Source organism: Podarcis gaigeae (assembly GCF_964106915.1).
Source record: "Podarcis gaigeae genome assembly, chromosome: 5".
Taxonomy (NCBI): domain Eukaryota; kingdom Metazoa; phylum Chordata; class Lepidosauria; order Squamata; family Lacertidae; genus Podarcis; species Podarcis gaigeae.
Window position 1 is genome coordinate 30,150,902 of NC_139681.1, and position 240,715 is coordinate 30,391,616.

Sequence of the window (240,715 nt, forward strand, 5' to 3'; positions counted from 1 at the left end):
GTAGTTCATTAAATTATACAAAAAGCATTCTCCACCCATTTATCACCATATAAATGCATTCATGTAATTATTTAATAAAAATTATATACCACTTGACTGTAAAAAACAACAACCTTCAAAGCAGTTTACAAACATGCTTTGTAGACATTCTTCCTTTAGGCTTTTAGACATGCTTCTGAAGGCAAGTGGAATTCAGAATATTGTGGTGTAGAATTTCTTTTATTTAGCCTGAGGGCACCCATACTATTATACTATGTTATACTGTTATGGATAAAAGTGAAATCTATTATATTGGAAAACAAATGTGAACTTGGGGGAAAAGATAGGAAGTGGAGGAGAAAAACAGCAGGGCAAAATTGAAGAAATGTGTCCTCTTTTTGCTCTTCACCTTCTCCCCTTTATCCACACTTCCTAGCTCTCATCCAACTATGGCAAGAACAAAGAATCTTTTCCCTACCTGCACCCTGAAGCTGTTCAGCTACAACTTCCATCATCTCTAGCTACTGGCTCCGCAGACTGCAAACTCCTCATCCCTGTTCTAAAAATATCTACAGTACATGCAGAAGCAGCTTTACACAGCGACATCAGGAACAGCAGACATAAAGTGCATGTGTATCTATCTGCATATTCAAGTTCAGATACTATTATTTTCCATTGAAAGCAATGCAGTATGGTTAGATTGAATCTGTATTTGTGCAGAAGGTCTGCAATGGCTGACGTGGAGATAGGTCCATGCAGCTAAGCATTCTGATCCAAGTATGGAGTTCTGTGCGTTGAAGGAAGCTTGCAAGCAAGTATTTCCTGGAACAAGAACTGCAGATAAACCAAGTATGGGTGCAATATATTTCAGTGGAGTGTGCACTCAGGTACAGGAAAATATCTGCAATTTGAACAAAGAACACTTGAGGGCACCCTAGCACTAAAATAATTCATCTTTATGCTACAGTCTGCAGAACTTTTTTTTCTTTTCTTCTTCAAGGACCATAGGAACCAAAGCACTTTATTTTTTCCAATGGACTCAAAGCAATTACATAGCAGAATAAGCTGTAATTGTTTTCTATTAAAAAAATTGGAGCATATATCTAAAAGCAGCACAGTGTTCAATGTTAAGGAAGCTATTTTTGTAAGCTTTCTGACCACAGTAGAGAATAATAATGAAAATTTGCATGTGAATTTGAAAACATTTCCATGATGGAATATACAACTGGATGGAGTATTCTAATTCTTTCCTCCACTAATAGTCACAAATCCACTCTCAAAGTAGAGAAAATGCTCTGACTCTACCTGCTTCAAAATTATGTAAAGAAATTAGAAAATACTATGGGTGCCATCTACTTCTACTTCTGCTTCATTGGCTGTGCAAAAGCCTTTGACTGTGTCGACCACAGCAAACTATGGCAAGTTCTTAAAGAAATGGGAGTGCCTGGTCACCTCATCTGTCTCCTGAGAAATCTCTATGTGGGACAAGAAGCTACAGTTAGAACTGGATATGGAACAACTGATTGGTTCAAAATTGGGAAAGGAGTACGACAAGGCTGTATATTGTCTCCCTGCTTATTTAACTTATATGCAGAATTCTTCATGAGAAAGGCTGGGCTGGATGAATCCCTAGCCAGAATTAAGATTGCCGGAAGAAATATCAACAACCTCAAATATGCAGATGACACAATATTGATGGCAGAAAGTGAGGAGGAATTAAAGAACCTTTTAATGAGGGTGAAAGAGGAGAGCGCAAAATATGGTTTGAAGCTCAGCATCAAAAAAACAAAGATCATGGCCACTGGTTCCATCACCTCCTGGCAAATAGAAGGGGAAGAAATGGAGGCAGTGAGAGATTTTACTTTCTTGGGCTCCATGATCACTGCAGATGGTGACAGCAGCCATGAAATTAAAAGATGTCTGCTTCTTGGGAGAAAAGCAGTGACAAACCTAGACAGTATCTTAAAAAGCAGAGACATCACCTTGCCAATAAAGGTCCGTATAGTTAAAGCTATGGTTTTCCCAGTAGTGATGTATGGAAGTGAGAGCTGGACCATAAAGAAGGCTGATGGCCGAAGAATTGATGCTTTTGAATTCTGGTGCTGGAGGAGACTCTTGAGAGTCCCATGGACTGCAAGAAGATCAAACCTATCCATTCTTAAGGAAATCAGCCCTGAGTGCTCACTGGAAGGACAGATCCTGAAGCTGAGACTCCAATACTTTGGCCACCTCATGAGAAGAGAAGACTCCCTGGAAAAGACCCTGATGTTGGGAAAGATGGAGCGCACAAGGAGAAGGGGACGAAAGAGGACGAAATGATTGGATAGTGTTCTCGAAGCTACCAGCATGAGTTTGACCAAACTGCGGGAGGCAGTGGAAGACAGGAGTGCCTGGCATGCTCTGCTCCATGGGATCACAAAGAGTCGGACACGACTAAACAACAACAACATGGGTGCCAGCAAAACAACTACAGTGAGACTGATCAGCAAATATTCAGTGAATATGTGGGGAGCCCCATCTGACAAATCATTTCAACCCCAGTGTCAAAGGCTGGACCTAGACACATCAAAAAAATGTTTCAGGAAAACGTGTTGTAAACCTCTTACTGTAATGGGAAATCATGTTGCTGAAAGACTGAATGCTATAGTGCCATCTGGTGTCACAGTGTTATAACGCATTTAAACTGCTTTGCTTTTTTTCTAATGTAACTGAGTCCAAAGTGTCAAGATAAAAACATTAAGCACCTGTACAAGGAAAAGTTGGGGGTAAGCTAATCAGGGGTACAAAAGTAAAACAGACTTGTGGTGGTGACCCCCTCTCTGTCCCCACCATTTCACCTGCACTACCACCTGGCCTGCTACCTCAACTGCACCCTCACCCACAGCTGCACCTGCACTTCCTCAATGATGCAGCAGTGAGGGTGCAATGTTAGCAGTGAGGGTAAGGGTTCTGTGGTGGCGGTGATGCAGGAAAAGCTGTGGGACAATGCAGCCAGAAGTGGCGCAATGGTAGGGTGGGAGTCAAATCTACTGCCTGAGGCAAATTGCTTCAACTCACCTCATGGAAGTGCTGGCCTTGGAGCTCCACAAGGATGGCTGTATCACCAGCTGAAGAAACATTTAGTAAGGAGGTCAGGGCCATCAAACTTCTTCCCTAACTTTCAAAGTAAACATGCTCAAAAATCATAAACAGTTGTGAAGGTGGAAAGTCAGTAGAGAAGTTTATTAAATCACACATATACCTGTCTGCAAGCTTGGCATGTATTCCAGGAATATGCTCTCAGGGAACAAGTTTGTTCCCTTGAGGTCGAAATAGCTGACCTGAAAAAGAGAAGTTTATTGACAAGACCTTCAGGGACATGATATCCATGTCCCACCCCCAGAGTGGCAAATTCTTTGCTGTCATGGTGAATGAGGGTCTCAAGAAAGGTGACCGTCAATGAGAAGGGACCAATTCTTTGTTCATTGAAACTTTGTTCATATAAATTCAACATTTTCTCAGAGCACAACAGGAATCTGTTGACATAAGCTATTTTCTACAATAGGTCATGCCATAATAAACCAATCAGCCACTAGGGTGGCAATGAACGCTTTTTTGGTACAGATCAACACTGCTATTTTGTTGGATTTTTCTCAGTTATGGAATGGAACAATTGGTTCTAAATCTAGGGGGCCTCAGCAGCCTGCCATCTCCCCAGTGCTGCAGTCTCCCCTCTCCCAAAATTGAAAACCCAATACTTCATGTGAGGGCAGGACAACTTGGGCCTCTAAATCTAGGGGGCCTTGCCAGCCTGCCCGCTCCCCAGAGCCGCAGTCTCCCCTCTCCCAAAATTGTAAACCCAAGACTTCATACAAGGGCAGGGCAACTCAGGCCCAGCAACTATTAGACTCAGGGCTAGCCAGTGGGGCCCAATTTGAAGCAGTGGGGCACAACTTGATTTATTTATTTTTGTAGGGCCCCAGTTCACAGCCAAAGTCTGCGGCCCACGGGGTCCAATTTGGCCCAATTGCTCCAGTTACTCCAATTGCCTTAAGGTCAACCCTGATGAGACTGTGCAGGGGTTGGACTTACAAGCCCTGCACCTTCTAGGTCCCTGGTGTCACCATTCAGAGTACAGACTCAATAACTTGTTATGGAAATAAAGGGGAGCACTTATTGGAAATCAGTTTTGTCATGTCTTCCCCCCAAAACCCTGAGACAATGAGCCCAGCCACCTTGTACTCACAGTCACATAAGCACTACACTACATCATGGCCTTAAACTTGTACATTCAACTGCTGAAATATACACCCAATATGTAGCAATGGAGATTTATGTTACTGCTTTATGAATGAACACTGTGTTTTATGAATGGACTCTGTATTTTGTGAATTACCTAAGATCCACCAATAGGGAGCTCCAGAATCTGACAGCTAACCAATTGGGTACTACCAAACAGCGACCCCTATTGCTGAAACCAGGTAACCAGCAGGGAATGCTTCATCTCAGCCTTTGCACTGTTGACTGAACACCCTCTTCTGTGCAGATAATGGAGAAAGCTTGTAAATTGTATTCCTTCTGGCATCCTGGCCAACTATATTATGCTGGTGTAAACCCTGGTGCACTAGAAGCACAGAATAACAGCAAATAAAATCCGCTCATATGTCAGCAACTGATAAGACTTGTCAACCAGTTCTTCCAGAGTCTTCCTAAATTATAAAGCTCCAAAATACAGGCCAAAAGAGAGCAGGTCTGGGAAGAGCAAGGTTTACAATGGGCACCACCAGTGAAAAGGCCCTGCTCCATGTAACTCCTGCCCTGTCATTTGATAGAGTGCCCACTTGCCCTCCTTCTTGACATGGAATGCTCTCTATTGGAGTCTGCAGGTCCAGTACAAAGACCATAAGAAGGGAGAACAGGGACCTTGAAGTTCCCAACAGCTGTTAATCAAGCAAGCAAGCACGCAGGTCACCTTTGTAACAGTCAGGATGCCTATGTCCTGGCCAGGCCTGCATCCAATCTTGTTTTTGTACAATCTTGTTTGTCCTCAGTAACCAAAACTATATTATCAACATATACTAGCAGAAAAGTTGTTTTCCTTCATTTGCAAGGAAAGTGGCACTAATAAGGAAAAGTTCCAGGGTGGCAACAGAAAGCAAAGTAAAAATGCTTTTGCAGTTCATCAAAACTATCCAGCAATATCAAGTTATAGGAAGCCTGGAGCTATTAACAGTAATCCTTCTAGTTGGTTAATTGGTTTGGCAACTTCCATGCACATGACGTGTAATGCTAATTATTTCCCCCAAGAGTTAAATGATAACTAATCAGAGGCAGCTACAGGAGATCTATGAGATTCAGGTGCAGGTCAGATGCCTTGTCAATCCCAGAAGGTATATAAGAGGACAACCCAGCCTGCCCAGGCCGCAAAAGGCTTGCAAAGTTCAGTTATTGCAAAAGTTTTTCAGTGTTAATGTTATGCATTTTTTTAAATCACCATGGTATTTAACAATAATATCTTATGTCCTTTAGAGGAAAAATTGTGAATTGTAGAATTTTAAATACCCGTCATCATCCTTGGCTTCACTCAGTTTTGTTTATAACAGTCTTCCATTTTCTTCTGGTTGTGAGGGTGGGGGATGGGAAGGGGCCTCACAAGTGGAGTAGCCTAGGGCCTCTCTTCATCTAAAATCCAGTCCTGTGTGCCAGGGTGGAGATGGGCAGGCTGCCTGACAAAAGAGGGCATTTGAGAGCCATATCGTGACAATGTGGGTATAGTATTGGGTGGCAGCTGCCTATGTTTTATAGATGTCACTTGTGTTTATATCTGTTATCTGTCACGAAAGCCTGTTTATTCTTCCACACAGATTACGATTCCTGTCACCTCACCACGGCTCTGAGGTGGAGGTCTGTGGGGAACTTGGGAGACGTCCAGTCAGTTAAGCTAAACCTTTAGTTAAGCTAAACCTTTCTTACCTCTGGCGCTTTCTCCTATATCTCTGTCGGGGTGGAAAGCTTTCCCGCCAGCCTTTTGAACCGAGTTTAAATTATGAACTACGTTCAATGACATGAATTATATTGGGGCAACGGGACTGTTTTGGCGGGGGAGAGAGCCAAAACACCCTGTGAAGCTGGGGGAGAGTTGTTCATCTGAGGGGAGGATTGGGGGTCTCTGGAACTACAGGGAGCAGAAAAGGGATGACATCTTTCGCAGCGCTACCTCTTTGGCGCCTCTGGAGAGACGCCATTGCTCGGCTGGATCCTGTTTTCTAAGAAGCGCCGCAGCTTTTGTGCGAGCCCGCCTTTCCCCGGTCTGGATTGGAGGAGCGGAGAAACGCCGTTTTCTGGTTGGGCGCTTTAATTTTGCCCAAGCGAAGGTAAGCAGCAGAGGCCATTTCCTGTTCTGCTAAATACCTCTGTTTGCCTTTCGTTTCTATGTAGCAGCGATGGCCGAGTGGTTAAGGCGTTGGACTTGAAATCCAATGGGGTCTCCCCGCGCAGGTTCGAACCCTGCTCGCTGCGGAAGTGCGAGGGATACTTTTTTATTATTTTCACACCCTATGCTTGTGTAAGGGAACTCGCAGCATTTACTAGCGGTCGTACCATAAATATCAAATTGAATGAAACATTCGAGTGCATCGTGCCAATTTAAACGTTGCCTCCTTTAAATGCCCACGGTCGGTGTGACAGCGTTCGATCTTTCATTATTTATTTTTTTAAAAAAAAATTAAAGAAGTCATACATTCACAAGACATTCTTTTGAATAACGAACTGGAGCAGCGACAAATAAATTTTATCCAGCCTGCCGCATCTTTATTTTGTCTTCCCGATGCAACAGTTAACAGAACTCGCAAATCGTAATTGCCGCTGTATTAAATGTTGTCCCATCATTCATGTAACGTGTCCCTGTTTCGCGCATCAAGTCATCCCGCTTGGAAGAAAGAAGGCAAAGTTATCCGTTTGCTCGAGTGAAACAGAAATATCGCGTGCAAAGGAAGCACAACATTTTCTGGGTTCACATTTTTTTACATTTTCACATTTAAAATTTAATTTTAAAATTATTATTTTTTTTTACATTTTCAGTTCACATCCTCAAACATGCTCAGAGGCTGGAGCAACGCATACCTCGGAAGGGGAGAGGTGGCAAATTGCAAGCCCCCTGGGGAATGGCTGCTAAAACATCGTACATCTAAAGCAGATGCCTCCGCTGCTCCCGCCTCAAGATTCCTGGGAATCTAGTTTGCCAAGGGTGCTGGGAATGGTAGCTCTACGAAGTGCAAAACTAGAGTTTCCAGGGTCCTTTGGGAGAAGCAATGCGCTTTAAATGTACGGCGTTTAATGTGGTAGGCACTCCTTTTCAGACCTTCGTATACTGGCTGGAAGGGGTCGGGACTGCTCGCCCTGTCTCGGTTGCACAATCTTCCCGATTAGTCCTCCTGTGTATGTACAGAGCCGGGCACGCACACTCGCATGTGCGTAGCTTTCTCCGTGGCGTCTCGGGTACAAGTTGTACGCGCGCACATTCCGCATTCGCAGCCAATCAGCGCATAGACATCGTGGGCAGGGACTGCTGCCGTGACCTCGCTCGCCCTCCCTCCACCCATTGATTTTAAGGGGGGAATTTGAAAGCCTGACAAAGGCTTTTAGTTTTATGGACTTTGGCAAGAATCCCACCACACCCCCTCCCCAAATTGTGCAACCGTCTCATGTTTCACGGGCACTTTGGTCTTTAGAATCGTTGTATTTGGATCTGTTCTATTTTGTGGGTAAATTGCCTTGAATGCTAATTACTAGAAAGGCACTGCAATAAATTAGAATAGAAATGAAAAAAAAATATAGACCTGGTGGGAAATGTTCACAGTTTGTGTGTTTTGCTCCTAACCTTTTCCTTGAATCTTAGCCGCCCATTTAAAAAAAAAATGCTATAAATTAAATGCAACATCTGTTTGATCTTAAACAGCACTTTTCATTTGCACCATGCAATTTTTCTTGGTGGTTGGTTTTTCTTACCCCACCCTTCCTCCAGATTGGAGCAGGGCTGTTGACAGGAGTGTACAGAGGCTACACAAGGATACTTTTTGTTTGTCAAAGTTGGCAAAATGCTTTTGTGTGTGCTTGTGTTGTTGAGGGCTGTGAATCGGCACGTGCTTAGAGTATTTGTTGCTTGTTGTTGTTGTATATTTGTATCTAGCTTTTCCTCCCAGGAGCTCAAGGCTGCAATCATTGGCCTCCCCTCCACCTCCTTCAGAACAGCCCTGTGATATGGGGTAGATGTAGAGTTGGTAGTTCAAAGTTGTGAACCTGTAAATACTTGGAGTATTATTTATTTATTTTTTTGCTTGTTGATATTTATCAGGGTTGGCATTTTCTTTCTCTATTTTTTTTGTCTTGGCCTTTCGCCATAAACATCAGAACTATGAAACATTGCAGTTAAAGCAAAGGGTGGACTGCTTTACTGAATTTATTGTGTGTATTTATTTATTTATCTATTTATTTATACGTTTGAAATGATATTATATAAATATACAGTGGTACCTCGGGTTAAGTACTTAATTTGTTCCAGAGATCGATTCTTAACCTGAAACTGTTCTTAACCTGAAGCACCACTTTCGCTATTGGGGCCTCCTGCTGCCGCCACGTTGCTGCTGCGTGATTTCTGTTCTCATCCTGAAGCAAAGTTCTTAACCTGAAGCACTATTTCTGGGTTAGCGGAGTCTGTAACCTGAAGCGCATGTAACCCGAGGTACCACTGTACCTTGGTGATTCTCCCTGGAACTCAAGGTTATGTTTATTGTCTTTTCACTTTTTATCTTTTCAACAGCCCTGCGATGTGGGCTAGTCTAAGTTTAGATATGTAAGCAGCAGTTCCTGCCAATAGATTGCAAGGGGGAGCAGGTGAGAGATGCAGGGGGCCATAACCACATACATTTTACAGGGCCCAAGAAATTCTGTTGGCATCCCTGCTTGCCACCAGCACCACCTGTGCATCCATCAACACCAAGCCCTGAACAGTTCCTAAATTGTAGTTCGTACCTGGGCAAGTGGTACATTTGTATTGAGCATGAAAATTCTCTTTATTTGTCATGGCTAAGCAGTTGTTGATAGACAGTCACTGTTCCCTATGTACTTTTGCCTGTCATCGTGCTGGTGACATCCTCTTGACAGTGACAGAATTCTCCTTTGATATTTCCATGAAAATCCCAAACATTTCCTTCCCAGCTGACATGACAACTCTAAACCTAGTGCATTATGACAACCTTCTCCTAAATTTTAGCTGGAAGCTTTGTAGAAAGTCAATGAAAAGGCTTAGAAAAAATATCAACCTCCTGTTTTCTGTTCAAACTGACATGTTAATAATCCTGTCAATGCAGTGACAAAGTTGGAACCATCTTCTGCCTCCGAGTTATTTTGCATCATAGAAAACTGGTATGCATTCCATATTTCCTCCCTCAGTTGTACTGAACAATCCTAAGCATATTTGTTCAAAATTAAGTATCACTCAGTTTAATGGGGCTTACTCCCAAGCAAATGTAGGTGGGATTGCAGTTTTTAGGACACAATGTTATGCACACTTAATTGGAAGTGTGTCCCATTGAAATCAGTGGTACTTTCTTCCAAGTAGACATGCACAGGATCAGGTTGTATGGCTGATTTGTTTTCGGGTTTTCCCCTGGCAACCAGCAATTAAGTACCCACATATTTGAACTACAAAAGTAATTAAAGTGGTGCTACTTTTCTTAGATAAATCAGTGGGACTTATTTCCTAATAAAAATAAGTCTGTTTCTTCCTCAAAAAGACTCCTGATCACAGCTGAATTTCATACAGTGAGTTGAAACACAATGGTCTGTGTCTCTGGATCCATGTCCAGTGCCCTAAGTATAGGCCTGATGTGCATCAGGCACATGAAACTTTATTAAAATGTTAATATGTGGCTCAGTTGACTTCAGCAAATGCTCTTGAACTTAAACTGTCTCAGCCCCATTGTAGTCAATTTGACCAAACTGATTTAAACTAAGATGTTTGCTTTAACTACCGTACTTTGTGTAGTGGGATTATTAGATACTTATGTGTAGTGGGGACTTACCAGAAGATTTCCCCATCGCATCAAAAGTTTTTTGTTTACTAATCTTTCTATTAAGTGTTGTAACACTCAGACACTTAGGCACCGGGATTTGATGTCAGCACTCCATTCCAGACATCCACATCATAAAAGGCATGTGTTCTTAATTTTTGTTATTTGTCACAAACCTTTACAATAAGAGGAAACTACAAAGGGCTAAACCATCTTATTTAATAACTATAATACTTGACAGTTTCCAAAACATTCATTTTTCTGCATTCAATTTTCTGTCCCTAGCGTTTGACATCATTTTATTTAATGCAACAGGTCTGTATTGTGAATTTATTCATCCTTTGTGCCTAGCGTGTAAATGGTGGTATCACGTGTCGAAAAATGAGAAAGTGTAGGTCCAAGGACTAGCAAAGTACATTTTCTCTGAACACTGGTTCAAAATATAGACACATATATATCTGAGATAAACCCCAAATGATAAGCAAATGCATGCATTAAAAATCACACTGGCTGCTTCTCCTGGGATAAAATAGCTCCAGTGGCCATTTTTAACAAAGAAATAGCCAGGGAGAGGGATGCTTAACTCTTCTTTCACCCACTGCCTTTCAGTTGCCACCCACCACTCTCCACGTTCCTTCTTAGGGTTTCAGATGTGTACAGTATTTATCTCTTTTGCAACACATACTTGGAAACCATCAGGGCAGGAAATCAGCTTCTGGGGAAGGGGAGAATGGTAGCAGAAAAGCAAAAAAGCAGGGGAATGGTTTCCATCTCCACCAGGACTGAAGCTAGTTTGAGAAACAACATCAAACATAAGTATTTTATAAGAAAGGACAGGATACATAATGCATTTAAGATAAAGCTAGCATGGAATTGCAGTGAGTTCACAGTAAACTGAAGTGTGAACACAGCCGTGGTCCTTCACATTGCACTGAAGCCACCCTCCTCTTTCATAAAGCCGTCTTTTCACCCACCCTCTGAACTAGGCCTCTGTCAGCACATAGGATTCCTTGAGCCCACCGAGGGATTCCAAGCCACCATTTACAAAAGGTAGACAGCTGCAGAGCTAGCTGGGAAGTTGTAGGGAATGAACCAATAGGACAGACAGAACACACACACACAAAAAGGGCTGTTTGATACTGGAGCTTAGAGAGCGTTGGTGACACTGATAGGTCAAACAGATGCCGAGAAGCAATAACGCCAAGCGCAAGCGACTGATGCATATCACAACATCTGAACCTGAAAGTATACAAAGTATTTTATTGTGCGAGACAGTTTTATCACTTGCTTTGCAATTACATCAGCTTTATAACATTTCATGCGCTGCCAACCACACCAAACTGCCCTTGCCATTCATTTTTTATGAATTTGGAAGGAGGTGGCGACTGCCTTCAGGAAATTAAAACCCCTCAATTACCATATTACTCATCAGTAGCACTTGCTACTATTGATGTGTACGGTGCTATTGTCCTGTTGCTCAGAATAAAAGGAAGCAATCTTTCTTGCTGCCTAGTCGTAGAAAGATAAGTATTTTTAATGACAAGCTATTTGCATTCCTGCTAACATTGCATGAAGATGTATTCTCAGCTGTGGGGGAGGTTATCCACTGAAAATTAGACTTTAGAGCTTTGCTATTATTTTAGTTCCAGATTCATATAACCTATTAATTTACCACAGGCCCTACAATGGATGAGCATCGCTCATCAAAATCCCTTTGTTTAATCACTAGATAAATCCTTGGGATAAATATTAACGGAGGTATGTAGAGTCTGCGGACACAATTCTAGAAGCTGAGATATGTGGCCTAGAGAAATGGTCAAACTAATTATCCATCGAGCCCAGTGGCTCTCCAGAGTCTCAGGAAAATTTATTTACCATCCTACTAACTATCCTGTTTAACTGGAGATGCCAAAGATTGAATCAGGAATCTTCTACATTCAAACCATGTACTCTACTGCTAATAACAGTCCTTCTCTAGGAGTTCTACCATGTAATGTAATGTAGTTTTACCATGTAATGTATCTTATGCCTAAGAATGGCTTCCAATGCATTTCCCAGCTCAGTTTAAGGAGTTGTTTATTACCTATAAAGTATTGTCACACACCACTCCAAATCTCTTAAGCAGTGCAAGATTCCACGGGGTTCCAGGTACCTTATTCAGGATTCATGTTTCCATTTTGGAAATGAGGCACAGCAGAGACTGTGGTGCCTTTATGATATGTGGTTTATTTACACATATATACAACCTGAGCCTAGAATGGAGGGGTTCACAGGCTTGAAGAGTCTTGTTTCTCCCATAGCTGCTGCCCTGGATTCAAACAGAAATCAAGCATTGTGCTCTACCTCTGCCTTTTCCATCCTGCCATCTTTCCCTCATAGGGAACTCAAATCTGACTTTGTCCTAACTATCTAAGAGCTAGAGAAGGGGAACCAACTCATGTACCATTGGCACAGAGCCCCCGCTCCTTACTTTCTTAATATCACCTTTCCCTTGTTTTCTTAATGGCTCGTCATCCCAGGCAATTACCTCATCAGGAAACTAGCCTGGCTTGTATTTCAACCCTTGCTGAATCCAGGAGTTCAGGACGCTTGATTAAATTCAAGCACTTACTAGATCCATGAATGTAGGGGGCTGGCACCCCGATCTCATAACAGTATGGTCTGGGACTGGGTTATTTCACTGAACAAATCTTCCTATATGACTTTATTTGCCCACTGTCATCCAAGTTGGTGACTATTACCACATCTTGTGATAGGCAATTCCTTTTGTCTGTTCTGAATCTTCCAACAAGCAGCTTCACTGGATGGCTGTGGGTTTTAGTATTATCAGAGGAGGGCGAGAGAAAGAGAACCCTCTTTATTCAGTTATTCCATCATGCCCAATTTTATACACCTCTATCATGCCCCACCCTTGCACACCATTTTTCTAAGCTAAAAAGTTCCAACCTTTCATAATAGAGGAGTTCCTCTATTCCCTTGATCCAAGCTAAAGTGAATCACCCAGGCTGAGGCCGATTTGGTTTCCAGAGATACTAGAAAAAATGATTTCTTTAGCCGCTCAAACAAATAAATCTAAAATATCCTCAAAACATGGAAAATGCTCCCTGACTATATGATTTTTTTTGTGGAATTGTCTGCTTTCCCACAGTACTTCTCTGTCTTGTGATTTACTCAAATGGTTAAACAAAGAGAAGGGGGAAAATAAAACAAAAAGGAATAGGCAACTTTTATACTCAACTTCAAAATAATTTATTAATATAAAGGCAACAGAACATACAAGAAAAGAAACAGATCAGAGTACACATCACCTTTTGTGTTCGATGCAAGATGTCAATACAGTTTTAATAATATACAATAGGCTATGGTTCAGGCACACAAAACCATTTCAAGCTGAAATTTTAAATGACTGACAATGGGCCAGTGCCACGCTAAACTCGCGTATACAAATAGCTTTGCTTTCTGCATCCCTAAAGATTGGTACCAGGCACAGGTCTTCCTTTTTAAAAGGAAGGGTCTGGTGCTTACAGCTTCAAATAGGTGTTTAAAATGTTGAAGTTGTGTCTGGTAGAAATTCCCAAAGCGGAGCTTCTGGTGCAAGGAAGGGAAATATTCAGTGCCCACATGCCTGCACTGCTGGTTGAACGATTTCAGTGAACATTGTAGAGAGGAAGGAGAGCACAGAAAACTATATTACAGGCACCCCCAAACTCAGCCCTCCAGATGTTTTGGGACTACAATTCCCATCATCCCTGACAACTGGTCCTGTTAGCTAGGGAGTTGTAGTCCCAAAACATCTGGAGGTCCGAGTTTGTGGATGCCTGCTATACTACATGTGAGTCCATGGAAGAGCAAGAACAAAACATCTGAGAAATAACATATAGTTGCATATAAGACAGATCAGTCTTCAACTGTTAACTATGAGTTACAATTATGTTATAATAATATTATTACTTATTTATATACTGTAGTGCCATCAATGTACTGTACATGATGTTTACAGAGTATTACAAGCAAAACAGGAAGGAAGGAAGAAAGAAAAAGGCAGGTAACAGCCACAACAAACATCCGTTCTAAATTTTGGCAATGAGGAAGCAAATGAGGGAAAGGAAAATGTGTTACATTGGAGATCCCAATATAGTGTGTGTGTGTGTGTGTGTGTGTGTGAGAGAGAGAGAGAGAGAGAGAGAGAGAGAGAGAGAGAGAGAGAGGAAGGAAGGAAGGAAGGAAGGAAGGAAGGAAGGAAGGAAGGAAGGAAGGATGGATGGATGGATAGGGTGAAAATATTAGAACCCTTCCCGATGCACCATAGCAAACATTGGGGGTGGGGGGCTACTTTTATAAAAAGAAAATTTTAAGATAGCTCTGTCGGTAGAGTATGAGACTCTTAATCTCAGGATTGTGGGTTTGAGCATGAAGATTTATGCCTACACCGGGCATAAAGATTCCTGCATTGCAGAGGGTTGGACTAGATGACCCTTGAGCTCCCTTGCAACTCTACAATTCTATTATTCTATGTTAGGTTATCCAAATTAACTTGTAGTTTGTCCCTCAGACGATAGGACAACAAGAACTAAATATGAGTAGATGCTGTTTTTTATGTGGGGGATAAAGACTCAAAGGGTTATATCCCAGGAAAGGTGGGTTTTGAAATGATACTGAGTGGTAGCATGAGAAAGTAAATCGGGAGACAGAGGGAACCAGGTATCAGTGGCTGGTGGCAAGAGAAAATAGGAAGAATACAGGATACCTTTGGTTGGCTGAGTGTGGTAGAGTTAAAGGGCTAAAGGCTGTTTGAAGGAATATAGCAGGAAATAAGGGCAGAAAGATATAAGGGATCAAGGATGTTGAATAACATGTGCTTTTCCCAACTGTTCAATAATGATAGGAAACAACTCACATATACATTAAGTATGAATGGAAAAAGCGGTTAACTGTATTCACATATTACTTATGCTAATAGGAAAGTACCTGCCAACATTAAAAAAAAATCAAGCAAACTATACATGGTATTTTGCATGGGAAATTGTGGCATCAATAGTACAAAACTACCTAGTTAAATAATATTCAAAGACACTCCTTTATGAACATATGCAAAATACTGAAATGGTGAACACGGTGTTCAACATATATTTGGTCTTCTGCATGGTATTTGGTCTTCTGCTTCATATTTCATAGTTTCTAAACTTCCGCAAGAGTTCAGATGGGGTGTCACCAGACCAACGAAAGCGCAAATGCCAACAATTTGGATCGGAAAATCCTGTAAGGGGGTGGGGAAAATAGAGTGAGAGAGAGAGAGAGAGAAGAATCAGCTAGTAGAGAGGAAATGGTACTTTGGGTTTATAAAGTAAAACTCCTTTAATACAAAAACCACCAACTCCTTGCTTATCCATTCATTTGGGAAAGGCCAAAAACTGTAGATGAAGCTTAGGTAACTTAGTGGAGGGGGTGCATTCAAGCTGTGCACACAACTAAACCTAGTCCTGGGTTGGCTCAATACCATGCACACACACAATAATAATAAGAAACCAGCATCACAGTGTATCCCAAAGGGAACCTGCATGGTAAAGCCACTTTGAGGTTTAAGGAGGGAAGCTTTCCAAATTGTTGGGTTTCTTTGTTCATACATATATTTTGGGCCCGTAAATTAGCAGCGCTGGCTCCCACTCTCCCTAGGATTAGTATCCCCAATCTTTATGGTACTTTGTCTCTCCCACCAGCTGTCCTTCAGAGATAAAGGTTCGAGGAAGTTTCCTGCCCTTCCTATTCTGCACTAGTTCATCCATGCATGCACATCACTTGATTTTTCAGCATTTGTTACTGTACTGTTAACAAAAGCTATTCTGCTCTTCTTCAAAATCATTTGAAAATCCCATCTGAATGTGTGGCCTGCTACACCGTGTTTCAGATGTTAGGGAAGCTCCATCTGTGATGTTTGACATGCAATCTCACACACCACGTTAGCTCTGGATCCTGCAGTCTTCAAGGGACACTCATGCACATGTGAACTAGCCCCAGCTGAAACATGAGAAGTATGAAGCGCAGCGCTCAGAAATACATATGCAGCATGATGCCCTATATGGACTACACCATCTGAACACCCTACAATTTCTTGGGTGTGCTATGTAGCTGTGCACAGGTGCCATGCAGCTTGCAGGGGTCAAGTACACCGAGGAGTATACCTGATATTCATGCAAACCCACATGAGGACAAACCCCACTCCTGAGAATAAAAGAAGGCTGCATATTTCACTTATCTGGTGCCAGCCCCAATTATCAGGATTTTTTTCCTGTGTCTAGCACTGGTACCGCAAACTATTTACCTGGGGAATCAGGGCTCTTTGGTGACAGCAGCTTCCCAGTCGTGGGGTCAAAGTCTTCTAGCCCCTTTTGGTCATCCAACAGTTCATGATTGTTGTTTTCAGATTTCTGGGGAAAATTTTCAGCCATCTTATCATTAAGATTTAAATCGGGAGCTTCCAGCATTGGCTCTTTTTTGCCTCTGACAGCCCAGTGCATTGACTAGACAAAAAACAAACAAATCAGTGGCATTTGTGAGTTGTAACACAGCTACACATGCTTGCTCAAGGATGAATGGTATCCTCGCCGATTCCCATTCCCCTTGCTGAACAATGCTAGCTAGCAGAGAACTTCCCCACCCCACAGAATGGCCTCTTTCTTTCTATTCCCCAAGAATTATAGATGCATAAACCAAAACTAACAGTTTTGACCGAGTTGCTCAGAGCCTCCCACTGCTGGAACGGGATGGTAATCTTGCTTCTCCGCCAGTAATCATAGCGAGATCGGCTCTCTTCATTGGTGAGGATTTCTTTAGCTTGCTGCAGCTTCTGAAAATTCTCCACTACAAATCAGAGACAGAAGAAACTTTTATGAAAATTTTACTGAAATGTATGTGTTGCTTTTTCTGCTTTTAATTATTTTATGTGTAAATGACCTTCAGCCAGTGATTTAGAAGGCAATAAATAAAATAATTGCAATAATAATAACAATAATCCTTTGTTGGATATCACTCAGTGTGAAAGATATATCCACTGTCAATATTTTGCAGAAGGGATTCAAGTGCATTATAAAAATGTAGGTTTGAACTGTACAGTTAAAAATTATTAAAGCATGCTGTCTCCTTAGCATGACAAATTGACTTATTCTTTTTTAAAAAAATCAGACTTATTGCAGTTCAGGAAGTGACAGGAGACATAAATTGAAAGGTGTCGAATGATTATAGGAAAGTGTTCAAAAACCCCACAGCAAATCAGAACAAATGCTCAATAAATATAGTCTAACACTCCACAAAAGGATTGCGCAAGCAAATCAGGATGAATATCCAATAAATAGGTCACCTGGAGGAGCCTTTAGTTTGATTTTGAAGATTTCAAATGCAATCACGATGACTAAAAAAGAATTAGTCATCAAAAGCAACCAGGTATATACAAGTGAAACAGAACAGATAGTTCCAAGAGCATCATGGGAGCAGTGATATGCACATATTAGGTCTACTACAAAACAAAAGCTTCCCGATCGTATTAGGGTGATCTCATTTTTTCCAGTGGATATAAAAGTTTCCATACTATACTAGAAACGCAAGTCCGCATCCTTAGTAACCATCTGTGTAAAGGTTATGGAGATTTATATTTTATCTATGAGTCACCTTTCTATTATATGATCGTTATTATTATATTCATTTATGCCAGGTTACTATACTAGATAGATCTTTTGAAAGGCACTGAATTAAAATGCTAACAGGGACTGGCAAACACAAACAAAACGTCATACAGTTTAGTTTTCCACTTATGTTTCTCCCCCACCCGATTGGCAAGCTGATAATTCTTCTACAGGAAGCAATTTAGATAAAAGGGACAAGGCAGTTAGTATTTTAGCATCTAGTCATGACGTAAATCATATGAAAAATAAATATACATTCACTAGACCTATAAACATGAATTTTTTTTGTATGTGGAAAACATACTACTCCTCATTCTTATTTGCATAATATGCAATTTTGTCATTCCCCCCTGATTTTTTAACTACACATTACATGGAAATGTGTGTTAGCAGTGACCCAACACCATTTTAGAAAGCAAAAATAGCTTTGGTAAGAGATTTTGAGTGATTAAGTGGGAAGGCAGGTACTCTACCTTATTTTTACTCCAAAATCTCTTCTGGCAACATTTCCTCCATGAGGTTCAAAATATGTTTCACTTGGGGACAATTTGGTGTGGATAAACAGTGGGCATGAAAGGGGTTAACCACATTTAACACAAACACAATCCCATTACCCCCTTTCCACATCTTAGTTATTCCCAAATTATTACTCTGCACAGGTCCAGAAACAATGTACTGCCAAATATAATTTTAATATTTAAAACAAAGGGTTATATCCAATTAAGTCCTACTGAGCTTAGACCCCTTGGAATTAATGAATCTAAATGAGCCACATCTACAACTTCAATGGGTCTACTATGTGTAGGACTAACATTGGATAAAACCCAAAATGTGTAAAAAAATATTGAAATGCAAATAAATCTATACAGCAGTAAACACCCTGAGTTTGCATAGTCTCTTATAACTATTTCTTGTTCAAAAAATAAATGCACAGGTTAACAGGGTTGCAACTTCATAAAGCCCCATCTGTTTGCTTAATGCTTTTCTTTAGATGCAAATCATTTGGAGAAAGAAAGCTGGACGGTAATTTGTTTCAAAAAAGGGAAGTGAAGCATTTGATTTTGTAAGCCATCCTATTAAACCTACGTTGCCAAACAACTGCACTAAAGAATAGAGTAGCTATGATTTTCCTCCAGAATCAATGTTTGTATAAGCATTAGGGCAATATAGTTCAACTTGCTGCTGAAAAGGAAGTGTGCCACACAAATAAAAATAAAACAAAGTGTGCTGCATGTATATAAATAGGGCAAAGTATTAGGCAGGAAATTGAGGATACTTGTGCCTTCTTCTGTCGTAGCCAGTGCCAGCAAGTGACAAGGCTGCGCATTTGCTAGGGCCCAGATACTTGTAGAGTCTGAGGGTGAACTTCCACAGCAGGCTGACCAGTCTCACCTTTCAGAAGATGGCAGGAAAGGGAGCATGTTTTGGAATTTTTGATTTACACCCCAATCCTTTGTCAGGGTTAGGGGGTGCTTGGCCAATGGCTCTCAAAATCCTGAATCCACTGTTCTGTGTAACGTCACCTGTTTCATTTTGAGAGAGAAAAGGAAAAACCACATACCAGCTTGAGGGTTTCCAGGATGCTTGTCAGGATGACATTCGAGGGCTCGAACCTTGAATTCTGAAAGAATTTGTTCAACCTAGATAAACAATCGAAGAATGGATGGAATTTGTTTTCTTGCAAAAAATATACCTATGGAACTTTCATATATGACTTGTTTCTTACACAATTATGTATGTGGCACCATGTGTAAAACTCATGGATTTGTATTATCCATTTTACTGAATGTAAGATTTACTAAACTGGCAATTGGTATTCACAGTGAAACAGCCACTTACACCAACTTTACCTGATACAGGCAGCAGTGCATATGGGAATATATTTATTTCCCCTTACAAATACCTGTGTCAAGCAACTCTTCTTTTGCTATAGGTTGACACTAGAGCCTCAGTACACAGCAAAATAGTCTATGCATGTGTTCATGCACCATTTATTCCACAGAAGATCCATGGAAGTCAAGGTCAGATTTCCTTGGAAATAGTCTCCACCAATGTTGGGATATACGGGACCAGTCCACTATTTGTGTAAATATGGTAAATTAATCCCAAAGCTGCTTGAGTGCAAAACATTTTCCATATATCTAGATTTCTTTAATTCTAAAACATACATAGGTTCTGTTGAAAATGGCAGACTCACACAATACCATGGCTGTCAGCAATCTCTTGTGTCTACTGCTCATGGTTTGTAATGTGAAACATCTCTGTCTCCCTAACATAAATCACTTTTGTGCAGTGGATCAGCTTTCAAAGCCAGCAGACAACTTTTTCATAAAATGTTATTTCTGTTTACTTCACTTAGGATGCTACCCACTTGTTGTGGTTCAAAATGACTATCCCATTGACACAGCTTTTCATAAAAAAATCAACCACGCTGACTTTTCACGCAGGCAAAATCTAGTGCCCATTGCTGGAAGCCATCTCAACAAACCTTTAGTGGGTGGGCAGAAGGCAGATCTGAATCTACTGGTAGATCTCTTGGTGGTTTGCAGATCAGAAAGGATTCGCAACTCTCAACTTGTTTAACAATAGCAGCAAGAAAATTATCTCCCCTCTTCCTTCTTCAACTACTGAGGTGAAGAAAGTTTGTGGTAACTGAGAGTGGATTTTTGCCTGAAACAGTTCCATTCTTCTCTGGTACTCAAAGCAAATTTCTGGGCTCAGCATTCTTTTAGTCTGTGCTTTTTTCACCTCACTTTGCTTGGTGGATCTCTATGTTCTAGTAAAATGCAAGTGAAATCCACAAGCCCCAAATGTGCACACTCACAGTAAGTTTTTATTTACTGTGAGAAGGGATATTATCTTTTCAAAGTCCGCAAGGATTTCAGTGAAATCCACTAAATACCAGATTGCTGTTTCCTTACAGCAATCTGGTATTTAGATTCATAGATCTTTTTAAACAGAACAACTGTAACTACATTCTGTGCCACTGTAACCTCAAACATAATCTACTGAGGCTTTGGATATTAACTGGACTATTTAAGTTAACACAGGACAACTAGAGAATGCAGAGAATTCCTTAGGTGTAAACCAATTAAAATGTTTTACTTTTGAACAAATATGTTTAAGATTGTGCCATGAATAGCTTTCTGGAAGCCTCCAATAATTACTTTCAGAACTGCTTCATATTTACATTACACAATTGTAATGAAAAAATTCAAACTATTCTATTGAAACAAAGCTGTGTGAACAGTTAATTGTGTTCAACAGCTTAATATTGCATAGGTCAAAAAAACTGAACTGGGGAGAAAAACAGATCAACTGCTAAAAATATGTACACAAAACATAGGGAAGTTATGGAAGAATAGAAACAGCACATATACACCAAATCAAACCAATTGACAAAGAAAGAACATTTTTTTAAAAAATTGTAATGAACTAAGGAGGGAAATAGTAAAATCATAATTAATTAGTCTTACTGTAGACAATTCATCACAGCCTAGCAAGCTGTAAAAATCTTCCATGTCCTCCAGTCTGCAGTTCAAAATTGCATCCATCTGCTTCAATCTGGCAAGCACTTTCCCACTTTCTGAAAACAGAGACACAAAAAGCTTAAAGGCGTCTTTTAACCAGTTCAAAGCTATTTAAAGTGACTAGAGAAGAACCGATAGGTGCAGTGATGCTGAAGCTTCTCTACAGATGATTTTATACACTGAGATGTCACCCGAGACTCTGTAAGCACACCCTCGAATGAGCCTGCTCTTATTGGTGGAAGCGAATTCTGATCACAGTTTACAATTGCAAAGCTCTCTGGGATTTGTAGTTTACAGAGTGAAGGGGGGGACCCAGCTTTATGATTGATGTTTCCACCTGTAAAGAGCTTAGCTTTTTAATGGTTGTTTTGAAACAGTTAACATTGTTTTTAGTTTAATATTTTGGTCGCGGGTATGTGCTTAATTTGGGGATTGTTGTTTGTTTTATATTTTTTTGCTGCTGATTTGTTAGCCACCTTAAGTTTCTTTGGAAAACTAGGCATGATAGGAATTTTTAAAATAAATGAAGAGGGAAATTTCAGAGCATAATTATTATTATTTTTGCCATAGTCTTAGTTTTGGAAATTAACAGCTTTGATATAAACTGTAATTCCTGATTCAATTTAATTTGATAAGGCATTGTTGCGATTTGTTCACATTTATTTGTTTTAATATGTATTATAACAATTATTTAATGGAGCTACAAAGTATGTTCCTTCTCACTTGTGAGAATAAGAAAATCAAATCCAGACAATTTAGAACTATATATTTTAAAAGAATTTATAAAGGGCACATAATGCAATTTAAAAGATGATGCAACAAATAACAATGAGGAACAAGTGCCAACATCTAAATGGATTCTTGCCATTAGTTTGCCTATGTAGTTGCAAAACACTGTGTACAAGTCTGTTTGCCCAATCTTTTTACAACTGAGAGTACTAGCATGACGTGCAGGATGATGAAATCTAATATTTGAAGTTCTGACAGATGTGGGTATTATGTTTTCCCCAGCTTCATTAATTAAAAAAAAAAAAAACCTCCTGTGCTTAAAGTTCTGGTTTACAGAGTAACATCCACAAATACAGTAATAAGGAACAGACCAACCTAACCCCAGTCTAGTTTGCAGTGGGCAAGGTAACATCCCTGAATGGACTGGATTTCTGTATTGATTTGAAAGAAGAATTAGAAGGTGGAGTTCACTCTCGCTGAAAGCCATACACTGCAATTAATAGCTGTCATTAATATCTATCACCAGTTATAACATAATAGGACCAGTTAAGCTGGCTTGTTGGAAAATGCTTCATTGATTTAGTTCATCATGTACCAAAATAACTATCCCACAGTTAATCACAAGGCCTTGGGCAAATATTTGTGCACTGAACCCTATATACAGAAAAACAGTATACAGGTGTCTCATACTGGTCACCAGCTATAGTGTGGATCATCAAGGAAGCAGAACAGGATGGAGTCCCTACCATTCAAAAGCACCACATTTACAACAGAGGAAACCCTTCAAATTCTTGAAGAGGACGAAGTTGCAGTTCTTCCCACAGGGCATAACCAACCTATGCAATTTGCTACCACAAGGTATTGCTACCAGTTTGGATGGCTTTAAAACTGGATTATACAAATTGATGGAAGATATAGCTACTCGTCATGATGGCTGTGTGCTGTCTCCAGTATCAGGGAAATAATGTCTATGAATACCAGGAAGAGCTTTTGTGCTCTCCTGCTGGAGAGGGGAGTGCTCCATAGGCATCTGTTTGGTCTCTGTGGGAACAGAATACTGCTTCCCACCTCTTTTCCAGAGGACTAGATGACACTAAGGTTCCTCTCCAGCCTTTTCATTCCATGGCCCCCAATGAGTCCCATTGAAACAGTTATTAGTTCTCTGTTTTCTTTTCAAAGTTTTTAAAAATATGTTAATGAATACTATTTATTGAGGATCTTAGGTGCCTTGCGCAGTGCGATCCTTCACATATTTACTAGGAGTAAGGTCACGTCTCCCAGTAAGAATACCATCTGAACCATGCATGTTTATTTCAAAGTCTCATTGCATTCAGTGGAGCTCACTCTTATGCAAGTATGTTCAGGATTGCAACATTAGTCACTGAACAATTGTAACACTTGCAAATTTCAGTCATAAGAAAAAGAAACATAGTTTTGCTCTTTATAAAAAGTACATGCAATATTGAAACAGTTGGTATTCCTGTGAAAAGAATTGCAGCATAATTGTTTACATTGTGCCTAGAAATGATTTAGCTTATTTGAATGTTAGCCTTCAAGAATGGAAACAAATAAAGACCAACCAACCCCCCCAAACCAACACCTTTTTCTGAATGCAGTTCTAAACTAACCAAGAAGAAAAGGGAGGGGAGAGAATGAGGTATATCTAAGCATGGGGATGAGTGAATAGGTAGAAATTGAGAAGCAAGTTACAGAGCAATATAAATTATAGAAAGTAATGCAAGTTACAACAATTTAGGTTACTAGTGGCAAACTCTGTTTAGGATGAATTCAGAGGAATTTGCCTTATGACGCCCTTTGTGACAGGTTTTTATCCTGTCATGCTCCTGCCCCACTCCCAGAACATCCCTTTTGGGGAACTTGCACTCCACATTGGCTGTGCTGGGGTGAAGTACTTGCACCAGCATATCACCAGCTCAGCCATGGCTGAGCCAAGAGACTCCCAGGCCCACCAAATCCGAATTCTCTTACCCTGACGGATCTTGGGTTAGGATTATGCTGGAATTCTGATTATTTAGGAAAGAACGAAAATACAACATTTGCATTGAAGAGTATGTTGAGATGTCTGTGTAATATATTAAGGTGACAGATATCTATTTACTGAGGTCCTGCTAGAAGTGAAAAAGATAGTCAGGTTACTTATACACCAAATTCAGGAACAAATCAAGTGAAAAACAGCTGGCACAGACATACCCTAAGGCAATTTTAGTGGGTGTATGAGTCCTTTGGAAAGCACCCAGTGTGACTATAGCTATACCATAATCTTTATGAAACCATTTTTAAAAGACAAACCTGAAAAACAGGTAAATGATGCATTGAAATGAATTGCTATGTCCACAAGTATGGAAAACGTGTTTACAATACCAACCAGTAAATACGTCAGGCTCTTAACCTGAATTGACTTGTGGGTGCTTTCCCTACAAGGGTGCTTTCCTTTGCCTCCTTTACAAACAAATTTAACCTGAAAATTATGTTTAAGAGTGGAAAAAGAGGTTAACTTCCACTGCACTCTGTCTTGATTACAGATTTATATTTATAGAGATGCCAAAAGAGGAGCTATGAATCTTACTTAAAAAGCAAAAGGAAACCCAGAACAGCATGAAAAACCACTTGCATTCCTAAACAGTTCCTTCTGAAGCCTGCCCCAATTTATTTGGCGTCGTGTATATCTGTAGATGACTCGCACAGGATGCTGAATTAGTTGCCTACCTATTTTTATCTGCTTTTATGTATAGCGTTGTGGCGTTTAATCTTTGCAGCTTTACTTTACATTTGCATGAAATGTAAAGCTTTAAAGTATTTAAAACAGGTAAGCATTTCAGTGGGAGTTCTTCCAATCTACAAGCCGATGCTTATTTTAATGAGTGCATTATTAAATCCCACCTTTAACTGCTTTAATGTGTGTAGTATTTCATCCTGCCGAAGGCGGCGGCCTTCTGCTTGCCTTTTAAGGCTCCTCCCCTCACGACCGCTTTCCAGAACTTGCTGCGGCTCCCGGCCCACTAGCGCCCTTTCCCTTCTTTACAGTCTTTGCCCAGGCAGAGCAGAACCCGGGAGCTGCTCGCCCATCCAGCCTTCGCTGCTCTTTCAACGAGTTGCTGCGTCAGCGCCTTTCCTCTTTCCTCCCTCAGTTCTTTTGTTTATTCTCCTTTCGCTTTTATTCATTTTTTTTTTTGGGGGGGGGGGGAGAACACATCAAACACTACAAAAGCATATAACGATCTTCTCCCTATCCATATTCACTCAGAAATAAATCCCACTGAATTCAATGGGATTCCTCCCCCCTACCCCATAAGTTACGTTAGAATCCAAAGGAATTCGTTACGGTATTTTTAGCTTCAAGTTTTATTATAAAAGAGTCGACAAAATATAGGTGAATTCTTTTTTTAATATATAAAGGTGGGCACGTCAGAAAAATTCTGGGGGGGGGGCGTCACGTGACTGCGGACTCCGCAACTTAGCCGCCTCGTCATTTCACCCCCGCCCGCGCACGCTCGGCGTCACGTGATCCAGTTTGTTGTTGTTGCGGCCCTACGCTGGGCGGCTGCCCGCGTGGGCGTCGACGGGGTCACGTGACGTGTTTAAATCTCTGTGTGTGTTTGTGTGTGTGTGTGAGTGAGAGAGGTGCGGGAGGGGGGGGGCTGTCTTTCCAGTCTACGGGGAAAGGTGGGGGGTGAGAGCGAGCGGGCGGAGAGAGAGAGGGAGGGAGTAGTTGCTCCTTCTCCAAGATGGCGGACGGGGAGACGCCGCTCCTCCAGTGCCGGAGCGGCGGCCGCGGCAGCAGCAGCAGCGGCGCTGTGTCAGGCGCCTCGGAGAGCCCGGAGCCAGCTGTGAAGCGTCAACGCCGGGGCTCCACTGACAGCACCGGCCGGGCCTGTTCGGCCGCGAAGGAAGCCGGCGGCGAGGCGGAGGCGCCTCTTTACATAGGAAGCGCCGCCGCCGAGGAGGCCCTGGCGGAGGAGGAAGAGGTCGCTGCTGCTGCTGCTTCCTCTAGCGACTGCGAGCCGGGAGAGGCCTCGGCAGCGGTGGGAGAAAGAGGAGGAGAGGAAGGCTGGAGCTGCGCTGGGCTGAGGCGGTGGGGCCTGGCCCGAGAAGAGCCGCCGCCGCAGCCACTACTGCCGCAGTTGTCGCCGCCGCCGCTGCCGAGGTGGTGGCCGAGCCAAGGGGAGGGAGCAGAGGCGGCGCCCGCTGGAGACGCAGCGGAGGAGGCCATTGGCTGCGGGGCGGCGCAGTGTTCGAACGGCGCTGCGGAGGCGGCCGCGCGCCCAGGTGAGGAGCCGCTCCAGAGGCGGAGGGGGCGGCAGGTGGGCGCAGGGCAGCGACCGGGTCACGGAGGAAGAGGAGCATCAGCACCGCTCAGCCTGCTCTTTAGCGGCACGGGAGGGAGGAACCCGAGAACACCAGCATCCTCTTCTAACCCCAGCTCAATGGGAATCGCGCTGTCGGGGCTGGGGGAAGTCAAGGCACTGCTTAGTCCTTCTCCCTCCCGCGATCTTCAAGAGCCGAAGGCCTTGGGAAATCCTCCTAAACACAGTCTTAATGTTTGCAGTAATCTGTGGCTCCTCCCATCCACTTGTCACCGCGGGAGCGGGTGGGGTGGGGGAAGAGAGCTGGGAGAAGGCGACTAAACGTGCAGCCTGGTCCTATACAAGTTTGCTCTAACTGCATATAACTTGCAGCCTTGAACAGCAGCCTGTGCCTGGGAGGAGAAAGTTGGCGGAAGCCAGTTTCACTTGGGCTGACGGTTTGCTTAGTAGCAAAAAGCTAGTAATTCCATGCAGAATACAGGGATCTTGGGCAAGCTAGGTTTTTCTGACTTCTATGGCAAGTGCATCATGTGGAGATGGAGCACCCTCTTCTATGCAACTCTTGAAGATACAGAAGTTAAAGCAAATCTTACACATATATTATTTCGATGGTACCTAAAGCTTACATAAATGAGTATGAATGATGTAAACATGATTAAATCCCAGTTTAAAAGGAATCTTGTTACTTCTTGAGGGTGAAGTACAACATAACTGTTGTGATGTGATGGCACTACTTTTATCTGATAATGGTTTTTCTCTGTTTAATGTCTTTCAGACAATATGTTTTTTAATGATGAAATAATTGCAAACGGCTTCCATTCCTGTGAGAGTGATGAAGATGATAGAGCCTCTCATGCAAGCTCCAGTGATTGGACTCCAAGGCCACGTATAGGTAGATATTTAGAATTCAATATAGGGGTTCCAATTAAATATCTTGTAAGATTACATCTTCATTCTTGCTTAAGTCATATTTTTATATTTGTGACACTGTTGGCTTTCCTTCATGTAAGTCTGAACTCTGAGTGGTTTGTTGAGGTGCCTATATATTTTGCTGCTTATCTTGGCATGAGTAGGGGTTGCACCTTGGAAGAATAGCTGAGTGGCAAATTGCCCCTGCTTTTATCCTTCCGTATTACCACCTCTACACTGCGCAGAACTATGGAGTGCTCTATCTCTTTCTTCAGCTCTAAATCCGGAATTGGCAATTGAGGGTAATCTGAGGTGCAAGCCTGAGCAGTGTGTATGGAGGCCCTGGGCTGCCCAGACAACAAGATGCTCTCTCACACTTGCTCATGTGGTCCAAAGAAAAGGAAAGCAATACATTTGGCACCAGCTTGGTGGCAGGAGTTGCGGAAAGGAGGCATACAAGACACCATCCAAGTGCCTTAGGGACTCCACTCCTAATTTTTGCAGGGTTTACTCCCATGCCTTTTCTTCTCCCAAAGTTGTCCTGCAAGGCAGCAGGTACAGATTGTTCCTCAGGGTTTACTCCCAAAGCCTTTTCACATTACATGTAGTTCTGTGATTTTTCCCCACCGATTTTTTTTATTTGTTTTATGCAGCAACTGAGGTTGCAATCTGAATTGGGGATTAATTCTGCCCTACCACTTGAATTGCCTTCTTACTGAAAATAATCTCCTTAGCTGCTTTTACCCCACAAAGGAAAAAAGATATGGGAACCAATTATCCTATTCATGGGATTAATACAAAAATGCTGTGGTTATTTGTTGCTCACAGGATGCCTCACCCATGATGCCAATGCATGCCCTTTTGTGTGCAGTACATTACACATTTTTCAGATTGGTATGCTACTTGCTCTGTTGAAAATGTGATAAACAAAAAATGTTGCAGAATTTTCTCCATCAGTTGAATATTCTGCATCAGCCAGATGACAATTGCTTTATTTTCTATTACAGGCCCATACACTTTTGTCCAACAACATCTCATGCTAGGCACAGATCCACGTGCAATTCTGAAAGACTTGTTGCCAGAAACTATTCCGCCTCCTGAACTTGATGACATGACATTATGGCAAATTGTTATTAATATCCTGTCAGAACCACCTAAAAGAAAAAAGAGAAAAGATATCAATACAATAGAGGATGCTGTGAAACTACTACAAGAGTGCAAAAAAATAATTGTCTTAACAGGAGCTGGGGTATGTATCTAATGTTGAATATAATAAGTAGAACATTATTTGAGATTTTAATTATTCTGATGCAAGTATGTGGATCATGTGAATGGATTGCTCTCTGCTGTGCTACAGTAATGCTAGAGTCGCTCCTGGGCAGATGTTTTTCTATATCCAACACAAGCAAGGGATGGTTGTCCATATCACAAAGCTCACAGTTCTTAAGAAAATATTTATATCCCATGTGCCCAAATATGCTGAAGGAAAGATACCTGTGTGCCCTAGTGGAATGTGAATGTTGAAGCAAATGCAATGATTTTAAGACCTTTCTTCACGGGCAACAATTCTGTACTGCGGCCCAGATCAAACTAGTTGCACTTGTGGGAGCCAGTGCAACAAGTGCCATTTGTGTCCTTCCCCCCCCCGCCCCCAATCAGGTTTGGAGGGGTGGGAGAACTGCTAGAACAGTGTGCGGTGGGGGGGGGGGAGAGCATTCATCCAAACAAGCAGACAGAGTCTCATTGTGCATCATGCAGAGCACCTGAGCAAAGGGATGAGCAACTAACTTCTATCACTAGCACGAAGGAACATTTAATTCCCTTGCTCTGATACTGTAAGCACTGACCTTTCATTGAGGCACTAGCAGCTACCCTTGTTTCAGTAGTTCAAGTATATGCAAGTGAATCTTCAAAGGTTGGTAAAAAGGCTAAGGAAACTAATTTCTGGTAACCCACTACTGTTGGCCAGCCTCCAGGAGACTGAGGCAGCAGTGTATTTTCCAAACCATTGTAGAAATCATAGAGTTGGACAGGACTAGTAAAGCATTTGACAGAGTTTTAGGAAGTAAGTGGTAGAACTTGGCAGCGATGCTCATTTGCATGATATACAATGACTTTAGTTGGAGTGCAAGCAGAAGCTTGTTCTGCAGCAACTAATGTCCTGAATAGAATCACACTACCTACTTTCATTTGTCTGGAACCAAGATGATACCTGTTAAGAAAAGTATTATTTGATTTTGAAGTGACTGAACTGAAATGTTAATTAACGCTGCAGTTCTCTAGCCTGTGTGCATATTGCGTTGGATTCTCATAAGTAGTTTTGCTATAGTTGTAAGTGGAATTTCCTAATCTGCAGTTTTTTTAGGTACCTGAATAATGGATAGTTCTAAAAAAAAAAAGTAATATTTTATTTGCCAAAAGAAAATAAGCAAACGGGGGGGTGACTATTTTTAGTTAATTATTTAGTTAGTTATTAAAAGCATTTCTAAACTGCTCACTGTTTTAAAAAAATCTCTAAACATTAAATTTTACAGTGTATAGTCCAAATATTTTACAGCAACAAATGTTATTATAGTATACAATTGATCTTTATTACGGTATGTAACCTATTTCAGGTATCTGTTTCTTGTGGAATCCCTGACTTCAGATCAAGAGATGGTATCTATGCACGCCTTGCAGTAGATTTCCCAGATCTTCCTGATCCTCAAGCAATGTTTGATATTGATTACTTCAGGAAAGATCCAAGGCCATTTTTTAAGTTTGCAAAGGTGCCTTTTCTCTCTTGCTTGTATGAAAAACAGATACGTTTAAACAACCTATAATCTTTATGTATCTAAAACAAAGACAGTTTTCCTCAAAGCTGTTATGCCCTTACATGAGCAAAGGGGCACATTGATTATTGCACCAATATAAAATCGCAAATAATGATGTCATGCTTGCTTTGTAGTGTGTTTGAGTAATAATCAGTGCTCTCTTTCTCTTGTAGTGGTTCTTATTTTTATGGGATATAAAGAAACTAAAGAAGCCAAAGTTTATAGAGTAACTATCACTGTTGCTTCTCCTATTAAGAATGCACTAGTCTCTTTTTTTTTTTACTCGATAAAGTAGCGATATGCTTATAACAAATAGGTGGAGTCAAATGTGTGAGTGAACTTTAGCTTACACAGTAGAACTTCATCTTCCTCTCCAGCCCTCCTCCTGCCTCTGGTTCCCCCTCCTCCCCAAAAAAAGTTTAAGATGATCTCCTTCCCTACTCTGAATCAGATTTTGATGGTGTCTGGATGGGAAGAGGAAAGTGAAATACTTCAGTGTGGCTAAAAGTCTATTCCACTCATAGACGGTTTTGAATACAATCAAATGTTTAAATGCCACTATGATTTATGACTTTACAATAGCACTGCATACACTGAATCTTGTTTGATGGTGACGGGTGGGGAAAACTAATTTTCTGACAGTGTATTTATATGCCAAGCTACGGCATAAATATTTTTGGCTTAAACTTAAGGCATCCACCGAAAAAGCAATAATACTGTTTTGGAAGCTTTCCACTTTATGAACAAATTTTATTCTTTCATAAAATTAATAACATAATGAATGAAAATAGCACAAGCTAAGTTGACCAACTTGAATACATACAATGCTAGTAAAATGTAAAATCTAAAACTTTTTCAGTGGGTTTCAATTATATGTGATTTCACTGATGCACGTGGTGCCTCGGAACATAGCGCCCACATAAAAGGGAGCTGCCTGTATACTTTTTTTAATGCAACCTATAATTCCTTTGGGGATCTTTCTGGATGTAAGATTGTGGATGCTAAATAGCTTTTCTTTTCAGTCATACCTTTTAATGATCAACACTGATCAACAGTTGTAATGATCAACATTTTTGGGGCTTGGAAGATACACTTTTTAGAGGAGTGGGTTGTATTAAGGTTGTGCGCATGCAGAGTACTGCTCACAAAGTTGGACTTCCCCTTTCTCTCTTCTCCCTGTGCTGCCTCAAAGTACCCTTTGAAGGCTCCTGCAGCCCTCTGGAGCAGATTTTGAGAATCCCTGGAGGTATTCAAAGGAAAGGATAGGAGGGGGAAGTACTGTTGCATGTGGAAGTATGCTGTGCTATCAGAACAGCAGCACTGGACATGACCCCATATTTAAGCAGTGCATAGCATGTCATATGTTCAGTGGGGGGTGGCAGGAGATGGTGTATACATTTTCCCCATTTAAGTTAATGATGTATGTTAGTAGTATTTTCTCCAAGCTGAAAGGTTAACACAAGTTACGATTAGTTTAAGAAAATGTTGGTTCTAGTAAGCAATAGCTAATGTATGGTGGCTGATCTTTAAACAAAAACTGAAATGTGATATTAGCAAAATTTATTTTTCGCTTTTTAAAAAATTCTACAGGAAATATATCCTGGACAGTTTCAACCATCTCTCTGTCATAAATTTATAGCTTTGATGGATAAAGAAAAAAAACTGCTTCGCAATTATACTCAGAACATAGATACACTGGAACAAGTGGCAGGAATTCAAAGGATAATCCAATGTCATGGTTAGTCAATCTTAAATTCTATCTAGATCTCATGTTAATTTTAATGTGCGTGATAAGGGATATGTGGAATCTTTCAGCATTTTGCATCATCTGTCACTTGGTTAGTTCCTGGTGAATATAGAATAGGATAAATGTTTTGAACTGTACATTTATGAATGCATCTGAAAAAGGATTGTGCTTCCGCTCCCTGACAGTGAATTCTATTGCAGTGCCCCCATAGATTTTCAGGATGAACAAATGAAATAAAACAACAATGGGTAGTATTCAACTAATTCATACTTGGAGTAAACCCATTGGAATCCAAGGGTTTGCTTAGAGTGGGCCTACTCTAAGTATGACTAACTGGATATCATCCAGTGAATTTTATCAGCTAAGTGTGAACATGCAAATTAAGTCATATATGTTTGTATGTGTTCCTATTCTCAGATCAGTATGACTAGAATAAACTAGGTTGGTTAATATTTGAATCCAGACAACTGCATACATCTTTATTTGCTTTTTGGTGTGTGTATGTGTTTCAGGTTCCTTTGCAACAGCTTCTTGCCTCATCTGTAAATACAAAGTTGATTGTGAAGTTGTTCGAGGAGACATTTTCAATCAGGTAGGAATAAAACCCTAAATATTATCAGGTACATTTAAGGCTGCATTCATAAACAGGCTTAAGGAGTAAGGCTCACTGAGCTTAACTGATCTTCTGTGCAAACATGATTAGGAATGCACTGTTAATGAACAAAAAGTATGAGTGTTAATAACTATCAGATAAAATGTTAACCTTATATCTAGAAATGTGAACTGTAGCAGTTCAAGAATTCAGTTTACATAGAAGCAGTTGTAGTTCTCCAAACAAGTGCAGTTCTTATTCATTATCATTGTTGCATGCCACTCCAATCTCCAAGCAGTGCAAGATTCCAGAGGTTCCAGATGCTTACCTAGGGGTTAAGAAAGCTAGCCTGGCTTGATTGGCTTTTAACACTTGCTCGATCCAGGGATTATAGGGGTCTGGAATCCTCCCAACCCCAAATCTCATAACACTATATTTATATTTCACCATTGCTTCAGTTGAGCTCAAAGCAGCTTGGAAAGATTCTTCAAAGTAGAATATTTCTTGTAGGTTAGTTCAGATGTGACTCTTGATCTGTCATTCACTGGAGGACACTTTGACTTTTATTTCCCTAAGTATTTTAACTCAGCTGCCTAAGATTAGAGCTAGCAGTGTCAGAATGATTTCAGTCCACATTCCATTTGGGAAGGGGAAGTTTCAGGGATATAATTTGTAAGCTCTAGGGGCAGAAGCAGCTTTGGGAAAAAGACTGAAGATTAGGAGGAGGGAATCTAAAGGATGGGGGTCTGGAGACAAGGTGGTTGAATCAAGGATGCATAGTGACAGTAGACTGAGAATTGGGAGGAAAGGCTTTGTGAGACTAGGAAAGGAGGAACTAAGGCATCCCTAGAAACTACTACCCTGCAAAAATTATTATAAGCCTGCTAAGAGGCTAGTAACCTGGGTTTCCATGCTGGCTATGGAAACACATGACTCGAATGTTTAATTGATGCATCTTCATTGTATGCATCATAATCTGTTTCTGTACAATAGAGAGAGAATACATATGTGAGGCAATCCTTCACAAAAGCTGATAAATATGCAACATGTGCTGTGCTTCTCTCCGTTGGGACTGATGAGAGGAAATATTTGTAAATTATTCATAGAATAGTTCTCTGGAAAATTGTAATCTCTAACATTTTCACGAGTTTAAAAATAATTTGTTCAGGTGCTTCATGGGGAAAAAACTGGTTAAAGTATTAGTCTTCCTCTATTGAGTACAATTATTAAAGAATACAATTCATACTTGCATGTCATCATCAGTTTTGTTACACTTGGAATATTGTTTAGAAAAGCTGTGGATTATAACAGTCATTTTTTTATAGCAATCTGAACTTCTTAATAAATCTGTTGCAGCTAATGTTTTGACCCAGTGATTTGCTAGTTGAATTTAGCTTCTATAAAACTAAAACTAAAAATAATAATGCAACCTTCTGTATGCAGGTTGTTCCTAGATGTCCCAGGTGTTCACCTGATGAACCACTTGCCATCATGAAGCCGGAAATAGTGTTCTTTGGTGAAAATCTACCTGAGCAGTTTCATAGGGCCATGAAGTATGACAAAGATGAGGTTGATCTTCTCATTGTTATCGGGTCTTCACTTAAAGTAAGACCAGTTGCATTAATTCCAAGTAAGTGTTGATTGCTCAACTCTTAGGCATATGGAGGGGAGTCTCTGTTTCAGAATAAATATATAAGGAGCTTCCATACAACTGCCATGCTGTACAGTGCTGTAATTATTGAATTTAGAGAGTTTTTTAGATCTGGGAGGAATATAAGAGCAAGAAGTTTATTTATCTTGCATACTATTAAGTAATATTGCAGAAGCAGAATTCTAGGTCACTTTTTAGTGCGTTTACAAGTAGTTCCTAAAACTAGTTGACACATTTGTTAATGACAGTTGACATTATATGTCTGTAACATTCATTTTGTTTTATTTTTCTTAAACATGTAGGTTCTATCCCACATGAAGTGCCTCAGATTCTAATTAATAGGGAACCATTGCCTCATCTACACTTCGACGTGGAGCTTCTTGGTGACTGTGATGTCATTATCAATGAATTATGTCATAGATTAGGTGGTGAATATACAAAACTTTGTAGCAATTCAGTCAAACTTTCAGAAATAACAGAGAAGCCTCCCAGACCTCACAAAGAATTTGAAATACATTCAGCTGAATTACCACCTACTCCTCTAAACATTTCTGAATATTCTAGTTCACCTGAAAGAATTGCACCACAACATTCTCAGGTGGTACGTTCAGAGCAATCTTCTGAATATAAAGCAGGAAATTCTGATGCTTCCTTGGAGTCTAAAGAGAACTGTGTAGAAGAAAAAATTCAAGAAGTTCAAAACTCTTTAGAGAATGTTGAAAGTCTTTCTGACCATCTAGAAAACCCAGAACATGTGAAGGAAAATGGATCTAACCAAGAGGAAAACAAAGAGAGAAGTGAAAAAACATCTCTTGAAACACTGAGAAAATGTTGGGTTAATAGATGTGCAAAAGAGCAGATTAGCAAGCGGCTTGATGGTAAGTGCTTAAATAATTTGCAAACACCACTACATTCAAATTAAACAATACTTTCAAAGTATTAAACACAGCAATTTTGTTTTGAAGGAATTCAGTCAGTAGTGAACAGCATTTTGTAAAAATGTCCTGATCTTGCAACCAGAGATACAAACAAAAGCATGTACATCCACTTCAATAAAAAATACTTAGATTTATGTTGGTGCAGTACAATAGGAAATCTAGAACAAATGAAAGAATTCCTCTGACTGAACCAGCTGATTACTTCAAATGTTTGCAAGCTTTCAAACTACATGTAGGCAATATGAACTGAATTTATTTTGTATGCCTTCAAAACGAATGTCTTCATTTCTAATATACTTGTTTTATTTCTTTGTTTTTCTGCCTTACAAAGCTATTGTCAGACCCATATGAAATGAGATATCTATTTATAATTATATCCCACTTTGCCCCTGAAGGTGTTTAAAAAAGTGGTCCTACCCATGGCTGTGGGCAAAATCCAAATTAGGATATTTGTAATAAAACAATGTAGTAATCATTGTTTTGTTCTAAAATGCAACAAATCTAGAAAGGCAATTAGACGTGAAACACTGGTAAACACTTGGTTGATGAAGTTGTGCAGTGCCTTTAAGTCAACTCCCATCACCTTCATTTGGCATGACTTGGTCAAGGATGATGGGCGCTGTAGTCTATAATAACTGGCATCACATAGATTACCACTGGTTTCAGCAATTAGGCTGCAGTCCAAACCTCTGATCTGCCACAGGTAGGGTGACAGGGGCAGCACTATCCCTCCACCCAGCCCAAAACAGCTGTACTGGGGGAAAGCCCCCAAACAGGATGTGCCAGGGAGGGGTTGAGCCAACCAGGGATACCCTGGATCCCAGCTTGGCCCCACTGACATCACTTAACCCTCACACTAACTCCAGGCTGGTAAGAATTATTGAGTTCAATGTGGCTTACTTCTGAAAAGATGTGTATAAGATTGTGCTGTCAAGTACATTATGGGCGATTCCACACAATCTAAAAAGTGGCAATGGAAATGGGACTTCTCTATGTCGTGTGAAGGGGAGGAGAATTTACATATCCCCATGGATATTTCCCCCCTGCATTTCCCCACATGAAATATGCACATCTTATATTTCTCTTCTCCCTCTTCTTTCCCACTCCCTCATCTTTTCACAAAATCCAGAAGCAGCAAGAGGGGGAAGGGTCAGTTCAGGTAATCCTCAAACATGATTTGCAGGATTCGGAATTACTTCTACACATTTGAGCAGCATTGTTTGCCTGTTTAGGACATTGTGACAAATTTAAGTTTTGCTTTAAACAGAAAGGGGATCTTGAGTGTGTGTGTGGGGGGGGGAGAGAACCTGTGAGGCAAAGTCTCATTCCTGAAAATCTAAAACAAGGTTTGAAGGATTATCTAAACCTACCCAAATTTTAAGATGCAGACTTCTGTTATTACCCCTTCTTTTAAGCATCCAAATCAACTCAATTGCTGCAAGAAAAACCTGAAAAGAATTGGGGAACTTGTTTTCCCCTCAGTTTACAAGGATTGGTGCACATGGCAGTAGTTTTCAGTGCCAAGCTATTTCTATGAAGCCATTCCTTATATGGACTATGTGAGTTTTCTCCACACCATCCAATTTCTTCTTTTTTTTGCAGTGCCATATAGAAATTGACTTGGTATTTGTGGCAGCTTGCCTGTAGAAGTTGTAGTGTGCACACCAGCACCAAGCTTCTGGTACATGTCTGCCAGATGTGATGCATGGATATGTTTTTTGCATTACAAATTGTATTAATATGGAACAGTATGCTTTCCTCAAGTTCAGAATGTCTAATAGCATACTGGAGATAACAATATGATTTCCTCAGTAAAACAAAACCTCATTTAGATGCCTGGAATGGGAGAGACTTGCAGCATGAGCAGGTTGCAGGAATATCAAGAGTTGTACAGGCCTTTTAGTGTAGCTTGCAATTGCACAGCCCATCAAAAATGGTATTTCAGTCAACTTGCTTTTAATAAGCCTTTAGGCAGTAAGCTCTGAAGCAATTGCTGTATTTCTTTGATAACAGTCATTGGCACAGTCTGACGTCATTGCTTATTAAGATTGAGAAAGATTGATTTGAGAAAAGTGAAGGGAAAGAAGTGGATTGTAGACTTCATAATTAAACCACAGAAATTAGTTACACATTCATAACTGCTTCCCTTCCCTCAAGATCTTTGACTGTGGCCACCAGTAAATGAGAGTGGAAGGGAGCTCTTTCTTTGAGACAATATTGGAATGTGTACATTATGTGTACAGTGAGAAACTTGGAGGGGGGTGCTGAATAGTGAATGCCTTCATATGTTACTGAATCCAGTTAAGCATGTAGTAAGCCTTTAAAAAGGGATTCCATAGTCCACAACATGTGAAATTAAAGTGTAATAAATTTTATGTATACCTATTTCCTTACCTAGAAACAGTAGTGCTTAAAATAATGACAACCCATAAGCATTAATGTATCACATTTAGGACTTCTTGGGAATATTAATGCTGAAATAACTATTCTTGCTAATCAAACATGTTTCAGGTACCCAATACTTGTTTTTACCACCAAATCGCTATATTTTCCATGGTGCTGAGGTATACTCGGACTCTGAAGATGATGTCATATCCTCCAGCTCTTGTGGAAGTAGCAGCGATAGTGGGTCCTGTCATAGTCCAAGCTTAGACATAGAAGACGAGAGTGAAATTGAAGAGTTCTATAACGGTATAGAAGAAGATACTCCTGACAGAGAAGAGGAGAATGGATATGGAGAAGATGGAATTGAGCTTCAGGAATCTGAGTCTGTGTCGGTAAACGAAGCTGTAGGATTTGACCATTCGACAGACAAACTATAAAGTAATTACTGACTGGTTTCAGGAACTTTCCCACCAGCATTAGCAGTTTTGGCATGTTGGAATGAATGTGTACTGAATTTAGAGCAAGGAAAATATAAGGATGTAGTGTTTATAAGCAAGTAGAATAGATTTTCATGCATAGTTTTCTAACTTTTCCAATTAAATTCTATAAAGGCACACTCAACACTAATCTTTTTGAATTTTGAAGGTACTAAGTATCTTTTTACTGTCACTCATTCATTTTTATTAAGTTTAATCTGTGTGAGCTGTGTGTGTGTACATATACAGTATTTTTGCTTAACAAATTTCAACTTTTTTTTTTTGAACCGTTTTGAAAAAGCCATTGGAATGTTAATATAATATAAAGGGAACAGCTAATCTAGACCAAAGAATGGTATTTTCACGCCTCTTGCTTTGTAACACTTTGATTTATTTAAAGTCTCCCCCCCCCCAGCTCTGTTACTGCATAATCTGTTTAACACTGGTATTTCCCCAAAAGTTAGTACGGCAGCTATGTTTCTTAACATTAGACTTCATGTTGAAATGCATGTGAGCATATTGAAATTAGGCATCATAGTGAATACCTGGAAATCCCTGACTACTTTGATTATTAGAAAGTGCTACTGCAAAACAAAAAACTTCCTGTGGATATGTAATAGTGCCTATTGGCTTGCAAAATGATAGCAAAATGGTGTTCAGTTAAGTAGTAGCTCATTAAACATTTTTGTGACACACAAAGGGTAGGTGGAACAGGAAGTCAGTATACAAAGCTAGCACTTAATGTATAAAATCTTTTGTGAATGCTGCCAAAATGTGAATATGTAAATGTACTGAAGGTGTGTATATAATATTCAGGATATGGGAGCAGTCTCCAAAAGAGCTTCTGTACCCGACACAAACCCTTAAAAGGAGAAACTTAAACTTCCAATATAAAACAGAAAGTTCAGTTTAAGCATAAGTTTAAAATATGCTGTTTGAGGACGGGCTTCTGTTTTAGATAACTTAATACCACGTGTTGGTACTGAATTATACAAAAAGCAGCTACAGAAACTGGTCACAATGCTGCTTCTTCAAGGCTGCCTTTTAAAAGTGGATGTCACACATACTTCCAGCTGCAGATTGTTTCCATCTTCCACAATGTGTTTCCTCACCCTGTATTTAATAGTAAGTTTTATGTTTATTTGTGAAACCACTTTTCAGCCGTATCGCAAGAGAGCTCTGCCAGTTATTGATCATTCATTCATGTACATTGCTTTAATATTTATTCCATTTTGAAATATGTAAAGTGGTTGTCCTTTTTAAGCAATTAATACATCTGTTCCGTAACAATAGCATAAAAAAGTGTTAAGAATGGCCTTCTGTGTTCATCTGAAAAACATTGGCATGTTTTCTCATGGTCCAGGTTCTAAATAGCAGAACTTGCTAGACTACACTAAAGAATGCAATATGTTTAGCTTTGCTTGCATGTCAAAATGTATTTGTGCTATAGGAGATATTTTAAAATGAAAATATTTTGTTTTTAAATTATTTTTACAGTGTGGATTATTTTATGCTTTTATATTGTATATAGTGTCTTTTATGTAACCAACTGGCAAATGTTTTGTAGAAGACTGTTTTAAAATGACCTGGCTCTCTTCCTGCAACTTTTGAAATACAAAACCAGTGTTTTATACTCGTATAGTCTGTTTTAAGGTCTATTAAATTGTCGTTTAAATTTTGGTTGCTGTTAATAATGTGTGTGGAAAGCCTCTCACTCCTCTCTTGCAACTTCTTGTTTTACCAACAGATATGAAATACAATACAGCTTGTGGAAAGTATACTATGGCGTTTCTCCACTTAGGGTTTCTAATGGATGTGAACAACACCATGGCTGGCTTTAAATTTAGTCTAAGCTTAATGTGAGACCAATATGATCTTTTGAGCAATTTAGACCAAGCCTCCATCAAATGTCTTAACTTTTCATTTTAAAGAATGAACAGGACCACTGCAGATGCAATGCAGCCAGCTTCCTCTTACCTGTGCATAAGGTGGCCTATTACTTCTGTGCTGCTCTCTTCAGATCCTGCATGTGAGATGCAAACACACCCCATCCTGTTTTAATGCTTGAAGCCAATTGTGCTATTTCTTCACTTTGCATACTGTTGCTGCTATGCTATAATTCACAGCATGAATTCACACAGTGAATTTGCAGTCCCTGATTTAAGCTAATCCATGAGTAGTGCCAACAATGATTATTTACAGATAAACAGAGAAGAGCAGCCTGACTGGACCTTAAATGTTTTCCATCCTTCATAAGAAGCTTTTCCTATGTATGTTTTATGCATTAAAAGGAGGTGCTAGAATATCTCAATACATTAGGATAACTGAATTAGCTGCCTCCATGTAGCAAGCCATTTCTGACTGCTGACTGCTGGTCTGACTCACTACATGAATTGCCAAGTCTTCACCATGCCAGTTAGTTTTTACTCCCTATGTTTTGCCCCAGAAAATCACTCATGCACCATCCAAACACCTTACAAGCTAGAAATAGCTTAATTGTTCCTTTTGGCAGCCATCTCCCTATAATAGTCATCTTTCCATATCAAACCTAAAGTTAATGTTCAACAGTTATTCTACTGGCTTCCTACACAAGGGCAGAGGCTTGCATGTGAGGAAAGGGAAGTATGTAATCCACTTAAAAGTATTTTATTTCATATTATTGTGTGAGTAAAAGTGTATTAAGAGACTCATCTTCAGGTGACTCTACAACTCAACAGATGGAGGAGAATCTGCCACAGTTCAGCACTGTAACTTTTAAAGTAAAAACAAAGGAAATTTTCTATCTAATTTTTATTTTAATAATATATAAGGCCACTCAAAAACAGTGTTCACTGGGTGGCTCATTAATAAAATGATAAAATGCAATTAATACTTTGTATGTAAATATTTTAATCTGATAACCTTGTATTTATGAAACCCTAAGAGCAGCTGTGCAACTGCAACTATAAAAGACCTAGTGGCTTAAGGAGGGTGTATTTGTGTGATCAAGGATTGCCTGTCTTTTTTAGGAGTGAGACTCCTATAGAGTAGAAAATTGGACAGTTAATATGGGCAGTATAATAACAAAGCTCTGAGCATTTGGACAGGTGCACCTGCCCAAATTCCCATATGAGCCCTAATGTGAGGAATGACTTTGTTTTTTAAGTGGGGAGACCTTTGACTTGTCATTTTCTCTGGCCCTAGCTGTATTTCATAGCAAACTGTTCTGTGAGCCCCCTTGCCATGTGAAACACCCAGTAAGGGTCATTTTTCTAGAAAGAAAGCACTGGTGCAACCCTACCTGGCCCTTGAGAGTGCCTCTGCGCAGGTGATGCATTGCAAATCCCCCCCTTCTCCGTTCTTAGGGTTAACCAAGCCTTCCCCAGCCTGGTAACCTCCAGACACTGGGGGTGACAGACCCTCCAAATGTCCCCATTTTCCAGGCACATCGCTGATTTAGTGAAGCTGTCCTGATTTCTGCTTTGATCCTGGGAACATCCCACTTTTCCTTAGGACGTCCCTATTTCCATTGGGAGAAATCTTGGAGGGTACGGAGTTAATGTTTTACAGTGGTACCTCAGGTTACATACGCTTCAGGTTACATACGCTTCAGGTTACAGACTCCGCTAACCCAGAAATCGTGCTTCAGGTTAAGAACTTTGCTTCAGGATGAGAACAGAAATCGTGCTCCGGGGGCGTGGCGGCAGCAGGAGGCCTCATTAGCTAAAGTGGTGCTTCAGATTAAGAACAGTTTCAGGTTAAGAACGGACCTCCGGAACAAATTAAGTACTTAACCTGAGGTACCACTGTATTACGTTTCCATATACAGTGGTGCCTCGCAAGACGAAATTAATTCGTTCCGCAAGTCTTTTCGTCTTGCGAGTTTTTCGTCTTGCGAAGCACGGTTTCCCATAGGAATGCATTAAAAATCAATTAATGCGTTCCTATGGAAACCGCCTTCAGACCAGGTCCGGGGACAGTCTGTCCCCCGACCTCTTCTGAAGGCCGGTGGGGGGCGAAAGTCTTTGCTCCCCCCCCCGCCTGCCTTCTCCGCTGTCCCGGGGTGGTCTTAAAATGCTGGCGGGCGGCAGCGAAGCCTTCGCTGCCGTCCCCCAGCATTTTAAAAGCCCCTGGGACAGCGGAGATTTCCCGGGGCGATTTTAAAATGCTGGCGGGCAGCAGCGCTGCCACCCGCCAGCATTTTAAGATCACCCCAGACAGCGGAGAAGTCCTCCGCTGTCCCGGGGTTTTTAAAATGCTGGTGGGCGGCAGCGAAGGCTTCGCAGGCAGCAGCGCTGCCGCCCGCCAGCATTTTAAAATCGCCCCGGGAAATCTCCGCTGTCCCAGGGGCTTTTAAAATGCCCGCCAGCATTTTAAAATCGCCCCGGGACAGTGGAGGAATTATCCGCTGTCCCGGGGCGATTTAAAAGCCCCCGGGAAGGCAGGCAGGGCGGACAAAGACTTTCGCCCCCCACCGGCCTTCAGAAGAGGTCCAGGACCTCTTCTGAAGGCCGGTGGGGGGCAAAAGTCTTTGCTTCCCCCCCCCCCGCCGCCTGCCTTCAAAAGCCATCCGGGATAGCGGGAAGCGCTTCCCTGCTATCCCGGACTGCTTTTAAAATGCTGGCGGTGGGGAGCAAAGCCTTTCGGCCCCCGCCGGCCTTCCTGGACCTCTTCTGAAGGCCGGAGGGGGGGGAAAAGGCTTTGCTCCCCACCGCTAGCATTTAAAAGAGGTCCCCGGAGATTTCCCTATGGGCTTTCTTCTTGCGAAGCAAGCCCATAGGGAAATTCGTTTTGCGAAGCGCCTCCAAAACGGAAAACCCTTTCGTCTAGCGGGTTTTTCGTCTTGCGAGGCCTTCGTCTTGCGGGGCACCACTGTATGTTGGAAGTTACCCAGAGAGGCTGGGGCATAGCTTCCCTTTTTTTGCGGGAAATTCCCTTACTCCAGCGCTGCTTCCCGCTGCTATCCCGGAATGTTAGATATCCTGTAGACTGTCCCCGGCACAGGTGAGGCTGCTGATCCCATATTTTCAAATCTGAAAGTCGACAGCTATGTGCTGGGGCAGCCCAGTAAGATGTATGGGGTATAAATAGTAAAATTATCATTATGCAATGGGACGACCCTATTGTCATCAGAGAACTGTTGGCAGGTATGGGACGATGGGAGTTGTGCTCTTCACGATGGGGAGAGCACCAAGCTGGCGAGAACTGGGGGGGGGGGGGAGGCCCATGAATGACCCACAGCCCTGAGCCTGCGGGCGCGCAGCCCCGCTTCGGGCTGGTGTTGACGGCGGTCGCCCGCTGCCCCTCCCTCTGGTGGGAGTGGCCGCCTGCCGTGAGCGCCGGCGACAGCTGCAGGGCTTTCTGACCTTGCTCCGCAGTCGGATCCCCGCATCTCCGCCATGGCGACCAGGCTGCTGCTCCTCCGGCTCTTCCCGCGAGTTGTGCGGGCCACGGCACCCGCCTCCATCCGAGCCATGAGCGCCGGGGGTGCGTACAGGCCGACGAGGGGCGGCGGCGGCGGGGCTGAGCGCGTTCTGCTGGGCTTGCGAGAGCGCGCTCCGGGGGAGCGAGGGGCTGCTTTTGCCTGGCGCTCGCAGACCCGGCAAGGTGACCTCAACTCAAACCAAAGCGCGGCACTCCCCGCCCCGTCCAGGAGGCGCCTCCTCGGGGTTATGAGGTCGTGCTGGGCGCTCGAGGGCCCGGCCCCCCGGGGCGCTCCTGCCTGCTTTTCCGCCAGGAAACCAAAGCCCACCCCCCACCCCGGGCGTATGGTAGGCAAGAGCCGCCCCGGCACAAGGCCCCTTTGCGTCCCTCTTCTTGGAGGGAATCACGTGCCCTGTGGGGAAGACACGTGGAACAGCCCCCCATAAATGGCCTTTGAAGTGAGGCAGGCAATACAGTAGTCTGTTTGCAGAGCTGCACGTGAGTTTTGGGGGAGGGGGAGGGAGTCACCATTGGCGTCCAGCGGGCTAATGATTAATAATTATTATCTAAACTTGACAATTACCCAAAGCAAAAGGGTTGTTTGTTTTCTGCTGAGGTTCTGTTGTAACTCTCGTTTGACCTGTGGGTGGAAGCCAAAGGTTCCGAAATGTCCCCTTCTCATCACAATTCTGCCACCCAGCCCCCTTCCTTGGTTAACTCTGCTGGTGTCCAGGAGATATGGAGTAATTTAGGAGTATGCTTTCCTACCACCCCACTTAGGTAAAGTTAAAGGGACCCCTGACCATTAGGTCCAGTCGTGGCCGACTCTGGGGTTGCGGCGCTCATCTCACTTTATTCGCTGAGGGAGCTGGCATACAGCTTCCAGATCATGTGGCCAGCATGAAGTTAAGCAGCTTCTGGTGAACCAGAGCAGTGCATGGAAACACCATTTACCTTCCCACCGGAGCATTTATTTACTTGCACTTTGACGTGCTTTCAAACTGCTAGGTTGGCAGCAGCAGGGACCGAGCAACGGGAGCTCACCCCGGCACAGGGATTCAAACCGCCGACCTTCTGATCAGCAAGTCCTAGGCTCTGTGGTTTAACCCACAGCACCACCAGCGTCCCACCACCCCACTTACCAAATTGCAAACATGTCCCTGAACAGAGCCTGAAGGCAATAGCCCAGTAACTGCGATTCAATGGAATACTTTCTCTGAATCTAGAAGTGCCATATCACCACTGTAACTAGTGATGGAAATACGCTCCCTTTTCTGCACCGTTTCTAGCTCTACAACATCCTTTTTGAGACGAGTCAGCTAAAGCTGTACACAACATTCTAAATGTGGCAACACCATAGATCACAGAATCAGGATTGTAGAGTTAGAAGGGACAACGTAGTCCAACCTGCTGCAATGCTGGAAATCTTTGCCCAAGGTGGGGCTCGAACCAATGACCCTGAGATTAAGATTTGCATGCTCTACCGATTAAACTATAATGTATTTTGTAAGGACATTGTGGTACTCAGAGTTTTCATTTCAGTCCATTTCGTTATCATCTGAAGCTGTCTTATTCACTGCAACGTACTGTTAATTTCATTGAGCTCTCTGCCATGACCCCCAGGTTCCCAATTAGACCCTGCTAGATCCCATCTGATCAGTGTACTTAGTAGGGGTGGTGGTAAAGAATATGTAGTGCATCCTAAAATATCACCTTCAAACCAGTATGATTTAGAAGTGCTTAATTTTATCAGGATTGTTTTGTTCTCCACATCTTCCTGGGGTTCATTTAGTTGATTCAACATTTAATATTAAATTGCTACATCCTCCAAGGGCCCATGAAGCTCAGATTTTGGAAATTAAAACAAATTTTCAATTTTCCTGAAGCCAAAACAGAAAAGACTAGGAAATACACAGGACAGCTGAGTTTGGTGGCACCTTCAAGAGAAGTGGTATACCCAGTAGGTGGGAATCTGCATGGAATTCTATTTTCACACTCTTTCTCATTACTATCTCAGTACACCTTGTCAAACCATAACGCAGGTGCCCTAAAGTGGGGATTCTGTAAAGCAGGAATAGACAACATGGTGCCTTCCGGTTGTTTTCAACTACAACTACCATAATCCCTTATCACTGGTAATGCCGCATGGGGCTGTTGGGAATTATAGTCCAAAGTATCTGGAGGGCATCAAGTTGGCTGTCCTTGATTTAATGTGTGAATTACAGGGTTTTTAAAGACTTTTTTTTCCAGCCAGTGGCCTGGGAAGCATAGTACCTGCTCAGCAGTTAAGGCTAGATATACAGTACCTAAGCATGCAAACAGATGTGTAAAAGAAGAGTTGGAAACTATGACAGCAGCAGATTCCAGCTTGGTGCTAGAATTTTTCCTACAGCAGTTATTAAGAGGAAGAGGCACTGATGACAAGGATTTTGCTCATATAGAATCCTCTCACACATGGCCTGTTAGCTACCCAGAGGCGGAGGGCATACCTAGTGATTGGATAGGTTGGCTCAGAGTGGCTGGGAGACTGCCAATCCTCAGGCCACTCCTCCACTGGGTGGCTGGGTGAGATGTGCAGGCTCCTCTTGGTGCCAGGATGAAGAACTCAGATTGCTGCAGCCCTGAGGGCCCCCCTCCCCAGTCGGCTGGCAGCGCTATTAGAAGTGTGAGTAGGGCGCCCAGCAGGACTCAGAGGAACAAAACACAGGGAGAGGGCAAGAGTGGAATGGGGGCAGAAGGGAAAGAGGATGAAGTCAGGGAGATGAACTAATGGAGATGGTGGGGAGGCAGAGCAGACTCAACCCCAGTGTATGTGGAGGAAGTCACTGGCTGAGTGTAAAAGGCAATGAAAACAGCTCCTTGCCAACAGCGCAAGGGACAGGGGAGGCAGCAGACTGATGTCTCTCCTTGCTGTAGACACAAGGGAGCCTAGTTATGCCTCTGCCCAAAGGTACAGTGGTACCTCTGGTTGCGTACACAATCCGTTCCGGGATGCCGTTCACACCCCGAGCAGTCTGCAACCAGAGCGGCGCTTCTACACATGTGCGAAGCGCAATAGAGCGCTTCTGCGTTCTTAACCCGAAAAACACAACATGAAGCGTTCACAAGAAGAGGTATGACTGTAGTTGTTATCATCAATGCCAACAAAGTAGAATGTAGAATGACAGAGAGAGAATCTGGATCAGAGCATAAAGAAAGATGGCAATTACAAAAGAAAGAGCTAGCTGCAATTGTTATGAAGGCCTGAGATTTGCTACTTAAGCCCATGCTGACCCTACGCCTAACAGTTGATTTAAATTGGTATAAGTTTGCATATCAGTGCATAGTGTCAGATAGGTAATCAAATCCGGGGGTTTCCATTGTTCTTTTCAGGTATCCCTACAGATGAAGAGCAAGCTACTGGGCTTGAAATGAAAAGTATGCAAGCCTTGAAGAGAGGGGAAGTAAGTTTAAAGCAATTGAAGAGTTTCACTGAAATATGATTTTGTTTGGTTTCACACTCGACTAATAACTATCACTATCAGTGGAAGATTTAAAAAAAAAAATTAACCTCTAACCCAACCCATCTCCCATTGCTTTTGTTGACTACTCCATTGGCTGTGGTCTCATCATGCACTGTGACTTAGAGGTCTCAAGTCTTTACAGGCCCTGTAGATTTTTCTCAGCATCACTTAATTTACACATCAAACTGAATTTAAAAGCAATTAAATTCATGCAGATGAACCATGGTTGGAGTGGAATACAGCCTTAAACTCTTACTTCAGTCACCCAAGATTTATAACTTTTTTTCTTTTCCACTGTATTCTAGTTCTTTAAAAATCAACCCTTGGTGATTCAGTAAAGGAAAAACATGGCAGGAGGGGATATATAACAACTGTGCTGCTAACTAACACATTTCTTCTTTATAAAGGATCCATACAACATCTTGAAGCCCAAGAAATATCCAGGAACCAGAGAAGAGCCTCATATTGTTCCATCAATTGGGGACAAGAGACTAGTGGGTTGTATCTGTAGGTATCAGAATTTGTTTGACTTCAGTACATACTGTCTTCCTGATTCTCATATTGCATAGTCTTGTAAAACCTGTTATAGATAGGTAGCCGTGTTGGTCTGCCATAGTCAAAACAAAATAAAAAAAATTCCTTCCAGTAGCACCTTAAAGACCAACTAAGTTAGTTCTAGGTATGAGCTTTCGTGTGCATGCACACTTCTTCAGATACCAAGAAGAAGAAGAAGTGTGCATGCACACGAAAGCACATACCTAGAACTAACTTAGTTGGTCTTTAAGGTGCTACTGGAAGGATTTTTTTTTATTTTGTCTTGTAAAACCTATTAAGCACCAGACATTTCAGGTGCAATCCTTTCCCACCACGGTGAAGCATTCGTCTTTTGATTCAAACAGTAGAGCCTTTTCCCTTCAACACATCCCTCAGTGCATGCATGCACTCAAAGTGGGATAATTATAGAGGCAGCATGCTCAGACTTCCCAGTCCTTGTCCTGGGCTGCCCGTGTGCATGCACAAGGGGAAGAAGCCACTGAACCCAAGGGGAGTTGAGGAGGGTAAGAGTGGGTGCAAGTATTCCATCCATATCTTACAAATTACCTACAGCGAAGTTTATGTTGTAATAGTGTTGATTTTTAACAGTGGTTTCTAGTTGAGTTGGGTGTGAATGCTTTAAGAAATTTTAAAAATACTGCATAGGCATACTTATTGACCCTGTTACAAATGGAGCGGCATGTAAAATATGCAAAGCCTGAGTCTTTGGTAGAAGATGCATACTATATTAAGATACAAGCATGGCATTTTCTATGATTCTTGCTTTGAAACACCAAGGAGCTATTGGCTCTTTCCCAGGTTGTTTTCTCTTTCTGGCCTTGTTTTCTTGTCCGACACCAACAGTCAGCAGGGTGACAAGTTAAACATTTCCTGCCAATTCTCCCCCACATTCATGCATTTGGGAGTCTCTTTCCCAGAGTCCCTGTGTAGTTATGTCCTATGACAACTACACAAAAGATGCAGCAACATGCAAAACTATTTTCCATTGATATGGTAGGAAAGATACCATAACCAACTTCAAAAATAGACCAAATTCAAAGGCTGCTGTTCCGTTATTCTAGGGAACCAAAACTGTTGTCAAATGTAACTGGCCCTTCTCTAAAGTCCTTGAAGCTTTCTAAAATGTGGGTTCTTAATTAACAGATACTGGAATTTTTTATTTCTTTTTGCAGGTGAGGAAGATAACTCCACTATTATTTGGTTCTGGGTACACAAAGGAGACAGCCACCGTTGCCCTCAGTGTGGGTCTTACTACAAGCTAACTCATTATGAACTCCCCCACTGAGAACTGATACCAAGAAAAGGTGTTTTTTCTTTCTTTCTTTCATTGTAGACTTAAATAAATCTGCCTGCCTTTAGCTGCATCAACCTTAGTTACTTTATTGCACCTGCATCTAAAAGCTGAAACAGAAATACAATACAAGAGCTCTGAACAGTATCCCTTTTTTGGGATCAAAGCAGCCAAAGTAGGTCTGGTTTGGATTATGGCTGCAGCTGTGCTGTTTTTTCTATTTTTAAAATCACTCCCACCCTCCTATCTGCTATTTACCCCATTAGAGGAAACATACAAGTGCCTATATGCTGGTGGATGAGGTACAATTAGGACCTTGATAGCAATGCATGCACCCTCATTGCTCATAATCTACCACCTCAAGTGTAATAACAGCACATGCACGCATACACGCACACACACACACACACCTGGCTTCATTCTTAAAACTCCTGCTGACACACAAAGTATTCCTTCAAAAATCTCATCATTTTCACGGGAACTACTTCAACAAGTTATTTGTGAACTACAAAAATGGAGATGATCCAAACTGCAACCAACAGAATGGTAGAAGAACCTAGCTTCACATGGCATGCTTGGTCAAAGTAACAGACATCTAGGCTGAGCATTATTACAATGTAACACATGGTTATGGAACAAATATCTGCAAGGGAAGTAGTGATATGTTGGGAACTTAGTAGAAAGGAAAGACAACTTACTTAACAAGGTATATGCAAGGAAGAACTCATTCATTGTAACGAGTAACTTGGGTTACTGCTTTTCCCACTTCCATTATAACAGGGGTTGGCAAGGCTTACCAGCCATGGGCCGGATCACTCCCGTGGAGATTGTCCGTGGGCTGGACCGGCACAGCACGATGCTGGAAATCACGTCTGCGCATGCCCAGATGCCAAAAATTGCACCTGCACGGAAGCGATTTTCAGCATCTGGGCATGTGCAGAAGTGATTTCCAGTATCTGCATGTGCGCAGACATGATTTCCGGTGACGCTTGGACACTCACTGCACAGTGCGCAGGGGACTCGCCGAGCGGGTGGCTCGTGAGCCAGTAAAACGGTCTTCGTGGGCCGCATCCGGCCCTTGGCCCACACGTTGCCAACCCTTGCATTATAACATACAAAGTACAGTGGTGCCTCGCAAGACGAAATTAATCCGTTCCGTGAGGCTCTTCGTATAGCGGTTTTTTCGTCTTGCGAAGCAAGCCCATTGACAGCTTAGCGGATTAGCGCTATTAGCGGTTTAGCGGCTTTTAGCGATCAGCTGTTAAGTGGCTTATCAGCGGATCAGCTGATAAGCGGCTTAGCGGCTTAGGAAAAGGAGGGGAAAGGGAAAAAAACCCGCAGGAACTCGCAATACATTTTCGTCTTGCGAAGCAAGTCCATAGGGAAATTTGTTTTGCGAAGCGCCTCCAAAACGGAAAACCCTTTCGTCTAGCGGGTTTTCCGTCTTGCGAGGCGTTCGTCTTGCGGGTCACCACTGTATTGCACATATGCATGAGCATGGTCCATGTGTATCTGATCCTTTGCTAAACCATGTCCTGTCATTTCAGCGTATCAATATAAATTGACAGTATTGACAGTATTGCATTGACAGTATCCCTGTTTCACTCTTATGTGACATTGCTAGATGGACTTCAGCCATGCAGACTACAGAGCCTACATGGGTCTTGTACAGCCAAAACTGGAAGTTAAGGCTGAACCTCATATGAACCTCAAAATAATTATCACAGAGATGTGGGCTAAGTGACACATTGCTATGCTAACTCCTGCACAGAATCAAATTTGTTGAAAGAATGAAACACCTACATGCACACTTGTACATAATTCATTCAAGATTTTTTTTATTTGATGCTTGAATTGTTTCACTGCAGTTTATAAATCTAAAAAAAAATAAATATTTCACAGCTGAAAGTCACATACTATCCATTAACATGTAAACATTCAGGAACTTAAGCCAGCCCCCACCCCATCAATCCTCATGTTCAATTTCGTACCATCAAGAGATGTCTTACTGAAATCCAAAAAGTCTTTTAAAAAGAGAGCATTTAACAATTATCTGAAAAAGTGTAAACTGAACCAGAACTGCAAAACTGCTCTTTCAACATTTGTGAATGGGAACAAAAGGATAAAATTCTCAGCTCTACTGAAGGTAAAAGGCAAAAAGTGGAGCTGAAGCCAGGCATTCCTTGATTATTCTAATTACCAACAGTTGCCAAGGATTGAATTCCAAGATTAAATAATGGGTTCCATTCATAATTTTAACAACTGATAGTTGCTTCATGCTGCCATGAGATTATCAGACAAATTATCTTTCACATTGTCTTGATCTCTTTTTTTATGTTAACAGGAGCCATATTTGTTCCAGTATGAAAGGGTTGACACAAAATTTATGGCTCCTCATTAGATTTTTACAAAAAGACAAGAGATGCATATCTCTTAATTTATCAGCTCAAATGTTAACGCCTTTTGGGTGTGTGTCTGTTTTTATAAAATAAGCCCCAATTCAGTTACAAGCAATAGATACTCTACTGCTATTGGAGCACGGGTATTTTATTACAAAAAAAAATTATTTACAAAATGAAAAACCTAATGTGACAGTTGCAGTGATTGGGGGGGGGGGTAAGCACACCTTACACACACACAGCAAGTCATTTTGCAATATGTGAAGTACTAAAATTTAGTTAGTGAAACCATTGCTTTTATTCCAAAGTTGAATTTTTATTAAGATGGCAAAATGTGGCTCCAGCATTCATATCAAGACAGTTTATTAGTGTAAGGATTTTTGGCTGCCATTAGAGGATCCGATCACTGAACATGTTTACAAGTATTTCTTATAATTAGCTCCGCTGCCAGGCTTTTCACCTAATGTGACACTGCAAGATGCAAAATTAGTTCAATGTTCCCACGTTAAAGAGTTGCTGTGTTCTTAGCCTCTGCAAGTTATACTAAATTGAAACCTTCATTGTGATCAATAGCCTGGATCAGCTTAGATCTGAGTATTTCTTTATCTGTATATTTTGGAAGATCAAGAAGATTAAAACATGTGTGAGACACTGGAAGATACTCATCACCACCTCCAGTCGGCTGAATGACAAGACTAAGGCTCTTCATCCCAAGAATAGGAATACGATCACTGCCTGTCAAAAATACTACCAAGAAAATATAAATAAGTAAGAAGCCTGGGTACAAAGGCCAAAAATGTAGTGCTGTGCTATCATTTTCATTTTACTTTTTAGACTGATATAGCCCAAATCTAAAATTCTGAAAATGTAAGGCAGTTATTGTTTATAGTTCATAGTTTTTGCTTAAAGTTATTGCAAACAAATTTTATAGTTTAGAGAACTTATTTATTATATTTGTTCATTGCTTCACCCAGAGGTTCTTTGGGGGAACAATATAACTAAAAACAGAAACTCCATATAACACCCCTCGAGTCCAACCCTAAAAAACAAGTGTGGTGTGAAGTGATTTAATTAAGTTAACAGTTTTTCTTGGCTAAATAAATAATTATTTGCTTGCAAACAGGTGTGCAAGGTTTTCAACCTTTAATGAATCATATCATATCAAGCAGAGCAGCTGCATGGGTGCTTTCAACTGGTTTGATATGTTTCACCAGAAACAGCTGCAGTTAATCTATTCATATATGTGCCGGTATGCATGTTAGAGTGCTTACACATTCAAAACTCAGGGCGGAATCCAGACATAAGTTAACTTAGGTTCTACTGAAATCAATGAAGTGAGCCAAGTCATGATGCATGTTGTGCTTCATTCCCATTGAAACCAGCCAAAAAAAGTCTGGATGCAACATTTGAAACATAAGTGAATAAGCAACTTGCAGACCTAATCATAGTAATTGTTGTTTATTTCTGTTAAAAATATTCATTTTTTTAAAAAGTGAAAATGCAAATTCTCCCTTGGACAGAATCCAAAGTCAACTTAGCATTTTAACCATTCAAAAAAACCAAGCCCAACACTAACACTTGGGCTTAGCACGACATGTAAACCAGGTCTACACTGTAGTTTAGCATTACGTGCATGAACAGCACTGAGCCTCATGCTCACATTCATAGATGCCAACTCCCTGGGGCCCTGGGTGCTTGAGCACCCACAAAATTCCCATGAAGGGGGCAGGCACCCACAAATTTTGGTGCCAGGGCCAAGCTGGCACTCCTGCCTACATTTTCCCCTAACCTGAAGTGATTAGAAGAAACAGCTGCTGCCACTCTTAAACTGAAGTTCTTACTTCCAAATTTGGGGACAGATTACACTATAACTTGATAACAAGACAGGATCATAAACTGCATATTAATCCTGGCTTGTCTGAACACGCCACAGCTAAACTAACCACAGTTCCAAGTTTGGATGTAGGTTATTTAAAACCATAGGTAGATCCTTCCGATAGCCGGCTATGCTGAAGGAAGCTCCACAGGCCCGAGGCTCACTGCTGCTTAGCATATAGTGCTAAATTATGACCTAGTGTTACATGAAAAATAAGCCAGTGGTAACAATTGCTCTAGAGTTCCTATTTAGATTTCTTATTTTCTTATACAGTTTTGTATACTTACATAAAAACTGTTTCTTCTTCTCCAGTGGTAACTCATGAAAAACTTCCCAGAACATTTTAATTGTTGGATTCTCTGCCCAATATTCTCCTTTGTATTGAGTATTCTAAGAACAACAAATCAAAATCACAATATATCTCCCTCAAATTTACAAATAAAATGTTGTATACTGAACAAACAAAAATACTTATGCGTAAATGTATTTATAGAATTTTATGTATTTTAGTGTTTTTCTACATAATACAGAAAAGCTCTATTTTGGACAATCACTTAATTATACAGGATTCTTTAGTGTTCAGTTGTAACATACTAGTAACATACCTTCTCTAGTTCTTTCCAATCATAGTTTGTATTCCCAATCACCATTGCTTGCAGTTCGTTGGGCTGGAAGAGCTGCAGAACTTTACCTCCACACACCTTGTGAAAGCCTGCATGGAATGCATCATAGAGAGGAGCCACAGATTTATTGAAGATGTAGTCCACGTAGGCATTCACAAACTCTTGCCTAAAGATCAAATGAGAAGAAAAGGCACCATGTTTTCAGAAGATGAGAATGTTCAACCACAACTCCACTAGCAATGAACAGCAACCATTTTAACACTGTCAACAATTATCTTCAGATAGCTCCTAGTTAAGAACTATAACATGAATGTCACACTGTATCCAGCATACAAGGCAAAGAGGGGAGGCATGAGAAAGGAACAGGCAAGTTTGACACTAATTTCTGACTTCTTAAGATATGGTTTATGAAGCCAGGAAAGATAATTCAAATGCTGCCAATGTCTTGGTGGCTGCAGTAAGGAACCACCAAGAAGAGCAGCGGAAGGAGGGCAAAATTCATTTCTTAAAATATTTTGCCTGTTTATCACCACCACAACAAAGAAAGAAAGAGAAAGAGAAAGAGAAATTTCTTTTGCAAGATTACAGGTTTGGAATAAATATATCAGAAGTTGGGTGTAACTCCCCACCACACCCACACCCCTTATAGTTCAATTCTGAGTTAAGAACCTGCATGACATGAAAAAAGTATTTCTCACTGATAAAATTGCAAAGGCAAACTATTCTGTCAACCCACCATGCTAAAACTTACCTATTTTGTTTGACGACAGGAATATCAGTACCATTAGGAATTAGCTCCTTAACTTCCGTGGTACCAAAATTTTCAACAGTGATCTGTTTAGAACATGAGAGTGTATTTTACTTTTTGTTGCAGAATAGAATCGATAATTCAATACAGGAAAGCGAAGCATGCTATACAAAGCCTAGCATTTTAACAGGAAAAGAGAGACTCGATTACATATTATTACTCCTTACACTGGCATTAAAAAAGTGGCAATGGATGATCTCACACTTACTGTAAAGTTGAGGCAGAAGGTATCCTCTATATCATCTTCTGGGTAGTCCAATAATTGCTGCATACTCCTGAGAATAAAAAGTCTCTCATCGCAAGTTGTAACAGTACAATTTATTCAGAAACTTACAGAACTGAAATGGTTTTATATTCTTCCATAGAAATTTACAGTTTAGATTAGCAAAAATCTAGCAGCTACTGAGAAGTCAATATCTGTTCAAGTTTTTTTGCCCTGGAAGGATTTCAATCCTAAAAAACCTACATTTGTTTCAAGTGTATCAACTAGAAATAAAGACACTCTAAATCTTGTATCTCATCTCCTTAACAAGGTATTGAATTATTTCTTTGCACTGTGAAAGAAGTTATGATGCACAGAAATGTTAATCTACTTACTGTACTTTCAGTTGTAATGTGCTCACCTGCCAACATCAGGCATTAACTCTTTGAGGTCATCCAGGGAAGGTTTCTTGTTCAGGAGCTTCTTATATAAAGCCAAGGGGAAGTGAAGCTCTACAATAGTAAAATTATATATTGCTAGCCCACAGACAACACCAATCAGATGAAACAAGTCACTGTCTTCAAAGGTCTGCAAATATGAAAAAACTGAAATTAAACTTTTAAAAGCTTACAAAAACATGCACATTGCTTTAGAGACCATGCTTGCATTCAACTGCTGCTAGACTTCAAGTGGAATCACAATAATTTTGCAAGCTAGTACACTCAGTTATTACTCATGTATATGTTTGAGGTTGGGATCTATAGGGTTAAAAACTCATCAAGCCATTTTTTCAAGGGTTACAGAAAAGGGTGTTTAATTGCTTTGTATTTGATTTTGCAATCCCCTCTAGTGTAGCGAGGCACCAACTCAAGTGGCAAGCAACCAGTGTTTTTAGGGTTAGCATTCTAGAGAGAGAAGTCCTGATGATGGTTATCTATGATCTGGTAACATCCTGTATTAATGCACTGTCCTTGGTGCTGCCTTTGAAGCAACTAGGAAAATTCAGCTAGTATGAAATACAATGCCTAGGTTACTAACAGAGACCAACTGAATATATATCTCACTCAACAGAAAACTGCACTAGTTGCATCTCTGGCACAGTTTAAGGTGCTGGTTCTTGCCTTTAGAACTTTAATCAGCTTAGGAGGACTGCTTTGTTCACAGGAACCTACAGCTCAAGTTCTAAGATCATCCTTGAAGTCCTTTCTCTGAGATGTCTTGATGAAGCCAATTATGACAAAGGAAAAGGGTCTTTTCTGTTGTGGCACATCTGGTGTAGAGTATTTCCGTGGGAAGGCTTTTTATCACACTACATTTGGATTTTTTATTACACTACATGTGTTAAAAATGCTAGGGTGTCTGTTTTGTCACCAACAAGAGTTTTGTGAATGGCCGCTGTTAATAATGTAATTGTGAATGATCATATGTTCTACATTTCATTTCCCTCTAACCTCATGATTTATAATCCTTCCAAACAACTCAGGTGAACACTTCATGTACCCGATGAAGTGATCTGTACTCCATGAAAGCTTATGCCATAAGACTTTAAGATGCGGATACTTTTATTTTGGCCCCAACAGACTCTACAAAAACACAGCCATGCAGCAGCCCAAAACACACTGACTTAATCTAGTGCTGTTGTATTCATGGCCTTCTGTGACCACCAGGGAAAGGGAACAGAAATGAGCACATTCAGGATCAAGAGCAAAGGGCTAACATAACAAATGCTATCATAGATTAAAGGATGCAGTGTGCACTGGTGCAATTATATCATAGTAGTAATATTCTCAGAGATACCATAGGCTGAAAGTAAATCAAGATACTAATTTCCACTATAAATACACAAAATCCAACAAATTGCATACCTTATCTGAGAACCAGATGAGCCTCGATTGTTCATCGTACCTGAACATTCCATACTTGGGATCTAACAGCTCTCTCATGATAAGCAAGAAAAATTCTTTGCGAACTCCTCCTGCATCAACAGCTTCTTCCCCTACAAAAATAACCTAACATTGGCAATGCAGTTAGAACATTACATTTTTAAAAAATAAAATACCACACATACTCATAGAATCATAGAATTGTAGAGTTGGAAGGGACCCTGAGTATCATCTAGAACAACCTCCTGCGATGCAGGAATATGCAGCTGTCCTGTAAGGGAATCGTACCTGCGACCCTGGCGTTATCAGCACCAGGCTCTAACCAACTAAGCTATCCACAAGTGCTCAATTTGTTACTTGGATAATGACATTTACAATAAGGAGTCTGAACAAAGGCCACTTCATACATTATATTTTAAAGTTGTAAAATGTGTTTTAAGTTTTGGTTTTTTTTATTTTAAAAATATTATTATTATTAATGTGCTGGATGCCGCCCCGAGTGGCTGGGGAAACGCAGCCAGATGGGTGGGGGGATAATAAATGAATGAATGGATGAATGAATGAATGAACACGGCAAATGCATAGTTGTAAAGACATACGTTATACAGGTATATATTATACAGGTACATTTTTCATTGACCTGGAGCTGCCTCAAGTCTATGAATGAATGTTGAGGGGCAAGTTATGAATTATATGCAAGTGTGTATACTAAAGTTCCAACAATTAAAAAGAAATAAAATGCACCAAAAGGAGCCTTAGGTAGTTGTGATTTTGAATGATGGGAGGAAGCGAGTGCTGAACCCTTTCTTGGCCAGCTGTTCTTTGCTTAGAATTCTCCCTTCACCCAGTTCTAGGACAAATATTTGCCATGGGAAAAGCAGAGGGTAGGGGGTGGAGAAGAAGAGAAAACTGAAGGCCAGGTGTGCATCACAAAAAGGTAAACATGCATGCATATAGGCTATACCTTAAGAGGCTTCTTGTAGTCAACATTTTTTGTTTTTCTTAGGACTTCCATGGTATCCCCCACAATATTGTCTCTGCGCACAATTAAGATCAGACATGGATTGACAGATTCAAATACTGGGAGAAAAATAGATGAGAAATTCTGTCTGTGAGCCTGGTCAACAGCCATCTGGGAAAAACCAAGTAAAAACCTTAGTGGCAGCAGCAGTAGTAATAAACACTGGATGCTCAAGAGAATCTACAATTCCTAGTAATATTTCCACCTTGTGATTATACTAATGCAGTACTGCCTGAATCTTTGATATCCAAAGACACAGTTTTTCTCGATATCTGAACAACTGTGATACAAGCCAGTTAATATAAACAAGGCCTAAGTTATATCAATCCAGGAATAACTACAGTGTTTTAAAGTGTTTTATTTTTAAATTACTGTTTTACCTGCATCTGTAAAACCGCATCTGTCTGCAAGAGTGTTGTCTTTGCCTGTGCATCAAACACAAATGGGTAGGTGCAAATTGTAACTGGCACATCTGCTAGCTAGAAAGGCAATAGAAAAAGCTGTTAGCATGTGCAGTATTAGCAACAGTATATATAAATTTTCTTTTGGCAGTTATGCAACATTTACTTGACAGAGAGATATAATACAGGATATCCAGCTTATGAAGAGGTTTATGTTTTTTAAACAGTTTTAGATATATCTAATCCATGAATTTATTGCAAGATTATCAGAATTCAAGGCCCATGGATAAACCTGATGTCAGAATCTTTGGGTCTAGTTTCCAAAACTTTACAGTGGGAATCAGATAACTTCTTACCTCATTTAATCCATGGCTGATATCCTACCAAAAGAGTGCATAAGAGGCAGCAGTAATTAAAAGGAAAAAAACACTGTTAGGTTCCTCTCCACTTTCCTCCACACGCCCAAAAACCTTCATGCAGATGCCTGCATTTTTTTTAAAAAAAGATGGGCACAGACTAATGCCTGTGTGGCATTCAGAGTAGAGCTATTGAAATTAATGAACCCAAGAGCTTCCTCTTGTCTTGCTGCTTCCCTGCCCTACCCCAAGCAAAACTGCTCTTTAGTACTCAAATGGAGCAAATAGCAAATGGTTTTTCCGTAGATTGCCCTTTGTTCCAATTTAAAGTTAAGAGCAGGTTTTCCCTGGGAAAGGAGTGGGACAAAGGGGAAACTGCTTGGGCCCATGCTTTCTAAGTGTGGACGAGCCCTAACTTAAGTCACTTTCATGAATGTCAATGGGTCTATTTTGAGCAAAATTTAGTTAACTACCTCTCTCTATGTCCTATGTACAGGGACGCGGGTGGCGCTGTACATAGGGTGGCGCTTTGCACATCAAAGTGCAAGTAGATAAATAGGTACCGCTCCGGAAGGAAGGTAAATGGCGTTTCCGTGCGCTACTCTGGTTTGCCAGAAGCGACTTAGTCATGCTGGCCACATGTCCTGGAAGCTGGACACTGGCTCCCTCGGCCAATAAAGCGAGATGAGCGCCGCAACCCCAGAGTCTGCCACGACTGGACCTAATGGTCAGGGGTCCATTTACCTTTATGTCCTATGTACACAGAGCAGTGTAGAGAACAATGTATGCTAGTGCACATGGATCGCAGGGAGGTACATGGCATAACTGTGGCCACATACAGATTCACTGCTAATACATGCATGGAGCCTCTACCAAAGTCATGCCTGGCACACATTCACTTCCACAAGATGCAGTGGTCACTCCTTAGAAAACAGGGATAAATAAAAGTTCACAGAGAGGTTTGGTCCTAAACCGTGCAATTCTCCAACTTTAAGATTGGTTTATTCAAACATCTATCCCAGCTCATTTCCAAAGCTTTATTGTGGCCCACCTCCAAATTATGACTAAACTATTAATGTGCCTAAAAACCAAATGTCACAGGCGCAAAAATCTAGCCTAGGTAGTTTTTTAAGTTCTTTTCATCCATCAACATGTTGATAATGGACACAGAGCACTCATGAGCACAACTTATCTATTCAATTAATACATTTATGAATAATCTTTTTCATTTTCAAAGTCTTAAAAAGCAGATTGCATTTCTCACAATCAGTATTCCGAAACCACAGATCCTATTTAACCTACACTGTTTCTAGGCTCTGCTCCAAGCCATTACAAAAATACTTCAGATGCCCGACTTGAGATATATGAGCAGGGAAAGAGACACTTCTGAGCTAAAAATAAAATTGATACTTTAGGGAGTAGTATTAAATAAGGGTGGGGACCTTTCCTTTGAGAACATCACGATTACTGAATAGAAGAAGTAAAAGAACAATGAATTATATGCACAATTGCAATGGTGGGATGTAGAATACAGGTATTCTCCCATAAAAGTAATATATTTGATTAACTCATGAGGAGAGATGCATGAGGGCAGATGATATTTTTAAAAGGTGTTAGTGTTTGATCACCATCATTTAATAAACCTGGAATTTTGGTTCCTGTTGCCTACATTAAATAGTTTCCAAAAATATTCTTGTTTGTTTAAAAGCCCAACTCTATTACTACCTTCAGTATAAATTAAGAATCCATGTTCTGACCCTGAGTGGTATCTCAATTAGTGTTTGGAAGCAAGAAGCAAACTAACTAGAAACTTGGATACCCAGCAAGTCTTTCATATATCCAAGCAACGCATTTACTTTTCAGTTCAGAGATGTGGCTGTGAGAAATCACCTCTGCTTGCACCCTATGGTCCAGTTCACACCAAACCAGGGGTGGTTAACCTGTTGCTCAACTACAACTCCCACCAACCTCAGATAGCATCACCAATGATCAGTGGCGAGTCGTAGTTCAGGTTATTCATGTCTGTCACTATACCATGGCTTAGTGCTGCATGAACAAATCTCCCTGAACCCTGAGCAAAGCACTGGCCTGCATGCTCGCCTCACCAATTCTTGTTAGGCCAGGAGAAGAACCTGCACCAAGTTTGGTTCCTGTAAGACCTATTGCAGTCGTCAAGAGTCGTCAACAGGCTCATCACAGCTATCTGCCAATCACCCATTCCCACCAGCCTTCTGAGTAATACCCCTCCCCACCTTCTCACTATATAGAAGGGTCTGGAAACTTCTGTTTCAGTGTATCTGAAGAAGTGTGCATGCACACGAAAGCTCATACCAAGAACTGACTTAGTTGGTCTTTAAGGTGCTACTGGAAGGAATTTTTTTTGTTTTGACTATGGCAGACCAACACGGCTACCTATCTGTAACAAGTTTGGTTTTGCTTTTGAACAGTCTAGGCTCAGTGCAAATGAATGGACTAGGGATTTTGGCGGTTAGCTTCAGGAAGAACTCATGTGCCAAGATGTGACTGTGGTACAGCATGATTTGCCAGTATATCCAAACCAAGCAGTGCATCATTTGATGTACACTCTGTATTCTTTAAAGGAAAAGAAGAAAAACTAGCCCTCTCTCCAACGCTTATCAAAGACCAACTTTTTTACTCTGTATGGATGTAATGTTTCAGAAAACTTCATAAAAAGGACATTGTCCAGGAAAAACTAAAAAGAAAAAGAAAACCTACAACCCAAAACTGACATACACTAAGAACCACTCTAAATAGAACACTTGTCACAACCTAAACTGTTCTTGGCCTGCACTGCTTCAGACTGTGGTGGAGGAGCAGGGGACCTAACATAGTCATGTTCATTAATTTCAATGGGTACACTGTTGAGTGAAATTTTGGTTGAATACCATCCAGAGAAATCTAGCATGTTAGGGAGAACACCCTTCTCTCCCACACCTAGCTATCTGTTTGCAGGAATTTATTTATGTATTGGGAACACTGAGCCATACAATTCATCCAACTGAGCAGCTATGCAATGTGAATTCGAGCCCATGCAGTGTATTTTATAACGCATAGTGAAAACAAAAAATGGGACATTTACCATTCCATATGCCTGCTGCTGAATCCAGTGGAAGTAGTCACTTCTTATGTCTATCAAATCCTGTAGTTCATGTATGTAGAATTTATCATATTGTATTATTTGCCCACCTCTTTCATTTACCTGCATTTTAAAGAGAATGCAGTTTGTCACTGAGAATATTTTACATTTCACTCTATTCTATTAAAACTATTTCTTCAGATTTGTATATGAAATGCTATTTGCAATATTTTGGCTGGCCTAATAAAGGTATTGCCATACTATGGAGTCTGGAAGTTGCTGTCTATGTTAGCCAGCCTTCTTCACAAAGAGGAATAATTTGTCTGAACTCTTAAACTATTTTCATTTATAAATATATGTCCTTTCCCAAAGCATAGCAAGACTGGAATATGTTAGTCACACAATGATTTAGTTATAAACTATAGGGAACAGCCATTTTCTGTGTGCACCGCTTTCAGCCACAGAATGGGGAGGGGCTGGAACAGGCTGATGTTTTAAGGATATTTTTGATATGATGCTTTCTCCCTCCCACTTTAGGGGTAGGTATTTGTTTGCTGAATGTGACTGAGGTTATTTATAACTGAATAGCAGCAAGAGAAAATGTGTTTTAAATTGTTTATTTATAGAATGATACTGTTTATATATATTAAGTTGTAAACATTAAGAGGTTAGTGTAAAAACAACCATGCATTTTATTCCAAGATGCACTCCAAAATCCAACTTGATAATAAAAGTACTTGCTACTACCAGGCAGCCTGTGAGTAAGACTATTTGAAAAGTGGGGTTCCACATGTTTCTTGTCAGCTATTTCGATAAGCAGTGTCAGATCTTAAGACATTGAACCAGAATGCATGCATGTATGCATAGAACTGCAGCCTTAGTGATTTCACTTTTGTGGTTCTGCCTTTGCTAAAGCAAGGTATGTTGTTCACAAAATGATTTTTGACTCCATTTGTAATATTGGCATGAACTTTCAACTTCTGTGGTTTGGGTGAGTCCATATACTGAGAGCCGTATACTTTGATCTCAGTTCTGATGTTACATTAAATCAAAGTCTTGCATGTCCCTTCATGAGAACATGAGGAAATACTCCATCCAATGATCATACGGATTCCAAACAAATCCCAATGGTCCACACAGCCACAACTTACTGTGAAAGTTCAGACTTCTAAACTCTAGACTTCTAGACTCAGTGAAAATCAATTGCATCAGTGATACAGTACATCAGCCAAAATGTATCTGGCAGCAGAAATAAGGATACAAACTGCAAAGACCTACCCTGTGCAAAATTTCCAAAACCTTGAGAGAAGAGTGCAGGCAGCTAGAGAAGATTCTTTGCTCTGAAGTTGGAATGCCCATCTTGTACAATTTAAGAAGGTGGACAACAACATCCTTGTAAAGTTCCACGATTTTAAGGAACAATGGAGGCTCCAATGCAGACCACCAGTTTTCTGTTAATAAAAGGGAAAAGCAAATCTAGCAGACAAAAACGTTGCACAACTTAACAGGACTTATACTGTAACTAATACTGTCTAGATCTCAAGTTCATTAGTTGTTCAGCAATGAATAAATTAGACCATCCGTTTTTCCACTCCATATCAACATCCTTTTAATATATAAGAATAGGAGACATACTTTTTTGGATGTTAGAAAGGGAAGTGCAAAGTTTATTATCCCTGAGGAGAAATCTCTCAAACAGTAGCAAGAAACCCTGCTTATTAACTATCATGAATTCAAAAAGACAGTTTAAGAAATTTCATTGGACACTTGAGCAATTCCGGATTTAAAAAATAACTTGGCCTCAAAATTATAAATCTGTATCACAGTAGAGCATAGTTGATAATTTACTATTATGCCTTTCTTGTATGTTTGCCTCATACAGTCATAACTCGTGTTGCGTTCTGCTCTTGTTACGGACTTTCAGCTTACGAATGCGGCAAACCCAGAAGTATTTACTTCTGGGCTCACCACCCACGCATGCGCAGAAGCGATCCATGCGCTTCGCACATGCGCTTGATCGCACCATGCACATGCACAGAAGAGGCATTCTAGTTGCAGACTTTTCAGGGTGTGAATGGCATCCTGAAACGGATTAAGTCTGCAACTAGAGGTACCACTGTACCTCCTAATGGAAAGAGGAAATCCATTACGTATTTTTCACTCCAACAAACACCATCAGTAAGCCAAAAACAAACCTTAGGACTGACATAAACCACAATTTATAGTTTGCATTTAATGGTATGCCAGAGATCACTGTTTGTTTCCACCCAGCGTGAATGTGGAGGAATAAGTGACCAGAGGCAGTGTGTTCATGGCAAACGATTAATAAAGGTTTACAGTGGTATGCAAACAAAGCAACACTTGCTCATACAGCTACACAAGGATATTTATATGCAACAGCACTTCCCTTTAGTAGTGCAATGAACAGAAGGTGAAAACTGATAGCAAGAACAGTTTGAGAGATTATATATGCCCCCAGTTAGTTTTGCAAGCTGCCACACCCTTGCAGCAGATTAAGACATACAAATTAAACAAAAGAAACCTTACCAAGTACTTTCAGTGGAGCCTTTTCTAGATTCACAATAGCAGTTGCAAATGGGATAGCTAGTGTCATGTAATTGTTTGCGTCACTCATTAGTGGGCATTCTGGCAGGGTTAGAAACAGTCTTAGGGCTTCAACATCAGGCAAGGAACTAGTCAGTTTAGGAATAAGGTTCTTTTCCAAACTAGCTGCAACCTGGGAATGTGGTACAAAATAGATTCTGGTTTTAAACTAAAAGCATTTTCTATTATAATAACTCATTTTACACTTCAGGAAACGAACATTCTGCTCAAGATCCTTTAATGGCTCCAAAAGCCCCTGAGTAAAGCAATAGTCCTAAAGGTACTATCAACCAACCCTTTCCTTGCAATCATCCTGAGCAAAAGTTCTGTCTGCTCTGGCTAGTCTTTCAGTAACAACAAGTGTTTCTCAGAACTAGGAATGAACTAAGTTTAACAGGAAGTGAATGGGTGACAGGGGAAGCTTTTGGATCAAAATCTGCAACTGCATTTGTTGAACTGTTAGTATAGTCCTTCCCAAGAATAAAGGTGAGCTTTTAAACATATATCTCTCATTAGATATTAGGGGGACATGCCCGTGGTCTCTTACTACTTTTCTTTCTCATAGGGCTCATCAGCAATGAGGCATGCAGGGTAATGAGCCTGTTACTGGGCACAGTAGTGAAGGAGGAGAGATCTGTTAAAAGTATCAGTGATAACCTCTTAGTTGCATGAACAATTTCATTTCCCAGCTGTTTTTCCCTTACACCTCTGTAGCCAGGCAAGGGCTTCTGAGCGATGTGACAAACTAAGCTCAAACCTAAGGATTTGAAGTTCAGAGGTAACTAAAAGCAGAAATTCTCACGCCAACTTCAAAACATAGTTTGAGATCATGATTTGTTGGGCACAAACCAACCATGAATGGTTGGCCAGGATGCTCACGGGCATAGCCAGAGCTCACCTGAACAACCCATTGCTTAGTGTTATGCCCAAATCCAGCCACTGAAACACTAATTGAAGTATATTTAAAAAATCTCAAAATGTTGACAACTCTGTGGAGCTACTACAATTTACATTTTTAAAAAAGTATTGAATATTTCAACAAAGCATTAAGCATGGCATTGCAAACCTAAATTTACCAGTTCTGTGCAAAAAGAACCACCAATTGTTTAACACAGTGTAATACCTGGGATTTGAAACTAGGTGCAATAAGGATTTCAGGACAAACCTGCTGAGATATATGAGGATATTCCGGCTGTATAAGTTTGTGAAACAGAAGTCGAGCAGTATTCATGTCAATCCCTGAGTATCTGGCACTAGTTCTGTAGTGATCATCATGGCTATGAAAACAAAAAGCAGTAAGTAAATTCTGCTTTCCACTACTTATTCTCTATACTTTTAAATGAATATGGAATTCTTAATTATTTCCAAACTTTCATTAAATCTTGTGGCTTGGACATTTAAAATATTGTGTATCATCCACTGACCTGATAGCTAAAAAACTTCCATTTAGACAGCCAGCTGAGGAAAATGTTCCGTCGATTTCACTATTAAAAACAAGAATAAGAAAAAATATATACACAAAGTTAAATTTACTACAATGTTCTAACAGTCTGTAATAATCACTGTTGACATTCTAGTCAATTGGCAGTTGTTTCACCACACAAAGTCCTGGAATTGCCACTGGCAGAGTATCTGTCAGAAGGCGGAGATGAGCAATACTATATTCCGTTGCTGTACTCCGTTTCTTTTTCACAAAGAGAGGTCACTATGTTCTATCAGCCATAACGCAAAATCTGTTTCCCAACTACTTTATGCTTCAAATGTCTGGTACAATGGTCTATTTTCTAAGTTAGATGGGTTCCAGACCAAGTTCCCTTAGTTCCTACTTCAGGTCCCAAATTGTGTCCCTAATTCAATTCTATTGTTGGAAACAAGTGAATATCCACTCTCCACTAAAGTGTGGTGGGCTGCCTTGAAATACTGGTATTTGGCCTGGAGAAGGGATTACTTTTACATCTAACCAAAAAAGAGTCTGTCAGTTCATGGTTGAAAACTATGATCCGAAAAGCCTCATCAATTGGTCTTTCACCATCCTTTTTACATCATTTGGGCTATGACATTGCCCTTAAATCCCTGAGGCAAAGGTTATGGGATATTTTATACAGCGATCCTCATTCCATATATTATGTAACCTGTGAACCGTTTGCAACTGGAATCCACTATGGCCATGATTTTCAGTTACCATCGTATTTCATGAATCTGTCTGAACCTAACTATTGCCAATTATTCACCAAAGTCAGACTAAATGTAATCCCTTCAGAAGTACTAAACAGCAGACTGTCTGGTATACCCTATCAGAACAGGATCTCCTTATGCTCTCAGGGTGTTGACTCTATCAAACATATCCCACTACACTGTGAGCAATTCAAACAAGCCAGGGATCAATTAATTAAACCCCTTTTGGTAAACTGGAAAATCCAAAACCTTCTATCTTAAGTACCTCCTTGGAGATATGTCAAATGATACTATCCTGGCTATGGCTAAGTTCCTCTTGGAAAGAATAAGAAACAGAAACCTACATTGCTCTGGATAAAACATAGTAACCGCCTTGGAATCCTTTCCCTGTATTTCTGTTTTATTTTGCTTTTGAAAATGTTTTTGTGAGTCTCTGGATCAAAATTAAGAATGTATGTATATTAATAAGTGAAATGGAGCATGTAAGCCAATGTTTACAGAAAAGCATCAATTCACAAGACGTATTTCTATTTATTATTAGAGTCAGACACCTATCAATTCATTATCGAGCTATGATATGCTTGAGAGATACTGGAATCATGACCACTAGAAGACAGTACAGGAGCAGAATTTAGAGGGCACCTTTTCACTTCTTACACGTTTATAAAAAAAAATTCCAATTTCATTTAAAAAATAGTTCAGTTCTGCAAAGGGCAGATCAACCAATAAAGGTAGCAATACATACAGATAGCCATACTGAAAGGAAACATCCTATGTTACAAGAAAACATAGCTTAACATACACTACACTTGAAAAGACTAAAAGGAGAGAAACTTTCTACAAAGCCCAATCATATTTCTTAGTGAATTTAATGGACATTGTCATGTCTGTTTTCATCCCTCTCCCATTCCTACTGCAATCCTTTCTTATAAGCAGAGCTCTTCCTATGTTAACTAAGCTGAGCATCCATGAGGTAAGAGTAATACATTCAAATGCAGGAGCCAAGTGGATGGTTCTGTAAAGTTAAGCACACAATACCATTATCTGCAAGATATGCCGAAAAGTGTAACAACCACCATTCTTACTTTGCTATCTCTGCAGGGAGCCTCCCTGAACCTGAAGATGAGCAGTGCAGCAACCTCTGAATGAAGCCTTCATTCACAGTCCAGATTTGCTTCGAAGCACATGGGTATCTGAAGTCATCTGGAGGTTCCAAATCCTACATTTTGAGTGGCAAATTATACATAGAAATATTCCCCCCTATTAACTAGGGCTAATTTCCAGGAATCCCTATATTGAGAGTTGCTACACCATACAACTTTGTTTCATGTTTACTCTTGAGCAGTCCACACATTTTGCTTTTGAACTTGTAGCATATAAGCATTATGCACAGAAGCTGGTTGGTTTCTATATTATCTGAGAAGATTTATATAAAATGCTTTTAAAGAAATTGTTTTAAAATTTCCCTTTTTTCAGGAGTGCTAATTGGAGCTCAGCATACATAATGGCCCCAATCCAGCTGTAGTCATGCTTTCCTGCATGCAACTATCACCCCCAGATTAATTCATTAAGTTCAATACACTCACATCAGTGCTTCACAGATTTCCCTTGCTGCAGTAGGGCATTTCAGGGCAAGGTCCATCCATCTAAATTAAAGGCTGAATGGGCCGTTTTTAATAATATGATATAACAGGGATGGGGAACACGTGGTCCTTTAGGTGTTTTTGAACTCCAGCTGCCCCCAGCCCCCACCATCATAGCCAATGGTCAGGGATGATGGGAGTTAAAGTCCCACAACACTTGGAAGGGTCAAAGGTTTCCCATCCTCATAGGTGGAGAGCCAGGTTGTACATAACAAGCTGACATCACCATAATGGACATTCATATCCTGTCTGTGATATAGAAGGCATTTTTATTTTATTTGCTTGAAAAAATTATATTCTGCACTTCATCCAGGGTGATGAATAAAACATAAAATATACTGTGATGAAACAAAGCAGATAAAAATACATCAAATTTAAAACGGTTATAAAATTATATTTAAAGAATGCAGACAGTTCCAATAAAACTTTGTATTTCTATGAATTCATACTTCCAGTTTACAGCTTTCCCTAACTTAAAATAAGGATTGGCTCAGTCACTAAACTCTAAATATTATGTATGCACACCAATCCTCAAAAGGAAAGATTGCTTTGTTTAGGAACTGTGAGTTTTGCTTTATCAGCTAACAAAATGAAGCTTAATTTTCTCTAAACAACTTACAAATAACACGTTTAAGATACTTTAACACCAAATCCGAAAGCATATTGACCACTTAAGATATGGGGAAAAAGTTTTATCTTAAGGTACAATAATACATAACTGAAGCTACACTAGTTGCACTATATTTTAAAGAATACTCTAGTGAAGCAAATGGAAAGCAACACTAATACAAAGTCAAAGTTCCAGGTATCAGATTCAGCTCTAAGCACTTTACTGAGTAAACACAGAAGCCAGCTTATGGATTTTAAAAATGAGATGAACTACCTGTAGAGTAACGTAATGTGAAAAGCTTTGGTCTCCACCAGAGAAAATCCTATGTACATAATAATATTCTTCACGATCTATAATTAAAATAGCATGATGTTAACATCAAGAAGAAAGCTTGAAAAGAATCTGTCTTTTATTTAGGTAGGAATGAAATTGAGGGATGCCACTTTTGCAAGAACATCAGGTAACTTTTGCCAATAGCAGGTCTGCATACTAGCATTTTACACCACACACAGCAACCTTCCTTTTTGAATCACATTCACAGTTATTGCTCTGCACTCTCATAGATCAACAAGTTCATTCAGAGAAAAACTAGAGTTGACTTGTATGGAAAATGGTGCATTTTTGGGAGGCGGGGTAAGGATTTTTATTCATTTTCATCTTTAAACTGTTTACCATGGTTGCATTGAGATATATCTTTGTTTACATTTGAGCATAACATGCTGTGATTATATAAAATTAAAGTTAAAAGTAAAACAACACAACAATAAAGAAATACACATTTCTGAATATATTAACAAAGTTGTGTCAGTGTATATACCAAAATTATTAGTTATTATGTGTATTTGCTTAGATCACTGATCAAAAGTCAAAGGTATATTGTATCAACAACTATCAGAATTTATAGGAATTTATGGGAAGGGGGGAAAATAATAAAACTTGTACTTCATGCACACCAGACTGTGCTGTAAACTATGGGTGCTGTTCTACATTATGTCTCATTATTTCTGTAATCAATAAAGTCACACCAGACTGCAAAAATCCGTCGTGTTTATTTTGGCTTCTTGCTACTTTTAATTTTGCTCTCAGCTTTTCCAATAATGCTGATTGCCTAATTGCATTATATCATTGGTTCATAGTTAATAACTGTAATGGTTTCCATGTCCTGGCAATGGTTGTTCTTGCAGCAGTTACTATGATATGTTAGGGGTCCTTGTTTCCAATTTGCAACATATTGGTGCAGCATTTATTGCTTCTACAGTAAACACAAAAATCTCATGAGGCATAGATGCAATACTAACAAATCCAGTCCCTTACCCATTATCACAATATAACTATTCTTAAAATAATTCCCCCCTAACACTCCAAAAATATATATACAACTAAAGCAAGCATTATTACCTGAATTTAGTGGGATGTCTCCATTATAAGGAAGCCAGTTTCCTTTCACTGGGAAAGGACTTTTCCTGTTACTGGTTGATCCCATGCCCAACTGTCCATTGCCTCCAAGACCAAAAGAATAAATTCTTCCAGTGGAAGGGACAAATGCAGATGTGTGCTGCCTAGTGCAAAGAAAGAATAGAAATTCAAAAAGTGAGAATGCTGTAGTATATTACATATGCTATATGTGACTTATCTATCCCCAGTAACTTAAGAGAAGACAGTTGCAATGTTCTGTTCAGGGTATTAAAAGGGAGCGGCCTCTAAACCGCATGGAACTTGTAATGCATTGAGATGGAAGGCTACTGTGCCTATAGAACAGCCTTCATGCCAATCCAATTAAGTAATTCACCGGGCTGCATAAACTAATGTGTTATCTAACTTACAGTTTTCTTTATAATGGCGCATAACTGGGGTGCCCAACAAGATTTTGAGAATTCCACAGCAGCTAGAGGTAAACTTACTTCTTATACTTTTCAAGTTGCTAAACACCCCATAAAATTATTCCATTCTGTGGTCTTACCTTCCACAAGCAATCTGTGTGACAATGCTCCCCATAAGTTCAAAAACTTTTCTTGGGTTTATCTCATGGCCAGTAGAGTTATGACCTAATTGCCCATAGCCTCCAGCTCCAAAAGTAAACACCCCACCTTCCTAAAAAACATTTGAAGTTAGAATACTTTTTATGTACAAAAAATAATAGTTACAACTGTGGAGAAACACTAGATATTTGCCCTACACATATAACAAATAAATTGTCTTTACAAACATGCTTATCTTCATAGATATATAGTTTAATCTCTGCACAACATCCTCACTGTGTAAGAGTATAAACAATAAAATAAACCCACAGTCCTGTACACCAAAAATAAATCACATTAACTTTTTTTTTAAAAAAACCATTGATTTTTAATTTCAAGTAACAAAAAATACCCATGCAAAAAAATCATGTAATCTTTAGCTGAGTTCCAATTTAAAAACACATGGTTGATTTAAAAAAATCCTAAGTTAGTGGTAATATCAGACTGATAAACAAGATAATGTAAAATGCTATTAGTGGACATTGCGCCCTGCCCAATATAGTAGGACTACTATTTTCACTTTCATATTTATTTGTTTCAAAATGACTTCAACTGCAGAGCAAGAATTGCTCAAGAGAACAGAAAGTGCATTTCTCCACATTACCTGAAGCAAGAGTTCAATTTTGAATTTTAAATCCCACAGGTTTTTAAATATAAGCTTTACGTTATGTACTGAGAAAGCAAACAGTATTTGTTTACAAAAAACCTAAACTATTCTTCTGTTTGCAGATACTGTAAATGTCATATTCCAATTCTGAATGTAATGACAGCTGTGTAAATAAACCCAAGTATGTTGCATTAAATTAACACACACACAAGACTATAAACTGTGCTTCAGCACTAGCAAGAGAGATGGCATCCATCAGCGGAGCAGCCGCCCACATGGTTATTAGAGCTAGGCTGAATGCAATGGAATATTTCTAAACATGAACTTGTAAAGCTTTGAAGGAAAATAAGCACAAGTTCTCCTTTCTTTCTCCCCTCCTCTGCAAGTCAGCAGCAAGTGACACATTACATTTCAGCAGCTCTCCCCCCGCCCCCCGAGCTTATATAAATGCTGGTGTGAGCAAGCCAATGCAACATGTGATCTTGGCAGGTTCACTGACGTTGCCCAAGCTAGTGGCTCAGTACAACTGTAATGTGTGAATCTTCCCTCAGATGAAGGGGTTGGTGCGGGAGGAGTTCACACCCAATATTGGGCAACCATTCACTCTTGACAACATTGCAGAGTTACAAAAAAGCAGACCAACTGGTGACATGAACATGTTTTCTCTCCTACAAACTGCTGAATCCCTCACTACTGAAGCAGTCAGCCTGCATGTGAAAAGCTATCAAAACTACTAATTAGTTAAGAGTGTGAAATACAGTATTTCTACTACAGTACCTTTGTAAGAGCCGCAGTATGATCTTCTCCACAGGAGATGTAAACAATTTTCTGGGATCTTAGTGACTTTAGAAGATTGGGAACATATCTATCTGAAAATTGTAATAAATCAGAAAGTGTAATATACACTTTGCAGCAAATTACATAAAAAAAATATAAACTACTGATTTAGTTTATAAACTATTATTGTTTTACATAACAAATAGTTTTGTTGCACTTTGAGGTTTATAATTCCACAGTATGTGTTGTTCAGAGAAGCACTACAGTGCAACAAATAGCAAAGTGCCTGGAAGTTATATAGTATTTTATTCACTATTTTGAAAGTACCTTTATTTCCTACAATTAAAGCATGCAAAGCATTTCAAAGTTATTGTAGTACTGCACTGCAATGATATCCACAGTTCCTTTCAGCAACTTTCAGTTCAGTGGATTTCTCGTCCGTTAACACAGACGCTCTAAGCATCAATTCAGCAGAGTAGCATAATTTGGTTTTACAAAAATAAGCACACATTATCTGATCACAACTAAAATGGAAAGTAATATAGTTCATAGTTTTAAATTTTGTGTACTTACCATTTTCATCATTAAGACCAAGTTGGCCAAATTTGTTGCGTCCCCACCCAAAAACTGCTCCAGAAAGAGTAAGCACAAAGCTATGTGCTCCGCCCGCTGTAATTTGCGCAAAAGGTATCCCTTGCAAAGATTTTATCCGTTGTGGGGAAGTCTGCTTTTTGAATTCATAACCTAAACCTAGTTGACCATGTTTGTTCTGTCCCCAGGAAAAGACTTCACTACCTGTTGAAGAAAAGAAAAGACACACATTTAAGATGAAGAATAACTGTAGGAATTTACGTCACTCTAAGAATTAAAATTACTCCACTATCATACACAACAGAATTCAAATGGTGGCAATAATTTTTCAGCCAAGAGAAAGGGGTATTTTTGAAATTAAATGCTAAAAAAGTAGGGTAGTCAACAAGTCTACACACACATTTCCAAATAAAGCCTAATTCTCAATATATTAATAGTTCCAGGTATTGCATGGAATCTCTGTACATTTTAGAATTTGGAGATCAGTGGCAAACATAAATGCTCATAATACACGCATTTCCTTTCCTTAACGTGAGCAAAGCTGAAAACATGTTTACTCTTTCTGTCCTCTCAAAGCTATCAAACACTGGCTATTTTACGATGTGAAATGTTTAGTGTGGTTTTTTCTATTGTCATTGTAAGGGTATTTTAAATTTATACAGAAAAACAAGCAGACAGTCCAGAGATTGATTACCTTTGGAGAGTGCAAGGGAATGATAGTAGCCGCAGGCAACCTGCACTATTTGGATGTCTGACAAGCTTTTTATGTTTCTGTAGGAATAACAAGACATAATTAAATGAACAGCCTTTGCACAAAATGCTATAAAAACACAAAGCTTTATTTCCTTACAGAAAATGCATCTTAATCATTTCAAATATTATGTGGCATCATGACCATATGCAACATTATGGTTCAGTGATGTAAATGAGCTGCAGAAGTGTTGGACTCACATGCTACCCACTCCTGCCTGCATAGCTCAGAAGTCATTCGGAAGCTTCCACTCTCACTTTTAGTAAACCCCAGCTTGCCATATCATCTGCACCCAGAACTAGGATTAACATTATCTATGGTTAGTTTAAACAAGCCAGATTCATAAACTACTAATAGTTTACTGTTGACTTGTTAAACTAGCCATACTAGTTTGAGCTTGAAAAATTACAAAGATGCAAAGATGAAGCAATAAGCCCTTTTTACAAAAGCAAAAGGAACAATTTTTCTAAGATGAAAGTTTTTTTATTAAACCCCCCCCCCCCAAAAAAAGCCTTATGTTATCACTTAGTTTTACCTGGGCACTCTGGTATACTCCTCAGTTCCAGGCAAGCCAAGTTGTCCATCTGCAGCAAAACCCCAAGCATAGACTTGACCACTGTCATTTAATGCTAACGTGTGGGCTTCTCCACATGAAACAGCTACAATATTTTGAGCATCCAAGGCACTCACCTGCTCTGTAATCAAGAGAAAAAGCAGCATAATGTTACATTGCTCTTGCCCAAACATTTCCATGATGGACTGCACAACTGAACTAGCAAAAATGTGTTCCTACAAGCATGTCAGATCTCCTTTACCTGAGGTCATAGGTGCTACAAGCCACAATTCACTGGCTTGTAGGAAACCATTTCACTATTAATCTGTGCCTAATAAGGATTGTAGTTTTTCTTCCTCTCTTAAGAACAAAACTTATGCTACCTATATATTTTCACCCTTGGCTGAAGTAACTGCTTTGGTGGGGGAGGTAATTTTAATCACTAAAGTGACACAACTGGATGCTGTCTCTCAATGCCATGGTCCCTATCCGATTCAGGGAGCCCCAATAAAAATGGAAGATTCTATCTCCTGAATCATATGTAGTTGCACCTTAGTAGCTATCTAGTGAATTCTATTTTAGAACAGAGTTGAACACTACAGTGCTATCAATCAGCAGCAGCACATGAGGTAGACACAGTGGCAACTGAGGACTAGGCAGTTTTGTAGACTAAAGCATTTTCAATAAAACTATTTCTAGAGACCCCACTTTGTATTACCAAAAATTACTTCATGTTTAGTCCAATTAGTGTATCATTGGCATAAATAGAAAAAAGTACCTCAGTGGTTCTAAGCACTGAAATCAAGCTGCTGCTGCTTTAAGAATTTAATATATAACACACTTAATGATCAACTAACGTTAATACATAATTTCTCAGACAAAAATAAAAAGTCAACAATATTTTAAATACTGCCTCTGAATGGGCTACAGTTTAAAATAATATAAAAAACAGATCTCCAACAATTTCTTAACGAAATATCTTGTTGCGTTTTCAGTTCCATATAAATAGAGGCTTTCACGCAATAGCAGTGGTACAAAAGTCAGAAGGGAAAAAAGAGCAGGTCCTTGAAGCTCTAGTAATTCTAGAAACACTTCCGTAATCTAAGCAACTGCTGCTGCGTGTATAACTGGCACCCACATACAGAACCTAAAGCAATACGATTATCTAATAGGCACTGTTTTAACTTACCTGGTCTTTTCCTGGATTTTTCATGTCCTAATTGTCCTAAATCATTACATCCACATGTATACACAGTCCCATCATCCAAGACAAACACAGTGTGTCTTAGTCCACAGCCTACATCTCGAACCTTTTTGTTTATGAAAAAGTTGCATCTTCTGGGTTCTAGGACAACTTCTTCATCAATGCCCCCCAATCCAAGCTGTCCAAAAGAGGCATTTCCCCAACATAACATGTTGCCAGCCCTCTCAATGATCTGCCAGCTTCAGCATTCAAACGTCCAGCATCACTGTAATGGAGTGGAAAATAAGTTAGTACTAAAATACAGGTGACTTGGTATTTAGAATAGGATTCACAAATTTCATCTCTCAATTATTGTGATTAGCCCAAATAAATACACTAAGAATTTCACATCTCATTAGAAGAATTCTATTGCAAAAAAATGAAAATATGACTGTTACATGTTCTCTAAAATATTAATAATCTAATTTTAAATAAGTATTTTGCTAGAGCTAGTATTTTTGGACCTCTCAATATCAGAATTGCAAACATTTATTGCAGGCCAAATGTGGTTGCTATGTGTTACTCTTACAAGCGAGTAAGATGCAAAAAGGCATAACCAGAACTATTTATGAAACCAGTAATGACAGCAGGATAGAAAGCACCACAACGGCAAATATGAAAGGATTTTTTTGTGCAAGACAAATTTTTGTGCTGAATTCAGCAAATTTTTGTACAAATTCAGCATGGAGATTAAATTTTCTGGACATTTGAGACTTGGAAAAGAACAGTTCTCTCTTCCCCACCATTTTTACACATTTTCTCCCATGTCTTTACATTTAAGTCAACCCCTAAGATTTTATTTAGCCCAATCCTAAGCATGTTTTACACAAAAGCAAGTGGTTCAAAACTGTGCATCAAAAACTTCTTACATGCGGTCTGCATTCACAGTCCCTACTATCAATGGGCCTCATTAAAGCAAAGAGTCTAATAGGCCAGCGCCTGAAAGACATTGAACGGCAAAACAACCTGACTATCTTAAAGAAACTGTGCCCATGGTATACCTACTTTCCCCCTTCTCATTTTGACTCTCCAGCTTCATATTTGTTTAAATTAACCATCCCAAAATACAGACGTGCCTTTACATTGGCTAGATGGGATGTTCTCCCTTCGGCCGTACTCGAAGGTCGCTACCAAAAGACCCCATTTGAAAAACGACTCTGCCCATGTGGAGATGGTAACACGGAAACAGTGTCCCACGTCTTCCTATCCTGCCCCCTTTACAAAGACCTAAGGAATGAGATTATTACTCCACTCATTCTCTCCTACCCCGGCCGTTCACCAGACATCACACTGTATTTCCTCTTATCTGATACGGATAGTCAGATAACAGAGAAGGTCGCGAGGTACATCGAAAGAGCTATGAAATTGAGGGCCACCATCTGAGTGACAGACTTGTTCATCTGACGGACCTCCTTTTGCTTGTTCTTTTCTCCCTTTTATCCTTATTTCTATTTTTAATTCTTGTATAGCTGTGGCCTGTTGGCTTTGCTAATAAAGTTTTGATTGATTGATAAGCATGTTTTACTTGATAAGTAAATCCCACTGAGTTCCATGAGATTTACTCCTAGCTAGGAGGATTGCAGCTTTAGACTGAAAACCGCAAGATAGTTAACAAAATCCAGGCACACTTACTAGACACTCAAGATGGTGCTGCCAAGAGCTGGAACATACTTGTAAAAAAGTGGCCTTCAGACATCCATGCCAATCACGGCAAATTTAACCTATGTTATAAGAACATAATTAGGTAAAAGTTATGGGAATTCATATTTCTCCAAACCCAATCACTTTTTCCCCCTACATTTTTCCTACGTTCATCACTGAAAATAGAATTTAAAGAGAGCCCCTAGCTGAAAAAGCATGGTAAATCTTCACTTCCTCCAGTATCAACCATTCAGGCCCTCCAACTAGCAGCGGGGGGTGTGTGTGTGTGTGTGTGCGCGCGCGCACGCGTATGTAATGTTAGTGGTGGTTCCCCATATGTGGAATACCCTTCCCCAGTTAGGTATGCCTGTCTTCTTCATTATTAAAATGCAAGAGGAAGTGAAAAACATTTCGCAGTTCTTGGCAACCCTGAAATCATTAGATATGAGGCTATTTGACCGGTTTTAACTTTTTTTGATCTACTAATTGTTTTTAAATGTTTTGAAACACGTCTTTCAATTTTCATTATATTGTTTTATTGTTTGGTTAATTGCTGCCTTGGGCACCTTTCAAAGAAACAGCAGGAGTGAAATTTAATACAGAATAAAAATAATAATTAGATTAAAATGTGCTAGAAAATATATATCACCCTTCTTCAGAAAAAATAAAAGGGCTTATTCTACTTTCAGTGCAATGGAACAGGCACACAGCAACACAAGGTTACTCAATGAGATCCAGAGAGTTTTCTATATAGCTCTCAGCACGCTTATGCATATTTCTATGATTTATTTTCACCATTGCTTTTAATCAACTTAGATCCTAAATATCTGAAAGACAGCCTCTATCCATACTCATCTTCTCAGGTGTTAAGATGTGCAGAGGGAGCTCTCTTGGTAGCTCTGCCATGCTTAAAAGTGTGAAGTGGCGGCTTGGGAGATGGTTTACTCTGTAGTGGCCCCTAAATTATGGACTTCCTTCCCATAGGGGTGCATCTAGGGTCTTCACTGTACAGCTTTCACCATATGCTGAAGAAGACACTCCTCTTTGTGCTCACCTTTGATAGTTAAGTTCTTTTGCTGAATTTGTACTGTTCCATTTCATAGGATTTGGCATAAAACAATACGAATCGACATGAAACAATAATGACGAGGCTAAACAACCAGATCAATATTTTTTAACACTAGATACAAGGAAGTCTTTATCATCCACTAGGATGAACACTATAATGGCAATATCAAGCCAATTTATTCTCTCACTAATTCAGAGGCTGTGCTGTCTTGCCATGCTATTTAGTTGTATAAACATTTTTATTATTAGAAGATTAAAAAGCAAAAATTCCTGAACTAGAAAGGGCGCGGGGGGCGTAATACGACAAAGCTTTACTGTATTTCTTTCTATTTAGGTGAATAATGGTTTGTTTTAGTCATACACCCAATAACTCTGAAGATTTACTGTATGAACCTAGAGCTTTCCAGAAGCACCTACAGTATGAATCATTGTTGCTACATCGCTTATACGAAGCACAGTAATGCACTCTTAATAAAGGATGAACACTAGATATCTCTAAATCGCCAGATGTCTAAAAACCAAGGGCTTATCCACATCTTTTGCCCCACTCTTTCTGCACTTTGCCCAGCAGCAAATTGGCAGATCTCTGAGCACAGGTATTACATGTTGACAAGGCGTCACTACTGTCAGCAATCATGCTCTGTAGCATTCTGCACTAACTGCAGCTTCCGGATCAAGCATGAGGGAAGCCCCACATAGAGCACATTGATATGGAGGGTAAACTTACACACAAGAGCTACTTTCTGTCAACTCTGATGAAAAACAGTGCAAAGCCAAGTTCCAAAATGGTTTTTTAAAAAAGGACCACAACTTCCGTTTTCAAACTATTGCACCTTCCAAAACACATCTCCTTTATGCCTACCTCCATTAAGCTCACAACTTAATGTAGCAGGGAGTTAATGTATATGTCTGCTAGAATTTCCTGATCCACATGTATAACTACTGCATCACCATAAAAGTTAAAAAATTCAAATTATTTCTAACATGAAAATTACTTGGTATGGTTAAAGGCACACACACGATTTATATTCTAAGCCATGGATGGGGCTTACCAAACTAACCCTTCAAAGGGTGTGTAACTCTTGACTTGGCAGCTGCAGTTATGAAACCACTCTGACTAGTACCAAATAAATTGCAAAACACCCACTTGCCACTCAACATACCTTAAGCACGTCTAATGGGGAGAAGGAGAAGGGAAATGCTATGATTTGCTATCTCTGTGGTTCTAGGTTAACAGGAACTGTTGCGCTAAAAGAATCATTGGATGAAGGAGCACTGTGGCTACAATATTATGCTCACTTACTTGGAAGTAAGCCTTACAGAATATGATGAGACCCACTGAGTAACCAGTTGAGCTTATATAGTTTATCTAGGTCAACCTTTTAAGCATTGGCTGAAGGCTATGTGTTTGGACAGGTAGCATTAAAAAGTGAGCACCTTCTGACACAGGGCTCAAGTCAAGTCTCCAACAACTTTACAGTAGCTCTTTTGTCCCCCCCCCCCCCATTTTTGGTGAAGCTGGCAGAGTTTGACATTAGTAAACATCCAGATGTAGGAGAAGCATAGTTAATCCTAGATACACTTATTTGGAAGTAAGCATCATTGAGTACTACTGGACCTACTTGAATAAAAGGCTGGGGTGCATAATTTCTGTAAGGTCAGCTCTTTCGGGCCTTGACAGAGCATTGCCCTGAACAGAGGTGAAACTGGGCCCTCACTTTCATTTCAAGCTCCTTCTTTCAAGTTTCATCTTTCATTTCAATACAGAAGCCCACAGTACTTCTGCAGCAAGGCTAACTAGGATTCCCATCTAGATGGGTATTTTGGGAGTTTTCTGTATTATCTTATTTTGAATTACTGTACTTTTAAAGTATATTTAATTTGAATTTACTATGCAGTTCACAGCTCTGGTAACCTTTGCACTAACAGTGGCAAATAAATAAACCGTAACATTGCTATCACTTGTTTCTTATTTGTATGAACCAACTAACCAACTGCTCACTAAGAAGTAAAAAAGAAAAGAAAAGATCTTGCCTTCAGATGTCCCTTCCAATGATGCAAAGGTCACTCAGTAAGCGCTGGGTACTTATTAACAAAATAAGAATATAAATATATTTAACCGAGTACTGTATTGTCTTCACTTTAGATATACCCAACTACCTGTATGTAGGCTTGGGCTATTCTAGGCTGCTGGTGTGTTAGTCACGAAAAACACACCATCCTGCATTTGCTCAACACAACGGTTTTTCATCTAAAAGGCCTGCGACTGGATTAAAAACATATATATAATTATTTAGCAGGGTTCGTTCCCCCCCGGAGGTTTCGGCAGCCCTGCATGTGGAGCGCCCCACTTTTTCCTCACGCACCCCTGGGGAAGAGGGGCGAGTGGCAGCTGTCAAACCCCACCAGACCCCAAAAGGCTCGTTCCTGGCGGGGCTGCCCCTCCGCCCACAGCCGCCTCTTCGTGAATCACGAGGAGGCTGAAGAGAAGCCCCGAGCCCCCCACCCCGACCGAGGCCCCGGAGAGCCCCAACTCTCTCCCGCAGGCAGCCGGGCTCCGCTGACCCTCCCCTTCCCCTCTTCCAGGCCCCGAGCTCCACCCCGAGGTCCGCGCTCTCCCGCGGACCACCTTACCAGCCCAGAAAGCCCGCTTTCTCCTCCGCTTCTCCACCCCCGACCACAGCGTGGACCCCCTCGGGAAAACACACAGCAAGGCCGCCCTGCCCTGCCCGACTCACGGCAGCCTCCTGCGCGGCAGCGTCCGCCCCCGCTTCTCTCCTCCGACGAAGGAAGCTGCCGGGCTGACTCGGCCCGACGATTCCACCCCAGGCGGGCCCCGGAGTGCGGCAGCGCCGAAGCGGGAGAGCAGGCAGGCGGGCGGGCGCGCGCGCGTGCCGAGAAAACAGGCCCAGCAGCGCCGGCTCGCCTTGCTTGCTCTCCCTCGCAGTGCGCAAGCGCCGGGCCCGCCTGCGTCGAGCAGCCGAGGCAGGTGGGAAGCACGCTCTGGCTCTTCTCCCCGCGGACGGAAAGGGCCCGGGGGAGCTTTTTCCCTCGTGTCGCTTTCGCTGAGGGGGGAGAGATGGGGTTGCTTATTACAGTGGTACCTTAGGTTACATTTGCCTCAGGTTACATACGCTTCAGGTTACAAACTCCGCTAACCCAGAAATATTGCTTCAGGTTAAGAACTTTGCTTCAGGATGAGAACAGAAATCGGGCTCCGGCGGCGCTGCAGCAGCAGGAGGCCCCATTAGCTAAAGTGGTGCTTCAGGTTAAGAACAGTTTCAGGTTAAGTACGGACCTCCGGAACGAATTAAGTACTTAACCTGAGGTACCACTGTATTTCCCCCCTGCCTCGCTCGCTAGAAGTTGAGGGAAATGGTAGCAGGTCCTTTCACGTCTCCACACAATTTTTAAGTAACTCAGTAGGACCCACTTCACTGTGGAGTAAGTCCCCCACCTACCTCTGAATAAATTAGGATCAGGGCCCAGCGCAATTTTAGACTGCAAGGCTCCTAGGCAAAGGATGCCGCCTTATATAGAATATTGGGGGGGGGGGAGGTAAGCCCAGCCCCGCATAATCGATCACAAGACGGAGTGGGTGAACACCATTTGAATGGCAATGCCCATTAATTTGGGGGGAGGGAGGCCTCAATTTTTTTATTGGGGGGCCAAAGTGACCTCAGCCCCTAGGAGTTGCCTCCTATGGTCTTAGGGCAGTGCAGGGACTTGCCTTTTCTGCCTACTATTATGTTAATACTGTAAAACTCCGAAATATATTTGCTGAGGAATGCCCTATACTACGGCTTAAAGGCTTAAAGGCATCGTAAAAACAATTTTGTGACAGTAATTGATTCCCACAGATTTGCATACGACTAGGAGGAGTAGTTCTGAAGAATAGCGCCCATGGACTTCTTTTGTTTCTTTGTTTTCCTATGATGCGCACACACATGTCACAGCAGGCACCACCAGCAGTACGAGAGAAGTTTCCTCCTGTGAGAAGGAAAAGGGAAGGTCTGTTCTAACATGCTGCCTGCCATCTGTGGTTTTGGCAATTGTATGGAAAGTAGTTAACATTTTTTTAATTCACTGGTTAATTGGAGACACGTTTCAAATAAAGCAGTGAAAAGTGCTAAATTGACACTAAATGGTTAAACTGTATGAGTAAAGCAATAATAAGAAAGCTCAGGTTTGCAGCCTAAGACACTTAATATACCTGTTTCTGTTGGAATAGTTGTACAGTAGCAAGTTTGAATGTGATGCAAGGCTCTTTATTAAGGATTTTTTTCTCTAGCTTTCTGCTAGAGAGTCCTTAGTAATTCAAAACTTGCTTTTTAAAAAGCTAAACCAAATTATCTGTTTTCCTTTTGTAACTCAGTCTAATTAACCTCTTCATTATAGGCGGCATTCCTTTGTTAGGCAGACTGCATGCTAATGACCCAGGATGGTTGATAAATGTTTTCTCAACAGGAGAAAATGGTCAGGAAATAATTGGAGATCAGAACTATGAAGGTGACACATTTCATTTCTAGCAAATGCTAGATTAAGAAGTACCAGTATATGTGAAGGAGCAAAAGAAGCAGGTTTTCGACCAGAGGGTGGAGAGAGAAAATTGACCTGAAAGCTACAAGCATCTTGGGGTGCAAGGTGCATCTCTTAAGGAATCTCATGCAAGGTATCAGATCTGTTGCCTGGTTAGAAATGTATGTTGTTTGCCTTCAAAGCACATATTACAAAATTATCCTCAGTTTCCATTGCTCTCCAAAGCAAAGCAAAAGCAGTTAGCACTTCCCCTGGAACTTCTCATTATTTGTGATTTAGAATCAGGTTGTAAATTTTGTGCTGCCTATTCAAACTTTCATAATGTTATAAGGGTTTATTTGGGGGGGGGGAGGGGACCCAATAAATTAATGGAAGTCGGAAGTCAGAATCTAGGTAATATTTGGAGTACAGTAAGAGTCCAGGCCAGTGGAAAAATGCAAGCTATGCTTCCTTTCCAAGCCAGAACCTGGGAAAGAGGAGTTAACATGACAAAAGGTGTTGATGGGCCATCAAAGAGGAATCCTTAGGCCTGGGCAGACAAAGGTTGCCAAGGTGTCTGGGAGGGGGTTTGATGTGAAACAAAATTGTGCTGGTTTTGAAATGAGAGCTTTGAAGAAGCAGGGGCCACATGGAAAAGTGGTTTCTCTGGGCAGAAAAGGGGCAGAGTTCCTGGGCAAGGGATTTTCTGGAAAGAATAAATGAAGTAGGTAGAACCCTATGTGAGGGGGCTGGAGGTCAGAGCCATCTTGGAGCTGGTAGGGAAGCATCTGTCTGCAATGTTGGGCTGCTTTGAAGAACAAGCTGCTCTTGAAATGACAATGCTGTAAGATCTGCACCCCCTTCACCTCAACAGGTGTAAATATGTGTAATTAAAGCATATTTCTAAAAGATGCTAAAGCCTCTGCTGCGCCTTGCTTCTCAGTGGGAACAAGACCTTGAGTGCCTGGAACCCCCTGGAATCTTGCACACTGCTCAGCAGAGAATTGTGAGGCATGAAAGTATGTACATAACAGTATGTACAGTGGACATTAGATGTGTTACATGTTTAAAAATTAATTGGACAGCTGTAATACAGACAGGTAGATTACATCCACATAAATCTTCAGAACATGAAGCATAACAGAAAAGCACTTTGAAATAAGCAGTAACAGTAACTTTAAAGACAGTCACCAAAAAAATTAGTAAAGTGCCAGAACAGCATAGTAGCATGCTGCAGTTCATAGAAATTATTTAGAGTTTGGAGGATCCATTTTTATTTTTTAAACATGAAAGAAGTGATAAGGGAATATTATCAATTAGTAGAGGATAGTAATGGTTGTCTCAAAAGATTCTCAGTTCTCACAAGTCTAGCAGCTAATGATCAAATTGTAAAGCTAGGATGCCATTGCTTTGGGCAATAGTTGGTTCCTACCTATTACCTCCCATACTGGTGAGTGTGAATGCTTGTTGTTTTTTTAATTCCTCTCATATGAATCACAATCAGTGGCAGCACATCTGAATAAAAAGAACTCAGTACATTTCTCTGTTTTGTGATTATATCGATCTGTTCAAGTAGCAATGTCTTTGCCTGCAGGCAGAGGGAACCAGACTCTTACACTACAAAGCAACAGCATAATTACCATCAGGACCTATGGAAACAAGTGGCAATGTAGACAAGAAGTGATACTTGACTATTAAAGAATACTTAGACATTTTTGTATTTAAGCCTTTTCATAATTAGTAAAGAGATCTGTTGCAAGTCTGCAAGGGCTAACATCTTTACATTCTACTGGGTACTAGTCTTTAGTTATCAGTACTATCAGTTATTGAATTGTCTGTGCTACAGTGTAAAAGCCAGTTCATACATAATGAATAATTGTCAAGCCCTCTTAGCTAAAGAAATTTCCCTTAAAATATTCCTGCAGTTGTACTTATGCAGGTGATGTTGATGTTAGTGTGTATCACTGTATCTGATGGTGACCCAAGTGGAAGGCAGCTTACCCAGCCAACGTTTCTCTCCCCCTCCTTACCCCTATAGCCCTACGTACTTCTAAAACCTTGTCCTTAGGACTGAGGGGCCCTGAACAGTGTGGGGTGTATTATACAGAGCTGAAATGGAAGGCAGAGTCCTATGCTGTTTCCTGTTCTCTTTTCATCTTGTTAGAGATTAGAACACATGAATAGTGCTATAGTTGTTCTTGGCCACCTTGGTGTAAGTGAGGCAATGGGCTTTGGGAAGGAGGTGTGAGGGTCTATCATGTTAAGCTGCAAATGTTAAGCTGCAATTGTGGGTTTAGATAAAGGTCTTAAGGAGAGAGGTGGCAGCACATAGATGTTCTGGATGCAAGTTTTAGCCAACAAATGTGAGTGCTCAGGCCAGGGTCAATCCTGTGCACACTTTCTTGGGAGCAATCCCCATTGAACTGAACAGACAAAAAGGTAAAAGTAAAAAGGTAAAGGACCCCTGAATGGTTAAGTCCTGTCAAAGGTGATTGTATGGTGACGCACTCATCTCGTTTCAGGCCAAGGGAGCCAGCAATTGTCCGCAGACAGCTTTCCAGGTCATGTGGGACTGCACTGTTAATGGAGACCACATCTCTTCTCATAGGCCTTTGGTAAAATTGTTTAGATTTCTGAGGTCTTGGATTACAGAGAGTTTTAAGTCTTCTGTGTTTTCTCCAGACAGTAATTGAATATCTGCTTGCACTCTTTTAAATTGTTGGTTTGATGTTTATTTTGTATTTAATTGTGCTTTTAGTAACTGACCTGTGAACTGCCCTGGGAACTTTTCAAATGGTAGGCAGTTTAGAAGTCTACTAAATAAATAAATTAGCAAAGCCAGAAGACAATTCTGGAGACAAATATTGGGGACAGATGTCCCCCTTCAGTCCCTACACTGGATACATATCCATCTGCTTTTCCTTCCCTTCACAAATTTCATAATTTTAGCACCCTCTGTTGTCTAAAGTTTTTGTTTTGATCTGGCAGCAGAAGCCCAATAAAGTAGAGGCTGGAAGAGGGAATTCCATAGTCGGGCAACTTACTCCTGAGAAATTTCCTTTAGTTCCTTAATGTGCATTGCCACAAAGTACCAAGTGCTGCCCTACTGTAGATAAAAGTGAGACCACAATTCAGGAAAGGCGGGGAGGGAGCTCAAAGCATGCTGCTGATTTTGAAATGACACCATGTCTTTGCATGGCACTATGATGAAGTACCCTAAAATTAGCCTTCTTACTACTTTGTCAAGACTGCATGCAGGGAAGCAAGTAGCCTTCAGTGGGGAGAGGAAAGAGGCGCTGGAGAGGAAAGACCTGGGACTCACTCACACACAAGCAGGTCACACCACTTCCCTCACGGTGAGCTGAGCTGGCTTCTATTCAAATTTCCACAATGGATTACTTAAATGTGATCCATTGCAGGCAAGTGTTCTGGGATGGAGGTAGGGAGGATATTACAGTGAGAGCACCAGGGAAAGAGAAGAGTTGTTTACTACTTGAGAATTGGTGGGGTGAGCAGTGGGATGAAGGCAGTTTAATTTTAAAATAAAGGGGTAGGTTTTATATTCTCAAATGTTTTTGTAATGGAGTTGAGAGGGCTTGTTCAAAGCCTAGTTGCCTCAAGGGCCTTTACCACATGAAAAAGGATTGAATAGAAGGAGATTATCCTTAAAACTTAGGGCAGCAAGCTTTACAGCTAAAGTAATAGTTTGACAGTTCTGGACATACCTCTTCTATTTGTTTAGAATATTATGGTTTTGATGTGTGACTAGTGTACAATAAGGGAGAAATATAAAGCTGGGCTCTCTCTTTTTCTTCTAACAATGAGCGGTAGCCATTTATCAACTTGGAAGTTACCTTACACACCTCCTTCAGTGTGCCTATCTAGAGGTTTAGGTAAATGCACATTTATTTAAATGTAACCAGTCTCTTCAGTTTAATTTAATGGGTTCATAGCCCTAGTAAAAATTGGATGTACAACCTGTTCTTCCTGTGCTCCCAGAGTGAATTTTCCCTGATGTTTCCCTCTCCCGTCACAGAATATTTCTGAGAAGCCACAATATTCACTTGGGAATAAAGAGTGCTGTAATGATGCAGGAATAGTTGCAAGTGAGGGAAATGGGGACAGTGGGGGCAGGGAGACATAGAAAGAATGTTAATGTGTTGTCACATGTTTTGTGGATGTGACTATAAGAAGAAATACTGAAACTGCAGGAGGGAAAGAAACCTATAGAATATTTGTTTAAGGAGGCAAGCAGGACAATAAGCAGCACAACTGCTTGGATCTTTGAATAGTGAACAAATTACAGAAATTAGGGCCACTGTCCACATGCAGCAGTTCCAAAACAATGTAAGGAAAGCAGGGATAGTGTCACAGGACTTCCCATATTTAACTTCCTGGAATGAAGGAAGAGGTTTCCCAAAAGCATCCTTTAACCCCATTAAAAAAAATCAAACATAATAAAGCTGCTCATTATGGAAATAATTTTAACCCCTTCCATGAACCATAATATTCTTAAGCTTCCCTGGGATACTTTTCCTACTGTAATAGAAGTCAATAGGACATTCCCCAGAAAACCAGTTTGATATTTTTAAAAAAATCCTGGAAGACAGAAAAGAGACCTTTTCACCCATGTGAATATAAGCTATGGTCCAGGAGGCAGATCTACACATTTTAAATAACTGGCCACTCATTCTTGTGAGAGAATGGAGTAGTGAATGAAGCCATAGGTTGTGATCAAAATAATGAAATGCTGTTCCCTGTTTGTACCTATTTGTGTTTCCAAAGCCAGCCAGGTCAGCATATTAGCCAGCCAACATCGTGTTCCTCATTTCATCCTGAACAGTGAAAAATTGGTGAGTGATGATACCTTCTACATTCTAGCTGCAAGCTTGGTGGTACTAGCTGTACCTCTCCTAAGGCAGTTGCCAATGGTCAGGTGTTTCATGTGCACAACACTGTGAAGTTTCGTAGAGGCTATGATGTCTGAACTGTAAGGCCAGGTTATCTATTTGTGGATCAAAGAAAGTGCTTTCTTGTAGTTCCCTTCAACATAGGAAGGATTCCCAAAATCCACCTACTCCCCAGCATTTAAAAATAAATAAATCATTGTAGTAGTTCTGCATACTGTATAAGGAATTTACTTAATTGTTTATGTACGTCAAAATGACCTAAAAAACAAACAACATATGATGTGCCCTAAAATTAAATATTTTGAATCCTTTTCCTGGCATTCATTTCTGAACAAGTGAATGTGCATAGACCTCTGAATCTCCATTTTCCAGGGTACCAGTTCACTTGTAGAGGTGTATGCGTTCAGGTATGTGCAGGTAGACCCCATGCAAATGTTACCTTTTAAAAGAGTGAAGGCCAGCCAAGAGGTTTACCCTCAAACATGCATTCCGCATGTCAATAAGAACCTCGAAATGCAGTGAGCGCATGTTCCACCATACTTTAGAATATATGTTTATCTTCACCCTAATGTGTCATACAATATGCTCTGACCAGGGGTCAGCAAACTTTTTCAGCAGGGGGCCAGTCCACTGTCCCTCAGACCTTGTGAGGGCCAGACTATTTTTTTGGGGGGGGGGAGAATGAATTCCTATGCCCCACAAATAACCCAGAGATGCATTTTAAATAAAAACACACATTCCGCTCATGTAAAAACACCAGGCAGGCCCCACAAATAATCCAGAGATGCATGTTAAATAAAAGGACACATTCTACTCATGTTAAAAACATGCTGATTCCCGGACCGTCCACGGGCCAGATTTAGAAGGTGAATGGCCGGATCCGGCCCCCAGGCCTTAGTTTGCCTACCCATGCTCTAGACTCTTAAATGTACATTAACAGCCTATATACAAACTTATATTCCCCAGCCCCTAAATACCGTATTTTTCACCCCATAGGACGCACTTTTCCCCCTCCAAAAATGAAGGGGAAATTTATGTGCGTCCTATGGGGTGAATGCAGGCTTTCGCTGAAGCCTGGAGAGCGAGAGGCATCGGTGCGCACCGACCCCTCTCACTCTCCAGGCTTCAGGAAGCTATCCGCAAGCCTTGCAAGCCCGGCGGGAGTTCCCGCAAGCTCACAAGGCTTGCAGGCAGCAGCCTGCAGCCCCGGCGAGTGTCCGCAAGCCTTGCACGCCCGGCGGGAGGCTTGGGGCGGCAGCCTGCCGCCCGAAGCACCCGGAGCCCTCCGGAGGGTGCCCCGTGCTTCGGGCAGGTGTGCGCAAGGCTTGGGGCGGCAGCCGCGGCTGGGGGGGAAATATTTTTTTTTTATTCATTCCCCCCCCCAAAGAAATGAGGTGCGTCCTATAGGACGAAAAATACGGTAACTACTCAATTGAGAATTCCTGATAGGCAGGGGAAGGAAGTTCCTAAACCAGGGTGTGGCAAGCAAGAGTGACTTTCTAAATAACTTTTACATTTGCATGTGACACATGGAGAGTGCTATCAAGTGGCCAACCTCAGCTGACCACAGAAATTGTGTGGGACATATGAATAGTAGATATTTATAGGCAACAGACTTGATACAATTTTTAACAACTATCACCTGCTTAGAACTTTTACATGTTAAAATCTGTTGGCCCGCTGTCATAACCATAATTTCATAAGAGCCTTCCTTACAATTCTTACTGCCATGGTTTTCCACTGAGTAATGACTTAATATTTGACCCCAAAGCTCATATGCATCTTGGTGTGTTTGTGTAGAAGTGTAAATTGAGTGTCCACAATGCTGTGCACAGAAGATACTCTTTCTTTGCTGCCCTGGGCAGGACTGGGCCTACTGTTAGGTGGAGTGAAGCAGCTGATTTTGGACATCATGAAAGGGCAGCAAATGGATAGTTACTTACTTAATTTTGGTATTTTTACTGTCACGGGGGAAGAACATGCACTTGTGGGATTTTCCCACCTTAGGTGCCAAAGTAATTTGACCGGCTCTGAGTATTATGTATCTTGACTTGAAGCAGATGGGGAGGGCAGGGGAGATCTCTAGTGAAATTCCAAACAAAATATTTTAATGTGCCAGTATTTAGGATATTTGTGATTATACTGGTCATGTCAAATGACTGATATTTAAAACCTAAGGAGGTTAGGAAATAACCTAACACAGTTATATTATTAGACTTTACAATGTTTCTCAGAAGTGAAATTCACTGATTTATTGTGGTCATTTTGGATGGTAAGATGGATGCAGCCTTACTGTGCTACCCTTCCAGTTTTCTTCACTAAACAACCATTTAGTTCTAAGGTCTGTCCCTTGGCTTCCACCACAGGCTTGGTCAAGGAGTGAACCCCTTTTGTACTCTTGCACCAGCTTACTAGTACTAGTGCCAGAACCTCAAAGCCTTAAAAATCCTGAATCTTTACCAGCTGCTTTCTGTCCCCTGCAAGTTGGTAGCTGTCTGAATTTCCCCCTCTTAATAGTTTAGTGCACTGTGCACAAGGGTTCGCCACTGGTTGGGACCCAAAAATGGTCTGAGCCCTGACCAGCCCACCATATTCTTTCTTTAGCATGTTGATCACACCAGCACTCTTTTTCTGGTAAGAAAGAGAGAGAAGCAAAGGAGAAAGAAATAGACAGTACAGAAAGGGGTTCTGTGATGCAGACTGGCGTTAAAGGTGCTTAAAAAAAATGAAAGACTGCTGCAATAAAGCATAGGCTGGAAATATTTTTGTTTTGTAAAGGTCATTATTTCCTTGTCCTTCTCCGTCTAAAATACTATGGGAAACTTCTATATTGTTCTTCACACACAGCGTTTCTTCCGCTCTAGGCCCCTCCTAATAGATTTTCTATAAAGAGCAATCTGAACAAAAGACTTCAGTTACCACCACCTGGTGCCTTTACATTAGAAATCAACAGTTCACCGCCTAATATACAAAGATACAAATGCATGCAATCTGGCACTATAGGTACCTAGCAAACTAAAGCACATCTTATTTTTCATATACAACGAACAATTGAATGAAAATCATAAAATGAATCTGTTGCGTCTTCCAGATTAAAATGACAAAACTGACAGCTTCTCATTTATTTATATTTCATATACTCTGTACATATGGCACAATTTGAAGGGTTGGTTCAAATTGTAATCTCAAAATTCATTCTAAGTGTGGAGGATTTATTTCTCAGGAGTGCTTGAACTGATAGAAAACAAAGCCTAGTGAATGATAAAAGTAATGATGCAGTTTAAGTTAAAACTGAGTGGCCCACATAAATTTGTTCAGCTACCAATTCTCTTGAAGCCAAACAATTTCTTCAACCTCTCTCATAACTCATTCATGTTAATAGACAATAAAATCTTAATTAAAAACGTTAGAACTGCAACCTGTGTTTTTTAAAAAAAAAATACACACAATCTTTTTCTAATAATTGGAACTGGCAGCTACTGTTGTAAGCAGCTGTTAAGTAAGGTTATTGTTTTGCTTTCTCTTTAGGATTTCTAATAGCTTAATTAGAGTTTCTTAGACTTACCCAAATAATTGTTTTTTAAAAGATCATTCGTTCTAAGCTTGTGAGCCAGGTCTGCTCTTCCTTGTTGGAGAAAACAATTACCGTATGCATATCACTGGGAAAAGAAGCTTTAATTCATAGCTAGAGAGCTTTCTCCTCGGTCACACATGTACTAACTAGTCTAAAAAGGTTTATGTTAATGCATAGTCTGTCATATCAGACTATATTTTAAATGCTGTGACCTGTTCTGTTTTGCCCAGTCATAGTGACTCAGCTGATAATTTAGGCATTAGGGAACACATTGGCTCAGGAAGCAAATTAAAAATCTCTGGAAAATATTCTTCCTTACCTTTATAGTATAGGCATTTAAGCAACTTTTCTGTGGTGGTGGGGTAAGGTAAAGGTAAAGGTACCCCTGCGCATACGGGCCAGTCTTGACAGACTCTGGGGTTGTGCGCCCATCTCACTTAAGAGGCCGGGGGCCAGCGCTGTCCGAAGACACTTCCGGGTCACGTGGCCAGCGTGACTTCGCTGCTCTGGCGAGCCAGAGCCGCACACGGAAACGCCGTTTACCTTCCCGCTGGTAAGCGGTCCCTATTTATCTACTTGCACCCGGAGGTGCTTTCGAACTGCTAGGTTGGCAGGCGCTGGGACCGGACGACGGGAGCGCACCCCGCCGCAGGGATTTGAACCGCCGACCTTTCGATCGGCAAGTCCTAGGTGCTGAGGCTTTAACCCACAGCGCCACCTGCGTCCCAGTGGTGGTGGGGTACATGGGATATATGTTGTTTGTTTAACGGGAAACGGAGGGATTAGCTGGAATTATAGGTGCTTTTCATTAAATGTTACCCACCACACAACAAATGCACACCCCTTTTGGGTATCCGAGGGAGACTTTTTGCCATTCCCTTGGTGGCACTAGAAAGAAGGTCTCGCTGGCAGAGACAGCCAGCCTGCTCACCACCATATGCATTCAGTTAGCCAACCTGCTTTTGCATATCTGGCCTAAAGGCAGCACTTTGCTGTGAATCCTGTTTGTCCTTAGCACCATTTTTTCTTTACAAATGCCTTCTTATTAAGAACGGTAACACCATCACATAGCAAATCAGATTTGGCAGTGCTTTGATGTTTCTGAGAGTGAACAAAGCTAACGTAGAGTGAGGTACAATACAATGCTTCCTGTGTAGACATTGCTTTCTCTCTGATGTAACTTTGTGACCTCAACCCATAGTCATATCTGATGGGCTGTGTGGGAACACTGCTGTTACTAAAATGAAGAAGGCGGCGGGGAGGGAAATGGCACCAAAGCAATAGGTGATTGGAGCTGTGAATATCACTAGTGAGTAGAGCTGCCATATATCCCACTTCACAGATGGCAATCCTCCACTTCCAGAGGCAGCATGCCTTTGAATGCCATCAGCTGCTGATGGTATTGATGGTGTGGTGTAGTGGTTAGTGTTAGACTAGGACCTGAGAGACCAGGGTTTAAATCCCAACTTTGTCATGAAACTCATGGATGATCTGGGGCCACTCACTGCCTCTCAGCCTAACCTACATCTTAAGATTGTTGTGGGGATTACCGTATTTTTCGCCCTATAGGGCGCACTTTTTCCTCCTCCAAAAATGAAGGGGAAATGTGTGTGCGTCCTATGGGGCGAGTGCAGGCTTTCCCTCTCGCTCTCCAGGCTTCAGGAAGCTCTGCGCAACCCTTGGGAGACCGGCTCGAAGACGTGCGGGCTCCGAAGGGTTGCGCAGAACTGCCTGCATTCCAAAGCCTGGGGCACGCTGAAGAGCGTGCCCGGGCTTCATGCAGCTCTCTGCAAGCCTGGGGAGACGGTGCGGCTCTCTTCCCTTTCCAAATAGTATTGCCTTTTTATCAAACTATTTTCTTAAATGGGGTGGGATGCAGATCATGACCAGGAATTCAGTAAAAAGGGGAGGGAGTATTTAGCCTTTCTTCGCAAACAATGATAATAACCCATACAAACATCTGGTGTTGGGGAAAATGGAAGCAGAGTTGTTATTCCATTTGCACTTCAAAGTGGAGCAGCAGTGATTGGGTGGTGTTAAATCATCCATATTCAAAAGCATCCTTAGACTGAATATTTGAAACTAATGCTTGTTTTTTGGATTTCTCCCTTTGAGCAATGATGTGAGGTTTCACAAAGTGTAGTACATGCTCAGGAACAGTAGAGGGAGTGTGGCAAGCAATCAGAGTGAAAAGAAACAATGGTTTAAATTTAAAATCCAGCCACTAATCAAATGACTGCTTGCTGCTTCAGCACATACGTAATACAAAAGTACATATCAATTCCTCTCATAAAACATACTATCCAACTGTGCCTGTTTAATACCTATTGATAGGCTGCCTGCCTTTCTTGCGAGATAATTTATTCTGAACTTTGGAACTTCTGATGTGTGTACATGGAGCTGGTTGCATTTTTTAAAAATCCCCGTTAGTGTGATTGTTTCTGATAATGTGTTTCCTGAGCAATGTATTTTAGAATTAATATTTTTTACTATAAAAAAAATATATCTGGCAGGGCACTACGCCAACTCCTATGGCAATGTGTGTGTTTTTTTTAACCTTGTTTAAAGTCCTACTATGAATCTGGACTGAGTAAGACAGCAATTTCTGCCTTCCTAAAGGACAGGGCATTTGTGCTGGATACAAAATGGGGTGAGAAGCCAGTGGAAGGATTTGAGGAAAGGGTGACATGTGGGCAGAACCAAGAGATGTGAGTAATTTTGGCATACACATTTACCTTGCTGGATTAGGGCAATAGCATTTTGGTATTTTGTTTTATTTGTGTGGTGTTATAGATCAAGTTGCAGTTGCTGGAGCTGTCAGGAACGTGACATGTTTGTTTTTCTTACACACCCACACCCCAGTGGAAGGGATAAAACATTTTTGGATACGTATATTAACCAATTCATCCTTACAACTCTTATTTAGATGATGAAGAAAATAGAAGTGATTTCATGTATCATTAATGGAAATACTGCATCCAATTCTAGGAATGGTGCCAGTGCATGAGGCAGATAGCATATAATTAATAACTTGAAAACCCAGAAAGTATGACGACTTGAGAACAACCCAAGTGTGATGTTGTCTGATTTCTTTTATGATGATGACTCTTAAGGGAGTACCAAGTTCCAGTGGGTTTAGTATGTTACCATAAAAGCAACTCGTTGTCTCTTGAGACAGACAAATGCCAACAATAACAACAGTTTGGCTGTTTTCATGCTGCTAGGTGTGTACTATCAGTCTATTTTAATAGAGTATCACTTTCTTATGTATAAGTAGGTGCACTTGCCATCATATTTTGGGACACCTTTTGCAGGCTGCACACTTGCACTTGCTTCTGTAACTGGAGTCATTTAGGGCCTCACTTTCCCAAGGCAGGAAGCAGGTCTTACAGGACTCGTAGCCAATATGGTTTATTAATTACGGCTGATATTCTAATTGCTGCTGTTCAGTTTTAAAGAGGTGAATGTGGTTTTAGTTGGATTGTTGTTGTTAATAGTATGCTTTCTGAAATTTTGTACAGTGCCTTGAAAAATGAATTTAAAGAATTTAAAGAAAAATGAATTTAAAGATCAACTTCATATATCATAACAAATTTGAGTTCACTGCTATGCATTCTTCCCTCCAGACATTTAGACACAGATGTTGTCTCTCACTTAAAAACAATAGCCAAAGAAGTTAGTGGTGTGGACTTCAGAAAAAGGGATTCTGGATTGAGTCACTAGGAACTTACGTGTGGAGACTGTGTCTTCCTCTAATGTTTGACATTTTGAGGGAGATGTACACCTCTCCTCACTAGGACATGTCTGGCAAGGAAATGATATATGGATTCTTAATCCTAAAAAATGGTGGGGACATAACCTTCCCATATGCTGTCGCTTGTCTTCCTCTCTTGACATTCTCCTGATCCTGCCAAGATTGCTGGTTTGGTGGGGAGGAGGAATGCAATACTACATGCATCAAATGGTGTTGCCACATCATATTTGGTCTGCAATATATTCTCAGTTAGTATCAAAACAGTTATTTCTATTGCAGATGGAGATACAAATCATTTATATTAAACGTTGATGACAGATAATATAAAAAATTATTACTAATGAGATGGCCACCAAATAATGGGCATGTTTGCAATTTGCAGCCCTTTGCCATGTAGAGTTTGGAATATTCAAACATGCAAAGAGAGGAAGGGGCAGAGGAGTGGCTGCCTTTGTCATAATGACCCTTAACTATATTTTGAGAGGGTCTGTTCATATACATTTAAATATTATCAAATACAAACATAGTAATACTTTATCTGTTTATTTGATCGCTCCACACACACCCTTACTGTGCAAGCATATAAAAATGTGAATTTTCTAAGACTGTTACAGATTCTTAGGAAACCAGACACAGGTAAGAGCTGAACCCCTGGAAGGTGTGGGCAGGATGTTACCGTACGGCACAATACAGCTAGCAGAACAGCTAGCAGATTTTACAGCATGCATCTGGTTTATTTCTGTTAACAATAGTTTTTGTTAATTAATTTTGTGTTTGTGTGTGCACGAGCGTGTGCATAATATAAATATTAGAGTATCCAACCTAATTTCATTTGGTTACATTTCAGCCTGGATTTTTTTTCAATGGAGCCTAACACCCCAGTCCTAAAACCTTTATTTTAAAGCAGGTTCTACTCATGTCAGTAGTGTGCTTAGGATCTCAGCCCTATTTTCTCTTACTGTGCTTTTCAAATGTTGAATAGTCAGCCTTTTTACTGATGCCATTTTTTTAGGGCCACAGTAATCATTATAGTGGAGGATTGCCATTGACTTAAATGTGACTGGGATCAATCTCTACATGACAGTAACTTTACAACTGCATAACCATAACTCTGTCTTCAAGTGTTTTCTGTTGGAAGTATTTAAATTATGTTTACAAATGGCTTGGTGACACCCTGATATACATTATTGGTTTCAAAAGTTGGAATGTATTTATTGCTATCTTTGTGGAGTGCTAATGTGGCATAATCCATATCGAGATTCCATGCAGGATTTAAAACCTCCGGAAGAGTTTGTGTAGAGTTGTGAAACTCCTCAAGAGTCTCTTCAGTACTGCAAAGCTATGTAAGAGTCTGTATGTCTTTGTGGAAGGGAGGGGTCTGCAATGATGTAAATAAACATCCAATTTATTCACTATTCCAGTATCTAAGATATTCTTGGAGACTAGAATAGTTGCGGAATGCTATACTTTTATTTTTACAGTTGCATCTAATGCAAGGAAATTAAAATATATTTAACCAGCCAGGAACTTCTGAATGCCATAATCCGCTCTCTATTCAGATTGCTCCTTAAAAACCATCCTTCCTCTGAAGCCATTGGTTTAATCCAATTGAAACAAACTAGATGCTACAAGGAACGTATGGCATTTGTGTGTCTGACCTATCTTCCCCAGTAATACACACTGAAAGTCACATATTGACACTGTGCCATAACACTCCAAGTTCCCCATCCCAGTTTTACTTCATTGACCTCCCCATGTAAAGGGTAGAGAAACTCTGAGTATGATCATGTCATTTCCTGTGCTCTCAGAGATGAGAGTTCACAGCCACCATGTGGCCCCCTGCAATGTCTAACTTGAACTCTAGTTCTTCCCAGTTGAAGCAAAACCAAGCTATACTTTTTCTATCCATTGAAATTTGCAGCCATCTGAAATTTGCAATGCAGTTCGCCAACCCAGGTTGTTGGTTTTTTTAATGCATCTGTTGGGGGAAGCGAGCATAAAAATGAGTATATTAGTGAAAACGACATACAAAAATGTCTGTGGAATGATTGCTTGCAAAAATGTGTACATTAGTGAAAACTGCATACAAAAATGTGTTTATTCGTTAGTCCTGATATTTTTCATATTTATTTCAGCTTAACTGTGACTTAATTAGCATGAATACAATCTGATTTATTATATATAATAACAGCAACAAAATATTTAAAAGATCACAGCCTTAAGAGTGATAAAATGTGCTGTGTTCGCTTCGTAAATCTTAGGTTAAGCCCCTGGGACATAATCCCATAAACAGTTCCTGTTTATTTCAGTCAGACAACATGTCTTCAGGCTTCATGTACTAGCAACAGATGTTTAGGATGGAGTTATTAATTAAAACATAAGTGGCACCTCACAAACCATGACCTCATGCAACCGTTGCAGGCAAAATGGTATTGTAGGCTTATATGCCACTGCCTGTATTTAGGATTGCATTTTCAGGATGCAAGATGATAACCCACTGCAAGCTGATTTGAATGGATCAGCCAGGCACAATTAAATGCCCTTGATTTCAATGGGAGAATTAAGCACTTGCTTAATTATGTCTCACTGAAACCAATGGGACTTAAAAGGGTTTAACTTTAGCAGGATCATACCCCCAATGTTTAATCTGTTTGATTTTTTAATGTATATACTCTTAGCCTTGAATCTAACTAGTTCAAATCTTAAGTCTTTATTAGTGGTATGTAATCTTAGGCATCTCAGATATTCTGGGTAATAAGAATAAGGAAGAGCTTAGATCCCACTATTTTCTAATTTTAAAATGAATGTGCCTTCTTTGACAACAGTTTACGTAAAACAATACAAAATCCATTTTGAATGAGTCATGCCAAGAGCGTGAGCATCCATCAAAGACATTCTGGGAGGAGATAAAATGATGACCCCCTCCCTTGCATACACACACATACCCCGTAGGTGCTGTTACAGCAATGGAATCCCTTTGCTCAATATTATCCTGTCCAATGAGGTGGAATGCTTCACAGGCACATGGTTTATGAGTCTCAAAATAACTTGGGACCTGCAAACGGACAAATGCTATTGCTTCAGTGGTGACAGGTTGTTCAGCTTCTTACAGCCATCTCCCACCAAAACCAAGGTTAACGCCTTTCCCCCCCGCTCCACCCGATGGACTCCAAGACGTTTTGGTTCCAAAGGACTTGAAGGAATTGCTTCAGTCATTTTAATCTCTTACTTCGGAATCTTTATCACCGTGATTGTGTTGCCAGAGTTGGATTTCAACATCTGGATAAATCAGAAAAGGTAATGTCTTTAACTTTCAAGAGTGAGTGTGTGTTTCAATGAGATTGCGCAGGTGCACGGAGGGTCCAGGAGGGAGAGAATCCATGTTATAGCTGAATGATAATTGTTGCTGATAAATCATATTAGGTGAGCAAGAAACTTTAAAAATTCTCTTTCTTAAATGGCGCAGAGGCACACGAGATTGAATGGAAATGAAATAATCTACAGAATCTACAGAGTGTGAAGGGTGGGAGGGAGTCCAAATTCCTTCTGTGCCTGTTTAGGTATTCTAAGTAGAGTCGACAGAAGGCAAAAAATGTATAAATTGCATGGATGAGAAATGTCCCTTTTGAATCCCCCTCTTAACCGTACTTTAAGCAATTGCTTTGTAATCACTAGCACTAAATCCACACCAATAATCAGCATTACCTCCTTAAAGAAAACACATACATAGTGTCTAGTTTAATATTGCCCTATATTTAAAGTCTTTAAAAAAAAATGGGGGGGGGGGAGAGAGTATGTGTCATGTAAAATGATACTGCAAGCTATATTTAGGGTTTGGAGATCTGCTCTGTGGATTAATGTACACAACAGCTGCAGAAACAGTCTTGCTCGAAGGGCATTGCTCTCCCAACCCCCAACTCCCATCTCTCTCTCTCTGAAAAAAAAATGTTTTTGATGGTCAGTGGCAAATGTTTGGCCTGATATGTTGCAACATTAAGCAGTAATTGAAAGAGCATCGTGAAATATAATAAAAGAATGAACAACATAAAAGAGAATTTAGTAAACTCTTCGGTTATCTGTTCGGAACAGTTGTTACATATCAATTTACACAAGCAAAACTGTTATTATTTTAAATAAGCTTGAAAAAGAAGTTCCTGGATTTGTAAAGCAAAGCCCCATGCAGCAATACAGCCTATAAATTTAAAACTCTTCAACTGTAAACACCACGCTAAAGCTATCTATGGTGGCAGAGGGTATGTTTGCCACCCTTTCAGAATGAAGATGTTTAAAATGTGCTCCTTAAGGCCGTGAAAATGCATTTCTCAAGATACCACCCGAGATTCTACTAACAAAGTATGATTACTCCAGAGTAAATTGCTACAGGATTGTAGCTCAGTCTTTTTAGGAATGAAACTTGTATAATTAATATGCCTTGAAATATGGTACACAACTTAATTAATTTGCTCCAAAATTTAATTAATACATTAAGATGCAGTTAATGACATTAAAAATAGCTATCAAACAATATTAGCAATTCAGGATTGCATTAATGTGTGAGTTCATAAAAAGATCAGTATACAGAATTCCATTTTGTATCATATCAATCCAGCTTAGAACATTACAATCCTGAAATCACTTGTTCACTAGTAGTTCACAATTGTATCAATGAATTCATTTTATTTCTGATCATTGGGCTACAAACCAGAATCCAGTTATTTGGAAGTAGGCTCCAATGAAACCAATGGAATTTTTTGCAAATAAAGTAGCTTCAATATAGCAGTTGTTTAGTCGTCTTAGTCGTATTTGACTCTCCATGACCCCATGAACCAGAACATGCCTTGGAAACTCTCACTTTCTTCTCAAAGCTTCTCCTTTTTTATGTCAATGGAGATTTCTTACTGGAGTGGTTTGCCAGTTCCTTCTCCAGGTGGATCACATTTAGTCTAAACTCTTGGCTATGAACTGTCCATCTTGGGTGGCCCTGCACAGCATAGCTCATAGATTCTTGGAGTTATTCAAGCCCCTTCGCCATGACAAGGCAGTGATCCATGAAGTGATCCATGTAAAAACACCACCACCACCTAATTACTGTAGAAATTATACTGTTGCACGCCACCCCAGTCTCTGATATTCCAGGGCTTCCAGGTTCTTACCCAGGGTTTGTGTTTCCTTTTGGAATGAGGCACAGTGGAGACTGAGGTGTCTTTATGATATATGGTTTGTTTACACAGGTATACAAGCTGAGCCTCCTCTCTACCAAAGAGCTGGTGGGCTGAATTTTGCCATCAGTTCTTGTCCACCAAGCTGCCCACAGATCTGTGTGGTGCATGGCTGTAATAGAAGAGAATGGAGGGGAAGGTAGTAGAATAGAGGTTGTTTGGTTTTTAGCAACTGAAAACTGTTCTTCACTGTATGCACAAGACCGAACCACATACTTCAACTTCTAAGAAGCACAACTGCAGTGGAATTCAGGGTGGCCTATATTTGGGGGCAGTAGAATCCTGACTTTCCATTTCTTTTTACAGAAGGCACTATATAATATGAGTTGGTTCATTAGAGTTTAACCCCACAACCTTTTTTTTAAGGACAAGGCTTAGCTTTGGAATAACGAGATTCATGAGAATATGTTAAGTGGTGTAATAATGCATTTGCTTATGCTTGCAAGGTCACATTTACACCATACATTTAATGCATTCTTATTCCACTTGAACAGTCATGGCTGTTAGAGGTGCTGAGAGTTGTTAAAAGACCCCTCTTGGAGCTACAATTCCAGCAGCAGCCTTAACAAACTACGGTCCCAAGGATTCTTTGTGGGGAAACTGCATATAAGAGTGCTTTAAATGTGTGGTGTGGATGTGACCTTTATTAGATCAATCTTCTACCCACTCTAAGCAGGTTTCTTTTTTTTGGGGGGGACACTGCTATTAACCTAAAAAGATATATAGGTTTACTGGGCATAACTACCTATTCTAGTGATTAACCAAACAACCCAATTTTATACCTGCCATCTACATTTCATAAAATTTTAAATGAGAACTGTATCTGGTCCCATAATCTATTTTAAAAAATCAGTCAACGTGAGCTTTCTATGTTAAGCATGAGCAGCAACTGTTTGTATGCTCATGCCTGCTGGAGAATGCCACTGCACATGTGCAGAGTGCCCTTCCATGCTGCTGAGTTGAAATGACCAACTAGTGCACGTTTTACGGCTGAGCTCCCAGGGCCCAATCCCTGGCTATTCCTCTGTCTTCATTGTATAACTGCTCTGTGCTGTTAAGGAGAGATCACACATCCTTTTTAATAATTCAATATCTATATAAATGTTGTCTTATAGGCTATATATGTGAAATAGCCATCACAGGTCAAAAACTACAAACAGATATTTCATGGAACCTCATCTAAATCACAATACTTTTCAGCAGGGTCACAGACCGGGTTGTTCATTCATTTGGGAGTTGTAATGTGGTGAACCAGTGAGTGATGATCAGGCATATTTGACTAATCTCTTGAGTGCACCTGATGCAGTAGTCTTTCCTCACTGTACTTAAAAAAGTTTGACTAACAAGGCAATTATGCCCTATTCTTTTTTCTTTTCTTTTTTGCTGACATAGTGTTTTGTTCTACTATTGATCAGGTTTTGCAGGTTTTTGTAGCCCTACAAAAACCTATAAAACCTATTAACTAAAGCAGGATGAGTGAGGTGTACAATGATGGTTCTAATGTATGATTACTGCGTTCAATATTCTGGAGGCCCGGAGGGGAGAGGAAACCCAACTGTTAGCCTAAGAGAGGGATAGCTCTGTCAGCAAGTTTGATATAATTATTTTATTTCTCTCACTTAAAAAAGTAAATGGCAATCCAGTTGACTTAATAGAAATAATAATTGTGAAGGTATATAGATCAGAACAGTGAAAAAAACAGGATTAAAAGTTATATAAAACAAATTTATTTGGCAGGGCCTCTTGTAAACCCAGTCCTAGTATACTAAAGAAACTAAGATTAGAGTTGGAACTACCAGCAGTTACCTTTGAGAAGTTATGGAGGGTAAAAGAGATCACAAAGAATTGATGACAAATAAATATAGTACTTTCCCCATTAAGAAGGGGGAAAGAACCTAGGAAACTACAGAGAAATTAACTTAGGCTGCTGTTCTTTACCCACATCCCTTGAAGTAAGTCCTGCTGCATACAATGGGACATTCTTCTTAGTCATGTTTAGGGATTGCACTGTTAGAGTGAAGCTGGAAGTAATGAGAATTAAAAACATACCATAACAAGATCAATGCTGTGTTCTTTAACATGCAATTTTTTTAGTTGATACCTTTTAGAATGCAGTTGACATTTCTTGCCATATGATATTGTCCTAGATATGCTAAGGGAGGATTTAAGTAGAAGTTTCTTCAGGGGTCATCAGATGCGCTCACTGGGCACCTTGTGGTCATGACAATTCTTTCTCCATCTCTGCACTGCAGATTTGGGTGAACAACACAGCCATCATGAATAGCACAGTTTGCACCATCACAGAAACAATGTTCACATACAGTTCCCCTGTGCCGCACTGTGCCTTATTTTTGGTAAATATTTTGAACATACTGCATGCAATTCAGTGAAATTTAAGAGTATATAAATCCCATGGATTGAAATGGGAGAGTTAAGCATTGTCCTGACTGTCTGTAGGAACACAGCTGGTTGAAGAGCTGCTTTGGAAGAGTAGCTTTCAATTATTTGTTTACTAGTATGGGATGAGATTAGCATAGACTCTGAACTGGGTGCTATTTTCAGCAAAACGGAAAAAAAACAGTAAAAGCTGTGGAAGGAAGGATTAAAACAAAAACAACTTGCAAGTATAAGCATTACATCAGGTGAAGATTGAAAAAGCAAATGTATGCATATATTTTAAAAGGATGAATATAGTACTTTTCGTTAAAAGAACCCAGGGATTGTAACTGATCACAAATTATAAATATATGCCAGCAGTGTTTTGATCTCTGCAGGGAGAGACTATTTTTGGAATGCACAAACATCACAAGTAGGATGTGACACCCTCTATTCAGCACAGATCACTCTTATGCTTGAATATTGTATCACCCATTCCACAGCTCAGTTGAGCCACAGTATTTGTACTGAAGCTTATCAAAACAAATTCTTCTACAGTGGCATTGGTTGGGTTGTTCCACGGCTTCATCATACTGGCAAGTTTTTCCTCGTGTTTAGCCAAAATCAGGCCTGCAGAACTGTAACACACACATACTCCAGGATGATCAGAGCCCACCAGTGACTTCATAAACTTCCAGCTGTCACTGTCTGTCTGAAACTGCAAAAGCAGGTGGGTGGGAGGTCATGTACCTAGCAGGCTAGGATACATAGCTGGGAGTGTTTTTGGCTTTGGGTTGCGCACATGTTAGGCACACATGAGCTAAATAAAATAAAATAATAATACAATAAACTTACAGAAAACAACTGTATAAAAATCTAATACATATACTAAAATCTAATACATATACTGACTAGGATAAAAATCTCCAGTTAGGAGGCTTGTTGAAAGAGGATTTGCTTTCTGTTCATTTAAACCACAGCATTGTTGTGGTTTTGTCATTTGGGTTTGAGGGTAAAGATCAATTACTGTGTGATGATGCCTGGGTGGCAAGCTAGTTAATTTCTTCCTTGCCTTCTGGTTACACAAGTGATGGAGAGGTAGCATTTTCAAATTCTGCATCTGATTATTATTATTATTATTATTATTATTATTATTATTATTATTATTATTAAAGTAATTCTGCCAATTTCATGTTTGGCAGAGCAGCTGTGCCTTTGTAAAAAGCAGAAATCAACTGGTGGAGCTTTTCTCAAATATGAAAATTCAGAAAAGGGAACTGCTTCGTTTGCTGGCTATGCTTCTCTTTCAAAAGCACAGAAGCCCTTCCAGAATAAAGATATAGATATAGATATATGATAATTCTAAATATGAAAGTTCTAACTTGGCTGCTGTCTGCAACTCAGAACTTTAGAACAGGGTTGGGGGACCTTGGAGGGCCAAATGTGGCCCCCAGCCTGTTTATGTGGTCCTTGAGATTCTCCCTAGATCACACCCTGTGCTGGTTCTGTTTTGCCCACTGCTAGCTAGGAGGAAGAGTTTCCTATCCTCTTCTTCCTGCTTCAGCCACCTGCATTTCTGGGATGGGGCGAAGTGGGGCAGAGGAAATAGGAAACTTTTATTCCTAGTTTCCTTAAATTAACTTATCATAGGATCCATCCAGACATTCTGGTAATTTGTCTTTTTGCATTTAAGTGATTTCAGTCAAGAGGACTTGGTACATCCCAATCCCCATGCAGTATGTGGGTATCACTAGTTTTGAGTTTGCTGTCCTCTGAAGTCAGGTTGTTTTCTACAGGCTATACAGTGGCCATGACTTGATTTTGTCCAGGGTTTGTGAAGCATAGGACAGGGTCATTTAAAAACATGAACTGCCTGTAACACTTGCCACACAAGCCGATGCACATCTACTCAAAAGTAAGTTTTGCTAAGTTTAATGGGACTTACTCCCAGGTGAGTGTATAGCATATATGTACACAGTGGGACTTACTTCTGAAGATATATGCTTAAGATTGCACCACTGATCTTTTCAAGGCAGACTATTGGCAAAACTGACACCTTTTCTCGTTTGATTATTGCATATGTTGCAGGCAAAATTAACAAAAAGTGAGGTGGGCAAAATATGTTTCAGAGTGCTGTAGTTTGACTGCTAGTTAGATTCTCCCTTACTAAATACAGGGCAAAAGAATTTATCTTTGCCAGAATAGCAAACAAAGTTTTGATAGAATGTTATGACCTAGATGATTCACAATAAAATGTTAAGATTTAGGCTTAGGGCTAACTCAGAAATTACATGTGCATGAGACGTTTCCCCCCTTAGATTTCTGTATGTATGGAGCAAATATGTTGCATGAAAGCAGCCTCTCTCTGAATCTGCTTAGCAGTGAAAATAGTAGCTTATTTTGCTGTTGTTAAAGCATCATCCTTCCTTTTCCCATCTGGATCTACTCTTGTTTGTCTGCATAGCCCTCTTTTACACTAATTATTGAGCAAGGCCAGGCAGTGTTACTGTAGCGATGGATGTTCTTGAAGGGATTAGAGGTACTGATTACATTTATCTGTCTAGTCATACTTACATTTTACTAATCCATGTAATATATTCACTAGAACTGCAAGCTTTGAGCAGTGACATTTGTAAGTTAATCAACTGAAGTTTTAGTTGATTGATCAGTAGGGGCCAATTTTAATAAGTGAGAGCAAATTTTACTTGGTGGAGCCACAATGTACATTTGTTTATTTTTAAGGATTATTTTGGTTATAGTATGCTACTGTAACAGGAATTTTTAAAAATATGTTCAGGATGGCCCTCGCTTCTAAGTATCCGTAGCAGCTTTTGTTTGTCGCATTATAGATTTTGCTTCTTACCTTTTCTCAAAAAGGCTCCTATATTGGGGTTTTTATAATATGCAGATTCATGTACATTGAATTAGCCAATTCATAGGTTGAAATGAAGATGCTTAATCAACTCAACATTATTTAATTTGTCAAGAGTCTTAATAGTTATTCATGAAAGAGCCTATGGTGGTGGTGGTGGGGTGTTGTTGTTTTGCTGGGAATCACAGGTGGCCAAAAATGCAGTTTTGCTCATGTCCTGTTTGCAGGTGTCCCTTAGGAATCTGGCTGGCCCCTGTGAGGCTAGGATGTTGGACTAGGTGGGCCATTGGCCTGATTTAGCAGGCTCTTATGTTTTTATGTACCCCAGAAGAAGACTAGATAAATTTATTTCAAGTGCAATTCATCTAAAGGGTAACCACACTTTAAGTCCTATTGATTTTACTGGGGGACTTAGCCACATGGTTACCATTTGCCCACTGAAATTGATTGGAAGTTAAAATGCTTTGGCTGCATCATGATTTTTGTTCTTTCCTTTTTAGGTAATACTTAATACTTAGTTGTTGTGTAGGTCAGTTTAGTCACTAGCAGTCACAGCTTTCTAGTATCCCAGTTCCAAAATGTTTCTTCCTTTCATCCAAATTGTCAGCCACCGCTACACCCCAAGGCAAGAGATATTACACACTTAGATTACAGAACTTTGCTAAAATGTGAGCATAGCTAGTGGGTTGCTTTCTAGACAGGAGTCAGACTCTGATGCTGCTGAATGTGGTTGTTAGGTGTGTGACCCTGGATTAGGAAATGGTAGAGTTGTCCTGGCAGACTTGGAAATGCTGCCTGGAAATAGGCAGTAGTCCTTTTCAGTATGTTGAAGGGAGACACCATGGAGAGGCATCATTGCCTCTGGCACCTATGCTGACCTCATGATTGTTTCTGGGTATAGACAAGAATAATAAAAACCCTTCTAGTTCAGTTTATGGAAAAAAGAGGCAAAAAAGAAAGAAAAAAGAGAGGACATGACCACTAAAAATTACTCTTAGCACATCACTTTCCATTATGAAAAACTATCATCTTTCTCCAGCCCCCTATCTGTTGTCTTTAGCACAGATAGCACCACCCACCCCAAACAGGCTAACCTATGGAATTTATTTCTGATGATCCATGTGTCAAATGTAGGACTTTGGTAAGTTCCACTTTGGTAAGTGCAGCACGCAGCACATGTGTTTTTGCTGCATTAAGCCCCTCCCCCCTTTTAATGGTATACTTAACATAGCAGTGATTCTTCTATTCCTAAGACCCCAGCTGGCTGCTTTTGACTGAACTGCTCAGTTGGCTCAAGAGTTCCTCTTTAAATCAGCTGCACAGCAAAGCTGGTCAAAATTTCTCACGCAGCTCCGCGTCTTCTGCAGACCAGCTGCTGCTTCACAGGGACAAGACTGGCCATTTTGACACCCTTCAGCCAGTTGAGAGGCATTGCGTCTGAATTAGATGGATTGCTTTCACAAACCCCTCTCTGACCTTTATTCAAAAATTCAAAGGGCCAAACTACTGTATACATGATGTTAAATGTATCTTTGCATTTAACATGCAGGTTTTAAAAAAATGCAATCAGAATAAACTAAGGAAGTGTGGCTACCAATTAATAGGTTCAGGGAAGGTATGGAAAAGGAACTCAACAATTTCCTCCCCAGCTCAACAAGGAACTCAACAATTTCCTCCCCAGCCCTGAGAAAATTAGTTCTTCCAGTGACATTATTTGTTTTGCAGAAAATCCCTGTTTGGCACCAGCAGAGGAATTTCCTCCCAATACAAACACTAGCTTGAGAAGATGGATTTTCCTTAGGACTGCAGCAAGGGAGGAAGTGGTTAAATTTTCTCACAATACCTGCTCTGATTCTGTTAATTCTTCTCCATGCCCATCAACTGAAGCTATTTGCCTTTTTAAAACCCTGAATGTTGATTGCAAAGTCACATTTGGCCCTTTTGGTCTTATATAGATAAATAATCCCCCCCCAAAAAAATAAATGTATGTAACTAATTTCTGATACCTTTAAACATCAGTTTTGGTTTTATAGGTATCACATGAATACATTCTTTTGAATATATGCATAATATATGTACTACTATCCACCTCAAGCCACAGTTCAAAATCCAAAAGCAATGGTAAGAAACAGCATGCTTTTCAGGGAAACATAAGGATTTCAGGAAACCATGGTCTAGAGTGCCATTGAGAGAACAATCTCATGTAAACAGCATTCCAAGTGGAAAGGTTTTCATATAGATTGGGGATGACCAAGTAGCAGACCTTGGGTTACTTTTAACTGGTTCCAGGCAGCCTCACCAATTTTTGAATCAAGGTACATTAAGAAGTTTGTCCACAGTTTGACTTGTAAGGCAGATAAAAAGTTTTAATGTTGTAAGAAACAGAAATAATTCACACTGTAATTTGCATTGCATTTTGATTGGGTATCTATATGCATGCAACATGTAAAATGCATACATTTGTATGTATTGTCTGAGTGCATGCACTCTTCATTCACTTCCTGCTAAGGTGGACCTCAGCTCAGTGGAAGGAATTTCTTGATTAGGGTGGGTTAATAGCACTCAATCCCTGGTATCTCCAGTTTAAAGGATCTCAGGTTGCAGGGCTTAGAAAGACCTCTGTCTAAAAGCAGAGACACCTATTACAGTATGCTTGAAGGATTCATGAATATAAGGCAGTTTAATAAATTCATGGCACCAATTTTTTTAAATGGAATTTGGGGGGGGGGCAGTTTTTGCTGCAAAATGCACCTTCAGCCTCTGCCATACCATTTGGAGAATAGAGAGGCTCACAAGGATACAGAAATTGGACATCAGATGGGGTTCAAGACTTGCTATGTCCCTGGGTAATAGAGTAGACACATCCCCAGTTTCCTTTTTAATTCAATACCAGGAATAGATTTGCTATTTATGAGGTTATGGTCCTATTTGTACTCTTTGTTAACAGCATGCAAGACAATACTTCAGAATCTTCTACTTCGATAACTCAACTACTGAGAGAGAGCTATTTAGCTGAAAACAACCGCCAAGGGAATAGTGAAAGAAGCAGATCAGAACCATCTCCACTTTCTTTCCACCGTGGCAGTAGTTTGGGGCCTTCAGACGAGGTGGCTAGCCAAGAGGACCTTCCTGATCTTTCAGCCTTTTTGAGCCAAGAAGAGCTGGATGAAAGTGTGAACTTGGCAAGGCAAGCCATCAATCAAGATCCACTTGAGAACAAGCAGGACGAACAGATACATGTGTTCTTTCCCTCTGAGTTGAAAAACTCTGGAAATACAGTTTCAAACAAACAGCAGTTCCCATCTAAGGCAGCTTCACCAACTTCAGACAGCAGCCTAAGGAAACAGCAATTTGGTTCTGAGACAGAGTCGAAAAAGGAATTCCTCAACAAGGCTGCAGATTTCATTGAGGAGCTTTCTTCTCTTTTCAAAGCACACAATTCAAAAAGAATCAGGCCCCGAACATGCAAAAACTACAGGAGCAAACTTGAATCTAAAAATAAGGCTGCTCAGGACAGTGGTTCTGCTTTCTCAAATCTCTCTGAAAACAGAGAAAGGCCTTGTGACACAGTACCACAAGATTTAGCTGTAGCTGAGCACTCACTTGAAAACCCAGATAACCCTCCACAGGCAGACTTGGAAGCTGTTAATCAGCTAGAAAGCTCAGGGTTAACAACAGAGTCACCAGCTGCATCTTTTTATTCTGAGGAGACAATAGGCCAACCACCACATTTTACTCAAAAGCTGAAGAGCAGGGAGGTCCCTGAAGGAACCAAAGTGCAGTTGGACTGCATTGTGGTAGGAATTCCAACACCTGAAATCAGGTAAACATGTCCCTGTCTTATTTCTGTAATAGCTTGCGTACACAGAGGGTGGATTAATGTATAGCAGTTAAATGTTTTCTCAATGTTTCCTCAGATTATATTCTAAAAACCATACATTTCTCTTTTTCAATGCTCCAGTAATTATTCTGTCTCTGACCTTGGAAAGGTCACTTGTGACTGGCATAAGATTGATGCCAGTCACAGGTTTTAGGCAGCTTTTGATGAAAATGCCTTCAGTGGGCCTTCCTCCCTAGCTGCCCATGCATTTGTCATCTCCTCTGGGCCCAGTCTGCATGACCATGCATGCAGTGATGTAGTGTGGGGGGCCAGGGAGGCCCTGGGTGCAAATTTCTGAGGAGGCATAACAAGGAGCTCTCATGACATGCTCCTTCATTGAGGCAGGAGCTGCAGGCAGGCAAGCCATGCCTGGGCTGGGGCTTCAGGGCTGGGGCGGCAGCAGCGCCGCCTCCTCCTCATGGCAAGGAGGAAGGGGAGGAGCAAGGACAGGAAGTTCTGAGGCTGGCATAGAAACTGCCCAGTGATGCAGACCCCTTGAAGCCTGCTCTGCGTAAGTGTCAAGGCATTTATTCAATAGTAAATGAAGTTCTGGTCATATATTTAATAAATGCCAAAATGTTACTATCTGGTATTTGCCTCCCTACATAGTAGGGGTGGATGTCACCCTCACAAAGATAGAAAGAAAATCACAGCTGCACACATGGGAAGTACATAGCTGAAATTGAACTGAGTCAATGGAGCTGCAGGCATGCATGTACTACATTTGCATTTCCTTGGGGAAGGGACTGCATATGCAGCGCTTTCCATTGCAAGGAGAAGGACTATGCTTCATCGGTACAGCATCTGCTTTGAATGCAGATCACCCCATGTTCAATCCCTGGCACATCTAGGTAAGGCTGGGAGAGACCGTCTGAAATCCTGGAGAGGCACTGCCTGGCAATTTAGAAAATACTGAGCTAGATGAACCAATAGTCTGACTCAAGGCAACTTCCTATATTCCTATAGGCAAACATGGGAGTAGCAGCACACCTGTCTCCATGGCAGACATTTAAGATCACTCAAGAGACAAGGAATTTCCTTAATATTTGCCTGTTTATGCTCGTGTGTGTGTGTGTTGATTTTCAAGAAAAAATATATAAACATAAACATAACCAAAAGGATTAATTTCCTTCCTCCCACTCCCACACCCCAAAACAGAAAACTACTGCATCAATTTCCCCCCATAAGTTTTTGTGCATAGTTGGTGTTCATTTGAATATTTTATAAAGGTACCATATTTCCACAAAGTTGTCTGTATCGGATATGTCATTCAGGGTGTGTACTCTCTTAGTTACTCAGATACAGCAATTGTCCATACATTGTTTCCAATTCAAAATCCTTTATTAGGCATATCACACCACACATTAACAAACAGACATCTTATAAAAACTGTGTAAAATATGGGTACAGCAAACACAATTTATCCTAGTCCTATTCTTATACATTGTTTCCATTATGCAATGTGTGATCAAGTCCTTTGTTGTTTTTTGCTACAGTATAAGTAATTGTGCTGCTACCAGGCGAAGGGTGAAAAGTTCCTTGTGTAATAGTTTCCCATTCAGCTGTTAAAGGCCCCTTTAAAAATAAAACACCAATAATTGCTTGGAAAGATTAGTTCAAGGAAAGAGACTTGAAAGGCTGTCATCTGAGCCATAAGACTCTTTCCCATTCTAAACATATAAAATATGTTTGCACAAGGCAAAGATGGCAAAATGCTTCTGTTCATGGGAAAAAAGCTGTGTATTTGGATCTAGACATGTCATACTGTGCACTAAGGTGGGCCGTTTACAAACTATCTAAAAAGAAGAAATGCATCAGCAAAAAAATAATAGCCAGAGTTGCTTATTGCTGCAAAACTAGAAATCATTGCTATAACTTAAATAGAAATAAAATGCATGTCACCATAATGGGGAAGACTGTGATCAGGGAAACTGTCTGGTCCAGGTGCTAGTTCAAGTTCAAGGCTTCTCCATTCATTCTGGTGGTTCTTTATCTTTAAACCAGCCTTTGATTGGTCAGTCCTTTAGAGAGAAGTCACCTGCAGACAGGGGACTGTCCTTCTACAGCCCTTCAAATAAAGGACTGTCGTCTGTAAAGTTGGACACATGGCCACCCTACTGTGGGCTCCTTCCATTTGCAGGAGGGATTCTGATTCAATAGCAGCTTCCACAGGAGGAAGATGTTTTTTGCTGATCCCTTTTGCTGATCCCCACCTTCACCATATACCACACTGTTCCAGAGGATCCCCCCATTCTCCAGAACAGCTCTTCAAGGAGCGATTCTTGCTCCTCCTCCTGAAGTGCTATTTAAATATAATAATATGATGAGGAGCACTAAGAGATTTTCAGGAGCAGGGCTGATTCACATATGCACGGGCATCCCTTTCTAGCACATTGCTCAGTGATGCATAGATGAATGGGGGAATTTTTCCCATTGAAAAGGTTAGGTCCCAATCCAATTCCCCTTTGCATTGGGGGGGGGGGGTTGATTGTGCAGAGGTGCCCTTCTAGTGTCCCTATTTCCCTGGCAGAGTCGCAACCAGCAGCAACAAAAAGCCTTGAAATGGGGCATTCTAGAGGCAGGGAGGGCTCTGCTCCAGGCTGGCACAGTGATCTGCCTGCCCGCCATCTTCCGTCTTTGTCAGCATGCTCAAGAGGGCTGTAGATGTGACTGTGGCCCTATTACACAGTGGCTGGGTATTGAATTGCACCCATAGTGTTTAGCTTCATGATTGTCTAAAGATACTAATGCTTGCTCTAAGGTGCTGGATCTGTGATGGTCATTTCACATATGCAAGTCACTCCCTGGTGTAGCAGTCATTCACTACAATATTAAATGTGGAAATGTTTCAACGAGACCGATAATTCCTAGAATCTGCCAGTCCTATGGACTGGAACTCTTTAGCTTGGGATCTAGTCTCAGATCACAGTAACTGGCTCTCAGCAAGTGAGATGAATGATATTCCCCGAAGCATTTTCCACAGGAAACATTCCAGGAAGCTTCCCATGAATGCCATATACTACGTCAGAGCTGGCCCACCGAGGCAGAATACAGTGCTAGATGGACCATGAGTGTAACCTAGTAAGGCCAGTCTTACGATCTTAGACATTTCCTCCATTGGCTGTAAGTGACCCATATTTGCCATCTCTACTCAGAGGTGCCTGCATTTTTTCCAAACTACTTAGCTCACCTCTGTTAGGTTAATTTTACTTTGGCTTGGCATACACAGCTAGCCTGACCCATGTCAAAAGGATTTGAAGCCCTATAAACAGGCTATGTGTCATGCATTTTCTATGAGAGCACTCTCTGGCAAATGCACATGAATACCTGAGAGAAGCACACTCTAACCATGCTTTGTTTGAGAATTCAGATCATCTGCACTTAAGGTTCCTAGCCACATTCACAGCCTGATCCTAAGAATGCTTACTTAGAAATAAGCCCCACAGAATTAAATGGGTAGTATTCTTTTACTTAGAGCAAACTCATTGGAATTAATGGCGCTAACTTAGTCATGTTAATTAAATGGGTCTACTGTGAGTAAAACTTAGTTGAATGACATCTAATGGGATTTACTTCCTAATAAGTATGTTTAGGATCACAGCCACAATCTCGTCCAAGATACATCATCCTTCTTCAGTTTATTTTTCTTTTATTGAGTTCTGCTAGAATTTGTCAGCACTAAATTGGGGAACAGATGGACCATAGCTCAGAGGTAGAGAAAGTTATTTGTATGCACAAAACCAATAGCATGCAAGCAGAAAAAGATCTCTGCCAGAAATATTGGGAAACTACTGCTGGTTAATGGAAGAGGCAGCATACAGTAAATTAAAAAACAACAACCTGAAAACAGAACAATGATACAAATATACACAAAAACTGAAATGAGAATGAAAAAAAAAATTGCTTAACATAGCTGCTTTTACACTTCAGACATACTAAATTAACGTTGAAAAGTTAAAAGCTAAGCCACCACAATAAAACATTAGAGAAAATATTAAACAATGATGATAAAATTATATTGAAATGTTGCTTATAAGATATTAAAAGGCCCAGCTGGGACAATTAAGAAAAAAACTTTTCTTGGTACCAAAATATCATTTATGTGGGTGCCAGGTGAGCCTCCTTATGGAGTTTTCCACAACCAGGGGGGCACTGCCAAAAAGGCTCTGTCCCTCAGGATAACCTCCTTATTTCAGAATGAAGAAAGCTGTTGATCTTAAGGCATGGGTGGCTACATATAGGAAGAGGTACCTTCAGGTACTCCAGTCCCAAGCCATGTAGGATTTTACAGGTCAGAACCACCTTCCCTTCCCTCCCCTCCTTACCTTCCAATTCATTTATGGGTCTAATCCCAACCCATAAATGAATTGGAAGTTAAGGAGCGACTGCTCAGTATTCAGCACACTTACAGTGCTTTTGTTGATGTGGAATTCTGCGGAAAGACGTCAGTCAGGAATGGGGAGAGAACAGAATATATGCCTGGCACATATAACATCCCAGGTGCAATCTCTCTGGCAGGACAGGATCTCAGCAGGACTGGAAAAGACCTGTACCTGAGATACCAGGGAGCCACTACCTGTTGGAAAACGTCTTTCCAGGGCTAGATGGACCAATGGTCAGACTAAGTAGAAAGCAACTTCACATTTTTATGACATCCTCTGGTGGTATGCAATGCCACATGTCACAATGGCGCAGCAATTTTTGCTAGGCAGCAGTTCAGCCTGGCAGATTGTGGTCAAACACCATTTTCATAAGATGGTCATGTGTCCTACTTTGCAGAGGGCAATGCTCTGTTCAAAGGGCTGTCCAGGCCAAGAACAGTTTAATGATAAGCATAAGAAGAGAGAGCAAGGACCATGACTTTACTCACCAGCGGTGAGCCCCTGGACAGGAGACTGATCAGGCACACCAGTCGCCTGGTCACAGTCTTCCTCACTATGGTGAGTTGCATTGCATTAATACTGAAGTTATAGCAATGATTTCTAAATATGCACCTCTACCTATAAATTAGGTGTGCAAAGTTAATCAAAATCACTGTCCTTTTGTACTGTGTTTCCTTGTTTCAGGTGATATGGAAGCAGCCTGTCTGCAGCACTTAATTACGTTTTTTCTTCCTTTCTTTATTTTTTAAATGTCACTTTATAACCATGAGTATCTAGTCACATTGTTTTGATTATTACAGAGGGAGATTTTTCTGTCCAGCAGCATTGCACCAATATGACTGATGGCAATGTTGACTGCATTATTTCAAAGGTGGATGTATATAGAATAATAGAAGCTATCAAAATGATGAATACATCATCTCTAATTCATCATTCATGGGCATCCATCAAGATTTCATGGCTTATGAGAAATAACACACAAGGATAAACCCAAAACAAATGTATAGAATTCTGTCCATAACAATAACTATTAATTTATTGTGAATGGTATTACCATAATACAACAATCTACTGAAATTATGAATGAGTGCAACTCTGGTCATTGCAACTCAACCTGATTGTGGTTTTGCTACTGTGCCAACCTACAGGAATTGGTATTAAATATATTAAAACATTTGGATATACAGATCCTGCTGGGTAGGAATAGAGAAATACTAGATCATAAGTTCCTTCCTGCCCTATGTTTCTGTCATAGGTTTACAGATTTGTTCCTGAAAGTTTGTCTGTCTAGAACTAAGCTATTCTGCACATGGGATGGGGAAAGCAAATTAGTGTCTTCTTTCATAAATGCGTAATGTTGTCTCCCATCTGATCTTAAAATATGTACATCCCTGTACATCAGATGTAAAAATGACATGTGTTGACTGTGTACACATTATTGGCTTAAAATGCAGTGATTTTGTTCTTTTGCACAGTTTGGATTACAGCTGATTGGGAGGGAAATATACCAAAGCACAGTATTTCATAAGAAATTACAGTCTAGATACAGGATACATATGGATTGTGGCTAATGCTTCCCAAACCAGCTGTGGGAGTACACAAGTTACAGAGTAAATGAGAGTCTGTTTGCAGCCCTCAGCTGCTGCATGCCATGCATTCCAAATCCCTTTAATAAACATGTATTATTTTCACACTTGATGGTGTGAGTGTACACTTTTTTTTTACTGCGTAGATTATCAACTCAGATTATCAATATGAGGAAGGAAGTAATCGCATGAGGCAATTGTGATCGCTCACTCATCTCCATGTTTGCTTTATTAGGCATAAGCTGCATTGCCCTACATTTACTCCTGCCTCCTGTACTACATAAGATCAAATGAATTGCTGGATCACACCAAGTGTCTGCTCCAGCTTCCTGTGCCGAACAGAGACAAGACAGATGCTTCTGGGAAGTCCACTAGCAGTTAATGAATGCAACAACCCCTCCTAGCTGTTTTCCCCTAGCCTCCGCTATACTGCCTTTGGACAAGGAGAGTAGTAGTAGTAGTAGTAGTAATAATAATAATAATAATAATAATAATAATAATAATAATAATAATATATTATTTATACCCCGCCCATCTGGCTGGGTTTCCCCAGCCACTCTGGGCAGCCTCCAACAAAACACTAAAATACAATAACCTATTAAACATTAAAAGCTTCCCTAAACAGGGCTGCCTTCAGATGTCTTCTAAAAGTTTGGTAGTTATTTTTCTCTTTGACATCTGGTGGGCCATTGAGCCATTATGGCCAATAGCCCCTCATAAACCTATCTTCCATTATCTTGTCCAGTGGCACCATCTGGGGGGGGGGGGGCAGGGGGCCAAGGCCTCCCCCAAAATTTCAAGCAGGGAGCCGAGCCCCCTCAATATTCCGCAGTCGTGGGACTTAGCTGTGGTGGGCCCCGTCAGACCTTCCCTTGGCTGCAACAGGCCCCATGAGGCCGCCTCCTGCTGCATGACATCATACACATGTGCTGGGGGGCCCTAAATTAGGACAGAATGCAGCGTGTGTGATATTGTCCAATTCTTTTTTAAATCCAGTGGCAATCACCACATCTCATGGCAATGAATGCAATAAGTTAAAGCCACTTCTATTTCTCTTTGTCCTGCATCTACAGTCAGTCAAGTTTCATTGAGTAGCCCTGAGTTTTAGCCTTATAAGGAAAGAGAAGCATTATCTCTGTATCTGCATCAAGCATAATTTTATAAAGATCTACCGTTTAGGCTTTAGCTTTTTGTATATTGTTGTTTCTAATTTCTAATTCTTCTCCTAATAATATCTGCCTTCCTCTGTTTTAGTCTTGTAGAGTTTTAGCATTCCTTGGCGCTTCTTACATAGCCCAAGCATATTCACTGAATATTTAAAGCACACCTCCCCCAACCCCAGAATCCTGGGAACAGTGCTTTATTATTATTATTATTATTATTATTATTATTGATTAAATTTATATACTGCCCTTCTTCCGAAGATCACAGTGCATTTTACAATATAAAAACACAAAAATACACACTGTAACAACCAAAAACAATTCCCTCACACACCATTTAAAAGGCCAAGGGTCACCCTCTGAAAATGACCATCCAAGTAGGATCCCTCTGCATTTTCTCCTCACTCTGCATTTTCTCTTCATAACAACCCTGCAAGTTATGTTAGGCTAAGAGATAGTGACTGGTCCAACAAGCTTCCAGTCTGAGCTGGAACCTCAGTCTCTGTGATCTTAGTCCTGCTCTCTAACCACTACTCTACACCGGTTCTATCTTCTATTGTGCAACTTATTGATCAGCTAGTAGGATCCAAATACTCTCTTCAAAATGTGGCCCTGTTACTGTTAATAACTGAAGAGTGCAGGGTATTCCTCTGTTTGCTTCAATGTCATTGGTGTGGTGTGTGTTTCTGCTTAGGGTGATCAGGCATTGTTTTGACTGTTGCGCTTGCAGCCTGTCTCTTTGTCAAATGGATATTACAGTGACAAATAGTGCTCTTGCATTTCAGGTGGTACTGTGAAGGGAAAGAGCTTGAAAACTCACCAGATATTCACATCATCCAGTCAGGACAGCTGCATTCACTAGTTATTGTTGAAGCATTTGAAGAAGACACAGGGCGTTACTCCTGCTTTGCTTCTAACATCTATGGGACAGACTCAACCTCTGCAGAGATCTACGTAGAAGGTAAAGGCCTCTTTGGAACAGAAAGGGCTTGATAATTAACAAAAGGAAGTTGTACTGTGAACTTGGTTTTATGTGGCTTTGCTGCATAGTTGTTCCAAATGGAAATCAGTGATCCAAGAGCATGGAATGCAAACAGTTCTCTCTTTGATAGAGTCAGGTACTTGAATTTATTTCTTCAGTTAAAATTATTTGATAGACAATATTTGCTGGTTTTCCACAGACCAATGTGAAACAGGATGCTGGACTAGATGGGCCATTGTCTTGATCCAGCAGGCTCTTTTTATATTCTTATGAGTGAGGAGGAAATAGCTGGGCTGAAGGGGAGACTTCTTATGGCTAGGATAGATATGGCACAGGGTAATTAGCCTATTTACAATCTTTTAGATAGATGGGTATACAGACAGATAAACATAATCTAAATTTACTGTTTTACAGTCTGTTGTGAACATGGGCTGAGATGGGATGGATAACCTTGCTGCTGTACAGTACTTAAAAAAAATAGATTATAAGGGAGCATCTTATATCCTTAAGATAGTTTTGCCAGGGTGACAGATACCCATTTGGCATGAAAGTGCACATCCTTTCCAATACCTCTTCCAGACTACTGTCGCCAGTAGTGGTCAATTTTTGGGTTTTTGGGTGCTCTATGAAAGGGCATAAAGGTGATATTCTGTATACTATACAGCTTTCAAATACAAAGAATATCACAGCTGTAATTTTTTAAAAATGCGATGTAACCACAAAAAAAGCAGTGATGCCTTAATAGTAGACATGTTGGCTGCAAAAAGTGGGCTTAAGCAAACCCACTTCGCTGTTGGGTGCAAACACATTTTTTTGCTGTTGAATTAGCCCATATGTTGCTGTTTTATTATTGCTGTTGTTATTAAATTATTCTTCCTGTTGTTAGTTTTGTGCTTTATTGTTGTTCCCTTTGTTAAAACCCACTTGAAGAATGATTTTTGTGTAGGGTAAAAGTGGCATACAAATAAAGCGGGAATGATGATTTATTACACAAAAATATTGGCAGTGCCCAAACCAAAACACATTTTATGAATGGTGCTAGATTCCTATCTGCTCCTGCCATGGAAGGGGAAAGTACCTATTCATTGATTGAAGCTGAGTGGAAAGCAGTGCAGAAAATGCTCACCCCAGCTAACCAACAGTTTAAAAGTAGGTATTACCCAGCCCACAAAGTCACAAAATGGTATTGGGAAGTTAGTGCACCTTCATACCAAATGGGTGTCTGTCACCCTAACAAAACTGTCTTAAGGATATAAGATGCTGCCTTATGCCAAGTCAGAACTTTAAAGCTCAGTATTGAGTTTCAGGGTTTCTGACAGGGAATCTTCCCCAGTCCTGCACAGGAACATTTGCATACAAAACCAAACCTTGTGCTGTCCTGCCCTTCTCCGTGACACTTGCAATAGCAATTACAGCCTTAGCTGGAAGAGAAATACTATTTTTTAGGAATATATCATATTGAAATGTGCACAATGGTACAGCACAATGTTCCTGCGAAAGATGCATAGGCCCAGGGGAAGATGCCAGGATCCATCTTTACAAGAAGTTAGTAATAATTGTACATTTGTCGCATAAACGTAAACCTCAGTGAGGAAGTTAAAAGGCATTATTAAATGTGGTTCCATGTAAACTGACTTTTGGTTTCCCACAGGAGCCTCCTCTTCTGAATCTGAAAGCGACACAAGCACCAGCAAAGAAGATATGGATCAGTAAGTCCATGTGTATGAGAGCTAAAATAGATTAGACATTGAAGATCCATTATTGAATTTCCCATCAATTTATGTTTATTTTGAAAGCAGCTGTGGGAGTGGCAGAAAATTGGATCATGTCCATAGTACTGTGAGTGGAGGTTCTCTTTCCTCCTGTGCCATTTTCCCAATCTAGATAATCTCTCCTAGGTCACTGTTTATTCCATTAGAAGGGAAACCATACATGTTCCATATGTTTTCCCTAACTGGGGGGGAAGAGCACATGTGGGGTGTGGGGGCAATCTCATTTGGAAAGATGGTGCAGGGGTAGAAGGTAAACTGTAATTCTAATTACCGTATTTTTTGCTCTATAACACTCACTTTTTCCCTCCTAAAAAGTAAGGGGAAATGTGTGTGCGTCTTATGGAGCGAATGCAGAGCGCACAGCTTTCACAGAAGCCAGAACAGCAAGAGGGATTGCTGCTTTCACTGCGCAGCGATCCCTCTTGCTGTTCTGGCTTCTGAGATTCAGAATATATTTTTTCTTGTTTTCCTCCTCCAAAAACTAGGTGCGTCTTGTGGTCTGGTGCGTCTTATAGAGCGAAAAATACGGTGCCGTAATACACAGATATTGGAAAATAGGAAGGCACACCCACAACAATCCTTTATTTTTTAAGTGAGATAAGGTGTGTGCGTTGAAGTGGACATCATCTTACAAAAGGCATTCTCTTTTTGTGTGAGAGAAAGGGGGAATCTGCTGTTGGGAGCTTCTTTAGTCAAATAAAGGTTTTTAAAGCAAACAAAATGACCTATCAGTGAAACTTGCTTTCTTTGTAAATAAATATACCTTCTTGGATATTTTCCCAGATACCAAAACCGCACCAAGATCTCTTCAAATGTGCCTCCTCCTCCTCCTCCTCCTGTTAACACCACCCATCAAGAAACACCGAAACCACAACCTTCTATGGTACATCCTGTGTCGATACCTGCCTACCATGTAAGAGAGATAAATATTTCTATCATTCAAGGAAGAGAAACTGTATAAGCTGGAGATCGCTTGCATGTTTCCCTAAGAGACGGGTGGGCAATCTTTTGTCTGTCGAGAGATATATTATGTGCTTTTGGGGAAACCCTGTTTGAATTCTGCTTCCAGATGATTTTGAAAAAGCCATAGCTCAGTGGTGGAGCACATACTTCTCATGCGGGATGTATCAAGTTCTAGTTCTGGAAAACGTTCTTGCCAGCCATCTAGGCGAGCTGTTGATAATCATTGTAGACAATCGTTAGATGGACTCCAGGAATTATTCAGCGAAAGAGTGGGATAAGCAGTCAGGCTTCTAAAAAAGAGGGGAAATGTTGTGGAAAATGAACAGTTCCTGGGTCATCATGTCAGGCCTTCTGGCTTCTCCAGAGGCTCTAGATGAAATGCTGAGGGTAATGTGGGACAGTTTTTATGTAACACCCTTAGGAAAATGCACTGATCCTTCTCTGCAAAGTTTGCATCAAATTGTTTTCCTGTGTCATGTTTTTCACGTGGGCTTCCCTCTTAATCTTGTACTGGAGGGGGTGGGAATTACATAAGTGTCAGGACTGGGGGCTTCCCTAATCTGCCGCTTGATAACTGCTCTTGTATCTTTATCTTCCTGTTTGCTTTTTAACCTCCAGAGTCAAAGCCCCACCAACTATTTACAAGGACTTGACGGAAGGCCCATAATAGCTGCTCCAGTGTTTACTAAGGTAGCTTACTTATTGCTTTTCCACAATGAGAAACAAATAGATGCTATCAAGAGGGACTTTAACCTAAAATGAAACAATATGTTTGGTTTTTTTTAAAAAAGAGGGTCCCTAACCGTCCCCAGGCTGTTTCCTCTACCATAAAATATCTCTCTGAAGATCAGGGGTTTGGGGGTTGGGGGTTGGACCTCGAGTTGCATTCAGCAGAGCTCTGCTCACACTGGAGGAAGGAGGCAATGTTTATCAATTCTTCCTTCCCTCTGCAATCCCCTGTACTTCCTGAATAAGCTGCTCTGGGGGGCATTGAGGAACCTCTGGGGGTGAGGACAGTGCAAAGTGAAGGAAGAATTGGCACAGATCAACTTCCATTGGGAAGCCTTTGATAGATCTTGGTTCTTTCTGCAATTGCAATTGGCACATAATTATTCAGTTTTAATTTTAAAATTAATTTAAAACCATGTTATGGCCTGTCTCTGCTTTAGATGCTACAGGAAATATCTGCCTCTGAGGGCCAGCTGGTTGTGTTTGAATGCAGAGTGAAAGGAGCCCCTTCTCCAAAGGTTGAGTGGTACAGAGAAGGGACGTTGATAGAAGACTCCCCGGACTTCAGGATATTACAGAAAAGTAGGCTTTCATTTCATTGCAGACGTTTATTTGGAAAGGGTTGGCAGTACTGAGGGTTGCATGGGCGTAGCCAAGGGGAGGCAGGGAAGGGCAGCTGCCCCTTATTGATAAAAATCAATAAAAATACATAGCTAACTGAGGTTCTGCACCCCCTAACAAAAGGCTTGCCCCACCCCATAACAAAAATCCTGGCCATGCCCATGGAGAGTTGTAATATTTTGTTGTATGCTAGATGTAAATGTACCTGAATAAGAAGCAGTGAGCCATGGTATTTCCAGAACTTACTTTCCTCTACCACAATTTGTAAAATAGCCATTGCTGTTTCTGTAGTGCATTTCAAGGGTTCAGGGTGCTTACCATGTGTTTTCTCAGCAATCCTTACAACAACCCCTGCAAGGTTTGTCAGTGCGGTGGTTGATTTTTGTGATGTATTCTCATTGTAAGCAACTTTGAGCATAATTTTTTGTGGAAAGGTGGCACACACAGAGAAGAGGTGGGGGTGGGGGTGGTGACATTAAAGAACTTGAATAAGTTAGGCCCATTCATTTTGTTCGATCTACTGTAATTAAAAAATAGTTAAGACCCCCCATTAGTTACCTGGTGGGTCCTTAGGGAAAACACTGAAATAAATATTGAATGGAGTAATGTTTCTCTTACTTTCCTTTAGAACCTCGCTCTATGGCTGAGCCAGGTAAGTACACTTCTTTACCTTATATGTATAAATGTTCCATTATTTGAACCTTACCAAATGCCACTGTGGCATACACAAGCTGAAGCAAAAAGTAAAAAAATAAATGACTGCAGTCTAGCATTCCAGTTCCTCTTCCAGAAAGTGCACAAAGACTGTCATGGCTAATGTATGTTTTTATATTCTTGTACACCACCCTCAATTTTTATGAGAGGGTGGTATATAAATACTTTTATAAGTAAATCAATAGCTGGTATTTATTTATTTAGTCACGTGTTGTATTTGTATCCTGCTTGTCAGACAATTACTGTCTTCCAAAGTAGCTCACATCAAGGGTGGGTGGCGAGAGACTATCAAGCACTGCTGCCAAGTGACAGATAGGTAGCTGTGTTGGTCTGCCATAGTCAAAGCAAAAAAAATTCCTTCCAGTAGCACCTTAAAGACCAACTAAGTTAGTTCTTGGTATGAGCTTTCGTGTGCATGCACATATCTGAAGAAGTGTGCATGCACACGAAAGCTCATACCAAGAACTAACTTAGTTGGTCTTTAAGGTGCTACTGGAAGGAATTTTTTTTGCTGCCAAGTGTACAGACACACAGAAGGGAAGGGAAAGGAATCATCAGCTAGTTAAGGCCAGAATGAAGAGGTGAGCTATGTGGGCATTTATATCCAGTTGGGGCCAGGCTGATGTTCCTTGCTGGTGTTCTTCCTTGAATAGCAGCTGGCATCTGAGCTTTGGCCAATTGATGGGGCCAGCCTGTTCTTTCCCCTCATGCCTGCAGTCCCAGAACAACCAGCAGTTGGGGGTTAAATGTTAATTCTGCCAGAGATGGGGGAAGAAAGTCCTTGCAGCTGCTCCTCTTCTGGTTAATGGATGAGGCCAAGTTGGTCACTATGTTTTTCCTAGGAGGCAAGCACAGTCTCCCATTGGCCTCAGTCCATGGCTGATTGCAGAGGCCAGAATGTGCTCCCTTCAGCTCTGCAGTCCCTGTGTAAGAGAAACAGACATGTTTTCTGCAACATTGTGCTACATTATCAAGCACTCTGCTCTACCAAGTGTTGGATTGCTGGCATGGTTGTGGGTCTGTTGCCTTTTATATCTTTTTCTGTTGACAGTAACAGAGATGTTATCTGCTGTGAAGTTTACCATCAGACTCATCTAAGCAGTAGGCCAGGCTCTTATCTCCCCTACCCCTTATAGACCAAATATGACAGATGGGCCGAGGCACCCACCTGTCGATCACCTGATGCTACAGTGATGTCAGCTGACTTGAAAGCACCATGCAGGGCTTGCAAAGAGCCCCACACGGTATACTGAAGTGCTGCTGATAAGCAGACTTTAAAGTCTGCTTACTTCAGGGATTCACTGCGCAGTCAGGTTCCCTACAAGAGAGCTCAGTCACACAGCCAGCCGCATCTCTACCTGCCCCACACCTGACTTCACATCTGATGTCAGGTATGGGGCAAGTAGTTGTGACTTGTGGAAGTGGGGGACAGCAGCCAAACTGAGACCCATGCTGGGCCCAAAGTTCCCCAACCCTCTGCAAAAGGAACAGCAGTAATCATACATCTAGTTAATGGGTGTAAGCCGTATTGAACTCAACAAGGTTTACTTCTGAGTAGAGTTGTATAGGATTGTGCAGTCCTGTACATTTCTACTCAGAAGCAAGCCCCGTTGAGTTCAGTGGGACTAATTCCCAGACCATTGTGTACAGGATTGCAGCCCTGAGAAGGCTGCTAACGCGGACACTAACTACTTTCATTGGTGGGGAGATAAGGATCCTGTTCTCTCCTGTGATTGCTCTTATTTCAGAGCAGAGGACTTGTTCTTTTCCCAGGCTAGATGTGAATGAAGGAGTCAGTATTAAATCCTTTCTTTTCTTTGGTGCGAAATGTGCACCAGATGATGTAGGGATGTCCTATTTTTATCCTGCTTGCCAGTTGGAGAGTATTGTGTCACACCTCAGGCCATGCCAGTTATTCTCTCTTAACCCTCAGCTCCCCACATCCCCGCCCCACTCATGAAATCTGAGAGTACCACTTCAGGCATTCCACCTCTGAAACCGGAGAATGCCACGTCGTGCATTCTACCTCTTGAGAGGTGAATCCTGACTGTTACTAGATTTTTTTCAATGCATTCCAAACCAGCGCAGATTTTCTGCAGGCAATGCTGAATTAAAGGGCATGGAGACCCCATGCAGTGCCATTCCTCTAGATCCCATTGACATGGCACTCCTTGTGCTCTCTGAAATGCTTTTGATGGTGAAAGAAGACTCACTTGTTTGTACATGATGTGAGAGAGCACTTCATAAAAGTGGCACAGACGTGCCCTTCCTGCAGGGACTGGCAGATGGGATGCCACCTGCCAAAAGATGTTGAGAGTGTTCACCTCAGAAGCACATGTTTTCCTCTCCCCAAAAGGCTGCTATCCCAGAGTTACTGAACAGGTTTAAATCCTGTGAGAGCCAAGAAGGTTTAACTGTGTACTGATTCTGACTACATGGGTTTTGGATAGTGACATCGTAAAAACAACACAAAAACAATTAACTTGGGTGGGTGTTGTGGGTGTGAGATTCGGCACTTTTCAGAACTTTAGACTTATAAGATGCTTAAAGGTGGTACTGAAGGGTAAAGAAAATGCTATCCTGTCAGCCAATAGGCATTTGGGGTATACACTCCAATGAAAGGTATAGACCAGCAACTAACATACAGAAAGATAGGTGAAAAATAGGTGCTAGTTTTCTTGGAATCATAGACATTTTTAGTTTGAAGCAGCCCTGGACGTCATCTTGTCCTTGCTCAGTCCAGGAATCTTGCAGCTGTAGCAGCCCTGACAACATGCCACCCAGCTTCTGTTTAAGGAAAACCCACCACCTCCAAAGGCTGTCTGTAAGGTTTCCTTACAGTATCCACATATTTTACTTCAGCCATCTAGGGCAACAGAGAAGAGGTCTGCTCCATCTTCTGTGTGGCAGCCCTTCAAATATTTGAAAACCACTACCAAGTCTCCCTTTGACTTTCCCTTCTACAAGCTAAACATACTATTTCAATTGTTACTCATGGGGCTTGGTTTCCTATGAAGCAGCCTCAGAACATGTTTGCATTTATACTGTATATATGTAGGCATATATATGGAAACAGTTTCCATCTTCCATGACCCCGGTACCTGAAATCTGTTTTTCTGAGACAGCATCAAAACCAGCAGCCTAAGACATTCCCCTACCAGTTCAAAAATTTAACCAGCAATCTCTTCCCAGTCCCCTGCCTTCCCCAAACTAATATAGGGACATAGGAAGCTGCTTTATGCTGAATTGGGCCATTGTTCCACCTAGCTCTGCATTGTCTGCATTGACTGGCAGCTGCTTTCCAGGATTTCAAGCAGAAGTCTTTCTCAACCCTACCTGAAGATGCCAGGGATTGAACCTAGAACTTTCTGCATTTAAAGCCCTGCCACTGAGCTATGGCTCTTCCCCTTCAAGAGCCATAATCCTTGAGCCTCATTACAACAATGCATGGAAATTTCAATGCGAGTTATGGGAGAGAACATCCTGGTGGATTGTGTCTCATGGGCCAGATCTGCTTGTTGCCCACTCTACTGGCTTTGATGGTGCTCAAAATTAGCCCCTTGCTTGATATTTGATAGTATCAGCTCTGGGTTGAATGGCCACTTTGCTCCACATATTGTGATGGCTACCAGTATTTTGAAAAATGCCACAGTTAGCTACATGTCTACTACTTTCTGGTCATGCAACAAAGAAACAGCAACGCCATTGCCAGCTGAGTGCAATTATTAAAGTAGTCCCAAACAGGGCACACTTGGAGGACCCCCATTTATCTGGTACCCCACCCTATAGCATGATTATTTTATTTGTTAATTCGCACCTGCTCTGTGGTAAAATTTGCCAATTCCGTTGTGATGTCTTTCAGAGGAGATTTGCACGTTGGTCATTGCGGAGGTGTTTTCAGAAGATTCTGGGAGTTTTACGTGCACTGCAAGCAATAAATATGGGACAGTCTCCAGTACAGCTCGCTTAACTGTAAAGGGTAAGAGAAGACTGTAATAATCCCTTTACAATAATCACAGACACATTGATATGTGGCCTGAACTTCAGAGAATATGGAAAAGAGTTTGGGTTCGGCAAGGAAGCAGCCTTTCTCGACTACATTTCCTTCAATGTGAAAGTATTTCAATCCAATCTGGTGACATATCTCAGTTGGATGTGCCTAAAGACACCAATTTCATTAAAAGTTTGTATCATAATAATTGGGGGGGGGCTTATTTTTTTTTGTTCAGGTGTTTCAAAATTAGTTAGTATAGTGTGCTTGTGAAGGAGTGGCTAAACTGAAACAAATAAGTAAGATAAAATGTGACAAAATTTAAAAGGCATATTAAAATATTAGTCATGATCCACAGATCTACATGTCAGTGGGGTTCTAAGTTCCACTCAGCCATGTTCCTACTAGTCAAGATTCATAAATTTGACCTCTATCACTCTGTTTTCACTGCTTTCTTGAGTGTTTTTAATCAGGATTGTGCAGTTATATTGCAGGAAGAGCAGACCATTTTAACTGCTTATCTGTCACACCAACTTAAACAAGGCTTGTTTACACCAATTGCAAGAAAATCAAGTTTAGAGTATTTTAGGTCTCTCTGATTAATATGTGTATGCTGTCACTGTAATCAAGTTCAGCATATTTGGGTCATAGGCACCTCCAAAGCACACATCCCCAAACAAAAATCCTAAAATATTTTGTCTTGCCTTCAGTAATCTGATATGAGTGACAAAGCTTGCACACCACTCAAAATGCATTTTGCCCCTTCTATGCACCCCTGTTGTTACTGATTTGTGTAATGAGTTACCAAGGCCATAACTGTAATGCTTGCTATTCCAGGACCTGAGGACCAGAATAATAATGCTGCTCTCCATACTATAAGTTCTATCAGTTTAGTTGCTGCTGAGCAGCAGCCTTCTGCACCTGCCCCTTCGAATCCGCGGGTGGATCAGCCTCCAAAGCCTAAACTGGAAGGAGTTCTTGTAAACCACAATGAACCTCGGTCAAGTTCCAAGATAGGCCTTCATGTGCACTTTAAGCTTCCGGAAGATGATCAAGGAAGCGAAGCTTCATCAGAGGGTGGAGGAGCGCCTACAAATCAAACCAGACCAAACTGCTTCCCGGATAAGATCAACGGACAGATATTTAAAAACCAGGAGCTAACCTCACCTTCTAAAGAGCCACCTCCTGTGTTGGCTAAACCAAAACTGTAAGTAAGAAGGCATTTTTAAAGCTTTAGCCGTGTCTGAAATGGAATTCCATTTTAATTGTTACTTATATTCTTATTTCAAACAGAAATTATATTATGTATAATATGTATAGTATATTATGGCCTGATTTGCACGTCACAATGCTTTTCTTATGGGCCCTAATAAAGATTTCATCCATTTTTGTTTTTGTATGCAGAGATCCCACCCAGTTAAAACAGCTACACACCCAGGTTTTGCTTGAGCAACAGCAAACACAGCAACCATCCCCCCCACCTCCAAGAGAGTTGCCATTCAATACTGGCACACTGAACTCTGCTACTTCAACCAACCAGCAACAGCAGCAGCCTTCATCGACTACATACAAGCAAAACAAGGGTCCCTCAACACAGACATTCACCTACACCCGTCCTAAGCAGTTCCTGGCATCTCAGAACACCACCCCAGCTGTCAGCTCTCCTTCCAGCTCCCCCATGCCTTCGTTCAGCAACATACCACAAGGATCCCAGAGGACAACCAACAAGGAGAACTTCTTAGGATCCCCACCAGCCCAGACAAGGCCTCCAGGAGTGTTGGCAAACCAAACTGAGCAGCCTCTTACAAGTCCCAAAGAACCTGTGTTGCCACCACTGTTGCTTTCTGTATCTAGCATGAATCAGTTCCAGCCCCAAAATGTGCCTCCTACTCCTCTCTCTCCAACTGGTCGCATTCAGAACCCGGTAGCCTTCCTCAGCTCTGTTCTACCTTCTCTTCCTTCTACACCCCCAACGAATGCCATGGGTCTACCTAAAAGTGCGCCAACTCCGTAAGTGATGAAAATGTTACACATTCAAGTTAGTACAAGGGAGCCATTGTGAAAGAACAGACAGGGATGGTTTGTCCATAGGAAACATCTGCCAAATAATAATTGTGGGGTAGGGTGTTTTGAGCACAGTTAACAAATTGGCCTCCATTATTAGAACCTATACATTGATGAGCTCTTGAAAAAGGAGGGAAAGTGGTCCTTTGAAGGAAAGCTCTCCAGGAGTCTGTATACAATATCACAGGCAAGGTTATTTTTAATTATTCTGTATTTAGAATCTCTATCCCCAATAGGAAAGTGTATGGTAGGGAAGAGGAGGATCTTTTTACCATGCATGCTTATTCATTCTGTCACACACCACTATGTGCTTTCTTGGGAGTTCTGAATTCCACTTAGCACTTTCTATTCTTTTGCCCGGGGGTGGGAAAAGACTATTGATACATCACTGTATGAACCTATTGGGACAGATCGTCTGGAGTTTAGTGTCACCATTATTCCTTGTACCTTATTAGCTAAACATCCAGGTGCTGCCATTTCTGTCTTCCATTTTTGGAAGCGATGATCAAATGAATGAAGTTGAACAGATTAAACTTAATTCAGACAAGTTGGAGCAGCTGTTAGTATGAAATCCTTGTGCCCTGGTGGGATTAAATATTGATATTAATAAAGGTTACAAACAGTGCTTTTTTCGGGGGCGATGCAGGGGGATGCATACCCCTAAACATATTGTGAATCTAAGTTTGGCCTCATTGAGGGGCAGTATTTCAATTAGAGTAGAAAAATGAGAGTGCCCCTAAACATTTTTTTTGGGGGGGGGAAAGCACTAGTGGGAAGCAGGTTTTGTGGTCCCGAGAGCAGTTTTTTTATCAGCTTTTATATTGCACTGGCCATGCTGCTTCTTTGAGGACAGGGATCCCACCAAGCTGTTGTCCTCCTTTTGCAACCTCCAGACCTTATTATTGCAATGAGTTTCATTTGCATTTTGCTTCACTTTAACTGCATTTTTAAGGGACGCGGGTGGCGCTGTGGGTAAAACCATAGCGCCTAGGGCTTGCCCTAGCAGTTGCATGGTTGGCGGTTCGAATCCCCGCGGTGGGGTGAGCTCCCGTCTTTCGGTCCCACCTCCTGCCCACCTAGCAGTTCAAAAGCACCCTTAGGTGCAAGTAGATAAATAGGTACCGCTTTATAGCGGGAAGGTAACGGCGTTTCCGTGTGCTGTGCTGGTGCCGGCTCGCCAGAGCAGCTTCGTCACGCTGGCCACGTGACCCGGACATGTCTCCGGACAGCGCTGGCCCCCGGCCTCTTAAGTGAGATGGGCGCACAACCCTAGAGTCGGACACGACTGGCCCGTATGGGCAGGGGTACCTTTACCTTAACTGCATTTTTAGCTTTTGTTAATTTATTTTTAGCAGACGTTTGAGGCATCTCCAGGAGATTTATACTTGAAAAGCTGGATAGTATCTGTAATAGTTATCCAGTGGATCACAGCTGTAGTCTATTTAGAACTTCCCATCCTCTTTCTTCATAATGATTGGGATCATTGACTAAGACCTTGGTTCTATACAGTGTGTGTGCACTAGCAAGGGCTATACCACTCAGCCCATGAAATAAATTGCAACTGCACTGATCAGCTGTTTGGTGTAGAGGGTGAGAAATTATCATTGCATCATAATTTACAGAGCTGGGTGTACTTAATCCACATATGGACCCTGGCTGGATCTGATCAGCTTCTTTTTGTTGGCAGTGGTTTTTTGTAGAAAAAAGAAAAGAAGCATGGGTTAATGAAATGCTAAAGCAGCATTTTAACAGAAGATTTGTTTTGTAGTGGAAGCCAGGGAACGGTGAAGAAAAATCTTAGGCCTTTGCCACTGCCAACAGAAGATTCAATTAGAGATCACAAAGCTGCTGTTGTCAAGGACCTGGAGAAAAGGCTGCATTTACGGGATGATGCATTTCCACATGGCCCACAGGTAAGAGCACTGCCTACTGTTTAAACATGTGCTCTTCTTGGACCTTCAGCCCACACCTTGCTTCACACCCCCAACACACTAGGCTAGCAAAATATCACACTGCATGGCATTATGCCCAGGGATAGTGTGACATTTTACTGGCATTATAGGCACATAGACTGGCCTAATGTTTAGGATCAGAACATTAATCACTGTCAGCAGGGCTGCTGATGAGAACTCTTGTGTGTATATTCAGGTGCAGCATCAGTTTCTGGTATGGTGAGGCAAATGGCAGCGCCCTACAAGACCTGCTACAGCTGCTGCTGCTGCTGCTGCTGCTGCTGCTGCTGCTGCTTTCTGGCATCCTTTTTTAAAGCCATTTTCTGGGTGGCAGTGCTCATCCCAGCACAGTGAAGAGAAGTACCAGGTGAGGCTGCATCCACCCCATCTTAATTTGAGAAGAATTCCTCTGGACTGCTATGCTAGAGTCCAGAGGCATTCTGGGGAAATGAAGTTGGCAGTGGCTGTTGCAGCTGCTCCACAAGGCACTTCTCTTCTCACCGCCAGTCTTAGCACTGCAGTTTCTGCTCATTGCTTCCTGTTAAACTTATTGGAGGGATGGCGGAGGTGGAGGAGAGATCTGTCAGGGAGGTGCTGTTTGATATTTTTTTTAAGGGTTCTAATCCTTAAGGAAATGGAGTTTGGCTTGAAATTGTGTGGTCTAGTGACTTCTCAGAAGGGGAGAAGACTGAGTGATCAGTGGTGAGAGCTTCTGCTGCTTATATAGTTCTTTGATTCACTTCTCAGATCAGAGATGAGCTTTCTTGAGTGCTCATAGCGTCTTTGCAAGTGACCAGAACACTGATCTCCTAGGATGCAGGAGACTTGTAAACTGGATTTGCTAATTGCCGCTACTTCTAATGAACCAACAAAGCTACCATAGAGATATCAAAATTTTCAAAAGTAGGGAGTCCATGGTTTGGCTTTTGAAAAACTGGGGGCTCCGCAGTACTTAGCCAATAGGGAACCATGGAACTAATGGATATCAGAAATGGAGTTTTTGTTATTTGTGACTTTAAAAAAAAAAGAGTTTTGCCTCAAAACGACTAAGAATTTAAATGTATTTGTAACCACATGGCAAATGTTTTATGATTCCTCTAGACATAAGTAGTACAAGAGAAGGGAAAGAAAGGAGGAAAGAGGGTGATGGAGAAGTGAACATTGTTTGATTCCTAAAAATCAGAGTTTTGGATGGGGTTTCCTCTCACCTAAGAAGAAACTTTGAAAAATATGATAGCCCTGTTTGAATTGGGAGCAGTTGCAGGATAAGTGACTGTGATTGCTCCATGGTGTAGGGGAAAGTACTGTTGCACACATTAAAATATATTCTATTTTTAACTGTTGTTTCACTTGACCCAGATTTGAGCCCTGTTGCTGAAAACAGATTCAAGGGCCAAGTGTGGTGACTTGGAGTCCAGTTAAACTCTGACCTTGTTCCTGTATATATAAATGTGAAGTAGCACATAGGAATGTACTAATGACAATGCAGAGGCAATTTTTCGTCTTCAGCGGGTTTGCGAGGAGCTCCCTATACAAACTTAGCTGTAGCTGCCATGCAGTGCATGTAAATCAGCTGTCCCCACCCTTGCCCAAATATTTATATTTACAAAAGGAAATCAGCCTGGAGGTAGACTGCCCACAGGCAATAACTTAGGTGATATGGTTTGTTGACAGCTCTGGGGACATAGTCACCTGCCAAACCACTTCTAGTAAGTCACAGGCACATGATGGGTCTTTGCAGATGAATCATAGGTGCTAAAGTCTGTACTTGCTGAAGCGGTGAGATGAATTTCTTAGAAGGCTACTGTGAAATACCACCCAATCCTTTATGTTAACGGCATAATAACTCCTTTAGAAACAACAGTCACTTTGTGCTGATGAGAGCTGCATCGTGAGTGTTTGGAGTGTAAGGCCTCTCCCTCCTCAGGCTAATACCATCTGGCCTAGGGGGCGGGGCCCAGGGCTCACTTTCGCCACGGCTTTAAGAGGCCTCATTGAGGCCAAGGACATCGCTGCTGCTGCATCGTGAGTGTTTGGAGTGTAAGGCCTCTCCCTCCTTAGGCTAATTCCATCTGGCCTAGGGGGCGGGGCCCAGGCTCACCTCCGTGATAGTTTTAAGGACACTGGTGCTGCTGCAGCAAATGCTAAAGATGTTTTATATATTTTAATGTGTTTTAAACATGTTTTTATTGCTTATTTTGTTGTACCACCGTGAATGGTGGTTTTTATCTATGTATTTTTGTTTTGTTTCATCTTGTTTTGTTTTGGGGTGGGATATTGAGTGGGGTGGGGATTGGTTTTTGTTTGGGCATAATTGTTTCTTGGTTGTTTTGTTTTTCTATCTTGTAAATGGAGGTTATTATGAGGCTTGGGATTGCTACCGTGGAGGGGCGAGGGAGGTATGGCGGTGGGGGCAGATGTTATAGGCGAAGGGGATAGAGATACGGATATGCTCGTACCCCTTCCAATCTGCGGCCCATCCCGAGAGACGAGGGTAGGGTGAGCAAGGATTACTCACCTCCTTCACTGGTGTTGTGCAATGCCAGGTCTATAGGCAACAAAACCGCCACCCTGCGAGATTTATTTACCTCGCAGGGGGTCGACCTGGCTTGTGTGACGGAGACCTGGGTGCGCGAAGGGGTAACTGTTACCTTACGAGAGATGGCGCCCCCGGGTTTCTCTGTCCTCCACCAGTCACGGACTGTGGGCCGGGGGGGGAGGGGTGGCATTATTAATCCGGGAAGATTGTTCTTTCAGGGCTCTACCATCGCCATCGATCCCCGGCATTGAATGTGTTGGCCTAGTGTGGGGCTCCGAGGAGAGCTTGGCTGTCTGGCTGGTGTACCGGCCACCTAGCGCACCAGCAGCCACCCTGTCAGGCCTGCTGGAGGCGGTGGCCGGCTGGGCCTTGGAGTTCCCTAACCTATTGGTATTGGGAGACTTCAACTTCCATGCTGATGCCGCTCCCTCCTCACAGGCTCTGGACCTGGTGTCTTCCATGGCGACACTAGGGCTCTCCCAGTTTGTTTCGGGCCCCACACATCAAGCAGGCCACACGCTGGATTTGATCTTTGGTGCCGGTATAGATGTGATCATGTCTCCTTCGATGAAGGTGCCATGGTCTGATCACTTCGCTCTGAAAGCCAGGATTGACTTTCCACCCCCACCCTGTTTAGGTGGCGAGCCGATTTGGGCTCGCCCGCAGAGGCTGATGGACCCTGATAGATTCCGTCAAGCCTTGCGGGACCTTGCTCCCCCTGGCGACTCATTGACTGAGCTTGTTGAGGGCTGGAATACCCAGCTCCTGGCAGCCATCGATGAGATCGCACCTAAGCGCCCTCTGCGACCCCGCAGAAACCGGGCTCCCTGGTTTACCGAGGAGCTTCGGAAAATGAAGCGGGACCTCAGACGGCTAGAGCGAGTATGGCGGGGTGCCCGTGACGGAGCCTCAAGAACATCTTATAGGGTTTTTATGAAAACCTATGAGATGGCTGTGAAGGCCGCTAAGAAGTCTTACTTCTCGGCCTCCATTGCATCTGCTAGCTCTCGCCCGGCGCAATTATTTAGTATAATTCGGTCTTTAACGTCCCTTGAAGGACAGCCAAATTTAAATAACAATCTGACACACAGCTGTGAGGCATTTGCGAGCTTTTTTGTGGAGAAGGTCCTGTTGCTCCGCCATGACCTCCCTGCCAATTTGGATACAATAAAGGGACTGGAGGCCCCTCGACTGTCCTCGGGTCCAGTATTGGACCATTTTGACCGGATATCTCCAGCCGATGTGGACAGACTCCTCCGAGCTGGAAAGCCCACCACCTGTCCTCTTGACCCGTGCCCGTCATGGCTGATTAGAGCGTGTCCAGACGAGGTGCGGGCCCCCCTGGGGGATATCATCAATTTGTCCCTTGGCACCGGGATATTCCCAGGGGAATTGAAGGAGGCAGTGGTGCGTCCGCTCTTAAAGAAAACATCATTAGATCCCTTAGATCTATCCAATTACCGCCCGGTCTCGAATCTTCCATTCCTGGGTAAGGTGATTGAGAGAGCGGTTGCTGAACAGCTTGGTAGGTTTCTGGATGAAACATCTGCTCTGGATCCATTCCAGTCCGGCTTCCGCGCTGGTCATGGGACCGAGACGGCTCTGGTCGCCCTAACAGATGATCTCCGTAGGCAGCTGGATCGAGGCGGGTCGGGGCTGCTGATTCTTCTAGATCTGTCAGCAGCCTTCGACATGGTCGATCACGAACTCCTGGACCACCGCCTTGCCGACGTGGGGATCAAGGGCACAGTCCTTCAATGACTGCGCTCGTTTCTCTCTGGTCGGGGACAGAGGGTGGCGCTCGGGGGGGAATTGTCATCGCGCCACTCCTTGGTGTGTGGAGTGCCTCAGGGTGCGATTATCTCCCCGATGCTTTTTAACATCTTTATGCGCCCCCTCGCCCAGCTTGTCCAGAGTTTTGGGCTGGGTTGCCATCAGTATGCTGATGACACCCAACTCTATCTGTTGATGGATGGCCATCCTGACTCGGCCCCAGACACACTGGCGAGATGTCTCGAAGCTGTGGCTGGATGGTTACGTGGGAGCCGGTTGAAGCTAAATCCTTCAAAGACAGAGGTCCTCTGGCTGGGGCGGGACGATATGGGACTGAGGGGGCAACTCCCATCTCTTGCGGGGGTGCAATTAGTGCCAGCACCGTCGGTTAAGAGTTTGGGTGTAATCTTCAATACCTCCCTATCTATGGAGGCGCAGATCACAGCTATAACAAAGGCGGCATTTTTTCATCTCCGCCAAGCTAAACAGTTGGCCCCTTATCTCTCTCGCCCTGACCTAGCCACTGTGATCCATGCGACGGTCACCTCCAGACTGGATTATTGTAACTCGCTCTACGTGGGGCTGCCCTTGAGACTGACCCAGAAACTCCAGCGGGTGCAGAATGCCGCGGCGAGACTCCTTATGGGGTCTTCGCTGCGAGATCACATTCATCCGGTGCTATACCAGCTGCACTGGCTCCCAGTGGAGTACAGGATCAGGTTTAAGGTGCTGGTTTTAACCTTTAAAGCCCTATACGGCCTAGGACCCTCGTACCTACGGGACCGCCTCTCCTGGTATGTCCCACAGATAAACCTACGGTCTGCAAATAATAACATCCTCAAGGTCCCAGGCCTCAGAGAGGTTAGGCTGGCCTCAACTAGAGCCAGGGCCTTCTCGGCTGCGGCTCCAATCTGGTGGAACGCTCTGTCACAAGAGACTAGGGCCCTGCGGGACCTGACATCTTTCCGCAGGGCCTGCAAGACAGAGTTGTTCCACCAGGCCTTTGGTCAGGGCGCAGCCTGACTCCCTCCTCTGGCAACCTGCACAGAATCTTGCTTAATTAGTTGCCATTAATTCGATTTTAATTGATTTTTATAATGAAATATTTTTAGAATGTGTGAATATCTGATAGTTTGATTGTTTGATTGTTGTTAGCCGCCCTGAGCCCGGCTTCGGCTGGGGAGGGCGGGATATAAATAAAATTTATTATTATTATTATTATTATTATTATTATTATTATTATTATTATTATTTATACATGATGTGATTGAACAGTGAGCCAAGATGTTTGAGGCTGTAATCCTGTGCACACTTACCTGAGAGTAAGCCTCACTGAACACACCGATATTTACTCCTGAATTGATGTGCATTGGATTGTGTGATATGAAATGTTAATTTTTAACCATCTTTAATTACCGTGGTAATAGATTGTGATTGCCATTTACTTCATTGTCGTTTCATTCTTTCCATCTCTTCATCTTTCATTTCCCAATATTTTCAGCAATTGACCACTTGGGGTGGGGTTTAAAAGTACTTGATCTAGGATATTTTTTGTGGCGGTGGTGAGGAGTGTACCTTAGACCAGGCACCTACCCTTAACCTGGGAGAAGTGGAACATACTAACATGCCACATCTGACCCTTTTTGGACACCCCACAAGAAGTGTGAATGGTTGCACTTTTAGGGAGCTGGGCCCCTTTGCAGATCTTGACATCACAGCAAATGCCCAACTGCACCGCATTCTGGTGCCAACCCAAGGGACCAGTGTAGTTTGTGTGAGCAATCAAAAGTTTGTTCATTAGTTTGTTGTATTACAAGTATGTTTAAAGCACTTGATGTTTTAAAAATCAGGTTTTCTATATCAGTGATAGATCTGGGTTTAATGAATAGTTTTTATAAAAGCTGAATGTGGAGTGGCAGAGAGCAGAGTTCTAAAGCCCTTCAGAATCATCAGCTTAATTTATTGGGCTGACCTTTCCCAGAAGCTCTGCTGCTCTTTTTGCCAGCATCTGCTTGTGCTGCTCACACCGTGTTGTGTGTCCTGCCTCAATTCCCACCTGTCTTCCTGAGCTGAGGTAGGGGAAGCTGCATGAAAGAAACAGGTGTAATATCTTAAGGTTGCCCCTACGTGAATCTGCCCAGTGACATCTCAACAAGTCATTCCTCCTGCACATTTTGTGCTCCAGTGGCTTAGGTTTTAAAGATATAGTTTTAATGTTGTTTACTGTTTCTGATCAGTTGTACACTGCCTTGCTGGTTTACAGAAAGGCAGTATAGAAACATTAACAATAAATAAATAAATAAATAAATAAATACATACATACATACCCATTACCCTGTTTCCTCACCCCTCTCTTTTCTTCTGCCCCACCCGTAAAACCCCTGACTGCCCCTGCTCTGTGGCCTCCTTTAGTCCTTTGGCTTGAGCTGCGATAATGCCTCTTGCTTGGAAGCCCTCCTGCTCTCCCCTCCCCTCTGGTCTCCCAGAACCAGAAGAGTTGTGAAGAGGGCAGAGCAAGGACAGGAACTGTGACAAAGTCAGGCAGAACTGACACTTTCAACCCTTCAGTGTCAAGTTCAGGATACACACCTGCTTTCTGTGTCCACCAAAACATTTGAAAGAAATGATTGCTAAGGAGCCTCCTCCCTACTGAGCATGTGCACAGAAATCCTCCCTAGCAACTCAACAAAAGTATTTCTCTCCCCTCAGCAAACTCTCCTTGCTTTCCTGAAAGGGGAGAGTTCTCACTGAAAATAATGGAGCCGCAGTTTGCTAGTCATTCCAGCAGCTCCGTCTTCTGGCTTCAGTCCTAGTGTGCCATTGGTTTCTGTGGTGAGGTCAGGCAGAGCTGAAAGCTGAGGCCCCTCAGAGAGAAGGATGTCCTCTGCAGGGTTGCTTGCAGTGGCAGACCTTAGCATCTCAAATTTCTGTGGCGCCCTGTAAATGCCAAAATCTGGTGTGTGTGTGTGTGTGTCCCTCCCCAACTCCCTCCTTCTGCTGGATGTCACAGTTGCAGCGCCCCAGAATCTCCATGCTTGGTGCGACCGAACTGGTCAAGCTCCCCTAGATGCGCCTTTGTTGCTTGGATAGCATTCGCAGGGACGTTTCCTTGTGTTTTGCCAGACACACAATAGCTGCTGCAATAGAAGGGGCTCTGATTGCTATCAGATGACTTGTTTATTGAGCATTTATCCAAATTTGTTTGCAGAGAGGTTAGATGACACTGTGTTGAGTAATTGTTATCCCACAATTTCCAGTGCATCTTCCCATCATTTTTTCTACCGGGGTCTGCTCATTTTTTGTTATAGGGCCCTAGCATTCTACCTGTTTTGAAACAGAAAAGGCCTCAGGCTGACTGTTTTTGTTCCACTGGTATCGGGAGTGAACAACTTCATTGGAGAGATTCTGGGTTCATTTGTTCAGTTTCCTGAAAATGTTGCAGAGCAGAGCGCTATAGTCTTCTTTAATGCTTTTATGCAAACAGAGTACAGAGTATACTCTGATTTATCTTCCAGTCTTATATGCCAAGAATTAATGTTAGTTTTCCCAATTAATTATAATATTTTAAGGAACACGAGAATGAACAAAACAACAAGAATGTCCCAAGCTTTATTTATGTTTCTTATTGTTTAAATCCATGCTACCACATAGTCCCCTTTAATTCAAAATAGCCAAAAGAAAAGGACAAATTTTACTGATTTCGAAAATGGTATCTCCTTGTAAGTACAAAGGAGAATTAGCCCACAGGGCTGCTGCAGCCATCCTCAGCCATACACAGCCCTCTGTCGTTACCAGAGAACACTTAAAGCAAAGATAGGGAACCTATAGCTCACATATATTGTTGAATTCCAGGTCCTGTCAGGCCCAGCCACCATGACCATTGTTCAAGAATGAGAGATTTATAATCCAACAACATCTGGATAGCCACAGGTTCCCCCATCCTTGTTTTTAAGGTGCTTGTTTCAAACTTTACAAGAGGGTGGGGGGAGAAAGGAAGGTCCCTCAGTCATCCCCACTACCTCCATGTAGTAAGTAGGAACTGAAATTTTTTTTAACCTCAGAATTTGCAATTCAGCTCCTCATTTTAACCAGTGGGGACTTTTTAGTTCACATCACTGGGAATTAAACTGTCCCTTCCAGCTTGTAAAATATTCTGTGCTCTCTTAATTATTTGAAATGGTGTGTGCACTGCAGTACTGGGTGATTAATCAAACCCCACACTACGTGTCACTTCTGAAACTCCCTTCTGTTGCCTGTGCTAGATTTTATTAAAATTATGCCCATATAAATCTTCATAACATTTTCCTAATCCCATTACTTCCCTCTACCAGAGAGCAACCTATGATGAAAATCTGGCTCGCAAGCTTCAGGGACCAAGCAATGATACCCCAATCTTCAACTTTACAGCTCAGGATGTATCTAAGGTACAACCCTGCTAACCTTCCCATCTAGGCTCCATATATCAATCTGATGACTAGAATTTGAAAATCTGAAATTCAGCCATTAACACAATTGGAAGTGGCAGGGAGAGCGTGTGTGTGTTTATTTCTTACAGAAAATACCTCCATGATAATTCTTGACAATTAATTGACAGTAATTGACATTTTTTGACAATTATGAAGCTCCCAATTTGTTAAGAATAAGAAGGCTATACTTCAAGACAGATGTTCTGTAAACCCATATAGTAAAGAAGCTCTAAATTCTAGAAGTACATTAGCTCTATGTGTTATTACTTAGTTAGCTAGATAATCCCATCCTATCCCAAAGTACTTCACAGAGACACTATTATTCCCAGCTTACAGGCTAAGAAAGTGTGACTTGTCAATTCACATTTTTACAGTTTTAACATGGTACAAAAAGGGCTCATGTAATGATAAAATATACATAGTGAGCATATGTGCATATGTGCATATTAAATGCCCGGGTTTCTATCTGCAATAGAGGCAAAAGCAGTGATTAAGAGAGGTCTGGGCTCCTGTTTCTATGCATATTGCAAGGAAACCCACACATTTAAACACATATGCTTCCTGTTGCACATCTAGTTTGCCCTTTAATTAGTTAATTAATTAATTTTATAAAATTTATATACCATAAAAAACCTCAAAACAGTTTACAAAAAGGGAAAAATCCACAACCATACTATAAAAACATACGAAAGTTAAAATATTAAGCCAGTTTAAAATTACCTCAAGTTAAATATGTCAAGTGTGAATACTGCATCTATGGACTGAGCTGAGATATATGATTTCTGGGATCCAGCACTTCCCTGGTTCAGACTGACCTTAGTTTTAGCAATTTTGGAGGCTTAGATCACAAAGCAATAAGCAGAATGTTTGACCTTTTTTATCTACTACCATGGAATAAGTGCTTTCAGTTGGCAACTATTAGAAGCTCATGCCTTTCTATTTTGCAAAGGCATTCTGTAACAACCATCAGAAGCAAGTAACTGAGACAGGAATTTGCTCCATTTTGTATAGCAATTTGCTGAGGCATGCTTCATGAAAGAGAAAACTAAACAAGGTGAAATTCTAGAAGGATAGGCTTTGCATGCCAGCTGGTGAAAAGCCATGAAGCACAGCCAACCCAAAGGTGATCTGACGACCCCCATCTAGTGGTGGACTCATGGCTTCATGGCTCAGTCTTTCACTGTTGGATGAACTCATGAAAACCATTCTCCTTAAGGACATGTTTTAAGGATCAAATTCAATGTGATGCAGAAGAACCATAATTAGGATGCCCCGCACACACTGAGAGAGGGAAAAAAAAGAAAGATTCCCCATAGCACTGGGGGAAGAGGGACTTAACCATCCCCACCACATAGCATTTTCCCAATTAAAACTGTCCTGATGTTATCTGCCCTGCAGTGAAAGATTTATAGGAAGTTCGGTTTAAGAGTAGTCCATAGCCCTTCAAATTCCAAAAACAAACGTTTGATTCCATGCAAGGAGGAAAGATAGACATTAAAAAAAAAAACCCCGCACACAAGAAAGCCCATTATCAACTTGTTTGTACTCATTGTCAGATTTAAGATAGATTGGGACAAAATTAAAACAACCAATATTTATTTATTTAAAAGGAGTACAGTACTGAATACAAAAATACACCATAAAAACAATAAAACAGTATCCTAAAAACAGAGATACAATGTACAAACCAATAAAATGGTATTATATAAACAATAATTCAGTAGTAAACAGGATCTAGTCAAATGAGTCACGGAAGTACCTGTCAACAATTATCTAAGTTATTTTTAGTTTGGGATACAAATTTTTATAACTAATTCAGTTACATAACATTGTGCATTCATGACCTGGAAGGCAGTAAGTATACTGCTCTCAAGACTTTCCTGGGGAAGGGAGAAATTAAAGGGGAAATGTCTGGTTATTTCATAACACAATAACAGCACAAGTAGCATATGTTCAAACTCTTCATTAGCACATGGACAAGTATCATTTGGTGGGTGCCTGCATGGTTTTCCGCATTGGGAAAAACATGTTTTGGAGTGGGAGAGGGGTGCTTTTATGCAGGAAAACGTCATGAGAGAAGGGGCCGAATCCCCTCCCCCAGTGTCACAGTCCTGATCAAATTTGGGGACTCCCTGCAACTGCTAATACTTTTCTTAAAAAATAAGGGGAGAGTTGTGTTTAATATCTTTCACCTTTTGCCTAGTCCTAGTCAGGTGTTAAGCTGACACTTAAGAAGCTTCAACCTGCCAGTCTCTGTGTAATGGAAGAGTAAGTGTGTCCTCTCTGCTATCTATGCACTTTCATTAATGTTTAGTGCTCCTGACAAAAGCCAACACACGTAGGAACTATTTTTGTGCAATCCTCCTCTTTTTTGAAGGTGAAGAATCTCACAAATTGGGCCCTCAGGATAAACAAACCAAGTATCAGAGGAAATGTACATGGTGTGTCCTTTCATGAGGCTGCAGGCTTCTAAACCTTTGTAGTTTAGCCAGGTGACATCAGGAGCAAGACTCAGGATAACTCATGGTGCCTCCAAATGAAATGCTTATTGAGCATTTATCCTATTTTGCCTGAAGCTTACATGGATATTACACTATGTCCAGTCTTTCTTTGGTTTTTGTACTGATTTGCTTATGGGGTGTTTATATATTTTCTGTTAATCGCTTGCTCATTCTACACTTTTCAGTGCATTTTCCTGTCACTTTTCTATCTGCAAAATGTCTGGGGTGGTGGTGTTATAAGTAGATTTGTTCTGTTAGGGCAACAGAATGTTTTTAATCCACTTTAATTGCAAAAACCTAAATTTATAGTACACACTTGAAGTCTCACACAAAATAGTGATGGTCTGAAGTCATTGTCAGTTCATTTTGGGGACAGCAAGGGAAGGAAGCTGGAATGGAATGGAGAGATCCAAAACCCATTTGATCTCACCCATGGTAAAATCAGAGGTTGAAGTAATGTTTCAATGCTCAGGTTTCATTTGGAAAGGCCCTACTGCTTGGTTCTGGGGATAGCCAGTCTCTATGAAGATGGAGGAAACAACACTGATGTATCTGCTGTGAACTGTGATTTCAGCAATATATTGGAGTTCAAATTTTGTAACTAACTATGTCCCTCCACTGGGTTATACTGCAGGAATATAAAATTTCCAGCTTTGAGCAGAGGTTGATGAACGAAATAGAGTTTCGCCTTGAACGTACCCCAGTGGATGAATCAGATGATGAAGTTGAGCATGATGAGATCCCTACGGGCAAGTGCATTGCCCCAATCTTCGACAAGAGACTCAAGCATTTCCGTGTCTTGGAAGGGTACCCTGCTACCTTCACTTGCAAAATTGTTGGAATTCCTATACCTAAGGTAGGTGGTGCACAAAAATCCAACAGAAGGGAAGACCATGCTGGCGATGTGTTTTAAATGTATAGTGTATGTGAAGGCTTAGAGTACAATGACTTGTGATCACCAAGTAAATTGATTTGAATGTGGTGGGGGAGGGCTTCTTGGTGAACTGTTCAATCTCAAGTAGCCCATGAGAAGAAATGAACCATTCTCCATTCAGTTGGATTTACTTTTTGGCAAGTATGTATAGGATTGTAGCTGTAGCAACTATCAGAGACAGATTTAGGAGAGCACAACCAGTTCAGCTGCACTGGGGGCAGAGCCTCGGGGGCACCGCAACAATGGTGTGGAATGTAGTCTGGTTGAGTTCAGTGAGACTTGCTCTCACAGGTAAGTGTGCAGCCTAAGTCTCCTTTCTTTACAATCATGACAGGTATATTGGTTTAAGGATGGCAAGCAGATTTCAAAGAAAGATGGACATTTCAAGATGATCAGGGAGGGTGATGGGACATGCTCATTGCATATTGAAGAGACCACAAACGATGATGATGGGAACTATACATTCATGGCTGCAAATCCACAGGTAAGGGTTTACTTCCCTTTAAAAATGTATTGCACCCCTTCCCCCAAGCTTTAGACTTGTGTACAAAGCTGCATAGCTTTGGAAAGTCCAATTGACTAGTACCACTGTTATATCATAACCGTACATTGGTCTTAAACACCACAACAACAGCAGTGAGGAAGGAGACAATTTAATGAATCGTGTTACTTCTCTCCTATATTGTTCTGACAGGGGAGAATCAGCTGTTCTGGTCACTTACTGGTTCAAACTCCTCCAATGCGTGGTAGATTAACAACAGCAATCCAGTCACACAGGTAAAAACAACCAACAACACCTGATCCTTGGTGTGTAGATATATTGTGAGGTAAGCATGAGTGAACTGGGCAAACTGAAGCTATGGTGGGTTCACCAGCAGTGAACAGAGGGAGATGCCCAAAGATTAAGCTTGGCTGGAAGTTCATCTTTTTCTAAGATGGCAGCCCTGCCTCCCAAGCTCATCCCATGTTTACAGGTTTTTGCATTGCAGGGGAAGATCCCGTATACCAGAAGGAGATAAGGAACCTGTCCAGGAGCGATTTTTCCGGCCTTATTTTCTGCAGGCACCTGGGGACATGGTAGCTCACGAAGGACGGCTTTGTAGACTGGATTGCAAGGTTGGCTGGCTTTTTTTGTTTGCCCTGTTGCGTTAGCATTTGATCATCTCTTCAGAGAAAATCAGTGCAGGCTGGGTTCAGGCTGATCACCACAAAAAAAGACAACAACAAAACTCCATAACTATCAGTATGTAACTTTAAAACATTTGGCTTTTGTGGAAACTTTCAACCCAGAGAAAATCACAAGCCTGGAGGAGAGCAGAGGTACTTAAAGCCACCAACTCTCTTCTTGCCCCTGTCACAGCCATACAACCCAAATGTGTAACTGAAAGTAGAAATGAACAAAATGCACTCTTCGAACGAATAAAAGGCAACATAAGCAAATGGATCATAAAATATATATTTTTGATGTGGTCTCCTGCTCAGTTCAGGCATAACAGAATTTGTTGCCTTCTGTTCCTCTTTAACATTGTACTTCAGCGGGGGTAGGGGCCCTCTTCCAGCCCTGCACCACGTCCTGCATTAAAGCTTGTAACTTACAAAGATGGCATGAATTTCCCCTCAGTTTCCTCTTGAGAATCTTTGGAGCACCAAGGAGCAAAGCAGAAATGGAACACAAAGTGATGGATGTTTTAATCTCACTCTGGACCTAATCTGTTTTACTTAAAGGCATGGATGGGGAAATTTAACAACAACAACAACAACAACAACAACAACAACAATAATAATAATAATGTCACTGTTGGTTTTTGTTTGCTTCCTTTTTCGTTTGTCTATTAGGTGAGTGGGTTACCACCTCCTGACCTGATGTGGCTTCTGAATGGCAAGCCAGTTTTACCAGACACCACTCATAAGATGCTGGTCAGAGAGACAGGAGTGCACTCTCTGCTTATTGATCCGCTTACACAAAACGATGCTGGAATTTACACTTGCATTGCCACTAACAAAACAGGACAAAATTCATTCAGCCTGGAGCTTAGTGTTGTAGGTAAGGCTGTTTTTTGATGTTTAATGCAGAGGCTACATCATGCATTGCAGTGTCATGGTTCCATTGGCCAAAACAGAGGCAAATGAAAATCCTCATTATTTGAATTTATTGTGTCTCTTGATACTAAGGGAACTTGCCCCATTTCATACCTGAAGGATGGAACCAACCTTTGTCATGCAGAATATTGCTGGAATTACATGAGAGTAAGAAGCACCTTGCTAGGGCACTTGCACAAGGAGACCTATTTGAAAAGGCCTTCCCCCATCAGTGGACCTTTAAGGAGAAGGCAGCCAAATCCCCTTCCCTTCAAGCTCCTATGCCATGGACCCTGACATCACACAAATCCAGGATTATGATGTGGCACTACAGGTCCTCCTGTAGGGGGTTTGTGTGACAACAGCATTATATTTATTTGTATATTGGAAGAAAGGCAAAATGCATGTTTGTTTTTTGAAAAGCAAATCAGTCAACAGTGGACTACCAGAAGTGATTCCTTTCCTCCAGAGGAAGCGCCTTTTTTTTTGGAGGAAGGGAACTTTAATATGTAATCCGGTATAGTGATATGAACATGGCAGGAGGAAAACAGGGCTGAAAATGATCAAGCTTCTATCTGCCAATTCCAGCAATTTCCATTAAGTAAATTGTGTCTTTGTTGTAGGAAGGTTTGTACTCATGCCCTCTCACTGCCAACAGACATACACAAACAGATACATACACATATTTTGGGGTCTTCCAGAAACTATACTGTTGTGAATTGTATCATTTCCGATGGTGGGCTGCAATTTGCCAAATAACCCTGGAGAATCACATGAGTAATTTTGTAGCGTTATAAATTTTGTTTGCAGGTCTGAATGTGAACATTACCGTATTTTTCGCCCTATAGGACGCACTTTTTCCCCTCCAAAAATGAAGGGGAAATGTATGTGCGTCCTATGGGGTGAATGCAGGTTGGTGCACACCAACCCCTCTCGCTCGCCAGGCTTCAGGAAGCTCTGCGCAACCCTCGGGAGACCGGCGTGACTTCCCGCCGGGCTCCCTAGGCTTGCGAATAGTAGGCTGTTCTCGGGGCTGGGGTCAGGGGAAGCTCGGGCTTCCCCCGCGCCAGCCCCGCGCCTGGGGGGAAAATAATTTTTTTTCTTTATTTCCCCCCCCCAAAAAAAAACTAGGTGCGTCCTCTGGGGCAGTGCGCCCTATGGGGCGGAAAATATGGTAAATTAAAATGTGGTCCAGTGGGGCTGGGGGCAGGGTGAGGGGTGAGAGAGAAACCAGATAGGATAATCACACAAGCCTTTGGTTCCATCTTTTCCAGAAAAAGAAGTTAAGAAAGCTCCAGTGATTCTTGAGAAATTACAGAACTGTGGAGTACCAGAAGGACATCCAGTCCGGCTAGAATGCAGAGTGATTGGAATGCCACCCCCAGTCTTTTATTGGAAGAAAGACAATGACACCATTCCTCCCCATAGAGAGAGGATGAGGTAGCTTTAAATATTTTTAAAATGGGTAATACCTGACATTCTACAAGTGGGGAGGCATTTCCTTGCTCAGGAAAGTTAATATTATCCTGCATAAGGCCTAAGAAACAGCAAGGACTAAGTTCCAAACATGAAGTCCATATTACCCATGAAGTCTATTTTATCCACTATAAGGGCTGGAGCATGTTTGGCTCTGTTTTTACAGGTTTTGCGTAAGAAGACTGCCCTTTTAAAGAGAGGGATCCTGCAGCAGAAGTCTTTATGCCTGTAAATTGCTGCATAAGCATGCAATGAACAACCACAATTGGCCATGGCTGCATGTACTTTGTATGTATTATGTATGTTTGCAAGTAAACATGCATATAAACACAGAAAATGTTTGTAAGAAAAGTTATTGTTCCATAGTGTTGTTCCATACAAGAGGAGCAATGCAACATGTCATTTCCAGGACACCTAGTCTAGTCTAAGAATTTTGGTGCACTGGGAAAATTTTCTTTCTCGTGGTTACTACTGTTGTACTTGGGAGAGAGGGACAGATGTGAACATTGAAAGGAAATTGCTCAGTACTGCCTGGCTATATTCTTAGCAGAATATACACGTTTTTCTTTTCAACTCTCGAGTAGGAATTATTCCTTGTATTGAAACTTTTGGCCAGAGCTCTTGGTATATCCTTTTTACAGTACTGCCTGGCAGCAGCTATCTAGGGTTTCAGACAGAAGTCTTTCCCAACCTTACCTGGAGATGCTGGGGACTAAGCCAGGCCTTACCCAAAATATTTGTGTAGTTTCCTTTCCTTGTATGGTTATAACAGCCCCAGTTATATCAGCAAATAACACAAGAACCCTTGGTATTTTTGTTTTCAGTATGCATCAAGATGCTACAGGGTATGTTTGCCTTCTGATTCAGCCCGCTAAGAAAGTGGATGCTGGCTGGTATACTTTGTCTGCAAAAAACGAGGCTGGTATCGTCTCTTGCACTGCTAGACTTGACATATACGGTAAGTGGGTGTAGTTTAAGTATGGGATGCAGAACCTGTGGCCATCTGGGTGTTGTGGGACTCCCATCAGGCCCAGCCAGCAGGGTCAATGCTTAGGGATGATGGGAGTTTGTAGCCCACCAATATCAGGATGGGGGCTCAGCTTCCTCAGCCCTGATTTCAGTAATAAAATAATTGAACTGATGTACTTCATCAATACCAATTCCATGGTGGTAGCTTGTAGCCTTTTCTCATCTTATTCCTCTGTTGGGATATTCTCTTGAATTTAGCATTGTCCTTTTAATTTAGAGATCTTTTGCTTGGTTGACATAATAAAGGGAGATAAGTTTGCTCAGGGCTATGCTGTTTCAGCTGAACTGAGACTCTTGAGATTCCAGGTAGAATATATGGATGAGCTTTGAACAGAGGGTGACTAGCAAAGACAGCAACTTAGATAATGGGGAGGCAGTTAGAAGTAGCTTGGTCCGAGTTGGATACCGAAGAGTCAGGAAGACAGAATACAAACAAATAGAATGTATTTGGTGGGATTAAGGAAAGGAAGGGACTGGCTCTGGGTGGAGTAGAAAGTAAGTTATTATCTGCTTTCGCCACATCCATTTTTGTGCCTCTGCCGTGCCCATTTTACCCTTGGCCACAAAAGGCATTAGCCATCCCTGTACTAGGGAGTTCCTAATTTGAGTAGCTTGGGAACAGTTGTCAACTGGAAACATCATGTTCCCACTAGTTCTTAGGTTTCAACTTGTGTGTTTGTAGGGGTAGACATTCAGTGTCTTTATGTATGATTGAAGAGAGATGTTTGAGATTTGTGTACGGTGTTTATGATTTTTGTTGTTGCTTTTGGCTCCAGCCCAGTGGCATCAACAGATCCCTCAGCCAATAAAGATTCGCCCTGGTGGCACCCGATATGCAAATCTCTCGGGGCAAGGACTCGACATTTTTTCTGCTTTCTCGACTGTTGAGAATCCAGTGCGGTTTTCGTCACCATCCCAGCCTGTGGTAGAAAGTGAAGAACTTTAAAAACCTCCGATTCCAATCTTACCTGCAAAAAAACAACCACCACCCCGTAACTAGAACTGTGAAAAAGAATGGAAGGTACAAGCCAGGAGGCTCAAGGTTTACAAGCAACTTGTATTTGTTGAGTAACTGTAGGGTTGCTGCAATTCCTGTGAGTAACATACTGTACAAGATCTTAGTTCAGCATTGTACTGTGGGGTCACTGTAGCATTGAATGCACTGCGGCAAGTTCAGTGCTCTGTTGTTTTACCCCTCCCAAGTATTATGAGGGGAGGCAGCTGAGTTTTAAGCTGTTAAAAGAAAAAGCTCTGCCCACTTTTTTCTGCTTGAATTAAAAAACAAGCTACTGTACCTTAAACGCATAATGGTAAAGGTTTTGGACATCCAGCTGAACACGACCAGGAGAAGTATTGACATTGTGAGAATTCTGAAAGAGGGTAAGCTGCATGACTTTGAATATAATACTTAAAAGGTGGCTGACAGTCACAAAGCACAAGTCAAATGTCAGCAAAAAAATTGAAATTAATCATGAAAGATCTGTTCAGGAGGAGTACACAATTACATCAATAAGAGATTTGGTGAATGCAGATAGGCATAGCATTTCAAAAAGGAACTGCTAAATACCACAGAAGATTTTAAAAAATGTTGTGGGTTTATGTTCCATGAATTTATGTACTCATGGTGTATCAAATCCTAATGGAAAAACACCATGCATATAGTTTGGATGTTAACATGTGCAATTAAACAGCTTATATCCTACACAACACACATTATATAGACACCACAGCTACCATTGCTATGTGCATTTTGAAGTGTGCTTACTAGTTCTTTTCTCATTTTAGGAATTCCCTAATTTGAAACAAAAATAAATAGCATACAGGTTATTTTTGTTTCATTGTGATATGAATTCCTTTCTCAGCCGGAGGTTTGGATAATTGTGTGTGTACAGTGGAAGGATGCCATCCAAATACTTTGCAAATGGACCTATAACTACCCGACATTTTCAGATGGACATAACTGAGTTCCACCTGACCATCCTACTTCCTTCCCCGCCCCTCCACTTTGGACACACACTGATGAGAAAATACTTATACAGATATTCTGTACTAAACAAACTATAGCCCATTCCAAACAAATAAATTTGTTTCATTTTGGGTACTAGTAGAGCTCCCAGTTTTCAAAGAGGTAATTATGCATCTGATTCTAGAGCAAAACTTTAGCATTTTTGGTAAAATGTCCCACCTGCACCCAGAAAAAACAATTGTTATTTGCATGTGGCAGAATGAACACACACAAAAGCTATTTATGAGAGAGAGGTATTTACTAATACATCTCATTAACCAGTTTAACTGCATTTCTGTTTTATTCAGTATTCTAAACAAAATCTCAAAGCTAAGGATATGTGTTAGCATTTTCTTAATGTTTAAGCTATTTCTCAGGTGTATGATTCCAATTTTATTGCTAAGGGATTATTCTGTTGCCATCAGGTCTGCCAAAGACCCCCCTAAAGAATAAAAATAAGATTGCTATAGGTATTAATAGTAGAGAATAGCCACTTGGCTGTATAATCTCCCTACAGGTTGAACCCTTCCAAAAAATAGAATTAAATTCTAATCCAAACCAAGAGCCTGAGAATTTTCTACTACTGCACTAGTGATAAGCACCCGCATACACACATGACCTGAGATCACTAGCTTTTTTCACTGAAGAATCATCAAGCTCATGGAAGTCTGCCAGAGATTCAATATTTACAAATATAGACAGGAGAAGGAAGATATGCTAAGACTTTTTAACATGAGCAAGTTTTAAAGGATTGATACAAATGAAAGGCAGGTGACTTAGTTTGGTATGATGTTCCTGATGGCTGTTGATAGAGTAAAACAGAATATGAAACTGAATTCAATCATTGCTAGTTAGCTCAAGGTCTGATTCTGATGTCAGTAAGACAGAGTACAAAAAGAAGGAAATGTCATTTGAGACCATATCCTCTGCTTTCTCATAAACAAGCAGGCCCTACCAATAAGCAAAGTAGTGAACTGCTTCAGGCCACAAATGCTGGGTGCCAGTGGCAGCAGCGCTTTAGCTGTTCCTCTTAAGTCTCCTCCCCACCACCAGCCATTATCTTTGTGAAGGACAGAGCTTTATGGCTTATCTTGGACCTCAGGAAGCACAATGTCCTGGGTTGCCTGGTAATGCTCTCTAAATTAGGCTAGAAACTGGACTATTCTAATGCACTTAATATCATGAGATCAAGTGCTTTTAAATGGGTGTGCTACCTTCTACAAAGAGCAGAACTTGGTGGGCGGAACTTGTCCCCAAAATATATTCCAAACTTTGATAAATTAAAATCATACTCAGAATGTGTACATGAAATTAAGGATTACTTTTAACTGCCCACATAGAGAAAGATGGAGTCCATCTTCTTAAGTGTTGAATACAAATAATATCATTGTGTCATTTTTGCTATGAACACTTTTGTAGACAAAGGTGCAATAAATAGGGGATTGCTGTTTCAAGAACAAAGGAATACTATGATTTATGTTAACAGCAGAGAAGTCTCTTAGGCAGTGCTTTTTTCTGGGGGGGAAAGGGTGCTGGTACTGCGTACCCCTGAGTACCCCCCCCCCCCAGTTTCCCCCAGGAAAAAACACTGCTCTCAGGACACATAAATGTTACAGCAAATGTCCAAAGTTTGGTTAAAGTTTAGAGGTATTCAGCTACTGTGTTCCATCAGTGCAAGAATTTCTACTTGTGTGGTAGGACTTTCTGCCCTCTCCCTTCCCTTAGATTTAGGAGTTAGACGGGGTTCCATTGTGCAAGCAGAAATCCCTGCACCTATGGAGCATTCACTTAACACTATGTTGAATTCCACCCTTTCTATTCATGTGTAAATGCTCCAGACAATAGCTGTGCCCAACCTGAAAAGTCAGGTGCAGCCAACTCCCAATTTACACAGGGGTTACGTTCTAAGCAATGCAATTTTTCTAGAAAAAGAGGTGCCAGAACTCACCATTAACGCCTCCCTTGTTCTCTCATAATGGCAATGGTGCCCACCTGAGGTGCTGGAACTGTGTTCCAGCTGAAAATAAACCCTGGTTCTGAGGTACTGCAAGCGTCGCTGAAATTGTGTATATTTGAAATACCATTGGAAAAGGCTGCAAACACCATCTAAACCACTGGAAATGCTTGAACAACTCTTTAAAAAACAGCAATACTTACGAGACACCAAATTCCACCACAATCACTCCCTTCAAGCCTCCTTTCTCAAACTCCAACTCTTCACCGGCATCAGCTGTTGGTATAAGAGCTCCTGGGATTCCTAGGTGCTGTTTTCATGCCTTTTGCCTTTTCTGGGTTCTTTAAGGGCCGTTTTTGCCATTTTGAGAGTCACTTCCAGGTTCAGCACGATGTGTGCATGTATAGTTGTGCATCAGTTCGATGTACGTAAGCTGGGAGTTGCCTGTATACACCAGTGAATGTTAAAAATTACCTATACGTGATTGGCAGCATTCATTGGTTGTGTATATCTGAAAAATGCAAGGCATATAAATATTTCTGGAAATTAAAGACATTACTTAGAATTGTCAGTGTTCATGTGTGAATGTCAACATTCAGTGAATTTTGTTACAACAGATTTAATTATAGTTTATTTCAATGGCTTTTAGTCATGACTGACAGTTGTTGATCCCTCACCCAAACCTCCCAGACTAGTAGCCATGTCAGGTATGTTGCAGCAAAAACAACGAAGAGTCTTGTGGCACCTTAAAGACTAAAAATATATGTATTATGGCAAATCTTCCATTGTCTACAGTCAACCACGGCAGATGCATGAAGCTTTATCTTGAGATATATATACACAGGCACACACGCACACACCTGGGGGGGATTGCAAGGTCAGAGGAAAATGGAATGCATAAAGAACAGAGACGGTGATAATTTACAAAACAGTTGTTGATAAGATAGGCACCCTGGAATTAGGTCAGCTAATTAACACATGAAATGTGATAATAGTAATAAATACCTTTGTCCCATTTCAAGTTGCAGTTGATAGCACTGAAGCTGTACTTTAATTTTAATTCAGTGGTTTCACATTGCAGTCTCCCTGTGAAGCTCTTTTCTTAAACAACAGCCATATTAAGGGCAGTTTTACAATATTTTATACAACAACTTTTGATTCTGTGATATCAGTTGTGTGGATAATATATGAAAAGATAGTTGCAATCACTTATATAGCCAAAATGCAGTACAGATGCTCTGCCAGAGTTTTCTTCTTCTGCAATATTATTTGAGCTCTTTCCCCCCTTCATTTCATTGAACAGAAGCCAAACTGCCTTTGCACTATGAACAAATTATTTTGGCTTATGCAACAAAAGATGTACCTGCAAAAGGACAGAATTTTCATAACAACAAAATAAACATTGTCTTTTAAGTACTCACTCAGGACTCAGGTGGTTCAATAAAACTTAACCACCCTAAAATGAGCAGGGGTTTTTTAATTGAGCTTTTCAAAATTCATATATTTATAAATGTATTTTGTTCCTTTCTGAGCTTGGCTAAGACAATACAAACTTTGCAAAGCCGAAAAGACATCCCCAGAATCAGCACATAGTGTATGAGAACACTATTAAGCCAGAAAGCTGCTTCCTGTCCTTTGAGACTATTTAAAATATAGCTGCTCAAATCTCTGTGTGAGTTCCAGCAGAGAGCAGCATCAAAAGCACAACATGGAGGGTGTGCTGCAGAAATGTTAATAATGAAGGCTTTGAAGATTCACCAACTCAAATATTTAGTATTGGGAAGCAAACAACCCTGTGTGGTTCTCATATGTAGGCAAAACATGAACATACCTAGCAGCATTGATATCCTCATATTTTAGAATGACTGAAAATACTTTTTTAAAATTATGTCAGCTGACCAATGTCTGCTTCAAAATATGTTGGAAACTTGCTTTGGGTCAGAGAAATGTGATGTGTAATACAAATTGTGGATTTTCTTTTTAATAAGCTGCACCAGAAGGATTTAAACACAGTTCTCTGAGAAGTGTTCTCATACCCTCTGTAAACTGTAACTGAGTTAATATGACAAGGAAAATCTAACAAAACTTTATAGCTGTTAAATTAAATACTGCACAAGCCGGTGGCCTTATAGTCTACCAATTTGGAGTTGTTACATTTCCATTAAAATGGGTTTTTATCTTCATAATATGTGAAGGTGCATACCTTCGCTAGGGAAAAAGGGGGGAATAAATGTTGCAATTTTAAATAATATTTTAAATGCATATAAAAGGAAATGTCAGAATGTTCAGCAAATGTATTTTCCCTCCTCCATTAAATAAATGCTTCAGAGTTGCATTGTGTAAGTATCTCTTTGACTGGCATGTGACTTGAAATTCCATATGAACAATCCAGGTAAGATTTGACACAAACCATTTTTTTCCTCACTGAGCAAGCGAGGTCCATGCAAGAACCAGATGAATATGTTTGGATCAGTACCCAATTCCATTGCTGTATCAGCAAGGACAAGTACTGTAGAGATCAGATGCACATCTGAATGAGAGGCATTCCAGTAGGCTGATTTGGATCCCATTGTTCGTCTTGCTGTGTGTCACTCAGAAAAGGGGGTTGTACTGAATGCCAGAAAAAGGGCACTTGATCATCTTTGCCGGCTGCTTAACTTAATCAGTTAATGCCTAATGTGTTTCTCCTCCTCCCCCCTCAACAATATACAATATACAAGTTGATAAAGAGCAGCAAAACATATCAGGATTTATATTTTAAATTACCACTGCACCTTGGCTTTGCCCGCTGCATTCATATTGTAGCATGTGACAAAATCTGTATCAATGCTTTTCTGTAAAATCCTGGTGCCAGTAAGCAAATATTAGCTACACTTTTAGCAGCAGCATTCAGGTCTTGTGAACAACAGCAATTACCGTAAACGATCTTTTAAATAGCTACAAGTCTTCACATGGGAAAGATTAAAGTTTTGGGATTCCTGCCCCACTCATAGTGCTGAAGGCATGTCACCCACGGTGTGCATTTCTCCCACTCATTAGAAGGATCTCTACCAGACATCATTTTGGGTATTTTTGCAAGTGCTTAAAAAAACAGACCAAAGTCCTGGGAAAGGGGAGGAAGGCTATAGAGGGGGTGTTTTCTGGCCACCCATTCTGAGTAATGGATCCCATTATGTGGCTCTATGCATACCAAACAACATCAACAGGGCACAAGCCATAGAGGACACAAACTATTTGCAATTGGTGACAATAATGGAGAAACGTTTTCAACTGGTAGCAGGCAAACCATACTTAGAATATTCAAAAGGCTAGTTAGGGATTACATTTTTAGAAGAGCTTTAGTATTTCACTAATAAGCTATTCTTTATTGCAGTAGTATGGCCACATTTAGAGAGATTAAAATCTTCTAGTATTTTTGTAGGCAAAGGCAACTGTGTTAAATCTTGAGTTACATTTTATGTTATGTGCTGACATTTGGGCATGATCCAGCCAAAGTAAAACACTTAATAAAGTTGCACTTAATGCAGGGACCTTTTAAACGTCTTCTTGTTAGAAAGATTACTCACTATCATGTTATCAGAAATGATAAAGGCACCCGATTCCTCCCCCCACCAGAGGAGCAAACAGCTTTTTGTGCGGCAGAAAAGGTTGACGGTTGTAGCCAGCTACGTTTTACTCAGGGTAGACCCACTGAAATTAATAGACCTAGGGTAGTCATGGGCATTCATTTCAACGTAGAACTAACATTGACCACAACCCTAAATGCCATCAAGGTCTACGCCACTTTCCAGATCAAATCAACAGACTCCTATTAACTGCATATAGGATGTATGCACGCCTGTTTGCTCTGCATAAGAACAAGTATTGGCAGTATATATTTTCCTGTTGTGAACTTGATGGAAAGCAGATACCTGCCCCAAAGGTCTTGATACCCCGCTTTCTCCACACCACTTGATAAACCCCCTGCTTCCGTTACTTCAGTATGTTCAGCCTACTACTAACACCATAAATGACTGGACAATATTTCAAAAAAATTCAGAATATTGGTTATGATATATAATATTGGCATATCACATCCCACTGACAAGCACTGATGAAAAGAATTTCCCTGCTGGCTCAATGCTAAAGTACAAGGTAAGGCACAAGGCTGTACATTCTGAGTGTGTGAAAGATTTTCCACAGGCTCGCTCTTTTGCTGCTTGCTCAATTCAAACTCAATACATGCCTGGCTATAACAGTGGTATAATACAGCATATTAGAAAATGAAACCAGCTCAAAGGTTGTTTATAATGAGATGTGTTGATGTGTCCCCGATCCTAAGGCATGAGAAATAAAACCAGCCTTATGTTGAACATTTGCTGTTGTTACATTAACTACAAATTCCAAAAGTAGTAGCCACAGCAGCACCTTTACTGGGTACATATAACTCCCACTATAGGAACCTACTTCTTTTAAAATGTAATAACATTTTGTACGAGAGAAAACCATGTTTATTTGTAGTTTAGTTTACAAAATTTCCTATGGCTTCAAGGAAACAGAACAATGTAAAAAAATACAGAATCAGCATAACCTACCAACTCTAAAGTCTCTATTTTCATGCAATTATTTTATCATAATGTCATTATCACATGAACTAATCTGATTTTACAGTCAGCACAGAGGAACATCTAAGCATTCCATAAACACTATTTGAAACTAGCTCTATTTTGAGCATACGCCAGAGAAGTGGTAAGTTGTAGATGAGTTAAACCTACACAATTTGGTCTCAAAGAACCTGTTATGGCAAACTTACAAAGTTTAGGTTGCTTCTCTGAGGACTAAACAGTATGATTTCTGTTTTCTATTTTAAGATACACAAATCAGGAAACAAAAATGCATCCTCAAAGTAGGAATTAATGAAGCATCAGAAAATGTTCCAAATCAATTTGTTCCAGGGAGCTCAGTGCGTTGCAGGCAAAGAAACAAGGCTACAACAACCAAAGATTACCTTATGCAGCTGTTTTAAGTTCCTGTCCTCAAATACTTTTACACAAAAGACCAAGCGGGCCTTTGCAAGTCCATAGTGATTTCTTAATTGCCCATTTAGTAGTGGTCTGGCTGGAAACTGAAAAGTCTCTGTGCATAAGGGTCTGTTTCAGCTGCCACCTTCTGCCCTGTGTAAGCGTGGCAACTCTCCTGGTGGAAATGCTCACAGTGAAAGTTAATCCAGCCTTTCTCTGCACTGTATCTCTCGGCTTCAGCGAGGATCCTCGTCAGGGCCATAATGTAACTCAGGGCCATCTGAAGCGTCTCGTATTTGGACAGCTTTTTGTCTTGCCCCCACTGGGGGACCACTTTGCGTAGGCGGTCGAAGGCAGTGTTGAGCCCTTGCATTCTTCTCCTTTCCCTGGCGTTGGCAGCCAGCCTGCGCTTGGCAGTGCTCTCCACGCGCTCAGAGCCACACTTTGCTGCACAGACTGTTCCGTTTCGGCACTGGAGGTCCGTTTCCAAGCTAGCATCCATGCTGCTATTCAGTTTGCAGGGTTTCATGTGGGATGCTTTTGCAAACAAACAAATGAATGAACCGCAGCCAATGAATGCGTTGGTAGACAGAAAGCTTTTGCTACGATTCTCCTTTTTCGTTCTCGTTTTAAAAATAAAAATAAAAAAACCCAGCTTCACCTGGAGTTCAATAAGATGGACTTTTTTGGAAAAGCAACATCTCCCCACACTTGCAAAACAATACTGAGGCTTAAAATTGTTCCTTCACTCCTCAGATTAAAGACTGAAATCAGGAGTGCACATGGAAATTAATTGGATGTTTTTATTTGTCTTCATTGCATTCTGTTTGGTAATGATGGGGGAATAAATGGCATCGCTGCTCTCAAAAGTTCAGGTTTCAAATGGACCAAAAAAAGGAGGAGGAGTCCTTTTAATCCAAAAGAAAAAAAAGTTTCAATGGACAGGAAAAATAAATAAAAATCTATTCCAATTGACTATACAGTAACAGTGGGCAGAGAGGAATAAAGTCTTTGTAATTCTTCTTCAAGTGATGCTGTCTTACGCGGATGCTAAGACAGAGAGAGAAACCCTCTTGCTTCCTCCTCGGTTGCTAGTGTTGGTCAGTGAGCCTAAATTACAAGCAAGGGAAGTCTTTATAGAGGCACTGGCAAAAGCTGAACAGGTGGCAGCAGGTGGGTGGGCGGCCCTGTATTTCCATCCCAGCACCTTCCCACCCTGGGAACGACACAAAAAAACCTCCTCCAACAAAATCCTGACATTGCAGGCTTCATCTGTTGAAAAGTCTCCCAAAGCCATGTCTGTCCAGCACTAACAACTTGCCATCTGGACTAGTGTCTGGCTGGCCCCACAAGAATCACGACAGCTAAGCAAAAGGCCTTTTCAATGAATAACCTTCTGCAGCTCAGCAAAAACCTTTCCTGACACATCACAGCATTGAGTCTGAATTTGCTTGAAAGTGCTTGGTTGGGAGAAGAAGTTGCTGCTAATAAGGATATCTAAGCCCAAGAGGAAGAGAATTTGCAAACAGCTTTAAAGGAACACACAAACCTAACTGCAAAGTGAAGCATGTTGGGCATATGGCAGAGTTAGGGATTTTCCCAATTGCCACAGTGAGAAGTGTAATATTTCATAAAGCACCAATGAACCTCAGTGTGTGTGTGTGTGTGTGTGTGTGTGTGTGTGTGTGTGCGTGTATAGTTGCTTATATATATTTCAACTGAACTTTAAATATTTATAATATTCAAATTATTTAAAAAATGGATTTAGAAATCCACCTTACAGTTGCCTCAGGATGCATACTACAGATTTCATATAAATATACATTCTTGACCTCCAGCAAAAATATATAGAAACACCCTCTTCACATCTATTTCAAACAGCCAGATCAGCATCAAGCAAAGTACTGACTAGTGCCTTGTAAGCCTGCTTAATACATAATAAAGAAGTCTGTCAAACAAAAGACTAATGACAAGAAATACTGACAATGAAATTATTGAATTATCATAAGTTCACTTTTTAGGCTACTTATACCTATAGAGGTTGAAGAATATTTTTGTAGCTTATTTTAGTTATATTGTGAGGATGTTTCCTCCCCACGCCTTTCAAATATTTTCTCCTCCAAACGTGCTGTGTGTTACAAAGCAAAGCAACAATGTTTTATATATATTTTCAGACTAATTAAATTGTTACCGAGTATTTATGGACGAGTCATCTTTTGATTCAGACTTGTAACATGGCATTTTGATCTAAAACTGTAGACCAATTGTTCCCACTATGACTCCAAAACATCATGTGGTTGCAAACAGTTGATTAATCCTTCACAGAGGCAATGACAATGAATGAAGTTGAATAATCTGAAAACAATAGGATGCAATTGAGCATTAGTGGACTCCAGCATGACAGATGTTGAACCTAGTCTGTTAGGCACCGTCACTCTGCTCCTAATATTCTGCATCCTAAATGGTGTAGTTAATATGGGCACCCGGGCACCCCCATTATTTCATTAGCAAAATGTCTGGTACATTTTCAATTTTTAAAGAACTGTATTATGTTCTCGTTCCAGCAAGATCATTACTTGTTCTTTCAACTGTGCACTGATTGTTTTTCCCTCCATCATTTGCTTTCCTAACAACCATTTGTGATTTAGATATAAGCAGATGGAAAATATAATTTAAGATTGTCATGAAGCTGTTCATTTCCACCCCGGAGCATCAGATCTCTACTTAAATTCCAGCAAACATTCAAACTGGATCTATGCACAAAATTTTCACAAATAGTTATGGCTGCACAAAGGTTTGTAAACTGAGCAATCACATTACTACCATATTTGGAACTGAAACTTAAACATGGCCCCTTTCTTATGGCTAATCAAACTGCAATTGAGTCTCATTTACAACCCTGTGGTTTGCTTTATTTGGCTCATCTTTCAAAATCATTTATTTATTCACTGTGGTTTTTGTAAAAGCACATGCTAGGCTACTAGATCAAATCAGTGCTTATTGGAAACAAGAACCACTACTCAAAAATAGGCTGCAAATCTGTTAATAACTGCTTGCTTGCTTGCTAGTACTTTATCTAGGATCATAATGATATGTGACACTTCATAAACAAAGTTAAGCAAAGAAAGATAGGCCCTTGTCCCAAGAGTTTGGAGTCAAAATTTCAACAGTGGGGTGAACAACAAAGAGAGCAGGGGTAGGGATTGTGAAATTAAAGTGTGACAGAGGGTGGATATAAGCAAATATAGTTTCATCTTACGATTCAGCTACACAGCTGCAAATAAAACATTTTAAATGTGTTGTAAAGTGCAATATACAAATATGACACTAGATGGCAACAGTGAACTATACAAAATTCAATGTATTTTTTAAAAACTTTTTTTAAAAAGCATTTTCACAGCATTTTTTATATGTGTGTAGATACCACTTTCCTCAGGAACATAGGAAGCTACTTTATACTGAGTCAGTTGCTTCTGGGTCCCCTCTGGGATTAGGGGCCCTGAAAGTTAAGCTTCATTAGGTTCATAGTAGAGCTGCCTTTGGCCTTCCACTCGTCGTTGGACTCCATCTCTCCTCAGAACCAACTAAGCATGGCCAATGACCAGGGATGGTGGGAGTTGTATTCTAGCAACATCTAGAGGGCCACAGGTTCCCCCCACTTGCCTTATATCCAAGATCCAATTTTTTTATAATAAAACCAGTTCTATGTGCCCAATTAGCAAGGTATAGGGAAGGAGTGGTCTTTTCTGCCAGCCTGTTTCCTAGCTGGGATGTTTGGACAAGAAACAGGGAAGGCACCAAAGATATGCCAGATGTATTATAACCAACTTAACCCAAAGTCTATATAAGTAATAATAATTAATGCAGACTGGCATCCTAAATAGGAATTCCTCTAAGATTTCCATTTACCAAGTGGTAATTCAACTGGATGGGCATGAAATCACATTTTAGCAGGCCAGGTATCTGTAACATCTGTTTTGGAATTGTTTTTAGACTTTTTTTTAGATTTGTAAATTGTTTTATCATTTGTGCATTTTCTGTCCTGGCAGAGGTGGTTTTAGAGTCACGCGACCAGTTCAGCCGCACTGGGCACCGTGCTGCAGGGGGCACCACGAGAATGCTGTAGAACGGAGTGAGAGAGTCAGGGGGTGCTGAAATTTAAGAGCCCAAAATCTGCCACTGCTCTTGGGCTCCTGTGGGAGCAACGGTGGGATATAAATTTATTTAAATGAATAAATAAATCCCGCTATATGGCACGGAGAATTTGACCCTCCACATTCTTAATTGTTGTTGTTTAATTGTGTGCAATACTAGCATGTACCACTTCAGTAGGATGTTATAGACTAGCTTATCGAGTGGCTGGATGCTCTCTGTGGTAAATTACCACTTGGTCAGTGGTGTTCTGTATTCACCTAGCTAAGGTTCAGCATCATTAGGCCAGCGGTATCCAATATGTTGCCTGCCATATGTTGTTGGACTACAACTCCCATCAGCCCCAGCCAGCGTAGCCAATGACCAAGGATGATGGGAATTGTTTTGGAAGGCACCACATTCACTCACCTTCTCATAAGCAATGTCATAATCCATTGCTTGGTCTGTCAACCATTTAACTGTCAGAGATGCATTACCAAAACTGTATTGCGACGGTGGATGACAGAGGCCTATTATTTTTTAATTCAGGGTTATTTTCTTGTGCAAATTGGCATAAAATTACAACCTACAACCTAGAGTTTCTCATTGATTTCCAATTGGCACAGTACGCCAGATGCTGTTTGGTCTAAGTGCTGCTTTGACCTCCACTAGTGATGCGGTCTGCCTTTCTGCTTTCTTGCGTAGCCTTTTCTCAGCAGGGAGGCCCCCACCTTTTACTAAAGGCTTATAGGTTATCCATATGTTCCAGTGGAGTAGCGGGCCTGACTGGAATTAAGTTAGAAGTGGCGTCCAGTGTTATGGATGGAACTGGCCCAAAAGAGATTATAAATGCCCCTGACCTAATTAAATATTTTGCCCCCTGCTGATAAACAAAAGAAAATGAAGGTGAAAAATAATGACGAAACATGCAATTTCTCTAGGATCTTTAAGTAGCTAGACAATGGCAGCTCTAGGGTCAGTAATGCATGCTTTAAAAGTCTCTAATGGGGCAAACCAGTGGCACAAATGAGACCTGATTGTTTTGTTATGTTGTTAGTTCACAATCAACATTCAGAGCAATTCACAACTGAGAGAGATTCAAGCGATCATTACAAAACTTAAAAATTCCCCAATGCCCAAATATTCTGAGCTAATTTCTAACCTAAGTTTGGCTACATAATTGTCGGCACTCACTGCCTGAGTTTGCCATTAGAATGAGTTGATGAGTGATGATACTGTCTAGCTGAGTTCCACATACTCCAGAACCAATTGCCCAGTGCACAGTCCTGAGCGTTTGGTAAGAGTTAAAAACAAGCCCAAAATCAAAATCCCTAATTAATTAGTCTTCTAGTTAGCAAACATATGAAGATTGCAGTATCCTGGAACAGAATGTTCAATGCTTTCTGAAGTATCGCTTGGTTTAAGATTGATGAAAGGCTGCTGAGGTCAGGTTTGTAAATATAAAACCATCTGCAAACTCTCCTGGGCTGGGACCTGCAGCAGAGTAATTTTAAAAGAGCAGGTGCTCATTCTGAATGTTTTTTTTCCTGCTGAAATTGTTACTTTATCAAGGCTGTTTCTAGCTAATTATCAAAGGTATCTTGTGGGTGCTTATCAGTGAGGATTTTAATTATGTCATTTTGTTTTTAAAATGGTAAGTATGTAGAGTCTCTTAAATGATTTTTTTTTTAAGTATAGATACTTCAGCAGGAGTTGTAACACAGCTCAAACAGACCCAAAGTAGACATTACACATAAATGCAGGCAAGAAGATTGTGTGTGTGTGTGTGTGTGTGTGTGTGTGTGTGTGTGTTTGCAAGAGGGATTCAAGCACATACCAGAATTTTTGGTTTGTGTGGTTAAAGTGGATTAAAGTTCTCTGCCTCCCTAGTGTGACAAAGCCACTTTTTGCAGTTTGGAAAGTGACAGGAAAATCGTTTTTATATTTTAACTATATGTTGTCCAGAGGCTGCAATATTAGACCAATAAAGCATCAAGGCCTTTCTTAAATAGTTGTCTATGCATGCAAACAACTTTACTTCCTCATTACCTAGTGAGGGAACAATACTAACCACTCAACCTCCACTTATCCCAAAGTGGATTTCTCCCAAAGTAAATTTCCTTCACAGCAAACTGGTCTACAATGAAATTGTTTAACTTTAATATAAATGTATAGTTTTTTTCCAAATAAAATAAAGATGGATAAGGTGACACCTTTGGAAATTAATCATGGTGTAAAGCATCAGGGTACTCTAGGATTCCTCATAAACTTATCAAAGCAGAGGTCCCCAATGTAGGGTCACCATATTTCAAACAGTGAAAATCCAGACAGAAAAGTTATTGAGCTTTTTTTTTGCCAACCCTAAGATCAGTAATGGTTTGCATATCACATTAAATTATTTATCTGCTGTCAGAACCTGAGTACATGGTTTGCTGGTTTGCTTATCTCTAAACGAACCATGTACAGTAGCTAAGGTCTGTTGCTGGTTTACCACTTGTGATTTGGAAAACACAGCAAGCCAAGGCTTCAAGTTTCCTTTTCCAGGAACAGTATGGACAATAAAAAGGGGGGGGGAGCAAAGTGGTGACTTCTAAACAGTGTGCGCTAGCATGCTACTTGTTTGTGCCCAGCCATAGTTAAAGCACTTACTGTAGTTGGTGATGTGTGAACACAGTCTATGCATCTGTGTTGCCTGCCCTATTCCATCAGAGTTTGCCCCAACAAAATGCATTGTTCTTTAACATTCTCATAGCAACAACTGCCTCTTTTTCAAAACTAGGTTCTGGGTGGGTATTTTATACTGCCTGTGGACACTTTTATATACTGCCAATTAGGCAAATAAATGAGAACTAGCTTACATTAATTAAACATATTCCTTTTTCCTTTACCAAAGTTTGCAAGGGCAGTGGTTCTACATCACTGCTTTCATGCTTGTATTTATTTTTTTTAAGTCCTTGGCGATTGGTCCATACAGCATCTGCTGTGGCAAAATGATTTCATTTTTCATTTTATTGACTTCTCTAACATCAAAATGCAACAGCAACCATTTTGCTTCCTTTCTAGCTTTTTTTTTTTTTTTTTTTTTTTTGCCTATTTTGGTGTCACCTTTAATTTTCATTTCTTTCTTTTCCCCTGGGAAAATTGTCTTTCTAGCATAAGTTTCCCTGTCATTAGATGGTGAGACAAAGAAATCAGTTCGTTTTTCAACAGTATTTGCCTCAGCTGTCACTAAGCGTCCCTCCTTTTTCTCCGCTACTTCACCCCCTCCCTCCTTTCTGGATGCTCAGTCTAGCAATGACCTCTTGCTGTGTAGAGATCAGTAGTTTCTTCTTCTTGGTTTTTATTTCCAACACTGACAATCACTATTACTAATTTACTTTCCTTTGGTTGATTTCCCTCTTGACTTTCCTCAAGTCCCTCACACTTTCCTGAAGTAGACTGATTATGTAAACAGCTTCATATGGGAAATGTTGGCTTTTTCCTGATTTTGTTTTACATTCTTCTCCAGTGTTCATTTAACTTTTCCGTATCACATTATACTTCGTAAGCCAAAGATGGGCCACTTAATTCTTTGCCTTCCCATCAATCTTCCTTTGCAGATGCCCTTCAAACCATTTTAGCCTGCTTTTTAGCCAACCATACTTTTAAGCAAAAAGTAACTCTGGGGTTATCTGGAAGAAATAACAGGCAGGTGTGGGAAAGGTTAAGAACTCCCTCCTGGCTGTCAATTCTCCCTTATAAATCCCCCCTAAATCGACACATTTTTGTTGCCCAGGCCAATTTGGGCTTGGAAACATATGTTTGCTGAGGTATAATGTCTTATCCTTAAGGCTGTTTGTTTTACTTCTCCATTAGCATTATATTTACTGCTTCTCATTAGGTATTTTGTTATTTAATTCTATTCTGAGCTGTACATTACAACAATCACAGACAGTAAAGTAACTGTGTTGCATGCTCACAATCACAAATTGTAAATTCCCTCTCCACCCTACCAGTATTCTATTACCTTTATGTAAACTGCACCCAAACACAGAAAATTTCTCAAAACCAATGATTGAGGCAGGCGTGGCCACAAAGGAAATAAGATGACCGCTTAAACTCTAAGCTCTGCTCCAAGACCCAGAAAAACAGCTTGGAGGAAAAGCCCTTGCTGTCTAACCCCCCCCCCCCAATAAAAACCTTGAAGAAAGGAGAGAATGGGTTCAGAAAAGCTGAAAACAAAAGGCCTCCCTCCATTCTGCCTGCCTCAAGACAGAAGGCTCACTTCTCAACAAGGACACTAATGAAGGCCGCAGTCAAGATGGCATCACCCTCAGTAAAGGCCTCTTCCTCACTGGAGAAAGAAATTTGGTATATCTTAAGAGAATTGGCAGCACAAGAAGCAGCTATAAACGAGCTTCTTAAAAATACTCAGAAAGCACTAATGCTTCCAATGGAAATGAAACTGACAGAACAGAAACTACAGCAACAGAAAAATTAAGCCAAATCCATGACAAAAAGATCAAAGAATGACAAAAAGAAAATGTATTCGCAATAAGCTTGAAGATGCAGAAAATCAAAATAGGAAAATTAGTTTGTGTTTATGTTGTTTTAAAGAGGGAGTGGAAGAGAGTGATCCTGCACAATTTATTGCCTCATGGTTTAAATCACTGCTTTCAGACCTCATAATCTCCGCTAATGGTTTTCAATGGGCACACAGAGCACCTGGACCCAAACTGAGGGAGGAGCTTCCTGCCCCGTGTGATATAGTTGTCTGCTTTGCCTATCACAGAAAGAGCAAGTGTGGAACAAACTGAGGTACCTCATATCCATAACTTATAAAAACAGCCCAGTTATGGTGATGCAGGATCTGGCTGATGAAACACAGGCAGGGGGGAGGGCGAAGAATAAATCTATGTGCTTGTATGATTAAACTGCAAGAAGCTGGGATTAAATATCATTGGGGCTTCCCCTTCCGTCTTATTGTCATGAGAGGATTGACACAGCTCACAGCAACAAATAGACTGGAGAAAACCAGATTGTCCTGAAGCTGAAGCCTTGGCCTACCTGGTAGCAAGTCCAAAGTCAGGGGTGGGTGGGTGTCAGACCACACAAGCAAAGTCCAAAGTTCAGGAAACACAGTCCAGGGTCAATCCAAGTAGCAAAGTCTGAAGTCCCAGTCAGGATAAACTTCAGAGACAATCCTAAAGCACAGTCCCAAAGTGGTCCAGGAGCATCCAAGCCAAGGGCAGTTGAGCAGACACAACACCTCACCTCAGCTCTGCTTCCCTTTTACACTATGCCTGCTGATTGCAGCATCTGGGCTTGATGAGGCGGGTGACTCTCACCTGTTCTAAGCCTACTGCAGCTGAGGAATCACAACCCTCCTTCCAGAACTAGTGAGCCCTACTTGGCCAGCTAGAGGGCTGGGCTACGGGCCCTTGCCCGCCTCAGCCTCCTAGAGTGCCACTCCCACTGCTCCCTACACCTCACAGCCCATGTACATGGGGACAGGGGCCCCTCTGGCTCTGGGTCCTGCTGCTCTGGTTCCTGTGCATTGACCTCCATCCCCTCACCATGCTCCATCCCCTTGTGAGTACTTCCTTCTCCATCCTCTGCTTGCCCTGGTGTGTCCCATTCCCAGCTACACCCCAAGCCAGGATCCTCTCCCTCCTCCTCGTTGTCCTGCCAGTTCATGACACAGATCTGTACAACACTGGTGGTATTGACTTACCTCTAGAATGGTAGCAAGGAGAGGCAATGGAAGAACAACACACTGAACTTTCCAATGTAGGTTGGGAGGATGCAAAAAGAAGCAAAAGATCCCACAAACACATATAACCAGGTATTTTATTTTTGCTGATGCAAAAAACTGTAATGTATTAAAACAGATCTTGGCAACTAATTAGTATGGTCGGGTCAACACAGTAATATTTCATGGGGAATGAAGTTTCACTGCTCAGAAAACGAGGTCTTCTATTCTTGCCACTCTCAGCAGCCAAGGCCTCGTTCTGCACATGGTTGCATGTTTAATTAGCAGTCCTTCTGTAAGTGTCTGCAATTAGCACCACGGTGATTAATAAAATAACCTCTTTAAAGCTCCATTTAGCCAGGAGAAATGCAAAATCAGGGATAATTAATTCATCATTAATAAATCATGGCTGATTAACTAATCTGTTGATTACAAACACATTTAGAGCTCAGACTCCCACCTGAGCTCTCTGCTTCTCTTTTTTTGTTGTTGTTGTCTGCACTACACAGAAATGAACACAAAGAAAAAATAAACTGTACCAAAAAGCCCAACACAATGAATAAATAAATCTGCGTTAAGCAGCAACTATATTGGTCTAGTCAGGAAGATTTAGATAGGGCGTGCTTTTAAAAAGTTATTAGACTCGGCTGATTATTTTATTCCCCCAGGAAAGAAAACTGCATTGTCTATTTGTTAAATCTGGGCAGGTGAACAGTAATTGCCTCCTTAGTGCAGCTACAAGAGTCCTACAAGCATTTCATATAGGTAAATTATTGTCTGTGTGGCGCTCCTGGGTAGGCCAGTTGGTGTGAAGCATTCAGCCACAAACAGTAAGACTACTCCTGTTCAACTATCCAAGACTTGGACTAGCAGCCGATATGGACTGGCCAGCCCAATAGCAGCTGCTGGAAATCACAAGTGGGGAGAATGCTGTTGCACTCAAGGTCCTACTTACAGGTTCCATCTGGCTGGCTAGTGTGAGAACAGGATGCTGGACCTTTGTTCTGATCCAGTATGGCTCTTATGTTCTTAAAACAGGGCAATAGCCAGAGTTTGTATAGCAGATGCTCTTTTAGCATTTCAACTTGGTACAGCTCCCCTTCTTTGCACGTATGCAAACTCAACAATCAACATGTCTAATAGAAAACTATTCAGGGCAACTTGAGCTTAAAACCTCTAAAGAAGCCTACCCAAAGAGGTTCAGGTCAGTTGCTATGAGAGGTACACACTCGTCTGGCCCCACATGGCCAAATATTTGACCTTTATGCCTTAATTGGGTGAGGTCTTATTCGGAGTTGTAAATCATGAAGAAGCAAATTATCTTCCAAATTACATGGCAGTTTCACATTAACAGATTGCTGGAAACCACGAAGAAAGGCACTAATCCATTTTCAAGTAGTTGCATGTGACTATCTGTATTATTTAGAGATTTTTAATTTATGTAGTTCTGTAGTTCCTCCCCCCCCAAACTAGTTTTGGGGGATCCAGAATTAGGTGGATATATGTGTATTACATGTTTAGGTTATTGAAAGAGGGCCAGCTCCAGGTGTGTGTGGCGGGTGCAGGGCAAAGTGTGTACTGCATTATAAGGGAATTAAAATGGTGGCAGCAATGAGTCAAGCTGCTTGACCTGGGGGGGGGGGAGGAATAAAAATAAAGAGGGAACCAACCAGGACTGAGGCCTTGGACTAGTTGGACACAGAGGAATGGTGGAAGGAAGCTGCTGGGAAACCCCCAAGGGAAGAAAACTCGGAGCTTGGGGACTGGTGGTGGGACAATGATGAGTGGTCAGAGAGAGGAGACTGGGAGGAGGAGGTGGAAGTTGGGAGTCTTTGGCAAAAAGAAGTCCAGAATCAGTGGCAGAAGCTGCAACAGGAGAGGGGGATGAGAGGCCAAGAGGGAGAGATCAGTCTGGCTGATGAAGAGTCACCCGTTCCTGCTGCAACAAGCTCCCTTCCCCTCTAGTTCCCTAGAACAAGAAGAGGCATAAAAAGGGTGAAGAAGTTAGCTTCATGCAGGCGCAGTCTCATATTGCTTTAGACAAACCCTGGAGGGGACTTAAGACAGCTATGGGGAGGTGGGGGCTTTTAGTCTTGGCAACTGATCCATGGGGTCAGCCATACCAGGGATGAGCTTCTGTCCTCATTAGGCCTGACACTCAGCCAAGTCTGTGCAAATCATGTTCTTGCTTATAAAGAGTTAACTCTAACTTGCAGAGTGTGATTTACTTGCTTCTGAGACTTGATTTCAAATATAATGGAGACTGTTGCGACCAGGCCTGAATTGCATTTCTAGAGAATGTTATGAACCTCCTATCCCTTAGAATAGGGTTGGGGATCCTTTTTCATCCTGAAAACCACATTCCCTTCTGGACAACCTTCTGGGGGCCATGTGATGCTGAAGCTTGTAGGGGCAGAGGCAAAAATGAGTGGAGCAATTGATATAAATCTTACCAGCGCACAACAGACTAGCTTCTACACACACACCATTCTCTATCCTCGATACGGGAAAGGAAGAGGCATCACCAGAGTTCAAGGGCACATTCCAGCCAGGAAAAAATACAAAAGGATGTTATGAAGTAGAGGTCTGGAGAATTGCATTCGGTCTCTAACTCTGCTTTAGAGGTCTACCAAATTCAAGCTTATATACGCAGGGCTATTTACCAGGATAGGATTAAACAGTCATGGAATGAATTGTCCCAAGCAGTTACAAAGGGGCTGGACAGAAATTGCAACACATTATTAAATAAATGTGTTCCTTAATCTGTTATGATCTGGCTCAAGCAGCCAGGATAGCACGGAAAAGGATAGTAATGGAAATAAAAATATACAAACATTTTATTTTATTTTAATTTTTAAAAAATTATATACCACAATAGTCTCAGGGCAGTTTACAAATATGCAATGCAACAAATAAAAATCAGATAAAACTATAAAATCAAACTTCAGTTAAATTGCCTGTCTTCTGAATTATGTCCATTTTGCCTTTTGATTTAAGTAGTCGTTTTCTCTGTAAAATATTCATTTGCATCAGCAATGATAAGAAGAAATGGAAATTTGTAATGATGAAGAACTTTATTTCATTTTATTTCTCTTTCCTTTTTTCAGCGTATTTTCTTAAATGGTCAAAAAACCCTTCAACACAATGACTGTTTGGCCACTGACGTCTACTCTTCCATCAGGCCGAAGCAGAATCTTCAACTTTCCTCCACGAGCAGAACACTGAAATGCTAAACAAAGAGAGGGGGGAGGCTTGTATTTATATTCCCTATTATCTGTGTTCCCCATGAACGATGCATGCTGCAATGCTTGGTTGTCGCTAATGAGCAGCAGATGGGTTAAAGAAAGGGGAAAGCTCTATGGAACTACTGAACTCAGCAGAGCCAATCCACTGACAGGCTATGGTGAAGCCTTCACCCTAGACAGCAAATAGGGAGGATGCAAACTCCACCTGCCCCCACAAAACTCTGCTGCCTATGTGCATGTTATATGCTGCACAGTCTCTCCTCATGCTCCCTCCACCTTTGGGGGCCAGAGAAGAGCCTTCAAAGAAGGCATGTTTTTGAGTTAGGAAGAAAAGTGTCTCTTCAGAACTTACAGCTCTGTGAAGGAACTCTTAATGCACGATCTCCTGCTCCCATGTAAGGTCTTACATATAAGAATTCCTTTACGGACAACCACATGGAACACATGTCTGGGGGAAGGATGCAGGGGATGAGGCTAAACGCATGGCCCTGCTCCTGAGTGAGCACAAAATTACCCCACACCAGAGTAATGTGTGAACTGATCTGCAGTTTCAAGTAGATATGGAGACAGCAAATCCCCTAAGTTAACTCATCTAGAGCCAAACAGCTTAAAAATAATACTGTACAAGTATTTCTTTAGATCCAGGCTTGAAAGACATATTACCATTGATTTTAAGTGACCAATATCATCTTCACTTGCCTATGGTTCTTATTTTTAGAAGGAAAGCCACAGTAATTTTAGCCTGCTGCATGCAAACTGGAAAAAACAGCTTGGTTTAAATTTCTTCTTTCATCAATTTTGGCAAGGGTGGAAAAACTAATACACCTGAGATCCTTGCACAGCACTGTGCCCATATACATTCCTGAACCCTTGCTTGCCTTCAGACCCTCTGGCTAAACAGGAGGAAAAATTAATGTGTAATTAAAGTTTCTGCGGATTTTATTTTTAACAGATTACATTTATTAAATTATTGAGCCCTAAGGTTTATTCTTATAATTGAAGAGAGATTCTTACCACACATTTCCTTTTTCCCCAGTTGTTGTGACCAGTAACTACTTAAGACAGTATGAGCAGATCCTGGAAAGAAAATGAAAAGATGTAATAATCATAACCCAAAAAGTGTAACATTTTTAGGGTTCCAAGCACACCACATGCATTTTAAAAAAATAATGCCACAGTAAGGTAAGGCTGAATTATTATCCTCATTTGCAAACTGGCTGTCACATGGGGAAAGGCAGTATTCTGCAAAGACCTTTAGGATGTGCAGAACATCTCCACACATTAGAATTCTCCTCCATACCTTGCAGTCATGAGGGCTGAAGCATCCAGAATTGAAGAAAGAAGGCAGATTTATCTTTAACCAGGCCTTTGGCTGATTGACATCTGATGCCCTTTTAAAATGTATTGTGGAAAGGGGGATTATTGGGTTGTCATTGCTTTTTTGTTTTTATTATGTATTTTCTGTTTTTTACATTGTGATTTTTATATGTGAGTTTATTTTTTGAACCGTCCTGAGATCCAAGGGTATAAGGCTGTATACAAATATTACCTTCCAGGACTCTGTTTCTTCAACATGGTAGAGTGGGAAGACTTGACAGATGACCATATTTTATCAAATTGGTTTTTTAAACAACAAGAACCCATAAACTCCAAGCTTTTGAGTGTGTGTTAAAAGCCATTATAAATATTGATTGTGGTATATTTTATTTTTATTTGTCCTTCACTGGTTCTAGGTCAACCTTTCAAATTATACCAAAACTAAAACTCACTCATGTGCATGTGGTCCTCCTGAACAATATAGCATCCATTTTATTGTTGATTCATTTACTTTTCTATTTCAAGAATCTCTTAAGGGTTTTAAACACCAAATAGGCACATCTATATACACATGTATTTTTTTTAAGCTATCATGTTAATCCAATATAGTTACATATAACAAATAATGCTTGGCCATGGGCATTCATAGGCAAAAACCTGCCTCAACAGATGTATCTGATGAGAGTAAAAGCTCATTGTGCTCATTTGTTAAAGGTATCATTGGCTTTTTTTGTTTTTTGTTACAGCAGAGTAGCCCAGCAGTTCATCTGAATTTTGTACATAGTAAAGCTTCCAACAAGGGACGCGGGTGGTGAAGGGACACGGGTGTCGCTGTGGGTTAAACCACAGAGCCTAGGGCTTGCTGATCAGAAGGTCAGCGGTTTGAATCCCCGCGACGGGGTGAGCTCCCGTTGCTCGGTCCCTGCTCCTGCCAACCGAGCAGTTTGAAAGCACGTCAAGTGCAAGTAGATAAATAGGTACTGCTCTGGCGGGAAGGTAAATGGTGTTTCCGTGCGCTGCTCTGGTTCGCCAGAAGTGGCTTAGTCGTGCTGGCCACATGACCCGGAAGCTGTACGCCGGCTCCCTCGGCCAATAAAGCGAGATGAACGCCGCAACCCCAGTCAGCCATGACTGGACCTAATGGTCAGGGGTCCCTTTACTTTTACGTAAAGCTTCCAACAGGAATTATTCCCCTATGTTTAATAAAAATGAGAGCAAAGCCCTGCTTAAACACACAAACACACCTGTGACAGGATCTTCTAAAATTCCAACCCATGGAGCAAAGTATCGAGAGAAAAAGTCATAGCTTTCATGTTTTCCGTGGAAATCTCCTTTAATTGTGACTATTAATCCTTGGACTTTCCCAGTCTTCTCAGCCAGCAAAAGTTCTTGGCCATTCACTTGTATTTTCTCCAAATCAGACCTTGAGGTTAAGCATGAAATGTTAAACATTTAAATATATTTTTCCTATGTATGCAAATTTAAAGCTAAAACATGCCAGTGAGAACAATTATGAGCTGAAACATACTGCAGTTCTGGGTATCTAAAGTAAGGATAGCGACAGTAAGAGCAAGTGCCCAGTGCTGGTATAATGTCTACAACAGCCTTCACCAACCTGGTGCCCTCCAGGGGTTTTGCAGTGCCAGTCAAACAGAATAAGGCATCAAAGGAGGGGAGGTGGGGTTCACATTAATTTACATATAACAAAGATGGCGAGCCTATGGCCCCCTAGACATTGTTGGAGTCCAACTTCCGTCAGCCCAAGCCAGCACAGCCAATGGTCAACAATGAGGGGAGCTGCAATCCAGCAACCATCTGGCGTGCCAAATATTCCCCAGCCTTGCTAATACCTAATGAACTTTGTAGAAAAACACATATACCTTCCATAAGCATCACTGAGGCAGACAAGGAGCTTCTTTGTGTCAGGAGAATAGCGAACATCTTGAACATTCATATCGCCTACAGCTGCCTGGTAATAAAATATTACAGGATGAACCCCAAAGAACTAGAGCATCTCCTAAATTACAATCATTAAGGATGCATTACATTCTCAGTCAAATCAAAGGATGCACACATTTTAGGCACACGTGTGGGAGAACAGACAGATGACTTCCTCTTCTTAACACTTTGAGAACCCAAATTTAAACCCCTCTCCTCTGGAATAAGTTGTGTGTGTGCTCCAGATGCAGAGAGAGCTTACTCATCTTTGCATCAGGATGACGTACAGGGCTCAAGCTTCATATGGTGCAAATAAACACAGAAAGAGAACATGCAGCCTACATGTGCTTTCTGTCTGCTCACTCAGATTCCTCCTAGTTTGTTTAGAACATTTGGAGAAGCCACTTTTAAACACATGGACTGATGCCCAAGAGCTCAGAGATAATTTGGCTGAGATCTTCAAAGCCCAAAGGAGAGATACATTCACTTTTCATCTCCTCCCACAGTACCTTGACACTATTAATGCAGCCCAGTCTCTACTCCTTTAATTGGATCTGTCAAAAACCAAGAAGCACCCTTACTCTCTAATGTAACCCCTAGTGTGCATGATTATCCCATTTTATCCTCACAACAGCCTTGCACAGTAGGCTAGACTGAAAGTTGGGGTCAGGCCCAAAGTGTACCTAATGTCCAAATGTAGATTTGAGCCCAGTTCTGTTCACCACAAACCACAGACTTTCCCTACTTTATTAACGGAACAATTTTGCAATAAGGACACAGTAACTAACCTAATATAGTGGTACTACCTGGAATAAAATCTTTTATCACAGAGCTAGCATCCATGATTAATTAAATGTTTCATAAACATTCAAATTGCATCTGCATAATTTGAGGTACAGAGGATGCTTGCTACATGCAGGCCAATATGGCATGGGGAAAGAGACGATGCAAAATGTGTATGGCATAGAGCAGTGCTGCCCAATTGGTGGCCCGTAGACCCCAGGGGGGGTCTATGTAACCCAGGGTGTCCATGGCACCATTCACGTAACAAAAGCTACCACAGATATATCAAAATTTTCAAAAGTAGGGGCTTGATGGGTTGGCTTTGGAAAAACAGGAGATCTGTAGTCATTGGGAACCACTGACATAGAGGTTTACCGCCAGTCCTTTGCAGGGTTAGACATGCCTCACTCTGCAAAAGTGTACAGTGCAGTAATAAGGATGATGATGTTGAATTGTTGGAATACTCTGTGTTATTCACTATACATTTAATAAAATCACAATAAATAATATAAGGATTACACTAATTACCTTCACTAACTTTTCCACTTCCTGGAAATCCTGGATGAAAAGAAATAAATATGTATATAATGATTGCTCTTAACTAATCTTTTGGAAAAATGCTGGCAATTTAAGTCTATCTAACCTGTGGATAAGTAGGATAAAGGGGTAAGTCCAGGATAATACGATCGCCTGCTTGTCTTGCATTTAATTCTCCACTCAGAGTTACGAAAGTGAGGGTTGAATTCACATTTTCTGTTTTTAAAATTAGAAACATATAACTGTAATATAGGTTGAAAGGTATATTTGCAAATAACTTATAGCTTAAATGTTAATTACTCTTGTTGTGGAATAACACAGCTGCTGAGGCAAGGGTAGCGTGGCCACAGAGTGGGACCTCCTTAGCTGGTGTAAACCACCTTAATCCAAAATGGGAACCTAGGAAAAGAAAATTCAAGAGTCAGGCTTACAGTAAACTCTTCCTGTAGCTTTACGGCTGTATCACACCAGATTTTCAGCCATTTACTTGCCCTTTTATAGTGTTACTGCATGTGAACCCCTTTCCACATAACACCTGTGGTTTTCTTTGATAAAAGAGAAAGAAAACAGCCATCTATTTGTAACATGCCAATGTCCGATATTAATTTTTAAAAATGGAAGTATGGGTGTGGTAGGTATTTGAGAAGATGAATCAGTAGCCTCCCTATAGGCTATTGTGTGTGTCAGCTATTTGGTGATAAAAATGTTCCACAGATTAAAATTCTTCCAAGATGAAGAAAATGAGATGGAACTACTCCCTGGACTGCCTGTGCTACAAAATGAGATGGCACATTCCTGAGTTGGTAACACCACTCCAGGTTGCATGTGACAGATGTCATTCTTAATGCATCTCTGAGTTGTTGTTTTAATTCTCTGTAAGAAAGCTAGCAGATTAGGAATGAAAATTCTAATCTGTGTCAAACCTTCTGCTACTTTTCTGCTTGCAGGGAGATTTTATGCAAAGGAGCATTCAGTGGTATCTCTCTGCTTTAGTTTTAAGCAATACAGTCCACTCTGCCACATTAGAAATTGTAGATTTCCCAGGGTTCCTTGGGAAAAAAGTTTAACTGTTAAACCAGATAAGGTCTGTGGTATGTTTATACACCAAGTATTTATTGCCTCAACTTACATTATAGTCTACTAACTAAAGTGTCAACCTTCCTTAATATTTTTAAGCAGGGGATATGATTTACCCTCTGCTGAAGTCAACTGAAAAATTACCCCTTATTTTAATGTAGTCTTACTTCTTGTAAAGTCATCAGTAGGATCCAGTTTTCTGATGAATGCCGTTTCTGAGAGGTTCATTTCTGTTGCTATTTTTTGGTGCCAACCTTCTTCCAGTTCCTATTTTTAAAAAATCAAATAATTGCCCGTGAATTGGTATTATTTATTTTACAGCAAAATAAAAGACCTGATAAACAAAGAGCCTAGCATTGCACATGAAGTTTAAATGGGTTCATGGTACTGTTTCTTATTCAACAGAGATGCAGAAGCAGTAGGAATAAAATAACCTGCAAGCCACCCCAGACATCGCCTCTGCCATTAGGAGTTAGTTCCTTATGAGATACCATGCAATATGTCTGGAATTCCCTTGACACAGCAGGGCGCGAATTGCTGGGATGTCTAGGAAAATCTGGAAGTATGGTAAAAACACTTGTTGAATGATCAAAACTAAGTTGAATGATCAAAACTACATTTAAGTTCATCACAAACTGGATAAAAAATTAAAATTTTAGATTTAAACTTAGTCTTGATCATTCAGCAAGTGTACAAAATATTAAGAAAACTGGATGACATGAGGTGAAAAAGTTGGATCACTTGATATGACCCAGCAAAGCAAAGCAAAGCAAAACAGAAACCCACAAACTCAGAAAACTAACTAGCACCATCTTGTGGTAATTTTGAAATATAGCAATCCTGTGTTTTCTTATTTTGGCCTAACTGACCCAGGGGTTTGCGGGGCCCTGTGCACAGTCCTTTATGGGGGACCTATTCATTCAACTAAATAAACACGATCATGCCAAAATTAGGGTGCATGAGATGATATTAATAATGTTTCTGCCTTCGTGCTGTGCTTGCCCCCAACAACTTGGGAACAATCCCAGCAGCAGGCTAGGTAGGAAAAAACGGTGGTGATAACAGTCGTATTTTGGATCCCGAACACCTTGTGAGTCCAACGTTTTGGCTCCTGAACGCCACAAACCCAGAAGTGAGTGTTCCAGTTTATGAACGTACATCAGATGGGGCTTCTGCAGCTTCTGATTGGCTGAAGGAGCTTCCTGCAGCCAATTGGAAATCACGCCTTGGTTTTCGAATGTTTTGGAAGTTGACCAGATTTCCAGAATGGATTCCGTTCGACTTCCAAGGTACTACTGTACTACTAATGATGCATTGAAATGCCTCCCCCATAACGTTTGGGAAAAATCTGGGGAAACATGATAATAATGGTGATAATAAAGGTTATGATAATGACTCTGCACTCCCCCAGCCTCAAGCAACTTGGGAACAATCCAGAAAAAGAAAATAATTATGATCCTTCTGCACTGGGCTCCTTCCCTCTCCCTACCAAGAAAACCCCAACAGCTTGGGAACAATCAGGAAAATGTGATGTTGAGATCAAAATGTCTCTGTACCCCCACTCCCCCCAAAAAGACAAATCAATAAAAGATGGGAGGATGAGGAAATCTGGGCTACCCTGCCGCCCCCCCCCCAAACAGCTTTGGAACAATCCTTCCTGTATGGCAGGCTTCCTCAACCTTGGCCCTCCAGATGTTTTTGGCCTACAACTCCCATGATCCCTAGCTAGTAGGACCAGTGGTCAGGGATGATGGGAATTGTAGTCTCAAAACATCTGAAGGGCCGAGGTTGAGGAAGCCTGCTGTATGGCATGGCATGGAGAAACAAAAAAAAAACCTATATGCAGAGGGTACATAACTCTAGAAAATTAGCCAAACCACACATCAGAGCTTTCCAAACTGTGCGTCGGACATGTTAGTGTGTCAGCTGCAGTGTGTAGATGTGTCACATGAACGCTCCCCACGCTCCTTTCGGGGCTGAAAAGTGGTTAGTTTAACCTCTGGTTGGCTAGTAAAACTGAATTACTGTGTCGTGAAATAATGCATGTCTAAAAAGTGTGTCACCAACATGAAAAGTTTGGAAAGCTCTGCAATACATGGTCCAAGGTTTAATGATTCAAAATACAGTGGTACCTCGGGTTAAATACTATTTCTGGGTTAGCGGAGTCTGTAACCTGAAGCATATGTAACGTGAGGTACCACTGTACAAGTACATATTTGCAAATGGGCATCCAGAGACTGAGAGATGGCATGCCAATTGCGCTACTGAATCCTTGGCACACCACTCCTGAGCACAGCCAATGTAGCTGTGTGGCCAAACATTCTTAAACACCAGCCAAAAAAGCTGCTGAGCAATGGATTCAGACAGGCACAAGAAGAATTCATTGACAGAGGTTACAAACATATGAGAAAGTGCTGAGATTACAGGGAGACACAGAGCACAAAGAAAGGCAGATAAGGGTGCAAGGGACACAGAGGGCAAAAGGCACAAATAAAATCCAGTGGGCAACACATGCACAAACAGGAAAAGAACTCGTTAGGAACAAAGTCTTATACAGAGTCAGACTATTGGTCCATCCAGTACATTATCTAAGACTGTCAACCTGAGGGAGCCATGGCACCTGTAGGCACCAGGTTTATGACCTTCATGTGTTTTTTGGAGTCAATCCACTGCCTTCTCTTATGGAGGAGCTTTTCTGAATGAGGGGATCTAGTTCTTCAAATGCCACTATCATCCACAAGTGCCTAGAAACATTCAAATATTTGTCCAAGAAGGCTAGAATGTTAGTATCTTCAGGGTCCAGGTACAGTTTCCATAGGAGTGGCCTGATCACTGCCTGGTCCAAGGTTATTTTCTACTTCTTGATTGTGGCACAGCAGTACAGTGGTACCTTGGGTCACAAACACTCGGGTTACAGACTCCGCTAACCCGGAAGTAGTACCTCGGGTTAAGGACTTTACCTCAGGATGAGAACACAAATTGTGTGTCGGCGGTGCGGTGGCAGTGGGAGGCCCCATTAGCAAAAGTGGTACCTCAGGTTAAGAACGGTTTCAGGTTAAGAATGGACCTCCGGAATGAATTAAGTTCGTAACCAGAGGTATTACTGTAGTCATGATCACAGATCATAAACAGATGCCATGCCGTTGAAGGGGCTGGAACACCTTAAAAAGTAGCAACCGACATTTTTCAACCATACTTGGGTGACAAAATACCTTGGGTTGGCTTTGTTGAAATCAATACGACTAAATCAGATTAAATCTAAGAATTGTGCACAACTGTTTCATAAAGAAGACTGCCAGTGCTTATGAAATAGGTCAATTTGGAATTCAATCTGTGTTCTAAAAAACTCTAGAAAACCTAGCAGTGAGGGAAACATTAACTGCATAAATGCTTCCTGGGAAGTCTTGACATTACTGTGAAAAGTTTCCTGAGGGCAGGAATTTTTGAAAAACCCTGGGCCAGATAAACAGCACAGGAATTTTCTGTACCCACAACAAACCAATCCTTAGTCAAGAAAAGCATCACTAAAAATTAACATAAATGGCACCAGTCACACACAGGAAAGTTTTGTAATGTAGGGAGCTGCCTTACACTGAGTCGGGCCATTGGTTTATCTAGCTCATTATGTCTACAGCTCTCCAGGGTTTCAGGCAACATCTCTCCCAGCAATACTAACTGGAGATGTTGGGGACTGAGCCTAGGAACTTCTGCATGCAATGCTGATGCTCTGCCACTGAGCCTAACAAACATCAGCATTCTGGTAAAGACAAGTTTCAAAAACTTACATCTTCAAGAAGACAAACAGCTGCAGGATTTCCAGAAAATGGCTGATCTGTAAAGGCATCAACTGTGAAAATAGAAATCTGCATTTTCTTCCCTTATTCTTGGCTGCTTTTAAAAATGGCGTTTTGCAAACTGCTGACTCATCTTCTCAGCTGTTGCATAAATGGCTGAGTTAATATTACACCAAGTGAAATATTACAAGTGTAATGTTACACCAAGTGAGTACAAAAAACTGGTAGCTTTGCCAACACTTATTTTCCTTTTTTTTCTTCCTCACATGTCCCAGCCCAGCAATCACATTTTTAACATTTTCCCTATATTTATAAGAAATTCCAACATTATTTTAATGACTGTTGCTGAAATTATAAATTCCCTTTTACGTGTGTGTCAATGTGATTTACAAATATATCATAAAAACAGCTGAAATGGTTTTTAAAACTATATAAAAAATAACTGAATATACTGTAGGTTTAAAAACAATACAAAATGAACATCTGTGGCAAAGGATTTTTGAGCTGCTGGAAAACCTTGTTCACACAGAAACGTCTTCCATTGTTTTAGAAAGTACAGATAGTGCATGCCTGGTATATTTCAACAGGGTTGCTGCTCCACAGAATGGGGCAGCAACACTGAAAGCCTTGTTCCAAGTTACTGTGGAGCCCGTTTCCGATATTTTGGGGACTTTAGCAGCAGTGTAGCAACCACCACCAGCTTATTGAGCTTTTTTTAGGAAGTTGTGGATTTTAGGGATGGGAAGTGCTCCGCCCCCTTGCAGCATCCAAAATGCCCGGCAACCACCGTTCCGCCCTCAAACTCCTCTGCTGCCCAGAATCCCAACCCCGATGCACAGCAGCCACTGTGCCACAGTACAGACCCCCATGGTGCCCTACCCCCCCCCCAGTGCAGACTGCCCCCCTGCCGCAAGCTAGCTACGCTACTGGACTTTAGGAAGAAACATTGCAGTGACCTGTTGGATATACTGTATGGATATATAAAGAATAAGGTGGCCTCTTTAAAGGTTAAGCATCAAGAAAAGCTAATTTATGTGTGGAGTTAATTTTTATTAACTGAATTTGGAGAATTACCGTATTTTTCGCTCCATAAGATGCACCAGACCGTAGTTTTGGGAGGAGGAAAACAATAAATCTGAATCCCAGAAGCCAGAACAGCAAGCGGGATCGCTGCGCGAAGCAAAGCAGAAGGAGGACAGGCGCGTTGCTGAAGGGGCGCTGCGCAGTTCTCTCGCTCTGTGCAGCGTCCCTTCAGTGAAGCGGGAGGAAGAACAAAAGGGGCTCCGTTCCTCCTCCTGCTTCGCTGAAGAGGCGCTGCACAGCAATCCCTCTCTGCGCAGCGCCATTCGCTTCATATGACGCACTCACATTTCCCCTTACTTTTTAGGAGGAAAAAAGTGTGTCTTATGGAGTGAAAAATATGGTATTTCTGTTTATCTCTGTAGAAAGAAACACAACAGATGTGAAACTCTACACATTTACTCAGAAAAAAAGCCTTAGTGTGTTCAGCAGTGCCGATTCCAGTGTGTCCATAAGGTTTGGGGGCCATAATTATTTTTTAAAAAAACAGAGTCCTCACCTTGAAGAGTAAGAAATTGTCTTTAAGGTGCGACAATAATTTGTTGTCTTTGCTGCAACAGGTGATTACGGCTACCTTTCTGGAAACAGTTGTTTACCTAGGCAAGCAGTATTTCATGTTTTAAACATTAAGGGGCAATTATTCTGTGATGCAATAAAAGTTATGAGTTTAAGATTGTTCTTTGGAACCAGCATACATACCCATTGCCCATTAATCACTTTAAAATCAATAGGGCTTATGATACACCGATTGGAAATTGTGAGGATTATTTTTCCCTTTTCCATGATATTCTTCCTAGGAGGCAGGAGGTATAACCTTCCATTGGCTCTTTGTTCTCTGGCTGAAAGATGGGGGCAGTGTGTCATTCCTTTGAGCCAGGGGTCAGCAAACTTTTTCAGCAGGGGGTCGGTCCACTGTCCTTTAGACCTTGTGGGAGGCCTGACTATACTTGGGGGAGGGGAATGATGCAAGAGCACCACGAGCTGCTTACCTGTGTATTGCGAGCGGCAGGGGCTGGCAGCGGCGGAGGGACGATGAGCGGTGTGCAAAAGGGCTTCAGAGAGAGGCTGCTTAAAATGGCAGCCGCTCGAGAGCTGCTGCTGCTGGCACCAACAAAGCCCAGCCCCCTTCCTCCTCTAGGCAGGGCAGGGAGAAACCAGGAGGGAGGAGGCGCCGCCACTGCCGTGTGAGGGAGAGGGAAAGGGAAAGAACGCATAGCTGGCGAGCCACACAGCAATTTCCGGATCGTCTGCGGCCCGGATCCAGAAGGCAATTGGGCCTGATCTGGCCCAAGGGCCTTAGTTTGCCGCCCCATGCTCTGAGCACTGCAATTCCAGGACTAGTGGGGAATTTACTTTTCAAATGTAAATGAATAATAATATTAATAATAATAATTTATTTATATCCTGCCCTCCCTGCCCAGGGCCAGGCTCAGGGTAGCTAACACCAAATATAAATGACAATAAAACATAATAGGAGGCAGGACAGTTAATTAAAATACAGCTTAAAATGCAGCCTCATTTTAGTAGTAGCCATAAATCAAGACCATAAAGGGAGGAAACATCAGATATGAAGTAGTAGAGCACTTACTTGCTTTGAATGCAAAAGGTCCCCAGGTCAAACCCTTGCAGGACCAGGTACAGATCTCTGTATGAATCCCTGGAGAGTCACTGTCAGTGTGTAGACAGTCCTGAACTAGGTGAATCACTGGGGCTCCTCAGCACCTTCCCATATTCCCAAAATAAATGTCAGTTTGAACAGGACTGTTCCTCCCCAATGCAGAATGATACGATATCCCGAGCCACCATGTGGCTTTAGAGCTCAGAGATCAACATCAGAGCCAGTATGGTGTAGTGGTTAAGAGCGGTAGTTTCGTAATCTGGGGAACCGGGTTCGTGTCTCCGCTCCTCCACATGCAGCTGCTGGGTGACCTTGGGCTAGTCACACTTCTCTGAAGTCTCTCAGCCCCACTCACCTCACAGAGTGTTTGTTGTGGGGGAGGAAGGGAAAGGAGAATGTTAGCCGCTTTGAGACTCCTTAAAGGGAGTGAAAGGCGGGATATCAAATCCAAACTCCTCTTCTCTTCTTCTTCTTCACTGCACCAGTTGTGGGAGAAATGCTGGGAGCAAACATGCCCCTTGTACACTGCCATGATAGACTTGATGCCTAAGCTCTACAAGATGATTGCATCTTTTCAGAAGAACATATGCAGCACTGTCCAGTATGTTGGTTCATCCTTGGACACCTTCCCTAGAAAGAGAGGCATGAAACAAGGCTGTGTCTCAACTCTCTTTGACATATCCTCCTCCCTGCTGCTCTCATATGGTACACTTCTTCCATTGCCTCTTGAGACAGACAGATGCCAATAATAGGATTTCACTGAATAATCCATTGAAGGAATATTTAAGACCCTGGCAACGCTTCTTACACTCAATGTGACACAATTGCAAACAGCGTCATTATTTATTTTCTCCTTGTTGCTATTTAAGCTCCTTAACAGACTCTCCAGTATTTTGTCACCTGAAACTAAACGTGCTCCTTTTGTATTACAAAGACTTGTGTTTACACATAAGACAGTTTCTGATCTATTGTGGTGAGTTGTGACTTAGTAGCTGGCTGGTAGGGATGCCATATGTCCTTTTTTTCCACGGGTAGTTTCGTTAAATTATGGTCCCATTATTTTGAACTCACTGGCCTTACTGGCACAGCATTAGCAACAGGTACCTTGAAAACACCTGCTTATCAAGGCCGAAAGCATCAACGAGTGGGATTACACAGCGCTAAACTGCACACTCGGCCTTGGAAGGCTTTCCTTCTGCGCATGCGCCCCGCCATCTCGCTCCCTGGACCTAAACGGCTGTCGCCCCATTCTCCTCCGCGGCGCATGCGTCACGCTCTGCACCTAGGCGACGCGAGCGAAATTCTCGTCCCCGGCGCAGCGTGTCCTCGCGATACGTCCGCCCGCGACGCCATCCTGTCTGCCTCAGCTGCGCAGCTTGCTAGTCAGCCGCCCGTTAGGCGCGCTTCCTTGTTCTTTTGTGGGGGAGTCTCAGCCCTGCCGTTAGCGCCGACCGCCTGGGGAAGTGGGTGAGGTGTTGCCGGTGAGTGGGGTGGCGGGGGAGAGAGGTCGGGCAACTCCGTCGCCAATGCGCCGGGAAAGTACGAGCCGAGGTGGGCGGACCCGCCTTCTCGGCTCCCTGAGAAATTCAGCCTTGGGTCAGGTGGCGGGATAAACGGGGGAGGGAAGGGAAGGGTTAAGCGGTGGCTTCCGCGCGCGAGAGAGAGCGAGGGTTCTATTCTCTCCGTCCGCCATTTTGAATGTGGCGGTGATTTGGCGGGGGAAGGGGGGGGAGAGCGGAGGCGGCGCGCCAGGGAGGCGACTGGCTCGCCTGCCGGTGGCCGAGGTGCCCTTCAGCCTGGGGCTGGCGCTCGTGGCCCAACGGCTCGCCGGGAACGGCGGCTTGGCAGCTAACAGCACTAGTGCAGCCAAGGGAGCGAGGGTAGGGACGACAGATCAACGGCATCCCGGGCCTGACAAAAAGAGGCACGGGGACGCCTTCCTTTGGCTGTTTTAACCGGCGGAGATTTACTCTTCCCCTCCCCCCCTTTCTGAGAGCGGGCATTCTTTGATCTGCCACGCCCCCTCTGCCCAAGGTAGTTCACGCCTGCGCGATGAGTCTGTGCATGTCGGGCAAGGATTTGATCGTAGTGTTGTAGCGCTGTTGATAGTTGGGGGGAGTTTCCTGTGCCGGCTCCCCCGCCCCCCGCCTCGCCATGCTCACTCATGACGAGATGTAAAGAGATTGACTGCTCAGCTGCTTGGGAAAGAGCCCCATTGTAGTCCTTGGGAATTACATCCGAGAAAACGCACGTAGTAGCATTTAAGCTTGGGTAAGAGGGTAAATTTCATTCATCACTTAGATTAAATCAGAAAGTGCTAGTAAAACTAAGGCTAAATCGGTGCAACGTTGCAACCATCACAGTTAGTGGCAATACCGTACTGAAAGCCATTGTGATTTAAGATTCATAATAAGTGCAGGGGTGGCAGTTCTTCACTTTGTCTAACGCAACATATTTCTGTGTATCAGCCAAAATACACTTAGGTTGATTGTAAATGAGCCATTTGACCTAGGTCATTTCTACAGCTAATCTACTTTTGAAAACAGAAATAAGGTAAAGGATAGGGTAGGTAAAGTAATCGCTGTACAAGACACTTGAAATACATAGATGCTTACATGGACATATTTTGAACATGTTCAGAAATGACAGTACTAAAGTCATTTATGTCAAGAAATCATGTCCTTTGGGTTCATACCTACATAGGTTCTGTTACAGTTTTGGGAAACATAGCTTCTCTCACTTAGTTTGGTTTTTATAGTGAATATTAATATATCTATAAAAGATGGTTCCAGGGCAATAAAAAAAGTAATACCTCTATTTCCCCAATGATACATATCTTTCATGCAGTGGGATTTTTTTACAATGGAAAGATTTCCAAATGTGCCACTAGATAACTTAGGCTGCAATTGGATGCACAGTTATATGGAAGTAAGTTCCACAGAACACACTGGGACTTATGAGTAAACATGCACAGGATCATACTGTTAGTTTTCTCTAATTTAATTGCATTACTTTGATAAATAATATTTGGCTTAACTACTGTTAAGACTATGCAGAGGTCTTCAAGCAGAAAGTATTATTTTTTGTTGTTTGAAGAACTTTCTCAGTTTTAAAAACTTTCATACACTAGCATGCAAATGTTGTTCCATGAGAGATTACCTTACATACTATTGTGCGGGATCATATGGCAATATATCAGTTATCTTGTTCTGTAAATCTGGTCCAATTTCTGTGTAGTTCAGAATCCTAGAATTAAAAATGAAAAGCAGACTAATGCCGGTAGGTGCTAAAAGAGGGAAATGCTTACTAGTGTTGTTTACTAGCATCTCCATTTTGCTCCTGTTTACCATATTGAAATATGGGCTCTCTGGCTTATTGTATCCAAATTCTAAAGTCTCTCTGCATGATTCAATCACTGTTCTGTCCCTAGGATAAAAGGAAATCTGCACAATTCTGTGCACTGCAGGTTATCTTAAAGCACATAGTGGAGGCTACAGGTTATAGTGGTGCTGTTCTTGACAGTAGCAGCTTAGGTGGATTTTTAGGATTAGCCTGCAAGAGAACTTTTTGAGGGGAAAAACACCTGGAGTTTCATACTGGATGGTTGTGGTTGTTAAAGATAAAGCTCATCTTTCATCTTTTTCAAGCAGGAAGCATAGGAAAGCTGCACCCTTCTTTTCCAGAAGAGGTATAATCACTTCCAGACTACAAGATTGATGTTCTGGCAGCTTAGACAGCGAGCATGACAACAACCATATGCTTGCATAGGAGTAAATTCCATTTAAAACAGTGGGATTTACACCTAAATAAACATACAAAGGATTGCACTGATCAGTAGATGTAAAACGCAAATGTACAATAGTCTGGGGGCAAAGGTATAGAATTTGGTGAACTAGAGTTATACCTTTTTCTGAAAAGGTAAGCCATGCACCAGGAAGAGAAGGAATAAACCAAACATTGTTAAGTACAGAATGGGATTTTCATAAAATTTTGAGTTGGATAATTGGAACTTGCGACAAAATTTTGCAGTGCAGAGTGTTCCAGCCACTCTCTTCCACCCCCCAGTTTTCCCTTCCCAGCAATTGGTCAGCATTCTATACACAGTTTATCTCCCCTGAGGTGGTGGTGGTGGCTTTGTACTTTTACAAACCTCAGGGTTTTCCTGAGGATACTAATGCCTGCCTTGGGTAGTGCCATTCTGGCTACATAAGGGCCAGCACTCATAACACTGTTAGTTTATTTTTAATGTGATGTTAATTTTAAATGTATAAATACCTGCAAACTGCTTTGAGGTGGCAAAATTACCTGAACTGAAATATTTTAGTACAGAAAAACATGCAATAAAGTGCATATAGTGTAATCATAAAAATGTCTACTAAGAAGTGAGTCCCATTGAGTGTGGGAATGTTGAGGGTGGCAGGGGAGATATATTGTTTATTAATATCCTTCCTAACTTGCGCTAGCAAGTTTCTTCACTTAGAGTGCATTCCCTGTCTCACACAGCAGAAAGCTGGTTTCAAACTCGTGTGAGTTTCTTAAGACAATAAGCAATTCAATCTGGCTTGTCCAGATTGAGATATGTTGTAATATTCCTGGTAAGACCCCTTTTGAATCCCTCCTAAAAGAATAAAGACACCACAGTCTTATTCGTAAGAATTCGTAAAAAGTAGTTTTACTGATGATCAGGCAGAACACAGTGTGATCCCTGAAGGCAGGCTTTAGGCTTAAAGTTACAAACACGTACAGACAAGTTTACCCCATATGGGAGATAACCTGGGGAACTGCTGTGGCAGCCAGCAGTCCAGTCCAGGTGATGCAGAAAGCACGAACAGGAATGTCGAAAAGAGGAAGGTAGCAGCGTGACTTGGCCTTTTATCAGGTCTGGAGAGGTCATGCCCACATACTAGTCACATGCAAGGAAGGATGCTCCAGGCCAGGAAGCTTCAACTGGCTGGACCAAACAGTCCCTTGCATGTCCACTCTAGCAAAACAAGGAATGTTGTACTTGACTGCTCCCAGTGGATTACATCCCACATTGAGTTCAGTGTAGCTCCGTTAAGTAGTACAATATAGGGTTGCAAACTTACTGTGGTTAAGACTGCAGTCCTGTCACTGAGACATATTTTTGAGTAGACTCATAAGCTTTACTTGAAAATTGCACTCATAAGCTTTACTTGAAAATTATTTTTATTGGAATACTTCTAAATATTTTAAGACATGACAATTCAGTATTATTTAGATTTTATTTCGGCCTGGGAAAACAAATACATTGAAAACAGTTAACTTACTAATTGTAGATTGCTTGAAGAAAAACATTTGCTTCCTAGGAGTAACAGCTGGAAAAAGTTAACCACTGTTTTGATTTTAGAATTGACTCTTTTTTATATGCATTTCAAATTGACTTGTGTTTTGTTCATTCATTATGTCACTAATTGTTTTGTGAAACAATGCATTTTTCAAAGTGGAAAACTTTCAACAGAAAAATATACTAGTGGAAACCTTTTCTATTTAAAAGGGAAAAATTCCAGTTCACCTCACTAAGTACTTAAGCGTATTAGCATTGCGAGCCCTAAACAGAACAGGACAACAGAGGATTGCGGGAAAGAAAGGGTTTGTAACCTAGGAGTACCAGTTCTTTTCTTCTGCTCCTCTGTGTTTATTTTTAGAAATATTTAAGCTATTATACTTCTGTTGGTTTTTATAACTGATAGGCACTTTGCAGATCACTTGTTGAAAAGCTGGGTAAGAAACACTGTAAGCAAATAATATATGACTCCAACCCCTAGGATTTGGAAACAGTAAAGTGCTCTCCCAACATAAAAAAATAAAATGTAATAGTGATGACTTATTTCTTTGAGCTGGTGCGAAAGAGCATGTTATTTTCAACTGTCCAAGAGTAGTGTCTCCAAGTCAGGAGTCTTCTGTTGTTTCAGAATGTTTTTCAGCACCTTTACCAAACTGGGACTGAGGTTTTATTCCTTTTGCTGCATTTACTTCTATAATACAGTATCAGCCAATTGGCTGAAGTGAATTTGAGTACTTGCACCTAAACCCTCCCCCAAGGATTCCTCTGTCTGTATAATATGTCCCATTGTGAGCAATTAAAAAATCTAGGGCTCACCTTGCTCTAATGAAAGATGTGAAAAAAACTGTTAACTGGTGCCATTGCTGAAACTTGTGAAGACTGAAGGCACTACCACTAGGAATACAGTCCTGAGCAAAAGCTCATTGAAGGGGTACTTGGTCATGGGTTCAAATAAAGGTCCCATAAAAATCTGTAAAGGGTATATTTAGCTGTCATATTAGAACAATCTTGTTAGAATAGTTAAGTTGGAGGATATTCTGCTCATTTTTTTCTCCATTCAAACTGAACCATGGTTTGTAATAGAATACTGAGCCCTGAAATAGATTTATGGGGAACCACGGAGTTGTATCTATCTGTTAGTGGAGATCTATGTGCTCTGGCTATATGGGGCTTTTAGCTCTGTTCTCTCCTTGCTGCATTTTTTGATTGATTCAGCCTTTGGAAATCAGAAAACAGTGCAAGGAGAGACTCTAGGAAATAAGAGAAATGGAGGGCAGGATATGCATAGCCGTCTTCTTGGCCACTACTTCTGCTGTGTAGAGGAGCTGGTGAATAATCTGTTGATATTGTGGGTCAGTTGAGGTGTGAAGAGGTTCAGAACCAATTGACTCTGTGTCCATAATTCGTTGGATAGGTGTTTCCCAAAGAACCACTCCACTTTTATAGTGACCTTGTACTTCAAGAAGAATTTTTTTAAAAGCAAGGTTCCCACTAGTTTGTGCTTTGTAGAACATATCTGTGCTGTCTTCCTGCTTCATTTGGCTATGTGAGGCTAGCCTATTTTATGCAGATCTGCTGTAGTTTCATTATCAGTTGGCCCTTGTATAGATTAAAAATGATTTGTCCACCAGAAAAGAGAAACACCTAAATGACCAGTACAGGTCACTTCCTGACTGCTTGGTTATGGAAATTTAGCAGGAACCACTGCAGGGTTATTGCATAATTTCTGGCCGGACTTCATGTAGAATACTGTCAGGCTCGTAAGTTATGCTCTGATGGGTATGGAGAGAGGAAGACATTTAGGGTTAAGCTAAAGACCCATTTGGCTGTGGTTAGGAGACTTCCAGTATTTGTTGAATCACTTGAAGCTTCCTGATGTGCAACTGACAGCTTTGTCTCTAAGGCTATCCCTGCCCCTGGACCTCTCTTGGTCTGGATACTGGGAACAAATGGAAGGATGAGTGTAATGTTAATTTACCACTTGGGAGGCATTTCCTGCTTGAGTTGAAAAAGAAATGCCTTTTTCTTATCCTTGGTCTCTCCTAGGAAGAATGTGTTCAAATGGGTCTCTAAGCAGATTTTCACCTTCCAAGTGGCTATGTCAAACTTCAGTTTCAGATCCATAGTCTCCTAATGTAGACAGAAAAGGAGACATAGTAAGCAATAGACGTGAAAAATAATTGCAGAGGCCTTCTCTGCAGTGAATTCCTTAATGAAGGGTTTGGTTATCATGGGATGGGGAGATATAAATGTAACTGTCAGCCCATTGATGCATTAGAGAATGTTGTAACTGGGATGGCTGAGAAGGACACCTCATGGGACTTCCATGGGGCAAACTCTTCTCTGGCATCTGCTCTAGTAGGGCTGGTAAATTATCCCTCCCTAGGGTTGCTCCATTCCTTGCTCATTGATTGGTCAAAAAGGCTTGGGTTAGAAATGGGCATGCTTTCCTCTCTTGCTATGGGGAGCACACTGGATTTTTAGTTTCAGGCTTTTCTTCTTGTTCCTACTGCTGAAGATTTTAAGCAGCTTTTACTAAAGGACTGAGGAGGAACATCCAATTCAAATAGGTGCTCCTGCCAGTAATTGATTGCAACATTCTCTTCCTCAATGATTTACTTTGTCAGATGCTGCAGAAGCAGAGCAGAGGTTGGGGCTGGATTTGAGGTGCACAGGAGCAAAAGGCTTGCTAGCTGCAGGACTTGCCCAGTTTTGAGGGGAATAGATTGTAGAAATTGTATTGCTGCTGGAACAGCTTTGGCTTCAGTAATGGCAGTTGTGACTTTGTCTGCTTTTTCACTGTCTTACCTTTGCTGTGCTGCCTGTTGGGATATATCCTTAGCTAAGACCATCTTCCCCATGAAAGCATGAGGTTCTGAGATGGCACTTGCAGTGTGCCATTTGGCCTCCCTGTGCTTAAAAGAAGGAATTTCTTGCATGTCGTCAGACCTTCTGTGTGTGAGAGCGAGCAGACCCAATAATGCCCCTTTCCCTTTTGAAAAGTTTTTTCCTCAGATGTGTACAATGGGGAATTCAGTTATTTGTTAGGAATTAGTCTTTTTTCAGGTAGTGGGGAGGAATGGGAGAAAACTTCTTACATTGGCTTCTGTAGGACTCCAGGCTTGCATCAGAGTCCTATCTGTTCTTAGGCAGGACTTGACTAAGCTGGGGAAGATGTGCCTTCCTATAGTAGTAGAGTGAGTTTCAACCTAAATTAAATGGTTCTTCCCCATCAACTGGCAACTAATATAAACTTAAATTATTTTATAATCATTACAGCTTCTTAGTGAGTTGAACTACATCATTTTTGGAGAATTTATATTACATTTGAGGTTTTCATAGTATGCATCTCCAAGTTGCATCATGAATGAGTCCCACTGTAGTAGTGTCCTTTCAGAATTTCCCAAAACATAAATGCCTGTAGTTCCTAATTCCTGCCCTATTTACTAGTACTCCATTTTTAAATTAATTTTATTTATTAAAATATACCTTACCTTTTCACATTGAAAAAGTGTGCATGGCAGCTTTAAAGTCCTGTGAAAAATAAACGTTTGGCTTGCCTCTCTACTTTGCTGTCATTCTGTCTTGCTGGTCATTCTATCTTGTGTACCACCACCCCCCACTCCACTTTCCCACTTTACTGAATTTTATCCTGTGCTCATTAACCCCCATGCCTTGCTTCCCATTCACTGCCTCTCTTAGTTGTCAGAACTCCTGATTCTGTGAATCTCTACAGGAATATTGCCTTGGCTCTTCTAGCTGGCATTGGAGGGAGATGTGGAAGTGGCTTGTGTGCTAACAGTGGAGAGAAGTGTGCATGTTAGTAGTCCTTATGCATTTTAGAAAATAGTTCAATGGCTTAACCAGCCTGCAGCACTATGAATTAAAGAATAGCATCGATTGCAATGATTGGTTATATGTACTGATTGGGCCAGTGCATGGCTGAGCTAATGTGAGAGATTTTGGGGAGTCATTTGCACTTTTCCAAGCAGTAGAATTTGTCTTCATAGATAGTGCATCTCTTTTGAGAACCTGAGGTATTGAGAGTAGATATGTGGCAGGCTGCATGAGCAGGTCATGCTAGTTGTACTGAATGAGTTCTAGACAACGGCAGTTGTAACTTACCACAGCATTATGCTTCAATCAATGTCTGAGCATGTTTCAAGATACTGCTAATGAATACAGTCCTGCTTAGGAAGGGGTGGGGGTGAATCATGATTCTCAAATGCTAAATTTGCTGTTTATGTTTTTTATGGTGTTTGATTTTAAACAGCAAAATGGACTGGGCTGGGAAACATAATGGTCCAAATGATTCATCTAGTGATGGAACAGTACGATTGCGTGGTCTGCCATTTGGCTGCAGCAAGGAGGAGATCGTTCAGTTCTTTCAAGGTAGCTCTAGTGTTAATGTCAAGTGACTTTCAGTGTTTCTATGTCTGCAAGATTGATATTTGAAATAGTTTAATTTATATTGACTATTTCAGGGGGGAGGGGGGAATCAGTTTAACATTTAGATTGCTAATTTTTGGTATTCTGTGTTAAAATACTACTAATCAAGAGATTGCATTGGCAGTGTAGGATATAAAATTTACCCATTTAGATACCTTGCTATGAATCAGAATTTGGAGTATGTAGTTATTACATCATGCAATATAGGAGGGCCTTTGTGATGTAGCTGTTGCTGTGTAGTCTGAACAAAGAGACAGTAATAGAATGTCTAAACCCATAAAGTTTAATGAAAGATCTTTACCGTGTGTATTTGGGTTAGGTAGGGGAGGGGGAAGCTAAGCTATGTTCTTGCATTTGTGTAGATTTGCTTTAAGTATTTTCTACAGATGGGAATGTTTCAGACTTTAACACTCTTCCCCTTGATGGGGTTATTTGTCCTTGGGTTAAAGGGTTGGAAATCGTGCCAAATGGGATAACATTGACGCTGGACTACCAGGGGAGAAGCACAGGGGAGGCCTTCGTGCAGTTTGCTTCAAAGGAGATAGCAGAAAAAGCTCTGGGGAAACACAAGGAAAGAATAGGGCACAGGTGGGGATGGAGAGTTTGGGATGGTGTTATTCGGGGGGTTGGGGGTCAGTTTTGCTTTTGGGGGGTTGGGGAGCATAAAGTAACTGGCTATTTAAAAACAACAACCTTACAATCACCCTAAGTAACTTGGGAAGTATAGTAGATTTGGTGGGAGGGGGAAATGGTAATACTATGTAGATTGCTAAAATTAGGATATTTCAATTTTTGTGGAGGGTGTTCTATGATAGCCAGACATTTTTCAAAGAATTTATTACTGGGGCAGGGGGGAGTGTGATTCAGAAATTTGTTGTATTTAAAATGCGTTTAGAATTCCTAGACAGTAAAATATATAACTTAAAATGCTTGCTTTTGCATTTACATTTCCTAAAATTTAAGTGACACTTGAAAAAACAGGGTACACTTTTATTGAAAGTGTATCTAGATATAGAATTCAGAGCATTTGTGCAACTTGTTACTGTATTTTTTTACCAGACATCACATATGTGTATTCTTACTTTTGTACATTGAAAATCTTTTTTTACTCAGATATATTGAGATCTTCAAAAGTAGTAAGAGTGAAATCCGAGGATTCTATGACCCACCACGAAGAATGATGGGACAGCGACCTGGACCCTATGATAGACCAATGGGAGGAAGAGGGGGTTATTATGGAGCTGGGCGTGGAAGTATGTATGACAGAATGCGTCGAGGAGGTGGTGGATATGACGGTGGTATGTGTATCTAATGACCACAGGCTCTTGTCATTTTCACGTTCCTGACGTTTTGTCAAGAAATACAGAAATGACAGTAATTATAATACATACCAAGTCTGAAATCTGGATACCTATCAGTTTTTTTACCAGCCGTGTGACTAAAGATTGAAAAGGTATGGAGAGGCATCTGAAATGAGATTTTAAATGTGGATGAAACTTGGTTTGCATGTCTTTGAGCCTGACAACTTTATAAATAGAAATTTGCTTATATATTTGATGTCAAGAGGTACTGATTATATGCACAGTGATAACAGCTGAATTTTAAAAAGACCGTTTCATGGTATGTCCACTTCTTAAATCTCACAGGATATGGTGGCTTTGATGAGTATGGTGGCTATAACAATTATGGCTATGGAAATGATGGCTATGATGACAGAATGAGAGATGGTAGAGGTAAGATTTAAAAGTTTTATAGTATTGTTCCTCAACCATCAGGCCGTCTCACTGGCTCCCAAGGCAAAGAAAAAAGAACCACTTTTTTATTGTTAAGTAGGGTATTTTTTAGAGCTGAGGGGTTGTTTTGAATTCCTCAGGTTATTTTGAAGTTGGAGAAATACTGTGCACTGCTTTAAAATTGTCAGTCCCAGCATGTGAGCACAGTGGTATCTCGGTTTTCGAATGTAATCTGTTCCGGGAGTCTGTTCGAGTTCCGAAACGTTCGAAAACTGAAAGCAGAAGCCTCAATACGGAAGCCACGTTTCCTGTTCAACTTCTGAGGCGCATTCAAAAACTGAGGCATTTACTTCTGGGTTTTCAGCATTCGTGTTCCAAAATGTTTTGACTATGGAGGCATTCAAAACTGAGGTACCACTGTAGTTGGAAACCTACTGTTTTACATGTCAGAATGGGAGGGGGGTAATTATTTGGCATGGAAGGAACCAAAAAAGTCCTAGTTAAACCAGAGTAGGATATTTCTAGTGTATAACCTAGTACAATTTCAAGGGGGAGTAAACACATATTGGGAATGCATGTGCACAACTTTATTAAATCATACATTTATTGAATCTTTTGTGTTTTAGGAATGGGAGGCCACGGCTATGGTGGAGCAGGAGATGCTAGCTCAGGCTTTCATGGTGGTCACTTTGTTCACATGAGAGGACTGCCATTTCGAGCAACAGAAAACGATATTGCCAATGTAAGCATTATAGACGAATATTCCTGGTTGAAACAAAGATCTTAAAGAGTTTAAGAACCTGGTCTGACTCTTTAACAATCAAAGTAGTTACTGTTGCAGCAGCAACAGACGGGCTCAACTTTAAAGTAGTTCCTGAAGATATGATGAAATTACTGTAATGCTCTAAAGGCTATTTTTTCAAAATAATTTATAGCAATTGAGATGCAATCAGGGTATTTTAATTTTAAAAAAACCTTGGGTTCAATATAAATTATAGCAGCTGCAGCTGCAAATGATCTGTAATCTTCAAATGGGGAGAAACGTAACAGCTAAGCCGAATGTGGTCAGGGTGTACTAATAGATCACTTGATGACTTGCAGTAAATCAGCAAGTATTTCTGACTGCTGTCAACTGCAGTGACTATGTAGATTAGAAAAGATGGCAAATTATTTTTTAATGATAGTAGCTCAAAACAAATAAGTAAAAACTGAAGGTTTGCATCATTAGTGTAAATGCAGGCAGGAGTGTGACATCCCGGATAAAGCATGTGAAATGGTTGTTATATGCTTAAGATAACTGTTGTTTCAATATGAGAAAGTTCCTGCAAGTGGTAACTTACTATTGCTCACTTTTAGTTTTTCTCACCATTGACACCTATAAGAGTTCACATTGACATTGGAGCAGATGGAAGAGCAACAGGAGAAGCAGATGTAGAATTTGTAACACACGAAGATGCAGTGACTGCCATGTTGAAAGATAAAAATCATATGCGTAAGTTATAGCAAACATTGGAGCAGTTGAAAGCTCAGGATTGCTGCCTTTGTAGTTCATTGAATATCCAAGCTTGCTTGCATATTTTATTTAGTTTTAATTTCCACTTAACAGCTGATTTTTCAAAAAATCCAAGAAAGGAAGCAATCTTTCATGTTACATGAAATGCTAACATAGACAATCCAGTATCACTTCTTTTGGATTAGCATGCCTGAGCTTTACATGTCTTAAGAATGTTGTTTAAAAGATTTGATTACATCAGAGTTTTTAAAGAAGTCTATACTTGCAAGTATTGAACAAGTTGTTCACGGAGCCACATCTGCTGACCTTTCAACCCTTTCTTGAGTATCCATTTGCATGGAAAGGTGCTATAGTCTATTCAGTGTGCCTGGCAGAAAGCACTTTGTAAATTACTCCCTTGCTGCATGTACATAATTATGAATCCACATTAATTACCTTTTCAGTTATGGGTGTTTATTTCTTTTGTTTGTTTGTTTTAAAGAACATCGATACATTGAGCTGTTCCTTAATTCAACTGCTGGAGGTGGTTCTGGAATGGGAGGTTACGGCAGAGATGGAATGGGTATGCTTGATTTTACATTTTTAATTCAAACTTTTAATTCAAAGATAACTTTTATCTAGCCTCTGGATATTCTAACCACAGTGAACATTGTTTTCTAGATCAAGTTGGTTATGGTTCTGTTGGAAGAATGGGAATGGGCAGCAGTTATAGCGGAGGATATGGTACTCCTGATGGCTTGGGTGGCTATGGTAAGTCTTAAGTAGGTAGGCAAACAGTTTATAATGCGAAAGTTCATTGTCTTATAAAGTATTTGTTAACACGGGAACAAGAATGCTGTATCGTTTGCATGCACAGAAACCATATAGAGAAAGAGTTGCATGCTAATGATGAAGTTCGTGTGTATTTCATTTTAAACAAATGTGGGGTAACTATTGTTACTTTCTAGGTCGTGGCAGTGGAAATAGCGGTGGATACTATGGACAAGGCAACATGGGAGGCGGTGGATGGCGTGGAATGTATTGAAGAGTGGCATTGTGTCTGTGAAGCATATTGGAAGGAAACAGTACCTGGTCTACTAGACTTTCTTACAAAACTTAATTTCTTTTGTATTGAAAACTTTATAATGACTGAAGGAATGTGTTTTCCCATTATTTGGTAAGCAACAGATTGTGATGGGGAAATCTGTGTTCTGTAGGTTTTATTTGTTGCATACTCTGACTTTAAATAAATTTTTTATATTCAAACCACTGATGTTGATACTTTTTATACTAGCTGCTCCTAAAGGTATGTTCCATATTCCAAAACTGTTCATTTAAGATATTTGGTTCATTAAAGCAGTTATGCTGTAGGTTCTCTTATTGATGTAAAATAAAACCACCATCAAACTGGTACTAGTACGTTTGTTGAGATTTGAAATGAAAGCATAGGGTAACATCTTTTAATTAATCTGATACAATCCCCTTGTCAGTGAAGACTTCCCTTACCAGAATGTCCCAAGACTGTGCTGGGCATGAAGGCCATGAGTTCAGGAATGACCTAATGCACAACTGCTATATAAAAACCCAGTTGATGTATGCATGTCACAAATCTCACCCTTAAAGTATATTAGTCTTTATACTCCTCTCCTTGGCAATCACATTTTTTGATGAGTGAACAAGAGAGTATTATTTTAGTAACATCCATAGAGAAGTAGGCAACTATTTAATTTCCTAGAAATCTTAAAAGGCTACTCCTCTGGCTGAAGGCTCCTGTTTAAGGACTAAGAAACTTGCCCAGCAGTCAGACATAGAGACCTTGGCAAATTATGAGATTACACAAATATGTAGTCCTCTTACTGTGCATTAACATGTAAGATTTTTGGATTAATTACTGTTAAGACACTTTAAAGCATTCTCTGTGTATCAGGAAAGGGTACTAAATATTCAAGTTTTCTTCATTTCAACTGCTTGTCCTCCAAATTCTTCCCAATAATTTGTCAAATGTGATTATTGAAAGTTTGTTGCCTGTTTTTGATAGTAATGTTATGTATGTAATAAATGTCTTATTGTGGGAGATAGCAAAATAGACTCCATTCTAGGAAGTGTGTGTTGTGTCAATTTATCTGAGATGTATATAAACTAAGGAGCAAGATGATGTATTTCAAAGGCTACTTTTTCACAGCTTTGCATGTACAGTGGTACCTCTAGATGCGAACAGGATCCGTTCCGGAGCCCCATTCGCATCTAGAAGCAAACGTAACTAGCAACAGCATGTCTGAGCGTGCGTAGCTCTTCGCTGCTTCTGCCCATGTGCGTGACGTCATTTTGAGCGTCTGCACATGCGCAAGCAGTGAAACCCGGAAGTAATGTGCTCCGTTACTTCCGGGTTGCTGCGGAGCGCAACTTGAACGTGCTCATCCTGAAGCACATTCAACCCGAGGTATGACTGTAAAGGCAACACAGGAAGCTTTTTAGGTTTTGACACATCTCAAAAACTCAAGACATTGTTCACTTTAAAACATTCAAAGTGTTTTTTTACCAAGTTTGCTCTGCTACTGCAGTCTATGCTATTGCTATGCTGGAGCGGTGCTTTGCAGAAGCATGAATCAGATGTGGAGAGGCTGTTGCATTAAAAGGAGATGGGTTAATAACAAGCAACGGTTAAACAAAAGGGGTGGGAAAGAGAATTGTTAACTAGTTCAATCAAAATGCTTAAATGGTGTGTCAGAGCCATGACTTTTTCTCAGTATAGATGTTCACCCTAAATCAGCTGCGGGGAACCTTTGGTAGTTCAGTAAAATCTGTGGCCTTCCAGAAGTTTGTGGACTCCCAAATACCATCAGCCGTAGCCAACAGGGCCAGTGATTAATGCAAAGGTATACATAGGTCCTTATGATTAATTGACAATTATTCTAGGTATACTAGCTGCCTCAGAGTAACAGTAGTTACACACAAGATAAATAAATGAACTCCGCATTCATTCCAAGGCCTGCTGAAAATTTCTCAAATATTTAATTTTTCCAAACCACAAGATTACAAACATTCGTATTTAAAGTTACAAAAATTTCATGTTAAAACTTACAAAAGCTGTACTAGTCAATAAATTCTTGGCACACATGCACCATTAATATTGAAAGCTTGTTCTGAAATAGCTAAATCTCTAGTGGCAGGAATGATAGAAATTTTGTTGAAAAAAGGCAAGTCTAATCTCATCTCTGTTTCTACTAGGGTGAGTAAGACGTTAAAAAAACCTGTCCATTAAGACCCCAGCAAGTAGTCAATACTTCACATCTGCCATACTAGTGTTAATTGGAATGGAAAAGTAACTTATGGTGGGTGCTGTGAGTTTGAAAATGGATTCTCAATGCCACTAAAATCTATGGGGTTTTTTGTGTGGAAGAAATAGTTCTAAGATTAAAGCAAGAAAAGGCTATTTGATTATCTTAAATTTATGGTACTCATGCTAAGCACTAAAATGTGTCAGTTCGGCACTGTTAGTGTATTTTTAATTTACCATTTGGTAAATATGGACAAACACTGGAAGAAAAGGAATTTCTGTCAAATAGAACAGCTTTCTAGTATAAAAAACACAGAGCATTTCTTGCCTACCTTTTTTGTGGATGCGTTCCAGTCTTGAAATACTATCACATAGTTTGGAAATTAATAAAACTTTGGGATTAGGCACAACATATTTCTCAGAATCCTATCAAATGGCCATAGGCTTTCATCTCTGAAACAGGTTAGCTAGAATGCTGATGGAAAAGTTGCCCTTTTGAACTGAACATGTTAAATATATTCCAGGCTAACAGCAGTTTGAGTAAGTGGCTAGTAATCAGAACTTTGTAGTATTGTGGTTCTTTTATTGTGCTTTCTGTACCTGATGGGAATTGAGAGTAGGTTTAGGGTCAACTTTGAGGAATACCACTAGTATAGGATTAAACAGGCTGCATAGGAATCCTGTATGTTAACAACTCTTATATGGCATACAAAAATTCAGCATACACAGTACACCTTCATGGTGAAATTGACAGCAGAAGGTACAGTTTCAGCTGCTGAATTTCCCTATATACTGCTGAAGATACAGAAGCCTTTCCAAAGAAAGAAGATGAACAAGTATTTTCCTGTCGGGATACCTCTTCCCAGGTTAAAGCAAGTAAAGACCTCCTGATGATCTTAAATTTGTGGTACTGAAGTGCTGTAGACACAAAAATGCCCCCTTTGCAGCTCAAGGCTGCTTGCTGTCACTGCCACCACCATTTCCTCTTTAGGCTTCGTTTTGTGCAGGGGTCTATCTTGAAGATGAAAGAAAAATCTCAAACAAAGGGTGAATTTAATGTTTCCCCTCTATTCCAGCTGTACCAGATGTACATATCAAATCAAATGGCACAAATAATCCCATCCAGGGCTTGTATTGATGTGTTTTATTACATTTAGCACACAGGTTTGCTATGCTTGTTAGTCTAACAAGTCATTTCCTGTCTCAAAGGTTAATGAGAATAGGTGGTTTGCTTGTAAACAGAATTAGTAATTAGGCATAAGTATACAATATGCCCTTCAAAGTACAAATTCTACCTTGTTGTATGAAAAGCCTCCTTTAAGTTTCAGTGTGCATGTGAACTTACTAAGTACAGTCACACATTACAGTAACGTACTTAAAGCATTTTTTATTGTGTAGGTATTCTTAATTCTGCTTTAAGTTTTATACCTTTTAGAAAATCATCTAATGTGTTATCAACTGAACTTCAGCAATACAAATCTCTTAATTACCCCAATTTTTCTGTATATATCATTTCCTCACGCCCCAACTTCAGGTAGTCCGGTAGAAATATATAGAGAACTCTTAACTTTGCTGATTTGTATTATTTTTCAGGCCATTTAGTTAAAAAAGATCTTATTTCTGACAAAGTAAAGAAAAAAGCAAGTATCAAGTTGGCCAGTATCCTTTAACTACTCTTCCACACAGTATTTATTTAATACATTTTATAACTGCTGTTCTACAGCATTCCATGGGGATAACTAAAGAACTTCTTTCTGAAATCCCTAACAAGTTTATTCACACCTGAACCTCAAAACAGAGGTTATGATGAAAGCACTACACACATTCCATGATCCCCTTCAGGATATTCTTTCCATTCCACACCTGGCCTGCCTTCTGCTAGTTCCTCTTCAAAAGCCCTGTGCACAATATGCAAGTCAGGTACTTAAAGAGCTGCCTGACAAAGTTCTTTCAGGAAGTCCAGTGATGCAAAAAACCCTGCTTGCCTTCTCATTCTTCTAACTAAGCTACCACATGCATATTGAAACTGCTGCACTAACAAGGCTAGAAACTTAATCTTACATCTAGGGATAATGTCCAAGAAAGCCAATTTATGTCACCAGAAATATATGAAGTAGCTGCATTTACTTATATGTAATCTTCCCAATTCTGCATTTAAATGGCTTTTGTGGGGAGGGCCATGAAACATACAAAGCTGCAGAAGATGCTGAACCTCAGCTCAACCCTTAAAAGCCCTGTCCAGCTCCTTTGACTTCTAAGCTACAGTGTCCCCTGCCAACCTGTTCCCAAACTAAGAACCTTTTAAAAGTAATCTGAAACTGCAAAACTCTGCACTTGGTCCTGGAATGGTCCATCTGCATGATAAAATGGCAAATGCTGGGAATACAAAACATTCTGCCTATATCCTTTTACGATGAACAATAAAGTGTGTTGCACAAGCAGATGCATTTATAAAATCAGGCATATCAATTGCTACATTAGCAGAACCTCGCATAATATGACATGCTGCCACTGCAGGAATATCACAATGGCACAAAGATTTAAGATTGGCTGTTTAGATTTTGACAATACAAAAGCATTGGCCAGCGCTGCAGGAGTTTATACTGTAATGTTACAGCTCTTACCACTGTAGTGAAGTAACAACATTTTAGAAATCTTCTGTAGATGACTCTTATGGCACACTGGAAGAACACCTCTGTATGAGCAGTGCATGGCAGGAATCACAAACCCTTACAGGCTTTGGCGAAGATGGCAAAGGCAGTTCGTTGTCAGAGCAGGCATTACAGAAAATTTCGCCGCAGTTTCTACAGTGATGCTAAATCAAGATGGGTAGGGGTGGGGAAAAGAAACCCGAAGGAGATTTTGAAATCAACAGTTTATGAAGTAAATAGAGGGTAATCAGCTACAATTAAACATTTACATACATCTATATATTTATTTCTCCCTCTTCCCCCACAGCCCCTAGAAGCTAAATTTCACATTTTATGTGAGGAGGGATCATGTCAGCCGGTGACTTGTTCATTATGAATGGAAAATAAGCAAGTTTAATGGTTACCTGAACATTCTATTATTGGATCAGAGTTTGTGCTATTTGTTGCAATATTTGTAACAAAAAAAAAAGATTTAGTTTGAACCAAATGATCTGTGGGGTTAACTATGAAAATAGTAATGTTTTGTTTTTTTAACTGATAGTGATTGATGAGGTTTAGTGCACATGCATAAATAAAAATGTGATTAAGTATTGGTAAATAACAGAACTTTGATACAGAACTTGTTAGTGGATGAAAGCCAATGAAGCTTTTCATGCATTCTCACCTTCCTTCTGGAAAGCGAAAACTCCTTTTCACATAATTTGCAGTGTGTAGCTTCTTTGTCCTTTAGCCAGACCTGTCCCTAGTGGGGAGAAAAAATGTTCTCTGAATAGAACAGGTACCATACATACAATTTATCTAATCATAAATGACAGTTGCCATTCAGGTATACAAAAGGACAACATTCCTCAGGATATTACAAGAGACAACTCATCTTAGTTCCAACTCCTTACCCAGCCTACCATCAAGAAATCTTTCACATCAATGCATCTGTGGCCAACGCCCTGCACATTAGAGAGGATCCTAAGGAGCACAGTAGGACACACAGTTTAAGGCACTGAGCAGGATACCACAGAACATGAAATGTAGATGCACACTGTATGGAAAGATGGGTATGGGTGGATAAGCTGTCTTTCAGGCAACTTGTCTGCCCTTGTAGATCCTGCTGTCGTGGAACCCCAAAGGACAGAGTTTGAAACCTACCACTCCTAACAGTGCAATCCTACACATGACTACTCAGAAATAAGTCCTACTATTTTCAGGTTAATGGGTACAGCATCATAGCCAAGCAGAAAATTAAGCACAAGTGATTATCAAGATCACAAACTAAGCTAGTGTTAGAACAGAAGAAAACTAGAATTTGGGAGCCTCCCTACAATATTCTTGAAAGATGAGTTTGTGATTCTTCCTGTCTCTTAAAATTGAAAATCACTAAAAGTCATCTTACAGAGCACACCTTGACCATAAAAGGGGGGTGTCCCCAAGCCTGGAGATGTCAGCATAATACAGGAATTTTGTTGTAAACGGTAGGTGTAATCTATGGTGGATAAATTCTGGCAGGTGACCTCGAGGCACTGTAGCTGTTGAACCAGTGAATGATCCACTAGTAGTTCTGCTAGGACACAGGGCCTTTATCAAGAGATTGCTTCAGTCTTGATACTCTTTGTTAGTAGTGGTGAAAGTGAAAAGACTGACTGCTAGAGGGTCTGACTATTGGCTTGTGGCTTTCCAAAATATGTGAGAGTCTAAGGCTGTGGGTTACTGAGAAGAAAAGAGGAAGTCTGTAACTTTATAATTCTTATGGTCTCAAATTAAGCCCATCTTTCAGATTCAATAGCTGATACTGATATGAGAAAATAAAATAGAGCGTGGACTCCACTTAGACCACTAGTCTTCAACTGATCAGGGTCACAGCCTGATCCAAGCTGGGTCACAACAGGCGCACTACCACCAGATTAAGAAATGGGTCCCCAAATGCATGTTTGAGTTAGAAGAGGGTCCTGGGTCTGAAAAAGTTGAAAACACCTGACTTAGACTATTAAACACTGACATGTATTTTGTTGATACATGATGTATGTGGAATGATGTAGAGTTACATTCTAATTTACTGATTAAAAGCACAAAAATTTACAGCTAGGAAATGAAGCACACCGACAGAATAGACAGGCCCAGTGAAACAATAAACACTAATGGTTAATGGTTAAAATTTACACTATAATTTGAAAGGTTAACTACCCGTTAGCTTATAGATTGGAGTGAAGTATATAATACAGAATGTCTGAAATGAATAGAAGAATTAGTCTGGATGCCCCTCCCCACCTTCCAAATTACTAACCTGCAATGTTTTATTTGCTTCTTTTATATCTTCTATTTTAAGCTTTGATCTAAAGAGAAGATATGTGAATAATAGTGTGAATAATTAAATGCACCTGTTTTTCAGGGGGGATAAACATGACTGGATTGAAGGAAGTGTGTAGAAGTCCACACTTCCTTCAACCCAACATGTATCTGTAGACACAGACTCTTTCAACACAAACACCTTGCCTTTCTCCCCAACTTCCTTCACTTCTGCCTCCATGCACCTCCCTGTAAGGAAGATGTGCTCAAGAGGATAGGAAAAACTTACAGATGGCCTTCATTTACAAGACAACTTATGTTTCATTGGTTCCCAATTTTCACACCTGGACCTCAAAAAACATTTCTGGAATTGAAATCCATCGTTACTAGAAAAGTAAGTCATGTTCATTTCACATACCCCTATCCAGACACAGGACTCATGTGGGATCTATACCCGTGCTGGGTAATGAAAGACACAATCCCATATAAGCCCTGCATCTGTTTATGATTTGTAGATGAGAAAGCGAGGATACTTCCAATGAGAAGCAGAGCCTTTGCAGCAATTGGCTTTGGTTTTATCTCCCTGAAAGAGTCTAGAGCTGCTGTTCCTTCAGTGGCTTTTCCAAGATGCAAAGAAATCCTCTCTGTAAGAAACCTTGGCACTTACTTGCTAATGAAGGTCAAAGCCTTTGCTGGGTGGTAAGAACTTCTGTTAACTGGCAAGAAAGGTTTTGTTTGGTGGCTTAGCCATTGGTAAAGTCGTAATCTGGCAGCAATGTGAAACAAAGGCTTGTTTACAAAACACTGATGAAACAGAATATCCTTACAAGTGGAGAAAACCTACACTGGGATTGAGCAACTTGTGATCCTCCAGATGTTTTTGGACTTCCAACTCACATCACGCCCCAGCCAATATGGCCAATGGTCAGGAATAATGGAAGTTGTGGTACATCTGGAGGGCCACAGGTTTCCCAACCCTGACTTGCTCCAGCACTAATCTATATGAAAAGCCCAGGAAGTACATCAGCCAAATGGTTATACAGTGGTACCTTGTTTTGAGTCTGGGTTCCGTTCTGGAGCCCCAGATGCTCAATGAAAGGGACACTCAACAAAGCACTGCTCTGTGCATGTGTGCGGAGCGGTTTGCGCTTCTGCACATGCGGCAAACCCAGAAGTAACCCTTTCCGGTACTTCCGGGTTTACAATGGACATTTGCCGAAATGGACGTTCGATGTTCGTGGAGGTATTACTGTATTTGTTAGGCATGATAGCTCAGTTGGTTAGAGCATGGTGCTGGTAATGCCAAGGTTGCACTGCAGGGGGTTGGACTTGATGATCCTCAGGGTCCCTTCCAACTCTACAATTCTAAGTGTTAGCCTTCTCTTCTCAGGCAACTGACCAAGGCAAAGGAGCCACTGGATTCTGCTAGCTGAGACTTAAAATGCTTTGTAGGGTTGAAGCTGCTACGAGACATAAAGTACTTAAATAATTTTAAAGCCTTAAGTAGCTGGGCTGGAGGAAGTTTAAGGTGAAACATATGCACAAGAACCAGTCTTTGTTTTCATCAGTTGTGTGGAAGAAAAGAAAAAGACAAATTACTCGCTAAGTTTGCCAGCCAGTTCTTGGAGAGCTTCTTCTTGATCATGGCATAGATTTTTCAACTGCTTGTTCTTTTCTTGTAATTTTAGGAACTCCTGAAAGACAAAGAAAACATTAACACTGTCAATAGCTTCTCTGAAGAGTTGTAAAACATTTCTATTTGGGCTGGCTTTAAAAACTGGAATTACATCAGAGATGGGCAGCCTGTGGCATTTTAGTTGTTGTTGGGCTCCCAGCTCCCATCAGCTCCAACCACCATAGCCAAAAGACAGGGATTACAGTTATTTTATTTTAAGGCTGCTGACATACAGGAGGCTGAGCTACATAGGAATCATGCTCCCATTGTCATACAAGCTTGTCCAAGATTAGGGGGAAACAGTCCTCTCAGTTTGTAGCAGAAACAGGCTGAATACACTGTGCTGATTGTTGGTGTTTGTAACATTACAAACTCACTCATCCTACTGCCGGAGCAGTGTTGCAACACTTTTAAAACTTGGTTTTATGTAGTGGTAGGAATGCAAAGACGAATGTTTAAATTAAAAGGCTTTCATTCTGTGCTTGATGAGGGAGTAGGGAAGAGGCAAGAGAGTTGTCCTGAAGACTGGGAGGAGCAGGGAAGTAAACAGACACTTGGAATCGGCATTTGATTTGTTGATAGGTCCATCTCTTGAAAGGATTTGCAAAGGCAGGGGAAGTTAGGCTCGTACTGTGTGAGAAAAGCACCATGGTGAATCCTGTTTAAAAGTACATCTGTATATACCAAGTGTTCTAATGGGTATGTCTAGCAAATGGCTTTAACGAATTTTGGTTTCCCCATTCTTGGGATGCAATAAGATTTGAATTCAACGAAATACCTTTCATATGCAAGTCTCAACTGATACAATCTTAAAACCTCTTTAGTCCACTGTATATCACAGTGGCTTTGGATATAGCAATAGCTGAGCAAACAGGAAGTATTATTTAAATTTCCTGTTCACCATGCTTCCTTGTAATCTGAGTGTATGGGATGGCTTATCTCCTGTAATGATAATGATCTCTTAAGACCAACCAACAGTACTTCTACCTCGGAAGAAAGAACCTCCAGATCTCTGAGCACTTGCATACAGCTTCATGGGATAACAATGAAAGTACAGCTTACATAATCAGTAAAATTTTATGAAATTTTGCTGCAGAATTTACTTTTTTAAGAGTAATGATTTGTTGGGTCTCTGTCTTCAAGGACGATGATGTTTCTTTTTCCCTTTTAAGATCTTCTTCCATAGTTTGTCGCCATTCTCTTTCTATTTTCAAATCTGTTTCCAGCTGGCCACTAGAAATACAGAATATAAAAATGTAATTCAAACAATTATACGTTTTAATTGACCTACTGCAATTGCACAACTATGAAATAATTCAACACTGTAAACATTTTACATGTGTTAATTATAATAAAGATTTACTTATTTCCTTTTAAAATGTTTTATATTATTCTGTGTAGAAGACTTCTGCAAAAATAAGTGATAGGAAAAAATAAGCAAATTAACTATTATTTGACAAAAAGGTTATGAAGAAGGCTATCTTAAAATCTGATTCAAACTTCACCAAGATTCATTGATCCCTCCCAATCTCCCTTTGGAACCAGGTTAAAAGCATTTAACCGAATTTTAACAGAATGCTTTCAGAATAAGGATAAGATGGTTCTGTTGTTCTTTATGATCTAGATATCTATCTACTATCTGACTGGTGTTGTTTTAAGGTGGTGGTATATTTTATTATATTGCAAGCAGCTTTGGGTAAAAACAGCAGGATATACATTTTAAAAATAAAATAATTACATAAATCCAGCTCAAATTACCTTAAACGGGTACTGTGATGGGAGAGCTGCATCTAGCCCTCGAGGAGTGCACACGGTTGCTTAAGGGTCAAACTAAATAATATGTGAAATGTGTAACTGCATTTCATGCATTGTAGTTGTTTTAATAGCCATGATAAGCCCAATCCAGGTTAGGACTATTGTATTACAGATATGTAAAGTGCAATTGCCTATGTCATGTACTGAGCAGTTTGGCCCTAACAATGCCCAATTGTTAGGCAAGTTAGTAGATGAGCACTGCTCCCCAAATGAGAGAACACTCAGTCCTGGATGAGGCCCAGACACTCCCTCACCTTCTAGGACTCTTTATTTCTGGTTTGGAGCAAGCGATGTGAACAAAACGATGTTTTCAATAGCAGAAAAATATTAATAGGACAGCCCTTGTGAGTATGCATATCAGGGCAACATTTCCCCAAAGTTAAACTAGTTTCCTGAGCTCAAAGCAGCAAGATATTAAAAGCAAACCCAAAAGGGGCGTTCTCCTGTGCCGTATGGCAAACTTAGGGGAATTTCATTTTTTTTTAATAAAATTTTTATTAAGGGTTTTTACAGAATAAAGTACAAAGACAATAAACAACCTTACTTTTATCTCAACAGAGTTTCATAGCTTCTTTGGACTTCCTCACATCTCCCGCTGCCATTTTCATCATCATAGATTTTTTCAAAACTTAGGGGAATTTCAAAAGGAGATTGCTATGGGGCAACAGGTTCAGCTGTTCAAATAAAGTCTACTTGGCTTGCTCAAACACCTTGCATGAGCCTAAACAGGTATTTGAATCCCAGCACAGAAGTTCTGCATTCTATAAAACTACTAGATCAGGCAGATGAATTTACGATCAGCTTACTTAGTCTGTTCTTCCAACATGCACCATGTAGCCATTCTGTGGTGACACATGCAGCTCTAAAACTTCTGATCTGTAATTCATCTGGATTTAGCTTTCCACTTTAATGACATTCAAAATGGGAGGGGACACACATGTTAGAATATATGCTATCTTCTCCCCCACAAATACTTTACTTACACTTGCTTTTCCTTTTGAGTAATATCTTTCTGCAGACTTTCAGATTTACTCATATAGTCTTGCTTAAATTTCTTGTCTTCACTCTCTGCCTCCATTTGAGCCTTCTCTGCTTGTTGTAATCTGGTGTAATTCAAATCAACTTTGGGTAAAACTGAAGCTAGAATTTGGGTGTAAAGGGTGAAGAAGACAAATAAAAGGAAAAAAATGGGGAAATAGAAACATTTCTAAATGAAAACAAAGCTTGGGGTAAACTCACAAACTCAAATGAGAGACCCAGACAATGCCAAGAAATCCAAATTCTTTTTCTCACTACAACAATATTTTAAAAAATCCATACATTTATCCAATTTTTTTTATTTAGTATTCATGATTAACAGATGCCATCAATGCAGAGCCATACAGATTTTTTTATTCATACATACAGAGCTGTGACTGTGCCTTTGTGTGTTTTTGCATGAATTCTTTAAAAAAAATTTAAAAAATCCCAAACCCTGTAAACTAACTGTTCCTTAACTACACAAATCTATCAACACTACAAAATGGGAAAACCAGTGCACTAAATGGTCTGATATAATTCAGAACACAAAAATATTGTAATCAAGGTGCCACAAGCAATGCCATGTTAAATCAACACAACACACACCAAATAATGTAACTGTGTGTCTACTATGGTGTGCATGGTGTAAATGAGAGCATGTAAATAATCTAAGTACTTGCTCCCAATATGGCAGGTTTTGGGGTGGTGTCTGGATTGGTGATGGGTGTAATGTAATTTGTTTTTTGAGCTCCCACACCTGTTAAGGTGTGCTTTTGTTCATTTCCACAGAAGAGGATGCTACATCAGAAAGGCCAAATGTGGCTATAATTCACCAAGTACTATTTGTTGTGCACTCTCCATTTATTACAGTAGAGTTTGTGCAAATCTAAGTATACTATGGTAAGATATTCAAAATGGACAAAATATCAGGCCTTAAAAAAATAATTCTGTGTAACTCAAAAGATTGTCACCTTATTTTGCTAGTATCTGAACCATTCTGCATCTAATCTTCAAACTTCACCAAACATAGAATAAAAAGCATGCTAGCTGAAATTAAAGTAGATTTCTATTTAACATTTCAAAAGTTGTAGCATTGCAATTTCTTTTTTTAAAAAAGTTAATTCCAACTGGCAACTAACAAAATACGTTGGTGAGTTCAGTGTCAGAGATCTATGTTAAAATATTGACCAATTTGAATGCCAAAATTATTTTGCTACATTTAGAGCCTGATCCATAACCTATTTAAGCCAAAATACATGGGCAAATAGGCTTAAAAGCAAGGTTAAAAAAAATCCTACAAATTTTACTCCTTTAAACTATTTCAAGACACATGGAGGATCTTTCAAAATGATATATCTTTAACAAGCTTGTACTGATGCTGCCCTTCATTGCTGGCACATTTTACTAAGGACATTGCAATAGTCCTGGTTTGCGTTAACAATTCTTTGTCACTTCAGATGTGCAATGGATAAAAAATTAAAGACAAATAAAGGTAATAAAATATTCAGAAACACAGAAGTTGGGATAAAGGAGAAAAGAAAAAGAAAAAGAGGAAGAAGGATGTCAATAAAAGAATATTCATGCCACAAACGTTTTAATACATAATTATGTTTTGTTTGTTTGTTAAGTAGACTGAAAAGAAAAACAATGGCAAGACATGTCAACAGCCACATGATGAGGCTATGAATGTTAACAACATCTGAGATTCAACATTGCTCAAACAGGTGCCTGTTTGTGCAGCGGGCAGCTTCTTCCTGTCCTGCCCCCTGCAGTCCTCCGTGTGGCCCAAAAATATACTCTGTAGGAGTGGAGGAGCACACAAAGCAGATTTGGGGTGGGAAAGGGGGAGCTGGAGGGGGGAGAAAAGTAACTGGAAGTCCCATTGTACAAGCAGTAGATGTCACCCATTAAAAAAAATAATTAAGAGAAGCAAAGCATGTAAACATACTTCTGTATTCATAATAAATGACATACATGTTACATGTCATTTTTTTAGTATACATATATGTATAGCCTCAGAGTTACTTTAGAAGCATCCATTGTCTCATGCACCATCTACAAGACTTTTTACTTCTTTTTTATTTTAAAAAATGACAATATCACAAACTGCTTTTGAAACTCTCTTTTTGTTTCAAAAGGTGATTTTTCCTGAGCTGGGGAAGGAGAAGATGCTGCTGAAGACATACAATACTTCCCCCGCCCCCACAAAAAATTCCCATCTATTGAGGACATGGAGGTAGTTTCAGGATTCTTTGGGACTCGACCCTACACACTTACACTCAGAATGGAAGAATGTTTTCAATTTAAATGGAAGAGTATTTCCAAATGATTTTTCCCCAACTGAATATATGGGCCAACAAATAATTCTAAGAGTCTGCACACATCAAGTGCCTAACTAGATGAGACAAAAGAATATCTAAACCAAAATCCTGTTTTGTTTTATGTGTGTGGTTTTAAAGCAACCATGGAGGTGAAATGGCTGTGGCACTGGAGGAAGCAAATTATTCCACTACATGATTTGTCCAACCGAAATCCCCTCAAGCATATTTTTCTTGCTACCCGCTGCCTTGCAGGACATCTTTAGGAGAGGAAATTGCTAAGGAGTAAATCCTACACAAATTTGGAGTAGACCCTAAGACAGTGGGATGGAGCCTTGCATGCCTCCTTCCGGCAATTCCTGTAGCATATCTGGTGCCAAACGTATTGCTCTGCTGTCCTTTGGACCACATTAGCGAGGCTGTCTGGCCATCCCAGGACCTCCATACACACTGCCCAGACTTGCATCCCACAAGTGTCACTTTGGTGCTGCAAGAACACAGCAAGAACATGGGAGGCAGCAGTTACAAGTTACTGGTCTCTGCAGTCGCAGCAGGCACTGCGATTCTCCAGCAGTTTGACTTCACCCCTGGAGGTGCACTCTATTGTCTCATGAGACAGATGGATGCCAACAAATATTTTTATTGGGGTGCAAAAACCTTTGAGAAGGTTAGATCAAGAAAACAGTGTGAAGGAAAGCTTTTTTTAAGATCTTCAAGGGCACAGCACCAAACACATTACCAGGACCACTACAGTGCTCAAATTGCAGGGAGTCAGAGGGAGCTTGCCCTTTTCCTTGCCTTTTTGTGATGGTTTCCATACTACTGTTTTTGGAAGGCTGCAGACAGCACCATTTTGCAAATCTGGAGTGAGGACATGGGATGGGGTTTGGGAATTGGCTCAGGGTCTCCTCTGCCTTTCTTATCACTAAGCTGAGCATGGTCCCTAAAGCTACTTTTAAAAGACAATTCAATCACAGATCTCCTATTGTCTCAACTAGTTTAACATTTAGCTTCAAATGTATGAGTAAGAAATCAGAAAAGTTACTTTAGTCAACTGGGACTTTGCTGGATAGATATAATATGCAAAAGGGGGGGTAGAAATTCTGAAACAGCTAGCAAGGAGTCAAATAGGTTATCTCAGGCACACAAAAATAAGGGAATTGAAATATGCATTCAAAGAACCTAAAAAAGCGTAAAAAAACACATTTTGATCCTTCAAAACAAAGTCATATCTCAGTGCCTACTATATGAGAATGTGGCAACTGAAGCAGAAGAAATGAGTCTGAGGGGGAGTGGAGAAGCAGAATAAAAGAAGATGCTGTACCTTTGCTCCAACTGCTTCATAGTTGCTGTAATCTGATCGGTTTTATCTTCAAGTCTGCCAATGATTTCGTTCTTTTCTTTCAGCGCATCATCTGAAACCTATGATATAAGAGTGATTATTATATTGCAACACTATATAACTTGAGTATTAACAAGTGAGCAATAATAAAATCTACAGTCTGGATGTGTAGTTTTTTTCCTTCCTTTCCTCTCCATTAGAAATTGCTCCCTCTTGCCCAGCCTTGGACAGTAAACTCTCTAAAGTAACCCTCACCACACTGCTAGTGCTGCATTGATGTGCAGCAGCAGTAGTAGGAACTTACTTTCAGGTAAGCAGCCCAATCTTCAGGAGGAGGAAATTGACAAAAGGCTTATCTTTCTAAATTCCCCTTTTTCTTATACCCCACAAGGGCTACTAAAAGTGGAACTTTAAAAGCAATTTGGTGGTGGGTGGCTTGTGGCTAAAACCACTATTGCCTTCCTTTCTAGTTTATGAGGTAGAAACAATCAGAGATGATGGAAGTCTTTCCCCTCAGTAAGGTTATTAAGCTGGCTCTGTCTCCTGGTCTGAAGCAAATGAGGATGACATGCAACAGTGCATGAGTGGGTTGCCACCGACACAATGGGATTGCCCCTTCCTCCCCATTGCGACCTCTGTTCTCCTGAGGAGGGAATCCCAAACCTCAGGAGCAGTTTGTGGGATCATGCAAGGGACAGGAGAGTACATTATGTTATATGAGTGAGAGTCTGCAGTTGCTGGCAGGCTGAAAACAGAGGATATCAGCCAAAGCCTCCTCATCCTGATGGTCAATTTGCTCCTATGCTGAGAAAGCAGCTGTAAGAATAACTGCCATCCATTGATATTCAAAGCTAGTTCTCAAAAGGACAGGTGGGCCTCCCTAGAGGGGGAAAGAGTATTGCTTAAAAATTGTAGTTCGTTTAGCTTCCAGTTGCAAACAGTAAAATGTTCTTACTTGTAGCTTTTTGTACATTTCTACATTTATTCCTTTGACTTCCTCCAACTGTTGCCGCAGGCTTATAAGAGTGTCTTGTTTTTCATGTATATCCTTCTCCAACAACTTCATTGCAAGTTCTATCTCATGCTTCATACCAACTTGAACCATCAGCTCATTCTCTATATCCTACAAAATACAAAGAAGTGCACAGATATCAAATGCATTAAGGTAGGAAAATATGGTGATAGAAGACAAGACAGCTTACATGCCTCTGGATATACAAGTTCCCACTGCTTCCATAGCATATCTGATATACACTCACTTGTCTCAACTGTGATTCTTCTCGAAGCTGCCTATGTGCTTCATTGTACATGTCATCCAGGCTTTGTCTGGAGTGCTTGTATGTCTGAAGTTCTGCTTCAGCATCCACTTTGTTCACCTACAAGTAAGGAATTCATGCTTAGATCACTTTCCCCCAGAGCCTATCTTCATGCGGGGGAAACAGATAAGGGTATTGTAGAATGACACTCTCTGACTCAGTAAAACACATGTTGACAGAATCAGTGCTCCCTCAAATGCCACATATTACATGGAGCCAAACCCAAATTTTACAAGCTTGTGCTTCACTGGCAGCTGCAGTCAATTTTGGCTCTCTAAAGATGAAGAGTATGTCTATACGACACACAAGCTTCTGAACATCTGTTAATCTCATTCTCCTTTTTACATTTTGAGGTACACACTTAAAAATAAAACGTAGCCACACACCTAAAATGTGTGTTAGCCCTCATTGAGATATTTTGCAGCATTTTTTCCTAACTATGTTTGTATTTCTGTAAGCCTTGGAGTTCCCTCAAGCCTACTGATACCTCCCCTCTTGTGTGGTGGTATTGCTGTTTCAACTATATAAGCAAAGGAACTCACAGTTGGAACACCAGTAACTGAAGGAACAAATAGGATCTGAAACAAAATATCAGAGTGGAATGTTCCTGTTCAGGTTTCCAACCACTCCATTCTATCTCCTCCCACTTTTCTATTTCGCCCTGAAAGTCAACAATCTGTACTCACTAAGCATGCTCAGTTCTTATTGGAGTCCACCCCCCACCCCAACTTAAGGTTCCTCCCTCCAAAGCTTTTTCAAATCATTGGTTTCCCCTTAGCTTAGTGAGGCCATTTTGGCCACATAAGGACAGGCACTCAGACGATGAGTTTGTTATTTGTATTTATGATAGGGTCCTCTAGTATGTCAAATAGCCCAAGATAGTGCAACATGCCAGAATTTACTGCTGATTCTGCAATGGCTGTGTTGCTACCTACTCTTTGATAGGACACTCACCTATCATATTTTACTTGAGCCAGTTTAGAGAGAGCACATGCACACACAAAAAGCAAAGGCAGCCTCTTTACTAATATTGCTTTGTACCGCATATTATATTTCCTTTGGAAATAGAACTCTCATACCTCTAGATGATGCTGTGTTTTCATTAAGATGAGTGTATTTTCACTTCGCAAGTGATGATTTTCTTCTTGAAGTTTAATTATATTATTTTTGGCTATTGCTAACTAAGAAAGAAGTGGAACAAAAAAAGCAAAAAGATTCAGGTGAACAATAATAGGAAAACAAAAATATTTCAACACACACAGACAGAACAGAAAGATAGTATTGGTCATATGCATTGCTAAAAGTCCATACCTCTTCAATTAGTTTAGTGTTTGACTTCTCTAGCGAATCAACGCGTGTATGGAGACTGCTGACTGTGCTACTGAAAATAGTAAAGAGAACCTCATTCAAAATTACACATCAAATCCTACAAGTACAAATAGTACTATGCAATTTACTTAACATTCTAGTGCCTATTTGGGTGTCCACTGATCAGTAGAGTTGGAAAGCACATCTTCCACCATACATCTTTCAAGAAGATAAATGCACTAGCTTTATTTTATTGCCATCATCATATTTGTATTCCTTGAAATGACATTTGCTATCACTCTAAATGTCCATTATGTAACTGCTAACTTTCATTCTTTCTTTCATCTCTCATCTCTCATCTCTTTAGAGAAGTCCTCAGCACCACCTCGTCTCAGTGGCTCTAGCAGCCTTTTCTTATAACTTAATAACAAGCCCATGCCACTCTAAGAACAAATATTTAAAGTCTTAAGAGTAAAATTCTGCCCACATGTTAACATTGCTCTTTTGCACCGCAGTCCTAATTTTAGTTACTCATAATTAAATCCCATGGAGTTCAATGGGACAAGGGCAGTGCTATATGCTATGATTTTTGCAGAAAACATCAGTGTTATACTGGTGATTTCAAGCCAAAGACAAAAAGTATGAATGGAAAATATGCATGAACATACAACTTTACACATCCATGTACACATACATTAAAGAGAAACGTACACAGGTGTTTGAAAAAGTATGCTTGCATATAGTTTGCCTTTGCATGTTACATCCTTCCTGTGCAAAATACCAGTTTAACACAAATGATTCCCACAATAGTTGGAAATTACAGCAATATCCTTACTCCCAAGAAAATATGTTTAGGACTGCGATCTTAGTCCCCTTCATAAAGAACAGCAAGACTGAAAGTATCAAATTTCAGGATTTGTACCAAGCTAATTTGAATAATAAACTCCTCTTACTTTGCTCACATTTAAAATAATAGCCTATTTAACAGACAAAACACTTGAAACATTAGTCTTCCAACAGCTTCATTCACTCTAGACTCCCTTTCAGTAGCTATATGATGCAACCATTAAACTAAGCCAAATACAACTAAAAGGATTTCAGTGCCATCTACTGTACCAGAAAAGGCATGTTTTTATCGGAATTACTTTTTTAAAAGATGATGCCTCTATATGGATTCAACAGATGCTTCTGTAAATACTTACTTCAGCTGCCTGTTTAGTTCTTCAACATAATTCTTTTGATCCAATATAGCAGCAATATGGTCATTTCTAAAGAGATGAAAACATATTTAATTAGACATTTATCTGACACCATATATGCAGGGGTGGAGGAAGGAGGGTGCAGTGTGGGGGTGGAGCACCCCGGGTGTCACCACTGAGGGGGGTGACAAAATGCAGGGCGGCACTCACCGCATTGCCTGCAGCACTCCCGAGCCACGCGTCTCTCCTGGGAGTGACGCAGTGGCTTGTGCACCCGAAGGCTCCGCGTTGACCCAAATGGTCTGCCCACTATCTCCCCCTCAGCTGTAGGGCGGCCGAGTGGGAGGAGGCATCAACAATACAGAACAACAAACCCCCATGTTACAAACTTAACACAACAAACAATACAAGCAACATGCAGGCCAGTATACTAGATAGCACTGTAATTCTTATTACATAATATACATGACTTAGTAACAAAAACAAAATGTGTGCACTTGTAAATTCTCTAATATATTTGAAATCAATTGAACACATGTCTGTCAATCTTTGAAAGTCCATAGAAGTATAATAAGTCTATGGTTGAAACAAAGTAATAGATACTATCCTGTGGGCTAAGCGGTAAAACTTTTTAGGTGAAATTCCAAATAAAAAATTGGGGCCACACTATAGGTGCACTCCTGGTTCCTCTTTCCAGCCACTGCTTGAATTTGGCGCTTTTTCCTGTCGCTCTGCACAGCAACAGAAAAAGGCACCACACTAAAGCTAGAGAAGAATCCAGAGTGCGTCCTTGATGTCATGTGACATCTTTACACACCTGTCAACATGGGCTGTGGACGGTGGACCAGTTCCTCATCTATCCCCTTGGCCAGATCCACTTTCCTATCTCTGACAGGAGGAGAAAGGCAAAACAAATAAGGAAAGAAAAGGGGACTCAGAAGAGCAGGGACCTGACTTCAAATGTCTGAAGCAGGAATTATCACCATTGTCAATCTGCATTCAGTTTGCAGAGGTTCCAGTAAAAGAGGATCAGATGTTCATATATTTGTCCTCTCATTGATCCTAGCAAAACAAAGCAAGTTGATCCACCCTGATCCTTTTACCTCACACTTCTGCTTCTTGCCCTTAGGGAGCCTGGCAGAAAAACACAAAACCCTCTTCAAAGCATTTAATGTACTTCTTTATTAGAAATGTTAAAACATACCTTTCTTTGCTTTCAATATCATCTTCATTCTTTAAATACATAGAGAAATCAATCACACCAACCTAAGAAGAAATAGATTTATTCACATTTTGTATTTTATTTTTATTTTTAAAAAGGAAAAGCGGGCTTGGTCTTTACTTCACTGATGTTACTGGAAATGTGCAATGAAGCCTTATACATACTGTAGGAGAGCATGAGCACAACAGGCCTTACATCATTGGTAATGACAAGCTTTCATTCAAAGCTGTATCATCTATGCTTCAGTCCCCCATCCCCCCGTTTCAACAACCCTTTTAGGGTAAAGATTACTAACCCAGATGCATTTCCTCTTTCAAGCAGTCACATATTTATACTTCTGCAGTAATACAGTTTGAAGGCTTTATGCAGAACTATTTCCAATCTTTGGAGACTTTCTGGATAATCAAGCAAAAAGGAAAACAAGCAGCTAGGTTGCACTTTTATGGTTTTTGTAACCAAGCCAAAAGCTTTCTAATAAAGGAACCGATTCATGTAAACTCCATCACTATTCCTCTGCAGAAGAAACAATTCATTAATCAGGCCTTTAATTGCGTTTCAAAGGAAATAAGTGTGTTTTGTTTAGGGAATAGCCAACTGCCTTTCCATTTAACTCTTCAAGCTAAATAAGAAACTTTTTTTTTCTTTTAAGAAAACACATTACAACTTTTAATACTCTGCATTCAGATCCATCAGTTCAATATTTCCCCCATCATTTCATAAAAAAACACCTTTAAGGCAAAAGTATGAGATCATAGCTTTATATTTACTTACTTGTGAATCCAAGTCTTCTCCTTTTACACAAAGATTTGCATCAATTACATTTAACCCAACGAGCAAGCCAACGATAACTGCTCCTTCTTCTTCCATCATCAGTGCATGATATTCATAAAATTCACTGGAAAATGCATTTTTTAAAAAACTCCGTAACTTATTTTAACATACTTTGAATCAATTTTTAACTGCTGGTCAATCAGTAATTTATTTTATTTTCAAATCTTTTAAAGATTGACTTCACCGATACTCCAAGGTGGTTAAAAGTTTGGAGCAACATACTGAATATACCAACTAAAGTGGCAACTTATACAGAATCTAAGTTTTCTCAAGAAAATAAAATGAAATGGGAAAGGTCCACCATAGTATGAAATGGCATCTGGTCTGCAACAGGGCTTTTCCTTCTTCTTCAATCCCCAATCCCCCCACCCCCGCTCTGGAGAGTTCAGGGACCCTCTGGAACAAATTTTGGGGGTGCACAAGGGGTGGAGAGGAAATGAGAAGAGAAACTGGAAGTCAACTTCAGTTACGAAAGAAAATTAGGTGCTCAGATAAGAAACGCAAATGCAAACCAAGTCAAGAACCAAGTTTTAACTTTACTGTCATATTACTTAGCAATAGCTATAGTAAAATGTAACATAATTGTACAAATCTGGTAGCAATTACAGCACTGACCTTAATTTATCCTATAAAAATCTGAATGGACACTCACCCAAGCAATTCCTTCTGAAAGATGAGACATCGTAGATAATCAGCCATCTTTTTTTGCATAAGTGCCAATCGTAACCAAGCTCGGGCACGTCCTAGTGGAGTCCTAGTTTTAAAAAAAGGAATAGCTCAGAAAACAAATATCTGTTGGCCAGGATTATTGTCCAAAATGGAACAGATCTTTATTGGCAACATAACTTACTTGAGACCAGGCAAATCTCTAACACTAGCAGCGATTTCCTCAGCTTCTGGGTACAACTTTTCCACAAGCTCCAGAGGACCCCATATTGTTTTATTGTAACTGAGAAAAGACTTTTTTACTAGAAGGAAAATATAATATTTTTACATTTTAAACTTGGCTTTATACTTTAATAGAGCTGTTATCTAGATGGCACTATAAAAGTTATTTCTAGGTAAACCATATCAGAGTGCAAGGAACATTTGTAAGCATGGTTAATATTCAACACATACAGTATCAGCATATTTAATCTATTGCACCTAAGATTCTCTAAAACCATTGCAGCCAACTGTGAAATGAATGTTATAAGAACACCAAGGACAAAATAAGGCAAAACAAAGAAGAATCTGCAAGTTGAAGTTACATATCCCAGGAAGCCAACAAAGAAGAGAAACAGCAGGGACTTGCAGGACTCCAAAGAAGTAAAAAAATTCTGTAAAATAAATTAGAGGGTTTCTTCAGTTGCCCACATCAGTATTAATGAATCCAAGTGGGGAAGCACATAGATTCCCCCTTGGATTGACTGAGGTGAGGGAAGTCTACAGTGTGCATCCTGGATCCATGAACATGAACATAGGCCGGCTAATACAGTGGTACCTCAGTTTAAGAACAGTCCTCTTTACGAACGATTCAGTTTATGTACTCTGCAAAACTCCAAATAGCGTCCTGGTTTGCGAACTTGACGTCGGTCTAAGAATGGAATCTGAATGGTGGAAGGGAACCAGCGGTGGGAGCCCTCATTAGGGAAAGCACACCTCGGTTTACGGAGGTGCCACTGTATAGGGAATTCTATATGCCTAAACTTGCCTTAATCTAGAATGAGCAATCTAGTATTATACTCTTTTGTTATATAACAAAATAAAATGTCAATATGCTTTGGTAAAAACAAACAATCATCCTTTTTAAAACATGCATTTGGTACCTTTAAGGCCATGTTTCAGGCAGTGCTCCATAACAACGAAGAACTGTTGCAGAGGTGGATAGTCAGAATCAAGGGTTCGGCCAAAGCTCAGGGCAGATTCAATGAGTCCCTTGATACTCAGTTTGGCCATATTCAATAAATTTGTTCGCTCAACAGCTGTGGGGTCTTTCACAGCTTAAAAAGGAAATAAAGGAAAATTATTCAATGAGAACAGAATAGTTTGATACTGCTTTACTGATAAAAACACAACAATCTTATCCAAAACTAAACATAAAAAATGAAAGGGGGAAAGAGAATAGGATAAAAAGCATGTTATGAAACATAGCGTGTGTCTGTATAGTGCTTTTCCTCTGAAGGAACAGAATATTTCCGTAGACCTGCAGCACTGGCAAGTGTCCTGTTCTAAATCAGGGCAGAGACCACTTTAGCCTGGAAAATGTAGCACTGCTTGCCATTTCCCCAGGTACATCAAGTTCTTAATATGAAAATCCATAAAAGATATGTGAAATAATAGCACTGCAACATTTTCAAATCATTTAAGATGGCCTAATATTTTGCTTTTGTTACTGCAATGTACTGATGTTTCCAGTGAACTAACCACAATGACTCTGCAAGCCAACATATGTTGACGGAAAGCTTATTTGTGCCAAATGTGTTTGCAAGCCCCACTGGGTCTAGCAGGATCAGGCTCAGTTCAAAAAGCAAGGGCGAAACTAGGCTTTATTTCATCCGGGTCAAAGACCCAGTTTGGTGCACACACCCCACACACAGGTTGGGACTTGGAAGCCTCAATGGTGCCCCTCTGGAGGTTTCACCCAGGGCAAAAAACCAGGGTAGCCACCTCCCCCTCCCCCCAGCTACAGCACTGCAAAAAGCATAACCCTAGCAGGAAAAAAAACCCTTGGTCCTCACTGCTTTTTAAAGTAATTTCTCCTCCCTTCCCTTATAGGATGGCATCATAACGGTTGCAATATTGTGCACTGTTAGCTGGAAGTAAGCCCCTCTGAAAACTGGAACTTAATTCTGAGTAGGATCGGGCTGCATCTATCAGACCCCAGAGCAGCTGCTACCGGGCCACAATATACCTACACCAAGCATCACAATCCTAGGGTGGGGTTAAAAGGACGCCTGAGAGCGAGCAAGAGAGATTTGCCCACTCTTTCAGTCCCTGCCAATCGCGATTCTGAGACAGGGTCCCACGCAAGAACCGATGCACGTGCAGTGTTCCTCCACACGAGAGGGGGTGGGCATCCTGATTGGTCCAGGATACCCCTCCCCGGGACCTCCACGCGCCTAGCGAGGTTTGCGGGAAAGGGCGGTTCTGACGCTCAGCGGGTGCGTGATGCAGCAGGCGGGGCCGGCCGGCGGGCGGGCAGAACTCTCCTTCCCCAAGCTCAACACGCGACGGCCGTTCGTCTGCACATGATTCCCCTCGTGATGTTGCCGATGGTAAACCACTCTTACCTGCAAGAAGCTGTAATGAAGCAGCCCTACCTACTTCACCACCACGCGCCGCTCGGCGCTAGCAGTTCGAGCCCTCCCTACAGGCTCGCAGAAACTCAAAGGAGAGATAATGACGATGACACGAAGCCTCCTCCCGGCAGGGCTTCTTCATTCAAAGCAGGCGCTGCTAGTTACTTAAGAGGCTACCGAAACTGCGCAAGCGAATAATGGGGAGCTACTCACAAGAGCTAGTCAACTGGAGCATCAACATCGTTGTGCAAAGCGAAGCCATTTCACTGCCTGCCCGATTTTCATAGATCTATCGATCTATTAACTCCTATGCAACCAATAGCCAGGGGTGGGCTTCGTTCCTAAGGGAACCTAGAGAGGGGCTCCCACCCCACGAAGGCCTGGATGCGGAATTAAATTGGGGGGCGGGCAGACGACCGCGAGAGACTTTCTCGCGGCGGCCTTATAGACCAATGGACTTTTCAGCATCCTTTTTTTTTCCCCGGAGACGTGTGCAAGGGAAACACTTGAGTGTCAGACCTGTTGTTCGCCTGAGGCGGCTCGAGGGGCGGCTTCAGCCCCTCGCGGATACCCGCCCCACAGCGGGGACAAGCGAAGGCAGCGCCTCCCCCATAACAGACGGCGGCCGAGCCCACCCAGCCTCCCTCCCCAGAGGGAGAAGAAACGCTCCGTCAGCGCTTTCCCTTCGCCGCCGCCGCCCCCCGCCCAAGCTCCTCCGGCTCCCCTCACGCCCAGCCGCCGCCGCTTCTCCCCTTCTCCTTACCCATCGCCAGCGAGGAGCAGCAGCTGCCCGAGCAGCTCAGCGAGGTGGACCCAGCCTTAGCTCCTTTCACGGCCTTTCTCCAGCCCTCCTCCGCCTCCTCCATCTCCGCCCTCCGCCGCCGGAACCGCGCCCGCTGCGCCCCTGGCGGCGGGAGGACCCGGACGGAGGCGCGTCGCTGCGAGGGGCCGGAGCCAGATGTCGTGACAGGGCGAATTCTCCGAATTTGCTTCATATGGATTAGCCTCTCCCAAATTCCCAGGCCAGGGTGGGGTTCACTTTTGCCTTGAGGTGAAAAGACGAGTTCTGCACTTCTCCCCCCCCCCAATTATTCTAATTTCTTTTAAACATTATTTATCAAAATCCTATGCCGCCCTTCACCCGACAACCACAGGGCGGTTTACAACAAAAGCGCAAAAATACATACCATACCAACAAAGAAAAAATACTACCCCCACCACCACAACTTACATAGATCTTGCCATTTCACTGTTCTCCAAGAAGCTCAAATAAACTGTTACAGCATGTTGGTTGTAAGTCAATCCAAAATATTTTAAAAATAGAAAACCAAATCCAACCTGCCTACCACTTTGTAAACTGGAGTTGGTATAGTGCACTCTAGATTCATATTTTAAAATCAGTTGAGTCCAAAACATCATGAGCCCATCCATCAGCCCATATATACATGCTTGTGCAAGTCAATTTTCCCACCGGCAACCTGGGAAATGACACGAAAACTCTTTAACTCTTTATCCTTCTTAGTTTAAGGTTACCAGATTTTTTTCAATGAATCTGGGGACTGTTCAACTTCAATGGATTTTGTCTGGGGACTGATTTGTAAATCCAGGGACGGTCCCTGGGAAACAGGACATCTGATAACCTTATCTTAGTTGTCTGGAAGCAATTTTTTTACTCATTACAGATTACCATGAGTGGTCTATTCATAAACAAGATATCTATGTTGACAGCATGACAAATTATTAGCTGGGGAAATTGTGGCGGGATGGAGCAGTGGTTTCACCACTCCATCTTGCTAGCTTGGGGGGGGGGATGTGGGCGAGCTTTCCTCACTCTTTTGCTACACTTTTTTCAGGCTGGCATGAGGCACTTTGGACTCAGCAAATTCTAAGTCTCCAATACACTGCTCCATTTTAGCAAGTAATAGCTTTCTGCTTGCCTTGGTACAGCAGGGACCTCCACTACAGTGTGCAGCGGGGGGGGGGGGGGATGTCAATGCCACAGCCTAACTACCTCCAGCCATTAACATTGGGTGGCAGGGGTGCAATTGCATTCCTAGTCAAGTCAGAGATGAAACTTGTTGAAAGTAAGTTTTAGGACTTCATTTACAGGGAAGTCCTATGCAGGTATGCTCAGAACGGAGTTCAATAGGACTTAGTCAAATTTTCATTGGTTGCAGTGAATGGGCATTACAGGTCAACAGTATTGCAAGTTTAGATAAAATATTTGTAATGCAAATGTATAATCAAGTTTATTTTATTATATATACTACAAAACAGGTAAAAATTTAAGAACTTGGTACATATATCAGGTACAAACATTTATACATATTATATATAGAAATGAATTCCAGTCTTTAAATGGAACTATAATCTACAGGAGTTAATTCCAATGCAATAATATGTTCAAACCCTTTTCCAAACTTGTACATTAAAAAGAGTCAGGCCTACGTTAGCTGTTATTTCAAGTAACTTTTATGAAATATTTATAAAATATAGAAAAGTGAAACTACACTGCATTAAATTAATTAGCAGCAAGATAAATTCAGAATCCATCTGTAGTTCTGTCTCCCAAATAGCTGACTTACAATGTAACAAACAAGCAGTTTCAAAAGGTGTTTCTTAGTAAAATCTACTTAACAGAGTTACTTATAATATCAACAGTTCAAGTTACAAGGAAAAATCAATATGAAAAACGAAAGCAATCTGATTAGTAATCTCACATTCCAGGGTTTTGTTGCTGTACAGAGGAAAGAATAAAGAAAACAGAGAACATGGATTGTTGTGAAGCAAGATGGCCACAGTTTTAAGCTCTGCTTGTTAACAAGGCCTTTTACGCTTAAATGATGTTTCTTAAGAACAGTCTCTTAAGAAAATCTTTCTAGAATTTGGCATTCACAAGCCATGTTTTAACAATAAGGATCAAGTTGTAAGACTAGATGCACACAATATTTTAATGGCTCTAAATCTGTCAACTGATGAGAGCTATGAGAGAAAGGCAGTAGTACACTACTGGTGAAAGGTGCTACTCCCCTCAATTTGTAATAGCTGCCTCTAAGATTTCATACCTTATCACATACAGAGGGCTGAATCCAGCCACTTTGAAGTTGCATTGATATAAACATAATAAATAATGTTCTGAACTTTCCTCTGACCACACGCACACACACGCACACAGACTTCAAAGTTCAAGACTGCATAAACATCTGAGTTGCTCAGCAGAACTGAATAAAAGCAGCAAATTTAAAACCTGAAAATATGAGACATGTTCATGACATATGTTCGGGCATTTTTTTGCCAGAACACAAAAAATGGTATCTGTGGACAGGGGACAGAAGCATGCACACAAGCCCCAGCCCCACATCCTAGTGCACATTACCCTACCCACTCAGTCAATCTCAAGCCTTCACTGTACAGAGCAAAAAAGAGAGAGGCTGCAGTGGCTTATACTTGCTTTTCATTAAAAGCAAGTAGAACACCTTGAATGATTAAAAGGTCTTTATTGCATTGATATAAACATAATAAATAATGTTCTGAACTTTCCTCTGTGTGTGCAGAACATTCTACTCCTGTTCAAGAAAATCCAAGATCTTTGTTAAACTCCCCTGCTGAGCACAGGAAAGGGACTAAATCAACATGGCAACATGAACCAGGATACTGGGTGGGGTTGGGTTTGCAGATCGATTCAAACAAATGCCTGAACATGCCTGGAGATGTGTGTGCAAAGTTTAATTTTTAAAATGGCTAACATTTTAAGAACTATGTCGAGACATTAACATGTAGAAAAGACAGTAGAATTAAATCTATTTGACAATATGGAACTCCCAAGCTTATAATGCAATGGATTCTTTCAGCAGCACATGAATGAGGATTTTCACCTTGATGCCCCCTTGTCACAGAAGGTTACAACGATACACACTTTCACATGCCCCTAATGGAAGACTGAAAATGTAAGTAACGTTAAGGGAAATATATTTGGTAACGTGTGAGAGAAAAAAGTACAATCAATTTTAATGCTGCCCTTGAATAAATCTTTTATCTGTATAACCCAGAGATCTTCAGAGGAGGTGTTGCTGAAGGTGCCACAAATTGCAAAATGCCATTTGACGGCAACACGAAAGTGGGCCTTCTCTGTAGTGATGTCTCTGGACAAGTGTCCTCCCTTCTGCCATTCAAGAGGCATCAATTGTTGTGTGCTTCCAACACTAAAAATTCATCTATTTCCATGGTCTTTCCCTGACAAGTGACACTAATCCTTCTGCCCTATACTATTGGTGATATCTGTAATATTATTTTAACTGAAATGCTTTGAATGTATTTATTTCTATCTTTGTAAGTCATTTTGAGATTTATTTGCAATGGTAAAATCAATTAAATAAACAAATAAAGAGATGCACTTCCAAAAAAAAGGATATCATTGCTTCAGTATCCAAATGACAAAGCAATTTCTTCAGAGGAGGATAGTGACACAGGGATGGCACACAACCCAGCATGATTAATTTGTGTTTTGCTCTTGTAATAGCAACATTGAGACGTCTCCAGTCCTTCAGAAGTTCTCCAAGCTATCAGAAGAAAAGAGCAGTTGACCTAGCCTTAAGATTTTGCAGCTGACTGAGCTTGCCAGGTTTTATATTTCAAATATAAAACTAAGCAGAACAGAACACCATCAGAAGAAGGTAGCAATCTGACTTATTTGCAAAAACATTGTAATTTGGTTGAATATTAAGAAGGATGCTAGATCATAAATAATTTGGCACCACTAAATTAGATGGAGTAATGAAGATAAGTTAGATTTAAGAAAATATAAATTTTTGGATAACCACTAGATCATATTTAAATTTTTAAGATTTGATTATAGGGCATCGGAGAGTAAAAAGACAGATAATAAGAGTGGAAATAAGATGATAAATTGCTGGCAAAATTCTATTGGGATGAAGGTAGGAGCGGGAGATGAGAGGAAGTCCAAAGAAGTTCTGAAACTATGTTGAGATATATGCTATATTGTTCTTTTTTGTGTATTGTATTAAAAAAAGTGCCAATAAATATTATATAAAAAAAAACACAGAAGAAGGTAGCAATCTGCTTTCTTCATTGCACAATCCACCAACAAAAAGAAAAGCAGTGTATTTCTGTTCTTTGGGGTATCCATCCAAACATTTTTCATGCACTGAGAAATGGAGCTGGGTCTTGCCTTACAGCCATGTCTCTCGCCAACCATGCATTCCACCAGTGTGTGAAGAACTATGTGCACAGAGTACCTCCCTGCAACAGGAGGATCTTGGGCCAATCAGAATTCCTCCCCTCACCTGGAGGCACTGTATGTACATAGGGTTGCTTCACTTCCTGGCTGAAAGTGTGGCTGACAAGCATGTGCAGCTGCTAGATACAATTCTGCATTCTCCCCATCAGCAAAGGATATCATCCGTAACAGGGGTTGTGCACACTCACAAGGGGATGTGGACTAGATTTCTTTTGTAAAGAGAAAGGACAAAACTCCAAATTTCCTAATGGACCCATGAAACTGCAATTATTTAGCTAAAATATTTGACCGTCTTATCATTTTGGAATAAATTTGTACGGTCAGTTTTTTCTTACCACTTACTTCTGTGTTTTCCAAGCACAACTAAATAAGTAGCCATTTTCAGATGGACAAATTTTAACTTTCCAGATTATGATCTGCTCAGGGATTATAAAATACAGCCTACTCACATTTCCATCGGCGTTATTCCTTACAAAGGACACTATGATGATACTTTTGTCTCTTCCTTGGTACTTGTCCACAGTATTTACTTCTACATTCTTGATAAATGAACTTATCATCAAGTCTGTGATTATCTTTAACTGATGTCTGTATGGAGATATGACCCCAATATCTGAGGGCTTGCAACCAGCCTAAAAAATAAATCCCAGACATTCAATGATTAAATCTAGCAAAAGAGTTATTTTGGGGTATATGCTATCAAGAAACATTCGTGGAAAATGGAGTATAATAAACACAAAATAATTAGGCATTAACTTGAAGTCGAACAAATAAGAAACAAAAATGCAAAATTAAATATAAAGATACAAAAATGAATTGAAACTGGTTCCTTTAAACTATGGTTTAAAGTTAGGTGGAAACCAGGTCAACAAGTGCCTATATAAATAATGTGGGGTTTTGTTTTTTTGTAATGCAGATTGTAATTGCTTATAATGCGCTCCAACAGCTAGGTGCTATATAGTGAAGAGGAAAAAAATACTGGAGAACCATTATTTTAGCTTTTTAAATAATGTGTCCCTAGTGGATGCCATAGAAGCAGTTTACTCAAATAAGCATATCTCTGAACATTGACTCAGTATATATACAGAATCAGGAATTTAATGGCCAAAGCATGTCAGTTTTCAGAACTGACTACACCATTTCAAAAATCCTTCAGATACCTTGATAAACATGGATGTCAGGAAGAGAACCAGTCTGGCTTCTGTCATGTTACTTACTCCACCTTTTTCTGTAAGTTCTGGCGCTGGAACCTATACCAAGGAAAAATCCTACACATTTTAATCTGTAAAAATGCAAGTTCAATTTTGCTTGCTAGCTTTTAAAAAAAGATGTACTGGATTTCCTTATATTAAAAAATCTCCATGTAGGTAATTTGGTTATGCTAAAGGGGACAAAGCCCACACAATTAAGAGGAAGGAGCCATACTGGAAGTTAGTTAGTATACTAATTCATCAAATTTACTCATCATGTCACACAACCAAAAGAAGACTTGAAGCAACTTACAAAAAAATAATAATACACACACATACAATGTATAGAACAAATACTCATTAAAACAATACTGATTTACTACAAGGGTTTAGAAACAAAAACATCCAGCAGAAGAACTAATACTAGAAAATAGTCATTAAAGCCAGAACTTCTAGTTTTGTCCAAATACAGGCAGAATAATTATGTCTTTGCCTGGCCCTGGAAAGATTACAAAGACAAACCTCCCTGGGCAAAGCATTCCATAAGCAGGGGACTACCACAATTTCACCTTCAATTTCCTAATGAATAGGGTGAACATAGAAATAACTGTTTATTAGGGCAAACAAGTAAAATTTACCTTTTCTGTGTTAAGGAAACAAACAGGGTTATTTGGATCAAGTGTTTCCTTTAGCCATGTTTCTGAAGAAAACTTCTGGTCCAATTTCAAGTCTTTTAAATTTGGCAAGTCAACTATGGCTTTGGACACCTTCTCAGAGCCACATTCCAGTTTGCCATTGTATACCAGGTTGTTGCTCAGTGACATAATTTTACTAAAAGGTTTCAAAAAACAAAGCAATGTCAAACTTGAACACTTATAATATGTGGCGACTAGACAATAGCTACATAAAACTACCTACCTGTTCATTCGGTACTGTACGGTCAGCTGAACAATGGCATTCTTGTTTTGTTCCAGTCTTTTGAATAAACTTTCACCCATGCCAAGATCTCTGTTTAAAAAAAAAAAGGTCAGTCCGTGGCTAACACAAAGCTTTGTTGATCATATTACATGACTTATTTTGTCAGCACGATGTCCTCTTACCTTGCTTCTGCATTTTGCACAAGTGGAGGTAGCTGCTGATGGTCCCCCACTAGCACAAACCGAAGTGAATAGAATAGTGGACCCAGGCAGATCGGCTGGCTTATTTGAGAAGCCTCATCCACTATGCAGAAGTCAAATTGTTTACGAGTAAAAATTGGATGCTTTATTCCCATGCATGTTGTGGCAACTACAGGCTAGAAAGAGAGTAAAAACTATTATTATTATTATTATTATTATTATTATTATTATTATTATTATTATTATTATTACCTGCCCCTCACCCTAAGGTCTCATGGCCAGTTACAACAAAAGATTCCTGTATTGTAGAGGGGTGGACTAGGCGGTCCTTGTGGTCCCTTCCAACGCTGTGATTTTAAATGTTAAAAGCAGTTTAAAACAATTTGCAGTCACAAAGTAAGGTAAACCCTAAAAAATGTACTTCAAGTGTCTAAAGACAGGGTGAAGAGGCATGTCTTCAGCATTTGCCAAAATGCTGTATAATGAAAATGCCAGACACAACTTTATGGGGAGTTCGACTACTTAGGGGCTGCCAGAGAATGTCCACCCCCATCTGCACCCACCCCTTCAACTTGTTTTCAATACGTTTTCAATAAACCTTGTGTTTTCTAACTGTAACTTTTGCATGAAAAAAATGTACAAATGTTTTCAGCTTAGAACAGTTATGTCTAAACTATGCAACACTACTGACTCTATAGATCATTAAACGCACTCTATACATGCGCTGTTAAAAAGCAGTTCTTGCTTTTATGGTTGTTTAACCTGAGCGTTTGGGGTGGCTGATCATGGTATAGACCTTTGAGGAGTAAAATTAGGGGTGGGAGTGCAAATTGATCACAAGCAACTCAGAAAGGTCAAGTCTTGCTGAGCACCTGTGCATCACTGCCACGTCCTTATTGTGATTTAAATAGTAAGTCAAAACAGCGGTTTGCAAATGTGGGGATAATGTGCCTGTAAATTATTTATGATGAAATCCGATGGCTGAAATTTGCTTTTCAGATTGAAGAAAGTCTCTCATGGGGAAGGCCAACATCTTCACTGGGAAACACTATTCCATAAAGAACAATCCAAGGCTGAAAGTGTATTTTGCCTTTGTACAACACAACCAGCCCCCTCTAGTGGTATGGGTCTCCCAGTTACAAAGCCTATATTATGAATATTTGCATATTAAATACAAAATTCAAAAGATGCAACACAGCTTGAATATATTTACCTTTTTCAATGTAAGTAAAATTGGTACGGACAAACATTTTATTTGTACCTCGATGCAAATCTGGGGAGGCATCATAACCAAAATGTTAAGTGTCGTGAAAATAAAGCACTAAATGCACTACAAACAGGCAGACACCTCCAGCTAGATGTTCATTTTCCAGGTAGTCCTTTTTGAAATACATCTCAGAGATTCTAAAACCCTGAAAGTCATTTTCCTTACTTGACTACGATACAGCTCCTCTAAGTCAGCTACAGTCTTAATGCATTTGGATCTGCAGATCTCTTCCTCTGTGAACTTCTGAATGGCCGGATGAACCTTCTGAACTCTACCCAGTCGCAGAAAACCTACTTTGAACTTTGCCAGCTTCAGAAGGATATTGTCAACTGCAGTGTGAGTAAAGCTAGTTAAGAGAACACTGAAGCCACAAGCATAAAGAATTCGGACCTAAATGTGGGAAAGGAGACAAAGGAGGGGTGCATTAATTTGCATTTTCGTACAAGTCACAGACATTGATCAAAGTGTGGGGGAGGCCCAATCACTACTGCCCATGCATTCAACACACATAGGAAGGGGATTTACGTGTATCAATGTTTGTGCAGAGATATTCCGTATGAAGCGGGATCCTGGCCCAATCAGGATTTCTCCAATAAAGTGTATTAGAGCTCTATGTCCAAATGTAAACATGCACAAAGCCCCTTCCTATGCATGCCAAACACAGCTGGCGAGGGGTATATACGAGTGCTGGGTACACCCAAGCCCATCTAGCTGCCCTGACACACTTCTTAAGACACATGGGGGGTGTCATTTGACACACCCTCCCGTATTAATAGACTAGTAGTTAAGTACTTGATTTACACCAGTGGAAATCCGGAGTGCAGATTTGTGGCTTTGAAACATTCGCTCTTCAGAGAGCACATTTTCCTAACACGCCATATATAATATCTACATTAAGCATATAACTGCCTGAGCAGAGTTTGTTTTTTAATGAAACTTCTTACAAATCACATTTTGGGTGTTTCAGTCATTACAGTCCTATGGTCTGCATGCACAAAATTCATTAACACCATTTTTTCAAATGTTCCCTCTTTCCGGAATCTTACCAGAGCACATATTGTGGTGGTCTTTCCTGTCCCAGGCATCCCGACAATGAGTGTGTAATCCTTTGAAAGAAGCACTTGTTTCATTGCTTGTTTCTGGGGTTTATTAAGGCCTTTGATTTATGGGGGGAAAATAAGTGAATACAGTAAGTTCTCTGCCTTCATTTTAAACATAATTACCTGGACCTGGGGGACTATTGAGGTACCTATTTTACAATATCAAAAGATTAGCTATATTTTCATGTACTGGGGCAGAATACACAGTTCAATCCTATGCACCTTTACCCAGCTAGTTCCACTAAGTTCAGTAAGGGTTGCTCCAGGTAAATGCGCATAGGATTATAACCTGATTAAGAAGTGTAAGGTAGGTCATCTTATTCATGCTTTGCTTGGAAGTCCCATAACTTCCTGCTACATCAATTAATACTCTAGAGAAGAAGCCTGCTACAAATTTGGTATTGGCTTCAAAATTCGTTGACCCCACATTTTAAACCTGGGCCTCTAAGCAGCAACTCAGTTTCAGCTAAAAATTGCCTCCAGGCAACCAGGCAAGGAAACCTATGGAAACAAAATAACTTCATTTCTTCTTTAAGGCAATCCATATGCCACAAACGACTAGCAAAAAGTCTCAACAGCAAAATTATCTTTTGTTGACTAGTTTGCAAAGTTTTGAACGTGAACATTACTGCAGCAGAGCACATCTTGAAAAGTCAACAGAAAACTTCCATTAAGTTTGGGATAAGGCATGCCACCACGAAGAGCTGTTAAGCATGCATTGGTTCTTTGTTTGCTTTGAGGTAAAATTCAGAATACTTCTTCAGCTTAGAAAGCTTCAGTCTCTCAATGAATTCAACAATCCTCCTCTAACCACATGGGAAGCTGCCTTCCCTGACATACAGTACTCTTTAGGAAGAGAAATCACACACACCTGCATGACATTCACTGAAAGGAGAACCAAGCTTGGGTTTGGGTTCATATTCCAGCTCAGCCACAGACTCTCTAAATAATAGACCAGAGTGAGTTTTTAATGAATTGTGTATAGTGTTTTTAACTTTTGATTGGTTTACGTATTTTATATAATTAGCCCTGGGGCCCTGTGACAAAAGGGAGGGATATGAATTATACAGATAAAAGTACCAATCTTATTGAGAGTCATCACCTGTTTTTACAAGCCCAGGCTTTGGGATTTGCCAGGCTACAAAACCGCAGAAACAGTATTTCATTCTTACTCCAGCAAAGAAAGTATTTATAGAGCTTCAGCAAATGAGCATTATTTTATCTTTCAGTGAGCTGATTCTTTGAAAATGCATGGCATCCAGTGTCTTAAATTTTCAGTCACAAGGTTTTCCACTGAATCTCTAGGCAGGAAATCCAATTTTCTAATATAACCAGACCTTAATAGGGTTTTTTAAAATAAAAAAATGCATCTATTGTACCTTTTAGAATGTTCGCAACAGTTTCCTTTGCTTCTGGAGGAAGGACAGAGCTCAAATGTTGGATGAACTGTGGTTTCTGAAAGTCTATTATTAAATTACGAAGCCTTTCACTGAAAGGAAAGATTGAGAGGGAAAGGAATAAACAAAAATTGAAAACACATTTCTAGAAATGTTAGGCATGGAAGGAAGATAAATTTGAACAGACCTTGCAGGAGAATTTCCCATCAATTTAGAAAGGTTTCCTAATGGAGCATCTGTGCCAAAAGCTCCTTCTTCATGGTCTAACCTAAATATAGTGTCTTTCGGGATATGTGACAAGTTCCTGGAAGGCAGGAAAAAAGTTATCACTCAGATTCTAAGACCCTGAGTATTAGAAAATATACTGAGAAGTCTTTCCCAAACTGGTGCCCGCCAGATGTTTCCCAAACTGGTGTCCTCCCATCACCCCTGACCATGCTGTCTAGAGCTAATGGCAGCTGTAATTCAAAACATGCTGAGGGCACCAGGTTGGATAGGGAGGCAATGGTCATTTCCCAGTTGCAAGTACCTGCAGCAGGGAGACAAAGGCCACTCTAACTGCATGCATTTGTATAATACATGTTCGACACAAGAACAACATGTTATTACATGTTATTACATGAACTCTCCTGACAAGTAAAGCACTATGTTACCTATCCAATAAGCAAGAGATTTTGGAGCCGTTGACCTGTTGCACATAACCAATTGCCAAGCCAAGCAAAGTGCTGTCCGCTTCACCACTCACAACAACCCTGTCTCCTATCATCAGAGTTGTTGCGGGCGCAGAACCCTTTTTACGCTGGAAACAGTGTAAATACAGCCCATCGGACACCTTCTGCACGCACTCCACCCTGATCATGTTTCCAATGCAGTCTCCGTGTTTCTCCCTACAAAAATCAAGAACAAATGAAGTTTGGGAAAGCTCACGGTACACAGTTGCTAGCCCATATAACTCTTTGTTTTAAGGAAACTGAAAGAAGTTTCATCTACATTTTTAGCTGCCATTACTCTGAAAAACTCGATGTCAACAGTTTCGGTAGCTAGGTTGAAAGTGACCCTACAAAACCACCAATACCTTTCTGCAGCAGGTATCATCCATATGTTTCTGCAGCCCTTCTTTCCATCTTTATATTGTGACTCCAAGGTTAGCATCAGATACCAGAGATGGAAATACTCCAGGTGCGAGGGCTTCAGATGCTGGGTCTCATTTTCAACAGAAGCAAGCACATCCGGAGAAATAAAGCGATTTTGCTGCTGTTCCACAGCCCTAAAACAGAACACAACATGAATCCTCCTCTGATTTCAATTATGACGGCCTGTGATAATTCTGCTAAGAAACTTCATAGATGGCTAAAATTTGAATTAAGTCTGTGCTATAAATTCTTAGGCAGACTTACACTAGTGCGCCTGCATCCTTCTACCCCCTGAAAACCTACTTCTTTTGCTTTCCCTGGATTTTATCAATAGATTCTCTCTGCTTTTAGGGTAGCTACCATTTCAGCATGCACTATCGTAGTAGCACCATTATCATATTTAGGGTCATGCCTACATTTCTGCTTGGTATAGTTCACAGCTGGAAAACTAAATCAAACGCAACATGGCGTGGTCCAAAATAATACATTTGACATTACGCAGTATCTCGAACACAGAAAAGAGTCAATTATTTCACACCTGGATCTAATGTAAGTAAAGGTAAAGGGACCCCTGACCATTAGGTCCAGTCGTGGCCGACTCTGGGGTTACAGCGCTCATCTTGCTTTATTGGCCGAGGGAGCCGGTGTACAGCTTCTGCGTCATGTGGCCAGCATGACTAAGCCACTTTTGGCGAACCAGAGCAGCACACGGAAAAACCATTTACCTTCCCGCCAGAGTGCACTTTAAGGTGCTGTCGAACTGCTAGGTTGGCAGGAGCAGGGACCAAGCAACAGGAGCTCACCCCATCGCGGGGATTCGAACCGCCGACCTTCTGATCGGCAAGTCCTAGGCTCTGTGGTTTAACCCACAGCGCCTTGTCCAAAACTGTGATGTAGAAAACGGAGCCTTAATGAAACCACAGCATCAGCCATTTTAAACGGAGGTCAGTTGCAAAGAGCTTGCAGGCTTTTAAAAAGGAATTTACCTGCTATAAAGTGCACAGTTCTGCTTCTGAGAGCAATAGCTGCACGCCTTACTGTCATTAATCAGAGGAGGCAAAGATGCAAGCTGTGTCCGCTCCTTCCCAGTGTCAGATTTGCATACGGTGTGAAGCAAATAGAAGGCCAACTCATTTCTTAGTTTGATCAGTTCTGCAGAGGGAGAAACAAAAATGATGTCCAGGTTCCCCCACCCCCCAAGTTTCAAATATTTAGGAAAAAGGCACAAGGAAAACTACTTTGGTTCTGCACTCACTGGCCACTCGGAGTGCCCAGGAAACACAGAGACAAGATGACACATCTCTGCCTCTCCCTCCAATCTGAAGCTGGATGGCACGGTGCTAGTGAAGCGACAGAGGCTTGCTTTGCACAAATCCTAAGTTTCCTCTCAACTTTAGGGCTGGGGGTGAGTAGGGATCATTCCCCTCCACAGCAGTTCCAAGACTAGGAGAAAGCCTAGAACTCATTATTTCATTTCTTTGTTTTTTGTATTTATATCCCACACTTCCTTTGAAAGGAGCCCATGCTACCCAGAGGCTGTCTTGAGCATTTGATGAAATTTGAGGCCTTTACTTAACTGGTGCACTAGTTTTGTCTTTCCTTGGGAAGAGACGAACTTGACACAGTTTTCCATGCCCATGTAATCCCCAGCTTGAATTGCTGAAATGGGCTCTACATGGACTCCCTGCTGAAAAGGTTTTGGAAACTTCAGCTGGTTAAGAATATAAAACCTCACTAGCTTGATAATGGGACCTTCCCATACTGAACAAATACTTCAGCACTTACAAGATCTTCACTGGCACAAATCAAAGTGCTGAAACTGACTACCGTATTTTTCGCCCTATAGGACGCACCAAATTTTTTTTGGGGGGGGATAAAGGGGGGGAATTATTTCCCCCCCCCAGGCGCAGGGCTGGGGCGGGGGAAGCCCGAGCTTCCCCCGACCCCAGAACAGGCAGCTCTCCGCAAGCCCAGGCTTCGGCATGCAGGCAACTCTCTGCGCCGGGCTCCCACGGCTTGCGGAGAGCTGCGCAAAGCTAAGCCTGGGTGCGCTGCGCTTCCCCACTGTCCCCCAGCTTGTGGGGCTGGCGGCAGGGAGAAGCGGGCTTCTCCCCGCCGCCAGCCTCCAAACCAGGTCGGGGGATAGCGGGAAGGCGCGCTGCATTCACCCCATAGGACGCACACACATTCCCCCTTCATTTTTGGAGGGGGAAAAGTGCCATGGCAGCTGAAGGCTATCCTTCTACCATAAAAACTTTCTATTTGCCGATGTTGTCATTGGGTACTCTGCTCTGAGTCCCCTTGCCAACCACAGGCAGAGCTTTTTTGGTAGCAGGGCCCACACTCTGGAATGACCTCCCCAGAAAAATTCATCTGGCACGTGCTCTTTTTCTGTGCCAAGTTAAATCAGGTTTTTACATAAGCTTTTTGTAAAAGACAGCAAATGTGTGGGTGGGAGCTCTTAAACTATTTAATTCTGCTTTATCTGATTTTCCTTATTAAATTGCATTTTTTTAATTTAAAAAAAATTCCAGCCCCCTTTAAGATTGCATTGTTGAAAAAACGAGATGGAAATATTGTAAACACAACACTGTCCAAGGATTTTTCCAAGCAGAAAATTACCTCTCCTATCCATACGATTTCCAGGTACAGGAAACATATTCCCAGTTTTAAGGTAAAGGAGGAATCCAGCTTCAGGATCAGCTCGTCTTCCTTGGCACAACAGGGAGTACAAAACCACCTGGGGGGGGGAATCCAAAACTATTAAAATGGAATGTTAAATGTAGGTATCAACCAAGTTGCACCACTTTGCAGTTTCTTGCTGCAGTAATCACACACAATATGTCCCCCACCAGTGAGCATACAAATTATGTATCACTAGCAAATAAGCACGCAAGGGCTGCATCAAGACCCGTAATATGGGCATCAGAGCTGAGGAAACTATAGTCCCACTAACAATCCCTGAGGATGGCATACTGCATCATGCAAGGGACTTAATCAGTCAAGCGTTATCGCAATGAATATATTCACAGAAGCCGCCCTAATTATTTAGTGCAGCACAACAGCCAGGCCTATAGCCAGACTATCAACCAGACTTACAATTTTGCTATTCTTCCTACTCTGCTGGCTTCTCATTTTCTACTTTTAGCGACAGACAGAAAGAAATGCGGATCTTTGGACACCACCAAAAATTAAATAAATCCCTGCATCCAAGAAAGATAGAGCCTCTAGAAGACCTCATCAACTGAATTTAAGGAAGATCAAACAGTAGGTGCTACTAACCAGAACACAAACTTTGAAAGACAAAACCAGAACCTTGAAATGGACCCAGAAACAAATGCAGATGCTTCAAAATAAATAGTTTGTTTTTGCCTATCGGTATCTTCAACAACAGCCCCACAGACAATACACTACAGTAACCCAATCTCCCAATCTGGATTGTCAAAGACATGAATGACAGCAGTTTCATTTCCTTATTCATCAGCGGCCACAGGAAACCAAACAAAAAAATCTGATAAACAACAACCTAGAGCACAGACCCTGTCTAGGAATCCAAGTACCACCTTCCTCCAGCTACATAATTTCCCCTTAACGTACAATTTTAGTCAGTCTACTGAATTCCTACTAGCATCAACTCTGCACTATTTAGACTGGGCTTAAGTTTATTCACAATCATTCAGTCCATCTCAGACACTAACTGAGGGAAATTACCACCAGAACACCTGGTTCTGATGATAAAAAAAGAGTTCAGTATCATCAGCACATGGGTGACAACTTCAGCCAAAGGTTTCATGTTGATGTTAAGGATCATGGGAGACCCAACTGAACTCCAATGAACCCTGCAGAGCAAATCCTATAGGAAGGAGTAACTGCTTCACAGCATCAGCTTCTGGAACCTTCTGAACCTACCACAAATGATGCTTAAAAACAATTAAGAACATTTTAAAACATTTTTAAAAACTTAATATTTAGTCAGCGCCTTTCATGTATCCTTTAAAATTAATTACTATAATTCCTATTTGTACCTGACTTCTGTGTTCTATAGAGTTAGATTCCTTGCCACTTTTAAGCTCCAGAGGCATTATCTTGGACTGAGTTGTAGATCTGCGGTGAATTGTTACGCCGGCTGTAACATCAATTTTACCCTTTAAGCCAAACCTGGGGCACCAAATGTTCTCCTCTACATCCAGGATTTCTGTAACTTTGACAGTGCACCAGGAGTCATCTTTTTCATCCCCTGGCCTATCAGAAAAAAACATTAAGTGTATTAACTGGAAAGGTTTACTTCCGAAAACGAAGAGATAGCTTTCCTTAAATACGTACTTGAAGGGACAAAATCCATATTCCTTTAACAGGTCAGAACATATTACATTCTTATGCAACTGCTTCCAAACAAATCAAAAGGCAGTGCTTCCTGTTACTATTATTTTGTTCTCACAGATGAGAAAAATGATTTCATTCTCAAGTAACAGAACAAGTGGGCTGAAATGCTTAGCTGGATTTGAGTTGTCAACAAACAAGGGATTCAAGCAACCACAGAACGTGCAGCAAAAGATATGAATAATGAAGCCTTGAAAATACAAAGTCGGGTGAATTTGAGCTAGCCATGGCTTGTATGAAAGAGAGAAATTTGTGCATTCAAATGCTCTAACCTGGTTGACAGCTACTTTGCAATAGCTATAGCAAACAAGCCCAAGGAGAAAAACTTGAAATACTAAACATAGCCGTAAGAAAGTTTGTGTTTTTAATTATACTTTAACTAACAGAAGCCAAAACAGAGTTACCACAGTGCACGTTACCACAGTACACTTCAGCCCCCCTTTTTTGCTAAGCAGTGCCCCTGGGCGGGATTCCTAGAGGAAAGGAGAAATTATCAAAAATCTCCTCTCCACCTTCTGCTGGTGGGGGGTCTCCACTGGAAATATCCCATAAACAGAAGGAGCACTTTTGCTTGCAAAAGGGTAAGTCTGGATCTAACCCACTATCCCCCCCCCCAACATGTTGTTTATAAGTGACCTAGAATCTGTGCCAGGAAAGGAGGTTAACAACCCAGCTCAATCGTTAAAGAAGTTGTACAACATTATTATTTTATTTATTTCTGGTCCTTTGCAGTCCAGAGATTCTGCAATTCTTACACAGCTAACAAAGTTCACCTACAGCACTGGCAGAACAACTTTACAACAGTGTGTTGATGTGAATAGTTCCTTACCATTTTATCTGCATGTTATGCTGGCAAACATGGTTTTCTTTGTATATAAACTCTTTTGCCCATTTAATGAAAGAGTGAAAGTACTCTTCTATCTCTTGCATTATATCATTCTCTTTCAGATTTAACTGGTACCTATGGAAGTGAAAGGAGGAAAGCATATTAAAAGCTGAATGGCAGATAGCAGAAAAGAAAAAGGGAAGAAACGGAAAAGATCTCTACATTACAGATATCTATTTTTTATTTGTGGTCCCTCAGAGAAAAATATCCACATGTTTAGGCATTTGTAACGTTCCCAAGTTTTATCAATGTAACTACACGGAACTATTCTTCCAAAATGTAGCACATACAACTATAAAAATGACAAGTGAATTATTTTGCTTCAAAAAGGTTACTCTATTTGCATGCTCTGAAACAATTATGGCAGTGCATTTTTGTCCACACAAGCAATCACATGGACAAAAAGGTAACAATATCAGCAATTCCCACTATCCCTGTGCAAACTGACCTTTGCTAAGCATTAAAGCTAAGAAAAAGAACAAGTTCTTAAGACAAAGGTATACCACTCGCTTCATCTCTTACAACTAATACTTACAGCTCTTTTAGATACTTTGGTCCATGAATTACTGAGAAGGCAATTTCTTGCAATTTCTCTTGTGTAAAATTTGTTCCTGCTTTTTGGAAAATTTCATGAAGGATTGTACCTATTAGCATTGGACGCAAACCAGGCTCACATCCCTGGGGGAAAAATGAAACCACCCCAAAATATTAGCAGAGATGTACATGCACTACACTTTAATTGATCTGTACAATACTGCATTTTTAGCGGCATTGTCCCATCCTAAGGGCGCAATCCTCTGCACTCTTACTATACTGTAAGTCCCATTAAATACAGTAGGACTACTTTTTGAGTAAACACTGTAAGCAAGGAATTTTAAGTTTAAAAAAGAAATATCAAAGAAAGAAGAAAGAACCAACAGGACAATTTCATAGTTAAACTAACTATCAAGTTAGGAGGTTAATAAGGAGCCATGTTTCCTACTTGAATAAAAGCTATCAATGTAAGTCCACCAATCATTATTTACTTTGTTTTTCTTTTATTACATTTATACCCCACCTTTCTCGCGTCATGAAAATAAAGGCCCACTTTTATTCCATCACGGTACCAATATGTAGTTCCCACACAGTCACTCAGCCAAACACTGAGCAGACTCAGACCTGTTTAGCTTCAACAAGGTGGTGGCCTTATGTGTCTTCAGATCGTACTCTGGGAATTTGAGGTTTGTTTTCCACCCAATCACTTAAGTTTGGGATGATATGCAAAGTTTACCATATAAAAACATGCATTTTAACACATATATAACCATATGTTCATCACTAGACAAATCCACATTAAAATTATTGTCTTTCCCCAACTCCAGAAAATACTGACTCTGTTCACCTATTTGCTATTTTTGTCTTCATCAATTACCCCAAAGGCACTCTGGAGACTACTGGATTATCACTACAGTAAATAGGGAACATAGTATAGTGAACCAGAGCATTCTGAAACTCTTTACTGGTATAATTTTACTTATAACTTCTTATGTATGAAGTACTTATAATACTAGGTGCTTTATTTAAAACAAGCTGACAATGCCCTTAATATAGATGTTATCAATGCCCATGAAACAATCCATTTTACTATACAATGTTTTCCCCAACTTACTTTGAACTTTTCACTCAGTATAGCTTTCCTCATACACCGAATGCTATTTGATACAGTAGTGCCAGAGACTAATACATCTGGATACAGAATCAAATATCCTCCATCTGCATCTATTATCCAAACACCCGCGTTGCACTCTCCTTCTAGATGAATGATATCTCCAGGCTGCACTGGAACAGAAATCCTGAAAAATATGTGACAATGTTGATAAGCACACATTTTAAAATTATCTGTGATTTTTGCACTGACCTATAGACCAAGGAAAGGAAAGTGATCGTGTATTCAAGAAAAACTATAACGATTTTTCAGGGACTTACTGCAACCTACACTCTCGCGATTACAAAGGCCTTCTACAGAAAGGCAGTGAAAATGGACACAGACAGGTAGGGAAGCAGAGTAGATAATCTCTGAACAATTCAGTAGTGGTCCTTTTAGGGATCAATTCTATGGTGATTGGGGTTGGGGAAGGAAATTCCATAGGGAAGAAACCACCATGATGGAAGCATTGCTAGTTAGCCAGTCACACGAGCTGAAGCAACCAGCTCTGGTGGCTTTTTGTCTATTTTTTCCGTTCGGTACTTCGTTTTAAAATGTCTCTCCTATTCACTCCAACAGGAGGGAGCTCTGTACCCTTAAGGGCAGAGGCATGTCAAGGGAAAGAGGGTGTAGGATGCTGTGTGTGTACAACTCCCCAATATACACTTGTCTTTCCCCCACTATCCATTCCTACAAAGCTTTCTGTGGGTATAGAAGGAGCCCTCCTGGGAAGTGAATGGCATCCCACCAGTGGGCCTCCCTCTCAGAAAGTGGAACAGCACTGCTTATACTGCTTCCAACAACCCCTTGGCTGATCTTAGAATTGTTCCAACAGAACTACTGGCAATTAATTAAAAGCAACGAAACAACATTAGATAGCTCTTTGGATAAAAGATTTCCATATACAGTATGTGTACTTAAAAGACCACTGCTAATGCTAGGATGATTTTTTTACCGTGATGTACCCTGGAGTAAAACAGGCACATAATGTGCTGTTCTATACATCCTTTACGGTCAAAGGGCAGGCAGCTCTGCCTTTAGATCAGAGATCCCTTATCTTCGAAATAAAAACTGGATATAACAAGTATCAATGCCTGATATCATATTAAGTCAGGGGGGAATGGTCTGCCCCAAATGGCCTCACAGGCCAAATTCAAAGGGTTAGTAGGCCCAATTATTATTCCTGTTAAAATTAATTTATTAATCGCCTTCAAAACTACAGTCTCAATGTGATTTACACATAAAATGATTAACAACAGTGAAAAACACAAAAGCAACAAATACATTTAAAATGAAACTAAAACTTAACAGACATTTGTGATAAAAGATCCATTTATCTAGCTGGGAAAGCCTGAAAGAACAAAAATGTCTCCAATTGTTTCCCGAAAGTGGGAACCTGTTGTACCTCAATAGGAATGGTATTCCACAGAACAGGAGAAGCCACACTAAAAGTCCTGCTCCAAGTTACTGTGGAACTTGCAGGAGACTGGACTGGAGGTGCCCCACTACTATCAAAAAATGTTGACACCTTAAGGTTTAATGTACTAAAAAAGCATGGAGGGGGACAGTCAAAGGCTTCCTTCCCTTTACTGACATTAATAGGAGAAACTAAGAATTAGAAATATTTTGATCCCTTGTTCCATAGAACTAATTTTTCAACTTTTTAACCACATTAGAAACTGTAGAATAACAAGCATAAAGAACATTTTGCCCATTATCCAGTATCAATAGTTACACAGCAGTTACCAGTCATGTCTTAGGATGCACAGCTCTGTATCCAAATCATCAAGCTGAGAAGAAGCTGTAATTGTCAGGTGTTTCTCCAGAGCACCATTTTCCTGGACATGTAACACGCAGTATCTGTTGTTCAGGCCCTTGCTGAGTACTGTATCCGAGAAGCCAACAATTTTCTTTGGGAATCTAAAATTACAGTTGCATGATAATACATACAGGTACAAGGCAGTAGTCAGGCACACACTCTAATAATAGAATGGCTTAGATACCACTGAGGGCTAAGATCTGTGAATCTCACTTAAGACATGGAAGTGGAAGCGGCAAGCAGAAAGAAACAGCAGCACTACCTTTGTCCACTTTTAGACAAGAGACAATTGTTCTCCAAGTACTTAGCCATATTAATATTTCTATTATTCGGACAAATTGCTTTCAAATGCTAACACCTTTGAAAGTAATTTGGCCAAATAAGACAACCGAACATAAAGGGGGAAACCATTCCAAAACCCATGTTTGCCTTTGTACACACAGAGG

The 240,715-nt window shown here is 40.9% G+C and overlaps 9 protein-coding genes across 55 annotated transcripts in view; 4 read left to right on the plus strand and 5 right to left on the minus strand.

The window, feature by feature from the left end:
* Window positions 1-14,712: 14,712 nt before the first annotated feature.
* Window positions 14,713-21,434, minus strand: DNAJC12 (DnaJ heat shock protein family (Hsp40) member C12). Its single transcript, XM_083740542.1, has 5 exons — window positions 21,181-21,434; window positions 19,266-19,344; window positions 16,747-16,886; window positions 16,348-16,546; window positions 14,713-15,285 (listed from the first exon to the last, which is right to left on the minus strand). The coding sequence occupies exons 1-5, from the start codon at window positions 21,256-21,258 to the stop codon at window positions 15,191-15,193; spliced, it is 591 nt and encodes a 196-aa protein (XP_083596668.1). The 5' UTR covers window positions 21,259-21,434; the 3' UTR covers window positions 14,713-15,190.
* A 3,976-nt stretch (window positions 21,435-25,410) lies between these two features.
* SIRT1 (sirtuin 1) lies at window positions 25,411-39,487 on the plus strand. Its single transcript, XM_083740395.1, has 9 exons — window positions 25,411-26,250; window positions 27,064-27,180; window positions 28,205-28,446; window positions 29,813-29,965; window positions 31,601-31,748; window positions 32,270-32,349; window positions 33,793-33,979; window positions 34,303-34,878; window positions 37,450-39,487. Exons 1-9 carry the CDS (start codon window positions 25,710-25,712, stop codon window positions 37,758-37,760), a joined length of 2,355 nt encoding a protein of 784 aa, XP_083596521.1. The 5' UTR covers window positions 25,411-25,709; the 3' UTR covers window positions 37,761-39,487.
* Window positions 39,488-43,097: 3,610 nt separating this feature from the next.
* On the plus strand, window positions 43,098-54,777 carry LOC310845402 (cytochrome c oxidase subunit 5B, mitochondrial-like). 2 transcript variants are annotated; one of them, XR_014564662.1, is made up of 6 exons: window positions 43,105-43,265; window positions 46,575-46,645; window positions 47,113-47,212; window positions 48,433-48,564; window positions 51,573-52,579; window positions 52,899-54,777. XR_014564662.1 is itself a non-coding variant. In XM_083740551.1 (4 exons), exons 1-4 carry the CDS (start codon window positions 43,178-43,180, stop codon window positions 48,543-48,545), a joined length of 372 nt encoding a protein of 123 aa, XP_083596677.1. In that variant the 5' UTR covers window positions 43,098-43,177; the 3' UTR covers window positions 48,546-48,628. The 2 variants fall into 2 exon arrangements, 1 of the variants encoding a protein (XP_083596677.1); XM_083740551.1 differs by lacking the exons at window positions 51,573-52,579; window positions 52,899-54,777 and having other exon boundaries at window positions 43,098-43,265; window positions 48,433-48,628.
* Window positions 50,373-80,467, minus strand: HERC4 (HECT and RLD domain containing E3 ubiquitin protein ligase 4). Of its 13 annotated transcripts, none has more exons than XM_083740284.1 (27): window positions 80,237-80,434; window positions 79,659-79,764; window positions 76,422-76,510; window positions 74,736-75,015; window positions 73,529-73,688; window positions 72,937-73,013; window positions 72,225-72,446; window positions 71,652-71,743; window positions 70,210-70,340; window positions 69,648-69,808; window positions 68,523-68,599; window positions 67,082-67,215; window positions 65,246-65,305; window positions 64,987-65,098; window positions 63,765-63,954; window positions 62,496-62,668; window positions 61,221-61,340; window positions 58,121-58,144; window positions 57,744-57,842; window positions 57,307-57,474; window positions 56,325-56,468; window positions 54,881-55,047; window positions 54,466-54,532; window positions 54,201-54,283; window positions 53,432-53,615; window positions 53,114-53,216; window positions 50,373-51,697 (listed from the first exon to the last, which is right to left on the minus strand). In XM_083740284.1, the coding sequence occupies exons 4-27, from the start codon at window positions 74,959-74,961 to the stop codon at window positions 51,489-51,491; spliced, it is 3,183 nt and encodes a 1,060-aa protein (XP_083596410.1). In that variant the 5' UTR covers window positions 74,962-75,015; window positions 76,422-76,510; window positions 79,659-79,764; window positions 80,237-80,434; the 3' UTR covers window positions 50,373-51,488. The 13 variants fall into 13 exon arrangements, with proteins under 13 accessions (XP_083596410.1, XP_083596412.1, XP_083596404.1 ...); XM_083740286.1 differs by lacking the exon at window positions 80,237-80,434 and adding an exon at window positions 80,133-80,226; XM_083740278.1 differs by lacking the exon at window positions 79,659-79,764 and having other exon boundaries at window positions 80,237-80,454.
* A 4,781-nt stretch (window positions 80,468-85,248) lies between these two features.
* Window positions 85,249-152,611, plus strand: MYPN (myopalladin). Of its 14 annotated transcripts, XM_083740577.1 has the most exons (23): window positions 97,407-97,551; window positions 103,646-103,764; window positions 105,761-105,862; window positions 107,669-108,544; window positions 116,518-116,693; window positions 118,366-118,423; window positions 119,270-119,399; window positions 120,068-120,139; window positions 120,619-120,760; window positions 121,428-121,451; window positions 125,376-125,492; window positions 126,342-126,711; window positions 126,909-127,514; window positions 129,337-129,481; window positions 138,164-138,256; window positions 141,434-141,655; window positions 142,068-142,217; window positions 142,428-142,510; window positions 142,723-142,849; window positions 143,570-143,777; window positions 145,087-145,252; window positions 146,113-146,246; window positions 147,094-152,611. In XM_083740577.1, exons 3-23 carry the CDS (start codon window positions 105,834-105,836, stop codon window positions 147,261-147,263), a joined length of 4,098 nt encoding a protein of 1,365 aa, XP_083596703.1. In that variant the 5' UTR covers window positions 97,407-97,551; window positions 103,646-103,764; window positions 105,761-105,833; the 3' UTR covers window positions 147,264-152,611. The 14 variants fall into 14 exon arrangements, with proteins under 14 accessions (XP_083596704.1, XP_083596709.1, XP_083596705.1 ...); XM_083740578.1 differs by lacking the exons at window positions 97,407-97,551; window positions 103,646-103,764; window positions 105,761-105,862 and adding exons at window positions 85,249-85,372; window positions 86,802-86,869; XM_083740579.1 differs by lacking the exons at window positions 97,407-97,551; window positions 103,646-103,764; window positions 105,761-105,862 and adding exons at window positions 85,254-85,372; window positions 86,806-86,869.
* A 15,354-nt stretch (window positions 152,612-167,965) lies between these two features.
* PBLD (phenazine biosynthesis like protein domain containing) lies at window positions 167,966-181,753 on the minus strand. Of its 3 annotated transcripts, XM_083740630.1 has the most exons (12): window positions 181,632-181,753; window positions 180,498-180,670; window positions 179,899-180,086; window positions 177,821-177,970; window positions 174,203-174,302; window positions 173,259-173,357; window positions 173,065-173,174; window positions 172,950-172,979; window positions 171,581-171,669; window positions 170,945-171,123; window positions 169,398-169,460; window positions 167,966-168,367 (listed from the first exon to the last, which is right to left on the minus strand). In XM_083740630.1, the coding sequence occupies exons 4-12, from the start codon at window positions 177,902-177,904 to the stop codon at window positions 168,255-168,257; spliced, it is 867 nt and encodes a 288-aa protein (XP_083596756.1). In that variant the 5' UTR covers window positions 177,905-177,970; window positions 179,899-180,086; window positions 180,498-180,670; window positions 181,632-181,753; the 3' UTR covers window positions 167,966-168,254. The 3 variants fall into 3 exon arrangements, with proteins under 3 accessions (XP_083596756.1, XP_083596757.1, XP_083596758.1); XM_083740631.1 differs by lacking the exons at window positions 177,821-177,970; window positions 179,899-180,086; window positions 181,632-181,753 and having other exon boundaries at window positions 180,498-180,615; XM_083740632.1 differs by lacking the exons at window positions 177,821-177,970; window positions 179,899-180,086; window positions 180,498-180,670; window positions 181,632-181,753 and adding an exon at window positions 174,557-176,162 and having other exon boundaries at window positions 174,203-174,422.
* A 26-nt stretch (window positions 181,754-181,779) lies between these two features.
* HNRNPH3 (heterogeneous nuclear ribonucleoprotein H3) lies at window positions 181,780-194,772 on the plus strand. 17 transcript variants are annotated; one of them, XM_083740603.1, is made up of 10 exons: window positions 181,845-182,008; window positions 190,106-190,224; window positions 190,731-190,869; window positions 191,395-191,579; window positions 191,928-192,014; window positions 192,641-192,756; window positions 193,371-193,506; window positions 194,009-194,089; window positions 194,188-194,277; window positions 194,475-194,772. In XM_083740603.1, exons 2-10 carry the CDS (start codon window positions 190,110-190,112, stop codon window positions 194,549-194,551), a joined length of 1,026 nt encoding a protein of 341 aa, XP_083596729.1. In that variant the 5' UTR covers window positions 181,845-182,008; window positions 190,106-190,109; the 3' UTR covers window positions 194,552-194,772. The 17 variants fall into 17 exon arrangements, with proteins under 17 accessions (XP_083596730.1, XP_083596733.1, XP_083596744.1 ...); XM_083740615.1 differs by having other exon boundaries at window positions 181,855-181,909; window positions 191,395-191,534; XM_083740613.1 differs by having other exon boundaries at window positions 181,861-182,008; window positions 191,395-191,534.
* A 1,724-nt stretch (window positions 194,773-196,496) lies between these two features.
* Window positions 196,497-219,960, minus strand: RUFY2 (RUN and FYVE domain containing 2). 3 transcript variants are annotated; one of them, XR_014564815.1, is made up of 19 exons: window positions 219,802-219,960; window positions 217,566-217,739; window positions 216,608-216,725; window positions 216,410-216,511; window positions 215,698-215,821; window positions 214,909-214,970; window positions 213,708-213,773; window positions 212,509-212,578; window positions 212,277-212,378; window positions 211,141-211,257; window positions 210,837-211,004; window positions 209,864-209,961; window positions 206,185-206,304; window positions 204,490-204,619; window positions 203,311-203,405; window positions 201,710-201,758; window positions 200,328-200,397; window positions 200,099-200,176; window positions 196,497-199,598 (listed from the first exon to the last, which is right to left on the minus strand). XR_014564815.1 is itself a non-coding variant. In XM_083740601.1 (18 exons), exons 1-18 carry the CDS (start codon window positions 219,902-219,904, stop codon window positions 199,455-199,457), a joined length of 1,920 nt encoding a protein of 639 aa, XP_083596727.1. In that variant the 5' UTR covers window positions 219,905-219,960; the 3' UTR covers window positions 196,497-199,454. The 3 variants fall into 3 exon arrangements, 1 of the variants encoding a protein (XP_083596727.1); XR_014564816.1 differs by lacking the exon at window positions 200,328-200,397 and having other exon boundaries at window positions 206,185-207,672; XM_083740601.1 differs by lacking the exon at window positions 200,328-200,397.
* A 1,301-nt stretch (window positions 219,961-221,261) lies between these two features.
* The window catches only part of DNA2 (DNA replication helicase/nuclease 2), a 20,096-nt gene continuing 642 nt past the window's right edge, over window positions 221,262-240,715 (minus strand). Inside the window, exons 2-21 of the mRNA XM_083740589.1 lie at window positions 240,197-240,370; window positions 238,415-238,598; window positions 237,302-237,444; window positions 236,710-236,841; window positions 235,526-235,742; window positions 234,123-234,240; window positions 232,487-232,652; window positions 231,443-231,634; window positions 231,021-231,254; window positions 230,555-230,671; window positions 230,350-230,459; window positions 228,917-229,026; window positions 228,036-228,260; window positions 226,586-226,779; window positions 226,404-226,493; window positions 226,124-226,316; window positions 225,456-225,545; window positions 224,745-224,927; window positions 223,451-223,597; window positions 221,262-222,985 (exon numbers count right to left, since the gene is read on the minus strand). Coding sequence (XP_083596715.1) covers window positions 222,929-222,985; window positions 223,451-223,597; window positions 224,745-224,927; window positions 225,456-225,545; window positions 226,124-226,316; window positions 226,404-226,493; window positions 226,586-226,779; window positions 228,036-228,260; window positions 228,917-229,026; window positions 230,350-230,459; window positions 230,555-230,671; window positions 231,021-231,254; window positions 231,443-231,634; window positions 232,487-232,652; window positions 234,123-234,240; window positions 235,526-235,742; window positions 236,710-236,841; window positions 237,302-237,444; window positions 238,415-238,598; window positions 240,197-240,370 — 3,076 coding nt within the window. The 3' untranslated portion in view covers window positions 221,262-222,928. The remainder of the gene's footprint in view (window positions 222,986-223,450; window positions 223,598-224,744; window positions 224,928-225,455; window positions 225,546-226,123; window positions 226,317-226,403; window positions 226,494-226,585; window positions 226,780-228,035; window positions 228,261-228,916; window positions 229,027-230,349; window positions 230,460-230,554; window positions 230,672-231,020; window positions 231,255-231,442; window positions 231,635-232,486; window positions 232,653-234,122; window positions 234,241-235,525; window positions 235,743-236,709; window positions 236,842-237,301; window positions 237,445-238,414; window positions 238,599-240,196; window positions 240,371-240,715) is intronic.

Excerpts from the sequence above, each read along its gene's own strand:
- HNRNPH3 (XM_083740603.1), top strand. The coding sequence starts at position 190,110 with ATGGACTGGGCTGGGAAACATAATGGTCCAAATGATTCATCTAGTGAT. Across the intron at positions 190,225-190,730 it reads GATCGTTCAGTTCTTTCAAG|GGTTGGAAATCGTGCCAAAT; the intron begins GTAGCTCTAGTG and ends CTTGGGTTAAAG. Across the intron at positions 194,278-194,474 it reads TGATGGCTTGGGTGGCTATG|GTCGTGGCAGTGGAAATAGC; the intron begins GTAAGTCTTAAG and ends GTTACTTTCTAG.
- LOC310845402 (XM_083740551.1), top strand. The coding sequence starts at position 43,178 with ATGGCGACCAGGCTGCTGCTCCTCCGGCTCTTCCCGCGAGTTGTGCGG. Across the intron at positions 43,266-46,574 it reads CCGAGCCATGAGCGCCGGGG|GTATCCCTACAGATGAAGAG; the intron begins GTGCGTACAGGC and ends TGTTCTTTTCAG. Across the intron at positions 46,646-47,112 it reads AAGCCTTGAAGAGAGGGGAA|GATCCATACAACATCTTGAA; the intron begins GTAAGTTTAAAG and ends TTCTTTATAAAG.
- MYPN (XM_083740570.1), top strand. The coding sequence starts at position 97,286 with ATGAGTCTCAAAATAACTTGGGACCTGCAAACGGACAAATGCTATTGC. Across the intron at positions 116,694-118,365 it reads TGCAGAGATCTACGTAGAAG|GAGCCTCCTCTTCTGAATCT; the intron begins GTAAAGGCCTCT and ends GGTTTCCCACAG. Across the intron at positions 138,257-141,433 it reads CAGCTCAGGATGTATCTAAG|GAATATAAAATTTCCAGCTT; the intron begins GTACAACCCTGC and ends GTTATACTGCAG.
- SIRT1 (XM_083740395.1), top strand. The coding sequence starts at position 25,710 with ATGGCGGACGGGGAGACGCCGCTCCTCCAGTGCCGGAGCGGCGGCCGC. Across the intron at positions 32,350-33,792 it reads GAGGAGACATTTTCAATCAG|GTTGTTCCTAGATGTCCCAG; the intron begins GTAGGAATAAAA and ends TTCTGTATGCAG. Across the intron at positions 33,980-34,302 it reads ACCAGTTGCATTAATTCCAA|GTTCTATCCCACATGAAGTG; the intron begins GTAAGTGTTGAT and ends TTAAACATGTAG.
- PBLD (XM_083740630.1), bottom strand. The coding sequence starts at position 177,904 with ATGCAGATTTCTATTTTCACAGTTGATGCCTTTACAGATCAGCCATTT. Across the intron at positions 173,358-174,202 it reads TACTGATGACTTTACAAGAA|GTTCCCATTTTGGATTAAGG; the intron begins GTAAGACTACAT and ends TTCTTTTCCTAG. Across the intron at positions 171,670-172,949 it reads AAGTGGAAAAGTTAGTGAAG|GCAGCTGTAGGCGATATGAA; the intron begins GTAATTAGTGTA and ends TTTTATTACCAG.
- RUFY2 (XM_083740601.1), bottom strand. The coding sequence starts at position 219,904 with ATGGAGGAGGCGGAGGAGGGCTGGAGAAAGGCCGTGAAAGGAGCTAAG. Across the intron at positions 209,962-210,836 it reads AAATGTACAAAAAGCTACAA|GTTTCAGATGATGCGCTGAA; the intron begins GTAAGAACATTT and ends CTTATATCATAG. Across the intron at positions 200,177-201,709 it reads AAGCAAATAAAACATTGCAG|GGACAGGTCTGGCTAAAGGA; the intron begins GTTAGTAATTTG and ends TCTCCCCACTAG.
- HERC4 (XM_083740278.1), bottom strand. The coding sequence starts at position 74,961 with ATGTTATGTTGGGGAAATGCCTCTTTTGGACAGCTTGGATTGGGGGGC. Across the intron at positions 73,014-73,528 it reads GAGTATACCAGAGTGCCCAG|AAACATAAAAAGCTTGTCAG; the intron begins GTAAAACTAAGT and ends TTATTCCTACAG. Across the intron at positions 62,669-63,764 it reads GGCTCCACTGAAAGTACTTG|AAAACTGGTGGTCTGCATTG; the intron begins GTAAGGTTTCTT and ends TTTTATTAACAG.
- DNAJC12 (XM_083740542.1), bottom strand. The coding sequence starts at position 21,258 with ATGGATGCAATTTTGAACTGCAGACTGGAGGACATGGAAGATTTTTAC. Across the intron at positions 16,887-19,265 it reads TCCTGGAAACCCTCAAGCTG|TGGAGAATTTTCAGAAGCTG; the intron begins GTATGTGGTTTT and ends TCTGATTTGTAG. Across the intron at positions 16,547-16,746 it reads TGAGCAACTCGGTCAAAACT|TCAATGCACTGGGCTGTCAG; the intron begins GTTAGTTTTGGT and ends TTTTTTGTCTAG.